Below are 288358 nucleotides of genomic sequence, written 5' to 3'. Positions count from 1 at the left end.
ACAGATGGGCAACGGAGTTGGTGGTCTAGGGGAGGGAACAAAAAGCCTGTTTCAACACAGAAAACTCATCGTGGTCCAGTGAAGACGACAATAACAGGAATGTTTCGTCATTAGGACGCCACAACTCACCGGCTCAGTGTTTCATCCGATCGTTGAGCAGGATTTGGGTCGAATCCTGGAAGCATCTCGGTCATGAGTTGGTCCACCTCGCTGTAGTTTGAAGCATCCAGAACAAAAGCACGGTGCTGATCAGACTGCATGTGCTGCAAGGGTCAACAAAGACAGCGGGTCAAAGATGTCAATATAAGTCGAACGATTATCGCAAAAAAAACTGCCGTGCAGACAAAAGTCATTCTTAACCCTTGTGTTGCCTTCGGGTCAATTTGACCCGATTCAATGTTTCACCCTCCTGTCGCCTTCGGGTCAATATGACCCGATTCAATGTTTAACCCTCCTGTTACCTTTATATTTACTAACATATTTTACCCTTGAGGTCAATATGACCCCAGCTATTAAAATCTCCAGAAAATTATTAGAATTAATATTGTTTTCCAAGTTTAAGTGTGAGGTACTTTATGTTTGTTTGTTGACTCCCGAAAGAACACCGACATTAAACATTGAATCGGGTCAAATTGACCCGAAGGCGACAGGAGGGTTAAATATTGAATCGGGTCAAAATGACCCGAAGGCAACACAAGGGTTAAAGATTTCCACCTCGTCCAGATTAGTGAAGGGTTGATGACAGCATTCACAGTAGGACACTTCTTTTTTGCGTGGCTTGGAAAGTGAACGGTTACAGCCGAGAGTGGCTTGAGATTTCTCCAGAATGCTGCCCTCAACTTTTTTCTTCTCCCTAATGTACAAAGAATGAACAACAATCAGGATAAATTCTTCATTATAGACTTTTGAACCAAATATGTTGATTAGAAACACATCTGGCAGTTGAACAAACCTCGTTTTTTTCTCTCCTGGCTCTGCCTGCTCTTCGAACCGAGGAGGCAGAGATTCGAAGGGACTAAACCGGCCAGAGTACCACAGAGTGGGGCAGATCATAGATTGCATATGCAAGGGCTTGTATCTCCTGGTTAGATAAGAAAACAACATGATTTAATCAACAAAATGTAAATCAAATTAATTATTATCATCATCATCATCATATCTTCTCATTTAAATAATTTAAATCCTTTGATTGACAGGCGGCCATTCAAATGTTTCAGATGTCCTGGGTTCTCTCGCAGCAATGGCCTACACACATTAGCCAGAGCACTTCAATTAACTGAAACGAGAGGGCAAATGAAAAGATCTGTTCGCACGTACAGATCCCCTGCAAGAACAGGCAGCGGAGCTTGCAAAGCTTCATCAAATGGAAATTGTATCCGCTTGAGCTCTGGGCTCCTGGGGAGCAGCATCGCGGGGGAGGGCTTGTCACATTACACGATGGGACTCCTCAACAGGTTCAATTAAGAAAATCACATGGGCTGAAATGTAAACCTCCACAACGAGCACCCAGTGGGGTGGAAGGGCAGAAACACAGGGACAGGTCATTACACTCGAAAGCAGCTATAAGTAATATTTTAACCGACCACGTGTCAAATCACAATGTGAAAACAATGTGAACTTGTAGTGATGAACCGACAGAGAATTATCACCTCGATCTGCAGGTCCCCTCGGACCGTTTTGGTTCAGTCTCACTGCTCTGACAGCATCTTTTCCAGATGCAAAACATAGCTCGACATAGCCACTGTACCTGCTCAGCACCAAACAGCAGACTGACACGGTTAGGGACTCGCTGGGGAACACAGTGGAGCACTGAGCAGTTTAAGAGCCAGATATGTCCCTCAGGAATCGAGGAGAATTCTGAGAGAGCGGGATAGACGTCTGCAGTTTCCCAAAAGCATCGTTATACTTGGATTTAAATCCCCTCTCCCCTGCTACAGAGAAAATAAACAAAAGAACGAACTGCTCTGAATGAGGGATGAAAGTCACCTGCTCATGTCTTCAATTTTAAGATAGGGAGACCTCAACGGTGCAGCTGTGGACCAGGAGAACAGACACACAATTAAATAAGCACTTATACTCACATAAATAGAATATTGTTGGGAAATAAACGCATTAGCAGCACATATATTTCAACTGACCTTTGACAACATGACAAGCTTGTTGTTTGGAGGAAGCTCTCTGCATTAAAGAAAAGAACAAATTCAATTAAGACTCATCAATAATTAAAAGAAACGGCTGATGCACAATTTATCACATCTTAATGGATGCTTATTAAATTAAACAATCTTCATAAAGAATTTAGTTGCACGCTTGCTTTTTTAAATGTTATCGGTTACATTTTAACGTCTGATGAAGGGAAAAGACACTCAGCCCAAACATCTTACCTCCGGCCTCTTGTGAACAGCACTGAAGCTCTCTCGATTCAACCGTTTCATATACAAAAGCACATCTGATACAGCATTAAGGAACAATAATTAAAAGAAAAACGTTCACACACTTTCTGGGCTTAAGAATGTGACATTTCTATGCTGGTTTACTGCAGGAGTCTTTATCAGTAAGACAGAATAAAACACAAGCACTCACATGGTGCCCTCTGCTGTGAGCAGAGGTTCACTGCACTATAAACGTGACCAAAAAAGACAAATAAGAATCTGCATCAAATTACGTTAGTCGTAAAAAAGGATACCATCCACGTACAAAATCTTCACCCCCCACGATCGGGCATTGGTCAAAACACTGTTCCCCTGCAGTCGTTCCTACAATACAGATGAGAATCAACTCAGGATAACAAACCACGTCAGTCGTCACAGTATCCCCAATATTCATGCCGACACTCACATTATTGCGAATGGCTTTTTCGAGCAGGGCCTTCCCACGGCTGCCACAAGCCTGAAGAGCAAAATACAGACCAGATATACAATTAATTCTAGCTTACAACACATCGAGTGGGGTTTTGTCCAAATGAGATTGTGAAAGAAAAAAAGTCAGACGGTTTGAAAAGGTCATGGTTTCGATTGGTGATATGTAGTATTTTTTTTAGAATGTCTTATATAAATGTACACTAGTGTCGTGGCACTGCATATAGTTCTGGGTCTTCTGTAGCACAATTTTTAGTTCAGTCTTAGAAACTATTAATTGACACGCGAGTGAGACAAGTAGTTCTTCCATAAAAAATGTTTACTAGAAAACGTAGAGTTACATGTTCACACGGTCAAAAAACGATGTAGCTTCCAACATCTGAGCTCAAATCTGGACCGACGGTCCAACACGCAGGTGTTATACTGACGTAACGTCACCTGATTGGAAGCTCATATTCTGACAAGTTATTCAGCTTTTAAATACAATACTAATTTATATATGTGAACCTAAACATTCTTTCAAATCATAATGAAAAAGATTTATCTTCAGTTACCTTTATAAATCTTTTAAAACTAAATTATTATCACAAATTAAATCATGCATTTGGCTCTTACAACTAGTAATATGTAACGTCACCCTTTTGTGATTATATTTAACTTTTTTTTTTTTTAAAGTACCAAAACCCTGTAAGCTGCAAAAGGTTATTAAACGTGCTTGGGTGATGCTTCGTACCGTTGGTCTAGGAGTTCCCGGTCGCCGCTTGTCACCGCTGAGGATGCTCTCCCGCTGCATAAGAGGACGTTGGGCTTCTTCACTCGTCCCCTTGCGCTCTGCGTTGGTATCTGTACACTTCTGCTCCTTCAGGCCCTCTCGGCTTCCAGTCACAACAAAGGACACATCCTTGTGCAGGAAACTCTCGACCCGCTTCAGAATAGGAAAAAAAAACAGCATCTTCCTCATCAGAGACATCCGTCATAGTCAGACCGTTATCTGTTCCCTTGTGCATAGTCAAACCTGATCTTCCGTAGGTATGTTGGCCAAGTAAACCGTATTAGTGTGAACTCTTTGGTCATTCCAAAACCCCATAATATTCTGAAATTTCCATCTTTGAGAGGCTGAAAACAACATTTTTTGCATTCAAAATGGCTCAAACTATTTCGGTAAAACGAAAAAAGAAATTTCAGAAAATAGTTGTTGGTTATTAAGTAATAATAGATGACGTACTGTTAGTAATGCGTTTGGCTACTTCAACTCGTCACAGCTTGGACCCTGATAATAATAATTGTATAAATAACCAAACCAATGTTTACAACATACGATCTACAAGCATACAGCTTCGTATACACACGCTTACCCCTCCCAGAAGAGATACGGCCTCCAAAAGCAGTGCGGTGGAGCGTTTCTTTAGACTGTCCAGGTAGAAGGTCTTCCCCTCCAGCTTCTTCTGCCCAGGACAGAGTGACCCCAGAAGACCTCGCTCCTCTGCATACTGCTGGTGCTGCATGGTCCCGGTGCAGGGAAGGAGCTTACAACTCTACGGAAAAACACAAAGAGAACAATGCACGTGTTATCCATGGGTACATATCTCTTTAAAGAACCAGTCTATATATAAAAATCAGTTTTTACTAATAATATTCTTTGGGGTAACGTAATGCAAGGTATCCACTACTGTTATATAAGAATACTGCTGCTATTGAGCCCAACACAATCCCTTTTACATACATGTAGATCATGCTATTATTACTAGTTGTCATTGTCAATAACATTTAATTGTCCAGTTAACCTGGCGGACGAATGAAAAATACAACTGAAATTAAAAAGGTGGACCGATGACATCATAATCATGCACTACTTGACGTTAAAAGTTAAATGGCATGCTGTTTCATCTGTCCCGTGAGATATTGGTAGAATTTACAATTTGACTAAATTAAGTAGTTTGCTCACAACAAAGTTGTTGCAATCTTCCAGTTAGACGTATTACAATTATAGATGAAGCACGTATAGTTAACGCTAGTTCACTACAACAGAACAATATACACGGTGTTAGGGTCGTCATCTCAGGCTAGTTAGCAAACTTAGCTGTAACTAGTTAGCATACGCTGACGACAGCTCGCTTAACTGGTTTGTAACTGTTCAATGTTCTTCATCGTCGGGGCAAAAAGAAAGAGACACAGCTCACTTACGTTTTAATGCTGTGCCGGAGAACTGTAATGAAGAAATAAATGTTATTGATTCACAGAAAGGTGCCCGAGGAGCAACCGCCGCTTTTTTAAAAACACTGGCGGAGAGACGTGAACGTACGTGACGTCACTTCCGCTTTCTTCAGGAGCTGGCTTCAGATTTCGCAATATAACCAATTTAGTTCGGCGATTAAAATTGTGATGTTTGCAATGTAGCAACGTTGTGACGTTACATTTAAATCCAATCTGGTTTTAAATGTACAGCTGCTCACAAGTAGTCCTCTCACGCATCATGTATTTTCACAATGTCGATTATTCTATTGCGAGTTTTACGTACATTTTCGACCGCCCCTGAACGCATCACAAGTGATACAGTGGCAGCGTGGTCTCTGCTTTGCTCCGTGGATGGATGGATAGGTAACGTGACTCTTATCTTCTGGACATCTATGCTTTTGCAGTTTAGAAAATAAAATAAAATTACACAGAATGATAATGATTTATCTCAGCCAGTAAATATGATGCACCTCTAGTCATAAGTGTGTAATGTGGAGTACCAGCTGAGTGTATCAGTACGATCCGTTTTCAGAGTGCAATTTGTAAACTATTTCTAAATATCCATACAGATGCTCAAACACGAAGACACCTTAGAAAAAATATATACAGTATGATCAATTCTGACCTATCTCTTAAACACAGAGATTGTTGTCGATTAGTACATTTGTTCTACTTAAATTGATTATTGTCTAGTATCAACTTCTTTTAAATCACTTCTTAAAACCCATTTTTATAGAACAGCTTTTAAGTGATCTCGTCTTTTTATGCAGAACGTTGGTTCCCCTAATTTAGTTTGTCTGTTTTTAATTTATTTTTAATTAAAAAATATAATTTTAAATGTAATATTGTTTTTTTGCTATTACACTTGTTTTGCTATGACTCTCTGTGGAGCACTTTGTAAACATTGTTTTTAAAGGTGCTATATAAATAAAGTTATTATTATTATCATTAGGAACTTTGCCTAGCCCTAATGTGTGGCTGCATTCAAAATAAACAATAAAAAGCATATGTGTGCATAAAAAAAATGTAAAAAAATATATGTAATGGTGTTCTATCGCCTTATGTGTAACATGAACTGAAAATACCCAAACTAACACAGATCATATTAATCTTGGGGATCAAAGTGAGTCTCATTGATGAGGAAGATAGTTCAAGTTATCCCTTCTTGCCAGCAGGGGGCAATGTGTCTATAAATACAGTAAACTTAATTAAGATACTAAACTCTTTGGATGATTCAAACTTTCAAAACTTGTTTTATACTGTCATGCCACCATAATTGTTGAACGTTCAACACAAAATATATAACAAATATTTTTTTATTCAAAACATTAACTTTTTGTTCAGACAAATATTTTTCACAAAAACACTGGCACAGTGCAAAATACTACCCTTAATGACATTTCAATTTGAAAATCTGCAATTAAAAGTATGTATTGATGACAAAAAACTCCTTACACCTAAAAAAACAAATCATACAGACCAGATGCACTGATTTTTTCATCATGTCAATATCATAAACTAATGGAGTAATGGTGCAAAGGAGCCTTCATTGTGAGAACTTCACCCAAACGAAAGAAATATGTAAAATTTGTAACAGCTTGACAATAAGACACTGACAACAGTTCAAACAGGGTGAGGTCATTAAACTGTTGCCAAACACTTCTATTGAACTTTCTCGAACCAACAAATACACAGAAAACACTGTTAATACTTCCAAGTGAACCCATAGTCTCTCATTTATCTTCATGGCTGGGGAAAACAATCAATCCACCTCAAACCTGGTTTAGTGAAAATAACAAAACAATTGTGCATACTCAGAAACAATAATATTGTTAACCCCTGGACGGTGAGGAAACTAACCACACAGACGGTAGGACTCAGCTTCTGCTTTCAGTCCATAGTGATGATATATTTTGGGTGTCATGACATTTTGTAAAAGTGATGCAGAGCGGCACTTTGTTTAAGTAAGGCACCTTGGTTGCATATTCACACGGAATCATCTTCCTGCAAGAGCTATTTAACAAAATATAATATTACTTATTTTACGTTGTTCACAGCGGCTGCACGCATGTATCTCGCTGTCAGACTCAAAGGATTACCTTATAGTGGCAGAATCTGTCTTGTGCTGTATACTAATGCCCGGGGGCTGCAAGTATTCACACACATCTGTAATATATGAGCATGCACAAGTTATTACCCCTGGGTCTGTTTAGGTTTAATTCCCCCCCTCACAAGAGACACACTGACACTATTATAATGCTATGAATACGACTGAAAATAATGTAAACTTGGTGCCGTGTTAATTTTTTTACACACAGAATGATCGCGCACACATAAATACCTCTTGGTCTGAGAAGGCTTTGCGTTGTTTTAAAACCAGAAAAGTCAAAGTCTGTATTTCAGATCCACTCGGAGCCCTTTATGACGCCGTAGCTGCCGCCGCCGCCGCCGCCGCTTCCTCTGTTGGCGTCGGCCTCGCCGGAGAGTTTGGAGGCCGGCCGGTGTTTCCGCTCGCGGCGAGGCTCGGCCTGGTTGTTGCCGCGGCTCTGTGGACCGTCGGCCTCTGGCTTGTTCTGAGGCCGCCGGGTGTTCGTCCCTCCTGCGCACAGCTTTTCGTCGTTATTCTCGTACTGCCGACACTCCTCTTGAGCGATGTTCTCGTGGTTCTGCTGGCACGCCGTCTTGGCGTCGCCGATGTCCGTGATGCGTAGCGGCCGGACGTGGTGCCCTTTCGATACCCGAAGGGGCTCGACGGCGACGCTGTACCCGGGCGGAGCCGACGGCGCGCTCCAAGAATACGGGTAGCTCCTGTAGTCACCTCCGCTCTGCTCCGCCTCGCGAAGAGTCTCTCGCGCCTGCGTCGGCCCGCGAAGCCCGTCGTCGGGGAGCGGCGCGCGGCGAGAGCGCACGATCTCGCAGATGGTGCCGACGCCCAGGTGCAGCATCTCCCAGATGTTGAGCGCCAGACAGAGCAGGGAGACCGTGTACATGATGAGAAGGAAGATGGTCTTCTCGGTGGGTCGCGACACGAAGCAGTCCACGCTGTGGGGGCAGGGCAGGGCGGAGCACACGTAGGTGTGAGGCACGGCGAACCCATACAGAGCGTACTGCCCGCACAGGAAAGCCACCTCCAGCACGGTGCGGGTCAAGAGCTGAAGGACGTAAATACGCATCAGTCCATCTTCTCTGATCCGCCTGCGCCCGTCGTGGCGCACCGCGGCCTCCGTCAGTCCATCGCCGCCGCCGCCGTCGCTCTCGACCTCGGCCGCGTCGTAGATCATCGGATCTTCTTCTCGGTCGTCCTCGGCCTCCTCGACGGCCCTGTGCTGCCTTCTGCCCGCGAGATAGGGCTTCCTCTGCGAAAAGCCGGCCGCTCCCCCGCCGTCCGTCCGCTCCTCCGCCCGGGCGATCTTGTCGACGGCGTAGCCCAGGTACATGAGCGAAGGCGTGGCCAACAGGATGATTTGGAAAACCCAGAAGCGGACGTGCGAGAGCGGCGCGAAGGCGTCGTAGCAGACGTTCTCGCAGCCCGGCTGGCCCGAGTTGCAGACGAACTTGCTCTGCTCGTCGTAGTAGATGGACTCCCCCCCGACGGCGGTCAGCACGATGCGGAAGACGATGAGGACGGTGAGCCAGATCTTGCCCACGAATGTCGAATGGTTGTGGATTTCTTCCAGCAGGCGAGTCAGGAAACTCCAACTCATGGTAGCGGCAGGGAAACGACCGTGAGAGGCAACATGCGGCTCCTGTGACTTCCCTGTGGAGAGAAGAGAAAGGATACAAAACAAATTGATACGAATAATTAATTTATAACTTCTTACAGCGAAATATTTTTGCCATTTACAGGCGAGCTAAATATCTACATAGAAGTCATGATAATAAATCACTTTACGGGCCCCCTTTCCTTCTTAACAGTATCGGATATGTGAAGAGAATAACTACTTATTACCTTCGCATTGAAATTGCGGAAGGTTATGTTTTGATCAGCGTGTATTTATTTATTTATTTATTTATATGCGTGTTCCTCGCATAACAAAAAAAGTTTAAAACCGAATCGCATAAAATTTGGTGGGATGATTGGTTATTATCCGGGGACCATTTGCTTAGGTTTTGGAATCGATCGGGTCAAAGGTCAAGGTCATGGAAAGGTCCAAATCTTCTTGAATCGCATGACATTTGGTGGGATGATTGGTTATTATCCGGGGACCATTTGATTAGATTTTGGGATCGATCGGGTCAAAGGTCAAGGTCATGAAAAGGTCAAAATCTTCTTTTTACCATAGCGCGGTCAATTTATATCCAATTGTCATGCAACTAATGCCAAAATGTTCATAATTCAATGCCCAATCTTGTGATATGCGAAGGTATGTGCTCTACCGAGTGCCCGTTCTAGTTAACCTCTTTTTTTGTGTCTCTGCATCTTTCCCCCCCCCAACCACAGAATAAATAGACACGTTTTAATTCTGCAAATCATCACAGCAAACACTCCTCTGGTGTATTTTGTCAGTTTGTCTCTCCTACATTATACATGTTGAATTTCTCCACAATAACAACACATTTATTCTTGATTCTTTTAATAGCTATGCCCCAAAGCACATGTCTAAACATACCCGTGGCATTAGTACGCAAGAGGAAGAGGAATGGCGACGATGGAATGTGTAACCATAGTTGCTATTGTTAAATGAACGTCCCCTTTGGCATTTTAAATGAGGTTGTTACTGTTATCTATGGAACGTCTAGATGTTGAATAGATTAAAAGATGAAATTGTGAAAAAATAATAAATGACTGAATTACAATGATAATTCATTGTGGAGGAAGAACTCCACATAAGAAGCAGTGTTGACACTGAAGGGCATGAAGGGCTATGCCTTGCTGTACATTCATTATTATTTTAAAACTCTTATGGTTTGTTGAGTTGTTGCTTCATTAAGTTAAAACTGTCAAACCTTCCTTATCAGCTGTGGAATATGAATAAACTTCAAACGTAACACATTGTTTTAAAAGCAGAAGTAAAGCTAGTCCTTGATCCTCCGATTACCCATCATGGAACTAGCACTTAAATATAAGACATTATTATCAGACATAAGTATTAGCAGACTAATACATGTAATTAGCCATTTGCTAACATTACCCTTCTCTGATAAGAGATAAAACAACAAGTTGTTCATTTTACATTTAAATGTGTTTTACTCTCACGTAGATTGTTTGTCACACACAAAGAACAGCATGCTTTGACCAGATGGATCGAAGCAACACAACAGCAATACTGACTGGCATACACGAGCTTTAAACAAGGGCTCAGCTCTATGCTAACACGTTTCTATGAGCTGTAATTAGGTAAACAAGGCTGGGGTAAATAATTGCTCCAAGACAGCAGCACATGGCTTGCTAACCGGCTGCATAGGGATCAAGCAACACACACACACACACACATAATAACAAAGAATTAAACACTATGTATGATTGAAATTAGTGTCCTAGAAAGTATACTTTCCTCTCTCTGTTGAATTTAAATGATGTTTCCCTCTACTGAACTGCACCACCTCCTACTGAACTCAACCCTGAACAATCTGTTTAACCTGCAGACGTCCATCTGTCCGACACGCGCGCAGCAGACATCTCCACGAGTCGCCCGCGTAAGAGGAAACCTAAAAGGTTCAGACATCTGTGGGGCAGACAACGTCTGCATGTGTGATGTTGAATTCATAACGCTTAGAGTTGAGTAGTTACAGATTCAGAATAAAGTGACGATATATTTCATAAAGCAAAACTCAGATTTAAAAAAACTCAGATACAGATTAAAATGCATTTATACCAGCCCCGCTTACCGATGCCATGCCACTCTCACTGACACACTGTCGCATTGAGTCAGTGTGACGTTCTATTTAAATAAAGAAAGAAGACATTTCGTATGAAACCAAGTCCAGCTGCTGTTAACATGCTTCCTTATGTCTCACTCTGTGAATAAAACAAGCCTTGACTGTCTCATTAAGAGTCACACGCCCTCTAAACCTGCACATCTGGCCATGTTGTGTAATGTACTATTTGGAGGGCCAGGAGCACAGCGATCACCACCCAAACACAAGTCTTGTGGATGACGGCAAGAAACTGGAAACAATGCTTCAATTGAATAATTTTCAGTAAAGCAAATCATGGTTCTGCATAGGAATGCAAATTTAAACACAGACCATCAAAGGTGTTTAAGTTCAAGCTATGCAAGACCTCACTTCAAGACAACGTGTACACATTTGTATTTAGCTGACTGGTCCTCTTGAGGAAAGTACAAACACAAAAGCCAGTAAAAAAAATAAAAATAACTGCCTCCGCTTACCCGGTACATTTTATGTGAAGACCACGACTCGGCGTAAGACTCAAGTGTTACGGAGGAGACCAATGATCACAAATACGACAAACAAAACATACAACAAACTAGAATGGGCACTCGGTAGAGCGCATACCTTCACATATCACAAGATTGGGCATTGAATTATGAACATTTTGGCATTATTTGCATGCCAATTGGATATAAATTGACCTCGCTATGGTAAAAAGAAGATGTTGACCTTTTCATGACCTTGACCTTTGACCCGATCGATCCCAAAATCTAATCAAATGGTCCCCGGATAATAACCAATCATCCCACCAAATTTCATGCAATTCGGTTTAATACTTTTTTACTTATGCGAATAACACGCATACAAATAAATAAATAAATACACGGCGATCAAAACATAACCTTCCGCATTTTCAATGCGAAGGTAACAACAACAAAGCGAGGCAGCGGGAGAAAAAAACCTTCTGGAGCTAGAAAACGTACCGTTTGTGTGAAAGTAGTCATGTGGCTTTGAGGAGAGCATATTAATCGTATGTTTTGTACATTAATAAATTATATAACAAACCAAATTCTTCAAATCCCTGTTGATAGAATTAATTTTTTTAATGGGTCTACATTTGTCGGGCAAGTTAGTTTGGCTCTCTGCTTAGGGACTTTATAGCTAAATGTCATGTGTGTGCCGAGTCTCAATACGTTTCTAGTTGCGCCACATTGAATGTCTGAAGGCGATGCATTGTATATTCCCCAGACCCAAAGCCTTCAGTTTCCTCCAGTGCCATTTAAAGAACTATTTGAGGGGTGTTACTCTACAAAGCAGCCAGCCTATCTAAGAGGGCTTCAAGCTGTGAACGTGAAGGTTTGTGGTTTCCTTCAAAGCAGTTAAAGCAATGTTCTCCCCAAAGTCTCATGAGTATGAAAGACTTAATTGCTATCAACTTGAAAGGTGACTGTAAAAAGTGAGTAGTTGGCTGACAATACACTTCCTTTTCAAAGCTGTATTTTGGGTGTACTTTTTTCTTGATTGAAGACATACTACACACTAGAAAACTGACGGGTACCTTTTAGATCCCTTTGCCATCAAGATGCAGATAAACTGTATTTTCTATAAATGCATCGCAGCATGGCCGTGTAGAAGTTTGCTACAACTTCCCCGTTGAGCATTTAGTGCAGATGAAGAAAGTGGAAAAAATAAATCACTGATGTTCTGTCCCCAGAAAATGTTACAATGAAAAACCGCAGAGTTATTTACGCTCATCTCTCATCACTGTTCATCCAGACATGGAGCCCACGGGGTACTTTGGTGTCACTTTGTAAGTCATCTACTCAAACACAACAAACTACACACACACAATATGTATAATAATAATAATAATAGATTATATTTATAATGCACTTTTTAATTTGCATGGGCAAAACTCAAAGTGCTACAAAGTAAAAATGGTTTAGATAAAACAGAATAAAAGCAGCGACGTCTATGTTCAAATCTAGTGAAAAGCTATTCTAAAAAGGTGTGTTTTTAGGCCTTTTTTAAAAACATCCACAGTCTGTGGTGTCCTCAGCTGGTTTGGGAGGGCATTCCACAGTCTCGGAGTAGTATGTGTTTGTACGGCCATAAATTTAATAGTTTTCAATGAGAAGCCTTCTTTATTTACGTTTTTTGTGTGACTTTTTTGACATTTCACCTGATCTACGAGGAAGGTAAACACACAATGCATTGACTGTATTGTGCCTCCTCTGAAAACGAGCCTTTAATATTAGTGTATCTTTGATTTGATGAGCAGGACAAGTAATATTATTAATCCCAGGTTTTTTAATTTTATCTGAACCAAGGTTTTTTTAGGGTGAAAACTGATTAGATATAGTACTATTCAATTAAATTCAGTTTATTTGTATAGCCCATTTTCACAAATTACAAATTTGTCTCCGAGTGCTTTACAATCTGTACACATAGACATCCCTGACCTTTGACCTCACATCGGATCAGGAAAAACTCCCAAACAACCCTTCACGGGGAAAAAAAGTGAAGAAACCTTCAGGAGAGAACAGAGGAGGATCCCTCTCCAGGATGGACAGGTGTAATAGATGTCATGTGACCAGAAGGAATCATTATACACAAATTAAAACACAGTAACAACACAATCAATGAATACTACGACTAACCCTTATTTTAAAACAGACTGGTCCTGTTACTCCTCCTTTTTCGCAACTACTAAAAATGAGTGTCCTTACAGCTTCAGGTTGATTGCGTTTTAATCATCAGTCTATCTATCTTTGCATAATCAAGGGAATCTTATTACCTCTTGTGTTATTTGTCCTACCCTCCTTTGTTTTTCCAGCCAGATAATAGAGATATTACAAACTCCATGTGACCTGCAAAGAGAAAAGAGATGAGGACACCACCAAAGACATGTCTTATCGAATTCCTCACATATTTTACATTAGGCATGCTTTGACTTTATAACTCGCCCTAGTGTGAACATCTGTATGTATTGAATTGCACAATAAAAATGTAACATTTAAACAACTAAAGTTGTCACAGTTCACTTCTATGATCACTAATGATCTTTCTTGTTCACTGATGAAAACATACTAGAAATATAAAGTTGACGGTGTATTTTCAAAACAAATATGACAAAAAGAGAAGCATGCAGAACCAGATGTTGTGCTGTACTCTGTATCTGATTAGCTTCAGACAGCACGGTTGAATTCCCCAAACATAATGATAGCAACGATAACGACAGACCTTGTTGGCTGAGGGGGGTATTACCTTCGCATTGAAAATGCGGAAGGTTATGTTTTGATCGCCGTGTATTTATTTATTTATTTGTATGCGTGTTACTCGCATAACTAAAACAGTATTAAACCGAATCGCATGAAATTTGGTGGGATGATTGGTTATTATCCGGGGACCATTTGATTAGATTTTGGGATCGATCAGGTCAAATGTCAATGTCACGGTCATGAAAAGGTCAACATCTTCTTTTTACCATAGCGCGGTCAATTTTTATCCAATTGTCATGCAACTAATGCCAAAACGTTCATAATTCAATGCCCAATCTTGTGATATGCGAAGGTATGCGCTCTACCGAGTGCCCGTTCTAGTTTATTTCTGTTTTAACCTTGACGAAAATATGTTGTATGTATGTGACATAATTAACAAGCAAACGTTTCATGTTACTGTCGCTTAAAAAGCGTGTAAACATTAAAGTAAATCAGTAAGCTAGCAAACACGAGGAACAGTTAGGTTAGCTAGTTAGTTAACCAACATAACATGAACAGGTTAGTTCACTTGACGAAGAGTTTGACATTTAGCTGAATTGACCTGGAAAAGACACATTTCATGGTATTTCTATCACTTTCCCTTCTCCCTATAATCAGGCCTTTCTCCAACTTTTCCCCAGTAACGTGAACAGGAGACACTCGTCCACCTGGAGTGAAAACATGGCATCCTCACCTTTTCACGCTCATTTGGCGCCGCTCCTCCGTCAGAAATGCCGCTTCACGACCGAAGAGGAAAGTCAATCTCCACCGCCGAAAGAAAAGCGAGGAGCACGAGACCAGAAACAACTTGTCCGCAAAGTTTTAAGTGAAGACTTGACTCAGTTTTAGTAAACGTTGACTCTTTTTTTTGTCCCGGAGAGGGAGAGAGAGAGAGAGAGAGAGAGCTTGATTGTATGAGCAGAGGAAGACAAATGGGCTGGTGCGAGGCGAGGAGGAGGTGGGGGTGTGCCTGCGCGTGCGAGAGAGAGAGAGAGAGAGAGAGAGAGAGAGAGAGAGAGAGAGAGAGAGAGAGAGAGAGGAGAGAGAGAGAGTCAAGCATCCCTGCCATTGTTATAAACCCTATACATAAAATGTACATATGTCTGTACAGGATTGTGTTCAATAAATAAAAATGATGGGGACACATGGTCTTTTATAATATATTTTTATTTATTTATTTATTTATGCAAATACATTCAATGTATGACCTCCAGTCAATGGCACGCATGCATCAGTGACATCACTGTATCTATATTTCTCGTTTTATGTCTGCTGTTAAATGACAAAGACGTCTCAATCGTGTGGAAAAAACCCCGCCGCATATTTTCCAAAGTTCTGACTTTCTTTCCTTGTCCTTGTCCACATGTGAACATGTGTAATGTTATCTTTAGACAATTGATAACTTGTTTGTTTCGCTTGCAAAGGTCATGCTGTCCTTCAGACAACACATGCCGTATATTTACCACGCTGTTGTCTTCAGACGCGGTCTGAGGCTGAACAGACACCAACAGTTTGTTTCATCTTCTTCCATCAGGCTTCGGATACAAATAAGGAGCTCTTGTGCCTCCTGCTATCAATTCCTCAACAAGCTGCCTTTAAGGGGCGCTCCATGAACTGTACACATAAAGGTCAGCTTACTCGCCGTGGAGAACGCTACTCGGACTGTAAAAACAGCTGTATGATGTCATCTGGAGTTTTGGTGGGAGCTTTCTAAAGGCCTGGAAAATAACCCAGATGATGTGAAAAGCCCGCGTTCAAACTTGGGGTGGGGGGGGGGGGAGGTTTGACTATAGGTGCCAGTGTTTCTTTATTTTGTGTCTTTTTAATCTCATCTCTGTGGTGGCTTCAGGCCACGTGACCTCCTCGTAGATGTGGATGTGTTGCCAACCGTGAGAACAGGACAGTATGGTGCGCTGTGGGAATCGCTCAGGGTCGTGATTCTTGTATGTTTTATCGACAGCTGGGCCTTGAAATAGCAACCAGAAATGTCCAAATGGAAAAAGTCAAGTCAAGACAACACAGCCTCTGCTGCTTCAAGTCCTTCAACTTAATAAGTTGCTGGCGTACATCTTTAATAACTCTCTGGACTTCTTTTCCAGAAACATTCTCGCCCTCCGAGATAAAGTATTTTATTTGATCGCACAATGTAAGACCTGTGTTCAGTTTCGCAGCTCCCGCAGAAAACTCGTGAAAACGAAAAAAAGCTTCTCCCAATAGAGTGAGGGTTGTCTTGTGATATTTAAACTGCTCAAGGATATGCGCATACACTTCCAACACTGTTCTTCCTGTGGCTGATGACCTATACCGGCGGAGGAATCTTGGTTTTATCTCAAGGACAGAGACGAGCGGCAGCTCAGGCATCCCACACTTCCCTCTCCTTTCCGTCTTCGTTTGTTGCTAACGGAGTGCTTCTGTCAGGGAGGGCCACCACTCAAATATATTGACTTGACTTTTGGCCGGGATTGTATTCTTAAACTATCTGCAGAGGAATCAAACACAGCGGAGTGGAACGACCCTAATCAGCCTGATAGCGTTCTGGCGTAGAAGTCACCGTTCTAATTCAGAGCGTCCTCTCACAAGGCTCAAGTCCCTTGATGAAGTTATCTTTCACCTCCGAGGGCGTAATTGAATGGAGAAGAATCAATGAGGGTATCAATAAAAGCAATCATTGGATAGCTCTGCCAATTTAAAGCATTTTACCAGTTGAGTGTCTTCAGTTATTGCCGAGGGGAAGGGCTGTATCAGCTGGCGCGTTGGTATGGACAGGGAGGTACAACAAGAGGTCATTGGCGAGTTCAAGATCCTCAAAAACGATTCGTCATCAATCTCGACAGATGTTGATTGGGTTTTCCATTCAGTCACTTACTGCTGGAGGTCATTGGAAATTGGGTTGGACGGCAAGTTATCTTTCGCCTATTAAATCAGAATAGACACAGCATGTACTCTTTCCTTAACAATGTCAGCTCCGTATTACCTAAATTGAAGGATCAATTCTGTTGGAATCAATTGATCTGGGAGTTGAAAAAGTCCAGACGGAACAGAGAGGCTTTCCAAAGCGTGATGGAGAAAGAAAGTGTGGGCTTCAAATGTTTTGTACAGTCAGCTTTCTGCTGGGGACGTTATCATTCGAAGCTCTGGACTGACAACAGAAAATATGTCGGTGGACAACAACAATGACATGGAATCGCCCGAAGGACGACGGCGTGACAGGATGGATCAGAGAGAAGGAATCGGATGAGGGGAGAGGACAACGTGTGATTGGATGCAAAGATGACTCGTGGAATGTCTTCAGCTGATCCGACAAGTCAAATCAGAAAGGAGGACGGGCCCATCGGAGAAGAGATAGAGATAGCGGTTAAATGCAGAAGCGAGGTTATGGAATGATAAATGGACCCAGAATAGACTGAATTCCATACAAGTAAGAAAAGCTGAATCAACAAATGACTTGGCTGACTTCAGCAGCACGTCGTGTTCACACGGTGACACGGAGCGCTCACAAACGCCTCCTGTCATCTCCGTCCACACGGCCTCCGGCCTTCGCTGTCGTATACTCTCTGGGAGTTGATTCGTGGATTCGCATCAGCAGGAAGCTTCTCATCCGGTTGTCGTCAAATGAAATGGGTTTCTCGTTAATCCAGCGCAAGACGACTCTTCGTCAAACTGGACGCCCTTGGTGTAGCGTGTGGAACTCTGTTCCTGCACATCGGCAGTTTCGATGGAGGAATGTTGACTTGGCGCCATCTTCTGGTCAAGAGGCTTATACAGCGGTTGATGATCCAAACCTTTTGAGCCTGCAACCCCTTGTCACGTGTTTATAACCTTAGCGTGGGAATAAGTTAGAGAAAATTCACTCCAAAGGATTTTAGAGGCCGTGTCATGCATTACTTTAATTTGCTTGATTTTAATTATTTGCAGTGGCAAATGGTTTTAATTGGACTTTCCTTATGTACAGCATTTTGTAACTTGGTTTTGAAATACTTTAAGAAACATTAACACTATGTTAACATTTCAGATTCAGCCAAAAGGCTAATTATCATATGCAGTCCCAGCTCGATGTAATACACCAAACAAAACAAGCAACAGCTTGGCAAACAAAGGAAACTATTGTCTGTACGTCCTTCAACTTTCTCTAAAAGTAAAGTAAATAGGAGCTTCTCGCGCATGACGCTTGTCATTTCGGTTAAAAGCATTGCACTCCAACACTGTCAAATGTACGATGGACAGTTGAAAATAAAGTAAGTATAAAGTGCCTCATCCACTGCAGTCACTGTCCCGGCCGTGCTGGTGGCGCATGGTTATTCATCTCATCTCTAACGCCTTCTCGCATCATCACAGCTCAGTGTTTCTGTCCATCTTTCCTCTCCTCCTTCCACACGTCTGGCTCTTTCCACCGACCCCTCCGCCTCCTCTTTTCTGCCGGTACTCTCGTCATCTTTCCTCGAATCTTCCCCTTCTGTCTTCTCTTTGTCCTTTGGCTGTCTGAAGTCCTGCAAGCTCAGAAAGTGGTTTGGATGACTCTTCTTAGTCCGGGTCTCTTCTGTCCTCCATTTCTCTGCTACTGCTACTTCCCCGCTAAACCAACATGTCGCCTACTTTGAGACTAAATCACTCCACAAAGCTCTTCTAAGGTCTTTGACACCGGCTTGACATAGAACATTCACTTAAAACCATCCAAAAATATGTCCCCTTCCAAAATTCACAGCCCAACTTGTTCTACTGAGACTCTTTTGGGCTTTCTTTCCAACAATGCGTTGCCATAAAACAGAAAAAAATAGTTTTTTTGGGGCATATATGCTTAGAAATATTACTTAATTGATTAATTGATGATCGAAAGAGTTGCAAATTTGTATTTTCCTGTCAATCAACTTATCTACTCACATATAAAATACTCATATATATTTAACAATTAGTCTTATTTTCAATATATGTATATAATACGACAATTTATACAATCTATATTCTTATTTTATGAAAAGAAAATGTATTCTCGTCCTTTAAGTGCTCAAACGTGCTCAGGTTTGTGTGAAGACATGTGTGTACTAGCTGCTCTGCACTGGCTCCCAGTAAAATCAAGAATCACTTTTAAAATTATTCTCTTAACGTACAAAGCCTTGATTGGTGATGCACCATCATATCTTAAGGAGCTTGTAGTACCATATTGCCCCACTAGAGAGCTACGCTCACTAAATGCGGGACTACTTGTAGTTCCTAGAGTCTTAAAAAGTAGAATGGGAGCCAGAGCCTTTAGTTATCAAGCTCCTCTTCTGTGGAACCAGCTTCCACCTTCAGTCCGGGAGGCAGACACAGTCACCTCGTTTAAGAGTAGACTGAAGACTTTCCTCTTCGACAGAGCTTATAGTTAGGGCTGAATCAGGTTCACCAGGTCTAGCCCCTTGATATGCTGCTATAGGCTTATAGCTGCCGGGGGACGTTTTAGGATGCACTGAGTACCTATCTCCTCTTTTCTCTCCTTGGGGATGAATTTTCATCTCTCAATCACACGTTACTAACTCTGCTTTCTCCCCGGAGTCCTTTTGACTTCACGTCTCATGGGGTCATCGGACCCTATGAGACAGCATAGATCCTATCTGCCTGATGGAGCATCGAGGTCTGGGTCGTGGAATTCCTGCTCCTGACTACGCCACTGTCCTGTTGAGACTCCGCCCACTGTTGAGACTCCGCCCACTCCTCCTCCCCACCGCCATCTGCCTGATGGATCGTGGAGGTCTCCATCGTGGAATATGCCTACTATGAACTATTCATACACTCTGTCACATTCATTGAATGTGTTTTAACTCTAAATCTGTCCTTCTGGTCACATGACATCTATTGTTCTGTCCATCCTGGAGAGGGATCCTCCTCTGTTCTCTCCTGAAGGTTTCTTCCCTTTTTTTCCCCCTGAAGGGTTATTTGGGAGTTTTTCCTGATCCGATGTGAGGTCAAAGGTCAGGGATGTCTATGTGTACAGATTGTAAAGCACTCTGAGACAAATTTGTAATTCGTGAAATTGGGCTATACAAATAAACTGAATTGAATTGAATTGAATTGTACCCACCAAAACGTACTGCATCTTTAATAACAATAAACCGTGGTTCACAGCAAGGCTCAGGCGGCTTCGTCAAGACAAAGAGGAGGCCTTCATGAGTGGGGACAGTATCCTGTACAACCAGGCCATAAACACAATAGATCAGAGTAGCAAAGATAAGCTACTCTGAAAAGCTGAAAAACAGGGTTTCAGCTCACGACCCTGCGTCAGTGTGGAGAGGACTGCGGGACATCACCAACAATAGGAAATCCTCCCCCCACTCCATGGAGAGCCCTCAACTGGCTGACGATCTGAATGTGTTTTACTGCAGGTTTGATCACCCCACATTCACACCCCTCACCCGCTCCAACTCAGACCTCACACAGTCATCTGCATCCCCTGTTATCACCTCCCCCTTGACCCCCCACCGGCACTGACGGTCTGTGAAGAGGATGTGTGCCGGCTCTTTCAGAGACAGAAGACGAGGAAGGCAGCAGGCCCAGACGGTGTGTCACCCTCCTGTCTGATCAGCTGGCCCCCATCTTCACACGGATCTTCAACAGATCTCTGGAGCTGTGTGAAGTCCCTCCTGCTTCAAACGCTCCACCATCATCCCGGTTCCCAAAACATCCTCCATCACTGGACTGAATGACTACAGGCCCGTCGCCCTGACGTCTGTGGTCATGAAGTCCTTTGAGAGACTGGTATTGACCCATCTGAAGGGCATCACAGGCCCCCTGCTGGACCCTCTGCAGTTTGCCTACCGGGCAAACAGGTCAGTGGATGATGCAGTCAACATGGGGCTGCACTCCATCCTGCAACACCTCGACTCCCCAGGGACCGACGCAAGGATGCTGTTGGTGGACTTCAGCTCAGCGTTCGACACCATCATCCCAGAAGTCCTCCTCACCAAACTCACCCAGCTCACTGTGCCTGCTGTTGAGTATTCTGAAACTGGGCACTTCGCAGATGGTGGAAAACAGGCTTCCGGACGCGCGTGGATTAAGTTATCAACATTTAATGGCAGGAAATGTGAAACAAACATTCAACGCGCTCTCCCTCGTGTCCAGGCTGCCGGCTCCCGGCACCTTCCGGGAGCACAGCCTCCTCCGTCGGGGCTTACCTGAGAAAGAGAACGATCTCTCTCCAACACCGGAGTCTCATACTCTTCCTGTTTCCGGTCAAACCGTCACTTCCGGTTCCAGTCGCTTTCACAATCAGAGTCCCGTCTTGTTATTTGTCCGCATTAGTCACCTTCACAATAAAAGTCCCTTATTATTGTGAGTCACTTCACGGATTTCAACCGGCTTCGTCAATCTATAATACTAACATACAGTCACTCTCATGCAATATACATTAATTCTTGCCATTTACATCGAGTAAACATTACCCCTATGCTTCATAATACATTAATAACAATATCAATATTCTCCTTAATATTTTCTATTATAATATCTTTCTTTATGTATTAATTTAAAACATAAGACCTCTGCAGATGTTATCAAAATAAACTATTGCAACTTAACACTGCCTCCACCTGTCAGTGGATTACAAACTTCCTGATGGACAGGAGGCAGCAGGTGAGGCTGGGAGAAACAACATCCAGCACCCGGTCAGTCAGCACTGGTGCACCTCAGGGATGCGTGCTCTCCCCACTGCTCTTCTCCCTCTACACCAACGACTGCACCTCAGGAGACCCATCTGTTCAACTCCTAAAATTTGCAGACGACACATCAGTCATCGGCCTCATCCGTGATGATGACGAGTCTGCATATAGGCGGGAAGTTGAACGGCTGGTCCTGTGGTGCGGTCGCAACAACCTAGAGCTGAACACGCTGAAGACTGTGGAGATGACAGTGGACTTCAGGAGGAGCCCCCCAGCACTGCCCCCCCTCACCGTACTCAATAACACTGTGTTGGCTGTGGAATCCTTCAGGTTTCTGGGATCCACAATCTCCCGGAACCTGAAGTGGGAACCTAACGTCAAGAAAATCATCAAGAAGGCGCAGCAGAGGTTGTACTTCCTGCGCCAGCTTAGGAAGTACAACCTGCCTCAGGAGCTGCTGATCATGTTTTACACCGCAGTTATAGAGTCTGTTCTGTGCACTTCAATCACTGTCTGGTTTGGATCGGCCACCAAACTAGACCAGAACAGACTCCAACGGACAGTCAGGTCTGCAGAGAAGATAAAGGTGCCAACCTGCCCACCATCCAAGACCTGTACACCTCCAGTCAGGAAACGGGCAGGAGAAATCACTGCAGACTCCTCCCACCCCGGACACAAACTATTTAAACTCCTCCCCTCTGGTAGACGCTACAGATCAGTGACTGTTCGCCAAAACCTCGAGACACAAAAACAGTTTCTTCCCCCTCGCCGTCTCACTACTAAAAAATAACCCACTGTAGCATATATATTTATCCCTGCACTTCTCGCACTCTCCACGTCTTCTGGCACTACTGTTTCACAGCTACTGTATATAGCCATTCCTCTTGTATATACTTTAAGTCACTTTCTAAAACTTCTTAGACCGTTGCACTGTTTTGCACTGTTTGTTCTGTACTGCACTATTTGTTTTGTTTGTTCTGAATTGTATTGTGTTGTAATGTATATTTTGTGTAAGCACACTGAGAGTCACTTTACCAAGTCAAATTCCTTGTTTGTGCAAACTTACTTGGCCAATAAAACTGATTCTGATTCTGAAAATATGAAAATGTGACATTTCCGTGAAAACAAACTCGTGTGATGGAAAGCTCCAGAACAGTCACCACTAAAAGGTCCTTGAGGCGAGATTGTTGTTATCCATATAATTCTTTAATGGATCCGATGAGTTATGATGAGCCACAATGATCGTCAAGAGGAAACTAGTAGTTTATAGTCGCGGCTGTGAAACACACAACAAAAACAAATGAATCAGATAATGGCTTTATATTCCCGTTACACTGATGCTTTACACACATAACTGGATTTTTGATTACAAACACTCACAGCCAGGATACAGCAACAACAACAAAAGTAGCATATTAGTCAAGCAGTCCTAACAACGCATAATTTTATTTGGTTGTTGTGAAGCCATAATATCATTTTAAAATGTCATTAAACAAAAAAAAAAGTAGTTTGGTGATCTGATTTTGATTCACATTCCTGAAAACGTCAAACGTTTTTCTTTCCTGTTTGACATCATATCAAGAAAACAGCATTTCATTATTGCACAAAACTCCATGAAAGTTTTACAGATACATAGACAGTTAAAGATAATGTAAATTACCCCGTTACATTTTTTAAATAATCATAGCATTCGAAGGAGTAAAACTCACGTGACTTTAGTCTCTTAATCACAAAGCATTAATTGAAGATTTGATCTCAACGAGTTTCAGGATCACACTCCAGCTGCATTGATTAAAGATCGATACTTTTTAAATAATAAATTAACATATTGCTCTTAGAGCAGCAGATACACATATTTCATAAACATATCATTGTGTTTGCTTGTTAATACTTTTGTTTCTACTCCCTGAGAAACTAAAACACTGCAAAGGAAATTTCCAACACTTATATAGGATAATGTTGTTTTTTTAAGGCTAGAAGTTTTTCATCAACAAGTGTATTACTTGTCTTTTTGACAGCTTTTCATCAGCACACAAACTTTCATATTGTTATCTGCAATGGCTTAAAAAGCTGTTCAGTATATGGATAAAAAATTCTCCAAATACACACTCAATTATTCATACTACCTCTGGCCTAAAGTCACTAGACAGGACCAACGTGAGCGTTAACTTGTCTGTATACATGGACACCTGAAACAGGCTGTATCAATCTGATAATGTACAGTACACATGCCCAAGAAGAATCATAATTTTAAAAAAAAGTTTTTTGAAAACAGGATGAAAAAATATATATATATTTCAATTTCCGGGAATTAAAACAAATTATGAATTAAACCATCTCAATGTATCCAAGTGCTCCTTATTTTTTAAATACATTTTCAAGTCCATGTCATAGATTTAGTGAGGCAGAATGAGGCTACGTGTTGAGTTTAGTTTGTTACACGAGAGGATAATCGTCACAACAAACGTGTTTACTGGGAATACATTCGACCATAAAGAGAGCTTTTCAGAGGCTCAATCTAAACAGACCTTTTATCAATATTAATCGTCACTGTGAGTTTCAAAAGGGGTACAAGTACAGCGAATGCTCGCTTAGAATATCGACACAAATAAAAAAAATCTTCAATTAAATCCCTTTGCATTCGACTTGTTCTCCTTGCTTCAGTCACAGGGGATAGTGCTGTACCAAAGTGCAAGCGGATGGCTACAGCGTTCCCTTTAAATCTCATGATGGTGTAGATTACTGTTGTATAATCAAGCCCTAGATTAGGTATCAGTATTGAGTGGTGGAGAGAGCACAGCGAGTGTGCGCGGGTTTCTGACACCTTATCTCTGCTCTGCGCCGCCCTGTTCGACACGTGTGGACTTTTGTCCCGCGCGGTGCTACGACACCTGATCCCGCTTCACGTGTCAGTCGGCGAGGTCCTTGAATGCATTGTCAAGTGTTTCAAAAAAATAATAACACGCCTGTCAACACAAGAGAGCCCCGAGAGTGGAGTGTATCTTCAAGCTGTTGCTGTCGCTCGCGAAAATCTCGACGCCCGTGACACACATTTCCACAGCTCGGATTTCCCAGAAATGTCACATACAGTGAGATAGTCAAATGTAAATGAAATTACAGGTGTGTGTGTGTGTGTGTTAAATGAGCTGATTGCATTTCATTTAGCTCACTCCGGAGCACACTAGACACAACTTTGGTTAAGATCGACTCAAAAAACACAACGTACACCGTATTTTGCGCGTCTCCATTATTGATCGTGATTATCTTGTACAGAAAAAGCGAATTCATTTGCATTCAAATGGGAATCGGGTTCTACTCTATTCTAAAACCTATTACTTAGCATTAGAATAGGTGTTTAGGCTAGCATTAAAGGTATAGTTTTTACATTTTTTAAATGACACTTAATCACATCTTGCAGCGAGTTAGATGAGAAGACCTATAACACTCTCTCGTGTCTACCGAAAATACGCTGCTGGGTATCTTAGCTTAGCATTAAGACCGGAAACGAGGAGAAACGGCGAGCTGCTTCCTCCGATTTGAAGTCTTTGCGCGCGGCTAAACTAACCAGCCGCTGACATCAGCCGCATATGTATGGCGCAGACGTCACAATATCTAACTTCGCAAGAAAGTCGATTGCAAAACCCATTTCTCTTCAAAAACTATTCATTTTAAAAACAGGTGATTCAAATAAACGCACACTATATTGTGCCAAGTGTTGCTGTGGTAAAATCATGCATATCCTGCAGCTCACACAGACGAGTTGGTGCACCGTTGCTATATTTTCCTCTCGTTCACTCTCTCTTCTACACACACACACACACAAACGCACTTTTACTTAGATCACTTTTGGGGACATTGACTTACATTTTTGTCCTGGAATCTCATCCTCACACTCACCACGACTTGCCCAAACCTCACGCCTTACCTTGACCTTAACCTTCCTGCCGCCTTCGGGTCAATTTGACCCGATTAAATGTTTAATGTCGGTGTTCTTTCGGTAGTCAACAAACAAACATAAAGTACCTCACACTTAAACCTGGAAAACAATATTAATTCTAATAATTTTCTGGAGATTTTAATAGCTGGGGTCAAATTGACCCCAAGGGTAAAATATGTCAGTAAATATAAAGGTAACAGGAGGGTTAAACATTGAATCGGGTCAAATTGACCCGAAGGCAACAGGAGGGTTAAACACTGAACCAAAACTCATCTTTTTCCCAAATGTGAATACAGCTTTTGGTTCCCAATCATACAAACAGTCCCCAACCAACTGTCCTTTAATAGAAATATGTCCCCAAAAGTAGCTTAAAGTAAGGAACACGCCTCATCTCTCCTCCACTATTTTCTTCAGGCTGTCCACTATGTCCTCGCCGCTGACCCAAGGCACTATGTTTGCCTTGATCTTGGCACCCTGGGACATCTCCAGCAGCAGCCTGTGCATGGGGAAGTCCCTCCTCGGGAAGGCTGCGTCTCGGGGCCCCAGAGCCAGAGAGGGACAGATATCATTGGCCCCATCTCCGATATAGAACACCCTCTGAAAGGGAGCACCGCCGCGCTCCTTTTGCCGGCCCGCCAGATACTCCCGGAGGATCACCTGCTTGCACATGTTGTTGGGGCAACGGGAGCACGAGTGGGAGTGGAAGGGGAGCAGAACTAGGCGGCCAGTTGCGTCAAAACTTGCCGGGTTTGTGAAAATCTTGGTGAAAAGGTGGCGCACCCCGGCGCGCTCCAGCCAGGTCTCGATGAAGTACATGTTGGCGTCGGAGGCCACCGCCAGCTCAAAGTCCTGCCGATTGCCCTGCAGATACTGGAAGAGGGCCGGGAGGCCAGGCGCGGGCGGGATCTTCTCCAGCGCCGAATGGATGGAGTCCTCAGACACGCCCTGCTCCGCCATATACACCAAGACCTTCTGCATGTGCTCGTTGTAGTGGCCCTCCCTGTAGCTGCTTCTCAGCCAATCAGGAAGCTGCTGACCCGGTAGGGCGCGCACCACAGCGTCGTCGCTGCTCTCGTTGATGATGGTCTCGTCGAAGTCGAAGAACACGAGGAAGCGCTGTTGCTGCGGCGCTGCGTGGGTTTGATTCGACGGGGCCGTCATCTTCGCTGGCGTGGAGGAAAACGGTGACTGGTCCCTCTCTAAGGGAAGGAGAAGCCAAAGACAACAGATTGTGAGGATTTCACTTGTATTTATATAACACCCTCTAGGAATAAAATGGTACTGGCAGGACGCCATTTAGTATGACATCATGAACATCCTGCTTACTCTGCGCTGTTCCTTTCCACTTGTAAACATAAGTTTCCCCTACAGCCTAATTAAGATAATTTATATATACACTACCGTTCAAAAGTTTGGGGTCACTTAGAAATGTCTTTATTTTTCAAAGAAAAGCACTGTTTTTTCAATAAAGATAACATTAATTAAAAATACACACTATACATTGTTAATGTGGTAAATGACTATTCTAGGTGGAAACGTCTGGTTTCTAATGAAATATCTCCAGAGGTGTATAGAGGCCCATTTCCATCAACTATCACTCCAGTGTTCTAATGGTACATTGTGTTTGCTAATCGCCTTAGAAGACTAATATCTGATTAGAAAACCCTTGTGCAATTATGTTAGCACAGCTGAAAACAGTTATGCTGGTGATATAAGCTATACAACTGGCCTTCCTTTGAGCTTGAAGTTTGAAGAACAAAATTAATACTTCAAATATTAATCATTATTTCTAACCTTGTCAATGTCTTGACTATATTTTCTATTAAATTTTCAATTAATTTGATAAATAAAAGTGAGTTTTCATGGAAGACACAAAATTGTCTGGATGACCCCAAACTTTTGAACGGTAGTGTATTTATAGATAGCTCCCTGTGGTTCAGCAATTCATTTAAATTGAACCTGGACAAAGTGCATTTAGCGTAAGAAACAATCTCTCGGTATCCCATGTTAATTTTCTGTAATATTCAGATTTAAAACCCTGCAGCATCTGACATGCAACACACAGTCATACACTTGTTATCCTCATCGCCGTCCTCCACTCAGACATTCCTTCATTCCTTTTGGAGTGAGGGAGTACAACTTGATTTACACATTCCAGATCTGAGATGAGAGGCAATTCCATATTTACATAAGCATCGCCGATACGTTTGCAGCACAAGGCTTTCGCTGTTGCCGGCGTGTTGTAACTTGAGTGGAGGGAGAGCTGTAACATCGCAGCATACCATCGCCATAAATGGAACAAACATGAATTGTGATGCCAAACCGGCCGAGTGAGGTGTGAAATAGTAAAGCTATTCAAGTGAATTACTACTTTTGATTCATTTACATGCTATTTTATACTTCTAATGCAGAACATTTAAGGGTATATGGATCACTTTTAATCTATAAAGGCTATACTATAGGATCATACTGCCCCGAAGAGTCAAAACACAGTAACTATATATATTTGGTCATAATCTGGGTTCATTTCGGGTCCAAATTATTGAAATCTGTTTTAACTAATTTGCACTTAATTAAAAGAAGAAGTACAAATCAAAATGCAGTGACTAGCTAAGAATAGCTGGTAAGACATTTTCATTGTTTCCTGTGATTAAAAAAATAAAATGTGTTAGTCCAACATTGAGTTATTTAAGCCACCTTGATAAGGCAGTCGCTCCGTCTGAAAAGGAACACCAGATAAGATTGTCTTCCTAATACTTAGATTAGCAGTGACTTTAGCCTCTGACTCGAGGAATTCACATGATTGACATGTTTACGCTGCTTTTAAATTAAAACGTATTTAATTCAAAATTATTTCATAAAACGATCTCATTTAGTCAAGTGGACAATAAAGCTGAGAAGATGTTATAATAAGTCCATGACCATTGTTAAAACGGCATCAAATGAGTGTTTTACAATCTGGCCTAGGAGACTTTAAATCGAAAACCTTTTCTGTCAACGTTAGACAGTTTGTATCTTTTAATTTTACATAAAAAATGCACGAGCATCCATTGAAATAAGATGTATTGTTAAAGATTACACTACTGTATGTGAAGTAGCCTGGTTGAATATTGAATTCATCAACCAGCAACAACATTTACATCTTATTTACACATCAGTAATTAGCACTAATGGAATTAGCATATTCTGCATATAGTGAGTATTGAGCTCAAATCCACTTGAGTATATTACGTATGACTTATTGTTTGCTCCAAAATAAGTAACACAATTCAATGAAATAATAATGGACTAGGAACAAGTTTAATATTATGATCTAAGAAGGTCATGTGGCAGGGTAGCTGTGTCTAGTTTCCACATGCATCTTGCACAACCTCTACATGCCAGTTATCTAAGAAATACCTACTAGATCATGAAAACAGCATTAATTACCCTCTTTTAGATGAATTTAGGCTCTTATATTACGTTTCAAAATGTTGTATTGATTTAAAAATGTAAATTCCTCTGTATTGAATATGATGTTGTGGAGAGCAGCGAAGCTCGGCCAGTGCATGCATACCGTTTATCTGACCATGCCAGCCCATGGACATTGTTATAATAACAGACCAGCTGGCGTGACGCTCTCTAATATAAATGTCCTGTAACCAGCAGTCCGGCTGCAGCGACGCATGCGCCGAGTGGGCGAACGTCTGGTCTCCAAAGCAGCTCCATTATTTATAGAGCATATTTACACACTAAGCTATCTAATTTTAACCCCGGATGCGACGGGACTGAAAGTCATGAGCGAGCTCTGTCAGGACTCGTTAGGCTGACCGGTTGTTTGTCCGAGCGGCAAACATGAGCAGGCAAATTCAAACAGTCAAATCACACACAGAGAGAGAAAGAGAGAGAGAGAGAAGAAGAAGAAGAAATGTGCTGATTCGGAAAGAAAAGCAGGCCTACCGGTGGTGGGCATATGAGGGAATATGGGAGGCTAGACGCCCGGCTCCGGCGACCGCATCCCAGTGACGCGGCAAGAGTCCCACAGCAGTGCAGAGGGTATTCCCATTTAAAGCCAGTGTCGTAACGGCGAGCGTAAGCACAGCACATCCGGCGTAACCCTTCAAAATAAATGACCAAGAGAGTGACGCTCTGTCAGGTGACGTTTTAGTGATAGCGGAGATAAACGGAAACACAAATTGCCTATCCAGAGCCAGATTTTAATTTGTAGCAATAATGTTCACTGCTTACGAAAATATACAGTTTTATTTAGTATTATGGAGGCATAAGTAGCCTCCACGATACTCTGCTGTACTTTAAATGCTACTTCTACTCCGTTACATTTTGGGAGAAAATGTTGTCCTTTTTACTCAACTACATTTATTTCACAACATCATATAAATACAAACTATAAATCAACCAATGCCTTATCATGTACAATTATAGATTAAACCCCAATACATAAAGGAGTTGAAATCAGATCCACATTTACGAGCAACAACATTGAAGTGATTTTGGCCTACACATGAATGCATCAGTAATTATCATCCAATGGTATAATATACTGTCTATTATCATGAAAATTGGTATTCCCTTATACTGCACTATATCGAAGCCACTACTTCTTAGTGTAAAGATCAGTATCTGTTGCTGAAGAGTCATCACAGCCGATATTTGGAAACACTGAATTAAATATCTTTTGAGACATCTGTTTTTCAGTTAAATGTATATTCTGCTCTATATTGTATGTGCAGTTAAATGTATATTCTGCTCTATATTGTATGTTTTTTTTATTATGCCTGAACCTCGAGTCCGTCTGTACACTTCACACATTTCATTTATTTACACTACACACATACACACACATTTCATTTATTTACACTACACACATACACACACACACACATTTCATTTTCATTTACACTACACACATACACACACTTTGCATTTTGCACACTCTGTCTATATTTAATATTTTATATTTAATTTAATTTTACACTGCAGTCATTAGTATTGTATTGTGTATGCATATATGTTGTATATATATACATATATATTTTATTTTATATTTTACTTTGTATACTTTGCACAGTCATTGTATTATATTTGTTTGTGTGTGTGTATTGACGTTCACATTGAGGAACTGACTTTGAAGTGAGATATTGGATAGACATGGATGTAATGCGAGGCAGTAATGTCTTTATGTTGTTTCCCACTTGTTCCTGTAATTACACAGCATTATTCAGTACCAATGATGTCATGATGTCTTTTGTTTAACCCTCAGCTGGTTGCTGCACGTGTTCGTCTTACACACATACTGCCGTTGCTGCTGACTGCAGCAGAAAGGCCTCCATTTATTTTTAGATGGACATTTCCAGCAAAGGGCAAAGCGACAACTTATGTTTCTCAGAAATACGACACGTGTTTCCACCAAATCAGTTAGCAGTCTTTTAATGTTGCTGCTATCAGCTTTAGTTGCACCTTAGATCCACATTTACCAGATAACTTACAGCTGTTTACTTTATGGCATAATGATCTCCTTAACTGTGTAAAGTATCTGCTGTAGGCCTACAAAGGGCTGGACACACTCCTAGTGAGGTAAGAACAAGATACACTTCCAGTTACATTCTCCGCTGATAGATAAAGGGAATAATAAGGATAATGTTATCAATATATCAGAACATCGCCGCCTCTCTATCCTTGAAGAACATGCTGTAGTTCATGTGTTGTGCTCAGTACTATCCTTCAAGACTTATTGACAATACTGTGTGATCATTTGCAGCGCATATGTATGAGACAAGTGCTTTTTAGTGACGGTTAACAGTGTTTTTGAAGTCATAATATTCATTTATTCATACAGCACTGATTGCGATATTTATTGATCGATGTGACTCTTTGCTAGATTCCAGGGCTATACGCCCCGGATCTCCACTGACCTTGGATCCTCCCACGTTGAGTTTATGCCTCATTTACTTTACACATCCACTTTTAGTCGTTTAAATATTTATTGCCACTTGTACTTTTGACCTTTGCACATGTTTCACACAAATTTTTAATTTTTTTTGTTGCCTTATAACTTCTAAAAGCAGTATCCTGTATCGAAAAGAAAATTAAAGAAAACTGACTTGAATATATAATAATTATTTCTTACCATGTCAGCGTGGTTCAATATCGGTTCTTCAACATGTAACTGTAACTGCTGTCAGAGCGACACAAGTCGTTAAGCCCACAGCCAATCCGATGTGGCTTGAGATACAATGAGCAAAACTATTTTAATCGTTACAGTTTACAGTGGCAGAAAACATTCACAGTTTATTTTTCTCATGTAGTTTTTTTTCCTTATTTATTTTGGGAATGTGTCCTTGACATTATGTTTACAATCAGAAAAGGGCCGTAAATTACACAATATTGAGAACCCCACATCATTCATCCATAATGATGGGATAGTTAAAGGAAGTTCCTCACAAGTTTTGCTTTCTAGGGCAGAACAGGAAGCGGAATCAGAAACACTGAAGGAAAGCTGCCAGATGAGGACCTCTGCTGGTCGCCATGTCTTAACCCTCCTGTTACCTTTCGGGTCAATTTGACCCCATTCAATGTTTAATGTCGGTGTTCTTTGGGGTCAATTTGACCCCAGGCTGTTTGTAACTGTGTCAAACATATAAGAAATATCAATTTTTTTATATATTTAAAGGGCTATTTAGGTAGTCAACAAACAAACATAAAGTACCTCACACTTAAACTTGGGAAACAATATTAATTCTAATAATTTTCTGTAGGTTTTAATTGCTGTGGTCAAATTGACCCCGGAGGGTAAAATATGTTAGTAAATGTGAAGGTAACAGGAGGGTTAATAGTCAACCCAAAACTTGGTTCCAGGTTTAGGCATCAAATCTTTGTGGGACAGTTAATAAAAACACAACAAATGTTCAATTTAAATAGCATGTAACTACGCTGTGAACACATCTGTATTCATATTTCTGGGCTTTATTTAAGTTGATTATACAGAATCATGAGGGTCAACTTCATGCACCCTTCATCAATATGGAATCAATTGAGTAATTTACAAGCTTAGAGGAACATGATGTGATAACACTTTAATAATACAGACGGGTTAGTGCCATATATATCACAGGAGGCATGTGTGCATAGTGTGTATAAAAATGAAAAAAGGTAGCGGTTTGATCATCATAAATACAGTAACACATAAAATATGTAACTTATTGAGACAAACGGGTTAAGAGACGCAGCACGCAGTGATCATAATCATATCTATAGTCAGAACAAAACACATTGCGTGGTTGAGTAATGAAGCAGGAAAGAATCTTTGATTGGGTTATTAATTATTATAATATATTTAACAGCTATGTTTTAGAATTTTATTATGAAACATGTAATGTCTAATTAGAAAGTGAGAAGGCTTAATCGTAATTATGTTTTTTATTTAACAAGACAAGCTACAGTACACATTCACAGGCAACACTGTAGAATACTTTAAATACTTATTTCAAGGCACTATTTCACCACTAGATGTCCCTCACTGCATGGATGAATACTGTATCCATTTAACCCTCCTGTTACCTTAGGGTCAATTTGACCCCATTCAATGTTTAATGTCGGTGTTCTTTCGGGTCAATTTGACCCCAGGCTGTTTTTCACTGTGTCAAACATATAAGAAATATCAACTTTTTAATATATTTAAAGGGCTATTTAGGTAGTCAACAAACAAACATAAAGTACCTCACACTTAAACTTGGAAAACAATATTAATTCTAATAATTTTCTGGAGGTTTTAATTGCTGGGGTCAAATTGACCCCAAGGGTAAAATATGTCAGTAAATATAAAGGTAACAGGAGGGTTAAACATTGAATGGGGTCAAATTGACCATACGGTAACAGGAGGGTTAAGTAAACTGTTGCGAAATTATTTAATGGAAATATGACTGATATTTTAGATAACCACTTTTGAATGTTACATTTAACACACATAATGTAGTTTTAAAGTTATATTTTCTGGCTGTTATAAATGTCAAATAAAGCATTACATAAAAATATTAAAAGATGACCGAGGAGTGTTTGTTTGAATGTTTAATCTTCACCGTTCGCCCTTTAACATCTGGACAACCATCTGCTCAGATTGACTTCAGTCCCCACTAACAAATCCACATCAGATCTTACTTCATACCTGGAGAAGGAAGCCACACTTGGCAAAGTCACAAATGTAAATAATATGAAGCATATTCTGTGAAACGTTCTTACTCTCTTTCAAGAGACAGAAAGCAGGAGTGGGAGAGGAATGTGAGGCGCTGCTCTGGTGCGGATGAGGGAAACCCTTTTCTTCTCTACAGCTTCTGGAGCATCTTTCTGCATCACAGCACTAATTTAAACCCACAGCTGGACACGACATACTTTAGCCCAACATTCATGATCATCCAATTCAAAGATAGTCATGCAAGCAGAACAAAAAAAACACAAATTACTGTGAAGAAAATGGAAGCTTGATAATCCATCGCTATATATATATATTTTAAGAGCTTCAAGATGAAGAAATATTGAGCACAGAAACACAAAGTGCAAGTAAAGCAAAATCCCATTTTTTCTTCATAACCTACAGGAATGACTTAGTAACACATACTGTCGTTGTGTAAACACTTATATTTTCATTTTCAATAGGCAATGCGATTTCAGAAAGTAGCTCAATCCATGGAGGAGATGAACTGAACAGTTTTAGCTCAAGTTCAGCACAACGTTGTTTAGAAGAAAACCGCCGAGTGCCAAGAGAGAGACATACAGTTGACTTGGTGGCAGTGGTGAAAGCTGATTTTGAATTTGGCACATGAGAAAAATATAACAATTCAAACTAGAATACAAAGAGATACTTTTGTCTAACAACATTCAAGAAAGAGGAATTAGAGTTTTGCATCACAACCCATGAAACTAGAACACTCACCACAATGTTTCCTGATAAACTAGGCTGGGGTTGGTCAATTTAATTACAGTTACTTATTGCTTCAAATTAACGATGTGTAACACGATAAAGAAGTTCGAAGCAATATATCTTGATTACATTCAAATGACTTTATGATGCCGATTAAAGAACAAACAGACAAAACACAAAGGGAAATGTGTTTCAGATTAGTATACAGACAATCAGACCCAAAAATATTTGTTTTAACTACCATTTATCAGAATACATTATTCCTCACGTGATGCAATAGAGTACAGTTGTTTTTCATTTAAAACACACAGAGACACGACACTCATTACACAACAGAATCTTCAAAAACATTAGAAAATACCGACAGTCAAATAACACACGGCATCTTGCTCGTCTTCTCTCTGTGACACGTGAACAATAGAGAACTCATTCAGGAAGTGCAAGAAAACATCATTTAACTAAACATCCTTTCTCAACCCTCCGCTTTAACTTCCTCTGTGGCCTCTTCTTCCTTCTCGCTGACGCCAGCTTCAGTTTTCTCAACATTTTCCACCGGCTCAGGGTCGGACTTGGCTTCCTCCGTCTTCGCTTCCGCCGTCTTCGCTTCTGCCGTCTTCGCTTGAGGAAGAAGGATGACTTTCCCAATGTTTTGGCGGTCGTGCATGCGCCTCATGGCATCAGTCACCTAGCAGAAGACAGAGGAGTATAACTGGTATTGCATATTGCATTTTAGGCTATGCATTCTTTACCCTGTTGCTTTTCCCATCTCCAAAAGACGAGATTAATTGCACCAGATTTGTAGCGACGACATGACACACCCGCTAATGGCCAATCAGTCAAAATGAGGAGGAAGATTAATGAACACGATGGCTATCTGTGCTGTGCATCTCTGCAATAAGTCATCTGCACTTCCTATTATTTCCTGCCTTGGCTTTTTTCCGCTTCCTGTGCGCAGATGCAAATGCAGGATTGTTTTTCCCATCACTCTCCTGTGTCTCCTTGAAGGGAGCCAGAGACACTAGAAACGCACAGATATCCCCGTAAGTCGTGGATGCCACAGCAACAATTTAGACCGTCACCTAGCAACGGCCCTTAAGTACCGACTCGTCTGGTGGGGGGGGGGGATTGAGGTTTGCTCCTCTGCCACACGAGTAATGGAAAAGAGGAAAACGACAGGAGGCTGTGACGCAGAAGAAGTGGAGCATCGAGTGTCTGAAGACTTTGAGCAGTCGAGAGAACTTGAACTTCTTTTGTTTTCAAACCTTTCAGAAATTGGTCAACATATCCGGAAACGAGCTTATTCACTTTCTTGTCGAGACTTAGATGATGCCACTCTAAAAATATGAATCGATAGCCAGCAGCTGGTTCGCTTAGCTTTCGAAGAACAGCTATGCCGACGGTCAGAAGGTTAAAGGTCAGTAGTTCACATATTAATGCGTCAAGTCATGTTTACCTTCGCATTGAAAATGCGGAAGGTAATATTTTGATCGCCGTGTATTTATTTATTTATTTGTATGCGTGTTATTCGCATAACAAAAAAAGTTTTAAACCGAATCGCATGAAATTCGGTGGGATGATTGGTTATTATCCGGGGACCATTTGATTAGATTTTGGGATCAATCGGGTCAAAGGTCAAGGATAGGTCAAAATCTTCTTTTTACCATAGCACGGTCAATTTCTATCCAATTGGCATGCAACTAATGCCAAAATGTTCAGAATTCAATGCCCAATCTTGTGATATGCGAAGGTATGCGCTCTAGCGAGTGCCCATTCTATTTTTAGATTTGCATTTACCTTCGTCCAAAACCAGGCTAGCCGCTTCCCATTGCTTCCAGTCTCCGCGCCAAGCTCATGTTTTCCTATTTATCGTACATCCTTTTCGTTCTTGTAATTTCTAAGAGTTGCACAGGTAGATTCCGTTTCACCTCAGCCCAGACGGTGCCGTCATGATGCTTAAGTAGCAGAACCTCTTTCACATTTGAGATTGAAAACACAATCAAACAAACCTCCTCGAAGTGATAGCACGAGTCGATGCGGGGCTTGATCTTTCCCTGCTCGTAGAGCTCCAGCAGCTTGACCATCGTCCTGCTGATGAGCTCCTCGTCCGTGATGTAGCCCAGGTGGAAGCCGCAGACGGCCTTGTTGGACTGCATCAGCTTGAGCGAGGTGAGCGAGAGCTGGTTGTACCAGGTCTTCGCCATGGCCAACAGGTTCTTCTTCTGGCCAGTCACACAATTGGCTGCACCTAGAACGACAAACAATAGAACAATGACGAATGTATTTACTGCACTATTTGTTTTGTTTGTTCTGTATTGTATTGTGTTGTAATGTATATTTTGTGTAAGCACAGAGACACTTTACCAAGTCAAATTCCTTGTTTGTGCAAACTTATTTGGCCAATAAAACTGATTCCGATTCTGATTTATAGAAATCTTCTGCAAGGTTAGAGATAATGAAAACATAAAAGTAGCAACACTATTATAAATAATAAAATGTCTTCTGATCAGAATGTCACTTGAAAGGTTCAAAGTATTATTAGCTTTGTAGTTAAAACTACAAAAATTCCTCATATTTTAGAACCTGATATATATTATTTTATATCTAAAATATAAATCTTCAAAGTAACTTGTAGCGAACACTCAGATAAAAGTGTAATATTTCCCTCTGAATATACATTAGCATGTAGTAGACAGTCAAATAAGGAACCTTTAATTTGTACTAAAGTATAGTACCCAAGTAATTGTTCCTACTTTCCACCTTGGTTAGCTTTTATTTAAGTCTAGTTATTGTTGATAAATTATGCAAAAAACAGCCTCATTAAAATGTGTTAAAATAGGCACACAAAAAAAACAACTACATTGAGGCAGACTGAATACATTGACAAACATATTTAGTTTCTTCTGTTTCCAGGTGACTCACCAAAGACTACAAGCGTGCCTAGAGGCTTCAACAAACTGAAGCCTTTCTGGGTGTCTGAACCGCCGAGTGGGTCGAGGACGATGTCCACTCCTGCAGAGCGACGGATCAAAACAAATTAAATGGATGGGGAGGAAAAATAAAGATTACATTTATTTTTTAGTCACTTTATCAACTCGTTACTCAAGAAACAAAATACATTAAAACATTGTTAAAATGAAATCCATACATTTCCTGGCCAAGACAGACAGGTATATGGAAGTCGTTGTTCCTTAGGCTTAAACACAACCACTGGCAGTACAACCAGTTGTGCGTCTTCTCACCCTTCGGGCTGATTTTGCGAATTTCCTCCACGTAGTCTTTGGTGCGGTAGTCGATGGGGTGAGTTACGCCGCCCTGGGCAATCGTCTCGTGTTTGGTGGCTGATGCAGTGCCGAACACCGTCACGTCTGACACGGTCCGACACAGCTGGGTGACAGCGACGCCAACGCCACCTACACATGTGCAGAATCAAACTGAAGTGAGGAAAGTAACCGCAGGCGTTTCAATTTCCAAAGTGAAGCTGTTGAACATCTGTGCGATCGCTCTCTGAAATGCTCAGTGATTAAATAATCAAACAATAAAACCACACTGGCTTTTTCACGGATGTTCGCGAGTGGTTTCTCAACCTGTGAGATACTCGGAGGACATTGAGACAAGAGAAAGGGCTTCAGGATGCTGGCTGTGCACACTCGGCAGTAATCCCTGCCGCCCTCTCCTTCCCCGTGGCCTCCAGTCAGCTGACGGCCACCCACACACTCGACACTGAAACGTGGCCTTTGAGAGGGGAGGACGCAGAAGAGCTCCGGACCGTGATGGTGGATGCTGATATTAACTGAAGTGTCTACTTAGACTCGGGCGTGGTTGATAAACACCGAGCTATCCGAGCGAACGCAGAATTAACATCTTTTAAACATAATGAATATCAAATAAAAAAAGGGCATTTCGCTCACACTTTCTATCACGCGCATGTCTATAATGCAATATACACATACTTAGAATATGTTCCAAAAGTACTCGAGCGCCTGATTCTTTTTGATCTCGAGCCGTCGCCATCTTGAGACAATTGTAAAGGTCTTAATTTCGTGTTTGGTACTTTTCCTTCTTTGATTAAAAGAGTACTCCTGGTACCTTAGTTATTTAAACACAACAGCAAAAAGACATCTTTGCTTGTTACAGTGTTGGGGCTCCGTTTTGAAATGTCAGGTGTTGCCAAAGCAACCATGCCTGATAATGATCCTGTTTTCCATTTTATGAATAAGCTTTTATGACACACACACCCAGACCCACACATTTTTCAGCACAGAAATGCGGCTGCATTCAAAGAACCGATTAGTGACCTGGATGAGCGGCGTGACTCTTTACAGGTTACCCGGGAGACGAGGGGAGATTTTTGTTAAACATCAAATCATGGGGGAGACTGTCTATTCAACTGATTTGGTTTGAGGAGACCAATCGTGTCGAAAAATCACAATTGTGGTTGATTTCTTCATGTATAATGTTTATACTATTGATATATTTTTAAATTCAATACAGTGAAATGTCCATGAAAAGTAAGAAATACTCAAAAATGTCTGACAGCAACTTAAAAAAACCCAAGGGAGACATCTTCACATTATTCTGTCCAATAACAAAAACTAAAGATATTCACTTCAAACACAAAAAACAGAGATAAGTGTAACTGATAAAGAAGCTGTAACCAGCAATGCTTTTTGTTGCATTTTTGTACCCGACATGACGATTCAATCAGCAAACTCTTCATCCAAATTGCACAAATCTTGGAGAATAGAGTTTTAAATGTGTTGGATTTTGTCTTAACTTCCTCGAGCATCCTCAATATTATCGTGTCATATTTTCAAGTGACACTGATCAATTCAAGAATAAAAGAGTACTTCCTTATTTGTTGCTTCACAGTATTTCGGACGCCACTGATTGCATTTGTACTAAACTGGGAAAATGACGCAGTGTTCAGAATACACTGCGTCAGGTTCTCAGTTCTCACTGCGTGCGTCTTACCTGCTGCCATATGGATGAGGACACTCTTGCCCGGTCTCACATTGGCCATCTCAAACAGCATCATGTAGGCCGTCACGTAGTTTACGGGGAGAGCAGCACCTTCCTCAAAGCTCATCTGCGCGGGCATGGCGAAGGTGACGTTGGCGGGCACAACAACAACTTCCTGCCACATGCCATAGCGGCTCAACACGATGACTCTATCCCCCACCTGAGGAAGGAAGGTGAGAAAGTTAATTCATTAATTTGCACAATTTTGATTTCACAATAGGACCTTTCAATAAGGGGGGGGGGTACCCATACAAAAACAGTCCTGTCCCTTTAAGCTTAAGGCTGTGAGTAGGATAGGCTGCACAATGAATTTTATATTAATTGTAATTACAATGTTGGCTTTCCACAATTAAATGAATATTTTTGCCCCTTAATATCGACGTTGAAAATACATGCTTCTCATAAAAAAACATGACTGCATATCAAATCAAGCGTTTCCTACACTAACTGCCAGACGATTGAGATATTTCCGCCACTTTTGGAGAGCCGTCATGAGGTAGCGTGCGGTCAGCGGCAGCCTGTGAAAAACTTTGCTGACAGAAAGCAGAACACTCAAAACGAAAGAGTCTTATTTTCATCCAAATCAGCAGAAGCAGCGCTCTCTTGATTTCATTTAGGGGGAAAAGTTTTAGTACAATTCTATTTTGCCTCTAGGAATGCACTGTGAATGACGTGCAGTCTTATTTTGATAAAGATTTGCACATCAGCATAAATGTACCAAAAAATGCTATAAAAAAAGTCTCTAAAATCAATAATCGTGATTTTTAATCCTATCAATATATTGATCCATTCTAAATTATATTTGGCAACAATCATGCAGCTCAGAAGGATGCGAGTATGTGAAGAAACTGCCTTCTTCGTGAGCTCAATTTCTTGTGTCATCACCACTTTGCTCTTGACGGGAAGGTGAGGTCGAGCAGGCAGGAAATCATCCGACACATTTTATTTGTGAAATGACATGAGGGCAAGTTATTACACAGCTGCTGTGCATACATTCATCCCTACAAAGAAATGATGCTCAGTCATCTCGTGATACTCGGCAAGTAACGGAAGTGAAATTCCTTGAAATCTTAAAGGGTTCATTATGACGACAATTTAACAAATTTGGCAGAACAATCCATTATTCTAAATATTTACTTGAACAATGTTTTCCCTCTAGAATAGTGAACAATGGCCATGTGACCACGACACATACGAGTGGGACATTTAAGAAGCTGGAATCAGCAAATGTTTAGCATTTTTTGCCTGAGAAATGACTAAAGGGATTATCAAAATAGTTGCAAACACATTTTCATCCGATTGAGTGATTTGTAACGGTTCGTATCTGGACCCAAATTTAATCACACGACTTCCAGGGATCTTAGACCTCTTATTTAAAGCTCCGGAAACGGATTAAACAGAAGGCTGGGAGGTTCGCCGGGAGTCGGGCGAGCGAGTTAAACGGGGACAGGCAGGGTCGGCAAGTACAATCTGACAAGGTGTGTCTGGAGGGGAGGAGCCTAAATAGAGACTTGATTAGTGATCAGAGGCAGGTGAGTGAACAGGTGACGGGAGTTAGCCTAACGAGGTGGGAGTGACTGAAAAATAGAGTCAGGAGGATGTGGAGCTGAAATGTGACACATATTATTCCAGCTCAGTTTACCAGTAAAAATGCTTTTTGTTTTTTCCTTCAGCTTTACATCATCACTTCTTTTTGAAAACAGAAATGTTGTCTTCAGACCTCACAACCAACTTAAAACACGTTGCGTGTATATTAAACACGATCACGTCAATCCTGTTGCATGGACCTGCGCTGTGTCGGTTCAAATGAGCTCAGACTCGTGCGCTTATGGGAAATGTTGTTCCCGTTTTGTGCCCTGGTTTCTTCTAGAGGGACATGCCATTATATAAAGTATCGCTGGTGTTGCGAAACTTGTCAAAAAAGTGAAGGACTCAGGAAAGAAGTCAGATTGTGAACGCTGCACTGCTTCCTGTTCAAGCTGCCTCGAGAGCTCCGAGCTACCCCCACTTCCTGCTGCACACAAACGCATCACAATAGACAGATGCCCCCCCACACACAAATAGTTACACCCCCACGCACAGACAATAAAAACATTGACACATGAACACATGTTGCTGTTGTCTGTTTAAGTGAGATAACTCTCGATAGCGCCAACTTCCACATCGGATGACTCAAAAACTCCTTTTTGGGGTGGATAACATTTCCCAACCTCTGGTCTTATGAAATACTGTCAGACACCCACTGGGTGACCTCAAACAACACATGATAGTTAATTATAAAAAAAAGCTGAGCTCATTTCCTGCAATGCTGACATGAACTGAGGTCAAAGTGATGCTTGAAGTAGGACAGGGACGTTTGTTTGAAATCCTTATTTGAATTAGATACGGCAGAACTTTAGATATAGATTAGAATAGAGATTTGACGTTACATCAATGCATGATCATATGAACACAGGGTATCTGCTTTAAATTGACCATACTTTTCAATATACCGAGATGAATACAGAAAACACACATCCTCTCGTCACACAACATTAAGTCGATTAAGGAGTTTATTTGCAGAGCAGCTGCTGCATTTCTTTGAAAGCGGCCAGTTTAATACAGCAATTACTGCTCCGTCTTCCAAAAATATCAATCGAGTTACGAGGCATAACTGTCGATGGATTTTTTTTACTGGAAAGTCACGCTGTAATGAGACCCTACATCACACATGCGCTGCGTCTGCTTTCCAAGCAGCCACACCCTCCTGTCCTCGTCTGGAGAAGCCTCGCTGCTGGAGCCTGGCTCGATCACCACAGGATCAGCCTCTCTTTGTAAACATGTGATTGTGTGTGTGTGTGTGTGTGTGTGTGTGTGCCACTTCAGTCCTCACATATTTCACATCTAATACTCAGTGCGTGTGCATTTTGAACCTTGTTGAGATCCTTACATTTACCCCATTTCCTGCACGTGGCGTTTTGGGAGCGCACCACTCCTATAAGATTCTTGCTCTTGAAAATGGAGATACGGGTGGAAGGAGGAATGAGAGGAGGGCTGGATAGGATTGGAGTAAGGTGGAGGAGGAAGAGGGAAATGCCATACTGACAGAGCGACACGGAGGGGCTTCGGTATGACAAAACACACAGGTTTAATTAAACAACAGCCTGTACATCCTAATATTAGCAGAGTAAAGATGAGGCTGATTGAAAGAAGGCCTATGTCTGACCTCAAAGCATCTCATTTGACTAGTCAGACTGAAGTTATGGCTTTATTCACTTTACAGCTAAATATGGTTACCAAGTCTCATAATATGGTCTCATGTTCACAATCGGATTGGTTACAAATGGAAGCAACAACTAGTTAAACATTGTCTCTGAAAGACCGACTGAAGTCCTATGCAGATGAGCTTGGTGGAGCATGTATAGATACAACATTGAGGTTGTTAAAAACCAGACGTGCAGCTGCTCTGAAGGAAGTTCTAAAACGACTCTTCCAACAGTCTGGATGAAATATTTTTCCGTGCAGATTGAGCGAGGACATGTGTCATTTTCAGCTGCCATCTTTGTTTGTTTTAGAAAAAAATAGCCGTTTAGAATTTTGTATCGCGCAGTAGAGCATTCCTTTAGGTAACTGCGACTCTAACATAAGGCTAAAACACAAGAGGAACACACTGGGGCTCGGATGCACAATGATTAACTGTGCAACGCTCCCTGAATGTTTCACTTCTCTTAAATGTGGCAAGAACAGGAGACCATGGTTCAACTTATTAAAAGATCTGTAAGCAAAAAGCTTATTCAGTTTAAAGAAGGCTGAAATTATTATTATGAGAGAAAATGAGGAAGTTTGCTTGAGAGTCATCTCACTGTTGCTGAGCTTTCCATACAAAACAAATAACACAGCTCTAATGAACCAATGACACAGCAGATAAATACTGTTATTTATTCAAATATAAGTGCTTTGCGTCTTCCATGCATGTGTGCAGGACATAAGCACCTTCACATTCTGCTGCTTTGATTCTTTGTCCAAAGTAAACTAATCTGAAACTACAAATGAAAACTGTACAAAAACCCGTGTCATAAAGTCATGGAGGTTGCTTGCAATGAGTCACTATGCATTTCTTTAAGTCTCTACATAAATAAATAAAGTGCACATAACTGGTTATGTGGCCTCTGGTGTTATCTGGGATCAACTATGCTGAACCTCAGGAAAAACTGCAGCAAATAAGGTGCCTGTATGCTTCAAATAGACCAGTCTGCAGCTCACTGGATTTAAAGGAGGCACATATATAAATATAAATATTCTGAGTGTTTAATAAACTTAATGAATTCAAACTCCATAAAACTCGACCTCTGGAAAGCTCTTTATCAAGGAGAAGGTAAATACACTTCAAGGACACATATTAATCAAACAGTGGCTATTCATAAGGCCAAAAGAAAACCCATTTCCACACATGAACAGAACATGTTACATTAATGGAAAAAGTTATTTTTATTTATTTATCTGCCTTTTTCACTGTGCATACACAACATTGTGTGCAGAGATGTTTTAAAACATAGTAAAGAACTGTTTGTACAAAGTCATTCATTTGAATATTCAGCTACTATTTTGATAATCAATTAACTGGCAAATTAACAGAAATACAGAACATGTGGTTCCAGCCTCTCAATTTGATGGATAATCTGCTTTTCATATAATTTAAAATCTTGGATATTTGGCTTTTTTTGGACTGTTGGACTAACAAAAGAAATCAATTCATCATCTTGGGTTTTTAGAATATTCGGACAGGCGATTTTCACCATTTTCAGACAATTCATTGAGAAAACGTGTGTGCATGTGTGTGTTCTTTCCATGCGTGTCAGTGGATGAAGAAGGATAAATGACATTCAAAGTCAGTCATTTGGTGGTCATCAGGGTTATACACCAAATACACCAAGCTCCCTAAAAATGAGGTGACATAGTTTCCTCCAAGAAAAAAAAGTCATGCCATATTGAGTTAAAGAGAAAAAACATCTTGTTTAGAATTTAATGGAAAGGATTACGAGCATGTTTTGGCGAGGAGTGACAACACATGTGCCACTGAGAACCACATGTCCAGTCCAGAAACACTTTCTACAGAAATGTGTCGGTAAACCTCTCGGGTTGAATCCCAACTCAAGCCTCCGCCGCTCCACAGCACGTGACTAACATTCTTCATGGTCGTAATGGTATGCGCGTGCACTCAGGGGGCCTCCACTCACCTGCCGGTCCTTCACGCCGTCCCCGACGGCTTCGATGACCCCGGAGGCCTCCATCCCCATGATGACCGGCGGGGCGGGCAGCAGCTCGTACAGCCCCTGTTTGCCCAGGAGCTCGGCGAAGTTCAGCCCGCACGCCTTGACGCGCACCACGACCTCTCCGGCCCCGAGCTGCGTGCGCGTCTCCGTCTTCACCTGCAGCTTGACTTTCTCGTAGCCCCCGTAGCCCGTCAGCACCAGAGCCCGGTAGGAGAGGGGCGTCTTCTCGGCTGCAGGGGTGCTCGCCGTCTCCTGCGGAGCCTCCGCCGCAGGTTCGTCGGTCTTCTTCTCCTGTTCGGGGAGTTGCTGCTGAGTTGGAGCCTCTTCGCCAGACATCATGACCACTTGAGATGAGTTCAGCCTGTTTGGGCGTTGACACTCCGACGAACAAATACTCAGGGAGAAAGGAAAGAGTTTCGCGAAACGCAGTTAATGTGCGGTGCGGTGCGTTTGCATAAAATAGGTCCTTCAGTGAAGGCAGTCGTATCCTTTGTGGAATTAGATTGTTCCTGCGCCCTGCGGGGTTTCCTGTGCTCGCGCTGCGCTCAACAAGTGATCAATGAAACAGCGGCAATTAAAATCATGAATTCCGGTTTGGATTTTCACAATAAGACGCTTCCTTGGCAATTAATTGACCCCAAACAGTAGAGTAGGATATAGTGTAAACAATATATAGGCTACATGTAAGAGATTTAAGAAACACGGTAGGCTTATAACCATCAGTTTGATTTCACAGGTACACCATGATATTAATAAGATAATATAAGATGAAATAATCCTTTATTAGTCGCAGTGGGGACATTTACAGGATTTCAGCAGAATAGTGTAAAGTGCACACAAGACACAACAAAATAAAAACAAGTATTGTAAATAAGCAATACAAACCATACTAACTGAAATATTATAAATACAGACAGAAAAACTTAGAACTACAATTCAATTCAATTCAGTTTATTTGTATAGCCCAATTTCACAAATTACAAATTTGTCTCGGAGTGCTTTACAATCTGTACACATAGACATCCCTGCCCCAAAACCTCGTATCGGATCAGGAAAAACTCCCAAATAACCCTTCAGGGGGAAAAAAGGGAAGAAACCTTCAGGAGAGCAACAGAGGAGGATCCCTCTCCAGGATGGACAGATGCAATAGATGTCATGTGTACAGAAGGACAGATTTAGAGTTAAAATACATTCAATGAATGTGACAGAGTGTATGAATAGTTCATAGTAGGCATATTCCACGATGGAGACCTCCACGATCCATCAGGCAGATGGCGGTGGGGAGGAGGAGTCTCAACAGTGGGCGGAGTCTCAACAGGACAGTGGCTTAGTCAGGAGCAGGAATTCCACGACCCAGACCTCAATGATCCATCAGGCAGATAGGATCTATGCCGTCTCATAGGGTCCGATGACCCCATGAGACGTGAAGTCAAAAGGACTCCGGGGAGAAAGCAGAGTTAGTAACGTGTGATTGAGAGATGAAAATTCATCCCTAAGGAGAGAAAAGAGGAGATAGGTACTCAGTGCATCCTAAACGTCCCCCGGCAGCTATACGCCTATAGCAGCATATCAAGGGGCTGGACCTGGTGAACCTGATTCAGCCCTAACTATAAGCTCTGTCGAAGAGGAAGGTCTTAAGTCTACTCTTAAACGAGGTGACTGTGTCTGCCTCCCGGACTTAAGGTGGAAGCTGGTTCCATAAAAGAGGAGCTTGATAACTAAAGGCTCTGGCTCCCATTCTACTTTTTAAAACTCTAGGAACTACAAGTAGTCCCTCCCGCAACTACAGTAACTGAAATGAAATATTATGTATACAGAACGATTTATTAAAAGGAGTATGCTTAAATAGAATAAAAGGAACATATAAAGACACCTCACCGATTTGAAAAAAATCTATAGCCTATTCGGTTTTTAACAACAATAATATATATGTTAACCTAATCATTTAACAACATTTCTGTAACAGTTTAGCTCCACGCCTTCCTTTTTGTAATAGTTGTTTTCATCCTGTCACACCATCTCGTCAGTCCAACTCCCCTCACCTGCCTCTGATCACCTCGTTAGTCCCTCATTCCCTTCACCTGGTCCTCACGCCCTTCTCACCTGCAGCCCATCCCCTCATTAGTCCCTCACTATTTAGCTCCCTCACTTGTCCTCTGCCAGATTGTCTTGTGTTTTCGTGCCAAGTTCTCCAGCGTTATTAGAGTTTATTCCTGACCTGCCTGTTCTGACCTCTGATTCTCTGCCCCGCCCCTTTTTGGACTTGTTTGCTTCTTCGACTGATCTCCCGGTTTTGACCCAGCCTGTTTCCAACCAAAGACAGTAATCTTTGTTATTCCTGTCTGAGTCGTGCTTTTGGGTCAACTCTCATAGCACCGTGACAATTTCTGTAAATGTAGCTTAATGTGATGAATTCCTTTGTTGAAAACCATGATAAACATATGATCGTGTGGATATCTGGTTTTTTCTAATATTTGTTGCGGATAGGATTTCATTTATAAAACTGACTGAGAAAAGCTTTCATTTCAATACCAACTCTTGCCATTTCCGGTGTTTTCCTCCCTATATTTTATTTGGCTTGACGCAGTTTAAAAAGTCACCGATCCGTTCTGTTGGCTGAAAGCTCAGAGATGTGAGGCAGAAAGCTGCGGAGAGCTTCAAACTCCGGACACTGGAGCGGGAGAGGGATTGTTTGAGCAGTCACAGCTCGAGGAAACACGCGTAACAGTTCAGCTCCACTCTGCTATTCACGAGTTAAATAACGTTCAGACCATCTGGGGCGCTATTTGTACGCACCGGATATTATATTATCTACATTTATTGTTTCACATAAATATGCTTTTATATTGGCAATATATGGCAAACAATCTGAGGTTAAGTTTGTGACTTATTAGTTATTTATGAGAAATTAACCTCAGAAAGAAGAAATAAGACTTCCATTTTAGAATGAGAGTCACACACTGTAATGCATAATCCTAAAAGAAAGAAAGAACACATGAGCTGGACAAGTCAGGTAATACTCAAGTGAACTACTTAGAGCTAAGGCCCTTTCCTTCATAATGGCAATTACTTGTCTCCGTCACCCAACACCCACACATCGACTGCACACTCTGAAGCTGCTCGCTCATCTTGTTATGGTGGTTGAGTCTGTTAGGCAGGAAGTGGGGATGGTGAGATAGATGGTTTATATATAGCCACATGAAGGTCCGAAGTTGCGGTTTAACGATTCCTTTTCCACCATTCAAGTTCTGAAGAAGCTGTGACTGACATTTTAAGAGAGGAGCACTACAGGCCACACGGGCGTCAACTCATCCACACACTTAGCTGCAACACACCATGGTAACTGATAGGGACATGTTTTTAGGTACACACACACACACACTTTCATTACACACTCAGGATGCTTTTGAATGCACCATGTGACCAGTTGTTGGTTAACAGTGTAACGTGTTGGAGCCGCTGTCAGCTGCATTATTGTCTGAAGCTTCTTGCTGTAATGACGTGTAAGACATAATTTACAATATAAATATTATTTTAATATCATTTGCTTCACAAATATTAAGTTAAGATTGTTTTCTAAACTTCATGTGAGCTCATTTAAAATAGAAGTTCTCCCTACAAAAGGGAACATTTGACACTATGCAGTAAATTAATTAATATGTCCTGCCAACATTAACCTAAAAACATTTAAGAAACAGTTTATCTATAATAAAAGTGTGGCAACATAAAGGTACTTGAGGATTCCCATTGTCTGATGATTGATACTTCTACTCCTCTACAACTCATGGAAAAAATATTTGACTTTTTACTGCACCACATTTATCTGACAGTTAAAGTCACTTTGCAGATTAAGAGTTTACATAGAACATCTGTGATGACTTTATACATGATAATGCACTGGATGACGTAAACTATATTCCAACATAAACAAACTCGCTTTGACCTACCACAACATCTTAATTATGCCTGCATGTACAATGCAAACAGTGTTGTAATATTATGACACGCAATGATTCTGCTGCATAATAAGTTATTTTGCTTTTCAGCCCATTTGGTTAATTAAGCTTCTCTTCTTTTACATAATTTTTTTAATAGAGGAATACGTATTTATAATTTTACTTCATTTTAGAATCTGGAAGTTTAATATTGCAAAGAGGATGGAAAACAAAAGAATTGATGACATAAGGTCAATAATAATTGTTAACACTGCCAGGAATATTAAAATCATATTATCAACACAAAAGTCACGTTTTTACTATCAATTGCACATACAGCATTGCTGTATTTTAAACTTCATAATGACAAATTATAAAAAATAACTGAATGGAAAACACACATACTACACTTACAATTTGTGGCAAACAATAGACTCCTTCAGTTTGACCAGAAGATGGCGCTAACAGACTTTCTTCAGCTTTCTCTCTGTCTATGAGTCAGATCACTGATCTGACTCATAGACAGTCAGTAAATGACAACTTATAAAGTGAATAATGAGTTAAAATGACTAACCGTTATTCATAGGCTAACATACTGCCAGCATGCAGGTTTCTATACTGGTCACGTGACAGTTGATCCAGCATCATTGATTTAAAACTGAACTGTAAAAGCTCTCAACTGTACAGGGACTATGACATGCTTAAGAGTCATTGTATGAATAGAGTATAGGGTTCATAATCAGCCTATTGTACTGTCTGTCTACATGAGTCAGTGTGATAATGATAAAGCACTACAACATCTAAAATAAAATACAGTTTACGAGAATTTAACTCTTCATTATATTGGAAATATGTCAAATATTGTCTGTTAATGAAAAACATCCACATTCATATGTGCTACTGTTTACTGTGAGAGACAATTGGTAGGAATGCCTGTCAATGATTGAGACTAAAAGACAACAGAGACAGTCACACGAAGACCGGAAGTACTCGTATTTTGGCTTCAAAATAATAGGGTTAGAAATTAAAATGAAACTAAAAAAATATGTGTTATTAGTAGTAATTATTTTGATTAATTTATCGACCCAATCTATATAGCTGAATTATTATTGAGGCTTCAGGACATGTTAGTATTTTTCGGACAGGACACTTTGACTTAAGCTGTGCGGCTACATCTTGGTTACGAACCCACCCTTACTACGATCCATTACTTTTGATTTACACACAGGCAAGTGCAATATGTGTTTACATCTACAATGCAGTCATCCACAATAGGTTGTACTAATAAAAACATATACATATAACGTCATGGGTCGTAGTATGCAGTCTTTTATTTTGAAAGATCGCACAGGAAGCTCTGGTCTAGTGACGCTCCGTGACAGGAGTCGCCGGTGTGCCTCACTTCATCAGCGGAGCAGAGGAGCGCAGCATTACGCAGAGCATGTGGTTGGAACTACATCAGACTGCGGAGCTAAAGTTTTGGGATCTGACTTTGTTTTTCTGTGCGAACTAAAACATTGAGAACATTTAGAGCTGCTCTTCGACACTCCACCTGTTTGGAGCTAAATGACAAGTGGGCAGCAGAGCTGAGCAGTGATACTCGGGGCACCATGGAGAGCAATAAGGGATTACTTCGCTGTAAGATTGTGGTGGTCGGCGATACGCAGTGTGGCAAGACGGCTCTCCTTCAGGTGTTTGCCAAAGACTCGTACCCGGAGGTAAGAGAGAGTTTTTCATTAAGATAAACACACGAGTAAAGTCTCTGAACCCACACGGCACGACACGGTCTCCATCCAGCCGGATATTTACAGAGACACGTCAAAACCTGCTGATATGATCTCTGATATCAGATCATATCATGTGGGAACGGACTGATGATGAACATGTTATTCACATTTACGCATTCTAATGTGGTTTTTATTCCTTTCTTATTGATGCCATTTAAATTGGATGCTGCCATGTGCATGGGACATTTCTTATCTATAATATAATTCCTCTAGAATATAATTTATCTTGATCTTTGTGGTCAAAACAGATTAAATATTTACATGTTCAGGCTTCAGACTCGTGCCCATGTTGCCACATATCTCTGCGCTGTGCGCTTTGCGCATCGTGCGCGTCAGTCCGTGCAGGAGCAGTCCGGTAAACACTGAACCATCACTGGTTTGACCACAGCACAACCAGTGAGCTGACCTGCCTCTCACCAACACACCGGATCAACACCTGTCTTTAGATTAACATGCGAATAATTACATGTACACAGGCACGTGCACAGACATTTTGGGGGGCAGGTGCTCAAACCCCAAAAAAGGGCACCCATCGGCAAAATGATTTTTATATTGATCGCTGTAACTTGAAGTTCGCAAGTAATTAAAACACATTGTATTGTGAGAAGACATGAGAGCTAAACAAAATGAAATGTTTTCTATTAACAATTACAATTAGTTTTTATTTACAAAATGATAGGAGCGAAAAATGCCATATAATAAACAACTTACTGACCTCGACCGCTCGGTCATGCCGGGAAATATCAAACCTCTGTAAAAAAGTTATAAAGCCTCAGTCTGATATTTCCCGACGTGACCTCACTCTGGGTTAGTTATTACAAGTGTTGTTTTTTCTTGCGTTTACTCTTTTCACCCTCTGCAATGCTCATACAAGATTGATCTTTGTAAAACTGGAACAGACAAAACAAAGAGAAACATACCACATGAAACAATATGGTACAAGCATGTCGGGGCGAAATTCTCACAAGAACTCAAATAAATGCCCCGTCGGATATCAAAACACATTTGGGGGGACTTGATGACAGAGTCATTTTTATTCTTAAATGCTGATGAATGAATAAAATAAGGGGCTCCAGCAGAAAGGGCACTTTTCTCATCCAGGGCAAAAGGGGAGGAGCTTGAGCACCACTAGGGGTCCATCTGTGCACGTGCCTGCATGTACAATTACAATGTTTTCACGGGGGACTAAACACTCAAACTGTCTAATGATATGAAGACATGACATATTTAAGCTCTCAATAAGTAACACAAAGGTATTCGACACTTAAATACCGTGTTGCTTTTTTAAAGGTAAAAAATAACCTTAAATATTTCGCAGATAAGTGTTAAATGAGCTGTGGACATGTTGGACAATATCAAGAGAGTTTTGAATGAATAAACATAACATCTGTTGTGGTTTGGTCTATTAATGACCATACAATGACTACGGCTGACAGCAATTTAATTATATGTCCAATGGGACATAGAATTAAATGGCATATATAATATTGAAAGTAAGAAAATTCCAGTAACACAAAGTAGAAGACAGACAAAATACTGTTTTCAACAGAAACTCTGTAACTGTTGAGGATAATGAATTCAAAGCTTAGAAATAGCCTCATTGACTCGACACGTGCTTTCAGAACTAAATTGAATTCCACAATGTACACAACACCCCTGTGAGCTTTCATCTCATCTGAGCCGCATGTGTCTCTTTTCAGAATTATGTTCCCACCGTGTTTGAGAATTACACAGCCAGCTTCGAGATCGACAAACAGAGGATCGAGCTCAACATGTGGGACACTTCAGGTAAGACGCACTTCAGTTTGGTTTCATTCCTTTGTGCGGAGCGATTAAGATGCCGATGTGATGACGAGGTGTGCCGTGAAGAAGTTGCTCCAGGTTCCTGAGCGGCTGACTCGTTGGTGCATTCAACGACATCCAGAAACACGGTGACCACGAAGAGTGTGTCAGGAGACTCCGGTGGGAGTGCTGAGTGACACTGTGTTGTGTTCATCATTAGCAGACTCGGTGTTTCAATAACCTCAGTGCTGTCATCACATCTAGAATGAGTGTGAAGAGAGATTCATCAGCTCTGGGAGAAGATAAACAACTTGCCATTCAACATACGCCCGCTGCATGTCGCGGTCACAGCGTTACCATTTCTTATAAACACACACAATTACTTTATCGCAGTTGCAGTTTGACATCGTGGCCGTAGTTTGACATCGTGGCCGCTTTTCCAAAGGGGATTTTGTTATTTTGAGTAAAATGTTGATATCAGAGATGTCGGTCCACTCGAAGACAATAGTAACTAGAACGGGCACTCGGTAGAGCGCATACCTTCGCATATCACAAGAGTGGGGATTGAATTATGAACATTTTGGCATTAGTTGCATGCCAATTGGATATAAATTGACCGCGCTATGGTAAAAAGAAGATTTTGACCTTTTCATGACCTTGACCTTTGACCCGATCGATACCAAAATCTAATCAAATGCTCCCCGGATAGTAACCAATCATCCCACCAAATTCCATGCGATTCGGTTTAATACTTTTTGACTTATGCGAATAACACGCACGCACGCACTCATACAAATACACGGCGATCAAAACATTACCTTCCGCATTTTTAATGCGAAGGTAATAATAATGCGTGACATTTTTATAGCGCTTTTCAAAGTACTCAAAGAGTTTTACATCACAAATTAAAACATCCTATAGAAGCTATACAATACAAAAAACTAAATTACAATAACAACAATATACAATAAGAACGTACAGCACACAATCACACATTAAAAGCACTTCTGAGCAGGTGGGTTTTGATTTGGGATTTAATAGTTCAAAACCACGAAGTTAACTATTAATATGTGAGGAGGACTGATGCTCAATGTGGATTTTTAAACCACAGCTAAAAGTTATTTAAAATGTTTGAGACTGGACAGATCAGATTATTCCAGATGTAAACTAATTTCCTCTCTTAGTCAGCTTTCGGGCCCTCTCACATTTAATTTCCACTTCATAACGATACCTGAAAACTTGTTCCACAGAGAGCTGCATTCATTTCGCAGCGTTCCATTAACCTCCGCCCTGCAGACGCACAGCAACACGCTGGAGATTAAGAGCTCCAGCTGCTGCGGCCGCTGCTGCCTGTTGGTTTGCAGTGGGCGAGGCCACTTTGAACAACACCCTTAAATTGCTGCTTGTTTCTCTCTCTCACACACACACACACACACACACACACACTGAACACCAAAGGAATGCTTCAACAGCAATTTGCTCCACCATACAAAACTATTTTAATTCATCTTTTCGTGTGAGTCATGTGCTATTTACTTTATTATGTCATTATAATAGCATCCTCTTGCTGAACATAGTGGACATAGCTCTCCCAGGTGTGACTACCTGTACCTGTCTGTCATGGAAGCTTCTTAAGCCTTCTGCATTCATACATTTAACAAACGTCTTTTTTCTACATTAGCGTATGAAAGAAAAATGTCAAATGTGTTTAATAAGAACTACTTCGTAAAGGTTTTATAGGAGGATACACACCAGCTTAATTGATTTTTCACAACCTGGCAGCCCAAATACTACATTTATTAAATTCTTTTTTATTGATTTATCAGTGATAAATCAAAATTAATAAAAGAATATGCTAAATTGTGCTGAAATTTGTGGAGATAAGGACAAAAGAATGACCTTATCGTCATCATTTTGGAAAATATGCTTGCTTCCGTTTTTTTGCCCAGAGTGAGATGAGAAAATCAATTCCACTCTCACTCGTGTGAAATAAATCTGAAGTGACAGACAGCAGCTGGTTAATTTAACATAAAGACTGGAAACAGGGGGCCAACAGCTAGCCTGTTTATTACCAGTGTGTGGCCGGGATTGTGTGTGTGTGTGTGTGTCTCATCATACAGCCTTCATACATCTGTCTGTGGTCATGTTTAGTCACAACAACAGCAGCGCAACCCTGCGACATGCAGTCACATCATGTTACAGGTGTGATCGAGGGCCCCGGTTTGATCCCATCGAATGACGGTCACATATATATTTCATTCATTGGATCTGTGCCAAAAAAAGACCTTTGATTGATCGGGGTTATGGCAGGTGATTCGTGTCTGACTTCTGGCTTCCTCCAGCTCCGAGAGAAGAAGTGTGCGTTGCTATTCTGGTCCTGTCTCAGCGGGCAGGTGCATTGACCCCGACATTAGCGTTACCTCAGTTCCCCCTGGTACCTGCCACGTCTGACTAATAACTGGAGAGGTGGATTACAGTCACTTGGCGAGCCGATGGCTTTGTGCGCGCGCCGCCGCATCAGTCGCTGCAACACCCTTGAGTTTTGAACTTTTTGTTCTTACTTACATTTGCTATTTCTTATGCAATCACAGTTTTGTTTGAGTATACACTCACCTGCTGGTGTGTGTGTGTGTGCGTGTATTCACCGGCATGCGCAGGCACGCGTAAGAGACACACTCAAAGAAATGACTCATTGGATGAACTCAATACAATTTTTGGCAGGTTTTCCATCCAATAATTAGATGCAACTCCAACTCAAATTTGCACATCAGTGCAATAAAATGTAATTAAGTTAGTCCAACTCATTTGTATCAAATACATCTAAAATAAAATAACGATATTCATTAAATTAAATAAATTTGTGTTTGTCCAACTCAAAATATAAACTAACTAGAATGGGCACTCGGTAGAGTGCATACCTTCGCATATCACAAGATTGGGCATTGAATTATGAACATTTTGGCATTAGTTGCATGCCAATTGGACAAAAATGTATCGTGCTATGGTAAAAAAAAGAGTTTGACCTTTCCATGACCTTGACCTTTGACCCGATTGATCCCAAAATCTAATCAAATGGTCCCCGGATAATAACCAATCATCCCACCAAATTTCATGCGATTCAAGAAAATGTTGACCTGTTCATGACCTTTGACCTTGACCTTTGACCCGATCGATCCCAAAATCTAATCAACTGGTCCCCGGATAATAAACAATCATCCCACCAAATTTCATGCGATTCGGTTCAATACTTTTTGAGTTCTGCGAAAGATTTTGACCTGTTCATGACCTTTGACCTTTGACCCGATCGATCCCAAAATCTAATCAACTGGTCCCCGGATAATAAACAATCATCCCACTAAATTTCATGCGATTCGGTTCAATACTTTTTGAGTTCTGCGAAAGATTTTGACCTGTTCATGACCTTTGACCATTGACCTTTGACCCGATCAATCCCAAAATCTAATCAACTGGTCCCCGGATAATAAACAATCATCCCACCAAATTTCATGCGATTCGGTTCAATACTTTTTGAGTTTTGCGAATAACACGCATACAAATAAATAAATAAATAAATACACGGCGATCAAAACATAACCTTCCGGCATTTTCAATGCGAAGCTAACTAACTAACAAAATATGCAAAATCCACACTGAAGAAAAACCCAGACTGGGAATTGAACCCACGGCCCTCTGGCTTTGAGGCGACAGTGCTAGCCACTACACCACCATACAGCCCTGAAAATGTCTTCACCTCATGTAAACAACTGATTTTCAGAAGGCGCATGCGCAAAGGGTAGTCCTCAATGAAACACATTTATTTTGAGTTGATATGCACACCATGTAACCTAAATAAATCTAATAAATGAAAGTATTCATACATTTTGTGTTACACCCATTAAATATAAATATCTATTTTTGTAATTGATTTATTTAAATGTATCAAACAATATTTAAATGCGTCACCTCTAAGAAGGGCTTGAATCGTTTTTGTGAGTAACCTAAATAAATCTAATAAATGAAAGTATTCCTACATTTTGTGTTACACCCATTCAATATAAATATCTTCGTTTTGTAATTGATTTATTTAAATGTATCAAACAATATTTAAATGTGTCACCTCTAAGAAGGGCTTGAATAGTTTTTTTGAGTGTGTGAGGATATCAGGTTAGAGAAGGACGGATGAGGAGAGGAGTGTTGTGAGAGTGAGAGAGGCGAGGTGCCAGAACGAGCCTCCGAGCTGCTCGCCCATTGTGCAGAAACAAACATTGGATTTAATGAATCAGGCGCTCGCTGTGTGACCGAACACTTGCCCCCTGTCTCCTTCATGCTTAATGTCGCTCCGCCGCCCACTGCTTCCTCGCCCTCGTCCTCTTTCCTCTACATCCTCACATGCTTGCTTCCTGACTCCTCGCCTCGTAGGTTAAACTCTTTCTGTCTTCCTGACAAACTACTTTCCTCCCTCGGTCTACTCTGTGCATATTATCTGTTACTCTTCATCGTTCTCTCACTCTTTTTTTTGCCATCTTCATCTCTTTCATTGTTTGTATTTCATGCGGGGGTCAAGATCCAGAGTCAGAACAATTATTAGTCAAACTCAACTTTCTCCCACTTTGTATGCATTGTGTATATATTGGTTTGCAGATAGAAATGAAGTAGTGATGTTTTTTTTAAATTATGAAACTGAACTTAATTTAGGGATATCATAATTTAACAGAACAATATAAACTGAAACAATAACTGTTTTAACTCGATTTAAACTCCCTCTCACGAGACAATATGCCTGTATGAGGTAATCATGCAGGTGTCATCTAACTAAGGCATAATATTTCAGTTCATATTGTGATTTAGCGTTGCATACAGTGTCAACAAATCTCATTTGCACAGAATAAAATGACTAAAATTGCCACATGGTAAATCTGGAAGCTTTCGGCCCCCTGAGGGCCTCGGGGCCCCCGGAGCAGTTGCCAGGCCTGAAATGACACTCTGCCCAGGCCTGGAAATCTGACCGATTTGCACTTTTGTTTCACTCAATTCTTCAGTCTGACATAGTGTTCATGTTAGCCAATTATATTTAGAAGATTGCCCAAACCAATCAGTAGCAATGGTGCCCATTTATTCCAATGGAAATGACTCACCTTCCATAGAAGCCCAAAAGGTTTTCTCCCTTTGCTTCTGCACATGTTTCCTCCCCGGCCCAGGCTAGTTCTTCCAAAATATATCAATGACACACGAACCCTCTTTACCTTTTTTTGTATTGGCATATGAGTTTCTTCTTTGTACTGTTGTACATTTTTGAAAGTCTGTCGGGAAACATTAAAAAAATTCAACAAAACAAATATAATTTTTGCTCACAACAGATACAAAACCCCCAAAAAACGACTTAAGAAAGATGTCAAATTCTTCTGCGCGAGAAGCTTCTGCACTATCTGTATGAGCACTGCGTCTCGGGCACTCATCAAAACAAATTAGTCCCAGTTTACACGCCATGTTGATAGCGATGACACAGCAGTTGTGATGGTCGCCAAATGAAAATAAATAAAAAGTCTGTACTTAAAATCTGATCCCAGCCGACCTCATGTACCGTAGAATACAGTTTTCATTGATTCTCCTTTCTCTGCACTTTTCTCTCTCTTTCTTTCATTTCATTCTTTATAGCTCTGGCTGCCAACCCCTCACCAGTCTCTTCTTCCCTCTGTTTCCCTCTGGCCAAGGTCAGGAGTCCCACTCTCCTCTCAGCGCTCTCGCACTTAATTAGCTTAGCTTGCAATTTCGTTGTCTCTCTCTCTCTCTCTGTCTTTATATCTCTCCTCCACTTCTCACGAAACCTTTTTTTCCTCATTTCCTCTGAAAATCCCGTGCTGCCTCCGCCCCTACGCCGGGTGAGTCCTGTCAGTTCACATACGACACATGACTCCCTCTAATCTGTCTTTATGGGATGTGACAACAAAAAAACAGACATGGCGCTCACAGTAATTCTGCACGCATACGGTCAATTATTACCAATTTGCCAATGTGTCTCTAAAAAAGGTCATACATTAGATTAATAAACAGAGTGCACGGGTGACCTTTGCGTTCTTAATTAATTCCAAGAGGTTAATTGAATTGAATACGTCCTAAAATCACATTTCTAGAATCCAAGGCAATATAATGTTGTGTAATAATGTTAAACTTGGCATTAAAACAGACCTGTACTGGTTGGCCTTACCATGCATGACTTGTCAAGCATAAAAGAAGGGAGGTGGTAAAACAAGTTTTTTGGGCAAAGCACATTCCACAATAATTGTTGTTGTTGTTGTGGGGAAAGAGAGCAGGAGTAGGAAGCCATACAATACAGTTGCCATATAAAATAAAAGGTTTTTTTTGTGATACATTTTTTAAAATTATCTTTACATCCTGACAGCAATCAATATATTATTTAATATAAATGCCCGAACAAGAACAAATCTGGTAACTCAGGCTGTCGCAGCGCTATTTTCATTCAACCTGAATTAAAAGATGGGACAGCCTTCCTGTCTGTTTACCTGCATAAACAGCTGGGACTACGAATAAAAGCCATGTTCGTTTACGTTCATTATGAAATGTTTATGTTTACAACGATAATCGGGGCGAGGAGTTCTGAAGGCAGGCCTGAAGACACCGGCTGTCAGGGTCACAGCGCGCTACTCTCATCGGAAAAGAGTTGGCAACACTGAGGTTGGATCGTTTTCAACATCCATGCATTCTTACTATAATTTTCAAGATTACCAACGCGAGCTTTACGGTGTTCATACACTACCGTTCAAAAGTTCGGGGTCACTTAGAAATGTCTTTATTTTTCAAAGAAAAGCACTGTTTTTTCAATAAAGATAACATTAATCAAAAATACACACTATACATTGTTAATGTGGTAAATGACTATTCTAGGTGGAAACGTCTGGTTTCTAATGAAATATCTCCAGAGGTGTATAGAGGCCCATTTCCATCAACGATCACTCCAGTGTTCTGATGGTACATTGTGTTTGCTAATCGCCTTAGAAGACTAATGTCTGATTAGAAGACCCTTGTGCAATTATGTTAGCACAGCTGAAAACAGTTATGCTGGTGATATAAGCTATACAACTGGCCTTCCTTTGAGCTTGAAGTTTGAAGAACAAAATTAATACTTCAAATATTAATCATTATTTCTAACCTTGTCAATGTCTTGACTATATTTTCTATTCAATTTTCAATAGTGTATGTTAGAGTTGTATTTGTAGCTTGTTTTTGTTACCCCAAAAATCAGTTCAGCAGGTTAAGGGGATTTTTAATTAAGCTGGTTTTAGCAACATTATCTTAATCATAATCTCAGTTACGCTGAATGATATTTATGATGCTGTAACACACGCAACAGGGTTTTGAAGTAAGGGCTTGAAGGTCTGTTCTCTCAGCTGGATTCATAAAGAACGAGCACATTTTACTGTCGCTGCAAATAAATTCAAGTCTCCACATCTTTTTTTCCCCCCTCTGTGGCTGGCTAACGACAAAAAGCAGCTGACAAAAACAAAAAAGCCTCCAAAACATACAGGTTTTCACACCTGAAAGTGTGAAAGTGTGAGGTAACAGTGGATAACGCAACCGGCTGAACCTGCGGGCGTCACGCCTTAAAACAGCGAGCGACGAAAAGGAACGTCTTGAGGTTTTGCCGCCTTGAACTCTGAACCTCCGAAGCCGCTTGCTCCTCAGAAGCTGAATCTTCTGTGATACTTCCTTGAGTGCTTGACAAGTCAATAAGAGCTTGCTTTGCACTCACAGTCCACATGCTGCTCTCTCTGTCACATATACCATGCACACGGGCACTTTCGAGACCCTGTTGCATCCATCTATCCATCCCAGCTCCCTGGAGTCTGTGGATAAGATTGCCTTAACAATGCATCATTCATTCATGAGCAGCTTTTATGACACCGATTACACTTCGGCTCCTTGAAAGCACGACCGAGATGCGCTCCGAGGGAGCGTCTGTGTGCGAGCGGCACCTGGCTCCATGACGGGAATGAGCGCAGGAGAAGAGAGCGATACGTCGAAGCGTTGCAGAAAGCGCGGAAAGTGGAGGAACTGAGATTTTAGGCCAAGTGCACTTTTTGTTGTTGTTGCACTAAACATGTACAGGGGTGTGCATGTTAGTGCGAGGAAGCGTATAAGTGCTCTGAGAGATTAGAGGAGTGGTAAAATATATAAATAGAGACAGCGAAGAGACCGAAGGATATAGTGTCGAAGTGGAGCTGAGTTGTAAGTGCTCAGTCATGGACTGGATATGAGAACGCATGCTGGACCAGATGAGTGTCAGTGGGTTTTCATCCCTAGTCACCATGGTCTGGTTCTGTTCTACCCATTAGAAGACCAAGGGTACATTGGAAATCAATGGCCTGGATGCGTCTCCACTCTCATTCCCAGGGGAGCGCCAGCTGGTCCGTCTCTCAGCTCCCGGTGCATGTGAAACTGAGAAGTCCGTCTGAGAGAGACAGCGAGTCTGGATGAACATGCACACAGTTCAGTCAGGAGAGACGGGTATTTAGAGTTTAACGATCATTTATTACAATAGCATATTGCAATAGTGCAAAGTCTTGTTGCCGATTGGACTCCATCCTGAAGGAGGATAAGCCGGGGGGTAGAGATGCTGATATCTGCGCAGGTAGAATCCCCCCATGGAGTCCAGACACTGGTGGTGGTGGAGAAGAAGCGTTGCCGTAATTCCGATTGGAGGAGCCGGGGGTGGAGGAGGGTCACAATGACTTGAGTTTATCAGTCGAAATCCAGACTGATTGCTGTCCTGGCTCCTCATTGGTGGAACGAGCTCCCCACTGAAATCAGGACGGCAGAAAGTCTCTACATCTTCCGCCGGAAACTAAAAACACATCTTTTCCGACTATATCTGGATTAAAACACAGATTAGCACTTCAGTGGCACTTAAATGGCTCTTACTTATTACTTATGGTACTTTTGTCGTTCGACTTTCTTGAAGAAATGTTACTTTCTGTATTCTTGTTGTTCTTAGTTTGTGATCTTGGTTGATGCACTTATTGTAAATCGCTTTAGATTAAAGTGTCTGCTAAATGACATGTGATGTAATGTAAAGATGAAACGACAACTGACAGCAGCAGAGAACACATTTTAAAGTGTTGCCAACGACGCTGTGATAGGCTTAAAAAACTGCGCTGCCTCTAATTGGTTGGTTCATTCATCGAGCCCGCCCCCAATCAGCTAATGGAGTAATCGCTGCAAGACTGGCGGCGTTTCTCAATTCAAAGTACACGAGTACAGACTTGTGTTCTTCTGGAGTCTGGACTTGGGAGTCCAGACTCCGGAGGACGGGAGAACGGGAGGACGGTCTTTCTGCGATTGGAACAGCAGCTGACTTGATGACGTCACCACATCAGCTGTTCTTGCTCCTGAGTTTACTCTAATTATTCACTGTAAATTATTTTTTACAGTCAAATAAACAAAACATCCTAAAACTAGAACGGGCACTCGGTAGAGCGCATACCTTCGCCGCAGCCACATTTTGGCATTAGTTGCATGCCAATTGGATAAAAATTGACCGTGCTATGGTAAAAAGAAGAGTTTGACCTTTTCATAACCTTGACCTTGACCTTTGACCCGATCGATCCCAAAATGTAATCAAATGGTCCCCGGATAATAACCAATCATCCCACCAAATTTCATGCGATTCGGTTTAATACTTTTTGAGTTATGCGAATAACACACATACAAATAAATAAATAAATACACGGCGATCAAAACATAACCTTCCGCATTTTCAATGCGAAGGTAATTACATTCCGTGACTCAACAACAGTAGTATTTATAAAAAGTCAACTGTCAGTAGTTTATTTTCTCCTCCGCTATTGTTTCCGGTTGCTGGTGAAATGCATTCTGGGATATCTGCTGGCCAGAGTACGCACAAGTCTCCTCTGATGCATCCTCCGGAAAGTGGGAGGATCAAGTCACATCCGGGCGTTTTGACCGTGCTTTGCGAGAAGCGAACTTTGAATTGGAACATGTCCTCGGGCTGCGACTGATGACGTTTCACGAGTCACGAGGACACAAGTAGAGGAAAGTACGCACAAGTACGCATATTGAGAAACGCCGTGAGACTGCTTGTGAATGAACCAGCGTGTAACGAATGTCTTCCTGTCTGAGCTTTCGCTGAACTACATGACTACCAACTTCTAGGTATTACTTTTGTGTATACGGTTCTCCAGCATCAACTCATACAGACTTGTGTATTCTTTCTTCAAGTTGAGTTTCAGCGCTCATTGGGGCCTCCGGTTTTTTTCCCGATCTCTTCATTCGTCCTCCATGTTCTAAAAATGTGATTTCATTGTTCATTTAGATACAGAAGGTGCTGTTTTGTGTCCACTGCGCACCATCTTTTTTTACATTTTTAATTTTGTTCATATAAAGACAAGAAGCAACCCGAGCCTGACGCAACACACAACATAAAGCGTAGACATGTTTAAATATTGATCACACGAGCAGATCGAGTAACACACATTTAGAGTGGACGAGTGGGGGGGTTGCCATGTCCATTAACCTTCATTTTACATGACATATATTCTATGTCAGTTACTGTTGCTTTTTCTGGTTCTTAATCATACATTTTTATTGTTTGTCTTTATTGAATTCATCCAGTATCATTTTGCTGGAGAGCATAACCTGTTCGCTCCATTGATAGAAAGTCTGTACTCTTAGAGCCAGGTATCCATACAGAAACAGTCCTTTCCGAGCTATAATATCAGAAACATCTCTTCTCATATCATCTAAACTTGACAAAACACAGGCATAACTAGAGAGGTGCACTCAGTGGAAGTGTGTCTGCAACAAACACTCCTGTATTTTGGGATTGAATGATGAGTGAATACGACCCATAACACCCGTAAGAATGCCGGCACGACCACGTTCACCGCAATGAAACATTGTCAACAAGACAGCGGACGCCGGCGTCATGTTTTAGAGAGTGGTTTGAAACCACAGTTTCTATTTCTTATGTGGCAGGAAAAAGATAATTAGACTTTGTCGGGCACTTTGTTGAGACACAGAAGCACAGGAGGGCACTCACGGGGTCTATCCATCCACTTAAGACCCCCTCTATCCCGGATCTATAATGCAAGACTATGACCACTCCATTCACCTCCCCCACTGACTGACTCTGTCACCAGGACTACCTCCTCTTCTTCCTCCTTCCTCCTTCCTCCTTCCTCTCTCCTTCTTCTTCTTCTTCTTCTTCTTCTTCTTCTTCTTCTTCTTCTTCTTCTTCTTCTTCCCTCCTGGAGGCCTCCTCCACACACATGCCACTTTAACTGACCAATATTACCATTTCCCGTTAATTCCTTGACCCCATTCATTGTTTATCAATGTTGTTCTTCGGTGTTCTTCAAAACAAATAAACAAACTCATTAAGCCAAAAACAAAAAAATAATTTAATAAATTAATGGAGGTTTTAATTGTTGGCGTCATTAAAAACTGAACCCAAAGTAAAAAATATTAAAGTAAATATAAAGGTAAAAGAGGGAGAACATTGAATCGGTCAAAAAATGACCAAAGGAACACACAAGGGTTAACATGCACTTTAACTTAAACACACGTCACATGTAACATACACTTTTAACTTAAACACACATCACTTGAAACACACACCTAAACACTTTAACATTATTTGTTGTCCGAGCACTTTATCTTTATCTTATCTTATCTTATACTTAAGTTCACTGTTGCTGTCGCGTTGATTGTTGTTTGTCATGTCTAAATGTTGCACCTTCCGCCAAAAAAATATCCTCGTTTGTGTAAACATTCCTGGCAATAAAACTGTTTCTGTTTCTGATTCTGATTCTGAACACATCAGCCATTAGTGGCAGGGTTGCAGGAGATGGAGGGTGGTGACCCTCTTTCTACTGCATTGTGATATACCGCGATTTCTATTGTACAATTAAAACGGAAACCCATCTCACGGACAGGCGTTTGTTACTTTACAAGAACGAATACCTGGGAAGGAACATCATATACTGTCGTTCAGTGATTCTTTACCCACACTAGGTGTCTATTGGTGCTGCTGGCTGGGAAGCAAGAGCTTTAGTTGATGAACAGAACTGTGTTCTATGACTTGAAGCGTGACACATCTTCAAAGATTTGAAGGAAAAAATATAATTGGCAAATTTAGTCATGCAATACTTTCTGGCATTTAAACGGAACCATTAAAATAGTCTGAGCTAAATGTTTTGAACAGAGTTACTGTATCCAACATTTCTTTGTAATTAGATTAGATTAGATTAGATTAGATTAGATTCAACTTTATTGTCATGACACAAAGTACAAGTACTGGTGCAACGAAATGCCGTTAGCATCTAACCAGAAGTGCAACGCAGAAGAGTGCAGAGTATGTGCAAATGGTCATATAAATATAGATAAAAGTGCAGATGTGACATAGATATGTGATATGTGTAAAGTGCAGGTGAAGTACAGGTGAAGGTGGCAGGAGAGGTTATGAAGTTATAGATGAGGTAGGAGACATGATAAGATATAAATACTATGAATATGGACAACAATATTAAATATATAAACAATTCAGTGCAAATGTTCAGTGGCAGTCAGGCCAGGGTAGAGGGGGGAATACAGTCACTGGGGGGCTAACACGTGCATGCAGTTTGTAATATGGTGTTTCTTTGATGTCAAGATTTTCCTGTAGATTTAATAATAACATCACACACCTTTTATAATAATATAATGGACTTTCTTTTATAATAATAATAATACATTTATTTTATAAGGCGCCTTTCAAGGCACTCAAGGTCGCCGTACAACACATTAAAATCAGTTCAAGGATGGACACAATTAAAAAAGCAGAACAGTTAAAAAAGTAGAACAGTTAAAAAGCAGAACAGTTAAAAAGCAGAACAGTTAAAAAGCAGAACAGTTAAAAGCAGAACAGTTAAAAAAGCAGAACAGTTAAAAAAACAGAACAGTTAAAAGCAGAACAGTTAAAAGCAGAACAGTTAAAAAGCAGAACAGTTAAAAGCAGAACAGTTAAAAAAGCAGAACAGTTAAAAAGCAGAACAGTTAAAAAGCAGAACAGTTAAAAGCAGAACAGTTAAAAAGCAGAACAGTTAAAAGCAGAACAGTCTGCAGCAGAGCAACCATCTCGGGGAACAAGTTATTCATAGGCCTGTCTGAAAAGGTGAGTTTTGAATAAAATGATTGCGTTTCCCATTGGCTGTTTTGCCTTTGAACTCCCATCAAGCCCGTCGTGTTGGTGCAAAAGAAACGAGATATTTGAGGAGCGCTCCGTGAGTTTGCACATCAGAATCACGGCTGCACAGGAACTATACGGCTTCTCAGGCGGCACACGCCCTCACAACAGGAGCCGGGAGCTTTAATGTGAAGGGGACATGTGCCCAGATGCCCCCCTCTGTCATTCATTTGAAGGAATCATGCAGGATTACTGCTGGTTTCAGGAAGAACTCTGCTCAGTGGCAGCGCTCTCCCTCTGCGCGAACTGAATTAGAAACAAGAACATCACGTAACATCTCTCATTGAAGTACCCGCCGGGTATTCTGTTACGATTCTCAGTCAAAAGGAAATACACTTGACTTTAAAAGGATTACGTCAACCTATAAATGATCATTTTTAGATCAATTACTCACCCCCTTGCTCCGTGGCCGTGCATGAACCGGTAGTGATATAATCGATTTGGTGAAAATGTGTTATTGATCTAATACATGTGGATATGAGAATTGGATTATATTCTGCTCGAGTTTGTAAACGGATGTTTTGATATAGTTTTGCTGTTTGTTGTTAAATCTGTCCTCCACTTATATATCGAGGATTTATTCAGTTATCGGATTCACTCTGGAGATATATGAAAATGACAAATATTTTGACTACTACTAATATTATATGACTAATAAAACTTTAAAACAGACTAGATCTGTATAGACAAAACCTGAGGGAACTTTAGCCCGACGTTCTTGCTGATGACACTTTCAGTAAACACATTATAATAGAAGTGTTTGTGGTTAGATAAAGGTCCGATAACTATCCGACTCTCCTTTTTAAACTCTCAAGCAATTGTTAAATTAAGGAATAAAATATACGTTTCTAAAACGTTACGTCTCTATGTACAAACCGTCTTCATCAATGTCTTCATCAGAGATTTCAGTCCACCATATATATGTTTGTGTGGTATGGAAATCCAAACTGTTGTCACACTGCAGAGAAGCAGATTGTGCAAAGACTGTTTGCCTCTTGATGTGACTGCCGGCATCGGCATCAATCATTTCCCCACGCTGTTTTTCACACTATTGTTTGGTAGAGGAGTTTTCACGGCACATGCAGCAGCTCGACTGGTCTTTAATCTAAATTCATCCACAGTACTCCTTCCTGGTTACCAGTAGCCGCCCGCATCTGCTTCAAAACATCGGTCCTTGCGTACCGTGCTGTGAACGGATCTAGCCCCCGTCTACATCCAGGACGTGGTTATCACGTGTCACTTAGCAGACGCTTTTATCAAAAGTGACTTATTGTTTGTTTGTGTATTTTATTCAGTCAATCAAATACAATTCAATATTATTCTATATAATATACAAAAGAGAAAGACTGAATTTGATTTTTGTTTGTTTGTGGTGACTTTAATATTGACCTGTTAAAATGGAACGAACACAAATTAACAACAGATTTCTGTAATGCAATGTTTAGGTTTGGTCTCTGGCCTCTTATTGATAAACCTCCTAGGGTAACTGAGGAAAGTGCCACACTTATTGATAACATAGAGATAAGCATTACATGCATTACATGGATAACTACCGACCAATATCCCTACTTCCTCAATTTTCTCAAATATTAGAGAAATTATTCGTGCAAAAATTAGATCTCTTTATAAGTAAAAATAAATTATTGAGTGAACATCAGGATGGATTCAGGAAAAATAGAACTTACTACTCATGCACTGATGGACTCACTTACAATAAGTGCATCAACCAAGAGGACAAACTCAGAACAACAAGAATCCAGAAAGTAACATTTCTTCAAGAAAGTCAAACGACAAAAGTACCATAAGTAATAAGTAAGAGCCATTTAAGTGCTAATCGTTTTTTAAAATCCAGATATAGTCGGAAAAGATGTGTTTTTAGTTTCCGGCGGAAGATGTAGAGACTTTGCTCCGACCTCACTCCGGTCGGCATCTAGCAGTGGACTGGTGACTCCGTCACTGCGAGCTGATGACTGGACAAAGCCACGACTATTCGCTGTCCTGGCTCCCTAATGGTGGAACGAGCTCCCCACTGACACCAGGACAGAAGAAAGTCTCTACATCTTCCGCCAGAAACGAAAAACACATCTTTTTTGTCTATATCTTGAATAAAAACAGATTAGCACTTCGATGGCACTTAAATGGCTCTTACTTATAGCATTTCCGCTTTCTTGAAGACATTTCACGTTCTTTTCCATTCCATTTCATTTAGCTGACGATGTCACATTCATCTACCGTAGACACAGCTACAGGGAGCCATTCAGGGTTCAGTGTTTCTCGTTGTTCTGAGTTCGTACTCATGGTTGAACGCACTTATTGTAAGTCACTTTGGATATAAGCGTCAGCTAAATGATATATACTGTAATAATCCACAATTTCTAAACAGCTAAAACCCTTCATTTCACCATGAAGTTCAAACCTTGAGTTACATTACGCACTAGATTTGTGAACATGCTGTTAAATTGACTTTGGAGTTTAACGTATTATAATCTCACTGTAAAAAATCGTATTAGTTTCACCTTTTTATCATAGGAGGATAAACTTAACATACATAATAATATCCTGTCATATATATCTTTTCTAATGAGATTTTCACATGCATAACTGCAGTCAGCGACAGAATATAATGCCCCTTATGTTCACGGAGAGGTCAAATAAAGGGAAACCAGGCTGTCAAACGCTGCGGTCACTATGAATTCCTCCATAGATCACATGTGAAATGTGACAAAAAGAATATCTTAACTTAAGGTCCAATCAGAGCCACAGAAGACATTATACAAATCTCAGTAAAGTGTAGGTTTTAGTTCTACTGGGATTCGGGAGACACACTTGGAAATAAGCTTAACAGTCTCATTATATTAAATAATTTCAATGCTAATTCAAATGTCATAAATTATCTGATCCCTCTGGCTCACAATGGATGCGTTGTTATAATGACAAGGCAAACAAAATGAGAGAATGGAGAGCAATACATCAGGCATCACACTTTCTCCTTAAAATAATGTGAATTTTCAATGCAATTTTGTGCCGGGAAAGAAGCCGGAGCGGCACGGCGTTGCTCCGCGGGGCGTCTCAAGGTGTTGATGCATAGTCGCCGAGTGATTATCCACGCTGAGCGTGCATGTGTCTCTCTTACTGTATGATAATCACCTAAACGAACAGGCTGATATCTCTTCTGTTATTTACCAGACAGACGTGACGTCTCCACAGTTCACACAGTGTGAGTGTGGAGCAGTAATCTGGTGGTGGAAGACAAATACATTAATCAGTAGCATGACATTTTAATCACATTCTCACTCTGGATTTGTTTCAGGAATTTAGACCCCCCCCCCCTCTCTAAAAAAAGGGCACTATTTTTGTAGAAGAGCGTGACTGGGACAAACAGGATTTCAGTTACGATGATCATTACCGCGCTGTGATGGAAGACGTTAGACAAAAATGTCGTAAGAGAGGATAAATAATGATTTTCTGTGCAAGCGTCTCACGGTGTGTTTATGTTTCTACTGAATCACGCAGAGCCAAGATACAGCGTGCAGTCTGATAGTCTCTTATCAGTTACTTTACAGTCCAAACAAAGACAAATATTAATTGTTTTTTGCAAAAAAATACAACATTGGATGTTTAATAATGAGTTTTACAGGTTCAGACTAAATGAGAAACAGAAGATATCTCCAGAACGTGAAGAAAACAAGATTTACCATATTTAACAGAATAGATAACATCCCTCCCTTCATTTTATAATTAAGAAATATGCCTCATTAAATGTCGCTCATCAAGAAACTTAACTTACCAAAAATGCTTTCCTCTAATAAACTGCAGTACAGTCAGAAATATACAGACCGGTGATGAAATAAAGGAATAAACCTGAATACATGAGTGCTGCTTTTCTTTGTCTTTTAAGAAAAAGTTAACTGAATCTTTGTGTTTTGGACAATAAACTCTTTGAAGATGTCACTTTCGGCTCTAGAAAATTGTGATAATGAAAATAATGGTTAGGTGCAGCCCTACTCCTCAGTAGGTCAGTAATTTCACAGCATTTACATTCCTGTATGATGTCGTTGTGCACCATGGACGTCAGTCAACATCAAATGGCACAATTAAAGTATCTCACTTTGGGGATTATATGTTAGTGACAGGATAAACCTGTCCACTCCTGTAATCCAGTGTCATTTCACTAAAGTGGATTACACACCAGATTTGGTGCATTTCCATTTTCAAAGCATGTCATTTGACATCAGGTGTCACATTACTGTGAAGCTCTTTGTGTAACTCTTATTGAAGATATCATCCATGAGCCTTTTAGGAAGGGCGAACCGTTCTCAGCAGCCACTGAATCAAAGAGATGGGTGCACATACCAACCTGTTGTCGCGAGCAACCGACCAGACAACAGCAAAAAAAAAAGGAAATGGCTTCTTTGTACGGATCAAACATCAAACACATGACAACCCGACGTGGAGTAACAGCCAGGTGTTGTTTTCCAGATGGTTGGGCGTCTCCGTGCCAAACGCCGCGCAGCAGACACACATCTAACACGTGTTTGACGTTTCGTTTGGCTCCTTTTCAACGAAACTTGAGTCTCGGAACAATTTTATTCTGTACGATTGGCGGAAACATCGAAGTATATTCACTGAACGCGCTGTAAGTGAACCTCGGTCCTTTGAGATAGTTCATTACATGCGGTACTCCAGCGAGTGCCTTTTGGAGTTTGTTCTTGATCAGAGGGTTTCAGACAGTGACAGATGGGCTGAGGTTTTTTGTTGTTGTGCTGCTGCTACAACAGCAGGAATCGTCCCATGAGGGGCATCGCACTACAAGTCCCAGAGAGGATCAGAAAAAGCTCACGGATCAATACGCATTAGCTGCTGCTCGAGGGCTGGACATGGATTTGTTGACATCATGGGACTTTGAGGGTTGCAGTCTGTGTGTGTTTGTGTGTAATCAAGAGTAAGTGAACAAAGCACTAGCATTATCAAACATTATGAGAATACCAGTTGCGTGAAGAAGAATGTCGTTGAATTCATTTACAAGCATGCATTTTTTAAATTCAATTCAGTTTATTTGTATAGCCCAATTTCACAAATTACAAATTTGTCTCAGAGTGCTTTACAATCTGTACACATCGACATCCCTGCCCCAAAACCTCACATCGGATCAGGAAAAACTCCCAAATAACCCTAGTTTTTAGTATTCTGAAGTATTTAATGTAGGTATAAAACAAACAATAAGAGCATCTTGCAATGTGATCACACCGAAATGGAGACGAGGGCATAAAGTGGGCATAAAGTGGGCAGGGGGACTTCTGGCTCCTTTTTTTAGATTTTTTTTTTATTCACAACAATTTATTTTTACAGAATATTTGTAGTGAAATAGCATTTACAGTTTGTTATGCTGAAAATATTATTTTACAAAAAGAAAATATACAAATGTATAACCTTGTAGAAATCACCACACAAGGACTTCTGGCTCCTTTGCTCAAACCACACCCATCTTCAAACTCTGCCTCATTCAGGTCTCAACCACACACTAGTAAAGTTGAACGACTGCATCCTGCACTGTGGCGTCGCTATGGCGGCGACAGCATCCGACCACTTGTTGCCACGGTGATTCACACACAGACCCATAAGGTGAAAACAATACCAGTGTCACTGTGTCGGCTGATAATAATACGACAATAACGAAGTATCGTAATCTCAATTTTTATTGGCATTAAATTTAGGATCACTAAAACAAACTGAATTTTTGCTCATTTTCCTGACTTATTATTACGTTATTAAGTTGTGTCACACACTTGTTAGAAGTCACATGCAGAGAGTCATGATAATTCATTTTGAGTTGTGTTTCTGGCCTCCTGATATTTGCTCATGTTTGAGCTTTTTTTTTGGTCTCCACCAACTCCTGAGGGAAATATCTTTGTTTGCCGCTTGGTGCTGAACTGGCAGTGCGTATGGGATTAATCAGAACTCTTTTATTTTACTGCAAACAGCAGCGGCTGAGAATGCTGATGAGCGGCGTGAGAGTGAACCAAAAACATTTAGATTGCGGTCCAGAACACTTAAAGCTGCAGAAGACACTAAACCATTTAAAGCTGAGAGGAGCTGAGGAGTCAGGTGGTGTTTCTCTGTGGGTTCAGGCTGGTTCACATACAAGTAACCTGTGATTTAATACAAATATTGAAAATATTGATTTCAGCGTGTTTAACCGCATGAACTCATAAACAGAAAGCAATTAAGTGTATTTCCCAAAATGTATGACAGGTGTATGTGGGCTAACTCCTTCTTTAAGAAGCATTTGTTACAACCTGCTGTATGTCGTCGGGATGGTTCACGTCACAAAACCAAAAACCTTCGTCAGCTTATTGTAAAAAGTCTTCAAATTAATTCTAATCCATGCCTGCAAGGGTTTCCATTCCCTTGGTGCAGTGACACCTGGTGACCCGATCAGCACCCTGGACAGTTCTTGTAAATCAGTTTATTATCTGCAATAATTTGCATTAATGTAGTTGTCTAACTCTGTTATGTGCCCTAGATTTGAGAGTAAATAGAGTAAACATTCCCACCTTCATTATTTCTGCGAGAAGGAGGGTTATGTGAAATGGCTTTTTAAAATCACATTCAAGCATAATGGAGTTTAATGATGTTATTATTGAGCTTTCTACCGTGCTCGTTTTTTTATTATTTTTTCTTCACTTGGGGGAAAGGTTTGTGAAGAACTTTATTGTCTGTATCTGATGTTTTATACTGACAATAAATGATGGCAACTGACTCACATTGTATCCTTAAACTACATTTTTTAACCTTTACTCTCAACAAATATTAGAAAAACTTGAGTTGTAATTTCATAGCTATTAATATGTCTTCCTTGTTTTAATGTTAATTATGAGACAAATGCATTGTTAATTTAATAAACGTAAAGGTAAGGGAAATACAGCTTAAAATGCAGGATTGGGTATCGAGGAGTATGTGACTCCAGCTAGCTCACATTATGTTTTTATTCTGTTCATTTTAACATTGTTCTCCCTTATTTTATTTGTTTTATCTGTAGATTGTATTTGTAATCTTATGTTTTTAGGTTTGTTCTTAACATCGGCAACATTGGGACTACAGATGAAAAATAGCCTCTTGGCTAACTCTGGCACATTTACTGCAATGTTTTTATCAATGTGCACTGTCCCTTATTAAATAAACCATTAAAAAAAAAAAAAAAAAAAAAAAAACTATGTTTAAATTGACTCATAAAGCACTTCTCAAAGTTTTTGTTCAATAAAAATGAAATTACTTATTTCCTAATTTTCCTGAATTAAAAAACAAATGCTTTCTCGAGGAAAAACGTTCCTAAATGTCGTCATTACCTTAATTTGACACACAAACATAAGTGCCAGTCAGTCATATAATAAAATACAATGGTTTTAAATGTGAACATTGTAAATAACGAACATATCTGCAGTTGGTTGTCTTTGTCTGTGAAATAACTTCCAGGTTTGTGGACAAAAACATCCTATATTAAAGTATTTTGTAAGAGTCGGCACACGTTCTACTAATAACAGCTGACCAAAAGACATTACTCTGCATCGCGGGAGCCTCTGTAGGCCCTGGCGTACTTGCAAAAGTGCTGACAAAGCAGCTCTGCAAACGACTTGTTTTACAGCATCCCATCCTATTGCCCAGATTAGGCCAGCAGTATTTGATAAAGACTGAAACTCTGTTACCATTAAGGCACCACGAAGGTGGAGCTGCCAGTGTGAAGCTGAGCTACAGCTGTCGGATCACTGGTGCCAGTGAGCGTGTGTGGAAGCCGCGGAGACCTCCGGGTGGTTTTCGGGGACTGTCGGAGACACTTCCCCACTGCCCTGCTTTATTTCCCTTTTATTGATATAATCATTCTCACTTTGTGTTAAGACTCTATCTATAAAAGCTTGACGTAAAAGGTAAAGTGAGAGAGCGTGCGTGATAAAACTCTATGTGCGAAACCCAGGAGCAGGAATTAGTGAGAGAGACAGGGTAAAATGGTTGTGGCTTTTAGTTTGACGTTAACACAGATGCACAAACACACGGTTTGCTTTGGGGCCAGATTTTGACAGCATAACAAAAGAATGGTGGTAAATGTAGCTGCTTTTTTATTTTTAGCAGATATACTATACTTATATACTGAAATACGTATATTGCCCTCCAGGTGTGTTGATGGTTGACTTGGTAGCTTAAAGAAAAATCCTTTTATTTTTTCATAGTTTTTTTTGGGCCATATTATCCATATTATTAAGATTAAGAACATTTTGCTTGATGACACGAGACAGGTTATTAACACATCTTCAGTTTTTTATCAGCTTTTTGCAAAAGTGAAAACACCCAGTATGTACAGTGAAATACTGATTATCTTATCTTTATATTGCATTGTGCAGGATACATTTGGTGCTTTTATCTTTATTTTAACTTCCAAATAATCAACAGACTAAATGTGATTCAACCATTCAAAAATAAAGTTTAAAAACAATTTCATTTGGTTTTAAATGAGTAAAATGACAATTACAACATATTTGTATAATATTTGCGATTGAAATACAGAGTGGGAAATAATATGAAATCGTCCACCACTACACACGATTCAAGCTACTATGACAACAAGTTAACCGTCAAGTGTAGTTTCTATGAGTTAGTCACATTCGATTGGATATATTGTAACGCCCTGTTCTGTGTCTCCTCTGTCTCCTTGATTGGTTAATTCTCTGCACCTGCCCTCAGCCACGCCTCTGTCTCCTTGATTGGTTAATTCCCTTCACCTGCCCTCAGCCACTCTTGTCTCGTTAGTGTCTCATGTCGTACACCTGTTTCCTTTCTCTGCCTGCCCCTTTTTGGACCTTTTCTTTGCTCAAGTGAAGAGAGTTTTTGTGATTCACATTGAGTCCTGTCCTGTTCCTCTGCGCCTGAGCTCTTGCCTCTCGCCACCCGTGACATACATTTACATCCCTGCGCACAAGACGAGTCATTAACTAATCAAATGCTTCTAGATTTTTAAAGAGAAATAAAAGTTTCCTTTAGCATGATTTAAATTAAACGCTGGGTTATTTTAAAAATGACTTAAATGTGCGCGTTTGAATTGGGCTGCATGTGTGGCAGCGACTCCGATTGGCGGGTTGCATGGGAATTTTCTGTCAAACACATTTTTGTAAAGTTGCCAAAGCCCTGTGCACGGTGACAATAACACGTAGTGCTGCAGACAATGAGGGAGCCGGAGAGGGAATGTGTCCCCTCGCCCAGGTCACAATGCTCAATTCAGACTGGCCCCCGGCAAAAAAACATGCCATTCTTAAATACCAGGTGACCCTTTGTGTGAGCCATTCATTATATCACTGTCACATGTCAAGGGGGTCAAAAGAACAGACTTGTGGATGAGGCCCCTATGTTCCTTTTGAAACCCACTCATTGTCATCTGCAGAGTGGCTTAGTCCACGGTAATTACATGTAATCATAGTTATTATCGCCGAAGGTGCTTTGCAATGACTCATTTCGAGATAAAACTCTTCTGCAAAGTCACTAAATGACATATAATCCACCTGGTTAGTGATGTCTGTGTGTATTTTTCGCCCCACAGGTTCAGCCTACTATGACAATGTGCGGCCGTTAGCGTATCCTGACTCAGACGCTGTCCTCATCTGCTTTGACATCAGCCGTCCGGAAACACTGGACAGCGTGGTGAAGAAGGTCAGTGTCACGTTGACAGACTGAATGTGTCGTGACGAAGCTCAGAAGGTTTTTCATGGTACATTTTGTTTCTTAGCGTGACTGCAATCATCCTGGCAGCCTTGAACGATTAGGCTCTGGTATTTTTACCTTCGCATTCTGCGGAAGGTTATGTTTTGATCGCTGTGTATTTATTTATTTATGTGTATGTGTGTGTGTGTGTTTGCGTGTTATTCGCATAACTCAAAAAACATTAAACCGAATCGCATGAAATTTGGTGGGATGATTGGTTATTATCCGGGGACCATTTGATTAGATTTTGGGATCGATCGGGTCAAAGGTCAAGGTGAAGGTCATGAAAAGGTATAAAAAACATACCTTTTTTGGTACCTTTTCGCTGCGGCGAAGGTATGCGCTCTACCGAGTGCCCGTTCTAGTTAATTCTATCTTAATACATACCTCACATGCCATGTGAACTCCCAACGGTTCTGCGTAAATTGATTCTCCTCTCTGTACCGGCCATGAAGGAATTTCTTCAAAGTACGACGACCACTACGCTGCCTTTTTGGGCTGAGCAGTTAGTGTGCGGTGGGTTTTTACGGCTTTTTCACTGCTAACAGGCACAGATAAAACAATGAGCTGAACTCACGGCGAAGCTCTGTAAAGCTGAGCGGACCTGCAGCTTCAGGTGATACTAAACTGTAGGTTTATCACTGCGAGAGAGCCTTTTTACATCGTTATTATTAAATATTGATTATGCTGAATGGCTCAGGGGGTAGAGCGAGTCGTTCCTTAATCACAAGGCGTGCAGCTCGATGCCCGGCTCCTTCCGTCTGCATGTCAAATTGTCCTTAAGTGAGACATTGAACATGAAGTTGCTCTCCGGGAGCTTTACAGCAGCCTAGTCTCCCTAAATGCAGTTTACTGGGATTGCAGACTCATATAAAGCACATCTCTTGTCTTTTAACAAGAGAAAGCTCCATCCTAGTGTTGAGAAATTAATTTTTAATGGAACACTGAGCTTTTTGGATATTGATAAATCGTACGTTTAACTTCCAACGAGCATCTGCGAGTTGTGAATATCAAATGTGTTTCGAGCGTTTGACCTTTGAGCCGACAGACATTCCCGCAGTCAGCAACATCATTCATCAATGACATCATCAATACAAGAAAAAAACACTTATCTTTTCATGTTAGACACATTCTCCCATCTACAGGGGGTCCACTTGAGACCTAACTTGACCTTTGAACCTTGCTGACCTTAGTAGTCCTGGTGAACAAACTAACCTCACAATGCATGCCCAGGATGCCAAAGTGACATGTTGATGGGTCACTCTATACAAAGTTAAGATAAAAAACACAGCAACCCATCCTTATTCTATCTTATTTAAGTGCCCCCTTGTCTTCGTTCCATTTACTTTGACATTGCAAGCATCCATCTTCAAATAACTCCCTTGCAGAACCTTTTTTCCTTTGCCTTTTTTGAAAGCTTACCACATCTTGCGCCCTCCAATTTCCCTCTTGGAAGGAATATTTCTTTCTCAGTATTGCGAAGCTACAAAAATACTCCTCCCCCCCCCCCGAGTCTTTATCAATTCCCTTTTCCTTTAAAAAAATAAAGAATCTTTTGTTCTCTTCAGTCCAATCTCTCGTCAAACAGTCATTGGAAGATGTTATCCTAGTCTCTACCCGGCTATCACCTTTCTTACAGCTTCAACCCGTCCTTGCTTTGCAGCCGGCAACATTTTCTCTTTTCTGTCTTTTTTTTAATCCCCTGCCCGTTTGGATTGAAGTATCAGGTTATTTGTGAAGTCAATATTTGATTATAAAAAGCTGTGATGAGACCATCTCTACAGGACTGTCTCAGAAAATTAGAATATTGTGATGAAGTTCTTTATTTTCTGTAATGCAATTAAAAAAACAAAAATGTCATGCATTCTGGATTCATTACAAATCAACTGAAATATTGCAAGCCTTTTATTCTGATTTATTGCTGATTATGGTTTACAGCTTAAGAAAACTCAAATATCCTATCTCTAAATATTAGAATATCATGAAAAAGTATACTAGTATGGTATTAAACAAATCACTTGAATTGTCTAATTAACTCGAAACACCTGCAAGGGTTTCCTGAGCCTTGACAAACACTCAGCTGTTATAAATCTTTTTTTTACTTGGTCTGAGGAAATATTAAAATTTTATGAGATAGGATTTTAGAGTTTTCTTAAGCTGTAAGCCATAATCAGCAATATTAAAAGAATAAAAGGCTTGCAATATTTCAGTTGATTTGTAATGAATCCAGAATGCATGACATTTTTGTTTTTTTAATTGCATTACAGAAAATAAAGAACTTTATCACAATATTCTAATTTTCTGAGACAGTCCTGTATACCCAACCTTCAAGGCTGCAACATAAAGCGTGCTTTACTCGTACATATGAAAACCAGAAGCTGTACAAAGCACTACAAGCAAAATAGCAGAGGCTGACACACACACAATCTCACTGGCTGATGATGAAAGGGTTTATAATAGGAATCACAATCTATGAACATATTACTAAGTGCCAGTCACATATGAAGATACTTAGTCTTAACCAGACTAAGAGTCGACAACACATATGGCAGTATCCATCCTGCTCACTATTATAGTTTCGCAGGTCAGTGCAGGTACTTTGTCATTAGTTTAGCTGATGATGGTGCTGGATGAATTATTAATAGTCGACTAAATTTGGTCAAATTAATACTGAGTGGAACATGATTGTCTGTTCAAAATTTCAAAAAATTTCAATTAAAGCCACACATGTCATAGAGGCACGAGAGGAAAAGTAAGGGGATCAAGTCAAGCCATCAGGACTCATCGTCTGGGGACCTTTAATGGGTGGGTATCAGAATTAGATTCAGATTCAACTTTATTTGTGTAATCACATAATGTAAACTCCTCCGATGGTGGAAAACTCCCAGAAATTAACAAAATAATTACTGAGAACATGACCTCATCGATCTAAATGACAGATTCAGCCTTTCCTGGCGGTTCTGATTTGTGTATTTTGAAAGTGCAGTCACATGAATTGCACAACTCTTTGAAAACTGAATCGTCACCAAAGTTATCGGAAAATAACCGAAGTCCATTTTCTTAAACACACTCGGCTTCGATTGTGTGTATTCTGCTCTTTAAAGCACTTCTACCGATTCTTTACATTAACACGAGCGATACAATTCTCTTCCCGTGGGTCCTTTGTGACTCATCTAAATTGCTGCTATTCACCAGTTGCACAGTGTAACGGCAGCGACACGGCATCCGGGAGAAAGGATCTCTTTGTGAGGAAGAACAAATGGAGCAGCGATGCTCAAAGTGGTCGTCTGTGCCACGGTGCGAGGAGATTATGACAAGAGTCTCAGAGAGAACACAAACGAGAGAGAGATGAACCCTTTGAGTCACGTCTCTGTCTTCTTGCAGCATTTATGATCGACGCGGCATCTATATTGTTTAAACACTGGAGGTCAGCCGTTACAAGAGGTGAATGTTAAGTTACACTTTAAGCAATAAAATAAACCATTTCTAGGTCAAATTTAATATAATTTTTTTTTAGCCAACATATACACTACCGTTCAAAAGTTTGGGGTCACTTAGAAATGTCTTTATTTTTCAAAGAAAAGCACTGTTTTTTCAATGAAGATAACATGAATCAAAAATACACACTATACATTGTTAATGTGGTAAATGACTATTCTAGGTGGAAACGTCTGGTTTCTAATGAAATATCTCCAGAGGTGTATAGAGGCCCATTTCCATCAACTATCACTCCAGTGTTCTAATGGTACATTGTGTTTGCTAATCGCCTTAGAAGACTAATGTCTGATTAGAAAACCCTTGTGCAATTATGCTAGCACAGCTGAAAACAGTTATGCTGGTGATATAAGCTATACAACTGGCCTTCCTTTGAGCTTGAAGTTTGAAGAACAAAATTAATACTTCAAATATTAATCATTATTTCTAACCTTGTCAATGTCTTGACTATATTTTATATTCAATTTTCAATTCATTTGATAAATAAAAGTGAGTTTTCATGGAAGACACGAAATTGTCTGGATGACCCCAAACTTTTGAACGGTAGTGTATATACATACCTTTATCCACATATCTCTTTTCAAGTAAGGGGCATCTTAAAGCTACAACATTTAATATGTTCAAGGTTATGCATCCAGCTTTTGGGCTGCATTTGTTTTGCCCAGTTTAGTGTGAATAATGGCAGGAAGAATGGGAAATAATATGTTTTCTACTATCACTCAAACTTATATTTGATTAACAATGACCCTGTGCACTCGTGTTTTTGTCTGTTCAGTGGCAGGGGGAGACGCAGGAGTTCTGTCCCAATGCCAAAGTGGTGCTGGTCGGCTGCAAGTTGGACATGAGGACGGACCTGAACGTCCTGAGGGAGCTTTCCAAACACAGACTCCTTCCTGTCACCCACGAGCAGGTGAGCAGTGCAGAGGAAACACCGCTCACCTCTCTCTCTGCATCAAACCCAGCTCGATGAACAGCTGCTCCTGCAACCGCATCCTAATAATGCGAACTTCATTTAGCATGTGTGAAGAACTGAACCGTAGTGTTTAATTAATTTAACGTAAGAATAATTGGACCACCCTTTGGATATGGTTTTAAATGTACAGTCCTTTCCAATTTTCCGCTGCAGCGATTTTTATTTGTCTATAGTAACACTGACTGACGGACACATTTAATAGTATCATTCCAGCCAAATGATATCCATTTATTTGCTCCCTGGTGCCCATACTGTAAACACAACTTCTGAAAATGAATTGGGGAGAATGACATTTGCTTCAGATCATAACTTCCACAAATATGTAAACACTAGGAGAATAAAAGAGCTGGGACTGAAGATGGAGACAAACTGCCGTATGTGCGATAATACAATTGTTTTGTTTGTGTCTTGGAGCAATGAACAGTAGCACGCATGAATATTAATAGCCTATTTTCATGTAAATGTTAATTCACACTTCTTGGCAGCCTTTTGTTAACCTATTCATATTTTCTCATACCTCTGAGCAAAGGTAAACACCTTCATTTTCCAGTCGGTGATGGCATACAAATTGGTCCATCAAGATTGCAGATTACTTTCTCTGGATATTTAGCTCCAAATTAAATGAAACCATTGATAAAGCCAACAGTTTTACTGAAACAGCAACAACTCCTTGCCCGTCCAACGCGACTCAAATCATCACTGTGAGAATCATTTAGTTTGGCAGGATGTTTACTGTTACTTTCCAGTGCAGTCCTAATTAAAGGACATTTCAAATAATCATCCCAGAGGCATCCAAATGATGTCTCGTCTATTTTACCCTGACATGGGTCCAATTTAGCTGCATCGAAACAGTATGAAAACAAGGACTTTACATTATAATAATAATAATAATAATAATAATAATAATAATACATTTCATTTGGAGGCGCCTTTCAAAGTAACCCAAGGTCACCTTACAATAAAATAATACAGGATAAAAGATAAAAGCATGAAAGATAGAAACAACATTAAAACAGAACATCAACATAAAAACAAGTCCAACATTCACACAAGACAATCCTGACTTAAAAAAAGAAAAAAGAAAACATTATGATTGCATGTGTTTGTCCAAATGAGCACTCACACAGTGAATAATCAACAAGGAAACACGTTGGGCGCATGTGAGGCTGAACTGTGTGTCCATTGGCTTCATGGTGTTGCACAATAGATCCTTTAATCTCGGGGGATTGTGCACACGGCACTGTGGTCGAACAACTGACGTCACTGTGGCCAAAAGATGGAGAAAAGAGCGCAGGCAGAAAATAGATGGATTTGTACTTAAAACGGACCAACTGATGTGATCCCCGGGGGAAGTGCTTTCACCAGAATGAGGCGCGTAGAAAACTGTGTGACGACGCCTATTATCGGCTTCAAGGCGTCAAAATAGAAACTTGAAGTGTAGGAATGTTTCCCCATTAATGTTAAAATACTGCAGCCTCCCTGGAAGCACAGCTCGAGTGTTTAATGCGTTTCATTGAAGAGGAATATTACTACATCTGGCGGCTTCAATATGGAATACTGAACAGCCACACTGTCACGCAGAGTGCTGGTGTTTCATCATCAAAGAAGTCGATGAATTCAATCGAGGACACACTTCAGTAAAAACATTATGAAATTAAGTGGGGAAACTCGAGAGATAGTGAGAAAGCTACAGAGCAGAAATGCTACTTCTAGATCTAAACGATTGGTTAAATAAAGAAACGTACTTACTGTAAGAAATACCGAAGCAGTGTTGTTGAAACACCAGTGAACACAATTAAAGCACAAAATAAAGCTTCAACCAGTCCACATTTAAGATGGTGATAACCACGACTGGGAATAAGCTGAGCTTTTACACTAGAGTTTCACAATTGCACATATAGACCATGAATATTTCAGAGCTGCGTGGAAGATGTCAGCTTCTTTGTATGCGCCATCTCGCTCTCTTGATTCTGAGAGCTTTGGTTTTTAATTAAGAGGGTCGTGTCTCTTAAAGCTTTTAGTCGTAGTTTTATTACCATTTATTTATTGTTTTGGTTTTGTATTCTAATCAATATTTAAAATTTGTTTTTACATTAACTACAAGATGAGCTGCAGGCGAAACAACACGTAAGCTCAGAGTTACAAACAAAGAACAAAGTCAAAGAGTTGGCGGTGACCGAACCCAGAGCTGAAAAGGAGACTGAATATTAAATTTACATTTGCCAAATGGCAAAAAAACACAGCTCTAAATAAATGTTAATTTTGTCTGCTGAATGTGCGACCACCTGTATCTTCAATGTTTATTCTTGACAGACACGTCTTCTGTATTTTCAGGGAACTGCTTCGGCGAAGCAGATCGGAGCTGCGGCCTACACGGAGTGCACGTCAAAGTATTCAGAGAACAGCGTCCGTGATGTTTTCCACGTCACCACCCTGGCGTCCGTGTCCCGTATCCATCGGCCCCAACTCAAATGTGCTGGCTCACGTCGAGGACTGATTCACGAGCACCCACCCGCCATCAGAAAGGACCGGGCCAAAAGCTGCGTGCTCATGTAGGACCCGTCTGACCAGCAGCCTGACCCGTGTGTGCGCCGATGGACATGAAACCATACTGCACATGAACTTAATTTATTGGTAAATTCTTGTTATATTTGCACTGCATAAAAGGACCATATGATGAAAACGACAACCAATGCTATCTTGTGGAGTTATTTTTAGGAAATGTTTGTCCATATTTAGCTAAACTCTCCTTGTTATTTATTCTGTGTGGGCGTGTTCTTATCAGGGGAGGTCATTAGCGTGCGGCAAAAGCTCTTTTTCTTTCTTTAACGCTTTTATTCAAACAAGTGGACACAAACAGGCTGGTGAGGAAATGAAAAACTGAATATGGAGATGAAAGTGAAAAAAAAAATCATTCTAAATTACGAAGCAGGAACCGGCATTAACAGTGCTGGTCTTGACCTCTTTTATGTTATTTCCTGTTTTGAAAAGCTATTCTGAAACGCTAAAGTAAATGAAGCACAATACATTGCACGCAAACTGTTCCGAGTTGTTTTAAATGTAATGAAATTAGCTCTGTTACACCTCATATAACAAGTTCAAAATCTGGACCGAGAAAAAAATAACTCGTTGGCTGAGATGACACATTTTCTTCAACCACAAGTGCTTTTTAATATTGAAAACTGAATAATCACTCACCACATAAGACTGAAGTGTTGTGAAATTAAAACTGTTGTAATAATCCACACTGGGAGGTAAAGTCGGGGAGGGAGTAAAGGGGTGATTGTTATGTTGTACATGTGATCATGAAATAAAAAGAAAATACTGCTCTGCTGAGTGTTGGGACATCTTTAATATGGAACGTATTCACTGACTGTGTTTTGACTGACACAACATTGTAATGCTATTATGTTATGTTATATATTATTAAGTGGAGAAATCAGAAAATCTTGGATTTGTTATAGATTTGTCTTCAAATCTGTTTTCAGCTCTGAACACTTTGTCTCAGAAAGACAACACTTTTCTCTTTGAAAACCTTTATCAGGGAAGGTGCAACTTTTCACTTGAAAAATATTCCCAATCTCAATCATCATCATAGAAACAGTGATTGTAAGTAATTTGGAAAGAAATGTTAAATCAAAATAGTCATACATTCACATTATGCATAGGGCAGCTCATCTGCGATAAAATTATATAATATAAATTAATAAAATTTCAAATAGCATGAAAACTTGTGAATTTTTTTCCCCCTTTCAACAAGTCTTTGAGCCAAATGCTAATATCGGCATGGCAACATGCTCACAGTGATGCTGCTAACGGGCAGATGTTTAGCAGATTGGTGTAGCGTATGTCAAATTTGCTTCGGCTAGTAAAGCGGTTACAATTCATCCTCTGGGGACCCTGAATGGGCATAATAAGATTATAATAGTTTTAAATGTTTCTCTGTTTTTTTGTTGAATTTAGTGTAAGTGTGTTTGCTAGTTTTTTTAAAGTCTAGTTTTAGATTGTACATATTTAGTATAAGAGTAATTGTAGTTGTTTATTGTTAGGAAATGGTATATATGTCTCAGAAGTATTCAGCTTCGTGTATAAAATGCATTCTAGATGTGGCAATAATGTTTTACATTTGATTCCTCTTTCCTACTGCCACACTCAAATAACCTTTCATGGATGAAAGGTTATTTGATCTCCTACAATATTAAAATCATGTTCTTGTTATTTATTTATACAAGACTACATGTGAACAATAATAGGGATTCATTGTGAAGCAAAGAAAAAAGCACCATCTTCAGGAATGTCAAGTCCGTTCAATTTCTGTGATTCAGTGTCAAGAGAGTCGTCTCGGTAGACAATCAAATAAAACTTAAATAAATGGACAAGAAATTGTATTTGTTTTTTAAACAGGCAATATCATTTCAGTTTATTTTTTCTTAAAGTAAATTGGAATTTTCCACACTGCTTATTTTAGTTTTAGTTTACAATAATTCCCCCGATCTGTACCAATGTTCACGGTGACCTATCCAATTGTTGAGATATTCGATTCCAACCAAAGACTAAAGCTGCATTGCCAAACCTTAGTGTGGCTAAAAGATGCTAAGAATAATTCACATCTGGAATTGCTGAATTGCTCATTTTTAAATTGAGTTTCGGGCATATTAAAGTGTCAACTGGTTTGTTTCAAGTATGAAAAGGAAACAAACCATCACTCATTACTGCTGTGAGCTTTAGTCAAGTACGGCTTTAACCTGCCGCTGTTGGCCACTTAATGACTGCAGTGGGTCACTGGCACACACGGGGAACCATTTACGAATCAAAATCATCTGTTTGGTCGCATGTTGTGTTGGGACTTACACGATTCACCTATTTTCTTTAGTAAACTGGCATAGTGAGAGAATAGCCTTGTGACCTTTTTAAATGCTTTTTCAAAAGGGCTTCATGTGCATGTGTGTCTTTGATGTTGACTAAACCAGTCCACATGTATACACTGGCATTCTATTCACACTTACAGAAATACGTTAAAACTACTCAGCAACGTCATATATAACATAACTATATTCCTCTCATACTTCAAATGAATACAGCTGCACTGGACTGTATTTATGAGCCTTGGAGTCTGACCTTTAACAGTGACTCTTGTTCCATTTGTTCCCCCCCACCATGAGCAACGCCCCGCAGCCACTCGCTGCCTCTGTGAGCAGCAGCAGAGCGACGTTTCTCACAGCGTCGTGACATGTCGCCATGCAGGGAGCGCGAGGTCGCACCACATGCCTGTGGCAAGAGCATATATATATATATATATATATACATATATATATATATGTATATATATATATATATATATATATATACATACATGCAGGGAGCGCGAGGTCGCACCACATGCCTGTGGCAAGAGCATATATATATATATATACATATATATATATGTATATATATACACATATATATATATATATATACATACATGCAGGGAGCGTGAGGTCACACCACATGCCTGTGGCAAGAGCATATATATATATATATATATGTATATATATATATACATACATGCAGGGAGCGCGAGGTCGCACCACATGCCTGTGGCAAGAGCATATATATATATATATATATATATAGGCATATATAAGCATATATATATTCTTGCAATATATATATATATATATATATACATATACAGGACTGTCTCAGAAAATTAGAATATTGTGATAAAGTTCTTTATTTTCTGTAATGCAATTAAAAAACAAATGTCATGCATTCTGGATTCATTACAAATCAACTGAAATATTGCACGCCTTTTATTCTGATTTATTGCTGATTATGGTTTACAGCTTAAGAAAACTCTAAAATCCTATCTCATAAAATTTTAATATTTCCTCAGACCAAGTTAAAAAAAAGATTTATAACAGCTGAGTGTTTGTCAAGGCTCAGGAAACCCTTGCAGGTGTTTCGAGTTAATTAGACAATTCAAGTGATTTGTTTAATACCCTACTAGTATACTTTTTCATGATATTCTAATATTCAGAGATAGGATATTTGAGTTTTCTTAAGCTGTAAGCCATAATCAGCAATAAATCAGAATAAAAGGCTTGCAATATTTCAGTTGATTTGTAATGAATCCAGAATGCATGACATTTTTGTTTTTTGAATTGCATTACAGAAAATAAAGAACTTCATCACAATATTCTAATTTTCTGAGACAGTCCTGTATATATACATATATATATATATATATACATATATATATACATATGTATATATATATATACAGATGGTATAAAATAGCTGGTCAGACTCATGGATAATGCTTCTCAGTAGTGTGGTGTAATTTTAAATATACTGCATTTAATAAGAGTTTAATATCTAACAGACCTGCTGGCTGGCTGTGCTGACATAAAAAACCTAATTAGACTTGAACTTCTATATTAAAACTCTGGTGCTCAGCACCTCTAGTTCTGCACACCAGCTGCACCGCTGTGAAGGACCAGTGCAATCAGGTTAGGAGATAAACCTGCAGGCTCACGGAACCTCAGCCAGAGGCGTTGCTCTCTGCTTTGGAGGAAGACGTTGTTGTTGATGCTGTAGAGAATGTCAAAATGTCCCTTTGCAGTCTTTCTTTAGCCTTCAGCTGGAGTGAGCGAACATATTTGGCAAACACTCATCCCTCTTGTCCTTGCAGCCTCACCTGTCACTCCACAGCTAAGCCATCCTGTGAAGTCATTGCCAGATGCTTTCCATTATGTCAAGATGATGTGTGTGAGGAAAGCAGCTGAAATAAGTATGAATGTGGACAAATTAAAATGGCAAAGAAAGCGTAAGCTTTAAGACCACAAAGAGAAAATCCCATTGTCACGGACCTCAAAGGACCACCAGCTGTACATGTTATCTTTATGTGTCCAGGTTTTGCATTGTTATGTAAGTACTCTATCCAGAGTGCAGCCAAGTGTGTGTGTTTAAAGTTACAGTGGTCAGTTTGAATAGAATGGAATATGCTATAGTGGTTTTCAGATTCGGCTAACAAGCCAGACGCACTAACAATAGGTAAAATATAATGACGTTCCTGGCATTAGCTTGTGTAAACCTTAAGCAAGAGTGAAGGAAGTAAATAAATAGCTAAATGGAGAAGCAGAGTGGATGCTATACAAATGTAAGTGAAGGAGGAAGATGAAAGAGAGCTGCAACTGGCAGGAAGTTGACGTGACATAGCTCCTGAAAGGTTTTTAGCCACCCAAAGAGAATGAAGGAGTGACAAAAGTGAGACAACTATTTCAAAATCCAGACCTGTAAAAAACCAGACCTGTAAGCTTATACAATAATTTGTGAAAGTTAAAATGAGTTTAAGGTTACATAAGCAACATTCAATTCAGTTTATTTTGTCTCGCCCAAAATAACTAATTTTCCTCAGAGGGTTTTACAATCTGTACACACACGGCATCCCTGTCCCAGGACCTATCGGATCAGGAAAAACTCCCCCAAAACCCCCAGAAAAAAACCTTTCACAGGGAAAAAGGATAAGAAACCTTCAGGAGAGTAACAGAGGAGGATCCCTCTCCCCGGATGGACAGAAGCAATAGATGTCATGTGTACAGAATGAAGTGTTACAGAGTTACAACACACACACACACACACACACACGCACACGCACATATATATATATACTACATCTTCTCACTTTTTCATGTATACACAGAGTTTTAACAAAATGTTTAATCATGTAAATGTGGTTTAAAGTCCTGGAAAGGTCCTGGAGATGCACTGGTCAGCACGTGTGTGAACCCTGTCACAAACAGACACTGACACTCGACGCCTGAGAGTTTACGCCCCGACTGTTTGTGGGTTTAACCGCAATGTCTGGCGTTGAGGGGGCGACAGCGCTTATCGCCGTTACTTTGCTTGACTGTTCGTGGTAAAATATTAACCACTTCCCGTTACGTTCTACTGCTTGTGGAAATGCCACGTAACATGTGCTGGGTCTGTCTGGGTTCATCACCGTGGCCAGGGATGGATTAACCAACGGGCCCATGGCCCAGGCCAGGCCCATGAGCTCAGGGGCCCTGGCCTGAGCCTCCAGCGTGACGTCGCTGTTATTAACATTGTATTGATATGAATATGATGATATGACACGATGCGCCGTAGCCGGTATATGCTAGGCTTAAGTCATTCATGTCAGTAACAAGGCCCCAATAGTCCTACTCAGGGATGGATTACCGAACGAGCCTACTGGCACCATGGGCCCCTGAGCTCAGGGGGCCCCTAAGCCAGAGCCTCTGCGTGAAGTAGCTGTTATTAACTTTGTATTGATATGATGATATGACACGATGCGCCATAGCCGGTATATGCTAGGCTTAAGTCATTCATGTCATGGTCATATAATTTGCGTTATGTTTAGGGCTGTGAAACGATTAAAATTTTTAATCGGGTTAATCACAGGTTTCTGTGGATTAATCATGATTAATCACATATTACCGATATTCTCGGTATATTTTGTGAGAACATAGAGATTTATGACAAAAGACGGATATATACATTTATACATTCTTCTATACAATGGTGCTGCAACTCAGCAGTTATTTACCAGTTTTCTTCCATATGGAACATTAATACATCTTCATCCTAAACAGAATGTTTAACCCTCCTGTTACCTTTCGGGTCAATTTGTCCCCATTCAATGTTTAATGTTGGTGTTCTTTGGGGTCAATTTGACCCCAGGCTGTTTTTCACTGTGTCAAATTTATAAGAAATATCAACTTTTTTATATATTTAAAGGGCTATTTAGGTAGTCAACAAACAAACATAAAGTACCTCACACTTAAACTTGGGAAGCAATATTAATTCTAATAATTTTCTGTAGGTTTTAATTGCTGGGGTCAAATTGACCCCGAGGGTAAAATATGTCAGTAAATGTAAAGGAGGGTTAACCTCTTCCACTCCACTGAGGACGCCGGCGTCCTTAACCCTTAAGACCCTCCCTTCCCTTTAACCGGCTCGCTCACGCAGACCACGTCAATCAACATGGGCATGTTTGGTATCCCAGCATTCAACATATCCTCATCTTTGCAAAGAACATATACATTTTCTTTTATTTCGTAATAATTTTTCACAAGAGGAGCCCTAACACACAATGTCTAAAGTCGCGATCAATGCAGCAAGTCGGGTCTTGCAACATTTCTAAGTAGATGTATTAGCGGAGGTATTAGCGGAAGTACTAGCGGAAGTTAGCAAAGAGCTAGCGGAATCAGAAAAGGTCAAACGTTTTACAAAAAAACTTTTTTTTTGGTGCGCTGTGTCTTCCCTGACAGTAACGTGTTGAAGCCAGGAGACCGCGCTGTCTTTGCCCGGGCCATGAACACGGTGATTTGCTCCGTTTTTGTTTGACTACATTTTATGAGTAACAGTTAGGGGGGTGCTAGTGACTTTTCATGCGCGAAGACCGGCATCTGAACTCTGCGGCAACCGCGATCGACATATTGAGCACCCCTGCATTAAAACATTGGTGCAAGTGACTTTTTTTCGTCCCGATGTGCGCACACACGCCGGCATCCGGCGAGACGGGGATCGGAGTCGTGTTAACGTGACACTAGAGACAGAATGACATGCTGCTGGAGAGACGACCAACAACAGACGGATTGGAAGCTCATTCTGCGCATGCGTTAAATGCGTTAAAAAAAATAACGAAGTTAAACCTGTAATTTAATTAACTGAGTTAACGCGTTATTTTTCACAGCACTAGTTATGTTGTCTGCTCAGCTCCGGTATCGTTGTTCCATACGGACTGGTTTGTTAGCGATGTTTTAAAAAAAAAGTATATTTAAATTGTTTGTTTTATTTCTTTAAAAAAAAATTTTTTATATATATATATATTTTTTTCCGGGTGTGGGGGGGGGGCCCTTGACACGTCCAGGCCCAGGGGCCCGTGGTTTCTTAATCCGTCCATGCCGTAGGCGCACACGGCGTGAATGTCACTCCGACGATTTGAATGACTTCCGGTTCCAGCGCCACGAGAGCAGCAGCAGCCAGTTAGATCAAAGAGCGGAGCAGCTCAGCGCTGATTGGCTCTCACTCTGTGATGTCGCTAGTCACAAGCGACGTCACAGAGTGAGAGCCAATCAGCGCTGAGCTGCTCCGAACCAGAGTATGTAATACCAGCAGACTCAAGCGGGGTAGATAGGATAAAAAATAAAAATAAAATACACTTTTATTAATCCCCAAGGGGAAATTAGTTCTCTGCATTTAACCCATCCTTAGCTGCGGTGAAGCGCCCGGGAAGCAGCTGGGGGTTCAGTGCCTTGCTCAAGGACGCTTCGACTTGCAACTAATGGGGAGAGCGGGGATCGAACCCGCAACCTTGCAGGACGGGCCTCTTACCCCACTGAGCTAAAGCCGCCCAAGATCACTAAAAGAATCACTAAAAAACTAACCCCGGTGCTGCTGGAGGTGAAGTCAGGGGATCAGTCAGCATACTTCATTCTCTGGGAACCATGAATGTCTGTATGATTGACATAACGATCTCAAGAGCTACTCGCATGGCTAAAAATTCTTTATATTTTATATTTAGTTTAAATCTGCACGCAGACATTTCACTGAACATATCACAAGGCAAGACGAGATGCCTCATTCTGAATGAAAAGAGGGTATAAAGCTCTGAGTCTCATCAGACAAAGCATTGTTAATGGAAGTTGTGTTGATAAATCAAAGAACAAGACTTTGCCTGAAGGAGACATGCTTTAAAGAAATATGATATAAAGAGTGCAATCAAATGGTTGATATATAGAGGGGATAATCAGAATAAGTATTGAAGATTATTTACTTCAAATTGATGTAACAGAACTCCCAACACAATGGTGATGCAGGCTAATACAAAAGTTACGTCGAGAGTCTGTACACATGACTTATAACTTTGTAGCTTGTGCATGGAATTTGCAGAACTTTAAAATAAAGGCACTTAAATTCACCCAATTAATCTGCGTCTTATTCCCACAGAGGCACATTCTCACATTGCCCGTGTTTAGAATACAGAGTTAGACCCAATGTGACTTACTCCGGGGTGCTTTGGCAGTTAATGCTTCGGCGGGCCATCAACAACGAGAGGAGTTCTTTGTCTTGTTCCTCGGGACTCCTGCTGCATTTCAATCTAACCACCTAATCTCAAAGCATTTACCTGGAATGTGAAGGGAAAGCGCTACAGAGCAGCAGCAATCAACTCTAATAACAACGTCCATGTTCAAAATCCGCCCGACAACCTGCGTCTCCCTGTGAGACGAGCCGGCCGCATGTAAATAATGCAAAAGGTTTAACAATGGTGATGTAACGTTGATTGCCTTCGCATTGAAAATGCGGAAGGTAATGTTTTGATCGCCGTGTATTTATTTATTTATTTGTATGCGTGTTATTCGCATAACACAAAAAGTATTAAACCGAATCGCATGAAATTCGGTGGGATGATTGGTTATTATCCGGGGACCATTTGATTAGATTTTGGGATCGATCGGGTCAAAGGTCAAGGACAAGGTCATGAAAAGGTCAACATCTTCTTTTTACTATAGCACAGTAAATTTTTATCCAATTGGCATGCAACTAATGCCAAAATGTTCATAATTCAATGCCCAATCTTGTGAAATGCGAAGGTAAGCGCTCTACTGAGTGCCCATTCTAGTTGTTTATGCACTTTTGAGCAGACAGGAATACATCCCTATTTGCTCTCTATCTTGCATCATGATTATATCTCCCATTATCTTTGATACAAACTCATTTTGCAGGGGGTACATTTTTCATTTTAACTCCACGATAAAGCATCACTGATTACTGACCACTGAGGCGCAACCCTTCTGCATCTTTAATATCTTTCTAGCATGCACAGTGTGAGTTGCCATACGGCTCCACCCTGATGCTCTGAGGTTGGAAGATGGCTGACAGCACTGATCTCCTGTCAGTTCAGTTTGACTCAAATCCCCACTTTTAACATCGCAAGGAAAGGGAATTAAAAACTGGCAACGCGCACCGTCCAATACATGCAACACAATAGCAATGCCAGGATAATGGTTGCCGTGTCGGTGGGAGAGAGCGAGCCATTAAAAATGCAGGACCCATTTAAACGGGATGTAAAATTGAGCAGATTAAAAATATATGTGCCCTGGGTCTGCGAGGCTAAGGCTTCTCCTCCTGTTCTCTCGGCGCAGCACATTTGTGGAGTCAAGACGAGTGAAAGCACACGTACACAAAACAAAATGCAGCTCATGCATATGGCACACACGCAACGTAAATAAAGGCATGTGTTTCTGAAATTTGATTTTTACTTTGGTGGAACTCTTGCAGATTCAAACAGGAGCAAACTAATCCCATACTGGAGGGCCTGACTGGTTACAATGAGAATGAAAATCACAGTTTGTTCCAACTATGTAAATTCAGTCTTTTGTTGTGGACAACTTTTGTATATAGAATGGACGACATGGAAACCAAACCAGTTGGTGTTATAGAGTTTCCCTGTTCTTGACCTGGCCTTAGAGACTTCGTTGAAGAGACACTTGTCGACAGCGTTCGGTTTGCAAGCAGCTCGACTACAGAGAGCATGAGCACCTGAAATATGTAAAATGATCATCAATAACAAACAATATGGATGCCGACTGTCTGACTTAACTTTAACACAGCTGGCACCTGCTTATTTTATTTCTTCCTCTTGTAACAAAAACACAATATCCTATATTTGATCAAATCTGGGGTCCGTTTGGGCATTTCCACCATGCTGTGCAATGATTACCTGTAATGACTATCATAAATAAACTGTAGAGTCATGACACATCCCAAATGAGAAATAATACTTGGTAAGAGTTGGAATGTTGAACTGCAACTTTAGCACGTATCTTCATTATCAATACATACACTACCGTTCAAAAGTTTGGGGTCATCCAGACAATTTCGTGTCTTCCATGAAAACTCACTTTTATTTATCAAATGAATTGAAAATTGAATATAAAATATAGTCAAGACATTGACGAGGTTAGAAATAATGATTAATATTTGAAGTATTAATTTTGTTCTTCAAACTTCAAGCTCAAAGGAAGGCCAGTTGTATAGCTCAGTGGTTCTCAAATGGGGGTCCGCGTACCCCTGGGGGTACGTGAAGGCACTCCAGGGGGTACATGAGATTTTTTAAAATCTATTTAAAATTATCATCCATTCAAAAATCCTTTTAAAAGTTATTTAATAAATATTCAATAAAACACAAGTGTAAGTTCATAAACTGAATTGTATATTAAGTAGGCAATTTAATTTAATTATCCTAAAAACCCAGAGTCTCCCCCATATCAGGATGGTTTGACCCAACGTGGCACACGCTAACGGTCCTGACCCGTCTATCACTGCCAGCTTTTAAACTCAAATAATGAAGTTGTGGTTGAAGCGTAGCAGCAATGCTGCTGAAAACACGGAGGGACAAGTGCCAAAGAAGGCCAAACCAGAGCCGGCAAAATCCCGTCAGTTTTCAGACGACTATGTTTTAATGGGATTTACGTCCACTCAGCGCCGCCACTCCCATAACGCGCACTACGCGCTGCGCGTAGGGCACCAAGTCCTGATGGGCAGGGATGGATTAACCAACGGGCCTACCGGGCCCAGGCCCAGGGGCCCATGAGCTCAGGGGGCCCCTGGGCCTGAGCCTCCTCGCGTGACGTCGCTGTGATTAACATTGTATTGATATGAATATGATGATATGACACGATGCGCCGTAGCCGGTATATGCTGGGCTTAAGTCATTCATGTCAGTAACAGGGCCCCAATAGTCCTACTGAGGGATGGATTACCGAACGAGCCTACCGGCACCAGGGGCCCCTGAGCTCAGGGGGCCCCTAAGCCAGAGCCTCTGCGTGAAGTAGCTGTTATTAACTTTGTATTGATATGATGATATGACACGATGCGCCATAGCCGGTATATGCTAGGCTTAAGTCATTCATGTCATGGTCATATAATTCGCGTTATGTTGTCTGCTCAGCTCCGGTATCGTTGTTCCATACGGACTGTTTTGTTAGCGATGTTTTAAAAAAAAAGTATATTTAAAAAAAATTTTAATTTTTTTTTTAAAACAAATTTTCCGGGTGTGGGGGGGGGGCCTTGACACGTCCAGGCCCAGGGGCCCGTGGTTTCTTAATCCGTCCATGCCCGTAGGCGCACACAGCTCCGTGAATGTCACTCCGACGATTTGAATGACTTCCGGTTCCAGCGCCACGAGGGCAGCAGCAGCCAGTTAGATCAAAGAGCGGAGCAGCTCAGCGCTGATTGGCTCTCACTCTGTGACGTCGCTAGTCACAAGCGACGTCACAGAGTGAGAGCCAATCAGCGCTGAGCTGCTCCGAACCAGAGTATGTAATACCAGCAGACTCAAGCGGGGTAGATAGGATTAAAAAAAAAAAAAAAAATACACTTTTATTAATCCCCAAGGGGAAATTAGTTCTCAGCATTTAACTCATCCTTAGCGCGCGACGGCAAGACGTGGATAGTGGGAACTCACTGACAGCCAATGAAATTGCAGTATTATCTACGCTGTCCAATGTCCTGAAAAGCCACGTTTGGATGCGGGTTCGAGACTCAGTTGGGCTGTTTATCAAGAAAAGTGGTTCCTACTTTGCTATTTTTGGAGTGTCACTTTATCCCAGTGGCAGACAGATTATATCAGTACTTGACTTATTTATTTATAACCAATATATAACATATTAGTTTTCATCTCATAAACATTTGAATTGCAATTACTTAAATTAAATATGTCTTGACTGTTTACTATAATGATTCACATATTAATGACACATGTAGACATTAGTCCATGAAATATATTTATTCACAACAGGGACAGTAAATATTGAACACACAGCCCATAGTGCAAGGTCACACAAACAATAAAAACAATAAAAATAGTAAAACAAATATAATTTATAGAATAAAAGAATGTAATTCTTAAAATAAGAAAAGATATATACATGAGAAAACACTGCCCATCTCTCTTAGTTTCTCTTGGCAACGGCCCATCTGTTTTTTTCCGTCTCATAGAAGGCAGACGCCTGGAACTCTCTCCACGTCATCTCCTTCTCCATGCCCTGGTCTCTGTACAGGGAAAGTACTTTGGCAGGACAATAAACGTACTTCCCTGCTACCCCCGGGAACCCGGTGTGAATATGAGGACTGTTTGGGCCCTGCTTCAGTCCCATCCCACAAAAGCGACACCTTGGACCAGTGTTCTGGGGTTCTGTGTGCTGGGATTCAGTCCTCTTCCTCTTCTGCTGGCCTCTCTCCTCCACCCTTTTCTTTGTGGCAGACAGTTCCTGCTGAAAGAACTGTGTTCCTGCAAAGTCATTAAATGGCATTTTTGGGTTCGTCAAACCCTCAGCACCATAAGTTTTAAAAACTTTAGTGGAGCAGTAAAAGTATCTGACGGGGCCCTGCTGGTAGAGGAAGTGGATGGAGGAACCATCATTCTCATACTTGGACTTCGGCTGACCACAGGAAAGGCACGTTTTTGTCTGCTTCTTTGAAGCCACTGGTTGTTGTTGTTGTTGTTGTTGCTGCTGATGCTGTTGTTGTTTTTCGATTAGATTTTGAACAATTTGCTCAATAGAGGCTCTAGTGAGGGTCTGACTAGGTGGAGGTGGGTTCACGACTGCAACAGGCATTGTTACAACCGGCACCCGGGTCGTCTCGCTGCCCTTTGTCAGAGCGTGCCAGAGTTCCTGCCGCTCTTGCAGTTTTTCGGGGCTGGTGTTTAAAGACGAGCTGGTGTTCAGTAACTTGCAAAGGTGTTTGACATATTGCAAGATGTGGTGTTTAGTTGTTGGGTGGAGCATGCTGTTTGGATCTGTGCAAGAGTTGTGAACTAGAGCAGCATAGTCCTGGTCCACTAGCTTGAGCATGTCCTTCATGCCACGGTGTTTATTGAGCAGGTTGTCAATAGTTGCCTTCATGGGGGCCGGCCACCGCTTGTGGTCCAACACAAACACTCTCCCCCCTGTCTTCACAGGTCCAGTGCGAGCGGCAGTCGGCGAGGACAGCAGCGGCAGAGACGGCCGACATGTTTCTACGAAGACAAAGACAAAGGATACAATAAGTTATTCAGATCTACAGAAGGGGAAACCTCCTGAAAATGAATATGATTAAAATTCAGTTCCTATTAACTAAAGTCTGGTCCATTACTATGCCTGTGTGTTTGATGTTACCTGGATCTGTCGGAGGCCCGGGAGTCACGTCTGGTTTGACAGCAGCAGAATCCACAGGAGGGCGTGGAGGAAACTGGAACAGCTTCTGTGGTGCCATGAAGGGTGAGGATGACTGGACAGTAGGCACGCTGCTTTGAGGAGGTGGATTCAGGGCCGGGGGGGCAGAGTCCGACTTGGTCCTGTGCTTGTCCCAGTCCACAGGAACTGGGCGGCAACCAGGCTCAACGTACTGCAGGCCAAACTTCTCTCCAGTGTCGGTGCTAGAGAGATGAAATGCTGGATACTTCATCTGTCCCAACACCCGTTCGGAGGCTGCGTTGAGCTGGGCCATCAATGCAGGATCAAAGACGGCTGGGAGGTGAACGCCCGGCTGCTTCAAGTCCACCAGGCGCTGGTAATTCCACCGGGCCACCCCAGTCATCCCCTGAGCTTGAAACAGCTCAGGGGAAACTCGTGTTCCAGTCACCCACTGAGCCTGGTGGAAGTGATATCCCTCCTGCTGGGATGTGCCTCTGATGGGGATCCACACAGGAATGGATCCTGGCCAGAGACCCATAGCTTCCAGCTCCGTCTTTATCCAGATCCTCTGCTGCTGTGAACAGTTCCACTGGCTGACGTCATGGTCGTAGCCAGGAAGCTGTGGAGGAGGACCGGTGGGGACGGCTATTGGCCTGGGGAATGGCTCACCTGGTCAGATGAGAATAAAGACGTAGTAAAAGAGAAATTAGAATGATTTTAGGTGTGACTTTATTTCATCTTTTTAAAATGTACACAACCAAATAAAATAAAAGCATTAAAATACTGACTTTGCCCTCTCTGTGGAGTTGGCAGTTGACCGGGCTCTGCAGACGTCTCGGGAGAAATCAGGAGCTCCTCTGACACTGAAGAGAACATTGAACATGTTATTATTATTGTTGACAAGATGAAGCCAGAATGTAACATGACATCTACGCTGTAGTTGGTGAAACTCAGCGAGCTGCAGCAGTATCTAGTATACAACCATAACGTTTTTAAAGAATAAACAACGGCTTTGATGTACACTACATGTGTATATGTGTAGGATGCAACTAAAGGTAAAGTACTACACACCAGGAAGTGTGACAGTCGGCTCTGCTGACGGATGACGTGTTGCTTCTGGCATCAGACACACGAGCTCCTGGGGAATGGGCTCAGGTCTCTTCACAGATGGAGATGCAGGAGCTGCAAGAGAGAAGGATCAAACAACAAGAATCAATTCATGGTTTAGAACTAAGATGAGCACAGTGGACTCAGGACAGATCATGTTTCAGTGAATGTGCACAATGTTGATCCATTTACCATCTCCTGGTGGACCCTGAGCCTTGGCTGGTGCTGCCTGTGTAGCAGATGGTACTGCAACGGAAAAACCTTTGTTTGTTATTTATACTTTGACAGTACACAAAAACTGCTGTTAGTAAAGGCAGAATGTATCTTTACTTCACCTGCTTTGTTCAGCCAAATCCAATCAGACTGTTTCTAACATTATTACGTACAGAGTATATTTCATTCATACACATGTGTTCATGTTGCAATGGGTTAATATTCAGGAGCCAGTCATCACTATGTCACCTAGGCAGGGGAAGCACCTTGACTTCAAACACACAGCAAACACATGCCAACAGGTGTTAGGAGCACAGCAGTTTCTTTTCATGCACATCAGAAAACAAAGATGGATACGTACCCTCATCAGGACCGGAGTCCCTTCATAGTCACGAGGACAACAGGTGGAACACCAAAAGACAAACAGGACCAGAACACGGTCGACACCAGACGAGTCCTGCTGCATGTGGGAGAGGAACTCATGGTCCCAGTTGTGTCGGTCGGCAGCACGGTGCTCTGGGTTAAAGACCTCTTTCTCGTCGTCTGGCAGATGAGGAGGATGACGAAGATGCAGAAACAACTATAAATCACACACAAAACAATATCAAATATGCTGAATAGAATACAGGATTAATAGCAAATCGTCTGAACTGTAAACGATTGTGAATCTTCAGGGAGGGGAAACAAAGAAATAAAAGAGAGCACATGTATACTCACAGCTCTGCACATGTTGCTTTGAAGGAGAGATGCTCAGCATCATCCTCTCCAGCTCTTCATCTTCATCCATCACTGTGATGCAAACAAACAAGTTAGAAAGAAAGAAAGAAATATCTTCTTGCATTTGCGCTTGTATGACTTGCATCTAGATCCCTGACAAGACACCAGACTCACCAATGGCTTCAGCAGGAGCAGGTGAGGCGTGTGACATCACAGGTGAGGTGTGTGACATCAGAGGGGAGACAGTGGGTGGCTGCAGCTTCTTCTTCAGGTAGAGTTGAAGCTTATGCATCTTTGTGCCTGCAGTGCAGTTCTTCTTCTTCAGGATGAAGGATGCATAGCTGTCCTCCCTGCTCTCCCAGACCTCTCGCCAGGTGCTGTAGGCACGAGTCCCAAAACCCACCAGCTGATCATCCTCCGATGCTGCTGCTGTCACAACTGGCTTGTGTTCCTCATAGTTGAGGAGAGACTGGATTCCTCCAAACATGAGGGAATAGTTGAGAAAGGACAGGAGGCTGTCCTTGTTGTGCCCCGCTGCCATGAACACTCCTGCAGCTTCCTCTCTTTGCTGGTTCCTGATGAGGTAGATGGTGTATCAAATGTCATTCTCCAGAAGCCAGCGGAAGGAATGAAACAGCCATTCTCCCAGGGTAAAACACATGTCTGCTCATCTCTCCTGTTATGAAAAAGAGTAGAGTATATTAGTAAGTATATTAATACGCTATAGACAGGCATTGTTTCCAAACAATATAGTTTCTGAACCTTAAGTCCTTTGTTGAGGCACACTATTTACATGTCAGTGGCAGGCAGGCAGGCAGGCTACCCCCCCCCCCCATCTCCTGTGCCCTGAACATCTTGTGGAAAAGTACATGGAGGTGAACTCCCCCCCCCCCCCCCCCCAGTCATGTGACTCAAGTAACAATGAAGTGTGAAGGGTCTTATCAAGAAATGATCTCCATTCCCTTGTGACCATCCCAAAAATATCTGCATCAGACTATGAGTATACTTTTATATAAACACCGTATCACATTCTGCTGTTCTCTGTTTTAACAGTGGTGGAGAAAGTATACAGAACTTCTACTTCAGTAAAAATAGAAATATTAATACCACCACATGGTGGTCCTGCATTAAAAAATAAATAAAAGTAAAAGTTACAATTACTCACTACTGTTTTAATATGCTGCTGGTCGTTTAATCTATAATTACACCTTTATTAGTTGAGTGTAATACATGTGGAGCAGTTAATATACGTGATATGTTAAAGTAAAGCTTCATCAGTAACGTTAAACGAGGAGAAGTGCGCGTTTAGTGAAGTTACGGGAGACAATAAAAAGAGAAACTCCGTGACTCCCTGTTTACAGTTTACCGTTCCTTCACAGCGTGTATGTAACGTAATATCCACAGTATTGATATGGTCATGTAACGTCATATCCACTGTATTGATATGGTCATTCCGACAGCATTATTTATTTAATGATGTCGCGTTAACTTCCCGTTTCAACAGCGCAAGAAAGTCACATACACGGAGAAACCAAACTGAAAAAACACAACCATCTTTACAGCGCGAACAAGAGACTGTCAAGACTAATTATCATTACATGTTAGTTCATTGTAATAAGTTAGAACGACTTACTGTTGGATGCAACGGTGGAGAGCTCCGTACATGCAGTCTGTCCTTCTCACAGCAGAGACCGAATGAGACGGAGGAGCGGGAGGAGCTTCACTCTGAAAACAGCGCCACTGAGCTGCGAGTGGCCAGAGATATATTACATCGGCGATTTTAGACACCGCCATAGAGAATGAATGGGAAGCTGTTTAGGGCCGTTTAGCTAAAGAGTCACCGCAGCCCACTGCTCCTTAATAACTAAGGATGGGTTAAATGCAGAGAACTAATTTCCCCTTGGGGATTAATAAAAGTGTATATTTATTTATTTTTATTATTTGTGGAGTCAAGACGAGTGAAAGCACACGTACACAAAACAAAATGCAGCTCATGCATATGGCACACACGCAACGTAAATAAAGGCATATGTTTCTGAAATTGGATTTTTACTATGGTGGAACTCTTGCAGATTCAAACAGGAGCAAACTAATCCCATACTGGAGGGCCTGACTGGTTACAATGAGAATGAAAATCACAGTTTGTTCCAAATATGTAAATTCAGTCTTTTGTTGTGAACAACTTTTGTATATAGAATGAACTACATGGAAACCAAACCAGTTGGTGTTATAGAGTTTCCCTGTTCTTGACCTGGCCTTAGAGACTTCGTTGAAGAGACACTTGTCGACAGCGTTCGGTTTGCAAGCAGCTCGACTACAGAGAGCATGAGCACCTGAAATATGTAAAATGATCATCAATAACAAACAATATGGATGCCGACTGTCTGACTTAACTTTAACACAGCTGGCACCTGCTTATTTTATTTCTTCCTCTTGTAACAAAAACACAATATCCTATATTTGATCAAATATGGGGTCCGTTTGGGCATTTCCACCATGCTGTGCAATGATTACCTGTAATGACTATCATAAATAAACTGTAGAGTCGACACATCCCAAATGAGAAATAATACTTGGTAAGAGTTGGAATGTTGAACTGCAACTATAGCAAGTTTCTCCATTATCAATACATACACTACCGTTCAAAAGTTTGGGGTCATCCAGACAATTTCATGTCTTCCATGAAAACTCACTTTTATTTATCAAATGAATTGAAAATTGAACCGAAAATATAGTCAAGACATTGACAAGGTTAGAAATAATGATTAATATTTGAAGTATTAATTTTGTTCTCCAAACCTCAAGCTCAAAGGAAGGCCAGTTGTAGAGCTTATATCACCAGCATAACTGTTTTCAGCTGTGCTAACATAATTGCACAAGGGTTTTCTAATCAGATATTAGTCTTCTAAGGCGATTAGCAAACACAATGTACCATTAGAACACTGGAGTGATAGTTGATGGAAATGGGCCTCTATACACCTATGGAGATATTTCATTAGAAACCAGACGTTTCCACCTAGAATAGTCATTTACCACATTAACAATGTATAGTGTGTATTTTTGATTAATGTTATCTTTATTGAAAAAACAGTGCTTTTCTTTGAAAAATAAAGACATTTCTAAGTGACCCTAAACTTTTGAATGGTAGTGTATGTTGATTATTACTTTTCAGACATAATGAATGATCCATCCAGATGTTCCCTGACGAACATCATCTGGGTTTGATCGGTGGTTCTGCAGTTCTTTCTTTGGCTTTGGAATGAAACATAACAAATAATAAATAGGTTAATTCATTGCAGAGGCCAATTTATGTCATTTCATGATTAACAATAGCAATAAAAAATATATAGTAACAAAAATCATGGTAAAATCTCTGTTCGTGTTACCCTGATGATCATTAAACATGAATGGAAAAAACCCAATAAAACACATTTGATTTTTTTGTCTCATTAGCCACTCAGAAGGATTTTTTTTAATCTACCGGACAAATGAGAAACATGTGGCATTCTGTCTGTGTTTGATTAAGCTTAAAAACAATTGATTGGCAGGCTATAAAAAGAATAACATCCTCCTCGGCACACACGTGGAGCTGCTGCACCGGTTACAGCCTGAGTAGTGAACATCAAACCATTTGCAGAGTTCGATTGTTTCCGTATTGTGTGATCCAAACATTTACTCCAACTCCAATGCACGTCAAAAAGTCAGAATTGATTTACAATAAAAAATAACTCCCAAAACGGTTTTATCAAACAAAAATATTCAGTTTAAGTCCATATTTGTTGTGTTGAGCTTTTCAAAAAAATAATTTTCACAACACTGTTTTTTTGCATCTTTATAAGAGCTGCTTTTTTAACAGAGAGACCTAGGTAACCTCTAAAAGTCTGTTTACTTCTCATTTCTCCTTTTATAGCCAGGAGAAATATCTTTCAGCAAAACCCATTGCATCATGATAAATTCTGACTGAAACATCGACTAAATTTTAAACGGAGTCCCGAAACAAAGCAGAAAGACGACAATGTGACTTTCAACCAACTACTATTGTCAGCAGGCGACCGAGACTAAAACCAAATGTTAAGTTCTTGTCTAAATGAACACCGCACCGAGCTGGAAAAACCTCCGGCAAACACACACTCTTACGTCACTGTGAAATAAAAACAAAGACGATCACTCTGCTCATTCTGAATTTAGCCGGGGGATAAATTACTGCCCTTAGGCGTCTGAAGCAAAGGCCAATCTGCTTGTACATGTTTGCCCACACACACACACACACACACAGATGTGCAGCTTCACAAACGAACAAGTCCGCTGAAACGTTCCAGATGGCCAAGCAGATTGATTTGTGTGGATTTTTCCACAATTAAATGTTTAAACCGGAATATCATTGACAGTGAGATATTCCATGTTGAGGCATCGACGACGACAGACGCCTAACAAGTGACTCACTTTTTACATGGAGACCATTACTATGTTACTTTTAAAGAGGCTCGAACACAGAGAAACTAAACCTGGTGAACAATATGTAAATAGCTCTGGAAATATCCTCAATGATTACGACAAATTTAAACTTTTTTGACCTCCCAGATCTGATAATAATCCTCTGATGATAAAAAACAGTGATCACAAAAAGGTTCATATTTACACATTTCCCCCAAAGGATGAAACCTGCTCACTTTGATGACCCTTTGATCTTTTGTTCTAGCGTCACCAGGAGGATGACATTTGTGTTTCTTCTGGACATTTTGTTACATATATTTCGTGGTAACTATGGGATGGATTGCTTTGAATTTTTTTTATATTTTCACGTTCCAGTCGGACGTATCCGAATAACTTTAGTGATTCTCTGACTTTTCATCTGAAAGTCTCAACAACTATTGGATCGTCAACCCTTTGGTTTATGACCAGATAAGCTGCCACACTAATCACATTCCCATTAGTCTTTATGTTCTGTGCTAATAAGCTAACGTAACTAAGAGGGCGAATATGGTAAACACAATGCAAACATCGGCCTGTCAGCATTATCGTTAGCATGCCGATATTAGCATTTATCTCAAAACAGCACAGATAATAAGAGCATGATTGTAGACTCTTGAATCTACAATAGGAATTATTATTATTTTTATGTCCCAGGCCTAAAATGAGGTTATTTAATAAAAATGAAATATAATAAAGGAATAAAAAGATGTATTGTTTTTTTGAACAGTTGGACATGCAGGTGTCGGTACGTCTGGAGCAGTTACAGTTCTCCCCCTGCCAGTCTGGGGCACACTGGCAGAATCCACAGTTACAGACGCCGTGGCCTAGGAGGGCAGGAAGGATAGAGGAGCTACTATAACATTTCCACACACATACAGTCGGTTTATGATGTAAAACAGCAAAAGAGTAAGTCAAGAAACAATAAAGAAGAGGAGGACAATGTGACCACGTGAAATTCTGTGTAAAAAACCAGGGTGCGGTTGGAGTTGGGACAGATGGAGAAAGGCTTGACATGATTATAATTTCAGTTGTTGTGCAAGTTTGATGCCTAAAATGAGTTCCATGTGTTTATGGCTTTGTTATTCCATTAAAAAAAAAATTTCACACACTTCCACATCTTTGGACATTTTGGGAACTTGAGTTCGTAGAATTTAAAAAAAAGTGTTGTGGGTTTGAACATCAATTGGTTGGTCATTGTCAGTTTGTAATGCCTGGCAGTGACTTGTTAAAGGCGTATGAGTGAATATACCACAAGCCTGTGTCATACTTACATGGTTTCTCTTTATCTTGAGCAATAGCTAACTTTGCTTTGCCTTTCAAATCTTAATTCAACAAATTTTTTAATTAAAAAATGTGTCTTATGTCCTGCACGCCAGTGGAAAGCAGAAGTGGTAAGTCATGCTTCTGCAACTTAGAGACTTAAACCCCATTTCATTGTGTGTCTGTGGTGTCTGGGAGCTGTTATATTTGAATGCATGATTCAGGGTGAGTGAGTGTATTTCTGCACATTGGTTTGTTGTTTTTCCTCGGATGTGTGATGTGTGTATGCAAGAGAGTGACAATGCACAACACTCTGTGGCCTATCACTGCAAAACAAAACTCAGATAAACACAGACAGGAAGCCACTTGGAACAGTCAGACTGAATAAAGGATGATTGATCCCTGAGCAAATGGCAATTACTGCTTGACCACAGGACCGCTGGCTTTTAATTGCACTATTCTGTAGGGGAAGAACTTAGACCATGTTCCTTGGATTGAACATGGTATTTCAAGACAAAACACACAGAATATTTCCAGCTCTCTCCCACGTGGCCCTTTTTTGACCAAACATGGATTTATTTTTAGCTCGTATTACACCACACTGGCCAATGAGCAAGCAGAAAGGTATTTTCATGTTAATGGAGGGGCTTTGGGGAATATAAAAAAATGTCTGGGTGAGAGCAGCAGTGGGGGGAGCGGACAGGGGGGGGGGAGTGGTATATGAGATCTGATGATGTCATGAATCGAGGCCGTATGTGCCAACACTTTTGCAATTAACAAATATTAACACGGTATATATACGGTATGCTTTCGAATTCTCATTATTAGTTTAAATACTACATCTTCTCACTTTTTCATGTATACACAGAGATAGAATACATACATCGATATAAATACACACATATATACAGGACTGTCTCAGAAAATTAGAATATTGTGATGAAGTTCTTTATTTTCTGTAATGCAATTAAAAAAACAAAAATGTCATGCATTCTGATTCATTACAAATCAACTGAAATATTGCAAGCCTTTATTCTGATTTATTGCTGATTATGGCACAGCTTAAGAAAACTCAAATATCCTATCTCTAAATATTAGAATATCATGAAAAAGTATACTAGTAGGGTATTAAACAAATCACTTGAATTGTCTAATTAACACGAAACACCTGCAAGGGTTTCCTGAGCCTTGACAAACACTCAGCTGTTATAAATCTTTGTGGTTACTTGGTCTGAGGAAATATTAAAATTTTATGAGATAGGATTTTAGAGTTTTTAAGCTGTAAGCCATAATCAGCAATATTAAAGAATAAAAGCTTGCAATATTTCAGTTGATTTGTAATACATTTGAAAATAAAGAACTTTATCACAATATTCTAATTTTCTGAGACAGTCCTGTATATATATATATATATATACACATATAACCCTAACCCTGTATATATATATGTATATATATATATAAGACGGCATTGAAGGCCTTGGTAGAAAATGCATGGCCCGCCACTGGCTTACACTCACACACACATGTTTATTGTGAATGGAGACCATGTCCCGGGCAGAGGGGAGGGTTGTTATTGTATGTAATTCTTCCCAGATGAGGTGGGTGGCAAGTCAGTGAAAGGTGCAGAAATGCTTTGAAACTCACACACCACAGACACACACAATGTTCACGACTGTCAGTGGACCTCCGTCAACTTTGCACACATTTGCGTTGTGTGCGATGTAAAAATAAAGCAATGAAGTTTAACATTTTGCCAAATACGCTTATTGGCTTTCAGTTAGATGAGAAAATAACACCACCTTCATGTCTGTCTGTTCAATATGAATGTACATCCATCAGCAGTTTAGCGGATTAAATAGACAAGAACTAATGTGTTATTGAGTGTGTTTTTAAGGTGTGACAGGCATATTGTGTTCCCTTCAGACGATCTCTTTTCCCTGTTTACAGTCATAATGCTAAACTAAGCTAATCGTCCGCTAGCTCCAGCATATGTTGGACTGTCAGAGTTGTATCAGTCTGATATATCACACTCATGACATGAATACGCATATTTCCCAGAATTTCTTCACAAGTTTTGGATCCGATAATTCCCATCAAAAGTTGCTTCTTCCTCAAGTTATCTTCTCCATTTCCTTGTTCCATCCAATCAACGGTCCACAGCATAAATATATTAAATAAAATGGTAAAAGACGGAGAAGAGTCGAAATATATTTACATTTTAGAGCGTTGGTTTGACTAAACAAGACATTTGGAGATGTCAGCTTGGACTCTTGATTGAAAAGGCCATTTTTCACTATTTTCAAACATTGTGTCGACAAAACTATCAATTAATCAGAAACGCCTAATTGATCAAGAATGACAAATAATAATTATTTGCAGCACTTGTTGTCAATTCCATTTCTGTCAACTTTCTAATCATCCTATTGTTAAGATACTCAGGCAGGTTCATTCTCAGAGAAGCTCATAAGATCTTACCCGAGCACAGCTCCCCCTTGTAGCGCAGGCAGTTGAAGTCGTCACACTCACACAGCTTCCCCCAGACTTTCCCAAAGTCGCTGCTGTGGCACACACACTGGCCGCACACACAGTCACCGCGGCCGCTGCAGATGGCCGACTGCGGTCCTCCAGAGCCTTCGGGCCCGCTGCAGCGGTCCTGCTCCGTGGGGTCATAGTCACCCTCCGCACACTCGCAGTGAGGCCCTAAGCGACCCGGGTGGCACAGGCAAATGCCGCACTCGTAGGTGCCGTTGCCTTGGTTACACTTGGGGCTATTGGGCTGGGCCTTGGTCTGGCACTTGCAGTCGCACTCAAAGTTGACGGTGACGGAGAGGGAATCCTTGAAGCCCACCGGCTTGATGATGAAGGTTTTCTTCTTCTGTTTGGGGCAACCTCGAGCTCTGGCCTCCACGCTGAAAGAGACCTGCATGAGAGGAGGCAGTGGATCGAAAAAAATAAAGTATTTGATTCAAACATGTTTAGAGTCCTGTCTTTTTTTATTGTTCTTCATCAAGATTCTAAAACCACATTTTGCTTTATAGTGGATCATATAAAATATAAGAGCACCTTAAGGGTTCTGTTATTGCTCATCTAATTTTCGCTGATATTGTGAGCAATGTCTCTAATCCCCGTAGGTGGAAACAGCACCAAGACCTGACGCAGGGAATGCCTCCATGTGTGTTTAGTCAAAGTAATTGTTCATAGAGCACTGCATCCAAATCTGGTAAATGTCCAAAAGTCGGCAGTTACAACATCTGGAGAGACGGCCATATATGGCAAAAATAAGAGGGGCTGAGGCAGAGAGAAAGAAATGTGTAGAGGCCAAAAAATGTCACCTGGAGTGAGCGGAGAACGAGGAATAGAGCCAAAGAAGCTGTGTTAAAGAAGAAATGCAAACATGAAAGGAGAAGGCTGAGACCTCTTGAGCAGAGTTGGCAAAAATAATGACGAAAAGACAAGAAATCCTCATTTAAGAAAGCCAAGCTCAGACACGGGGGTGATTCACCTTTTTCCATCATGTGCTTTGACAACACGAGGACATGTTAAACATCCTACTTTAAAGACATGTCGTTGGCAGGCAAAGGGGAAATGGAAAGAGGCAAATAAAGAAGGCGAAAAATAGTATATGGAACTAAGTAAAATGTTATTTTGGCCATCAAGACAGGATAATGTCCATTAGAGATAGGACATGTTGGACGGGGGTGAAACAGTTTGTATGAGTTGATAATACCGTTATTATACTGTGCAAATGTCCTAACCCATCTGGCCTATTGCAGCTGAAAAAAATAATTATTAAACATTTAATTAAATCATTTCACTATGCAACAAAATAATTGGTACTTTTACAAAATATTGTTTAATTTTTACTCAACAGCAATCCGTCTTATCCAGACATGTTGCAGGATGTTGAGATGATTTCTACAAATCTCCTGGAACAAAGAAACTCCAGTGGATTCATCTCATCAAATATGTGTCTTGAAAAGGTGAGTCTCTGTTCAGTTCACAACACTAATTTGGGTTTTCTTGTGAAATATGACATATTTTAATTTCTTCAGGTCGGTGAAAATCCTTCAAATGAAACAATGTACGAAGGTAAAATCCCTCTACGTTTGAACTAAGTCAGACTTATTTCTAAATTCAAGCCATAACATGTGGGTCAAAAGTTCACTCTCCCCCGGACTGACCGTGTCTCCTATCTTGAGCCCAGAGCAGGACTTGAGGCCGGGGATGAGCTCTCCGTTCAGACAGGTGGCGTTGAAGGACAGGGACAGCTCCTCCGGGACGCCGTGAAGCTCCAGCTCAACCTTGGAACGAATTTTCTGGCAACACCGATGCAGCAAAACACAAGAAACACAGAGACATGGAAGGATGAGTGTATAGACTATCAACACGGCGCCTGAACGAATGTTAGGTTTTAACGCTTTTATTACAAGCCCATTCAAATTATTTTTGTCTCCTATCTTCGTCCACTTTACTTAATTCCTTGCTCTAATAGTAAGCCCATACATTAATGACATAGACGTGCATATATTTACATGTTAGTGTGTAGATCTGTACACACATCAAAGTTGGGATAACACCTCAAATATGTGTTGTGTTAAATTCACTTGTTCTTTGCATGGAAAACCCAAATAAAACATAAACAACTAGAATGGGCACTTGGTAGAGCGCATACCTTCGCATATCACAAGATTGGGCATTGAATTATGAACATTTTGGCATTAGTTGCATGCCAATTGGATAACAATTGACCGTGCTATGGTAAAAAGAATATTTTGACCTTTCCATGACCTTGACCTTTGACCCGATTGATCCCAAAATCTAATCAAATGGTCCCCGGATAATAACCAAACATCCCACCAAATTTCATGCGATTCAAGAAGATTTGGGATCGATCCCAAAATCTAATCAAATGGTCCCCGGATAATAACCAATCATCCCACCAAATTCGATGCGATTCAAGAAGATTTTGACCTTTTTCATGACCTTGACCTTTGACCCGATCGATCCCAAAATCTAATCAAATGGTCCCCGGATAATAACCAATCATCCCACCAAATTTCATGCGATTCGGTTTAATACTTTTTGAGTTAGGCGAATAACACGCATACAAATAAATACGCGGCGATCAAAACACAACCTTCCGCATTTTCAATGCGAAGGTAATGAAACAGCCAGGAGTCTCCCACATTTGGTCAGCTTCACACGTCCTTGGGCTCGACCGCATGTATGACTCAGACACTGTGGGTTTGTGTCAGCAAAGACACGTCATCGCCCGAAACACTGTCTCGTCTAAAATATGTGTGTGTGTGTGTGTGTGTGTGTGTGTGTGTGTGTGTGTGTGTGTGTGTGTGTGGTGTGTGACTTACAGCGTAGGCCTTCAGGATGAGCTGGATCACATTGCCAGAGTCGTTGGACAGTGTTCCTACTGTGGTGCCAGGAATCAGCTCACTGTAGTTCTGGAAGACAGACAGGCTGGATGACTGATGTCAGGGAAACTATCAATAAGCCATTAACAATAATTGATGTTTCATCAGTTACAAATATATATAAACTACACGCCTTAATACCTGCCAACTATTGTAAAATATTGTAAAAATGTAATCCAATGCCCATTTAAACAGGTCCAAAATGTAAAACCTGCTCATGTCACATAGACAGTACATTTAAAATATAAATGGTTGTTTGCTGATAATAAAATTTAGATAAATGCTTTTTTCGTGGAAAAATGTCAACATTGTTTCCACTTGTTTCTTTGTTATCTAGTTCAAAAGCACAAACAGGGACGCTTGCAGCAGTTCCTCGTCCCTTATGTCACACTGGTTTCATTGGTCTCATGCTCTGGGATCGTTGTGAGAGTTGTTACAAACGATTACAGTTGAACGCAAACGCCCTGAAAGCAGATGTGTGTCGCACACTGACTCACGCCGTGCTCTTGAATTTGTTTTCCTTTACGAACAAGAACGATATATACACTACCGTTCAAAAGTTTGGGGTCACTTAGAAATGTCTTTATTTTTCAAAGAAAAGCAGTTTTTTCAATAAAGATAACATTAATCAGAAATACACACTATACATTGTTAATGTGGTAAATGACTATTCTAGGTGGAAACGTCTGGTTTCTAATGAAATATCTCCAGAGGTGTATAGAGGCCCATTTCCATCAACTATCACTCCAGTGTTCTAATGGTACATTGTGTTTGCTAATCGCCTTAGAAGACTAATATCTGATTAGAAAACCCTTGTACAATTATGCTAGCACAGCTGAAAACAGTTATGCTGGTGATATAAGATATACAACTGGCCTTCCTTTGAGCTTGAAGTTTGAAGAACAAAATTAATACTTCAAATATTAATCATTATTTCTAACCTTGTCAATGTCTTGACTATATTTTCTATTCAATTTTCAATTCATTTGATAAATAAAAGTGAGTTTTCATGCAAGACACGAAATTGTCTGGATGACCCCAAACTTTTGAACGGTAGTGTATGTATTTCCTGTAGTTGTAACGGTGTTTCCACACTGAGTTTGTATCTTTCCTGTGTCTGAACTGCGCATTATGGTCATTCCTTTTGAGTTTCCATTCTTTCCAAAGCGGGATCCAAGAATGTCAGTTTTAAAAGCAGTGAGGTTTGCAGGACTTAAACTGCAGTGTGTTATTACCGAGTGGGGGATGCCATCCTCTCAATTTCAGTTGAAAACGTTTTCTTCGTTTTCTTAGAGGAGCATGCTGCATGAGCTCAGTGAGTGTCTGACCTGGTACAGAGGAACCACAGGGTTGGTCACAGCAAAGATGAGATTTATGTTGTTTTCCGACATCTTCTCTGTGATCAGAGCTAAAGAGGGATAATCCTGTGGGGCCGAAGCGGACGCTGTGGTTAGCACTTGCACGCATAAACAATGAAATGTGTTTCTCCTTTAATTCATTTGAACAAAGGGTTTCACTGGCTCCGATTCTCCATCGCAATCTCGCTGCATCAAACACAGATGCAGAGCGCACGCTCACCATGGTGGTCGACATGCTGTACATGTTCTCAGAGTTGAGGTGGCACCGCCCGTCGTTGGGCTGCACGATGCCAGCCAGACGGCCATCGAGAGCCACGTGAGTCTTCGCGTCCGAGGTGAAGATGAGAAGGTGGGATGCACCGGGGCGCCAGCCGATCTCCTCCTAGCTCCCATCCGACCATGAAACAGCAAAAAGGAGGAAGCTCAAACTACATTTGTTGGTGGACTCTCATCCAAAGCAGCGCAGCTCTTTTGGATTAACTTCTCTTTTAATTGTGTCAGCTTATTTTTCTTCTTTTGGAATTGTTGAGAAAAGACACACAGATTGTCAAACTAACTCAGATTGTGTGTGTGTGTGTGAGAAAGTGAGTGAGTGGCTCCACCTCGCACACAGCAGCCTGGATGATGGCATCAAAGCCTCCCTCCGGGGCATCTCGGTTCCTGGACACCATCTGCTTCTTCACTTCCTCCGTGAAGCGGCCCACCTCCTCCGTCAGGGACAGAACGTGTTTGTAGCCAAACTGAGGCAGGCATGTGGTGTTGATGCTGTCAATGAAACAGAGATCCAGGGATCAGGGATTTGATTTCCCGATTACACTGCGTCGCGTTTTTTGTGTCATATTTGTAGTTTTCATCCCAGGGGACATTTTAACATGACAGCTTTTCATTTTTACTGATATGACCTTTAAGAACCTTCAGAGTCTGCAGCCATGCTCGAAGCTCTTTGAGACAACGCTAACATAGCGATAACAGGTTGATGTTCAACATCTACGTTGATAGTCTAAAAGTTGTTGGAAAATATTCAAAGTGTCGCATCTGGATGTGGATATTTCAAAGTCCAGAGCATGTGGTATGACCTACATCACGACAGACTTCAAAGCGATTTCTCCTGTTCGTCGTAAATGTTTCGGTTCTGAGCAGATGTTGGTTTTACCAAAGAGTTGCATTTTGTTTAAAAGTAGACCCCTCTTTGTCTCAATTTTTGTATTCTCCGCTTGTCTTTTGTCTTTTATCTTAACATTCCTGGAGCTGTGTGTATCATGTTAGAGAAATTGACCCCAAGAGACCTGAAACCATCAAATCAGCCTCCGAGGAGCTTTTGGCTGGAGTCACGGCGGTGCGCATTGGGACGTTCTCACTCCCAGGGCTGATTCAGAGCAGCTGACCGAGCACTAACAGTAAGCCTTTAACAAGTGCTGTGACCCGGAGTGTACAATGCTGTGTTTAAAGGTGTCGTAAGCAAAATGACATCATCTGCATTCTGAAGCTATTCCCCAATGCAGACATAAACAACCGCTGAAATCAACAGCAATGGGTACCTATTCGGAATGTGACACATTGTCGGAATGCAGCCACTAAAACAAACGTTCCATTACGAAGAGATCTGGATTCGGGTTTGGGTACTTACATTCAGACACGGAAACAGGTTAAGGAGGCTTGCTGTTTTGTCCATGCTGGTTTAACAATACACGACGGTGCAGAGACTGGATGAAGCTGTTTAACCCTCCTGTTACCTTTACATTTACTATCATATTTTACCCTCGGGGTCAATTTTACCCCAGCAATTAAAACCTCCAGAAAATTATTAGAATTAATATTGTTTTCCAAGTTTAAGTGTGAGGTACTTTATGTTTGTTTGTTGACTACCTAAATAGCCCTTTAAATATATAAAAAAGTTGATATTTCTTATGTTTGACACAGTGAAAAACAGCCTGGGGTCAAATTGACCCGAAAGAACACCGACGTTAAACATTGAATGGGGTCAAATTGACCCTAAGGTAACAGGAGGGTTAAAACGTGTCACTTACCTGAAGCAAGGGTTGTTCACGGCCTCTTTGGGGGAGATGTACATGTAAGGGGAGAGCGGCTTGTCCACAAAAGCCCCAAAGCCCATGCGGAGGTTGCTGGTGGTGCGGTTCATGGCCTCGGCCAGGCCTTTGCCCAGCGTCCTCAGGCGGAAGAGATCATCGTTCATGGAGTAAGAGAGATCCATGAGGTAGTAGAGATCCACAGGGTAGTCCTCCACCTGACGCACCCTCACTGTGAAGCGCTTCGCATCATCTTGGAAGGATACAGAAATGACTCTTTTTTTAAACAGATGCGATTGATGTTACTTATAACTTCTATTGTAGCTTCAGTCTGTAGCTCCCCTCTAAATATCTGCTTCAGTATGCGAGACACAACAACCACAAACTCGGGTGGTAAACCCTACCTGGCCGGAGGGTGATGTGTAGTTTCTGGGGCTTTATCTGAGTGGCGTCTTGTGTGGCCCCCGCTGCCTTGTTGCTGAGGGGCCGGTCCTCGATCACGTGCAGTTTGCTGGTCGGAGACTCCACAGCTGACGGAGCACAGCCCGCTGCCACCAGGTTACTCTTCAGATCACAGCGGGAAGAACTGGCAACGCCCTGGCCGAAGTCCTGGCAGAGGAGGCATTTACATTTTATACAGAGAAGCAATTCCCAGCAACCTTTTCGCTGCTTTGGAAGTGTTTTAATGTGAGCAATTGAATAAAATGCTAATTTATTGAAAGAATTATCATCCGTAATGAAGCAGGTTTTTTTATTAGTTGAAAGGCTAAACTGTAATGAGCAAGTACCCAAAAAGCCCAACATCATGTGTGTATAAAACAAATGTCCTGGACTGAAGAAGCCCTCCAACGTCTCTCCAACTTGGGACTTAAAGGAAAATATCCACATTGAATTAAAATGCCCATCCTATCTGAACACAGTCTGATAGTTCAACCATGCTTCTGTATATAAATAAGTATCAGCAATAAAGCAGAGTACTCTGGTACAAGTCATTTTGAGAACACTTTAAGTAAGTTCAGTATGTTGACTCCAAGTTTTACGATATGAAATCATTGCATTTATTAGTTTGAACCAGAGAATACGACTCTATCCGCATGAGGTCACACAAGTGCAGACACTGTGTCTAAATCAAATAAATCTAGATTTGACTTTGTTTTCACCTGAGCCTATTTGATGTTCTCAGTTTAAAACTTCTCAACCAGACTACGTGACCTTTGAGGAGATCTGTGGCGCCCTGCACCGGCCCGGCCAGCAGAAGGCTCATTGCTCTAAAGAAATGAAGTGGAAAAGAAACCCACCTCCTGGAGGCACCACGCACAGCTGGGGTGCACAGCCAGACATTGCTTGCATGTGCTGGCTCCTCTGGAGGTGCAGACAATTGAACCTGTAACCAAAAGATGCATTAGCTTATCCAAATGTACAGCCGTTCTTTAACGATGATCTTCCCTTTATGGTTACCTGTTGTATTTTGTCGTGAATAATTCTATAAGAAACTTGACTTTTGGATTTGGCATCAGATTTTAGGTTTATAGCACAGTAAAAACATGAAGATCAGAGAGAACAGGTCAATAGAGAGTTTTGTAATGGTTAAAAAAAATAGCTTCTACACATATGTCCATTCCTTCAGTCATAACAAGCACAATTATTCATATGTAACGGGTCAGTGGTTAGCAGGTCCATCTTTCAATCAGGTGCGGTCGCTTTTCATAAAAGTATCAGCTAAATGAAATGTAATGTAATTCCTCAAGTGCATACAAAAAAAGAAGCCAATCTGACACCTTAAAGTTGACATGAATATTCTGTCCTGGTCAACTTGAGTCTTATAGAGTTGAGAACTTGCCTCACGTCTTCCTCGACAACATATTATTTGCTACACGGTCAACAAAAAAAAACTCATACATGAAAACAACAACAGCAGAACCCAAAAGGAGCACTCACCGCACACTCCCGTTATCCCTGTACAGACTAACACACACATCCATAACATCCCTCGCGCCGGGAGAGCAGCCATCCTGGCGCGCGCTCTCTGAGGACGGAGCTGGCCAACGAGCTGTGGTGGAAGTACAAGAACACCAGGAAAAAAAAACCTTCTTCATCTGCAACTCCAAATAGAGTAAACGGTCTTAACGCCACCCACTCCCCTCCTCCCGCATGCACCGCTCTCATTAGCATACTAGTAAATAAAGTGGGCGGGAAGAGCGCATGCATCCAAACGACCACGTGACATACAGCCGACATGTTGCTGAGCACTAAAGCCCCGGATGTTTTTTAATTAGCCCCGAATGTTAATAACAAAATAAATTTAAAAAAAGATTTGGCACACAAGTGGTTAACACCTCCAGGTCGCACGTGACGTCATTCACCCAAAACAGCGGAGTCAGGCTGGCAGCAGGCGCACGTAACAGCAAGCTGCTGTCTGAGAGTGTTTCTATATCTAAAAATGTCGCTGCTTCACTCTTCTGGGCTAAGCCCAGCGCCGCCGCTCCCATAACGCGCATCGCTCTGCCGTGATACGCGCCGACACATCCCCCCCCCCAGGTCTGTGTGACAAAACCAGCCCAATGGCCAATCAAAACCAACCCAAAAACCAGCCCAATATCAGAACTCAAAATATGCCCGTGCCAAACCATATACACTGCTTTTAAAGTGTGTGTATGTGGGCGTGTCCCATGTCCATGTGTGTACGTGCTGATCTGGAGTCAGTTTGGTAGGATTTGGGTATAAATAAATTATTTCATTTAAGATATGGATTTTTATTTAAAGATATTCATGTAATTTGCATGCAAAATAGGTCTACCCGAACCAGAGGACAAAAAATTCAACCCGCGGCAACACTTCAAAAGTAGCCCAATTCCGCGGGAGAACCGCGGACCTGGCAACACTGGTCGTCTCTCACTCAAAGGGGAACATACGGGTCTCTTTGCCTCGTGTCCAGGGGGGGGACAGCGCCCCCAAAGACTTGTGGCCAAAGATATATCGCATCGGAACTACCATCGAGACGTCTTTGAAGCGAGCATCGTGACGTCACTCAACCCACCAGTTCTAACTGGTTCTGTGCTTTGAAGTCGCCTGTGACGTCACGGAGCAGCGAATCAGACTATGTAATACGAGTGATTTCTAGCAGGCGGCACTGCTCCTTCTTTGAAAGGAGTGGGGCGGATCTGTGAGTCCCGTAGAAGGCAGTAGGAGAACGTTCTAGGGATTTGCCTGCGCTCCCCTGAGTGTCGGCCATTGCCCACACACGTGGGGGGTTTGTAGGCAAATTTCCTAAACTTTCCCGGGTGTAGAATCGCCTACACCTTCTGCAGGTGTGGGGGGGGTTCGGTTTGAGTCACCTCGTGTGTCTCTGCCATAAGAATCCCTCACACCCCCCCTGGGAAGGGAGGTTTGGCCGATTCACAGAATGGCTTAATTCTAAAATGAAAAAAAGAAATAATATAAAACAAATGAAATGAATAAAAAACGAATTAAATACAGTATATATATGCATTTATATATTATACTGTATATATAAACACATATATATATATACACACATATATATACACATATATATACACACACACATATATATATAAATACACATATATATTTATACATATATATATACACACATATATATATACACACATATATGTATACATATATATACACACACATATATATATATACACACACATATATATATAATATATATATACACACATATATGTATACATACATATATATACACACACACATATATATATACACACACACCTATATATATATATATATATATACACACATATATGTATACATATATATATACACACACATATATATATATATATATATACACACATACAGTGGATCCGGAAAGTATTCACAGCGCTTCACTTTTTCCACATTTTGTTATGTTCCAGCCTTATTCCAAAATGGATTAAATTCATAATTTTCCTCAACATTCTACACACAACAACCAATAATGACAAAGTGAAAACTGTTTTTTGCTAATTTTTGCAAATCTGTTAAAAATAAAGAATGAAAACATAACATGTACATAAGTATTCACAGCCTTTGCCATGACACTCAAAATTTAGCTCAGGTGCATCCGCGTGGCCCGGTCCGAGCCTCCCTCGCGCCCCGCCCACTGATGTGACTCCGCCCACGACACGGCGGCGACTTTGTGTCCGCGCACAGCATGTCCGCCGCGTCGTCCGCGTGCACGCGGGTCGAGCCACAGCTACACGCACACACACACTGAAATGGGGCGCGGCGGGAGCGCGCAGCCGGACCGCAGCCGACGGAGTACCGAGGCGTGGAGGCACATCTGCATGTTCAGCCACTGCTGCATTAATTACGGCTGGAACACTGGCGGCGTGTCGCTGATCTAAGCCCCGCCCACACTTCCACTCGCATTACTCGCAATATCCAAAACCACTGACATCTTTCTGCCTGGCCGGGAGAAGGTTTCGTATATTTCTGTAGTGGAGGGCGGGTCGGGGGTTCCGGGCGGGTCGGGGGTTCCGGGCGAGTCACTGTCCCGACTCGGGACTCTTATTTTGACACATACTGTAATGCTGAGCACTCTGGTATGTGTTTAAAAGTGCTGATTGTCACTTAGGATATAGTGTAATATGATATGATATGATGTTCATTTATTTGTCCCACAGTGGGGAAATCTCAAAAATCACAGCAGCGGTGCACATCAGAGCATCAATGAAAATAAATATAAAACACAAAACACAATACAAAAAAACTAAATACTAATACTAAATACTAAATATACAGGGGGAAAATAAAGTAAAGTGCTGAGTAAAGTGCTGAGTTTGCCAGGATCTATCGATCTACTGCAGTGTGTTGTGCAGCCTGGCAGCAGCAGGAAGGATAATAATCAAATGTCCTAACATTAAATAGCTTCATTTACTCTTCTTAATGTCCGCAATACATTGGAGAAGTGGCTTCATGGTGAAAGTGAAAAACGAAACATCTACTGACATTAAGGTAATTGACTCATAGGCATGTGTCGATGTGTTCCCATACAATTAGTATTGACGGAACTAGTGTTATTCACATGCATTATTCAACATATGTACTATATTCAATTCAATTCAGTTTGTTAAGAGGTTTATTTATTTAGGTTTATTAGGGGGGACAAATCAGAAATGTTGAAAAATAATACTGATATAATGAGCTTTTATTATAACAATTACATGTGTTAAGTTATTAACAACAATGAAGGTAAATAAGTGTTTTATTTCGTACATATTGTTATTTTATTTGGTAAGAATCACTACTTTAAAAAAATCATGTCCATGAAATGATTTCTGCATCATTATCAATAAATATATAACATTAACATTAATGAACGATCAGAAGTCAGAGTAGATTTTAATTGCATTGCTTCAACAAATGAACCGTTTGGTAGAGCATGTTTTTAGGAAATAACTTTCACTTATTAGATCGTTTTTGTTTGTGTATCACATCATTCTGTTCAGTAAGATCTCTGAAACTAAAACATGTTGAAGAAATGTGCTTCTACCTTTGAGTCCTCATACCTGAAGTGGCTTTTTTGTTGCTTACCTTGTGAAGGCGAAATTAAAAGGCATGCTATTAAAAGACACAGCAATACCCAGTGGACTCTGTTATCATAACATCCTTAAACCGAGCGGTTCCATCGGGAGTCAACACATGTTCCAATAAGATAGCAACTCTAGTATAAGTGTATAATAGATCCCATTTTGGGGGGAAAAATACTAATTTAAAGAAGTGTAAAGTGTCAGTGAAAATAATATTTCTATTGTCTGAACCTCTGAATTAAGAGTGTAGGCGTTATTTTGCTGTGCAAATAAGAATAATATAAGGAAAGCATGAGGTGTGGTCAAGTATATTCTCAGTTTACGTTGGTATACACTGCCCCCTAGTGGTCACGAGCTGTAAAGACAGGTGTCAGTCGTTTGGTAGGTCTGAACACTTCAGCCTCAGTGTGCACTGGGACTGGGGGTGGGGGGTGGGGCTGGGGCTGGGGGGTGGGGGGTGGGGGTAGATAGGATCACCAGATGTAAAGAAAACAGAAAGCAGAAGAAAAACTGAGTTGATCTACAGAGCAGGATCTCTGATATATACACATAGTAGCAATGAGCCTCATAGCAACGCTAGCGGACACCATCGTCCCCACGGTAAAAGTTAGGGTCTTTCCTAACCAAAAGCCGTGGGTTGATAGATCCATCCGTGAAGCTGTGAACGCCCGTACTGCTGCCTATAACTCCGGTCTTGTATCCGGCAACATGGACGAGTACAAGGCAGCGGTCTATGGACTGAGGAGGGCGGTGAAGGAGGCCAAGAGGAGGTACCGAGACAGAGTGGAATCACAGATGGAGCAGCGCGACACCAGGCGCCTATGGCAGGGGCTACGGACTATCACAGACTACCAGAGCAGACCCCGCGCAATGGTGAGTGCCGACGCATCCCTAGCGGACGACCTGAACTCATTTTATGCACGGTTTGAGGCTAGCAACAACAGCGCTAGCTCGCCGGCTAACAACAACACCGTTAAGCGTAGCCGAGGTGAGTTCTACCGCTGGGGATGAACACACACTCTCTGTGACCGAGCACAGTGTGAGGAGGGCTCTGTTGAGGGTGAACACCAGGAAAGCTGCAGGTCCAGATGGCATATCTGGGCGAGTACTGAAGACCTGTGCTAACCAGCTAGCTCCAGTGTTCACCACAATATTCAACCTCTCCCTGGCTGAGTCCGTGGTCCCCGCCTGCTTCAAGAGATCCACTATTGTCCCTGTGCCCAAGAATGCTTCTCCAGCATGTATGAATGACTACCGACCGGTGGCCCTCACCTCGGTGGTCATGAAATGCTGAGAGGCTGATAAAGGACTACATCTGCGCCTTCCTCCCTTCCTCCATGGACCCGCTGCAGTTTGCTTATCGCCCAAACAGATCCACGGATGATGCTGTCTCCCAGGTACTGCACACCACACTCTCTCATCTGGACAGCCAGAGGGGGCTATGTGAGACTGCTGTTCATTGATTATAGTTCAGCTTTCAACACCATAGTCCCTCCAGACTGGCGGCAAGCTGATTGAGCTGGGACTGAACACCCCTGTGTGCTTGGATCCTGGACTTCCTGACCGCCAGGCCACAGGTGGTCAGGGTGGGCAGACACACCTCAAATCCCTCACCCTGAACACAGGATCCCCCAGGGTTGCGTCCTCAGCCCCTACTGTACTCCCTGTACACACATGACTGTGTGGCCAGGTTCAGCTCAACACCATCATCAAGTTTGCGGATGACACAGTGGTGGTGGGCCTGATCTCCGACAACGCGAGAAGGCCTACCTGGAGGAAGTTGCTGATCTGTCACTCTGGTGCCAGGACAACAGCCTCATCATGAATGTCACCAAAACTAAGGAGCTGATTGTGGACTTTAGGAGGGTACAACAACAGAGGACGTACTCACCACTGGGGATTAACGGGACTACTGTGGAGAGGGTGAGCGGGTATAAATACCTGGGAGTCCACATCACCGAGGATCTGACATGGTCAACGAACACAGACACTCTGGTGAGAAAGGCAAGGCAGCGCCTCTACCACCTCAGGCAGCTGAGGAAATTTAAAGTTTCCCAGAGGATCCTTCAGTCCTTCTACTCTGGAGCTGTAGAGGCGTCCTGACAGGAAGCATCACAGCCTGGTTTGGCAACTGCTCCGCTCAGGACAGGAAGGCTCTGCAGAGAGTAGTGCGTTCGGCTGAACGCACTATTGGAACTACACTCCCCACCCTGCAGGACTTGTACACCAGGAGGTGCAGAACCAGAGCCGGCAGGATCATGAAGGATCCTCACCACCCCAACAACAGACTGTTTCAGCTGCTGCGGTCAGGCAGGCGCCTCCGTAGTCACGCTGCAAGAACAGAGAGACTGAGACGGAGTTTCTTTCCTCAGGCCATCAGGACTGTGAACTCCGACCTCACCAGGACCCCCACATAGACCCACACAACTGCCCCTCTTAGGCACACACACACACACACACACACACACACACACACACACACACACACACACACACACACACACACACACACTTACTGTAAATATTGTGTTGTTTTTTATTGTAAATAGTGTGTACTTGTTGCCCGTGCACATTCCGGCTGAGCATTGCCACTTTCATTTCACTGCACACCCTGTGTGTGTATGTGACAAATAAAACATCTTGAATCTTGAATCTTGAATGTACATACATAAATACACACACATACATCGATATAAATATACAGATACTCAAAACTTCATAACTCAAAAGGTATTAAACCGAATCGCATGCAATTTGGTGGGATGATTGGTTATTATCCGGGGACCATTTGATTAGATGTTGGGATCGATCGGGTCAAAGGTCAAGGTCATGAAAGGTCACAATCTTCTTTTTACCATAGCGCGGTCAATTTGTATCCAATTGGCATGCAACTAATGTCAGAATGTTCACATGACATCAAGCTCCCCACACTCTTATGCCAAGTACCAAAAAAGTGGCTGCAGCGAAGGCATGCGCTCTACCGAGTGCCCGTTCTAGTTACCTTCGCATTGAAAATGCCGGAAGGTTATGTTTTGATCGCCGTGTATTTATTTATTTATTTGTATGCGTGTTATTCGCAAAACTCAAAAAGTATTGAACCGAATCGCATGAAATTTGGTGGGATGATTGTTTATTATCCGGGGACCAGTTGATTAGATTTTGGGATCGATCGGGTCAAAGGTCAAGGTCAAAGGTCATGAACAGGTCAAATCTTCTTGAATCACATGGAATTTGGTGGGATGATTGGTTATTATCCGGGGACCATTTGATTAGATTTTGGGATCAATCGGGTCAAAGGTCAAGGTCATGGAAAGGTCAAAATCTTTTTTACCATAGCACGATACATTTTTGTCCAATTGGCATGCAACTAATGCCAAAATGTTCATAATTCAATGCCCAATCTTGTGATATGCGAAGGTATGCGCTCTACCGAGTGCCCGTTCTAGTTATATGCTATTACAGCCACATTAAAGTGTGTCTTCTCCCTGTTTAACATTCATACACAGTATATAAACATTTTAAAAAGTGTTTATGTACTGCGTATGCATGTTAAACCGGGGGATTTAATATAAAGTGTTCCCACAATGGCTTGATGTGTGTTCATTGAAATATTGTCAAATACCCTCAATATTGTCTGACTTCTCAAGATGCAAACAATTGAAGCTGCTATAATTAATACTTATATTCTTTGAGAGCACCAATTGTCACCAACAAACAAGATAGACGACATACGCTCCTCCTTTACAAATCCATCTTCTATCACCTCACCAACACTAACTTCATCCCCTCCTTCCTCTTTCACCCCCTTGTCTCCCAATCAAGTTCTTAGCTTGGTGACCTCCGCGACGACCCACCCTCGCCCTTGACCCGTCCCGTCTCCCATTCTCCAGGCTATTGCTCCTGACCTTCTGACCTTCCTCACCCATCTTATTAACAGCTCCCTCTCAACTGGCTGTTTCCTGAAGAAACTCCTCGACCCCGCCTGAAGTCAGCAACTACAGACCTCTCTTCTTCCTTTCTCTCCAAAACTCTGGGCGAGCTATCTTGAGCCAAGTGTCCTCCTATCTCCACAGTAACACCTTCTGACCCTCACCAGTCTGGTTCAAGGGGGCCACTCGACAGAGACGGCCTCCTTGCTGTCTCTGAGCAGCTTCTCTGTCCTTATCCTTCTCGACCTTTCTGCAGCATTTTCTTCCTACCTTAAACGCACCTACCGGGTAACTTGTTCCTCAAGCCGTCCTCCCCCCCCTCTCTCTCTGTATCACAAATTCTCTCGGCTCTGTCATTCGTTCGCATGGCTTCTCCTACCATAGCTATGCTGATGACACCCAACTGATCTTCTTTTTTTCCCGTCGAAACAACGGGTGGCGGCACGAATCTCTGCCTGTCTGACTGACATCTCTCAGTGGATGTCTGCTCACGACCTGACTATCACCTTCAACAGCTTATTTGGCCCCTACCGGACTGCCAGGAACGACAGTCAACTCTCCTGAGCCAACAATCGCTGCGACTGACAGCGTTCCTGTAGGTACATGCTGCACAACATCAGGAGAATCCTCCTCTTCTCTTAGAGAGGCGGCGCAGGTTCTGATCCAGGCTCTGGTCATTTCACGCCCCCTCCCTGGTCTTCAGCCTCCGGAACACCACACACCACCCGCCTCTCTCCTCTCCACTGTTTACGGTGGCTGCTCGCATCCGCTTCAAAACACTGGTCCTGGCGTGCGTGCTCTAGACGGATCGGGCCCGTCTACATCCGGGATATGGTCACACCGTACACCCCGACACGTTCTCCCGCTCGGCAACAGCCAACTGCACTCGGCTAATCACTCGAATCCAGACTGTTTGCTGTCCTGGCTCCTCAGTGGTGGAACAGCTCCCCACTGACATCAGGACAGCTGTATTCTTGTTGTTCTTAGTTTGTACTCTAGGTTGAAATGACATGTAATGTAATGTAATGTAATGTCACATTCATATTTTCTCTAATTCTTATCCGGAAAAATACCAAGACAAATATATTATAAAACCAATTCTGAATGGGCTCGTAGTGCAACTTCCATGTGAATTCATTCATCCACAGGCCGACGTACTTCTTCCCAACCTGCACAGCAAGCAACCAGAAAACATCCAGGAAAGCTTGCTGGAACCCACTGCTGGGGGTGGGAGGTGGGGGGTGAGGGTAGAATCAGATGTAAAGAAAACAGAAAGCAGAAGAAAAACAATCACCAGCAGGGACAATGAGGAAAGTCCAAAGCATCCCGAATCACTCCAGCTGGTCATTCAGAATGGCACTGATAATATTTATAGATGTGAGAAGCACACTTTCAGCTTAACATCTTGAGGAAAATAGTAGAGAAGCACATTTTCATGCAATGAAACCATATCGTCCTTGTTTTTCTCCTGATTTCTCTCCATCCTTCTTGTTATTATTCCTCTCTTTTATATCTTTTTGGACATTTCTCCTTCCCCTTGAGCCGCGTGTTACTCAACTCTCCATCTGTGACTCTTTCTCTTGCTTCATGTTTGCCCTTTCTTCTCTCTTTAAAATTAAAAAAAATCCAAGCGATTGCACAACATGCTGTGAGAAAGCTCCTCTTTTCTCCAGCAGGTTTGATTGACAGCACCCCTTGCATACTCTGCAGTACATGTGTGTGTGTGAGTGCGTGCATGCGTGTTTGTGGGGGGTGAATACGTGTTGGCATCAACCCATATACTGTATTTCAGAAGTTTAATTGCAGCATTTGGTCTTTCTTCTCCGGGCCATCAGTGTATGCATGTGTGTGTGTGTGTATGTGTGTGTGAATGGGGCTACGAGGAAACGGAGCAACAAAATGTTTGGGACTACAGATGAAAAATAGCCTCTTGGCTAACTCTGGCACATTTACTGCAATGTTTTTATCAATGTGCACTGTCCCTTATTAAATAAACCATTTAAAAAAAAATGTTAAAAAAATAAAAAGTCCAAAGGTTGCGAAAGAGCTCTTACACTGATTCTTCTGAGTGCAGGCACACACGCACGCACAGAAACACACACACACACACACACACACACACACACACACACACACACACAGACACACACACAGGGGTTGTCTGTTGACTTAAGAGTTAATGAATGGATGATTGAGGGCTGCAGGGGTTGGGGAGCGCAGTGCCGTGGAAACAGCCCCTCTTTCCCAGGAAGGGAGCGGAGAACAAGAGTTAGAGACAAAGAAACGGAGAGAAAAACTCTCAGAGACAGAATGAAATTCCGATTGTGTGTGCACAGAGCCGAGGGGGCCACGGGGGCCAACTACTCGAGGCAGAAGTCCTCGAAGCGCCAATAAAGCAAGTCGCATGTACTTGATAAGCACCCAAAGGGAGAAAAGAGAGGGAGAGAAGCAGCTGTTGGAGGACGAGAGTGAGACAAAGAAGGAGCAGGGGGCTGTCCTTACTTGCTCTTCAGTGTGAGGAGGACTGTGTGTGGGAGGAGGCACAAGGAGAGGGAGAGCAGGAGAAAGAAGAGGACAGGAGCAGAGAGCAGCATGTTTGGTGTGTGAGGAGATCCACACACATCTCAAAGAGGGTCGCGGCGTTGCAGCGAGCCTCCTCTCCAGACCTCCCCTCCTCTCCTCCTGCGCCACTTGGGCCGAGGGACCATGCAGCGCGGCTGGACTCTCCCCCGGGTCGCTGCTCTCCTGCTGGGGCTGATGGGGCTCTCGGTGCGCGGGTCAGACTTCCAGCATCACCGCTACGAGGACATGGTGCGAGCCCTGTTTGCGGTGCAGAGCCAATGCCCCTACGTCACGCGCATCTACAGCATCGGGCGCAGCGTGGAGGGGCGCCACCTCTACGTGCTGGAGTTCAGCGATAACCCGGGCATCCACGAAGCATGTGAGTAACTCCTGCTGGCAGCACAGTGAGGATGAGCGGGATATAAGATCAAAGGTGTTTTGATGAAGGATTTCTTTATCTCCACCTGCATGTCCAGACTCAAACAACTGCAAAGTAGGGAATCACTCATAATAACAGAGACACGGCAAATTCCAAGTTAATATAGTATTCGGTTTTAATCAAGAAAATCACTTTTAAGGAGTTAGAATATGACAGCAAGCTCACACTGGCAATAAGCAACAATTGAAGCTGATAAATCAGCATTAGACAATGTTGTGGGGGTACAGGGTATAGTGTTATTACCTTCGCATTGAAAATGCGGAAGGTTATGTTTTGATCGCCGTGTATTTATTTATTTATTTGTATGCGTGTTACTCGCATAACACAAAAAGTATTAAACCGAATCGCATGAAATTTGGTGGGATGATTGGTTATTATCCGGGGACCATTTGATTAGATTTTGGGATCAATTGGGTCAAAGGTCAAGGTCATGAAAAGGTCAAAATCTTCTTTTTACCATAGCACGGTCAATTTGTATCCAATTGGCATGCAACTAATGCCAAAATGTTCATAATTCAATGCCCAATCTTGTGATATGCGAAGGTATGCGCTCTACCGAGTGCCCGTTCTAGTGTTGATTATGGATTTATATGCACACGCTACAAGTCACTGGAAGTCACTGGCTGCCCATTTGTTGTGCACTTCTTGCTGTGGGGAGTGAGAACGCAGCTGGCAGAAGACAGAGCAGTCTGTGGGGGCTTTTTTCTCCAAGAGATGAAATGCAAAGCTACACATTTTGTTTGTTGAGTGAATGAATGTGAAGAAGACATGGAGTTATCCCCAAGCTGTCTCCTTTGATAAACATCTGTGGCGCTTTGGAAAGATCAAAGTAAAAAATTAAACGTCAAAAGTGTTTTTTTTCTAAAACAAGAAAAAGAAAAAGAGTGAACATCTGTGATTCATTTCAAATGTTGCCATCTAACCGATGACAAGATCCGGGTGGTGATTTAAAGCTGAGCGCGCGACACAGAGGTTCACTTTGAGTCGACGAGGCTTCGACCCTGAAACCCGCTTTAAAAAAAGCTTTGCTTATCCCCCCCGAACCCCCCCCCCTACCTCCACCCCCCCCCCCTTTCCCCACCACAAAATGAGCTCTCCAGGTGTTTACTTCATTGGTTGCAAATTGAAAAACATTCATGTCGGTGATTGAGAAGATTTCTTGGGAATTTCGTTTGCATTTTTTAAAATAGAAAGAAACAACTAAACGGGAATGCTTTCTTTTGGGCTGCGCCCGAGCTTGCGTCTGCATTTGCACACGTAGGGGCTTCCTTCAGGAGAATCGAAGGATGTACGCCCGTTCTGTTGCGAGATGACGGAGGGGGGGAAAACAGGAACTGTGCACTTCATGGAGGCGAGTGACCTGAGGTCCTGCCTGGGTCAACCCCCTTGCACCCTTTAGGAAGTTCACGTCGTTCGCATGCTGCCGAGCGTGTGTGTGTGTGTGTGTGTTTTGAAGCCAACACTGTTTCGTGAACCTGAGGCCAGTTGGCCCCGCGTTAAAGAAAAGGAGGTGAAATGCAGTGCAGAGAGCTGCCATTTGGGTGCCTGAAGCAATGAGTGAAGGGTGTTCATACATTTGGAAGTATCTGCTCCCCACAATACCCCACTGCCCAGAAACCTACACCTACTCCTTCTCAAGTGCAAACAAAAACAATAATATAGTGTTATACGCGCCATGCTTTTAGGATCAAATCATATAGATAAGGTACAAGAAACATTCTTTTTAGCGTTAAAGCAAAAGTGTTTAGCAGTGGCTCTGTGTCGCTGCAGGGTTTTGGGGGTCCTTCGCGGCATCAACGCTGCAGCAGTGATTAATGAAGGGCCCCCTGTGAGGAGGGAACCCGATACAGAGAGGGAGACTGTTTGGATAGGCGGCTCGCCCAATCAGTGACAGATACCCCTTGGAATGCCAGATGATCCTCTCCAAATAATTCAATCAGTTGTAATCCGAATCACTCCCCAGAACGCAGCTCTGTGAGAAGCATGAGAATTACCGTATCAAAAAAAATAAAGGACTTATTGTTTTTAGAAAGAAAAAGCGTAGCACAATCTTCCTCGTTTAAATGTGAAGTTGAATACATAAGAAAAACAAAAATATCGCATCCGACCTCAAAACAACACACTACTGGGTCTGCTCGGACAACTCATGGTGGCACCAGTAGCTCCTCATATCGAGGCTACATTAGTTGCTATAAGCAGAACACACCAGAACCTCAGACAGAAATGTTGGCGGTCATGTTGCATTGTGGGTAATGATGGTGTCTGATTTTGACAAGTAAAACGAATGCATAGCATAACTAGAACGGGCACTGGGTAGAGCGCATATCTTCGCATATCACAAGATTGGGCATTGAATTATGAACATTTTGGCATTAGTTGCATGCCAATTGGATACAAATTGACCGTGCTATGGTAAAAAGAAGATTATGACCTTGACCTTTGACCCGATTGATCCCAAAATCTAATCAAATGGTCCCCGGATAATAACCAATCATCCCACCAAATTTCATGCGATTCGATTTAATACTTTTTGTGTTATGCGAATAACACGCATACAAATAAATAAATAAATACACGGCGAAGGTAATAAAGTGGTAAATGTAAATCCTGTAACATACAGAAACTCAAGTTACTCCCATTAAGACTCGTGGTGGAATTAAAAACGTGAAAAGAGACCGCCTGCTTATCGAGTCTCCTGTGCTTTCACGTGTGTGTGCGTGTGTGTGTGCGAGATCAGGCAGGGGCAGTTTAAATGCCGCGCTCTGCAGCTCCGTGTGGCTCTCTGACCTCGTGACCCCCTCCACCTCTCCTCTTCCTCCCCAGTGGAGCCAGAGTTCAAGTACGTGGGCAACATGCACGGCAACGAAGTGCTCGGCCGCGAACTGCTCATCGAGTTCGCCCAGTTCATGTGCGAGGAGTACCGGGCCGGAAACCAGCGGATCACGAGGCTGATCCACGACACGCGCATCCACATCCTGCCCTCCATGAACCCGGATGGCTATGAAGTGGCTGCCAAGCAGGTACAGGCTGACATACGTGCACAAAAAAACACCATTTATTCAACAATCAATTCCAAAAAGTTTCCATTTTTCCTTGAGTGTGTTCAATCCCAGCACACATCTCACCTCTCTCCATCGCATAGCATACATCTAAAGGTTTCATGCGAGTGTTTATAGATAGATAGATAGATACTTTATTAATCCCCAAGGGGAAATTTGTCGGAGCAGTAGCAGCACCAATAAACCAAACACACATGAATAAAAAATAAAAAATAAAATATAAAAACAGGGATGAAAGATATAGAAGCATACAAAGCAAAATATAAAATAAAATATATATGTATATATACAACATATATGCATACACAATACACAATACTAATGGCAATTAAACTAAATATAAAAACACCAAATATAGACAGTGTGCAAAATGCAAAGTGTGTATCCACTGAAGACGTGCGACCGAAGAGCCAACACCATATATTTTATGAAATCTTCCACTGTTTGCTAATGTCTGAAATAATCCCATCGAGCAGCTCCCTGAGAAAGCCCCCAGCTTTCAAGGTAATTACATGGGCAGTGAAACAACACACACATGCACCCCCCCCTTTCTCCCACACACACACACATGATCTCTTTGAGACTAATTATACGTCCTGAGGAGACCAGAGACACCCGACTGTCCCTCTCTCTGCCACTGCGATGACACACAGACAAAGCACTATAATTTGTTGCATCAACAGATGTTTTTTTATGCATCAGCAGCATCTGGATAATAAATGGGGGAAGTTGCTTAATTTCCTAGCGTTGTTTTTAGGTACAGATTGAGCAACACACTTTCTTTTCTTTTTTTTTCGTGGCCAATGCGTCAACAAAAAAAAACATAAGATTGAAGTCATACAGAGTTCAGTCTGTTCTTTCAGTTGTTTTACAGCAGAGCAGAAAGTCCGCACTGGAAAGAAATCCAACAACAGCCTCCCTGTTTCGGAAACAAATGTTTTTTGGGGATTTGTATCAGATGTAGAAATGAGAAAAAAAAGAAGAATAGAAAAAGGCTACAGTATTTTTGCTTCATAGTCAGTAAAGAAGATATTCAGCATGCTTACAATGACATTGTCAACCCATTGAAATGTAGGTATATTACCAATCAATCAATCAATCAAACTTTTATTACAGACTCAAGGTCCAGATAGTACAACACATTAAAATATAATAAAATACATACAAAAATCACAAGTAAAAAACAAATAAAGAACTACACCTGCTTTATATACCACGTTCACCACGGTTCAAATCAAGGGGGTCAGCTGGTTAGGTTATTATGATAATTAGCACTAAACAAATCGTACAGCCGAAGCTGATGGGATGTCATTCGGGAATTTTTTTTGCCTGGTGATGGCACTGGAGGAAAAGTATAGAGATCACCAAAAGTCATGACGGATTCATCCTATGAGGAACATGAATGTCTGCATCACATTTCATGGCAATCCATCCCATAGTTATTGAGACATTTCACTCAAAAGAGTCGTGAGATCCATCAATGTTGTGTCTGCTGTGCGATATTATAGACTTTTATTGATAATACTCTGCACTACTGTCTCTGAACGTTCTCTTGTTTGTGTAGCATTAACATCCTTTTCACTTTTACGGGAAGGATTTGAGTTTGGAAAACAAGGGAATTAAATGTGATATACATTAAAAAAAGGAAGAAACAAATGTAGAAATTAATTTAGGGGTTGTTTGTGGAATACGCAAACTGCTTCCAATCAATATGAATTCAAAGCTTGAAAGACCCAAGAAGGCAAAACATCATAATTCAATCACAAAAACAAACAGGCAACCAAACTGTAGCTGCTGTTTGAGAAACTTGATATTTCGTCCGTGCGTCGACAGGGTCCGGAGTTTAACGGCTACCTGGTGGGTCGAGGGAACGCCAGAGAAATCGATCTGAACCGGAACTTTCCCGACCTGAACGCACTGGTGTACTACTACGAGAAGACAAACGGGCGAAACCACCACCTGCCACTGCCGGACAACTGGGAGCAACAGGTCAGTGCTACTGGATAACACATGGGAGACGTTGACCTGCAGTCCGTCTATGTGGGCTCACGTGTGCAAATACATGTACACTCCCGTTCAAAAGTTTGGGGTCGCTTAGAAATGTCTTTATTTTTCAAAGAAAAGCACTGTTTTTTCAATAAAGATAACATTACATTAATCCAAAATACACACTATACATTGTTAATGTGGTAAATGACTATTCTAGGTGGAAACATCTGGTTTCTAATTAAATATCTCCAGAGGTGTATAGAGGCCCATTTCCATCAACTATCACTCCAGTATTCTAATGGTACATTGTGTTTGCTAATCGCCTTAGAAGACTAATGTCTGATTAGAAAACCCTTGTGCAATTATGTTAGCACAGCTGAAAACAGTTATGCTGGTGATATAAGCTATACAACTGGCCTTCCTTTGAGCTTGAAGTTTGTAGAACAAAATTAATACTTCAAATATTAAGCATTATTTCTAACCTCGTCAATGTCTCGACTACATTTTATATTCATTTGATGAATAAAAGTGTGATTTTTCATGGAAGACACGAAATTGTCTGGGTGACCCCAAACTTTTGAACGGTAGTGTATGTGCTTGTGTGGGAGAGAGGGAGATGGATGAGCACACGTCTCATGTGTGTGTTCAGTGTGGAGTTGAATAATGCTCTTGGTTTATCTTAGATTGAACTTTGTTGACATGAACTATTTCATGAGATTTGGGGGCTGGAGTCGACTCCAGCGGCAGTGGAGCTTTCACTAAATAATACAAAAACTTGTTCATAAATTGAAACAGTAAGTAGAGCCAGTACATCCCTGCATAAGTGGTCTGTTTCATGTGTGCCCGTATGCCGCCTGACCCGTTTGGATGGCTGTGTTTGCTTATCTTACTGTAAAACCTACGTATGGCTCCTCACATAGACGGTGCTTTTCTTCCTCGGGGTCAGAAAGAGGCCGCTCTCCTTTGTCTTTGCGAAATGAAACAGCCGGGCACAGTGATAGCCTTACTAGTTCCAACCGAGAATACAAAGCGGGACAAAGACCCTTTAGATCTAAACCTGCAACCTCTAAATATAATCTGAGTGTGCGTATTTTATTTATTCCTATCGGTTTGATGTAAATGTCGATTGATTTCTGGAGATGAATTCAAAACTCAGAATAAGCTGAAAACCCTGAAAAGGAAGTGAGCGTCCTCTGAAGCTCTTTCACTCTTGGAATCATAGCGACTATACAAGATGTACGTATGTACTGCATATGGAGAAGACCTTCAGCTTGAGCTGAACATTTTTCTCATTTCGTCACCGGCACGAGAATTTAAACTGACCTCGTGTGCGGTCTCATAGTGTAACTGTTACCTGCCACCTTGGGGTGCTGCGTGACTCTCCCCATAGACTATTAAAACCCACTAATCAAGCTCTGTGCTAATATTTCTAACTTAGCAGAAACAGTCGGGTACTTTGCAAATACATGTCGGGTCCATTATTCATAAAGAAATATATAAGAAGCACACACTTTCTCTACACTGATAGTAAACTTACATTTATTTAACCCTCCTGTTACCTTAGGGTCAATTTGACACCATCAATGTTTAACCCTCCTGTTACCTTTATATTTACTGACATATTTTACCCTTGGGGTCAATTTGACCCCAGCAATTAAAACCTCCAGAAAATTATTAGAATTAATATTGTTTTCCAAGTTTGAGTGTGAGGTACTTTATGTTTGTTTGTTGACTACCTAAATAGCCCTTTAAATATATATAAAAAAGTTGATATTTCTTATATGTTTGACACAGTGAAAAACAGCCTGGGGTCAAATTGACCCCAAAGAACACCGATGTTAAACATTGAATGTGGTCAAATTGACCCTAAGGTAACAGGAGGGTTAAACATGTGCAGATGTATTGTGCTCGGCTGCAGTAGAGACAACGTTCTGTTCTGGGTGACTCTTCTGTATTTCAGTACGCGCTTGTTATTTCAGATCACTGCAGTGTAAAATACAGACAGAAGGGAGGGGCGGGAGTGTGTGCTTTCAAACTAATGCTAATAGTCGCCTGAAAAGTAGGTTTTTAAGGATTAAGGTCATATCCTTGGGGGTGTCACGTCTGCTGCCTTCTTATCTTCAACAGACTCCACAAAGTCTCCTGTTCTCAAAGTTCTTCCTCTTAGTTAGAGCGCTCTTTTGTCTCTCCCGCTTGAAAACCACGAGCTGGTATGACGACTCGTGAATTGTATAATGTCTGCGAACATATTTCAAAACATCCCCCCGAGGTATCAAAAGTCAAATGTAATCAAATATATGTAAAAGTGTTAGTTTCCAGCAGATTATAACACTAGATTAAGCAAATATAAGCATATATAAGTGTTAGTTTCCATCAGATTATAACACTAAGCATATATAAATTTGGCATTATTATTTTGGTAATATTAAAATTACAGTATCAAAATGCTGTAACACACATTATAATGTAGTTCATATACAAATTTATATGTATATATATATATGAATATATATTGTTTTAATCCCCATTTTTAATATATATATATATATATAAATGAATATATATTGTTTTAATGCCCATTTACATATATATCTATATACATATATATATAAATATATATATATAAGAAGTGGGGATTAAAACAATAATGTTACATTTTTTATTTTAAGTATTATTATTTATTTAAATAAAAGTGTGTTCCCAAGCAGAGCTACTGATTTCATTGTATTTATTTTGTTCCTATTTACTAGTTCCTGGGCTTCAAATGTGTTGAGAAAACTAAAGCGCTGGTCCTCCCAGTCGCGAGCTGGCTGCCTCCCCACATGAATGCCTCCTGAAAGGCAAACACAAAAGAGTGACTGTGCCACTGTTACAGATACCTCATTCATGCTGCCGGGGATTACATCCTCACAGGCGGCATGAAGCAACAAGCCCCCTGTGCTCGCCTGCAGGCTCAACCATGCTACATTTTAATTAGCCAACTGGCGATGTCTCATCCAAAGGAAAGAATTCTTTTTTTTTATCAGCAAGATTCCCAAAAGAATCAAAATGTAGACATATTTTGCTTCATAGGCAAGCAGACTGATCTTAAATCAGCTGCTATCTCTCAGAAACTACCAGCGGACCGACACATTATTTGAATTCCTGTTTTTTTTAAAACACAGAGATAATTGATATGGTGTGCCGAGAACATCGCTCAGACGGTGTGAAATCTAACCTCGTCTGTCTGGGAAACACTGAGTGTAAATAACCCCTTAAAAGGTTTATTGTTTTGTGTTGATTGCCTTATTTTGTATCTGCTTTATTGGTTTTGATGTATGCCTTTTTATATTGTATTGTTTTAATGATTTTTGTATATGTTTTAATCTACTTCCGCTTTGAGCTAAATTTGACTTTTATTTTGAAATGTTAAAAGGAAGCGCACCTTTATTTTATGTTAATATACAAACTTGACGGTACGGCTAAGTGTTACGGACAGATGCGCATTTGATATAAAGTTTTCATAGTTTTAATGGACCCGTATGAGGCTAACGCTCTTACGGTGGTGACAAGGTGGTATTTATTCAAGAGTTTTGGTTCATGTTTATACAACGAAAGAAAGGAAATAAAGAAGTTCACCAGCAGTAAAGTCTCACGCCGATTGATATACGGGGATCCGTTACACTGAGTGATCCAGCATATGTGGATTTAAGTGTATTTGTTTAAAATGGCATGGTCATTTTTTGCACAAGATATAATCATCAGTGTGTATGTGTGTGTGTTTGTCCTTCATATGTAACCCAACTCCATGGTGGCAGCTCTGACTTCAAGCATGCCTAAGTGTATATAAATATCCACTCACAATAAACACCTGTCAGTCTTAAAAACAGGAGTCTGCACTTCAAGGCCAGACGTCTCTGATGATTCTTCAGCTGTGTATGGTCCCACATACCGTATTCAAGGAGAGGCATGACTCCGTGTGCATGGTGGTACATGGCTAGGAGAGTGTGAGGACAGTTAGCACTTTAGAGAAAATAAATGGCAACCCAAAGTGGAATTTAAAGGTTGGCGGTGCGCGGGAGACGCCACAGATTGGTATTTTACAATAGTTTGCATGTTGAGCATTTGAAATAACTCTTGTGTTTCTACCTTGCAAAAACTCATGGCGAATACCAGTTTTGAAATCAAATGCCAACTATTCCTGATTCCTTTTCACTCCGGATCAAATGAGATCCACTGAATCACTGGAGGATACGAAGGAGAAAGCACACTGCGAGGAAAGCCGGAGGATCAATGGATGGGGGCTTGAGAAAATCAGAGATTAGCCTGGTGCTTGAAAAAGAAAAGGGCTGGGATATTTGCATATGGTAAAGCAGAGAAAACTAGGATTTGTCCAGATAACCTGCCAAGCAGAGACGCCGGGGGTTCTGGGTGAAAAGAAAACCAGATGTCTTCAGTCCACTCGTGTTGTTTATGAAAGGTCTGGGATGAAGATGACAATATAGGTCTAACAGGCACCAAGAGGGCATTTGATTGTTTAATCTAAGGATTAGGGAAAAATGTGTGGAGTAAACTTTGACAATATTTGAGAAAGAACCAGAGTTAGCCCCTTGAGAAGGACTTTCCTGCCCTGCAATGCGATGAGTCGCACCCTCTGACAATGTGTCTCCGTGTGTGTTTATATCTTCGAATCTAAAGGCCCATATGTCATGTGACTCAAGGGATGTCTACGTACTCCGCAGGTTGAGCCGGAGACGTTGGCGGTCATAAAGTGGATGCAGAACTACAACTTTGTCCTGTCGGCCAACCTCCACGGGGGAGCCGTGGTCGCCAACTACCCGTTCGACAAGTCGAGAGACGCTCGCATTCGGGGGAGGACCACGCACGCGTCCACTCCGGACGACAAAATCTTCAGAAAGGTGTGCTGCGGATTAAAGATTCTGACCAGATGTTACAGCCGTCACATCTCATGTGTGTGTGTGTGTGTGTGTGAATGACAGCTGGCGAGGACCTACTCGTACGCTCACAGCTGGATGCACAAGGGTTGGAACTGTGGGGACTTCTTCGATGAGGGGATCACCAACGGGGCCAGCTGGTACTCTCTGTCCAAAGGTGAGCGACGCCTCCGGCTCCTCGGCAGCCTGAAGAGACAAAGCAGCAGACATTTAAATAATCATAAAAAACCTCCTCTACAGTCATGAAAAGCCCGTTATTATCTTCTTTCAAGACGCTTTGAATTATTGGCGAGGCGAGCGTTCCCCGCGTCGTCATGAACGCCCTCACCGTGGCCTCCTCTTGCCTTTGACCTTCTTGACCTTCTCCACGCCGACAGCTGCACCTCCGCTGACCCTCGGTGGAGCTGTTTGTAAAAGACAAGCGGCAGCAACAACCTGAGGGAAACTATTAGCGGGGGTCTCCTGACGGGAAGCATCGCCTCTAAATATTAATGTCACCCCAGATTATTTATATTTAGTTTCAGCCGCACAGAGCTGTGTCTATTTTATCCTAGAACCGTAAAAACAAGTTAGTGGCCCGTGGTTCGAACATCTATATTGTTGTTGTTTCTAATGTGAAACGTGGACGTTCTATTTTTCATTTCCATCTTAAGTTTATATAATACACTATTTATGCACCTATTAAACACTGATATGAACCTTTTCATGCAGTAAATAAGTTGTTGGCATTCAGTTCTATAATATCATTTTTAGAGTTATTGGGGGGTGTTGCAGGTTTTATTTGGAAGTTAAGGGGAGGGAGGGTCCATTGGACATTTTAATAAAGCTAGGGAGGGCCATGCTGTTTTATTAAAAAGTGGTTTAAAGTGAACCACAGGGTTGAGCCACCCTCATAACCACATGTACCTTCATACAGCCTCTTAATTCTGTTTATTTTGTATTACAGTCCCCAAATGGGAGGAAATATTAACATTTAATCCACAACTTTAATAAAGAAAAAGTTTCTATCGAATGCTGAAAACATATTAACATCACCCGTCCTTTTTGAACACTCCTCTGCCATTATTGTTTCAAAAAGAAAATGTGTGAAAGGCATAACATAACTTTTTTCCCCAAAGTGATTTCAATACCAACTAAGCCAACAGTGCTATAATAGATCATATTTAAATATACGCTTTTAGTGCATTGACTGTAGTGTAGAGTCCTCCTGTGAGTCCTGTCAGCAGTTAACCATTTCAGATTTACTGACTACTAATTGCGCCTAGAAAAGCAACTGGACATCTTTTAAGTTTATTCTGATATTTTGTGTGGGCTATGAAAGCAGACAGAATGCCCAGTTAATCTGTTATTGGGGTTTGTTTTAATATAATGTGATTTACTGGCACCGACCGCCTGCAGGCCATTAGGTGTTATACGAGCTCAGGCACTGGCAGTCCTCTTCCCCCCCTCCCCCGTTTGCTTTTGCCATAAAATGCTTGGAAGCTACAGTATTCCAAATTCATCAAACTTCCAGGGCATTTATTCAATTTCAGTCCAGTTAATCTGTAACTGCAACAATAACAATAGCCGTGTCTTTGAGGCGTAAACCTGGCCTGGACTCGTCCGGATCGTTCCTTGGAATGTGGATCTGTTGAGCTTTTCGCTTGAGTCATGCAAGCTTTTGAATTTGATGAAAGCGCCCACGGTTGCATTTAGCAGGAGCATGTTATGTTTATTCAACCGGCTCCTTCGACTCCAAGTGTGATGTCATGGTCTGTAAAGTCAAATGTGAACGTTCCCTCCAAATCATGGCCTCACGTGGATGGATGTCAAAAACTCAGGTTTTAAAAAAGCAATTCTGTTTTTGAAATATGAAATATGTTTGAGTTCTGTCAAAACAGACAAATGCAGTGGATTGTAATAACAAATATATATATATATAGTATAAGCTCCAATGTCTCACTGATTAAAATATGTGTTTTGTAAATGGACAGAAATAATAAATCCTAAATCTGAACGTTTCTTTAAAGAGGCAAACTAAGGCTTATAAGGAAATAAATAAGGAAATAAGGACATCTGAAGTAGAATCTTCTTCTGTGTGTTTCAGGCATGCAGGACTTCAACTACTTGTACACCAACTGCTTCGAGATCACCCTGGAGCTGAGCTGTGATAAGTTTCCTCCCGCATCCGCACTGCCCAGAGAATGGCTGGGCAACCGAGAAGCCCTGGTTTCATACCTTGAACAGGTCAGAACACAAACACAAACACACAATGTCACTATTTTGCAAATTCAGCGTAATTTACAACTTAGTGCACACAAATATAGTTACACACAAAAACCTAACCACCAAAAGTCACGAGTCCAACACTCTGGCTTCTTGTAAATATTGTCTGGGACTCCCTAGAATAGATGAAGTGACTTTAAATGAGGTGGTTGAAAATCAGTTTAATGAAAGAAAACTGACTTTTTTTCCTCTGTCAAGTATGAAAAGCCGTAGTTTTAAGACAAATATCCTTTATCCAAGCTTGTCAGAGTACTGAGATAAAATACAGAAATGCATTGCCCCTAATAGTGTTTCTTGAGCCTCAAGGGACGGCTCAGAAATGCACCCTTTTTTTCCTCCAGCACCAATTAAACAGACCAAACTGAAAGGGGCTGTTTGGTCTTGTTTGCCTGTATGCCTGTTGCAGAACATAAGGTTCATAAGTTCTACGGTTTTTTAAAAGGTTGCATTGGAAATGTAGTGTTTGACCGGGTTGGACTTACATTCAATGCCCTAAGTCATTACAGCATGCAAACACACAGCCAGCTATGGTCACACATACCCGATAACATTTCACATATGACGTGATTCATGAATAAGAAAGTACTGTTAGAAGTTGGCCACATGAGATGGAAAAATGACTTTTTTTGTATTCCAGGTGCATCATGGGATAAAAGGCATGGTGTATGATGAAAACAACAACCCAATAGGCAAAGCTCAGGTCTCGGTGGCTGGCGTCAACCACGATGTGACCAGTGGTGAGAAGGGGCAGCAGGGGCAAAAAGATGTGGAAAATATGTGTCATTTCCTGCTTTATGTGTGTGTGTGTGTGTGTGTGTGTGTGTGTGTGTGTGTGTGTGTGTGTGTGTGTGTGCGTGTGTGTGTGTGATTAGCGGCTGATGCTGCATAGTAATAGTGCAGTTTATCCTGCTCACATTGAAACAGAACAAGGCGTAACCTTGTGGTCAATTTTGGAAATGCAATAAAATTTACGGTATTTGTATTTGACAATGTAGTTTATAAAATATTTTAAAATGAGCACATTCAGATGTATTATTAGAAAGTGAATTAAACCACCCAACAACAGCATAAAATAGCCAAAATCAGGCAAAATTATGTTTACATGTTAAAGATCTAAAGCATCTGTAATATTTTACCCAGCATTGTAGCTCCATCAGGTGGGTACTTTTACTTTTCTTACTTAACAGGAAGCAATATATTCATCCTGCATACCCTCATAAAGTAAATAATCTCGGCTCATGATTAACATGTGTACCTGAGTGAAGCAATTCGAACAACAATTAACTTTATGAGCATAAAACAAAAACAAGCTACCTGTGCATGGCCACGAGTGGCGCGAGACGTTTTGCGACTTTAAGCTGATCACACAGACGTAATGACGTCATGAGGGCTGCGACGCCACTTATCCCAACGGCACGCACCTCATCGCTCTACGAGGAGAGCACAAATCAACTTCACTTTATTCAGCCGTACCCGTAAAGTACGTCTCACCTTTGCTGCTTCGTCGCTACTTCAATGTCTGGATCGATTTTGAGTTGATTCCAGTCGTCTGTATCGTGTATTTTATTTTATTCAGTCAATCAAATCAAATACAATACAATATTATTCTATATAATATGCAAAAGAAAAAAACTGAAAAGGTATAGGTAGAAGCAAAAAATGCTTATAAATTCCTATCCTAAGTTAAAATAAAATAAATCAGAAAATTAATATAAAATAAAGAAAAAAATAACAAATAAAATAAAAAACAATATATATATATATATATATATATATATATATATATACATACACATACATACATACATATATACATTCCACATACATATACAGGACTGTCTCAGAAAATTAGAATATTGTGATGAAGTTCTTTATTTTCTGTAATGCAATTAAAAAAACAAAAATGTCATGCATTCTGGATTCATTACAAATCAACTGAAATATTGCAAGCCTTTTATTCTTTTAATATTGCTGATTATGGCTTACAGCTTAAGAAAACTCAAATATCCTATCTCTAAATATTAGAATATCATGAAAAAGTATACTAGTAGGGTATTAAACAAATCACTTGAATTGTCTAATTAACTCGAAACACCTGCAAGGGTTTCCTGAGCCTTGACAAACACTCAGCTGTTATAAATCTTTTTTTTAACTTGGTCTGAGGAAATATTAAAATTTTATGAGATAGGATTTTAGAGTTTTCTTAAGCTGTAAGCCATAATCAGCAATATTAAAAGAATAAAAGGCTTGCAATATTTCAGTTGATTTGTAATGAATCCAGAATGCATGACATTTTTGTTTTTTTAATTGCATTACAGAAAATAAAGAACTTTATCACAATATTCTAATTTTCTGAGACAGTCCTGTATATTCATTTAGTTGAAGAGGATTTGCACTCTTTCCATGTGAAAACACGGCTTGTGTCTCCATCTAGTGGATGAATAGTGGTACTGCACACAGACCTGTTATACAATCGACCGATGGGTTATGGGTTTCTTTGAACGGGAACAAGTATAGAGGACTGATTAATTCCAATGGATTGATTTTCCAGAATGAAGACATAAATAGTTTATAGATGGAATTAATACCTGTGAAATTTTATGAAATGATTTACCTGAAAACATTTCAAACGACACAGATGGCACACGTCTGATTGATTTTTTTATTTGATTGGAGAGATTACAGAGATACTGAACTGGCCTACGGGGTACAGGTCCAGGGGCCTAACGTGTCGGGGGCCTTCGACTGCAAAAGGTCTCTCAAAGGGACGTAAACCAACCAGAAAGAGACACAATGATAATACAAAGAGACCAAAACAACGAGATTATAACCAGCTGCAAAGAGACACACATAGACTCACAATCACAAAACAACCATAAAGAGACACATAGACACAACATTGCAACCACAATGCAACAAAAAAGACTACAAAGAGATGCGAAACCACAGAGAGATGTGTAACGACGACAAAGAGACATAAGACAAGAACAAAAGAGGCTCAACAACTTGAAGTCTGTGTGTCCCGCTCCTATGTAGAAGGGGTGATGGGCCCTTGAGGATGCATGACCAGGGGCCTATCCTCTCACAATCGGCTCATGCCAATACCAAATACTTTTTGGGTGGTACATTGCTACTTTTACTTCAATAAAGGAATTTAATGCCTCTTTTAATGCTGTGTAATTAAAGATTTGAAATGTAGTTGCATGTTTTCACATCTTTTCCCATGTGTGCTCTTCCAGGAGTGGAAGGCGACTATTTCAGACTTCTGTTACCAGGCACCTACACTGTGATAACGTCAGCCACCGGTTACGTTCCCTCCACCAGCACTGTCACAGTGGGACCAGCCGAGGCCACACAGGTGTGTTTCTAAGATATTCATTTATTTTAAAAGTAGGTTGTAAGTCATTTAAATATTAATTTAGAGACCCAGACTTAGCTTGTGGTTCCGACTTGTGTGTATGTTCTTGTATTCTGGAAATGGACTCGGTCTTGATTCCTCACACCTTGTTCCTAATCTCTTCCCTCACAGCTGGATTTTTACTTGAAAACGGCACCAAAACAAAACCTGAAAGTGAAGCCTCACAACGGCAAGAAGAACCTCTCATCTCCTAAATCCGCTTTAAAACTCGGCCCGAGATGAGACATGGACAATAGTACATAAACATATTATATACACATATACTGAAAATCCCACATAAAACGTACACTCACATACACATTGTGGAAATGAAAATGTACCATTATATATGTATGTAATTTCACCTTTGTAGTCCTTTGTATATCAAACCTTTGTGTTTTTTTGTGTTGCAAACCTGGTGTATTTATGTAACAGTGTTGATTTGTATGAACACAGCTATCCTGTATTTGTAAAGGATTTTTTGGATTTTGATGAAAATTTAAAGTGAAATAAATGTGTTTGCTGTCATCATTTACCATCCTTTGACATTTTTTTTTGCTTTATTTGCGGTATAATTGGTCTTTAAGGCACTTGAATAAAGTTCAGAATTGTTTCCTCACTCCCGATTACAACAACGATGCAAATAATTATATATCATTGTTCAATCCACCCTAAAACAGATGTAAAGATGAAAGGAAGTCAGTAAAGAAAGAAAAGCAATTAAACAACCAAACATAAACTGCAGAGAATATTTTTATAAATATTTCAGTGGGATGTTTAAGATCTCTTCTCATTCTCAGACAATCCTGGCTCACCCGAAACATTTTGATCAAAGTCCACCAGAAGATGTCCCTGCTACGAGGAAGCGATCAACACTGATCCCTCCTAACTTCAGCTATAGGAAAAACCTGTTTTTACTTGGTCTGCTTACATGCTTGAGCCTTTGTGCTGCAGCTGCAACATCTGGATGAATAAGTCAAGTTGATTAAGTCCTCTTTCCAGGCTAAATATGCAAAACAAATCATTTGGCTTCACTTACAAAGTAAAGATTTGCTTTGAACTGTATCCGGAATGAACAATTTCTCTGTTAGTCAATGTTCAGTTATAATATAAAATACATTTGAACTGAACTATCCAAGAAACAGGCTCATGCAAAAGAAGACAATCAAGATTATTATTTGTCACATTGATAAATAAGCAACGTTTATATTTATTCTGTATCGTCACTACTTTCCAATGAATAACTGACTGTGCAGAACATATTTTCCATCATCCGAGGATCGAAGAAAACCAACAAGAATTCACAGTTTCTTGGTGGTGAAGTCCTAAAACTTCCTCGTGCTTTTCTGATCATTTTCTAATACACATTTTCTGTCACACTGACAACAAAATGTGAAATTCTCATTCTGAAGATGAAGTTTACAGAATTGTTGATCCTCAGCTCCCTGGAAGTGGCAGAAAATGTCTGGTAGAAAAATGCACAATCACATAAATATACATATTTCTCCTCATCTGTGTCTTGGTTTGATTTTAATAAATGTGTTTCTGTTACATGAATGTGTTTGTCAAATGCAAGATTACATCCTTCATTGGAAAGGGTGCAGTTTGAATTCCTTTGACAGGAAGTACATGTGAACCATGTATTTTCACAGTACAAAAAAAAAAAAAAAAGCCCCTTCTTATTTTGACACATTTAAATATAAATTTTTTTTTTTTAGTTGTGTGGTGGTAGTGGGTGTAACTGTTGTGTTGCCAGCCAGAGTGGGGTTCAATTCCCAGTAGTAGGGTGTTTCTTCTGTGTGTAGTTTTTTTTTTTTTAGTTAGTTTTTTTATTTTTTGAGTTGACACAACAACATCATTTAATTTTAATGAACACATTATTTTTTTTTAGATGTATTTGATACAATGAGTTAGACTAACTGAATTATTTTTTATTGCACTGATGTGCTAAATTTGAGTTGAGTTTGCATATAATTATGGATGGAAAACCTGCCAAGAGTGTATGGTTCCTCCACCAGAGAATAATCCTCCTGACCCTCTGCTAACGGGACTCTGCAGAGTGTGGCCTCTTTAACAAGAGATCTCTCAACTGGTTTTTCATGTGCCGTTCACCAACACGACCGAGTACGACAATAGCCTCTCTGACAAACAGGAAAGAGGAAAAGCGCACTTCACATGCGCAATCTGTGAATTTATGACGGCGAGCTTCCCTGAATGCAAACACAGAGTCACACTGACAACAAAATGTGAAATTCTCATTCTGAAGATGAAGTTTACAGAATTGTTGAACCCAAAAAATTAACACAACGTGCACTACCAGGCCAAATTACAACTGCTGTGCTACTAATTATATTAGTGATAATGATGATATTATATGATAATAATACATGTATTCATCTTTAAAATGTATTTGAATACATTTTATTCCATTTTAATCTTGTATCCTGTTTCAATATATATGAATGGATGTGTTAAATCGACATAGCCAAGGATCATGTTATAAATTCAGCAACAGAATATTATAGATGAGTGTTTTTTAAATGAATAAACATTAAGTCAGAGGAGCCATTGTCAATATAAAAACCAATGAGCTGACGTTAGTCATGATATTACTGACATCAGCTCAACTATCAGTCCAGTAAATACAATAAATGAGTACAATAACTTTCCTTTTCTGCCTACTCCAACTCTTCGTCACAGCGAATGTTTCTCAGAGCAGACACAATCGGACGATTGTATGGCAGCCAATGTATTCTCTGCCTACAGAGCATTATAGCGACGATCAACCGGCAGCAAATATTGAAGGACAACAGACTCGCTGGCCCTGAATGAAAGTGACCACTGTCAGACAAGACAAAGCATTTCATACACACTCACTGATCTGGAGGCTTCTCAGCGTGTATGCGTGGGCTCAATATTGTACTTGTGTACGTGGCGTCAATGAAGCGTCAATGAAGCCCACCAGTGGTCCCACAGTGCCAGACATCTCCGACGCGGACTTATCGGAAGTTACAGAACGAGCACTCTGACAATGAATCATCCAGAAAATGCCTGAATATTTACACAAAATAATTTTCTGTTGTCCAGGAAAAGTTGGAGATGAATGTACAATGACATATTCGAAAGTGTGATGGCATGTTAAAGCTAAATAGGGCTCGATGTACAGGTACTATATATTAATACTGCCATTTCTTTCTTCATCAGACATGGAAAATACAACATACTTTTGATACCTTTTTTTACAATATACAATATACTAGTCACATGTACACCTACATACTGTGTCTATCATACACACACTCTCGTGCACTTTGCAGTAGCCGGAATCTGTGTTTGCTAAGTTGAATGAACCTTAATTTAAAAGCCTAACCAGGGCCCGAAAAATAGGATTCCCTGTTGCATTGCTTCTCCATACGACCATATTTATTTGTATTATCTCTATAAAAAAAACTACGAAATCATTAAAGAATAGATATTGATATGAGCAATCATTGGAAAGCATTATCTTGCACGTATTAGATGATATACTCTCTAGGATATGTTACATTTATGATAATATTGTTGTTGAGTTAACATATAGATACATTGGTTGGTGGCTTAAAACACACTATATGCATTAGAGTTTTACTGGAACCATGTTGGAACTTAAAGGGATTGTGATGGTTGAATCAACAACTTATATTATTTATATAACAGTACAACCATAAGTATATATGCAAAAACAATGCAAAAAAAGTATGCAAAAAAGTTGTCAGATGTGTTGCAAAAATATCTGTTTTACATAAACTTTACATGAACAGTATCACGATTCTGTCTTTCAGTCATTGCTGAACGTTGATACCTGCAGTATTTTTTCATTTATTTAAACCATACATGACACAATGAGATACAGTTTTTCGATTCAGCTAATTTAAATATATTCAGTATGTCCGCATGTTTGTGACTGGCCCTGTTTTCATGTGTGTTTCTGTGTGACCTCTCCTGTATCTCTTCCTTTAACCGTGCCAACACTTGAAGGCAAACACATCCAACTGACTCTGCTTCCTGCTATTGTTCTGCACATGCAAGATCACATAATGAGGAAGCGGTCGTTACTGCAAACGCAGCAAAAAAAAGACAACTTGCCACAACACAACTATGGCCATGGTTGAGAAAATGTATAATCCTGTATGCAACAGCAGTGATTTCATCTCTTTAAAAAAAGGTTATCATTGTCAAATGAAAGAGCTGCAGTTTGAGATAGAAGACACGACACAGAATACTGGTTACACCTTCCTTCCTGCTGAGTGTTAGAAATGTTGAAGCGTGAACTGATCTGCATGCTTTGGTCTGGGTGGAGTGGGAAGCCCAAACATGTGCTCACCTGCACAGGAATGAGATGAGCATTGAGGAAATCTGTGTGTTGATTTCGGTTGTTAGGGTTGGGGTTGGGATTAGTCTGCTGTTACCTCCTCACATGCATTTAACATGGATAGATGACATTATTATTGAAGTTGTTAATTGTTAGAATATCACAAATTGGTAAATTGTATAAAAGTGGACACTTGTAAATTTGCTTGTAATATTTCTGTTATAAAATTAGGACACACTCATTAGGGATTCAAAATATATTTGTAAAAATTGGTCCTGCAGAACCAGTTGGTCCGAAGTGAAAGTTAGTAGCCTACATTAAATTTAAGGAGACATAACCTGATTAATAATGAGGGTTTGCTATTTTCTATTGGCGATGTTGAAATAAGTACTCAGAGCCTTATAATAACACCACACTGCAAACATACTCAATCATAAGCAAAATCCCTGCATTCAAAGTGCCACTTTGAGTAAAAGTACAGAGGTGTTATCAGCACAATGTACTTTAAGTTTTAAAAGTAGAGCTGAAATGATTGGTCTATCCACAGAAAAAAAATCTGCAACAATCCTGTGAATGCAATAATACACATAATATCATTTGATAAATATAAGTGCAGTATTTTAATGTTGCAGCTGGTGAAGGTGGATATAATTTAAACGTTAACTATACTTGGAGGTTTAATATAATATAAAGTATAATATGTTTGAGTGGTCATGTGTGCAGTTGCACAGCAACCAAAGGTTATCAGCTAAATGCAACGGAGTAAAAAGTACAATACTCACCACTAAAGTACCTCCTATTTATATTTTATAGTACAGGCTACTATATATTTAACTTTCGGTAGTTACTTTTACTTCTGGTTATTTGGAGAGGAACATACACAGTAAAAGGTTAAGTTTTATTAAGTCACACTGTATTTTACTGTACTGTACTGTACTTTAATCACTTGTATTCACTTGTTTTAAATTGTATTACGTATTTATAGTATTTATATATATATATAGTATTTATAGTATTTATATATATAGTATTTATAACAACTGTACGTGAATCTTTATGTTTACTTAGTATTAGGAAATGTCTTGTCTTATCTGTTGTGCCTGTGCACTTTTATATGTTTCACCGTGGGAGAGTGGGAAACGTCCTATCGATTCCTTTGTATGTCTTAACATGTGAAGAAATTGACAATAAAGCTACTCCTACTCCTACTATTTTCTTTTCAGTCAGGCATCAGTCAGGCCAGCTACGGGTCTCCCTGTAAAAAGTGGGTGGCGTTGTTGTATGTAGGCATGGAGGAGCGCAGCGCGACCCGCTGCCTGCGTCCTCGTGTGATGACAGCTGATCCTACCGACACGGAGCCGCCGGGACCACCGGGTCACTTTCACGCTGTCAACATGTTGTCGAGGCCTTGACGCGAAGAGAGAAGAAAGCCGTGTTTTCCAGGAATAATGACCCCGAAGCTGCGGGAAAAGTAGCCGCTGCAAAAGTTGAGTCGCGGAGGAAAAAAAAAAGAAAAGAAAAAAAAAAAAAAGTAGCTCCGCCACCACATCATCAAGCTGAAGAAGTTTTCTTTTTTCTTTTTGTCTGACGGTCCCGATTCCACATTTTCCACAGGACGGTCAGCCTCTTTATAGGTAAGGGAACGCATATACAGGCTGTTATATTGGCCTCTCACGGGATGGATGAAGTATGAGTCGAGATACATAACGTAGTTTAATAACACAAGAATCTGCTTCGACACAACAGCACGCCTGAGTGAAATAACGGTGCATTTCCCTCTATTATACTTTATTGTAGTGTTGTTGTGTTGTTTTGGTGCTGGCAGTCGCGAGGACGCACGTCGCACGGTGTTTATCTTCAGTGCAGGAAACCGTCGGTGTGAATCCGTAGCTGCGAGGCTCGCTGACTAATAGCGCGAGCTGAATGAGTGTTGGCAGTGAACGTCCCCCCCCCCCGCGCGCGGTGTGTCTGTCACCTGTGGCCGCTGCTGTCAGTTGTTCCACACACACACACTCGCACCGAGGGAATATTCTGGTCACACACACACGTGCGTATTTCACTTTGTTGATCTGGTCTCAAGCTCACTGATACACCTGGACTGCTTTCGCTCTTTCGCTCTTTTCTATTCTTTTTCGTTGAATTGTGTCTATTTTGTTCCATTCTATTCAATTATCCATTTCAATATTCTGATGTGTTCTATTTTATCACATTCTGCTCTTTCCTGTTCTCACGTGTGCTGCTCTATTCTATGTGGTTCTGTTAAATCGGATTCTGTATGATTGCATTCTAGTCTGTTTAGTTCTAAGCTATTTGAATACATTCTGTTCTGTTGAATACTGCTCTCTTCTAATATATTATGTTCTATTCTATTTGTTTTAATCTTCAGTTTGGTCCTATTTCATTATGATCTGTCCTATTCTCTACTGTCATGTTCTGCTCTGCTCAATTCTGTTCGATTGAATTATGTTCTGTCCCATCCAATGATTTGTTATATTATTGCGAACTATTACGATCAGTTAGAGGCGTGTGTGCTATCGCTTAAAGGAGACAATGACCAGACAGGAATGGCTATTTTTTAGTTAACTTGTCAAATAAAAATACCTGACAAAAATAAATGCAAAATTAACATAAATAAAGTGATTTATAGACAGAGAAACGTACCATAATGAATGTTATAGACTGTAGAGAGTCTGCAGACTTTCAAGCTCTGACTGGAGTCTGTAGGTCTTTTGTGTTGCTGATGAAGACACTTGGCACAAAGAGGCTGAAGCTAAATGATGTCCAGTGTGTCACTTGAACTGAGTCAGCTATCCAGATCCAGTGGATCAGACTTTGAGTGTCCTGCAAAGCCCAATATGCACCAAATGTATCCATCTGCTTAAACTGACAACCACGTTTATATGTTGAGTTAACATAATAACTAGGGCTGTGAAACGATTAAAAATTTTCATCGGATTAATCACAGGTTTTTGTGGATTAATCATGATTAATCACATATTACCGATATTCTCGGTATATTTTGTGAGAACATAGAGATTTATGACAAAAGACGGATATATACATTTATACATTCTTCTATACAATGGTGCTGCAACTCAGCAGTTATTTAGCAGTTTTCTTCCATATGGAACATTAATACATCTTCATCCTAAACAGAATGTTTAACCCTCCTGTTACCTTTGGGGTCAATTTGACCCCATTCAATGTTTAATGTCGGTGTTCTTTGGGGTCAATTTGACCCCAGGCTGTTTTTCACTGTGTCAAACATATCAGAAATATCAACTTTTTTATTTATTTAAAGGGCTATTTAGGTAGTCAACAAACAAACATAAAGTACCTCACACTTAAACTTGGGAAACAATATTAATTCTAATAATTTTCTGGAGGTTTTAATTGCTGGGGTCAAATTGACCCCGAGGGTAAAATATGTTAGTAAAGTAAAGGTAACAGGAGGGTTAAACAGAACATGTTTCTCTTGTTTGTCAACCATTAACTCCACCATGACACAATCTAAAGGCCTCTAGTCTTTCTCTAGCAGCTGCTGAGGCAAACTGACTGTGTGGGTTTTCTTCATGAACTGGGCCGTGATGAAAGGGACGGCGGGGACACCGCTGCAAAGCTGAAACCTCACCGGCCCGGACAGGTGGACAGATTGACAAGTGACTTTTTTTTTGCTCGGTCCCGATGCGCGCGCACGGAGCTCTGTGGCGCGCGAGACTGAGATCGATAAGTGTTAACGCAACGCGAAGAGACAGAAATGACATGCTGCTGTGGAGATACGATCAACAACAGACGTTTAGTTTAATAAAAGAACAAAGACGTGCTATAGAGAACATGTCAGGGGCGGGCCAATCTCTTTAATGTCATGCGATCTACCGACACTACGCCGCGATCGACTGGCAGGTCGCGATCGACGTGTTGAGACCCTGATCTACAGGAAGTAAAAGTCGTAACAAGGTTTCCGGAGGTGAACCTGCGGAAGGATCGTTACCGATGAACAGACCGTCTGCATGAGAGCGGACAGAGTTCAGATTGAAGTGGTGGATTGGAAGCTCATTTTGAAAGTGACTTTTTTTTCGTCCCGACGACCAACAACAGACAGATTGGAAGCTCATTCTGCGCATGCGTTAAATGCGTAAAAAAACCAAAACTAGTTAAACCTGTAATTGAATTAACTTAGTTAACGCGTTATTTTTCACAGCACTAATAATAACGTAATCAAAGGCAAAAGATTAAATTATCAGGATGAATCTCCCAATGCTCTACTGTTAGAAGAGCAAGAGCCACATATGGCATTAAGCCATCATTTCATTGAGAAACTGCATTAGTAAGCAGGAAAGTTGATTCATACCATCAGTTATATTCTTTCTCATGAGTGTCTAATTTAAAAGAGCAGTGTCTTTTTGTTTTAGCAATTGAATGACAGATAAAGCAGCACGGTGGCTCAGTGGGTAGCACTGTCGCCTCACAGCAAGAAGGCCCTGGGTTCGAATCCCGGTCGTTCCAGGTCCTTTCTGTGTGGAGTTTGTATGTTGTCCTCGTGCCTGCGTGGGTTTCCTCCGGGTACTCCGGTTTCCCCCACCATCATAAAGACATGCACCGCAGCCTCACCCCGGTTCGTATGGATGTGAATGAATGTTGGTGGTGGTCGGAGGGGCCGTAGGCGCTGATTGGCTGCCACGCTTCCGTCAGTCTGACCCAGGGCAGCTGTGGCTACTGATGTAGCTCCACCACCGGGATGACTGTGTGTGTATGACTCTGGACTCTGTACTCTGTAAAGCGACTTCGGGTGCCTTGAGAAGCGCTATATAAAATAAATGATTATTATTATTATAGATTGTCTCCTTTCTTCTTCCTCAGCTTTTATCTCTGTATTGATATATATTTTTTTATATATATATACACTACCGTTCAAAAGTTTGGGGTCATCCAGACAATTTCGTGTCTTCCATGAAAAATCACTTTAATTTATCAAATGAATTGAAAATTGAATAGAAAATATAGTCAAGACATTGACAAGGTTAGAAATAATGATTAATATTTGAAGTATTAATTTTGTTCTTCAAACTTCAAGCTCAAAGGAAGGCCAGTTGTATAGCTTATATCACCAGCATAACTGTTTTCAGCTGTGCTAACATAATTGCACAAGGGTTTTCTAATCAGATATTAGTCTTCTAAGGCGATTAGCAAACACAATGTACCATTAGAACACTGGAGTGATAGTTGATGGAAATGGGCCTCTATACACCTGGAGATATTTCATGAGAAACCAGACGTTTCCACCTAGAATAGTCATTTACCACATTAACAATGTATAGTGTGTATTTTTGATTAATGTTATCTTTATTGAAAAAACAGTGCTTTTCTTTGAAAAATAAAGACATTTCTAAGTGACTCCAAACTTTTGAACGGTAGTGTATATTATAATGATTGTTGAGCCATTAGATGCCCACGTGTTTCTTCTATTAGCGCAATGCAGTATGCGCCTTTTATGATTTACACACAGCTTTAGTCATGGAGCTTTGGTTTGGCCGATAAATTGTGCAATCCTAAAATAGCGACAGAACTTGCTAGAATCTCCACTGGTTCAGTGTATGATCTGTTCCACATGTGCATGTTCATAATCAAAGGAAGCACATGTGATGTTTCATACTAACAAAGATAGATCAACAATTACAAAATGTGTTAACATTCTGCTTGTTTCTGATCCATACATGACGCATGCATTGAATCTTTAAAGTCGTGCCTTTGAACCAGCCACATAGGATATCAGTATTTTTACCACAAACAACACTACTTTTTGTTTCTGCTCTGTAGTGTTCAGAGTTACTATGGGACTGACACACACCATAAAGGTTATTTTAATTTATTCCATGCCTGCTGAGATCCAACCACCAAAATGAAAATGAAAGCGTTTGAACCTTATCCTGTCATGTGAACCAGGACCAGGGTTCGTACGGTCATGGAAAACCTGGAAAAGTCATGGAATTTTGAAATGGTCATTTCCAGGTCCGGAGAAGTTATGAAAAAAACTTAAATCATAAAAGTTTTGGAAAAGTCATGGAAATTTGTAAAAATCACATGTTCATTTACGCCGAGTTTGAAATAATTAATATGTTTTTTAAAGAAAGACGCTCAAAATATAAGCCGGCGTACACTCTCAATACGCAACATTTTCTAAAATGTTCATGTTTATACCGAGATTTCAGTTTGGTCATGGAAATTTGGTTAAAAGTCCTGGAAAAGTCCTGGAAATCCATTGGTCAAAATGTGTAAGAACCCTGCAGGACTGTGCATCACAGTGTATTTTAACTTGTCCTTCTTCTGAGTCATAACTGACCACCAGCCTGAAGTCTGCTTCTTTAACCACTATCAGCCTAAATCAAGAGTGTCTTCTTCTTTTCTGTCGTCCTACTTTAGTGCAGAGTCAGGACTTGGGATGCACTTCGACATCCAACACTGAATTATTCAACACTTGTATCCGGTTCCTGTCACTCCGTGGTGACAAAGAAACCCGAGATGTTTGTGTCAGTTTGCATGTGTTGCATGACAAAAGCAATATGCAGTGAATCCTCAATAAATCCTCTGAAACACGCCATTGTGTTTATTATAACAGCAACATAGATAATCACTGTGATGTGATTATAGATTGGAACCGACCCAAAGCACTCCGAGCTACAGCAGAAGATCAAACTGAGCAAAATAACACTAATGAAACTATCTTGATGATGCGTGGTATGAACAGGAACATTCAAAATATTACAAAAACTTTACGTTACGTTCTTTGCTGGCGGCACAGTATTAGCTTGGCTGAATAGGCGGGACGATTAATATTTTGGGTATTTCTTTTATGAGCTGAATCCCAACTGAAATTGTTTACAAAGAGAAAATAGTCGTGTTCCTTGAGATTGAACGAAACGGACTGAGGCGACACGCCATGAAGACAGAGACGCATCATCAAGGAAACATGCAAAGCTCTTCATCAAGGCTCAGTATAGTCACAGTACTCTGCTAGCGGGTACTGTCACGATTACATGATACTGGGGAGATGATAAATTATAATAACTTTATTTATATAGCACCTTTTAAAAACAATGTTTACAAAGTGCTCCACAGAGAGTCAAAGCAAAACAAGTGGATTAGCAAGAAACTAATATTACATTAAAAAATATATATTAAAGTAAAAATAATAAAAAAATTCTTTTTTAAATTGAAAACCAAAAAAATCAACAACAAAAATCAAAAACAGACAATTAAAAAATATATATAAAAAATAAAATGGAAAATAAAAAATAAAAAAATAAAAAACCAAATGAATAAAAAACAGACAATTAAATTAGGGGAACCAAAGTTCTGCATAAAAACACTAGATCACTTAACTGTTCTGTAAAAATGGGTTTTAAGAAGTGATTTAAAAGAAGTTACTGATTCTGCAAATGACTTGCATAAGCTGCATACATTTGTTTTGATGTTTCATGAAAGGCATCTAAATGCTGTCCGTCTCAGCTGACGATCTTTTTAAACGTGCTTGATATTCTTGATATCCATAAAGATTATTTGAAGATTACTTGTGAGGATCTTGAAACTCGAAGCTGGACTTTGCTCTTGCATTCATCCTTCTACAAATGAAAGTGAGTGACTTGAGTCTGACAAATAAGATCTATATCAGCTTTATGATCTTGTTAAAATGTAGCTGTTGATGTGCAGTTAAACTAGTTTTATAGACCATCGAGACTTCTGTTGTACCTTTACGCCCAAATATCTTTATCATTTCTGAAACGGAGCAACTCATGTTTCTTTTCTCATGATTTGATTGTTACTTATGTGACTATTTCAAGATGGATTTTTACCAGCACTGCAGTTTTTGGGCTGCATTCACATGGAGTTCATTCTGTCCTCTACGTCAATTTTTCCAGGCAGGCCAGTGATCTGTCCCAAGAGTTGATGCTCCTCAAATCCAAAGTCTTAAGTTTTACTATCTTGGCAGTCTCTTTTCAATGTCCTCAATTCCCCATGAGTTCTTTTAAATATTTGGGAAGAAGATGTGATGATTTAGTTTTTGGATGGATTTACACCAAATGAGCAAATTGATTGCACCCTCCATGAATTCATCATGTTTCCGCAGGCATGTCGTGATGTAACGCCAAGGGAGAGATCAGTTTTGCCGACGGCTCATACGCAAACCGTCAGGGCTCAGCCGTGTCTTAAAGGAGCGGCGTGTGCTTGGGCACCTCAAAGGTTCTCTCAGGGAAAACCCTCCGCCGTCCAAACATATCCTTGTATCCGTGACAACGCAGTGTCTGCCCTCTGAGCTCAGACATCTGAGCCGTCCTCCTCGCTGTGGAAATGTTTATGCAAAAGCGCGGTTCCACCCAGTGTGTGTGTGTGTGTGTGTGTGTTTTCGTGTGTCATTAATATTCAACAAGTGCAGGCTTGAGAAAGGAATGGAAGACGCAAATGTGAGAGGAAGAAGTGAAGGAAAGGGAAGGAAGAAAAAGGATGCAATGGAGTCTGCAAACTAAGATGCAGGTGGTGGTGTGAACACAGCTTTAGAGCTATGGACGAGCCAAAAAAGAGTGTTTCCAGTCTTTTTCCAAGGACCCACCCAGGGTTTTCCCCTATTCATGTAACGGCAGTAACACATCCTGCAAAGGCCTTTCTACTGTGAGAAAGAGAAGTATAGAGAGAGAAGTATTTCAACACGTATGATTGAGGCGGTAAGCAGAATATAAACACATTTTGCTCTTGCTTCAACACATTTTCTTGTTCAGAAAAGACGCCAACAAGACACGGCGCCGGTAGGACAGAGTTGTGAAAGAAGACGGATGTGCTGCTCCGACTCATTGTTTTATTATATTCTATTGTGGTGTTGTGTTTGGACAACCCTCCGAATGAGCCATATGATACATGTCTTCATAATAGACGCAACATGTGTTTATTGGTGAGTTTTAAGGGTACCAGGAGGCTGATTTTGGGACTTTTTGACACAACTAGATTAGTGTGTCCAGTCACTATGCACAGTTGAGTTAAGCAAAGCAGCTTCTGTCAGGAGACTCACGCCACTCTCATTTGTATTTCCCAAAATGTCAAACTATTCCTTTAATTGTACTGTCCACAGTAAGTTTAAAAAAGGAGAGCGTTAACCTAACTACCCTAACAAATGATTTATTAATTAACTAGTAGATCATTAATAATTAGTTGAGAGAATTGTTAGCAAAAGTAAAATGTGGGATTGAAACAAGAGCCAAAATAACTGATCTCCACTGACAATTGACTTTTGGAGCTCAGAGCAACGATAAAGGTGATAATGCGGAATTCAGAGGACATCTATTGACTCCACACGGCTCTCAACATGGACACTGAGACGACGGCTCTCGGCTAACAAACCACGGCAACGGAGATGACACAGCTGACCGTATTTACCGACGGAGATACTTGCATGTACTAAAGAACGCAAACAGCTGTGTGAAATTTATCTTTTTACAGATTTGTTGATGATGCAATGAGGGAAGGATTTACGTCCTGAGATGGACAGCACTGAGAGGAAATGTCAGTTTTTGAGTAAAGGACAATATTGGTCCAAACGTCGACCAAACCACGGAAGAAAACTTTCTGTTTGGGCTATTTTAAATAAAAGGAACAGCCCTTCCCGTCTCTTTATGTAAGCAGTTTAAAGTGATGGTGGCCTTGTGACTCAAACGTGTTTGTTTCCACGACAGGGATAGTTTGTATTGAAATGCAGAGCTGGCGTTTTAGGGTACAGTGCTGTATGTCTGCGTGCTCTTTTGTCTCGTATGTGTTTACTGTTTGAGGGAATGAGACGGCTTCGCCAAATATTTCAGTTTGGCGTCTGTAGGCATTTGATTCGGCTCGCCAGATGTTTTCTCTTCCTCCAGCTGGCTGAGGCAACGTAGCGCTGCCTCATCTGGTTGAAATGCACTTTAAAGCCACACCGCACTCTTCACTGTCCTGCCTTTTACTTGTTGTTTAGAACGATAACTTTAGAGCACAATGTGGAACCATTCACTCATGCGGACATTTTATAGACCAAACATGTAATCCACTATCCAACAAACGGGCATTTATTACCTTCGCATTGAAAATGTGGAAGGTTATGTTTTGATCGCCGTGTATTTATTTATTTGTATGTGTGTTACTCGAATAACTCAAAAAGAATTAAACCAAATCGCATGAAATTTGGTGGGATGATTGGTTATTATCCGGGGACCATTTGATTAGATTTTGGGATCGATTGGGTCAAAGGTCAAGGTCATGAAAAGGTCAAAATCTTCTTTTTACCATAGCACAGTCAATTTCTATCCAATTGGCATGCAACTAATGCCAAAATGTTCATAATTCAATGCCCAATCTTGTGATATGCAAAGGTATGCGCTCTACCGAGTGCCCGTTCTAGTTCCTTACTGCTGTGGTTCATTACTGTTGTTGTTTTTGCTATTATGTGAAAGGGGGTGTGAGCCACTTGACTCTCCAAACAGATGGTTGGAAAACCACATGACCTGTGTTGACAACTGTCAACCACACAGAGCCCCCCCCCCCGTTCACCCCCCAAACCTCCACATTACCCCATCACATGTGCTGAAAGACGAGATGGCCAAAAGAGAAGCAACAGATGTCCCATCGTCTTTAATATCCAGAACCGTCCACTGGCCGGTCACCTGTTTTGTCGATGTTGTTTTCGAGGTGAATGCGTTTCAGTGGCCTCAGCACTCTGAATGTGAGGACTACAACTTCTGCACAGTGAACTATCGGTATCAAAAGACAGCAGCTGCCATCCAGCCCACTCCAGAGGCTTCTACCAGTGTGTGTGTGTGTGTGTGTGTGTGTGTGTGTGTCCTGACGTTCACGTGCCAAAGGGTGAATGGCACCGGTCATGCACCAGTGTGAGCCTCGACCTGGCAGCCAGATAATAAGCCAGCGGCTTTATTGTTGCTACCAAAGGACCCGGTTCAATAAAAGGAACAGGCGGTCAGTAGATCCAACTTCCTCCCCAAATCAACAGCCATGCTTTTAATTACCTTCGCATTGAAAATGCGGAAGGTTATGTTTTGATCGCCGTGTATTTATTTATTTATTTATTTGTATGCGTGTTACTCGCATAACTCAAAAAGTATTAAACCGAATCGCATGAAATCTTGTGGGATGATTGGTTATTATCCGGGGACCATTTGATTAGATTTTGGGATCGATCGGGTCAAAGGTCAAGGTCATGAAAAGGTCAAAATCTTCTTTTTACCATAGCGCGGTCAATTTCTATCCAATTGGCATGCAACTAATGCCAATATGTTCATAATTCAATGCACAATCTTGTGATATGCGAAGGTCTGCGCTCTACCGAGTGCCCGTTCTATTTGCTACATGCAACAGCTTTTTAAGACACTTAATTATGTCAGTAAAATGGTGGGTCTTGTGATTAGAAATTGCGCTCATTTAAAATGCATTTCTAATCAAGAAATGGTTAATAGTTTAGGCCCCAATGGGGTAGTGAGGCCTAGTAAGGCTTACTGTGATGTCTTTCTCTTCACATTATCTTCATAGATGAATTAGATGTGATATTCTTTAGTGGAGATTGGTTTGCATTAATTAGAATGAAAAGCCATTGAGACAACATGGTAACCGTTCTCACTACAATTCATTTAAACCGGATCAATCTCCTTGCATATCGTGCTTGTACTTGTTTATATACTGATCAGTTATGTTTTGGAAACGCACAAACGCACAGGTAGTTTAGTGAAGGGTGAGGATGGTTTAAGGGCGCAGGTCAGACAGTTGCCGCTTTGTCCCACTGTCAGCTGGCGTGTGTGTGTGTGTGTGTGTGTGTGTGTCAGTCAACTGTTGACTTTGCTGTCTGTAGTAATCCCGTTACTTTCTCCAGGAAGGTGCCAAGTGGCACACTAGCCCCAGTCACAGTCTGTCTCATTCACCCTCTCCACGTAAATAAAACCCTCCCTGTTCCTGTATTATGTCATCTGCGTCGTTGAATTGGGAGAGTACTTTAATTTTTAAATCTTCATTTAGGACCCAGTATTTAGGACCTGAATTAAGACGACGACAACATTATTATTCCTCCCTGGTAAACACCGTTTGGATATGAAGTGGCAGTGAACTCAGTCATGATCAGAGTCCCACTGCTTATCAATACCTCATAAATCCGAACAGAAGAGACACACCTGAGTGTTGTTTCAGTGTGTGAGTTGGCCCTTGTACCTTTCCAACACGTGTCCGGCTGTGGGGGGTAAGCATTGTCGTCCATTGAAGGACGTACAGTAATCTGATCTGGTCCACTAACAACGACTGTACATGTTTCTGAAGAGCCGCTATGAGGTTCACCGTGGGGCACTTTGGCCGTCTCAATCTTGGCCTTGACGACGCATCCTAACGACCTGCTAATCCCCAAAAAATGGACGAAGAGGTGGATCGTCGGTAGATCTGAGGCGGCCGATAGGTGACGCAGCGGAGCAGACAGCTGGCGTGTGGCGACCTGAGACGGTACCCACCTGTCACTCGAAGCCGAAAGCCTATTAAGCCATAAAATGATTGTAACATTGTCGACTCGATTATTTCCAGGGTTCGTACGGTCATGGAAAACCTGGAAAAGTCATGGAATTTTAAAATGGTCATTTCCAGGACTGGAAAAGTCATGGAAAAAACTTAAAATCATAAAAGTCATGGAAATGTGTTATAATCACGTGTTCATTTATGCCGAGTTTGAAATAATTAATATGTTTTTTAAAGAAAGACGCTCAAAATATAAGCCGGCCAACGCTCTCAATACGCAAAATGTTCTAAATTGTTCATGTTTATACCGAGATTTCAGTTTGGTCATGGAAATTTAGTTTAAAGTAATGGAAAAGTCATGGAAAGGTCATGGAAAAGTCATGGAAATCCATTGGTCAAAATGTGTAAGAACCCTGCCTGAGACGGTACCCACCTGTCACTCGAAGCCGAAAGCCTATTAAGCCATAAAATGATTGTAATGAGTGGATTATATAGAACACATCAGGCTATCGTGCACATGGACATTAGCTTAAAGCTGCTGTAAAGTTATGTATTTTAAAATGGCAGTATATGGGGATTGACTCTTTTGGAGCATCCAGTAGCTCCATCATTTGAGGAACTGCAGTTTTAGGCATTTGTTACAACTAAGGCTGCTCGCCCTCTTTGTCAATTTATCGACTAATCAGAGGTTTTGATCTCAGATGACTCGATTATTTCCAGGGTTCGTACGGTCATGGAAAACCTGGAAAAGTCATGGAATTTTAAAATGGTCATTTCCAGGCCTGGAAAAGTCATGGAAAAAACTTTAAATCATAAAAGTTTTGGAAAAGTCATGGAAATGTGTTATCACATGTTCATTTACGCCGAGTTTGAAATAATGAATATGTTTTTTAAAGAAAGACGCTCAAAATGTAAGCCGGCGTACGCTTTCGATACGCAACATTTTCTAAATTGTTCATGTTTATACCGAGATTTCAGTTTGGTCATGGAAATTTGGTGAAAAGTCCTGGAAATCCATTGGTCAACATGTGTAAGAACCCTGTATTTCATGCTGAATGCCTTATTTCAAAGAAGCGTATGAGCACATCTCTGCTGGTAAGAATTAAAGAGGTTCGTTTGTGGGATTCTTTGTCGAGAAACTCATTTTTACAGATCTGTTAAATAAATCAACTTATTAATTAGTCGACACAATCATTATGAGTGTTAGTCGCCGACTCAAGGGCAACCCGACTGCCAACGTGGTTGAAACATTTCCTCCGGACTCGCTTGCTACTCCTGATGTGATCCAGTTTTTCCCTCACTTCTAAAAACAAAATCCGCAAAATGCTTCTCAGCCGGTGCTGTTGTGAGTCAGAATGAGCCTCTCGCACACTGAAACATGCACATTATGCTTTTACAATGCGAGGTAGATTAAGAGAGCACTTTTTTTACTTGTACTGTATGAAACAATGAATTCTGGCAACATCAAATTGGTGTTTCGTGTTTGAATATTTCGATTCAAGAATGAATCTGGGATAAACTGGCACTGTGTCCACGTTGTTTTCTTAAACATCGGCAAGATGATCCCTAATTAATAACTTCTGCTCCTTCATTTTTATTTGTGCAATGGAAATATGTAATTGACCTACAAAGAGAATAAAGAACACGACTTAGCTGGATAGAAATGAAAGGCAATCACTCTTGTCTTTATTTAAATAGATCAAGACATGTCTGAAGTAGAGCTGGGCTTAAATTGCAATGTTCAGACATTCAACTAGATTTAATCAAGGAGTTTTGTTCTGCGATATCATGTGGAACCTTATTATTGTGCCTTGCTGAGAAGGCAGGAGTGCAGCTAAATGTCACATTTTATTTATGCTCAACCATTATTACAACCAGGGGTACTTTTCTCTGCACGAATAGCATCACATAATGGCAAGATAATGGCAAAAAACATTTATGGCAGTACATAATATAACATAAAGCATCATAAAAGAGCAGCATTTTGGTAATATGGGCATCAGGCTGTTTACAGAGATGCTTTGAACAAAATGTGAATGCAGTATTTACACATCTTAACTCACTACACTGCTTTTTGCAATTAATGCAATCGCAAATCAATTCAAAGAACTAGAGAACGAGATTAATGCAGCACTTAAATGCATTTGCTTTGACAAACCTTGAAAGGTAAGGAGCTTCTTTTACGTGACATCATGTTCACAGCACTTTATCACGAGAAAACCAAACAGTTTTTCCATCACGGGTGTAAAGGTTACCGAGCAAAGGGCCCACTGACACACTCACACACCCATAAATAACACTCAGGAGCTTGTGTGTGTGTGTGTGTGTGTGTGTGTCTGGATGCAGATCTCAGGATTAACTTGAAGAAAGTGGGTGTGGAGAAAAGTTTGGTCATCTGGGTGTCGGCTCAGCTGGGGCATGGATTTTTTACCACATTCATGTTGAGACATTCATATGATTACTCCAACTAATAAAAGAAGATTGCAATCCACTCATTGATTTCACATACAGTGAAAAATACAAACAGGAAGAGGAAGAAAAGAAGCCTGATGAAATATCTTTTACAACATATATTGTCTTTAAATGGAGGACCAGCTTCAGAGTTTCTCAGGTCTCATTTAAGCCACAAACATATCGGCGCGTTCGGCTGAATCTTTCCTCTCTATTGATTCTACTATTTTGGTGATTTGATCATGCTTTTTTGACAGGGTTTAACATGATTTTGTAGAAAATACACTCAGTGTTTAAATCATGTCCATACTTCATTCTGGTTTTTCCCTCTCTTTTTTAAATGTATCTTTCTCCCTCTCTTTTTCTCATGTCTGACTTTCCCCCTCTCTCTCATTTATTGGATTGTGATTAATATCTTTGAATATTTAGATGATAGAGTTTTGCTTATCTTTTCCAGTTATACATTTCCACTTCAAGGATGTTCAGCGGTTCAGGTCAATGTGTTTGTGCTTCAACGCTTTCAGCAGGAAGTTTCCTTTTTTGGTATTTTAAGCTATTTTCAGCTAGTTTCAACTATTTTCAGCTGTTTAACCTCCTTAGTTGTTTAGGGTCATTCATTTTTTCAATATCAATATTGTCTCCTGCTCCTTTTTTTTTGACCCGATTCAATCATTCACCCTCCCCCTACCTTTATTATTACTAACAACATTTTTTACTTTGGGTTCAATTTGATGCCAGCAATTAAAACCTCCAGAAAAAATTATTATTATTATTTTTTTTAAATTTAAGTGTGATTTACTTTATGTTTTGTTTGTTGACTACGAGAGAATGAAGACACATTAAATTGAATATGGAAAAAAAAAATCCTAAATAACACAAGGGTGTAATATTGATTCGGGTCAAATTGACCCTAAGGCAACACAAGGGTTAAGACATTTAAAAGCTATTTTCAGCTATTTAAAAAATATTTGCAGCATCAAGCTTTCAGATGTTAGCATTCCAACACATTTTCTACTTTGTGCTCATTGACTGACTTGCATGACTTACTGCCCTGGCTTGGGTTTCACTGTGAGTTCACAACCTACTTCCTGTGAGCCACAATTGCTTAACCTTCACTGAGAAACACACACACACAGACATACACACACGCAGACACACACACGCACACACACACACACACACACATCTACCCCCCCATATCTACCTTCACGGTCACATGAAGGATAACCTGAGCCGTGTCTCTCCCCAGAGACAGTGGCATTGAGTGCCCACCCCACCCTACCACACTCCATCAACCAACTAAACAGAGGCTCCATTGACAGTGGCGAGCTGCAGCCCCCTTCTCCCATTTCCCGTCTCTTTCAGCGTGTCCATCCCCACCTGTGTGTTAGCCTGTCTCCAGATAATGATGCACAAGGGCTGGTGGAATACTTATTAAATGCAATGTGTTGTGTTGTTTGTGTTCATTAACATTGCTGCAAATTGAACTCGGCAGCATGCATGTGAATAATGTGATGAAACGTACTTTTATTTCGTATGCACATTTTCTTGTAATATCTGTTTCCCGATCACATTTTTAGGTGATTTAAACAAAATTGGATGAGTTGAATGCCCCTTTGAGAAGAGCCGTTGGTGAATGTGACGAGATTTCGGCGAATTGGATTTGAACCACTCATTGTACTGCAGGAAACGCATCTAAATGAAGTCCTTCATTCCAAAACGCAGCTATCAGTAGCCATCTGGGTATAATTTATTCAGGTGCATTCATTTCATTTAACCAACTAGGGAGGAATGAAGTGAACGTATGAGAAGAAAGGGTAAAAACAATATGGTTAAAGTTATAAAATATCTAGTGGTAGTATTGCCCAGATTACACAGAGCGTAGCAACTATACATTTCGAACCTTCAAGAGAAAGCAGAGAAACAGGAGAAGGACACAAGAATGATGAGGAATGTCCTCCCGCCTTCTTAAGTACAGCTTTCTATTTTGCCTTTTTGTCTTCTTTTTATTGCAGGTTTCTCACGCTCTCACTCCCCCTCGTTTCACAAAAGCTCACTCTCCGTGAGGCATTTGTCAAATTGTATGGCGCCAGTGTGCCTTGTTTCGAAAATGGAGACACATTCCCTCATGACAAAGACTTCTGAATTTTGTTAATCCTAACTTTATTTACTTGTCTCCAAGATGTAATGTATATTTAATATAACACAGCCTTCAAATGATCACTTCATCTCTTTTTTATTTTTCACCTCAACAGGTTATGAGTAATGGAAGCGGGGTCGGTGGTGCGTGCCGTGTTTGAGTTTCTCCCCAGCGTCTCCGAGGAGCTGCCGCTCTTCCCCGGCGATGTCATCGAGGTGCTCGGTGTCGTGGATGAGTTCTGGTTGCTTGGCAACAAAGATGGCGTCACAGGTAAGGTGTCAGGCGTTAATATTACTGAATATATACCTTTATAGTTGCATTTTGTTTACCACAAATACATTGAGCCTAACCTCACCGAACAACCTGTTGTATCTAATTGGATCCGTCGACGAGACACATGGGAAACGTGTTGTCTTTTCATTTGTGTGAGCACAGCAGTGCTTTCTAAGAGTTTGACATGGTTCACTTCCTCTCTGAGTTGTGTAATGCATTGCACAATACGTACATACATACATACATGGCCACTTGGGATTAGAAGTGAAACATTCTTGCCGTTTATTTAATTGAGAATAATCAATGAAAAGTAATCTGAAACGTGAGGAATTACATATACTTTCATACATTCATGAATAGATTTGTACATATAAAATAGTGTTTGTTTCACTTATATCTTGATGTTCAATGCTGCAAATTGTCGAGGAAACGCAATGCATTCTGGGTAGGACGTTGCTTCCTGGCTTCCTCAGTCACTTCGGATGAGAAAGGGGATTCCCTCAGAAAAGTAGTCTTGCGTGGGCGTGCTAAACCACTCCTGGAAAATGTAATCAATATATTTACTCCCTGGAAAGAAGAAAACTGCCTTTTGTGACAGACTAAAATGTTGATTTACGTAATCTGAAGTGCTGTTTTGAATCCAGCTCGATTGAATCCAGCTGTATTGAATCCAGCTGTTTTTCATCAGTTTGCATTCTCCAAATATTTGTATCGGTTCGTGCACATCTCCCAAATGGAGAACAATTTAAACTGTTCAGGCTTTTGCCTTATGATTTGACGATTGCACTACTAAACTAGAACGGGCACTCGGAAGGCGCATACCTTCGCATATCACAAGATTGGGCATTGAATTATGAACATTTTGGCATTAGTTGCATGCCAATTGGATAACAATTGACCGTGCTATGGTAAAAAGAAGATTTTGACCTTTTCATGACCTTTGACCCGATCGATCCCAAAATCGAATCAAATGGTCCCCGGATAATAACCAATCATCCCACCAAATGTCATGCGATTCGGTTTAATACTTTTTGAGTTATGCGAATAACACGCATACAAATAAATAAATAAATACACGGCGATCAAAACATAACCTTCCGCATTTTCAATGCGAAGGTAATAAAACCTGAGTTTGTTGCTGCACTGTTTCTATGACACATTATGAAATTAGGATGAAGATACTACATCCAGATCACAATGGATGATCCGTTTGAACACCAGACATATGAATTCAGTCCTTGTTGTCATTGAGGAGATGTTTTTCATTGTGCTCACTGTAGTCATCACATCGTGTTCTTCGCTCTATGTCCCGTCTTCAGGGCAGTTTCCCAGCACCTTTGTGGAAGTGGTCACCATCCCCAGCACCAAGTCTGGAGACCGACTCTTTGTCTGCACCAATGATTTCAGCTCGGCAGAGCCGGGCTACTCGTCCCTGAAGAGAGGTACGGACGTCCTGCATGTAGACAATCACGACTTATAGAATACAGATTCAAGTCTGAGCCACTCCTTGTCTTTATGAGTCTCAGTCATAAAATACTGTCATCAGAGCACACATGGGCTTAGTTATCTGTTCATTGTTTAGCCCAGGATACTGTATGTGACACAACTGTGTTCTGAATACTATCATAACGGGTCCAATGTTTTCTCACATAGCTTAACGCTACTTGTTGATGTCGCTGTGTTCAGGTAAATTGTTTGTTTTGTGTTGTATTGGACATTGTGATCTTGTCTCCACTGACACAAACTGGGACACACACACTAAAAACGTTGCCAGAAATGAAAATCAAAAAACTTGATTTTTTATACAAATTGAAGTAATCATAGTGAATGGAGACAATATTGTTGTTTCCCATGATGACATCCTCTTAGAAAGGGAGTTTCAGAAAATGTATGTGCTGTTTACAAAACTAATCAGCAAAGGTTCAACGTTGTGACGTCAGTCTTTCTGCTGGAAATGCACTTTAAAATCAATAAGGAAAGAAGGTAGCGTTACTTTGTGTTTCAAGAGACGAGTTAGAACCGATGCCACAATGTCGGAGAAACAATTTAAGAAAGCGTGACACACGCCCTCCGGCACAGTTTGCATCGGATTTAGTTTTATTTGTTTTCTGTTTTGATTAAGGCCATTAAAGTTACATTCATTATAATAAGGCATGCTATTCTCCGAAAGAAATATTACCATTTTTTATTTTGTGATGTCAGTTTATCAATTTCTTCACTGAAAGGTTCCACTCTTGGTTTAGAAATGGAGTAAAACACACACAAAAATCTGTGGTGGTTAAAGACATAAGATATGATGAAACCTTGCTGGATTTCACACTGTAATAACGTAATAATGACTCGATAAACACTCAGAAACTCACAAAATGTATTTCCAGAACTCACCACTAGAGGTCCCCAAATACCAAACTAAAACCTCGTAGACTGCCTTCTCTTTTTACATTCCTGAATTCTCACCTATGAATGATTACATTAGTTGTTTCAACCTAATGCATGCAACACTAATGTTTGCGAAGTTCTTTTACATCCGTAAAACATTTCATTGATGTCTTGTCATCAGAAGCTCTCGTGGTAGTCGTTGTCGTCGTATTAAAAGTGTTACGAATTTAATTGTTCATCAAAAGCACATTTTAGTTTAATACATCAACAATTCATTCAATGTCCTATTTTCTTACAGACATTTTAATTTTTTTATTTAAGCTATGACCAAATTAACTCAACAACAATATTCTCGTATATTTCTGTATTGTCATCATAACACTTCCTGGATCACAGGAAACATAGGAAACTGTTTTCACTGGCCATGTGGGGGTTTAAATGTTCATTTCCAGTAGAGTTTTCCAAGTTCCCTATTGGCTGGGTTCCAGTTTTGGTCCCAGCCACAATGGGAGGTGGAGCCGCAGGTCTTTGGAATGTCACCCCCGTGACTTCTGGCTGATCTGTCAACATTCCCATAATCCCTCATTCGCCAGATATATTATCAGTAAAAAAAATGTCTAATATCCCCTGCACTTCATTGCATTTCTTCGATTTACATTCACATTAAGTCAAGCCAGTTAAATTCAGTTCTGTTCGGTCTGGTTTATTTAAGTACAGGGTTCGTACGGTCATGGAAAACCTGGAAAAGTCATGGCATTTTTAAATGGTCATTTCCAGGCCTGGAAAAGTCATGGAAAAAACTTAAATCATAAAAGTTTTGGAAAAGTCATGGAAATTTGTTGTAATCACATGTCCATTTACGCCGAGTTTGAAATAATTAATATGTTTTTTTAAAGAAAGACGCTCAAAATATAAGCTCTCAATACGCAAAATGTTCAAAAGAGTCACGTTTTTACCGAGATTTCAGTTTGGTCATGGAAATTTGGTTTAAAGTCCTGGAAATCCATTGGTCAAAATGTGTAAGAACCCTGTCAGTATTTATCTCAAGCTGTGCATAGTGTGCATAGTCCAGGCACGTCTGTTACCTTTAACTTAAAAAACATTTCCTTGAACGTGATTCTCGTCACTATATTTGAACGTCGAGTGTGATCCCCTTTGTTCTCTGTCCCCCTAGGCGATGTGGTAGTCGGAGATGCCGGCGGCTCCACGGACCTCGGAGAAAACTGGCAGCGTGGTTGTAACGCCTGGGGCGTCCGCGGCCTCTTCCCCACGTCGTGCGTGGCGGAGCTGACCCTCTCGGGTCGCTCCAGGCAGCTGTCCGAGCGCTCGGCTCAGGCTCAGGCCTCGGAGCTCCCCCCTTACGCCCTGGGCCAGGCCCGGGCCCTCATGAGCCTCCACGCGCAGCTCAACGAGGAGCTGGACTTCCGCGAGGGGGACTTGATCATCATCACCGGCCGGCCCGAGCCGGGCTGGTTCCAGGGGGAGCTGGATGGCCGCAGGGGCGTCTTCCCGGAGGGGTTTGTGGAGCTCCAGGGATCCCTCCGATCTCCCCGGGAGCCGGCGGACTGCCCGTATTCGACCAATGACGCCGAAAGATTTCGCTATGAGGACCCGTACGATGCAGGAGAGGGGACAGAGGAGGAAGGTGTCGAAGGAGAGGATTTTCATACGGACGACGAGGAGCAGAAGGAGGAAGGAGAAGAGGAGGAGGAGGAGGATGGTGTCTATGTAGTGGCACTTTATGAGTTTCGGGCCATGGAACCAGGCGAGTTGGACTTTGATATGGGAGATCGCATTCGTCTTTTATGCACTTTGGAGGATGGCTGGCTGGAGGGGGAGCTGAGAGGGCGACGGGGGATTTTCCCTCATCGTTTTGTCAAAATAGAAGACGACGGGCAGAAGACTGCAGAGGAAGCGAATGTTGTTGAACCAGAAGAAGACAAGGAGAACAGCTCAGGTCACGCATGTCCTAATGGGTCAAATAATGATCCCGAATGGAGGACGTATGAGGATCATACAGTGTGGGACCTGGACTACTTTGAGCGGACCGAGGAGCAACGGTGGAAAAGTGAAAACGGAAGAACTGGAGCTCAGATTGACAACGGAGGACGGCGAGGCGGGAGCAGCAGGCCCGTCATCCCAGCACAGAAAGCGCCCGAGAGACCTAAATCCACTCCTCCAGCCCGGCCGAGGCTCCCGTCTCGGGCCAGCCTGCCCGCAGGGGGCCGTCGGCACCACGGCCCGCCTTCTGGCGCGAACGGGTCCAGCTCTACAAACGGGAACGCGCGACCCTTCCAGCCCAAATTAACGCACAGCCTAACCCTCCCGAGCTCTCAGTCAACAAACGGGAGACGCCACCAGAGGCCGGCAAAGGATGGCGCCACCACCAGTAGCAGGGGTGGCAGCCTCAGCCAGGCGTTGTTCCACCTCGCCGAGGGCCACGTGCAGCAGAAGCTCACTCGCCATGCGAGCGTCGGCGACGCCGATATGATGACGCGGCGCCGCCCCCAGCAGACGGCGCGCGGCTCCGATGGCGTTCCGCCGACGTCCGTCCCTTTCGAGGCCCTGGCGACCTCAGACCTGGAGACCAAGCTGTCCCAGCAGCTTTTTGAATTTGAGAAAAGCTCGACTTCTTCCGGGGCTCCCGGGGACTCGTCTTCGGGGGGCGACCCGAGGCGGCGATCGCGCACGTTGCGCCACTTTTCGATTCTGGACTTCGGCGACGAGAGCGACGTCGCGCGCGGCTCCTCGCGTTCACCGGCGTCCCACCTGTCGCGGTCGAACTCCGCCTCGTCCTCGCTAGAGAGGCGCGGGACCCTTCGCCCTCCCCCTCCTCGACCTCGAGCCCTTCGTTCCTCCGCCCCGCCGGCGTGTAAGCCGGCCCGCCCCGCCCCGCGCGTCCCCCCTCGCTGCCCGGGACCAAACGCCGCTCCTCCGACCGTCTTCTGCGCCCCCGACGAACCAGCTTTGAACCTCCTCGACCAAATAGCGGAAGGGAGGGCCGAGTTCGGCGACCTCGCAGCCGCCCGGGAACGCGAAATCCGGCGTCGGCTGGACGCAGAGGCCGAGCTCGAGAGGGAGATGGAGTCGGAGGGTCAGAGACGGAGGGAAGAGGAGGAGAGGTACCGGCTGCTGCTCCGGCTACAAGAGGTGGAGCACGACATGGAGGCGTACGCGCACACGGCGGAGGAGCTCAGGAACATGTTGGAGGAGGAGGAGGAGGAGACGGCCCGCGTGCAAGCCATGGAGAACCTGGAGTTCTGCAACTACACGCTGGAGACACTGGCGCTGGAGCAGCAGCAGCTACAAGGTAAGGCTGCTGGCCCACGGGCTGTTTGGATGTTGCCAACTCATTTTTAACAAATGTCTTTTTTCAGATTAAACGAAAGTAATCTAATCTATTGATTGAGAAAATTATCTGCAGACCAATCAAGCTACATAATTGTCAGCAGCAGCCCGAGAGCAGACCAATTTACTCAAGCGATGATGCATAGAAATTCACTTGAAATGCTAAAACACTAAATGGCCTGACTGTATTTCTTTACTCTATGGAAAATAATTTCTCCCTGCTTTATTTATAGTTTTGTTACTATGGTATTGTTTTTGTTTCTTCATTTAGATGTGTTTTTTTTTTTTTTTTTTTTACTTCTACATAGAATCTGAAAAATTTAAATATGCGTATGTAAGATTCTGAACACTAATAATATATTTTTTTTAAAGAAAAGAAGAAAGCTAAAACACAGTTGATCAGCAGTCACCAATGAGTATGGCAATTAGCACATTTGTATTTTTCATTTTAATTGTAGCCTCTAATCAAGTATTGATGTCAACATAATCCTATGAATGAATCTGTGTTTGTGAAATTTTAAAGTTTGAAGTTTTATTTATCACCTAAAATGTCTGTGGACTCAAAGTGGACTCAAAGTACCGCATTGAAGCAACTGAGATAAAAACATAATCAGCTTTCAGATAAAGGTGCCGGACCGCGTCCGCCAGTGTAGATGTTTTCCTTTGGAAGTCCGTGCGCTACTCTAGCTGAAAGGCTTAGCTGGAAACATCGTGAACGAGAAGACAAATACAATATAATTAGTTTCCCCTGATGTCACAGTTTGAGTCCCGGTTGCCTGCAGTCTTCAAAACGTCATATTCAGTCACTGGAGACAAAATGTAATAGAGCAGGAATCTAGAAAGGAGCCATTAGTCCTTACAAGATTTCCTTTTTGACTTGTTATCCAGACACACACACACACACACACCATGCAAACAAGACCTCATCATTGTGGACAGTAAAAAGGGAAGTCTTGTTTGCATAGTTTACAGTAGAATTCAAATATATAGTGTGTGTGCGTGTGTGTGTGTGTGTGTGTGTGTGCATGCTGAGGAATTCTCAGTACAATGCTAATTTAGAAAAGTATATTAAATGTGGCAGAATCCGCGTGTTGCTGCAGGGTGCAGGTGGAGTAACGGGAGATTGTGAGCTTTGTCAGTTAGTGTCCATGTTTACTTTAGTTTCTAAGTATTGACAGTCAACGGCTTAAACGACAACAACAACAACAGCTGTAGCGCCGAAGCTAATCAGCTGAGATTTGTTTCGGTCGTCTCGTACCGTCCGTGCGCTCCGTTCCGTCTCTGGCGGCCCAAAAGTTCTTCACATAGGTACGAGGTGCATTCCCGTACATCGTGAGAGGGGAGGCCGAGCACGTGGGTCTCTGTCTCTTTGTCCACTCTTTCTTTCTTTTGGTCCCTTCGGTCTCTATCCAAACGCCCTCTTTCCCTTTCATCGTGCGTGTCGTACCTTTTCTTCCATCACCTGAAGACATTGGGTGTGGTGTGTGTGTGCGCGTTGGGATGATTGCAGCAGTGGAGGTAATGGCCCACTGGAGAGCGTGGTCGTGGTGGGCGGCGACACGGCGCGTGGCAGGTAGGCGTGAACCCGCCACGGTGTTTATCAGTCGGTGTGGGTCGAGCGGGTGTTTTTCCGACATCACTTGGTCTCGGAGCCAAAACTAGGAACTGCTTGCTCCAGTAATAGTTCTCACTGGTCATTGAGTCAATGGTGCCTTGCTCAAAGGCACTGAAATAGTTAAGAGACTTTCAAATTGACTTTATCTTCATGGATGCAAGGAAGCAGAATGTACATTTATTAGTTGTACATTATGGGGCTGTTTTTATTACCGCGTATTTATTTGTATGCGTGTTATTCGCATAACTCAAAAAGTATTAAACCGAATCGCATGAAATTTGGTGGGATGATTGGTTATTATCCGGGGACCATTTGATTAGATTTTGGGATCGATCTGGTCAAAGATCAAAGGTCAAGGTCATGAAAAAGGTCAAAATCTTCTTGAATCGCATGGAATTTGTTGGGATGATTGGTTATTATCCGGGGACCATTTGATTAGATGTTGGGATCTATCGGGTCAAAGGTCAAGGTCATGAAAAGGTCAAAATCTTCTTTTTACCATAGCACGGTCAATTTTTATCCAATTGGCATGCAACTAATGCCAAAATGTTCATAATTCAATGCCCAATCTTGTGATATGCAAAGGTATGCGCTCTACCGAGTGCCCGCTCTAGTGTATGACATTTAGAGACATGATGTTACTTTTTATAAAAAACTCAGTATTACAAAATACATTTAAAAGCTGAACTTGTCTTAAGGGTATTTACCATCAGATGATGTAATAAGTCCCTGCATTGTCGATGTGTGATTGGTCAAGTCTCACAGTTGCTTCTTGCTCTGCCTCCTTGTTTGAGAATTTGCTGTTGAATCGAAAATTTAAATAGAATGTCAGTCATTATCAGGCAACATCGGATCATCTGTTTATTTTAATCCATGAACTGTTTGTCAATTAATTTTTCCATTTTGATAATATTGTGTTTACTTGCATCAACCTTCCAAAAGCAGAGCGAACTATTTCTCACTTCTACACACTCGCGTGTTATCGAGACGCTTTGTCTATTCACTGCCAACTACCAGGTTTCTTTTAAATGTTAATCCAATTCACCGTTACATGCCGCGATAGTCGAATTATCAACCGGATCGGATCGAGTTATCCAGGGGTGTTAATCTGATCGTAGTCGGACCGCACATAGTCGAACAAAGGTGTTCACATGAAACGGATCATTCGATTTCAGTCCGACTAAGCCAGTTATTCGAATGCATGTAAACACGGTCACTGTTTCAGTTCTATTGCTTTCCTATTGAAGGCATGCTAATGTAATGTGTCTTAATGATTGGTGATCAGCAACTGATCAGTCGGTCAAAGCGGAGGCTTGTTCACCTACTCTCTATGCACCTTGCTAAGGTAATCTGATTACTACCAGATGTTCCAGCCTATTATAATGCAATCCTTTTCCTCTAATCTTGTTATACGTGATACAAGTAAACTAATAATCACAGTAAATGCCTATATTTAGTTCTATTTTTGTTGCATGCAATTGACTTATATCCTGTTGGATTGTGTGACTCTCCAAAGCGTCTCAATAGATTATCTTTATGGCTGTCAATGACGAGGGCAGGAGACTCGTCCTATTGGCACCAGGTGCCTCGAAGGGTCATTCAACTACGTAGTTTCCATTCAGTCATCAAACGACAGGAATTCTCACATCCTCCCTTTACAGTAATAAAATAATCAATCAGTTTCCCTTTGATATTTGCCACACGGTTTAATGTGGAAATGGAGTAAAGATAGTCACTTGATTTTCAAGAGTTGAGATTCTGCACTTTCAGGGGGAAACAGCCAAGTTCACTCCCATTGCAGAATATTTGATATGGTAATTACCAACACATTACTCGGACACAAAAGCTTTTTCGTGGGATTTGTTCGTAGGATATTGTATTTCCATTTCAACGCTAGCTCACAGGAAGGTCTCAGGATCTTTGTTGCAAAAAACACGTTTGTTATTCTGCTGCGGGACAGGCATCTTGTTTGTGCACACACACACACATACAGAGACACCGGAGTGAGTGTGTGCCATGTTTTTGCAGGGTGTGTTCCCGAGTGTGACATTTGGAAGACAATGGCCGCTTATTGTTACACGGCAGGGAGTAACTTAAACATCGAGGCCTGCCTGCACTTCAGCGTCGAGTAGCGAGTTCAAAGAAGCTGGAAGAGGTGTGATGCGACAGCAGGAGTCAAACATATGCTAACACAGTGTGGTTTATACGATATCTTTCCATTTCATTGTTAAACATGAAAGAGTAGGAGTATTATTGATGTTATACCCTTTCAGATTATTTAAATAATAGGCATAAGGACTCTGGGATATGGCTGAATCAATATCTCCCTGTAAAAAACTGTATTTTTCTGATTTAAAACACGGCACATATACGCAGAATCACAGACGGAACAATGAATTTAGTGTTTTATTGAACTAGCTGTGTTTTACATTACATCTGACAAAACACTTTACGTGTACACTAAAACTTAATTCACTGATTTTGTTCTATTTGTATCACAATCTCTCAGAGCAACCACATTTGTAAGCACAATATGATCATTTAATCACAATTAAATTAAAATAATAAATAATCAAATTGATCACATAATGTGACTCAGTTTGAGATTGTTTTTTTCCGCTCTTTCTCACATTCGGGCAGGCTGTTCTGGGTCCACCATCTCTTTGTGTTTCCTCTTTTCTTGTTGAAGCTCTTTGACCTTCAGCCTCCTTTTTAATTCTTTAAACCCACAATTAGAAGTCCTCCATCCGCCTCCATGACGCTACACTCCATTTAACAGTGTCTTGAGGATCTGTTGTGGCTTCCGGTTTCCCTCAGTCAGCTGTACAATCTGGGAGACTTCTAGGCTGCAGACAGTCTGATGTCGGACCTTTTTCCTGGACATCACACCACTTCTTGACATCTTCGTGTATATAAGCTGGCACAGCCACGGAGAGGAATGTTGTATTTGACATTCCTTCAGTTAACACACGTACACAAACACAGTTTCGGTGTTGAGCTTCTGAAAGCTGAGATGTTAAACACTGACAATTAAACAGCGTTACGTAAGAAAGGGACAATGTCTCATTTAGATTTCTATGCTCGGCCTTACTTTGTGAAACTGCAGTGCAAATGCGGTTACTGGAAAATTACTCGCAGGTTTTCACTAGTTTTGTAGTAAACAAGACATAAGGGTTCAAGATGCATCAATCCGTGAAAGGGTATGTAGTGTATACAGAGAATATAAAGGCCCTTTGTGTCTTCGCTCGACTCAAAATGATTGTTTTGCTTCTTCCCTGGTTCTTGATTTTTGGAAAAAAAGAAATTCTTCAAGTTTAATTGCCCCGTTTCTAAATGACTTGTTGTTTTTGAGAAGGTTTATCTAGGCTTGGCTAACTTGACACCAGTTTAATCAAACCAGGAGCGGAATTTAACTTTGTGTTCACTTGTTTTTTTACTTTTCATCCAGAGAACTGGCTCCAGCTTTATTTTTAGAGAGTTTGAATCGATGGTAAACCGACGCTATCCAACATGTATGTGTCTGAGTGTCACGTGCACTTGAGTGTGAGCAGGTCCTTTAAACCTGTCCCTCTAATAGTGCTCCCCTTTTTCATGGAGAGTTAAGGAGGGGGAGGGATATATTATACTCCAGCTTTATGAATAGACTGGAGTTTTTTTCTCACACTAAAAGATCGTGTCTCTCCTGAGAGTGAGGACAGTCCTCAACAAAAGCTCATTGTACACACCAGCAGCTATTTTTTTCAGAAGCTGCTCTATCCTAATCAGACTTTGTTCCATCACAATTATTTCCCTCCCATGGTCATGTAAACATAATAGATATACACATTGTTCCCGTCACTTATTCTCTACGTCACACCCTTCTTTCCATCAATGCCCTCGAAATACAACTAAATCACGTGGATGTCTTCTACATTTAGTATCCTCCCTGAAATCTAGGTCAAAGTTAAACTGACAGACTGAGCTGTTTCAGGTCACCCACAAATATAACACGGTTGCAGATCCGTGCTGGAAGTTAGAATAATGTAAGTCGGAGCAGACGAGAACGAGTCGCGTTCGTCACCACAGGCGGCATTAATGACCCGGTGAACACCAGCAGGAAATGGCTCGAACAAAGAAAACAGGATACAAGGAAGGATGGAGCATTGTTCATGGGAGTGGAAAAAAAACATTTGGTGCCAAAGTCTGCAGCTCCATGAAGGCAAACTGTGAAGTTCCTCTTCGTCTTCCATCAAAGAAAATCTACAGGCAGATTGTTTTCGTGCAGACGGAGGTACGAGCCAATTGAAACAATGGGAGGGGCTGTTGTCTAATCCTCCACTCATGTGACTCTACTGAATCATTAACCCAAGGAGGCTCCTCCTTCAATAACCTTACCCCCCCCCCTCTCCTCCCACGATTCGCTGAGACAGCTGCTGGGAGGGTACGATTTGGTTACTCTGAGGGTTGGGAGGAGGTGCTCGGGCCAGGCAGTCTTACCGAGGCAGCGGAGAGGAGACGGAAAACAAGTGGGAGAGTTACAGACAACATGCCTGACAGGTGGAGTCTCCCACAGCGCTTTGTTATGGAATGCAGGACTTCGGAAAGAGGGACGACGCCACGCTGAACAGGAAGCTGTCTCGGCACTGGGGGGGGGGCGGTGCTGATTTAAGCAGCGAGAGCCATGAAGAGCCCGGTGGTTTACGGTAACCCAGTCATGTTTGGTCCAGTGGATTGGAACTATGCAGCGGGCGGCCCGGTAAGGAGAGGGAAGAGCGTGGAGGAGCTGGGCGATGCTGGCTGGAACCGAGAGAGAGAGAGGATCGCCCACCTGCAACACATTCAACAGCTACACCAACTGCAGCTGCAGCAGCAACAGGTTGGATATTCCGCATATGGAGCTATTCCTCCCGGACACGTCATGGTGCCAAACCCTGGTCACCCGGTTCCAGCTCCCGGATGCCCCATGCCGGTCCACGGCGACATGATGGTGCATGTAGGCGGGCCGGGGCCACCTCCAGCGCACGTGTCGGGTCCATGGCCGGCACAATGGGAGAACCAAGCCCAACTTCGACAGGGCAATGTCTGCCAGCAACCCGGTCGAGAGTATGATGACCCGCACAAGGCGGCTTACCGAGAGAACCGGCCCCAAGGCCACGACGTCTACTTCCACCCTGGTTCACAGGACGGTCACCTAAATGTGAGGATATCTGATTGGAGAGGTGGAAATTGTTTTTACCAGGGCCCTGAGGATTACAGCCACCAGGACTACAGCAGAGTGCCGCAAAAACAAGCCAATAACGACCGAAGAACTCAAGAAGGGTTTGATAAACTGGACGACGACAGAAGGAGAAGAGACGATTGGGACAGAGAAAAGGACCGCTATGACAACGGGAATCGTGGAGACTTGGAGAAGTCCGGCCACGGGGACCATTACGACAGGAAATACGACGAGCGCTGTGACGACCGAGACCAGCGGTATTCTGACGGCAGGAAACCCCGTAAACCCGACCCCAGAGACGGTCACAACAGTGAGTATGAAGACTCCTGTGATCGTAAAGACGGCCACGCTCGGCGAGACGATTACAGGGGCGGCGAGAAGGATTATTACGATTCCAAAGAGAGCGATCGCTATAGAGAAAGGGAACACTACCAGCGCAGAGAGGAGGATCGCCACTATGATGAGCGAAAACGTGCGGACCGCTGCTCTGACCGGCACGCGGAGGATCGATACGATCGCAGAGAAAGCAACTGCAAGGACAGAGAGGACGATAATCAAAGGGGTAAGGACGCTTACACCGATAAAGGAAGGGGCCAGTACGACTCTGAGCTGGATGGGCGCTGTGGTTCCAGGGAGAGGTACCAGGATCCAGGGGACGGTCGGAAAGAGGAGCCCAGAAGGAGAGACCACTACGAGAGGAGGCCCGCGGGCAGCTACGACCGTGCGAACGAAGACCGCTACGGTCCCAGGGAAGGCGACCGCTCCCACTGCAAGGCCGGAGACCGATATCGGGATTTGCGCTCCGCGTCGGTAGAGTGCGAGGAATACCCGAAAACAGAGAGCAAGATGCACTGCGAGCAATGGGTCGAGCAGCAGCTCAGGGAAAGGCACTCTTTTGAGGATCCCGTTGCGCTCCGGCACAGCGACGATCGGGAAAGGGGATACGAGTCGAGCGCCGGAGCGTCGGTTCGAAACGGGGTCGCGAGCCCGTCTACGTGGGCTCGCTCGATCGGAACAGCTTCTACAGGAAGACCGCTCCGAGCTCCCTGCGGAACTCCCAGTTCGCCACTTCCAGGAGACAAAAACGAGGTAAATGCAAGGATATCGTCACGTGAGGGAATGTACTCCACGTGCTGCGTTTGCACACGAGGTAATGATGTGATGCGCGGGCACAACTCCACTTCACTGCACAGATCTTGAGGGAAAAAAGTGGGGAACGTGGTTTCCACGGGTTCTTTTACCTTCTAATCCCTTGAGATAAAGCCGGGGGGGAGAAGTCGACAGTCTTCGGTGTCTCTTTTCTTATTATTGGTGACCTCCAGAGGTGCTCCTCGAATCAATGATGGCGCTTCAAAGGGCTGACTAGCCAGACTTCCTAAGAATGTGTGTGTGTGTGCATGCATATGTCGGTATCGTCTATCACAGGAAAGTAAGCTGTCAAGTATTTGTAGGCGTAAGGACCTGCAGGACCGGTTTAGTGGGTTCTGGTTTTCGGTTCTTCGCTCTCATTGTACCTGAATGCAGTTTTCCTTTCTGCTGCAGTCGTCTCCCTCACTGATGCTATGTTCATCCTCAACATGTTCCACATGAAAACCATCCCGACACAGCACTCCATGATGAGTGAAGCTGTTTTGAGATGATTTCAAGTAAACAAAATGTTTATTTACTATAAACACTCGAGCCCAAATGTTACAAAGTCCACCAAGTTATATGAAGTTTGACGAACAATCAACTTTGGTTTGTTATTTTCGACTTTGTGATTGTGTTGAAAATAGAGATGCAAACTTAAAACCATAGTGTACAGCTGGGTGTTTTAAAAAAAAAAGTCTTTCTCTTAGTTTTCAATAAAATATCTGAGCTTCAGTTCAGGTAGCAACACAGTACTTTAACACTGTGATACTTCTGGAGGACGTTAAGAGAATTTAAAAAACTTGGCCTTGCATTATTGTGAAACAAAAAACATATTGAATGTATGTAATACAAGTTTATTCACGTGTCATTTAACCCGGCATTCGATGCTTAATCACACATTTCAGTTGGTCTGCACTCGGTGTTGATGTTAAGTCCCCATCCCCAGGGCAATGATATTATCACCTGTTTACACTGAGTCGGGTTCATCAGTGCAGTGTTCTGTAAACATGCAAACAAACTAATACTACATCTGTCGGCAGGTGTGTGTGTTCGAGTCCGTGTCACAAGGAATCTAAGAAAAAGAGAGCTTCTCACTCACTTCATTCTGTCTGAGAAGAAGCAGGTGGCGCCCCATGACCCATCCCCCAGTTACCTAGAAACACACGCATGCACGGCCAAACACACACACACACACACACACACACACACACACACATTGGGAGTCCAAGTATTAATCCCTAGCGTCAGCATGGTGTTGAGATGGCGGGGGTCTGTCTGGTGCCAGGCGGTGGCCAGCACTGGCCTGATTCCTTCACTGCAAGACAAGACCAAATCTCTGTGTGTGTGTGTGTGTGTGTGTGTGTGTCCTACAGAGGCTTATTTGAGAGATGACATCATTTTTAAAAACCCACACACACACACACACAACGCACCATGCTTGTCTTCTGCAGTGTCCTGTCATCCTTTAATCTTGTTAAACTGTTTCAGCTCGGTCAGGGGTCTGTCGAGTAAAGCGTTTGATAGCGTGGCTAAAAACATGAGGCCGTCTCGTTGCTTATTGGGCTCACGCCAAGATTCAGTGACCTTGAGGTGATGGCCGAGGCTTTTCGAGCCTGTTTGAGGGCATTTGTTTATCAGTAACCAAGTTTGAGACACGTGAGAGCTCTCTAGGTCGCACAAATCTATAGAGCTGCACAGCAAAAGCTGGGTCGAGTTCTTGTGTGTGTGTGTGTGTGTGTGTGTGTTGCTACAGGCTTACATGTTGGAGGTGTATCCAAAGAAGGCAACAAAATATGTTCTTTATTCCAGGAATAGATATTGTGTGTGTGTGTGTGTGTGTGTGTGTGTGTGTGTGTGTGTGTGTGTGTGTGTGTGTGTGTGTGTGTGTGTGTGTGTGTGTGTGTGTGTGTGTGTGTGTGTGTGTGTGTGTGTGTGTGTGTGTGTGTGTGTGTGTGTGTGTGTGTGTGTGTGTGTGTGTGTGTGTGTGTGTGTGTGTGTGTGTGTGCTGCTACAGGCTTACATGTTGTAGGTGTATCCAAAGAAGGCAACAAAATATGTTCTTTATTCCAGGAATAGATATAACAGTTGAACATATTTTAATATTTGAAAGAAAATACCTGTGTGTGTGGGCGTAAGTATGCACCTGTATTTCTGTTTATGGTGGCACTCTTGAACTGAAGACGGAGGTCTTCTGCTGTGTGGACGGAGTTCGGGCGTGAGCGTCGCGTCGTCATGCGCCGATGATCTGGGAGCGTCTGCTCTGTAATCCGCGAGCGGTCGCTGCTATTGGAGCGCAGCGGCACGAGGGCGGGGTGGAGAGTTAGGAGTTAAAAAGAGATCTCAAATCGCCCGACGACATTGCTCTTAAGACGGCTTATCTCACTGCTGGCAAGCGGAACAAACAATTTAGCTCATTAGGCCAAAAGTATGCATGAGTCAGTGGTAGTCACCCTCCCCTGCTGCACATGCACTTCTTTGTTTGCTTATTGCGTTTCTGTGGGTTTTGTTAGTTGAAGATTTTTTTATATTTTCCAATGTCTTTGGTTAATGTTGAGTTTAGAAACAATCCTTCATCGTGGGGGAAGCTTTGACAACATATGAGTTGGTGTCCACAGAACCTGTAGCACATGTTAAAGTGCATCCTGCCTGTCGGCTCCAGGTTAGAGGATGCTACTGGTACCTCCTTGAGTAAGAAGACTGAATTCATCTGTACTTTTTCGGATAGAAGTGTGGGAAAGGACAAGTGACCTTTGACCTGGTGGACGTTGCCTTCAGGAGGAGTTTACTCTTGATGAGGCCTTATTCACAGAGCCAGTTGATGTGGATTTCCCTCCTCTTGCATTCAAACTCATCATGTTCATAATCAAAGTCATGACATGAAAATTAACCTGTTTTTACACTCTCTTTAATTCATTTACATGTTCATACATGTAATGATTATTTTACTGTCTTTTGTGGTAAAGCGGTAGAGACTCGCTATTAAAATGAGGGTGTCAAACTCAAACACTAGCTGTATTAAAAGAGACACTTACATCAATATCAGGGCCGTATTTCCCTGAGATTAAAATGTACATGACGGTATCGATTTGTACATTTAATTAAATCTACTTTAATTTTAAGAGCAGTAGCAAACCGGATAATCCAGTGTTAGTGTCGGTCGATTCAGTTTATTGAATATTACATCGGCACAGAGCAATCCAACAGAAAGGTGAACATTCTCGACTTTATGCTTTTCTGAGACGGCGTTTACATTCACCGGCTTACATTTTTGTCGATGGCAATAAAACATAAAATGTGTGGTTGTATTTCAAGGAATGCAAAGAAAGGCTACCGTTACCCGGTTTGATCCCCGCTCTCCACATAGTTGCATATCAAAGTGTCCTTGAGCAAGACGCTGAACCCAGGTGCTTCACTCGAGCCCTCTGCTCCAAATGCAGAGAAGACTTTCCCCACAGGGAGAAATAAAAGTGCTAATTTCCTTCGTATTTCTTTCTTAAATCATTGCACAATGCCTCCAACAGTTTTAGGCACATTCTGTTGTTTACTTGAGGGGAAACTGATTCAGCCCTCAGGCAGATCTGTGTCTTCACTTGTCATCTACCGATATAACGCTGCAAGTTCAGTCATATCAACCCTCTCAAGAAGGTTCTCACACTCGCATGTCTTCCCACACAGGTGCAAGTCTCTGAGTCATCACACTGGATGCAAGGTGGTCATATCAAAATAGAGAGTGTCATTTTACAGCTTTTCCTTGAGCCATGGCCGTATATGTTTGTGTCAACAAAGCACCTGCGGGACCCACTAGACTCCTTCTCCTTCTCTTTTTTTTATTATTTTTTTTGTAAAGATTTTTTTTTATGAACAAAAATGTTGTTTTACAGAATATTTGTAGTGAAATAGCATTTACAGTTTGTTATGCTGAAAATATTATTTTACAAAAGAAAATATAAAAATGTATAACCTTGTAGAAAACACCACACAAGGATGATGGTTTTTTTATTATTTTCTTAACATAAGATGAAAACAAGGAGAAAAAAACAAGACAAAACAAAGCAAAAACATTACACAAAACTTTTTCCCCATCCCACCCCTCCCCTTGTATGACTCTGTTTCCTTTCATTTATACATCTACACAGCCTCTACACAGTTTACCTACACACATCCGTACACATTTGTATCTACACAAACCAATACAGCACTCACAACAAAATAAAACCAAAAAATAAATAACCTGCAGCGGGCTTAATTTGACGCCGGTCTCAGACCACCACGATCAGCCGAGTCCAGAGATGGCAGAATATCTATGAAGGGGCCCCAGATTTTTCCAAAGGCTGCCTGCTTCCCTCTCACATTATATAATATATTTTCAGGTGTGCAGTAGGACACAAGCTCATTCATCCAGTGTCTTATTGATGGTGATTTTTCGGATTTCCAGTTAATCAGAATAAATTTGTTCACTGCTCCTTCTGTATTAACTTGAAGACGCTGCAGCTTCTCCTTCGAGGAGCTCCCACTCTTCACGGCTCTCTGCACATATGTAAAACTGATGGTCTCTTGAAGTAATCGGACATTGTTCGTCATAGAAGTGAGACTAAATGAGAACATTCCAAGGAAGCCGGAGACCACGCTCTTGGTCCTATTTGCCATGCAGCATTGTGGCAACTTATTTATTCAACTTTTTAATTAGACTCGTGTTTTCCACCTGCAGACAAGAAGAATTGTATCTCTTGCTGTCCCACAGTGGACACTAAACTGGGTTTTCTGGTGCTGAATGTTACATGTATCGGCACACAACCTTCTCTTCTAATGACTGAACGGATTGCTGTAATTACAAGAAATTCCTAACAATGCTCCATAAAGGTTGCTGAGAGAGTCTGCCAGGAGCAGGAATGTGACCTTCTGACATTTGACCCTATAACAAGATAAACAGGATGGTATGTCACTGAATGAACTCCCCCTTTCTTTTCCTTTTTAAGGGACCTTCTTCCTGATGAACAAAGAATGGACAAAAAGTCAAAGATATAGATAAATATGCGCGTGCTCACTCAATTGGCCGATTCAAAAATATATTAAATTGTAATATATTAAGATTGTGTTTCTGCAGAGAAGGGTCGCTTTTTTTTCTTTCTAAAAACTCAAAGTGACCCTGTAACAGCTTGATGCCCTTTAAGACGCTAATATTGACTCTGTCTGTGCTGACGTATTTTTCTTATGCCAGTTCCCAGCGTTGCCGGTTATCTTTTTAATACATAACGAATTAATTACAAGTTGTGACTTGCAAGTTGTGCGTCTTCAAGAGCTGAAACCAACCTATTCTCATGTCCCAACTGAACACGCTCACAAAGAGGTTCCCATGTGATCATTTCAGCAAAGCCACTCCCTGTTCTCAAAAAAGTTGGCTTGATATGAGGAGGGCCCCTGCTATTTGTGTTGCCATAGCGACTGTGCATTCTGCTGTGAACTTTGGAGCGGAGTGCACGCACACACAGCACTGATTGTGTCCGACCTTAGCTCGCCCCGTGCAGGACACAATTCAGTAAACTATCGTCCGTGAACTGGATTTGATAAAGTTTTGCAGCAGTCACAGTTGTTCAAGAGAAGCATAATCTGGAAAGAAGTTTACTTCGATGATGTTGTAGTTATATTTAAGAGTTACACATATCTTTAACCCTCCCGTTACCTTTAGGGTCAATTTGACCCCATTCAATGTTTAATGTCTGTGTTCTTTCGGGTCAATTTGACCCCAGGCTGTTTTTCACTGTCAAACATATAAGAAATATCAACTTTTTTTATATATTTAAAGGGCTATTTAGGTAGTCAACAAACAAACATAAAGTACCTCACACTTAAACTTGAGAAACAATATTAATTCTAATAATTTTCTGGAGGTTTTAATTGCTGGGGTCAAATTGACCCCACGGTTAAAATATGTCAGTAAATATAAAGGTAACAGGAGGGTTAAACATTGAATGGGGTCAAATTGACCCGAAGGTAACAGGAGGGTTAAGTGCAAGATAACTGCAGGGGGATCGAGGGGAGGATATTGAATCTAGGCATTGTCATTTTTTTTATAGAATTGAGGTTGTCAGGCGTCAGTAAAATGTGAAACATGAAACAGATTAATCAAAGAACTGGACTTGATCCATGCTACTCAGTAAAACCCCCGAACGCAGATTTCAGTCGCCACATGTGAGTTCATGAGGTGTAAAAGCAATATATAAAAAAAAAAAGGAAATCTAACATTCAATTAGATGCCTTTTTAATAAATCTTTAAATTAAGCTCCGTAATGAATCTCATGTGACCCCCGACTTGGGGCTAAACATGCGAAGGACAGACAGTCAATCGGTCAGAGTATAAAGTTAAGCCCAGCGAAGATGTTCGTCATGACAACTTTAGAGAGGCCAGGATGAAGGCGTAACAGTTACATTGTCCCCATTCCACACTACATACCAGCTCCAAGCAGAGTTAGAGGATGTGGTGTGACACGGTGTATGACACTCAAAGCAGAGACTGTGTGTGTGAAACATGCCAACATCGTCTATATGTACATTAACATGTATGTGGCTGGGATGCAGATCAGTTTTCTCATCTCATTCTAAGCAACAAGCAGCGAAGGTCCAGCTCCATGTTTTCATCTGCGCCAGAGTGGTCGTCCTCCCTGGTGTGTGTGTGTGTGTGTGTGTGTGTGTGTGTTGCCGGGTTCCCATCCATTCTCATGGTAATTGGAGGTCTGGAATGGAGTTTCTGCAGCGGGACACGCACTCCTCTCCAAGTCTCAGGAGCTGGACTTCAGATCGGCAATGGACTATCACTGAATGGGTGTCGTTGTTTGAACCACTGCGTGTGTGTGTGTGTGCGTGCTTGTTTTTGAAGTGGTTTGAAGACATTTCCAAGCAGCAGGTGCGTGAAGCCTCACCGTCTTGTCTTTTCTCTCTCCGGCTCTCTCCTTGTCTGGGTACGGGGCAGCGAACGACCGCGCTTTGGAGAGAGCAAACGTTACAAGGAATATTCTCCTCCTTCTCCTTTTTAAATATATTTTAATATCCATCAGAGAAGTGTTGATGTGGGACAGTCAAATTTAATCTGTAATCTTTAACATGCCAAATGTATGTTTGTAACCTATCCAAAACGGTAACCAATGCCAGATGGACATTGTCGTACGTAATGTGTTTTTTTTTCTAAATTCTAATGAATATTATGAAAATCACAGCATGCAGTGAAACCTAGAGGAAGTGGTCAAAATAAAACTAAACTGGCAAAAAATAAAAAGCAGGAAATCATATAAATGAGACAATAAGCATAAGTCATCGTCCAAGTATGTGTTGGTCATAACCTCACTAATCTTTGGTTAACCTGAAGCCATGCCTGCTGTTCTTCACGTGTGCGATATCCATTGTCTTTTGGTTAATCCTTGATGACCTGCTGATGTGTCAGAGGATGACTGCTGTCAGACTGAGTGTCTGCAGATAGGTGTGGCTCACTGATTGCTGCTGCTATGAAGCACACTCCCCCTTGTGACTGGACCAGAAAACATCGGGTTTAATTATCAGTTCCCATCCCCTGTGCAACCCATAACCCCCTATGCACCAGGACATTGCACAGGCTGTCTCTTTGTTTTATTATTCCAAACTCTCTAACATGAACAACCAGGTCAGCGCTCGAAAAGCAACTCATTTATTAACCCCGTGTTGCCCGCTTTCTGGCAGACACCTCCGAACTGCTGAGTCATGATCCGTGTTTTTTCCTCGTCTGGGTGTTTGCTCCCCATAAAAAGTCGATCATACGGTTTCATCCATGCCCCTTCTTCAGTTTGTGTGTGTGTGTGTGTGTTTTAACCCTCCTGTTACCTTTATATTTACTAACATATTTTACCCTCGGGGTCAATTTGACCCCAGCAATTAAAACCTCCAGAAAATTATTAGAATGAATATTGTTTCCCAAGTTTAAGTGTGAGGTACTTTATGTTTGTTTGTTGACTACCTAAATAGCCCTTTAAATAAATAAAAAAAGTTGATATTTCTTATATGTTTGACACAGTGAAAAACAGCCTGGGGTCAAATTGACCCCAAAGAACACCGACGTTAAACATTGAATGGGGTCAAATTGATCCTTAAGGTAACAGGAGGGTTTAAATATACTGTCTTAAGGCGTATTCTTTTCGTCACAGCTCATAATCATCCTGCAAAACATACACACCCAGATGGAATCAAACAGTTTTCTTCCCCATGTAGAGTTTAAACATCTCTTATGTTTCACCCGTTTGGACTGAAACTGCAATTCATCGCTTTTTGTATAATTACTTAGTAGTTGCCTTCTTACCAGCTGCAGTAAACACATTGATGGTTCTCATATTGCAGATATTGTATAAGCAGTCAGCAGGTGTGTACAGTCAGAACACAGCTTTACAGTCATTTAATAACAGGTAATTAAATCTAATGGCATTTATTATAATCTGCAACCTCCTGGCTCTGAAAAATGACGACGATGTGGAAAGGATTTAAAGTAGCTCTCTATTGGGGGCGAAGTAAAAAAAAAATGATCCAACGTCGTACTTGATTTATTACCTCAGTAAATATTCTACATTATGCTTATCGTCTCTATCTCTGGTTTCAAGTTTTCTCCAAAAAAACATAGATATTCCCTCAATACTTGGCTTGATATCATTTTGCGGTCGTCAGCAGCAGGTTGTGGTTTCCACTGATTTGCGTCTCTGATTGATGACATCCAGTCTCAGGTGTGTGATTCATGAGATGCGAACGCTTCACGAGAAGCGATCGGAATGCGGGTGTTTCCTAATGCCGACTGAACGACACGGGCACATCCAGTTTCACAGGCAGATTATTTTATGCCTCATTTACAGGCACTTCCGATTTCATATTCGTCAAATTAACGTTATATCTTTCTTTCAAATTCAGAAGTCAGATAAAGAATATTTTCACTAACTAATGAATAGCAGTTTGCAGTAGTTATAACTGTGTGTGTGGGTGTGTGTATTGGTTTGTGTTGCTGCTGCACGACTCTGACGCCCGTCAGCGAGCTACTTTCTCACCGGTGGGGAGATGCTGTCGCGTTGACGTGTTGACGGAGGCTGCAGGGAGACGTGGCGCAGGCAGCGAGGAAAGCTCCTTTGAGTCGTACTTTAGCCGAGTCACGTGAAGAAAGAGAGACGAGGTCTGGGCGGACATGCAGACGGGTCATAAAATATCAACCTGAGCTGACATCAAAATGTGAAAAGCTTCGCCATCAAGTTTTGCCACATCACAGTCTGGATAAAAAAACATCAAGAAACTGCTTTTATGTGACTGTGACTAAACTGTGATGGTGCAACAGGTGTGTGTGTGTGTGTGTGTGTGTGTGTGTGGCATGCACATATTTTCAAGTGCATGGGGTAATGAGGGTAAGCAGGGTTAACTCCATGAGCCCCTCACAGCATCTGTTCGTCAACACAGGGCATCACATGTTGAGGTGTGATGGAACTACAGCGCGGTTTCATTTATGGTCATTCACACTGATCCAATCAAAATGGATCAATAATAATAATCTAAATTGTGTCCATGAAGAGATATTAACATTACAGGACTGTCTCAGAAAATTAGAATATTGTGATGAAGTTCTTTATTTTCTGTAATGCAATTAAAAAAACAAAAATGTCATGCATTCTGGATTCATTACAAATCAACTGAAATATTGCAAGCCTTTTATTCTGATTTATTGCTGATTATGGCTTACAGCTTAAGAAAACTCAAATATCCTATCTCTAAATATTAGAATATCATGAAAAAGTATACTAGTAGGGTATTAAACAAATCACTTGAATTGTCTAATTAACTCGAAACACCTGCAAGGGTTTCCTGAGCCTTGACAAACACTCAGCTGTTATAAATCTTTTTTTTACTTGGTCTGAGGAAATATTAAAATTTTATGAGATAGGATTTTAGAGTTTTCTTAAGCTGTAAGCCATAATCAGCAATATTAAAAGAATAAAAGGCTTGCAATATTTCAGTTGATTTGTAATGAATCCAGAATGCATGACATTTTTGTTTTTTTAATTGCATTACAGAAAATAAAGAACTTTATCACAATATTCTAATTTTCTGAGACAGTCCTGTATATTAGCCCATCTCATGATATTTTATGAAGCCCCTCGGCAAATTTGTCAAAATATGGGCCATGAATGTACACTCTCGGAATTTAAAAAGTGTAAATGATATCCTAAAACTGCAGGAGTTACGTCAACAGGAGTATTTTTTGGGGACTTCTTTTTTCATCTGCATATTTGGTGCTCATGATGTTAATTTTAATAAAGGAAAATGTCAGCAAGGCCAGCAGGCTTATTTGATTTGATGAGTTTTTGGATGGCAGTGGAGGTCGATGGCACGAAGCAACGAGCTCAGACTTTGGATACACAAACAAATCAGTTTTAATTTGCTCACATTAGTTGACTAACAAAAATAGAGAATAGCAGGCGACATCTTCTCTGAAGCTGAGAGCTTAACGTGTCATTCCGTAATAAAAGAGGATTTACATTCTCCGACATGTATCATCAGGACTGTTATCTCTGTTCCCTCAGTCCCCCTCGAACGGCCTCTTCTTTAATGCTCGGCCCCTGAGAGCCCGTACGTCTGTAGTTGCTGTCACTAGGCCATTGTGCCGCACACAAAGAGCCCGAGTCCACTCCGGTTTGGGCTCCATTCATGAGGACCAGCGGAGCATGAACCAGGATCGCCCTCCTGTCCCAGACGCCCCCAGAGACCAGCCCTCTGGCAGCGAGAGCAGAGACATTGATCCAAAGCTCGTCTGACATGAGGACGGGTAAAGGGTGGGCCGGCTGGGTGGGCGGGAACAATGAATGGATACATGGGCTGGGAACATTTTTCTATTCCCCTTTTTATACTTTGACATCTTTAGAATAATCCCTTTGTGCTTTTTGTACGCTTTGTATGTATGGCAATTTCATGGCAACCAATGAGCAGAAATTGATAGATTTGTCAAAATATTACGAGTATCTTTACCCTCCTGTTACCTTTGGGGTCAATTTGACCCTATTCCATTTTTAACGTCTCTAAAAAAATGATTGACATAATTTTTTTTGCTTCGCATTTCATGACTTTTCCTAATTTATTGGGGACAACTGGGTAAACACAAAATTCACATGATGATATGTTTTCAATGTCCTGAACACAACTTGTACCCATCGGTGTTCTTTGGGGTCAATTTGACCCCAGGCTGTTTTTCACTGTCAAACATATAAGAAATATCAACTTTTTTATTTATTTAAAGGGCTATTTAGGTCGTCAACAAACAAACATAAAGTACCTGACACTTAAACTTGAGAAACAATATAAATTCTAATAATTTTCTGGAGGTTTAAAGGGTAAAAGATGTTAGTAAATTTGAAGTTAACAGGAGGGTTAATACTTTGTATATAGTGACAGTGTCACAGTTACACAACCTGCAAGACTGAATGGAAAGTTCTGTATCCCGCAACTTCTTCTAGGCGGTATTATTCTTCATTCCTGTGTTTGCAAAATCGATAAAAAAAGATTGAAAATAAAAATATTACAACGTTAAAAGAGAAGATTTAGATTAAAAAACGGTGTTCAGTTGAGTTTGGATGAAGCTAAATCTGTCTCCTCTCCTCTCCCGTCTCTCCAGAGACGACGCTCCTGTCGTCCCAACCCAAAGCGCTAGATTCAACCCCGACCTCGGACTCGACCCCCGCCGCCGGCGCCCAGGATCCCGAGCTGAGGATGCTGGAGAAGAGGTCAAAGGTCATCGAGGAGCTGCTGCAGACTGAGAAGGACTACATCAAAGACCTGCAGATGTGTGTCGAGGAGATCATCGAGCCGCTGCAGAGGAAGCAGGTAAACGGATGCGGTGGATGTTGAACACGCTGTTGGTCTGGAACACAGGTGTCAAACACAAGGCCCGCGGGCCGAATGCGGCCCAGCACGTTATTTTATGCGGCCCCTGACGGCTTGAAAAACGCATGATCACCTTTTATATCCCGTGCTTTTATTTTGAAGGTTACAAACTAAATGGATGTGTGTTATAATGTTAGAGAAATGTTCTTGTGTACAATATTTCTTCTCTCGAATAAACAATAATCAAATGCAAAGAGAGTTATTTCACAGTATGTTCAGGAGTAGTTTATACACCGCTTCAGTTACACCGGCCCTTTAAGAGGCGGCCATGATGCTGATGTGGCCCACGGTGAAAATGAGTTTGACACCGCTGCTGTAGAAGATTGATTTGTTTTAATAAGGGCTAACACACTACAGGGGATGGTGTCACTTTCACTACAGGACAGAAGACAGATGTTTACCTTCGCATTGAAAATGCGGAAGGTTATGTTTTGATCGCCATGTATTTATTTATTTGTATGCGTGTTACTCGCATAACTCAAAAAGTATTAAACCGAATCGCATGCAATTTGGTGGGATGATTGGTTATTATCCGGGGACCATTTGATTACATTTTGGGATCGATCGGGTCAAAGGTCAAGGTCATGAAAAGGTCAAAATCTTCTTTTTACCATAGCATGGTCAATTTTTATCCAATTGGCATGCAACTAATGCCAAAATGTTCATAATTCAATGCCCAATCTTGTGATATGCGAAGGTATGCGCTCTTCCGAGTGCCCATTCTAGTTATATTTAGGTTGATATGAGGTGCATGTGAAATATTATTCAGCTCCAAGAGAAACAGTTTGAGTTTAAACAGTTTAAAGTAACATACGCTTTGACCATATTTGGGATGTTTACATGGAGCATACTGGAGGAACCTGGTTATTTGCCTCTCTGTATACATAGATATACATTCCTCTGACTGGCGTCTGAATCTACCGTACCGCCTTCATCTAATCTTTAAGAAAGACGAGAACGACATCAAAATGTCTCGTCTACGTTACAACGGTCAGTCTTTCACTTTTAAGTAAAGCACGTCATCATGACGTCATTTTCTTTTTTTGTCGTGAACATGGCAGTGTTCGGAAACCGAAACCTGTTTCAGGTGTTTGTTGACAGACCCGTGGTCTCTATCCGAGTACTCCAGCTCGTCAGAACAGGTTTCTCAATTATAACTTTGAAAAACAAAAGGATAACCAGGATGCTGCTCAAAGGAACTTTTGTCACACTTTTTAAACTTTCTATCTGCATTTCCTAAAAGGTAAAGAATGTGGACTTCGATGGTCTCTTTGGCAACATCGGCTCAGTGATCGACTTGTCGACCCGCCTGTTTGAAACTCTGCAGGACGCGGACTCGATCGGTGAGAAGACCGTTTTTGTGCTTGTCTTGTGATTTACGTCTTATCCTTTCTCCTCATGCTGTTCTTTGTACTTTATTCACATCATAAACTGTCACCTGATCACATTTTATTGCTTGACGAAGACTTTGAGAGCATTTTGTTTAATCATTAGAGGAAGTTGAAAAAAATACATCTGAGAGATGTTTCTTAAACCCTCCTGTTACCTTCAAATTTACTAACATCTTTTACCCCTGGGGTCAATTTTACCCCAGCAATTAAAACCTAGAGAACATTATTAGAATTAATATTGTTTCCCAAGTTTAAGTGTCACTTTATGTTTGTTTGTTGACTACCTAAATAGCACTTTAAATAAATAAAAAAGTTGATATTTCTTATATGTTTTACACAGTGAAAAACAGTCTGGGGTCAAATTGTACAGGACAGTGAAAACATATCATCAAAAAAGTCAATTTTTTAAGAGGCGTTAAACATTGAATGGGGTCAAATTGACCCCCAAGGTAATTGGAGGGTCAACTCCTCCTTGAGTTTAAATCTGTCCCCCCAAACTTCTTCACCGTTATCTGTTTTGGTGTAATCTTTCATCCAAATTAAAGATTTGCCTCTCTCACATGACCTTTTAAGTTTCTCTACCCTCTGCTCTCAGGAAATATATTTCTGGACTTCAAAGCGGAGCTGGAAGAGGTGTACAAGGTCTACTGTCAGAACCACGACGACGCCATCGCTCTGCTCGAGAGTTACGAGAAGGACAAAAACATCCAGCAGCACGTGTTGGAGTGTCTGGAGAGGCTGAGGTGAGTCACTGGGAGGAGGGAAATATGTCTCTCACTCGTTTTAGATTTCAGCTTGGCCCTGTGTGTTTCACCTTCAACAATAGTTTGCACTTAGATACCAAAGATGTGCATGTGCGCGTGTGTAGAAGCATGAGAACGTGGCCGCTAATAGAAATATACAGTTTAATTAAAACACAAAGCACAGAAGGCTATTGAGTTCATCCAGTAAGTGGGAAAAAGTAGAGGCAGGAAAATAATAACTTTGGAATGGAGTCTGAAGACATTTGAGGCATTCAGATTTCCTATTTTCAAGGGGGGGGGGGCAATTAAATATCTCTTTTTCTGCCTGTTTTGTGATATTTCTATACTGAAATAATATCGGCATTATAATTATTATAGCTATGATGATTTTTTTAGTTGCCTATTTTTTGGTGCCCCCTCAGGACTCGGTGGCCTACGCTCAGCGCGTAATGGGAGCGGCGGCACTGCTTGAAATTCATTTATGATGGGGTTTTTTCCGCAGACTTTGAACTATGATTCATGGGCAGCTGCAGTACGTCTTTAAAAATGAAAAGTGCATTTTCAGCCTGAAACATGCTTCCTGTCCTCCGGTCCTGTGCAACATGAACCCTGTTCGATGAAGCAGCTTAACTCCGTAAAGTGGAGCGGTGAAAAAAAATGTGCCCCGTCCGGTTTCACCTGTCTGGTTTCACCATCAGTGACGCATATCTTTTTTTAGTTTACACCGTTGTAAATTTACGTCAGCAATCTGAGTTTGAAGATAAACACAGGTTTTGTTAGACCAGAGGCCGTAAAAAAAAAAAAAAGGTGCCGGTTCCAATCTTATTAAACAAAAGGAACAGGAACGTGTTCAGCTGTGTGTGTGCCCTTTGTTTACATCAAGTTGTAGTTCTCTTCTTTTGAAATACAGTTTTCTTGTCTTTTCGTCGGTTAACCGTGCTGCTGCTCGCCTTGTCAGACAAAGAATAGTCTTTTGTAAAGTGTGTGTGTGCGTATGTCGCCGCCCATTGAGCTCTAAAAAGGTCACGTGTTCAGCCACCTACTAGAAACTGGGCTCCTGTCCAGCCGTAAGAGAAAATTCACAAAGCAAAACCATAACAACCCTGGGTGCAGCTGGCTTGACTTTTTTTTATTGCCCCGGCAAAGGTCAAGTCGATTTTGTGGATTTAGTCTCTGCATAAGCGACCGCTCTTTTACCTGCTGCAGAATGTGACACTTGAAAATGATCATGAGGTCATAGGTTTATTTATTCTGTTTTTGTTATCTTTCTATCTCTTTCCAATCTTCCCTTCAACAGGGCCATTTATCGCGAGTGGTAAGTCTCCATCCAGAGTGTTGTTATGATTTCCAGCATGAGATTCGCATGCCTATTGCTCATTAACCCCCCTGGAAATGACCTCTCTTTGTGTGTGTGTGTGTGTGAACTCATTTTCTATTGTTTGTGTTTGCATGTGCACGTGAATTCTACATACTGTTGTGGTGAAGATAAATAAGCACCCTCTCCTGTGGATATGCAAAGTAATTGTTGATTCTGGGAAACATCTAATGCCATCTTCTGGATTAAAACGCCAACAGCAATGCATAGTCACTGATCTTTTCTTAATATTTTGAGAATGTTCTAACATTAAGGTCTGAACAGTCTCTTTATGAAGAATAGAGACAATCGGGTCAACAAAAATCCATCTAACACCATAAATAATGTGTGTTTTGACATATTTTACGGTCAGGAAGTGGAAATGGGTTCATCTTAAATTGGTTAACAAGATGCCATAAATCAAACTCCAATGTATTATCCGTATTCTGTCAACAGCAAGAAATGATCTTTTGATAATGAGAAGAGATTTCTATTTTTAGAAGTCAGTGATCACATTATGCAATTGAATTGGTGACTAAATGAATTTGTCCACTAGATCGCATTAACGCTAAGCAAATACATATTTATTTTCACGGTGCCTTCCCTGTTCTCTCATGTCTCCCAGAAACTGTACATCATCAGAATATATGAATATGCGATGATGGTTACATGTGTGACATGAGCACGGGAACATAAATGAAAAGCTGTGACTGTGATGGCTGCCGCCTGTACGACTGAGGGTCTCTCACTCTTCACGTGTGCTCATGTTTCCCTCCAACCAACCGCCATCCGCCGTCTTTGTCACTTCTCCAGGGGGAAAACGAATTACATCAACCTCGGCTCTTTCTTAATCAAGCCGGTGCAGCGGGTGATGCGATACCCGCTGCTGCTGACGGAGCTGCTGGGGGCCACACCGGAGAGCCACCCCGACCGGCTCCAGCTCACTCAAGCTCTGCTGGCCATCAAAGAGATCAACGTAAACATCAACGAGTACAAGCGCAGGAAGGACCTTGGTAAATAAATTTTTAGAAAAAAATCCCTTCATTTGTTTTCTGTACTGTAAAGTATTCATCCAGGACATAGTCTGAAGCGTCCTCTCTCTGCTGCCCCCAGTGGTGAAGTACAGGAAAGTCGACGAGGACACGTTCATCGACAAGATCTCCAAGCTGAGCATGCACTCCATTATCAAGAAATCCAACCGTGTCAGCAGCCACCTGAAACAACTCACAGGAATATCACCGCAGGTACGCCTCGCCGCTCGGGACGCTCACCCCGAGCGGCGTTGTGAATGTTGTGCACGTCAACGTTCTGATCCCCGTCGGCCTTCGTCTTCGCTCGTGTCCACAGATTAAAGATGAAGCGTTCGATGAGGCGGAGAAGAGGTTCCGGCTGCAGGAGAGACTCATCAAGTCCTTTATCAGGGACATCTCCCTGTACCTGCAACATATACGGGTAGGAGCTTTTTACATATGGGTCACGTGTCCAGTGTCTGTAAAAAAAACACACACACATTTAATCATTCTTAATTCATACTGATTTGACCCAGTATTATTTTGTGATTATAAGATTTAAGAATAGTACAAAAAATTGCCATACAGAGAAATGTTAAAAAAACCACTTCATTTATCATTATCAGCGCATTCAAAACATATATCTCTATATATATATATGTGTGTAATATATATGTAACACGGTTCCCTCCTCAGTCTGTCTTAAAGTGTCGTCTTCCTGCACCAAAAAAACGCATCACCATCACTTGTTTGACTTTTTTTCATAGCACTCTTCATTTCTAATGTGATATTTCAGTTTTTCTTTTTTAATACATTTGCAAAAATTTCTACATTTCTCTTTTTTTCTGTCAAGATGGGGTGCTGAGGGTCCATTTAAGAGAAATAAAATGAACTTTTTTGATTTTAGCAAATAGCTGCAATGAAACCAAGAGTGAAACATTTAAAGGGCTCTGAATACTTTCCATATATATGAATACTTTGTCTTGGACTACTTGTATCTTTTAACAACATGGACGTCTCTCTAGGAATCGGCATCTGTGAAGGTCTTGGCAGCCATCAGCTTCTGTGACATCTACACGGAGCGAAGTGTCCTCGACCCCGAGCGCTTCCAGAGAGCTCACCGCTGCATCAGCGACGAACAGTTCACGCAGTTTGTACGTCTTCTTCCTCCCCTCAGCCCCACTTAGCAGCGGTGAGAAGTGCATTGGGAACGCCCCTCTCTGATCGCATCTCGTTATCCGTCAACCCCCTTTCCCCCCCGTTCCCTGAGCAGAAGGAGCGCACGGAGGCCTTGGTCATCAACCCGCTCACCCAGCTGCTCCTCATGTTCGCCGGGCCGCACAAACTCATCCAGAAGCGCTTCGACAAGCTGCTGGACTACGACAGCTGCAAGGAGCGCGCCGACCGGCTCAAGGACCGCCGCGTGCAGGACGAGCTGCAGGCGGCGCGCAACAACTACGAGGCGCTCAACGCCCAGCTCCTGGACGAGCTGCCCAAGTTCCACGGGGCGGCACAGGGGCTGTTTACCGGCTGCGTGACGGCGTTCGCTCAAGCCCAGAAGAACTTCATGAAAAGCACACTGGGGGAGCTGAGGCCCCTCCTGCAGGCTGTGAGGGACTTTGTTCATGAACACGTGGAACTGACTAGAAAAATCATTGTTTTTATAACTGATCTTTACCGTTTTGTCTCCAGTTTTCGAACCAAGCGGGCACCGAGGGCAACCTGATCTCCAAGTTCCAAGAAGAGTACGGTCGAGTTCTCCAACTTCTGCAGAGCTTTAGCTTCTGCCCGGAGAACCTTCCTCCGGCCGCCTCCACGAAAAAGGCCTCCGAGAAGAAGACTCTCGAGAAGCATATCTCTAAAAAGCTGCTGGCACCTGTGAGTGGAATATGAATAATGAATGAATTTCATGAAATAATGCTCGAGGGGATCCTGATCTAACCGTTAGTCTGGTCCTTTCAGCCCAACCACATCATGCAGACGGATGAGCACCGTGCAGGACTTCTGGTCCGCTATGGTCCCGATAAGCTTTTCCAGGCGGAGAGAAACTTCAACGCAGCACAGGATCTGGACATCTCTGTGCTGGAGGGAGACCTTGTCGGTGTAATCAAGCAGCAGGACCCCATGGGTAGCAACAACCGCTGGCTCATTGATAGTGGCGGTAGGTCAAGCTCTGATTTGAAATGTATTTTTTTTTTTAACCAATCAGCCACATATATTGATACGTGACAAATCATTCAAATCAATTTCCGTGTCTTTCCTTGTTTCTTTTGGTTTGGCAGGCGGCAAGGGTTTCGTGTACAGCTCCTTCCTCAAACCCTACAACCCGCGCAGGAGCCAATCGGACATCTCCATCGAGAGCCAATCGTCCACTGAGTCCGGCTACGGCGGCTCCTCGCCCGTCTTCTCCCGCCAGAACAGCAACAGCACGCTGACCTTTAACCAGGACACGGCCACCGTCAGCTTCTCCACATCGCAGCCCCAAACTCTTTCATCTCTGCACCCTTCGCTGGACTCTGCCTCGTTTCGCCGGAGTCACCACAGAGATGGACCCCACCACGAAGTCGCCAGTCAGAGCAACTCCATAAACTCCTCCCCCAGAAATCCCTCAAACCGCAAGGAATACTCCGAGCCGTCGTACCGCCAGACGGGCAATCACAGAGACGCCTACGATGCGAGTTCTGCCAGTCTGAGGAGTCCCAAGGACGCGGCGGACCTCTCGGAGACGGACTCTTACTCTTCACCCAGAGGCAATCGCTCGCAGCGCTACGGACACACAGACAAAACCTACAGTTCATACCAGTGGAAGAATGGAGATGATTGTGGCCAGAAGAAAACGTCTCACTCCAGAGAGGAGTTCACCGAGCCGGAGCCGGAGGATGAGAGTGAATTAGATACCCATCAGGTGAGATTTAGTGCGACCGCAATGATTCACAATATCAAAGCAAGGTGTGACAATTTATTGAAGGGATTATAGCAACTATTACGTCATCCCTTTTTATCTGAGTGATTCTGATGAGGGAGTATCCCATGTGTAGAAAAGGGAACACTCCTGGTAAACATTAGTGCCGTGTGCACTGCTGTCGGTCATGCTGACACTGCTGTTAAAAATGTAAAAAAAGGATAAATCGCAAACTGACGACGACACCGTTTTCCATTTGTTTTTAGATTTACTACGCGCTCTACTCCTTCGACGCCCGCTGCGCCAACGAACTGAGCATCTCGGCCAATCAGCGGCTGCGGATCGTGGAGTTCAAGGACATGAACGGCAACGGCGAATGGTGGCTGGGGGAGGCGGAAGGCCGACGAGGCTACGTGCCTTCCAACTACATCCGCAAATCCGAATACACATGAAGTGTTGTCCCGAGACTGGACTCGGACTTGAGGAAGTCTCACTCTGAAGAGCAGACGGATCAAAGAGACCGACGAGCACCTGTGACTTCTGTTTGATCGGTCGTCATGTAGTTTGACAGTGAGAAGGACTGACTATTGCTGCTGCTGACTCTGCTCCTCAAAGTTAGCATTATATGCCTATATTTATAGTCTTTTTTTCATATTTTTACTTTCTGGAAACCTACTCCCTCTTGTTTCCAGTGTATTGCCCCTCGATTATTTGCCGTATCCTGTGGTGCTGAAGACAGAGAGATGTACGTGGAAGAGAGCATCCTTAAAGGTTCACACAGAACACTGTGTTCATGACTTTTTGTTCTGCATGTACGCCACGAGAAGGATAAATGAATATGAGATCAATCTACACCATACAGTTCAACAATCAAAGTTTGAGGCACTTATGACGACTATCCAGTGGTTGCAAGTTTTGAAGTTTCCCTGCAGCCAAGAATCTGGAGCGTTGTATGAAATGAATAAGGACGTTATGAATTGAGGGCAAAGTTGATGAATGGTTTACTAGCACTCCACTTGTCAATAACATGAACACACTTTCTTACTGAGCTGACCCAGTTTACCTGTCAGAGGGTAATGAAAAGGGAGAGAGATCGTGGTCAGATCTGACCTCTGACCTCTCCACCTTCTCCCCATGTACATTATATATAGTGCTGTTCATTGAGAGTATGCTCTTGCACCCACTGTAAAGTGATCACTGAATAATAAAAACAGCTCGGCTGTAAAATGTTGAATGTTTTTGTTTGTTTTTCCTCTGTTGGGCAAGATCTGTGTCATTCCTGAGTTCAGTTTTAGGTTTTGTGAACAAAACGATGTGAGCTGCCGTCAGTCGACACAGATGGACGTTTCCTTCTTTCATATTGAAGAAATGAAAACTTAATTTTTTACAAAATCAAACCTAATGACTACTATTTACTGAAGATACGAGGGAGTCCAGTCTTTTGTCACTTTGCATTCTTCTCATGTTCTTTACTGCGTTTACTTGTGATGACCTCAACAGAAAAAGGTCAAGGCAGAAATCCACATTGCATAACGTGCAACTCTTGTCAAATCAATGCGGCGTCCTAATGATTAACGGGTGGGTGGAGTGTTCCGGGGTTCTTCGTGTTTTTCGCGAGGGATTATTTAGGACCGTCGGCGCAGAAAGCATCCCATAGACGTCCGCTGGTCCCGCCATGGCCCGGTTCCACATCCACGCCGTCTGCTTCGTCGCGTTACTCTTTCAAACGTGCGCCCTCAGTGCGCTCGCATGGGACTGGCCTGTAAGTATGCATATCGCCGAGGAGGAATTCAGTTTGTCTGGAACACGGCATCTCCGTTTGAATTCATATTTTGGAAGAGATGCAAAACTTGTCAACTTGATAAAATATGCATATATTGTGTTTCAGGGTTTCACAGAAACGGATGACACTGGTGGTAATAACACTTTGAATTTGACTTGGCAGTGATCTAAAACTTGACTCTTTCATGAGTGGAATGCCTGAATGCCTCTCTTTCCCTCACAGACTTTGAGTATTATTACGATTACACCACCGACAGCCCAGCAGAAGACTACGATTCGACTTTTAACGACTGGTTGTATGAACTCATGGATATCGCAGGTAAATTGCATTTGCTTTGATTGCCTGTCTACGCTGAACACGCGCTCTGGTTACCTTCGCATTGAAAATGCGGAAGGTAATGTTTTGATCGCCGTGTATTTATATATTTATTTATTTGTATGTGTGTTACTCGCATAACTCAAAAAGTATTAAACCGAATCGCATGAAATCTGGTGGGATGATTGGTTATTATCCGGGGACCATTTGATTAGATTTTGGGATCGATCGGGTCAAAGGTCAAGGTCAAGGTCATGAAAAGATCAAAATCTTCTTTTTACCATAGCGCGGTCAATTTCTATCCAATTGGCATGCAACTAATGCCAAAATGTTCATAATTCAATGCCCAATCTTGTGATATGCGAAGGTATGCGCTGTACCGAGTGCCCGTTCTAGTTTAACTTGGATCTCCCCCTCGCCTCACACTGCAGAGATAATCAACGGCGCTCTACTCGTTGTGGTAACTGGTGCGACTGCATGTCAGGTCTCTCCTTTAGCTCGATGATGTGTTTGTGTCTTCATCTAGATCACTGTGATCCAAACCCGTGTCTGAACAGTGGCAGCTGTGGCCACACTGCCAATGGGAGCTTCAGATGCGTCTGCCCTGAGCCGTACACGGGAAAGAAGTGTCAGACAGGTATGACCGAGATCAGTTTTCATTATAATATTCAATGTTTTGCACTGGAAGGCTTTTAAACTCATGAATTCTGAGATTTAAAGTAAAAGCATCGACCATTAAAATGCAATTAGAGCAGAAGAAAGCAAAACAGGAAGCAGGACAAAAAGCTTAGAGGAAGGAATGCATCATATAAAGTAGGAAATACACAATACAGGCTATTGATACAAAACAATGCAGAGAGTTAGAACACAAAACGCATTTATTTTCAGAAAACAGGTCAAACTAGAAGGCTGACAGACAAAAAGCGATGATGCAGCGATGGCAGGTCTGCGTGTGGGATTCCATGTAAACTACATTAAATGATGTGTTTTTCAGTGAAAGATCTCTGCAAGAGCGTGAACTGTGGCCGGGGCACCTGCGTCGTCACGCCCACGGCTCCATTCTCCGAGTGCAAGTGCAAGCATCCATACAAACCCCCCAACTGCACCAAAGGTCTGTTTTTTTTGGATCGAATTTATTGATGGACTACAGCGCATCGTGTTACGGAGTTCGTCTTCTCGTGATGACGCACTCTCGCATCGACGCCTTTGCACTGGAACATCATGCGTTTCCTCGCCTGTGTCCGCAGCTTCTCTCTGCCGGCCCAATCCCTGTCAGAACGGCGGCTCTTGCCTGAAAGGTCTCAAACGTTTCCAATGTTCTTGTCGTCCTGGATTTAGTGGAAAGCTCTGCGAAGTTGGTGAATACAATACAATTCTCTCTCTGTCCTGAATAGAAGGAAAAACATACACATCTCCCATTTATCAGCTGACTTCAAAAAACATCTGATTATTTTCCCGATAGGACTAAAGGACTGTTACCATGGGGATGGAGAGTCTTACCGTGGCATGGAGAGCGTAACGGTTAAAGAGGTAGAGTGTCTTGACTGGAATTCCAATTTCATCCGGCAGAACGGGGGAGAACCCTTTGTCGATTACGCCGGCTTTGATGGAATTGGACCGCACGATTACTGCCGGTGAGGAGTTGTGTACATATTGCACAATGTGTTGACATACTGTCTGTCCGTAAATGTTCTGTAAATATTGTGAAAAGCTTTCTTAGTAACTCCAGGCACGCTTTCAAAAGGTCAGTATCTGGTTGATTACGGCAAGTCTTTATAAATTATTTACCGAGCAAGTAATAGGCTGTAATATAAATATTTTTTGTAAGTATAACTGTGATGCTATAGAGCTTAAATAATAGTTTTAACATCTCTATATTCAAGGAACCCTGATGGAGATGATCAGCCATGGTGCTTTATTAAAAACAATGGCAAACTGAAGTGGGACTATTGTAAAGTTAGGAAATGTACTGCAGGTAAAACACACACACACACACACACACACACACACACACACACACACACACACACACACACACAAACAAACACAATCACACAAAAACAAACATAATCACACAAACAAACACAATCACACACACACAAACACAATCACACACACATAAAATAAATATATATACATATACACAAATAAACATAATCATATAAATACACACACACACACACACAATATAATCACACACACACACACACAATCACACACACATAAATATATAAAAAACAATCACACACACATATAAATACATAAATACACATATATACAATAAATAAATATAATTACACACATACATATAAAATAAATAAATATAATTACACATAAATATAAATAAATCACATATATACAAATAAACACAATAAATATAAATATAATTCACATACACATATAAATATAAATACAATCACACATACATACATAATATAATTACAATATATATACATATAAATACACAATAATAAATATACACAAATAATAATATAATCACATATAATTACATATATATAAATATAAATATAAATATACACATATAAATATAATTACATATATATACATATAAACATATAATACACACAAACAAACACAATCACACACACACAAACACAATCACACACACACACACACACACAATCACACACACAAACAAACAAACACAATCACACACACACACACACACAAACACACACAAACAAACAAACACAATCACACACACAAACACACACACACACACAAACACACACAAACAAACACAATCTCACATACTGTAAATATTGTGTTGTTTTTTATTTGTAAATAGTGTGTACTTGTTGCCCTTGCACATTCCTGCTGAGCATTGCCACTTTCATTTCACTGCACACCCTGTGTGTGTATGTGACAAATAAAACATCTTGAATCTTGAATCTTGAATCTTGAATACACACACACACAAACCAACACAATCACACACACACACACACACACACACAGAAAGGTCCTGGCCTCCACATCCTCAGATTGGATTCTCGTCCTCCCAGCTCCAGCCACCCCGCCCATCATTGGTGAAACCGATCCGACTCCGGCGCCGGCGCCGGCCCAGTTCTCCCAGTGCGGGAGGCCGCAGCCCAGCCGCATGTCCAGGATCTTCGGAGGGAAGAAGTCTCTCCCCGGGGCTCATCCTTGGCAGGCTTCCCTGCAGACCAGAACCAAAGGCTCCTCGGGGCCCTTCCGCCACATCTGTGGAGGCATCCTCCTCCAGTCCTGCTGGGTTCTGACCGCTGCTCACTGCATGTGAGCTCCAGCCTTGATGTGGTGCACAGAAGCAGTTTCACATGTGAATGTGTTCACACGCTTGACCTTTCGGTGTGTGCCCAGTGGAAGCGGAGTGGAAATGCAGGTGGTGCTGGGAGGAGTGGACATCGAGAAGGAGGAAATATTCGATCAGGTCATTCCTGTGGCGAAGGCCATCGTGCATGAGAACTACAAGCAGACCCCCGCCGCTCTTCAGAACGACGTCGGTGAGCTGCACATATAGTTGCATCGACACCTGTAATTAATGAATGTAGCTGTGTGAAGTGAAATGTACAGGTGTAGTAACGCGCCGCGCTTTGCTTCGGGCTCCTCCTGGGCAGCCTTGCTCCAGCTGAAGGTCCTGGACCGTCCGCACTGCGCCAAGGAGACCCGCTTCGTGAAGTCCGCCTGCCTGCCGAGCCAGGCCTTCAGCAGCGGGACGGAGTGTGTGGTGTCGGGGTGGGGAGTGACTGAAACACGTAAGGATCGGACCGAACCGTCACGGCATATTGATCAGCTGGAGGTCATCTGGTCAGCTTTGGAAAATTGGTTGTTGGTATAAAATTACTTGAAGTATATTTGATTTTGAGAAGAATGAAAAAACATGAAGCAAGAGAAAGAGTCACAGATGGAGAGTTGAGTAACGCGCGGCTCAAGGGGAAGGAGAAATGTCCAAAAAGATACAAAGAGAGGAATAATAACAAGAAGGATGGACAGAAATCAGGAGAAAAACAAGGACGATATGGTTTCATTGCATGATAATGTGCTTCTCTGCTATTTTCCTCAAGATGTTACGCTGAAAGTGTGCTTTTCACATCTATACATAATATCAGTGCCCTTCTGAATGACCAGCTGAAGTGATTCGGGATGCTTTGGACTTTCCTCATTGTCCCTGCTGGTGATTGTTTTTCTTCTGGTTTCTGTTTTCTTTACATCTGGTGATCCTATTATATTTTTATATTATTATTTATTATATATTATATTTACATTTATATGATCCTATCTACCCCCCACGTCCCAGCCCCACCCGCCCCAGCCCCACCCCCAAGCAAAACAGGGTCACCTATATCTGCTTGTTCATTTTAGGTTTCAAGTTCTATATTATTCATACGTTATTCATGAAGTTTTCCTTCAGTAAAGAACCACTATTATTTAATGATTTAGTTTTGATCACAAAAGTGAATAACGTGATTATAAAAGGAAAACGTTCATCCAGACCCGGTAGTATTTGTCCACATTCATGATGTTCAAAATGAAGCACTTCACAAATACAACTGCTGCAAACAACAAGCAGAAATGCATTTGAACGTCTACAGTCTGTTTGATGCGACTCTCCGTCTTCTCTCAGAGAAGTTCGGGACGGACCGTCTGCTGGATGCTCGGGTCCTCCTGATCTCGCAGGAGAAATGTAGAGCTCCCCACGTCTACGGAGGCGATCTGGACGACACCATGCTCTGTGCAGGCAACTTGAGAGGAGGCGTCGACTCCTGCCAGGTGTGTGAGATGCCATTCCTCATGTATCTCTATGATACATTCTTGTAACTGTATTCCCGAGGTAACGCCTCCTCTCCGTCCCTGCAGGGGGACTCCGGGGGCCCTCTGGTGTGTGAGCGTAACGGGACCCACTATGTCGTCGGTGTTGTGAGTTGGGGCGACGGCTGCGGCAAGAAGTACAAGCCCGGAGTTTACGCCAACGTCGGCAGATTTGTTGCCTGGATCGCTCGTCATTTAGCTTCATAATGCGTCCATAATGTGCATGAGCGTTTCTGACATGCTGCCACTGACTCTGTCGTCGTTCTGTTGTGTCAATAACACACTTTCCCTAAAGTAGAAATGAGATCTCTGACTCAGACAAACTTTGGGACATGTTACCTCACAAGTTTTCATGTTTTAACTTGTGTGCTTTTCTCCACATAATCTCACAAGTACAATGGAAAATCTTTACCGAGGAAAAAATATTAAACGTGTGTTCAAAAACAAACGAATGACTCTTTGATAATGAGGAATGTGTATAAAGTTGTTGTCTTTTTCTTTTTTTACCAATAAGCAACATAAAGCCTCCGGTTATCCTCTTGATTCTTGCACAAATAGTTCCACAGTCTGTCTTGATTCCGGTAAACTAGAAAGTTGTTATTTAATATTCACTCCAGCTCAGTTTCAGGAAGCTCAAAATAAACAAAGCAAAGTCCTCTAAACAACCTGGAGTCTACGCCAACGCCCACGCGTTTACCAGAGAGAGATCGACTGAACGACAGCGGTTCAGGAATAACTGTGTGGTTTACCCTTGAATATATTCTTTATTTTTGGAGGAAATAACAGACAAAATCTCAGTTTGCCTTGAAAAGTTTATTTTATCAGCGACAAAACCAAGTATTTACTCCCAGCCCAGCTTTAAATGAAAAAGGGGCATTGACACACACTTAAAAAGCTGAACCTGCCAGACACAATGAAGATCACACACCGTTAGCTCAAAGCGCAGACCTCCTAGAAGACCACATGTTTTACCCTCCTGTTACCTTCAAATGTACGAACATCTTTTACCCCTGGGGTCAATTTGACCCCAGCAATTAAAACCTACAGAAAATTATTAGAATTAATATTGTTTCCCAAGTTTAAGTGTCACTTTATGTTTGTTTGTTGACTACCTAAATAGCACTTTAAATAAATAAAAAAGTTGATATTTCTTATATGTTTTACACAGTGAAAAACAGCCTGGGGTCAAATTGTAAAGGACAGTGAAAACATATCATCATGTGAATGTTATGTTTTCCCAGTTGTCCCCAATAAATTAGGAAAAGTCATGAAATATGAAGCAAAAAAAAAAAATGTCAATAATTTTTTAAGAGATGTTAAATATTGAATGGGGTCAAATTGACCCCAAAGGTGATAGGAGGGTTAAAAGCTGCAACAAGGTGGCCTTCATTTGAACTCGCAGTCTGTTTTCATCTCTAAAGATTAAAAAAAATAAAACGATGAAAAAACTCTTCTGCAGTGCTGGCCTTACAGCTACATAACTTCTAAACACATTTGATATACAGACTTTAAACTTTCATATTTCACACAGTACCACGCTTAACAACCCGAAGCAGTTGTGTCCTTCTTGATGTTTTCCTTGACCTGAGCCGGTTTCTTTAGAGGCCATTCAACCCGTTCAAGTGTTGATAAAATGTCAAAAGATACCTTGCATTAATTAAATCTGAAAACACAGCTTCTTTCTGAATTCTTTTTTTGCTCAACACATACATTGACAATGCTTCTAATTAACTTGACAAGTCCTTTCCTGATTCAACATGCGTAATACCCTTAGAAATCACTTCACAGTTCATTATTGCACCTACAGTAGATACCACAAATACCACTTTTAAAGTCAACCACTCGTTCTCAAAGTGACCATCTCGAAACACCATCATCGATAGAGACGTATCTGCTCTACGCTTCTTTTATCGCCGACGCTTTACTAGACGTGGATGACTCCACCGTGTTGTGGAGGGCAGCCGATGAAGAGGAGGAGGAGGTGGTGCTGAATTTCTTCTCCATGGATTTAAATGAGGATGAGGTGGTGCTGGTGGACTTTTTCTGGACGCTCTGGATGGTCTTTTTCCTCTTGACGTGAAGGACCTCCATGGCGTCCATGTTGATGCCTTGTTTAGTCTCCTCGCTGGTCTCCATCTGCTGCTGCTGCTCCATCTGCTGCTGGCGACGTATCTGAATGAAGGGCACAGAGGAAGTTAACCGGATCGTTCTTCGACGACTTGTGCACTTTGTTTTACGAGAATTCTTTCCCATATAGAAAATGTGTATTTGTAGTAAACTACTAGATCTCATGGTCCCGCACCATCATCATGTGCTGATAGTTTGCAATGGCCTCGTCCGTGGTGACTCCCTCCGCCAGCCCCAGCTCTGCAGCCCGGCGGGCCAACTCGGCCTTGTGGGACCCGGGAGGCGTCCAGCCCACTCCTCTGGTCCAGTTCAGGTCGGACTTGTAGTTCACCTGAAACAGACCAACAATTAGGCACATCGATATTTTAGGAATCAAATTGGTTGAAATGGGCCAAAAAGACCTTCTCGCACTATGTAATACTAAAGTGATCTCAAAAAACAACCGAAATGTCTCCATAGGAATACTACCCTGCTCAAAGTTCACTGTACGTCAGTTAGTGTGTTGCATACAACAAAGAAACTGTTGCCTATTTGACTTGTTTAGCGTTCACCATGGAGGTGTGTTTCTGGCGAACCTGGTAATAAACTCTTATATTCACTCTCCTCATAGCTCTGCTTTTGGTCTCCACCAACTGATGTATCCCATCATATGAAATTCATCTATCTGGTTCTTTATCTGTTAAAAGCTCCACCATGTTCAACTGATAGTCGCTAACTTTAGTTCGTTTTTCAAGCTTTTTTTCGCTGAAAACAGCTGAAAACAACTGAAAACAACTGAAAACAGCTAAAAACAGCTGAAAACATCTGAAAACAACTAAAAACAGCTGAAAACAACTGAAAACAGCTGTGCCCGACACAGATGAGCGCGGTTGTAAATGCTTAACATATATGCACCATGAAAGCATAAAAATCCACATGGCTACCGGACGGCTTTGTATGGGCATGTATGAGTGCAGTTTTCCTCCAAACAATGATTGAATTCTTGAGTTTCACATAAATAGTGAATGAAATGATGACACTGGATGTGTCAAAGCCACTTGAAAACACGCGTTACACTCAGCTCTCCGCATGGAGCGTGACTCACATCGCTCTGCAGCTTGTAGGCCTGCTTGGCATGCTTGATGTCGAGCTGCTGGGAGTCGCAGGTGTAGTCGTGGAGCTTGCTGCGGTAGGTGAGGTCACTGGCCTGAGCCTGGCTCTTTTTGGCCTGCAGGAACTCGGGCTGGTCGCCATGGATTTTGAATCGGCCCCGCTCCTCCTTGGACTGGCGCTTGTACTCCAGGTTGCTCTGCAGTTTGCTGGCTGCCAGGGAGTGCACCATCTTCGGGTCGTCCTCCACACAGCGCAGCCCCACCTGCTGGCCCTTCTCCTTCAGGTGAGACTCCCTGTAGCGGAACTGCGGGAGGCGGAAAGATGACGATTTAAAATTTAAGACCACTTTTACAGCTTAACAAAAATTGTTGTGAGAATTTTTTTTTAGAGGTGAGGGATTTCATAAAGCAACTCCTGAACACTGTGCCTTAACCCTTTTGTTGCCTTCGGGTCATTTTGACCCGAATCAATATTACACCCTCCTGCCGCCTTCGGGTTAATTTGACCCCATTCAATGTTTAATGTCGGTGTTCTTTCGGTAGTCAACAAACAAACATAAAGTGCCTCACACTTAAACTTGGAAAACAATATTAATTCTAATAATTTTCTGGAGGTTTTAATTGCTGGCGTCAAATTTAACCCAAAGGGTAAAATATGTTAGTAAATATAAAGGTAACAGGAGGGTGAAACATTGAATCGGGTCAAAATGACCCAAAGGCGGGGGGAGGGTGTAATATTTAATCGGGTCAAAATGACCCGAAGGCAACACAAGGGTTAAAATGAGTTAAATACATAATTTTTTGCTGATTATGCTATATCCAGAGTACCCAAGCAGCATTTTCCAACCCTCTGAAGTAAATAATGTTTCTGCTGCGAGAAAAATGACGACTGTACAATTCAAGATTAACTGTGTTTTCACCCCATTATAATGGCCTCTTTTTATAATCACAAAAAGGTAAATCGACAAAAAGAGCTGCTAATGAATCCTAATTTACTGAAGGGACTCAATTAAATCTTTTCACGAATTGAATCATCATATCTTGTATTTATTTTTATTTCCAAAGAAACGCTCATAAAAAGAGTTTGTGGGTGAGAAATGTGTTGAGACCAAGAGGAAAAAGGTTTGAGGAGCTTACAGGACAATAAAATTCTAGAAATAGAAATTCGACAGAATCTTAAATGATTAGTTATCAGTGCTATTTTCAAAATCTATGACTTTCTTGTGTCTTCTCGTCAAAATGTGTAAAAATAAATAAAAATGCCGACTGTACAATTCAAGATTTACTGTGTTTTCACCCCATTATAATGGCCTCTTTTTAAAATAACAAAAAGGTAAATACACAAAAAGAGCTGCTAATGAATCCTAATTTACTGAAGGGACTCAATTAAATCTTTTCACAAATGGAATCATCACACAAACTCACATCACTGGCCATTTCTCGGGAGGCCTTGGCCGTCTGGAAGGGAATAGCATCCAGCCTCAGGTCATGGCCCGATGTCTTCACTCGCTCTCCAGACGCCTTGTAAACTTTCTTCATGGAAGAAGAATTTAGAAATGATAGAAATGTCAAAACATGTCAGATCTGACATGTTTTGAAACAATCTTTCATGGTGGATTCGCTTGCATTTAGGATCGCGAGAAAGTCTCTGAGGTGTGTCTTACATCACTGATCTGCAGGGCGTTCATCTTGGCTCTGACGAAGTCGGGATCGTCCGAGTGTAAAGTGTACTTGTGCATGTCGTCGTTCCGTCCAGCTTTGTACAGCCTCTGTAGCGTAAAGACACGAGAGTGATGCAAACATTCATCACATAACACAACATCCAACATTTCAGAGTTAACAGTAAAAACTAAATAAATGTAGAGATATTGCATTATTTTGTGAGTATGATTATCTTTTGTTTTTTTTATATTTAATTTAATTTTACGCTGCAGTCATTAGTATTGTATTGTGTATGCATATATGTTGTATATATATACATATATATTTTATTTTAGATTTTACTTTGTATACTTTGCACAGTCATTGTATTATATTTGCCCCTTTACCTTCAAAAAGGGTGTTTTGAAACTTTCCCCCTTAACCCGGTATAAATTGTAAGAAAAAATTTTTGGGTGGTAATAATTATTTACCTTTTCCTGGGTTTACCATTTAATTTTTTGGATAAAAATCCAAAAATTTTCCAAAATTTTAAAATTTGAGATAACTGGTTTTTAAGGAATTTGTTTATTGGGCCCGGGGTTTAAAATTTTTTTAAAAGTTTTAATTTCTGCCTGTTAAATGAAAGAAAAAACTTAGTCTACTCTAAAGAAATTATTTCTTTTTGAATTTATACCGCCCCCAAAAAAAAATTTAGTTACTAAAGAACGTACCAACTTTAATACGTGTCTAAGCATTAAGTAAACTGGTGATTTCTAATACCGTAAATTTCAAGGATGGGTCAAGTGAATTTCACACATTATTTAATTAAATAATATTAATCACGGTTCTCAATTCTCAAGTAAACTGAAGAATATGTATTGATCTCCGTATTCACTTCTACATATCGCGGATTCTTCGAATCTTATCGTTGTGATCTGCTAAATTACATTGAACTTTAATCATGGTATATGATGGTATATCCTCTAACGAATATCATTAGTATAATAAATTGCTACTTTTAACATGGTATTACAATTATTACATGTGGAGATGTCAATAAATTTACTTTATAAGTCTCTATTACTTTTAAGTGTCTTTAATCATTTATAAGTATTAGGAACATAATCTAATCTATGCATTCTAGGACTGTATAGGGTATTGCACGTTAAAGGTAATAAATGGTGAATCTAACTGGTTCTATTCGTGTGTGCAAATAGCCGGAAGACGGACACCATACTCTGGCAACCAGTACTTCTGGGACTGATAGAGATACCAGGAGGTACACAACTGGCAACTATTCAATGACTTATTCAGTGCATTCCAACATTAGCTAATAGGATATACAGTACACTCAGCTATCGTGCCTATTTCTTGTTTAGTCGACTTGAGAACAGTGCATTAAGACTTGCTGTATACTGGCTCATGCAAGCTGGCTTCCTTGGCTTATCATAGCATACAGTTGACATCCTAATGATTCTCAGTGAACGCTATTTCTCTCATGCCGATCGACTTCTCACACTGTTCATCTCTGGATTACGGTACATTCAAACTGATTCATGACTAGCTCGAAGCTTCCACTGACTAACAGGCCGACCTGGTTCTATACAATCAAATTTTTCAGGCACACAATAATATCAACTACGTTGCTATCAATTAGCTCTTCACACAGTCCCAGACAGGTTATCAGTGAATCCGCTTTACTGTTCACTGGTAAATACAAAAGATTGTAATTTTAAATTGTCCGAAGTCCATGATACCATAACTAAGAAGTATTTTAATTGAACTATCAACTTCAACATATCATAACAGACTAATTGGTATTGACTCACAAATTAATGAGTATATGACAAGCTCGCTTGCTGATACATGAAACAATGTTCACCAGAACGTGACTTGCGTTAGACTATCGAAGCATTTTACGAAATTGCCAAGTCGTCACTTAGTACTCAAACATCTACTATCAATTCAAGGCATTAGTTACACTATGCACATAGACCGATGGTCATCCACGTGACTAAATTTCGTACATGAAATCCTTTGTTAAAAGACATGAAAAAGTAGCACAACAATAGATCAATTACGATATTTATTAAACCAGTAGTTATGCTCAAGCTTAGTTCAGCTTATTCAAATGGTCATCAGAATAGTACGTCAACAATGTGACACACGAGTCATGACGCTGTAGATCGTGCACAATGACTGAACCTTCGGAACAGCGAATGCCTCCTAAATGTCGACACATTATTGAAGGACATGTAGCTTATAATATTTCTGACATTCAGGGACAGTGACATCGGTTAGATAATTAAGAGCGACAGATCACACAACAATGGTAGCTCATCTTGAACGACATGATCTGGTTAAGCGATCTCCTGCGAGTCCTGGATACGCGGCAGTTATCGTAGGATCAGCGTAGACCATGATGGTGCATGACCACTCGATGCTCGAACACTGACTGAGCAATCGCAATGCGAAGATGCTATAGGTAATGAGCAAGACACTCATGCATAGTTTGATATGCAGTTGAGTCTGACGGTTTACAGACGCTATAGCTGTTTAAAGCAAGCCATCTGACCATTGGTTTGACTAGAACGAGTTTTGTAAAGCTGTGATGTTCACAGAGCAACAGATTACGACAGCACATCCATCAGTTTGCGTATATAGGCCCAAGCATGAGTCGAGCACGAACATCAGTTAAATGTACATAGAGCGGACCTGCATCTACAAACAGTGGAAACAGAACGAGGCAGAGAGCTGGTCGATCAGTCTAAGACCCTGCTATAGAGTGTGAGCTAACATACTGGGAGCTCGCCTGCAAGAAGACGCAGAACTGAAGACAGGCTTACTGAAATAGATCAGGGCTCACGAAGAATCACTATGATCCAGACATTGTGTCGTTTAGCCTCGACGATTGAGACAGGTCTGCAATGATCATCTGAAAAGGTCTGATAACGTAGACATGAACGACTGACATGAAAAGAAATGTAAATCAGTAACATAAAATAGTATACAATGTACATGTTTATTGAGTTTTAATGAACTATCATTTTTAATTATATAAATTGAACAAATCGGAAAAATGTACACACAGCATGAGTCATGATCACTCGAACTGATAGATTCAGCGCTTGAACGAATGATGCTCGGCGTGCAAAACAGTTATCTGTTTATGTGGGTTGTGTTGCTTCGTGATGTGTTTGTTGTGTCTGTGTCGGGTTGCTGCTTTCTGATAGTGTCACCGTATATGTGTTTTGATGATATTTGTTATTTACCATAATTTTGACATTGGTATTAAATATACATTTTAATATATTTAATATATAAACTGATAACTGATGTTACTAATATCTTTACATAGGTTCTCTGGTGATGACAATAAATGAGTATGCTTTTGGTACATGAACTCTAATGTGATGTACTGTGCGCGTGCAGACATCCTGATGATTTTGATTCTATTTGTTGATTATGATTTGTTCTGAATGTGAAATGTGATGCATTGTACATTAGTCTAAACAAATTTAAATGTTACAATTGTAACAAATTTTAAGATTAAATCATGAAATAACTTACAAATGAATAACAAATAATAATTATCTAATTAACATTGATTACATATGAATAATTGTTAAAGAATAAATGCTATTTAAAATTATATGTAATAATATAATATTATATAAATTTATTAAAGGTCTACTGATAATAAGTGAATTTAATTGTCAAAATATTATTAATTTATAACATTATGCTTTATGCAACATTAATTTACATTAAATATCATTAAACAATTTAATTATTAAATAGTTAATTACATATACAAGTTAATTTACATTAAATTAATAATTAATATAGATCTGAATAATAATTTACTATATTAATTAAAATTTACTAAGAATTAAAATAACAATATGATATTTTAATTTTATAAATGTATTACACTAAATGATTATGCTTAGCTATTTACATTTTACATTATTAAGCTAATAAAGCATTGTATGCTTTATAATATGTATAAATGTCATTAGGATAGTGTAACATTAGTTCAACTTAGTTAATGGCATTTCAAATCAAATCCATTGTTCACAAGTAACTTAGAACTTCAATAGATGTACATAGTTACATAGTGTCCAAGCTAGACGACACTATAGTATGTGGCTTAAGCGTTCCTACAGAATCTGGCTTACCTGTACAACGTTTAACTTAAACTGTCAAGGACTCGACACCTGTCCTTTCATAACTGCAACGATGATCAGTGAGAGACACCAAGGCCAGACCAGCAGGAGAGGGGACGCTGTTCCGATGTGTGGTATGACTTGGACTTGGACTTGGAACTTTAAAGCTAATGGTCCAACATTATGGCTCGTATGCTTCATCGCATATATTTAGCATTATGACTGTGACGGGAACTATATCATAAATGAAGGCAAGTATAGACAATTGAATGAAAATCGATGACAATTATTAAACAGATAATATAGAACTGATATGTATATAGACTTATTCTGTTTAGTCAGAGTTTAAGCTACTAATTTACTCGATTAGATCATGATTCATGAAATATTATCATGGCAATCGATAAGTAACTCTTCAACATACTGATATCCCATTGGTGATAGCCTTTTCGTAGATATCCTTGTCTTTAAAGCCTAGTACCAAACATTCTCGTCTTACTATTTGACAGACCATGTAGGGTATCCTAACTCTGACAATTAACTACCTTCTGTACAAAGTGGAATCCTGATCATACTACTTAGGCCTCTCAACTAATGTAAATGTACTATTACCTTAGCTCATATACTACTTATTCAGCTTGGTACAATATACATATAATGAATTTATATAAAGTAACAATAATTTTATTAATTTCAATAATATAAATACATATAAAGAACTTAATTATATATTTTAATAAATTAAATATACATTTAACATAATACAAATTTATTAAAATACTTATGTAAAATTATAATTTACATTAATTATAATTTATAATATATAATATTAATTTAAATAATATAAATAAATATTAATAAATATAAATATAATAATATAACTATAATATATTAAATTTAAAATAATAATATAATTAATAATAATATGTAATTTATTATATTATACTTATTAAATAAAATAAATAAATTTATTAAATTATTTAATATAAATTATATGTGCAGCTATATAATGTGATTGTAGGCTGACATTATTTGGACTCAGTCAATGGGTGAAATTATATGACGCGGGCTTGACTGTCACGACCAACGACAACGGTCGACCTAAGTTTTCGCATTCTTAGGCTGAAACTTTGGGAAATTTGGACCTCCCGCAATCACGACATCAGTTTGTCGGCAGTTAGCTGTGCTACGTTTGAGCTCAGTATCGCGCGTCGGTATCTGCGCGTGGCTACAGTAACTTCCGGCACTGAACGCGTAACCGTAATAACCGGAGCGTCAAGAGGAAGGTAACCGGGCATGAGTGGCCGGGGACCGTGAGCCGAGAGCGGAGCGGGGGAGGAAGTGAGCACGGGAAGCGGAGCGTAGGCCGATCGAGGAGCGTCCGAGAAGACTGCTTACACTCATAAAATGTCTGTCTCTGTGACGATCAAAATAAAACTCACATCGCTAACATTCATAAACAGATCAGATATCAGAGCTTTGAAGTTTCCATATGCACAAGAAACTGAACACTAGCCACCGTTTCCCCTGAGAACAGAAGGAGTTTTTTATGGATCAAATCATGCTGCGTTTTCCTGATGTTCTTTATTAAAATAAAGCCATGTAACATTGCATTGTAAGCAATGTGGACCTTGAAATAAAATTAATTTGGTAAAGATAACGCAACAAGCAAAGGAGGACCCCTTATTGGTGAAGTTTAATCTTTTTTAAATTATAACAGCTCCAGCTACTATATTAATTATTAATAATGATTAATGATGTGTTATAGCCGGGTGGAATCCACTTACTTCACCCAGTTTCTACAGAACAGGATCGGCCCGCCGCTCTTGAAATACATTCTGACCTCAGCTGTAAACTGAGATATGTGCTCTCCGGTCACATGATACACAATTGTGGTTATCACTTGCTCATGAAGTCTGTGCTAATTTACATATTTCTCTCGTTATAAATAGCACTTCAGTGTGGCTAATTATACATTGGTGTGAATTACATTTGAGGTCCAATATAATTTCCATAAATAAGTGAAATGTTAACCGAGCTCAAGGACGGAAACTGTTGCTGCGGGATAGCATTTCACTTTATAAGTGAGGACAATTATATTTTTTCGATAATATTACCCACAATCTCATAGATAGGATAACCTGCAGCTGCTTTCATCAGTGCATTCTGGGTAATCGGGTCGGAGGTTACCTCGCTGACCAGCTCTCCGGCTTTCTTCGCCTGCTGGATATCCAGAGACTTTGAGGCCTCCCAGCTGACACCCTTCATCCAGCTCAGATCGGACCTGTACTGTTTCTAAATAAAGACCCACGCAGCTTTCACTTTTACAGTCCTGTCGTGCATTTTTTTAGCATAACACAAGTTTTTATTTGAATGTCCAACCACAAGACGAACCTCGCTCTGGAGTCCATAAGCCTTCTTTGCCCAGGCGATGTTCATGTCCGTCGGCAGAGTCGTATACTCGTGGAGGAAAGTCCTGTAGTTGGTCTCGGTTGCCAGGTCCTGAGCCTTCTTTGCATGGCTGATGTTCAGCATATCCAGATACACGCTGCGTGAATAGAGAGTTTGAATGACACAAGATTTGAGGCCAGTTCTTGTGGCTTTAAGCTGAGGCGGCGCTCTCTGGTAATTGGGGTTATTCCCACTTTAAAAAAAAAAGCGTACTTACTTTTGGCTCAGCAAATCTTAAATGTAAGTGAAAATGTCAAAGCGCTTGTGACAGTTTGAAAGGAGTCGAAATGAAAAAGGTCCAATGCTGATGTGTTGGATAATAATGCAGAAATAACCAATATTTTTATGTTTAAAAAAAAACTACAATACTTACCTCTAAAATGACCTTGAATGCTAAATAAAAATCCTATTTGTTTTTTTAAAAAGACAACGTTCTTTATGCATTTTAGACCTCCTTAATCAGGGGTCCCCAAACTTTTTCCTGTGAGGGACACATAACTTTTCCCTTCTCTGATGGGGGCCGGGGTCAGTTTGGATTAGAAAAAATGTGACAATCACAGGGGTGCCTAAATGTAAGAATTTATTGTTTTCCAAAAAGCCACACATAACCAAATATTAATAACCCTTTCCGGGATTTTACCTAACATTTTTGCCATTATTCCGTTCTATTACACAGGGGCTAGTCTAGGATTTGCGTGGCCAGACAAAAAAAAAAAAAAAAAAAAATCAGAATGCGTCTCTGGTGTTGTTCAGGGGGCCGGGCCAAATGTGGAGGCAGGCCGTATCCGGCCCCCGGGCCTTAGTTTGGGGACCACTGTCCTAAATCATCACAGCACTCAGTGATTGAGTGTACTGCTGTGTATCTCACCAACAGCTGAACAACAATACCTGGTGTCTCAGGGGAAAAAACATGCGATACGCATCATGAATAATGTCGGCTACTATGAGCACACAAACCCTTTATTTTACAGATCACGTGTTATGAAATTTAATGATTTGGTTTATTATAAAATAATGCAGACAATGTACAGAGCTAAAGCAAAGTCACTGCCAGACTGTGTACAAAGTTTTTTTTCAATACATGAGTGTAAATATGATTTGAGAGATGTTTGTAAGTTCACGGTACAAAAGGCTAAAAAAGGGATTAAAAGAAGATGTATTTCTGTTTTAGGAGTCCAATTATGGAATAATGTTGAAATGGATGTAAGAATGGTGAACTCCTTTTTGGTTTTCAAGGGAATTATTTATAAAACAATTCTTGAGAGTTATAAATGTAATTAAAAACGTATTAATATGGAAGATGTATGTGGTAGTATATATAAATATATTTTGTTTTTTATTTTGTTTATTGTTGTTTTTTTGTTGTTTTATTTTCTTCTTTATTTTATATTATTTTTCTGATTTATTTTGATTTCAATTTAGGATAGGAATTTATAAGCATTTTTTGCTTCGACCTATACCTTTTCAGTCTTTCTCTTTTGTATATTATATAGGATAATATTGTATTGTATTTGATTTGATTGACTGAATAAAATACACAAACAAATGATTCCTGATCAGTTAAATCTGGGTCTGATGAACCAAGATTGGAGAAAAGCGTTTAAAATCTCTCCATCGAGCTCCAGAGCCTCACCTGTTTTTGGCCTTCGTGTCCTCGTAGTCCTTCTTGTACTCGCGGCCGCTCTGTAGTTTGGTAGCCAGAGCCGAGTGGGCCATCTGGGAGTCATCGCTGACGGACTTAATGCCGATCACCTTGCCTTTGTTTTTCTCATGCTGCTCCTTGTATTTGATCTGCAATCCAGTCTTTGAATTAGCTTCTTCTCTTTTTTACAGGCGTCGACTAATGTGCGATTATTCAAGTATATATTCTAACATTATTGAACAGAAAAAGAAAATTCGACATTCTCAGACTTAGAATGACTCACATCACTGGCCAGGTCTCGCTTGGCTTTAGCGGTGAGGATGGAGAGAGAGTCGAGGCGCAGCTCGAAGCCCTTCTCCCTCTGCTTCTCCCATTTGCTCTTGTACACTTTCTGGAAATAAAAGAAAGAAGAAGAGAGTTCTTAGCCTTCATACAGACAGACAGGATGTGTGGGTCTAAGACCTTGTTTCATTTACTTTTTTTGTGCCTGATGGGAACACTAAATACGTTTAAAAAAAACTGTGTTGAAGATCATAAATAAGACACATGACAGGATGAACCACTGGTCTCTAAATCAGAAATGTCTGATTAACAGAATAAACATTATAAATGACAAAAGCATCACGCTAGTTAAAGTGCACTGATAAAAAAAAATATGACTGTATTATCATAAGTAAAATCCAGTCTAATCCAGACCATTATCATCATTAAAATGTATAACAATAAAAACAATAACTGGATAGGTTGTCTCTCCCCAATAGGTAGAAGGAAACCAGATCACACTAAGATCTGTAATTAGGCAACATAATGTAGGAACATGTGTGTGCAGGTCCTGAAGAACACAATACTAAATATGGTATTATTATGAGGCTGCATGGATGGAAACAATACGCAATGTGTTGGATACAATATATTACAAAAATAACAAATACGTGTATAATCTGACTAATACATGTATATTGTTGTTCCTTAATCCAAAGTTCTGTATCTACTCATCTTGATGAACTCCAGTAAACTTACCCCACTGAGAAGATTCGCGTTAGCCTTTGCTTGTTTGAAGAGGGGCTCGTCTTTTGTCATGGTGTACTGGTGGAGCATCTGCTCTGTGTCTGCTTTGTACGCCAGCTGAACAATCAAAAAACACATAGACATATCATATAGGAGCGAAGCACATTTAAACGGATACGATGGCAGCTTTGAAGTGAAGAGCTTACGCCGCTCTGCAGTTCCTGGCTCTTTTTGGCGTGTTCGATGGAGAGGTCGTTCGCCACGTGGGTGAACCTGATGCTGTCTGCCTTCTGCCGGTATTTAATCTGTGAGACAGCAAAGAGCAGGACATAAACAGTGTGTGAAATGAATGAGCAAACTGAAAGACACACACACACACACACACTGACATCACTCAGCATGTCTCCAGCTTTCTTGGCCTGGGCAATGTTCAGACATCCCTCAGAGTCCCAGCCCACTCCTTTCATCCAGCTCAGGTCTGAACGGTACTGGTTCTGTTCAGCAAGCCGAAAGAGTCGTTAACCAGGGGAATTATTTCTCTATAGCATTTAGCATCTGAATAACAGACAATATATCATTCCTTTCTGCCGTCTCTCACCTCGCTTTGCAGGGAATACGCCTTTTTGGCCTGCTGGATCTTGATGTCATCGGGCATGACGGTGTAGTCGTGCAGCTTGGTGCGGTACTGCAGGTCGCTGGCGAGCGCCTGAGCCTTTTTGGCGTGGCTCAGGTTGATCATGTCCAGGGGAAGGCTGTACTTGGACTGGCCCTCCTTGGAGCTCTTCCTGTACTCGATCTGAATCGGTAACGATGGAAACAAACGACTCATTTTGAGTCCGCACGTATGCCGCAGCCGCGAAAAAAAAGTGCATTTTAATGCCTGTGAATAATGATGAAAGTGACTTCTGCTTACATCACTGCTCATCTTGGCCACCTGAAGAGAGTGCAGAGTCCTGGTGTCGCTCATGTTGACCCCCATTGCCTTTTCCTTCTTGTAGCTCTCTTTATATTTAATCTAAAAAAACACACGCACATATGACTTCATTTAACCCTCCGATTACCTTTGGGGTCAATTTGACCCCATTCAATGTTTAACGTGTAAAAAAAAAAAAAATCATCATCACATCTTTTTCTTTTGCTTCATATTTCATGACTTTTCCAAGTCAACTGGGAACACATATTCCTCTTTGGGGTCAATTTGACCCCAGGCTGTTTGTCACTGTGTCAAACATATAAGAAATATCAACTTTTTTCTGTATTTAAAGGGCTATTTAGGTAGTCAACAAACAAACATAAAGTACCTGACACTTAAACTTGGGAAACAATATTAATTCTAATAATTTTCTGGAGGTTTTAATTGCTGGAGTCAAATTGACCCCGAGGGTAAAAGATGTTAGTACGTTTGAAGGTAACGGGAGGGTTCATTTGCCAGCTATGACGTTTTTATCCCACCCACATTTTTCCCAGGCATAAACTGTGTTTCGTATCCAGCAGGAGAGAAGAGTGTGTGTTTGCTTACGTCACTGGCGAGGTCACGGGAAGCCTTGGCTGCTCTGACACTCAGGTCGTCCACGCCGATGTCGCAGGCTTTAGACTTGTTCTTCTTCCACTCCTCTTTATATTTAATCTGGAGTCATACATTCAAAAACACAATTGAAGAATCAGAAGTGATTTTCTTGTTCGAGTATACTAGAGGGCAAAGTATGTGTGTGTGTGTGTGTGTGTGTGTGTGTGTGTTAACTTACATCGCTGCACAAGACAGCATTGGCTTTGGCCGCTCTGATTTGGGGCAGGTCCTGGGAGAGTGTGTACTGGTGTTTGGTCATTTCATAGCCTTTTTTGTAGTTTAGCTAAAAGAAAGATGGACAACACGTTCAAACAGCTCGGGGTTCAGTCTGCAGCTGCGAGGCGCCGATGGAGTCGGCGTGATCGTGATCAAGTCTCAGTGACCGTTGTTATCATGCACGTTGCTCACATTGCTCACGAGCTGGGCGTTCTTCCTCGCCAACACCATCCCAGGTGTGTCTATCGCTTGGCTGAACTTGACCTGGTCGATGTGCTGCCTGTAGTTCTTCTGCAGTCGTATAGGAAAACAGTTTTTTTTACAAATAATAAATGTATCACATAAGACGATCCAGCTAAAATATGGAGCGGCGTTCCATCGGTGTTGTTTCCATTAACCCTCTGGAGTCTGGGGTCATTTTCTCGATTTTACAACAACAACAAAATTCACCTTTAAAAGGCTTTTGCATATGTGTTATACATCAAAAATTCCAGAACAATCTCAGCTCTCTATATAATGAGGCACAAGTGTCCTCAGGTACAAGTGGAAAGAGAATATATGGCCCTAAAGCTGAAAATGTAAGTTCGATTAAAAAAAAATCTTCATATCTCTTCTGAAAACACACATTTACTCATGTGGACCAACTGTTTTGGTGTTTGAAATTGGTTTACCAAAGGTCATAGGTTCACAAAAGCAGTGAAATATCTGAATACAATGCTAGATACATGTAAATAAATGTCAAAAAACAAATTTTGTATTCTTGTTTTTGAGTAGACATGATGTGGTCCGTCACACATTCACCAAAATGATCAAAATGGGACTGAGAAATAACTTCATATTGCAAAAGAGCTGCAGACAGTGAGTTCCCTCGCACGCGCGTGACAGGAGACCCTTCATTTCCTTTTCTTCAGATTTTATTTTGAGCAGCAAAAAACGCTGACAAAGAATAAACGTTCAAAACGATCACACGGTCATGCGGTGTAACAGTTTAGCTCCACACCTTCCTTTTTGTATTAGTTGTTTTCATCCTGTCTCTAACTATCACGTCATTCCAGATCCTGCTTCCCATCTCGTCAGTCCAACTCCCCTCACCTGCCTCTGATCACTCCCTCGTTAGTCCCTCATTCCCTTCACCTGGTCCTCACGCCCGTCTCACCTGTTGCCCATTCCCTCGTTAGTCCCTCTCTACTCAGGTTCCCTCACTTGTCCTCTGCCAGATTGTCTTGTGTTTTCGTGCCAAGTTCTCCAGCGTTATTAGAGTATATTCCTGACCTGCCTGTTCTGACCTCTGATTCTCTGCCGCGCCCCTTTTTGGACTTGTTTGCTTCTTGGACTGATCTCCCGGTTTTGACCCAGCCTGTTTTCAACTAAAGACATTCATCTTTGTTACTCCTGTCTGAGTCGTACTTTTGGGTCCACTCTCATAGCACCGTGACATACGTTAAAAAAACGATCTGCTCTCTTGTCTAATGCGGCTCTTTCCTTACACCTGCTGCCGTCATGACGTCATTAAAGTCATCAGTCATTAACATAAACATCTTTCAATATATTTCACCTATAGTTCCTACACCGTGAGCATAATTCTGAATATTAAATTATAAACAGTTCTGAAATTTCAACTTACTAAAAAACACACTTGTGGCTCTTACAAATATGTTAACAATTGAAATGTTGTTCATTGTAATTGTAATGTAAATTGCATATAGCTTTAAGAAAACACACTTTGGGATTACATTTGAGAAAACTCACGTCTTTTAGTGGGTCCAGTTTCCTTTGGCTTTGGTAGCCGGGTGTGAGCGTGGCTGGGTAGTTGTATTCTCCGGGCTCCTGCTCACTGCCTTGCTTATAAGAAATCTGGAATGTACAAGAAGGTGATGTCAGTCATATAACTGGAAGAGCAGTTATTTTTATTTATAAATCTAATACCGATCATATCTGTGCTCTTTTGTCAGAAAGGCGAGTTTTTAAAATACAATATGTCATTATGGGTCCACGATGAAAATCTGGATCCAAGCAGATCATTTGCATATCTCTTTTATTTTAATTCTACATTATTATAACTCCATAAAAAACACTATTTACATCACTAGCCAGTTTCCTTGCTTTCATGGCATGCATGGTGTTCTGATCAAAGCCTGAGTCTTCATGGTGGCTCTTCATGTCGCTGGTGTGCTTCTCCCTGTACTTGGTCTTTAAAGAGGGGAGAGAGATTAAGAACAATCATTATGCAGGATTGTCCATTTATTTGCCCTTATGACATTTACATTAAGGCCAAATAACTATTTTTATTGTTTACTTGTACTTGTTTGTCATGTATACATTTACAGAAACAGGATACTTGTTTGTCATACTTACATCACTTGTGAACTTGGCCATTTTAGCAGCATTTTGAAACTGTGGTGTCTCACAGAAGTTAATGCTGTGACCTTTGGTGTTCTCCAAGTCTTTCTTATACTCCACCTGGTAGGACATAGAAGAGAGTTTTTCAAAATAAAAGGAGCAAGTTGTGCAGGTGAGATTTAAAAAACAACCTTGAGGCTAAACTGTAAAACAAAAGTCAAATTATCAACAAAATCAAACATAAAGTGGGCAACATAAATCATACAGACACATTAAATATATAATATAATGTAGTACTAATATATAACGAAAGAAATTAACAGAGCCCGGTACGAAAAATTGGCAGGTGTAAAGCGTCTCTTATTATAGTTACAGTATGTACATCACAATTTCAAATTAAAGAAATGACAGCAGCTTCTTTGGAATTTTCTTCCTTTTGTTGTTGTTGACCAGTCGGAGCTTTTCCTTTGTCACACCTATGTGCTAAAAATAAAACGCCTGCCATTAATCAGTAACCATCACTGACACTCCGTCATAACTCAAGAGTGAGTGAGACGAACTTTTAATCCGAATAAATATGCTTTGCATGAGTTTAAAAAAAACAGCAGAACACCACTCACCCACAACACGGGCAGAATGTAAAACCTCATTCAAAACCTTTAAACATTCAATCAGAACATTGTTCACAGACAAGAAAAAAACATTGTGACATTTCTATGACATAATCCCGAGACTCAGAATAGCTGCTCCAGAGTGATGCACTGTTTTGTTGTGTGAGGTCATTTTAGTTCTTGTCGGGATGGCGTTGGAGGTTAGCTGTAACCACACCGGACCGGCATGTCAGAGATGCCGAAAATGCAAGTTGGGTGGCTCCATGTCTGCTGGGGACTGACACAGTAGATCCAATATGTCGAGCTCTTAAAAACACACATGCACTGAGTAGCAACATGTTTACCTGGAAATGCTTTCTTATCAAGCTAAAAAATAACCTTTGCCTTGAAAGCCGGGCGTTCGATCACAAAGCGGCTCACCTCACTGACAATCTTGTTGATCTTCCGGGATTTCATGAGGGCGATATTGTCCTCAGACGTCAGGCTTTGGAAGTGCGAGGCGCCCTTCATCTTGTTCAAGTCCTTCTTGTATTTTATCTGCAAAGGGATGACAGACGATCCAGGGCATGCAGGAGGTCAACGTGTTGTGTTTCCGTAGGACGAGCGGCTCACACACACAAACACACACATTGTGGAGCGGTTTAAGGATGACGACACGGTGAGGCTTTAACGCTGTAGTCCCTCGTCGATTCTCCCCGGTGATGACGAGGCCAAATGACGGATGGAGCTGAAGCTCTCACACTCCTCACACACACACTTAAAGTCAAGATAATGAAGTCTACTGAAGGGTTCATCAAAAATATTCTGCAGTGTTCATAACTAAGCAATGCATCATTCGTCAGCAGGTTGATACTCACATTGCTCGCGTTCTCCTGAGCCTTCTTTGCCAGATGATAAGCGGGAGTGATCATGGCGGGGAAACTTCCTTTACCCCGTTGCTGCTCATACTGCTCGGTATAAGCAATCTGTCAACAGAAGATAACTTATTTGGATTTTTTTTTAAATATGATATGATATTCCTTTATTTGTCCCACAGTGGGGAAATTTCAACAACAACAATTTTTATATATAAAAAAATTGTATAAATAAATACTATAAATAGTGCTGCACACTATTTTCTTAAAGTTTTTAAGGGGATGAAATTAAATCATCCGGTTTACTTTAAAGTGTCAATTTATGTTTAACCCTTGTGTTGCCTTCGGGTCATTTTGACCCGATTCAATATTTAACCCTCCTGTCGCCTTCGGGTCAATTTGACCCGATTCAATGTTTAATGTCGGTGTTCTTTCGGGAGTCAACAAACAAACATAAAGTACCTCACACTTAAACTTGGAAAACAATATTAATTCTAATAATTTTCTGGAGATTTTAATAGCTGGGGTCATATTGACCTCAAGGGTAAAATATGTTAGTAAATATAAAGGTAACAGGAGGGTTAAACATTGAATCGGGTCATATTGACCCGAAGGCAACACAAGGGTTAAATCATCATCGTGGGCCCGAATCTCAAATAATGAAAACCTTCAAAATAAAAGGATGTGTAGCTCTGGAGCTCTAAAGTACACACCATGTATCCTCTTTGTTGTCTCTTCCTATAATATATTTCATGTTATTCACCGTCCACTTTAAAGGTAAAAAAAAAAGGCATATAAAGAACTTTAATCAGCATAATGATGACGTGACGTCCTTTGCAGGAGTCCTTTACGTTAAAACGTATAAATAACAGTTAGAGTTATACCTGGCTGAAGTTCTCTGCATTTTCTCTGGCGTGAACTGCTCCAGCTAGCGCCGCCTCAGCGCTGGCTTTACCCCGGATCTCCTGTTCATACATCTGACGATACTTAATCTGGTGGGACATGCAATTCATTACCAACTGATGATCGGAGGGGGGGGGGGGGGGGTGCATGCATGTACGTGTACATTTCTGAACTTACATCACTGGCCTGCTCGCTGGCCTTCTTTGACATCTTGTATCCAGGCGTGAGATGTGCAGGAAAGCTACCTTTACCTCTCTGCTGCTCATACTCTTCTGTGTAGGCGACCTGGAGGAAGAGGAGCAGTGATGCAGCGACTCACAAAAGACTTTCGGACACACTGCGTAATCCTCAACTGGTCTTTTCCAGTGGCATTTTGTCCAAAGTGAGATACAACATACCAAGATATCATAAAGTCACCATGAAAGGGTTCATGAAAGCTTACATCGCTGACATTGTGTCCTTGCTTCCTGGCCAGAAGAACCTCTGGGGGGTCAACAAACGTGGTGTATTTTGAAACTTTCTCCTCGTGTCCTTTTTTATATTCCAGCTGCAAATGAAGAAAGCAAAGAACTTAATGTGGCTAATCATGAAGTCAACCTCAAACAGCCACTTGACTGGGACACATGAAACACTTTTCTTGGATTTGAGCTCTTCGGTGCAGAACTTTACGAGAAAATAAATGCACTCACGCTGCTGGCCAACGCGTTGGCTGTCTTCGCAGCCTGGTACCCTGGCGTTATCAAGACGGGGAAGCTGCCCTTGCCTTTGGACTGCTCGTAGTCTTCTGTGTACGTCACCTGCCAAAAACAAAATCGCAAAATCAATCAGGACATAATATTGATGCAAAGCCATTGACACTATCCATACTAGCAACGGTGCTTCTATATACACTACCGTTCAAAAGTTTGGGGTCACTCAGACAATTTCGTGTCTTCCATGAAAAATCACACTTTTATTTATCAAATGAATAGAAAATATAGTCAAGACATTGACAAAGTTAGAAATAATGATTAATATTTGAAGTATTAATTTTGTTCTTCAAACTTCAAGCTCAAAGGAAGGCCAGTTGTATAGCTTATATCACCAGCATAACTGTTTTCAGCTGTGCTAACATAATTGCACAAGGGTTTTCTAATCAGACATTAGTCTTCAAAGGCGATTAGCAAACACAATGTACCATCAGAACACTGGAGTGATCGTTGATGGAAATGGGCCTCTATACACCTCTGGAGATATTTCATTAGAAACCAGACGTTTCCACCTAAAATAGTCATTTACCACATTAACAATGTAGAGAGTGTATTTTTGATTAATGTTATCTTTATTGAAAAAACAGTGCTTTTCTTTGAAAAATAAAGACATTTCTAAGTGACTCCAAACTTTTGAACGGTAGTGTATATTTGAAAGACACCAGATTTAGGTCTCACACAAAAAGAGGGGGAGCTTCCTCAAGGTGGACTCACGTCGTTGATGGTATTCTGGGTGGAGTCCTGAGACATCGTTACTATCTCCTGGTTGGTCGCCATGCCGGAGTACCACGTCTGCTGCTGGGAGAACTCGGACTGCGACTGGAAGGCCTGAGTTACGCAGGTATCGGCACAGACGAGAGGGGGAAGATGAGGGTCAATGCATCCACAGCGACAGCCTGATAGAACACAAGTTACTTGACTGCCCTCCTCCGTGACCACGGATATTATACAGTTTCCAAAATTCCCACATTCAATATAATCACATCTTAATATTGCTGTTTGAATAGAAGGTCGAAAGCACAATAGTAGCATTGTTTGCTTCAAAATGAAGGCTGAGACTCCCTTTGTGTGTACGGGCCGGTCGCTCTACCAGGAGCTCACCTGGCTGGTCATCTGGCCGGCGAGGCGAGCCTTCTCTAGCTCCACGGACCTCATGTCTTGGTGGAAGGTGGACATAAAGCGCTCGCCATCTTCGCGATACTTCAGCTACAAGTGCACACAGACGACAAGCATGAAGCCAAGGCCGGCACACATGTATGACTCTGATTTCAGATCAGCGGAGCCAAACATCCCTCTATTCTTGCGTTGTCGACTTAAACCCGACAACCTGAGCTTGCGCTCGTCACGATGGAGGGACGCTATTAGCGTGCTGTTATTAATAACTAACAAGAAGCTGGACCTGCCAAGAAAGATCCAGAGAGGAGCACTGAGTGATGAAACACTGAGCTGATTGCTAATGATCCTTAAGCTGTAAAAATGTTCAAAACTAATATTAGAATTTATTGCCGGGGATGAAAGCCAGCTGAAACATCATCGCTTAAAGGACCTTTAGGATGAGACGCACAGGAACTCACTGAAAACAAGTCGAGTTTCATCTCAGAAACGATGAAAACGCAAACTCTGCATGTTTACCCAAGCAACAGGTGTTTGAGAGCGTTAAGTACACGAGGTTGAGGGTTACTCAGCGTGGCCGTCGTACCAAATATCAACAAGTCCTATAGCTCTCTCGTGACATATAGCAGTAGCCGACGAGCTGGCCGGCGTGCTGCGAAGATAAGCATCGGGACGACAGACGGACGGGAACAGGTGGCAGAGGAGAGGAAGGGATGCGAGGCTCTTTTACTCCTGGCGTATAATTTTAGCCCCCAGAGCATGAAGGGGGGGGGGGGGGGGGTCTCGCCTCTGTCACAGCAACAGAAATAACCAGAGCCGCGGCGTCCATTCCACACAGCTGCCGTCACGGTGGACTCAGAGCGGCCGACCGCCTCGCTCTCTCTTCCACCCCGTAAATTGGGAATGAGTCGTTTTTGTGTGTGATGGATTGAAAAACAGAAGGGTCCATTTCTGATTTTCTGACAGGGGGACGATGTGAACACGTAAAAAAAAAAAATTGTTGTACTCGATGAGAATAATATTGGTAACACTCTTCACAAATGTAAATGTATATAAATTGAGTTTTAATGAATCTATCCATTTTTTTAATTTTTATTAACCAACTCATTGACCACAATGAATAACAAGCTCACGACAAACCAATGATGGTCATTCCACCCACAGCATAGACTGTGACTGATGTCAGCCTGTGAACAACGCACCTCGACTCAGAGCAAGGCCGAAATATGTTGTCTCGTGTTGCTGCTTGTGTGTGTGTGTGTGTGTGTGTGTGTGTGTGTTTGTGTGTTTGTGTGTTTGTGCATGTGATGTCATCTCACCTCGCTGCTCGCCTTGCTTTGCTTCTTTGCGTTGATGTTGACGGGGGTCGCATACACACTCGTGAAAGTGTTGTTCCTCGGATTATGTCTACACGGATGATACATATATTTTTTCTTAAAGGTCATTATTTTATTCACCAATTTTGAGTTCATGGAAACAAATGGAATATTGATGAAACTTTTTTTAAAATCTTTTTTTGGGGGGGAATAACGCTGAAATACGACTGGTAATACTTACACAGAGCAGTATGGCCTCTTCTGGTGGCTGACAAAGTTCTTGGCAGTGAGCACCATGTTACAGACGTCACAGTGAAAACATGCTTTGTGCCAGTTCTGACAGAGGAAAAGACAAATCATATTATTAATTTAGAAGGTCTTGATTTAAATCTAAATTTAGATGTCAATCTAGTGGATTATGTGCAGAAACATGGACAGGTGTTTTCTGAAAACATTAAATTCACAAAACAAATTTAATTAAACAAGGCTCTAAATAACGGCATTATTCACAGCACAACTAGTCACACTGACACAAAAAAATTTAATTAAATAAATTATATATATATATACATAAATGCTACATTTATTGAGCTTTCTACAGTTAATAATAATAATTTTATAATATTTTTAAAAATAATACAAATTTTAAAATGTAATTAAATAAATAATATATATATATATATATATATATATATATAATCTCTAACCAGTCAGAGCTACATGGATGCATTTAATGCTGCATATATTATAATATATTATATATATATAATTAAGCTATATATATAGCATTTATGCTTGTATCCCTGGCAGAATTAAAACTTTACATTAGGAAGTATGTCATTATATACACTTTATGTATTTTTTAAATGTAGTTTATTGGCAGATGCTGTATTTCATTACATTCACAACATTCATTACATTGCATTTAATACCAAGAGATCCTTGGAATAAGTTCAATGTTCCCATATTCAAGTTACAAATGTGTCCTGAAAGAAGTAGATGAACAATATAGAGTCCAGTGGTGTGTACCATACCATGATGTAATTACTGACTTTCTTGTTACTTTTACAGCAGTTTTAACGATTAAACGCTCAGAGAAACCCGTTGAGCTTTCTTGTGATCACAATGTTTCTGTGTGTTACCTGGTCAATGCAGATGATCTTCTCAGCCGGGTAGACCACAAACCCACACCTGGCACAGGACTGCATGGTGAACGCTTGTCCTTTTCCCCCCAAAAAATACTTCAGAAAAATGTAAGAAGAAGTGAACCAATGAGAAACGTTCAGGTCAGGCAGCCAGGCAACCGTTGAGTGGGGGAACTGGCAGTGGTTCCCGGACTGTCCCGGCAGTATATCTCTGGTGGTGGTAAACTTAGCTCTGTGACTGTGAACTTTTAAAACGGTCTCTTACTTGACACCGTGTCCACTCGGTGGACCAACCCCCTTTTCATTCACCATGCTGGAAGACTGGCTGAGTCCAGCTGTCTGTCAGCAGGGAGAGAGAGAGGGCCAGACAGAGAGAGAGAGAGAGACAGGTCAGATGTCACTGTATGTGTGTAATGATCCTGAGTTGGACGGCTTGTTCGACTTTGGGAATCTTGCCTTGACACTTAAACATAAAAGCACAATGCATGATGTCATCGTTTTACTTAGCTTCATCGGCTAAGTATGTTGACGCATACAAAGAATTTGACTCTGGATTTCAGCATCACTTGATATCAATGAAATATTGACATGGAAAAAATAATACATAGACAATTTAACAGACAAAGAAATCAAGCAAATGTATATAAAAAGAGTCATGTATAAAAATTCCTCATGGTTTAAACCTTATTGAGCCCTTAGTTCAAGTGGTGCGCAGTCAACGCTTTTATCTTGATTTGAATCAAGCAGCCGCCTACATAAAGGCCTGCTTTCTTTTTTAAAGGTGTTAAATGCTGCACGACATAAATGATCATCTCGAACTTCTGAGTCCTCCATCTGGCAACGGCTGAGCGAGGCTAACTGCTGACTCTCCTTCCTCACCTCCTGGGGCCGTGGACTCAGCTTCCAGTGGTTTGGTCCAGCAGGTCCGGCTGGGTGGCGATCCTCTCACCGTCCGCTACCCACAACAAATAATCTCTGTCCTTTCCCAAAACAGCACACAATAGTAGCTGGTTACACAAACTGATTCTAAAGTGCCTTAAAAGGAACAAATCGGGAACATCTGAATATAACAGGTGTTTGGGGAACTTCTATATATTAGTGATATAAGTACCTGGCTTTACTGTACAAGTACAACAACACAAAAGATACAGTATTTGTTCAGTAAATCAGGGACTTTATGGTAGTCAGCCAACAGTGAGAACCATCAAGTGGGATACCTTTACTCTTATGATGTATTCTCTTGTTTTATAAAACAATATACTATTTTACCTTGGTCAAAATTGTAAAATGATAATTTAATAATATTTTTTTAAATAATTCAAATAAAATTTTTTTACAATGTAATTAAATAAATATATATATATATATATACATATATGCTACATTTATTCAGCTTTCTACAGCTAATACAAATAAAAAATTAAAAAATGTAATTAAATAAATAATATATATATATACATATATGCTACATTTATTTAGCTTTCTACAGTTAATAATAATAATTTTTAAAATAATACAAATTATAAATGTAAAAATGTACTTAAATAAATTATATATATATATTTATTCAGCTTTCTACAGTTGTACTTGTAGGCCTATGTCATACCTGATATGGTGGATAAACTGGAGCATCATGTATAATGGGTGAATATGAATATGACGCAGGGCTGTGACGTGTCACGCACCCCGGAGACGACGCTGAACGTACTTTCGCTTTCTCAAGTTCTTTGAGGAACTGAAATTTGGCGGAAACTTTGGAGAAGGAAAACCAACCCCCAATCAACTTGTTCGCGCAGTATCTAAGGTGACATAACTTTTAAGTTTATAAGTGCGCGTTCACGCTGTCCGCGCGTTTCTGAGCGGAACAGAGTTTCCGCGGACGCGTTTTTGGCGCTCGGCTAACTTTACGCGGACACTCGGCTAACACGTCGGATGTAATAACTCGGTAATAACCGGTGGCGTCACATACAGTAAAGGTAACCGGGCTAATTGCAGATGGCCGAGGAACCCGCTGAGCCGACTGAGCTGGGAGCTGAGGGGGAGGAAGAGGAGGAAGAGGAGGAGGAGGGGGAGCCGTCCGGAGATCACACGGACGCCAAGCCGGACCGCAGAGGAAGATTTCTGCTCTTCGGGTGACTTCCTTTTCCTTTATTCCCAACATGTCTAGTAGTCTGAAGATGTGAAGAGAGACGTCATAAATACCCCCCCCCCCCCCCCACACACACACACTAAAAAAAGAATCCATACGGAATTAAATTAATTTAAATTAGACTTCAATAAAATATGTATGATATCCATGTTTTACTATATTTTTCACTTTCAATATTTGACTGGTTATTCTGAGTTTAATTTTTATTTCTTGTATACGTTATTGATCCCACATTGGGGAAGTTCTCCTCTGATTTAACCCGTCCTTGGTTCTGAAGGAGCGGCGCAGTGACGTCATTAGTTGTAATTATTGTTTGGGCATTTATAGGCGGCGCCTCACCCAGTGCGCATGACTGGAGTGTTGGCTGCTGTATTTAACTCTCTGTTGCTGAAGTGTTATTATTTAAAAAAATTTCCCTGCAGCCTTTCCATGTTTCCTTTATGGACGTTTCCTCTCCTGTTTGGAAAAATATGGAATTAACTGATTTTTTTTTCACTGCAAATGGGCATATATTTCTCATATCTTATATCGTATGCTATATATATTTTTTTTTTGTTGTTGTGTATTTTATTCAGTCAATCAAATCAAATACAATGCAATATTTTTCTATATAATATACAAAAGATAAAGACTGAAAAGGTATAGGTAGAAGCAAAAAATGCTTATAAATTCCTATCCTAAATTAATAATATATCAATCAGAAATAAACTATAGGTGCACGCACACTCATGTTTAAATACTCAAATTATTACTTATTCACAATTACTAATAACAAGAGATGAAAAACCTCACTGTTCACTTTTGGTAAGATTGCTTTTACATGTGCCACTGGTTTGACAGCTTGAACAATATTACATAATTACCATTGCTGTGACACAGAAACCCAGTTTGGACAACCTACTTAGTGTAACGGGGCAAGGAGGGTGGAAAGTCCATTTTGGGACCGATGTCAGTCCTCAAGTGGCTGCTCAAAATAATACTGTATTAAAGGAGAAATAAAAAATATGGCTATGTGATATCATAGATTATGGACCCTTTCCCAATGTCTAGTCGTGTCAGACTGTTTTAAAAGTGTTCCTGTTTGAGTCACTAGGTGGCACTGTGAACTTTTGGGGGAATGTTTGTCAACCCTTCTCCCAGACAGTGGTAATGAAACAAGAGCCTGTGTGCTCTGAATTTGCACTTTACTTTAAAAAAATCCCCAATTTTTTTTTTAATGAAGCATCTGACATTTTAAACTGAAAACCCCCGAAATGTGCCTTTTAAAATTGAATTATTTAAAGACAAAACATTGTACATGAAGAAGTTGCGTAAGCCTAATCTGCTAAATGGTGTGTTTGTTTGCCACTTGCGTGTATCTTTTTCATGAGAACAAGGCATGACCAACAGACAGATTGACTTGTTTTCTAGGTCATGCCTATCACACCACGTCATCTAAAAAAACGACTCTGGTACAATACCATAACGATTGTAAAGATAATTGTCTGTATCCTTTGACCTGGTTGGATTTAGGCTACATCTTGCCTTCAAGACTGTAATTATTGATAATTAAGATTTCTATTGGTCATATGGGGGTATGTTGTGTGTTTAGCAAGTAGAAATAGATGATTTTCCCGTGTACATCTTCTCGTGTATCCGGCTCCAACGTCGAGGTGATAAGGCCCTCGCAGTCTGTGTGCCGGTGCCGGTGGATTATGTGCCTGTCAGCAGAGGAGCGACGTGTTGCCCTGTCTGACCTCAGCAGGGAGCGAGGCGCCTCTTCCATGTGTGAATAGGCCTTTAGAAAGCACTGGTGTGGTGGCGAGGCTGCTGACTCAGGGGCCTCACAGTGCGCCGCCCCCCATCCTCAGCACCCGCTGGGCCCAGTCAGGTGTCCATCCAGGACAGAGAGCATGTCAGTGTCGTAGCACACGGCGGTAAAAAATTAAGCCGCCAGATCTGGAGAAAAAAAACCACACTTTTTTTTGGAGACAAAACCAACCCATTTCAGATGCAGAGCGGCGTGGCGCTTAATGAAGAACCCAGGTAAGAAGGAAGCGACCGCCTCGTGTTCTTCATCACCCGTCATCGTCCCACCTGCCCGGCCCACAGCAGAACAGAGTTCCAGCTCTTTGCACACACCTTTGCGCAATTGTTCGGCACGGTATGTCGGCACAATTTTGGAGGTGGGTGGGAAGAGGAGGGGGGAGGGGGGGGCACTGCGAAAAAGTTCTGGATCACACTGTCAATTAGAATATGACCGGGCTGCCCGTGCGTATGCGCGTGAGACCGGCGGTGCGCTTTGCCGCGTATTGTTCCCCCGTTGCTCGAGTGAGTTGATGACGAGGCTCTTCTGGAACAAGCCTGGATTTATCTAACGGGCCACTGTCGGCTTCGCCGTCTGGATGCATCTTTTACAGAATGGAAATATGACAGGTCTGTGGGAAGTGTCTCTCGTGGAAGATTTACTCTCGCTCGATCTGCCTTGAAGTGGTTGGGATTTGTCGCGCGTCTGCACCGAGCGACGATGTTCTAGTTTCTTCTTTCTTCCGATGGTGGATTACGGCGATCAAATGCGGCTGTGACTTGAATGCCATATTTGAACATGTATGTACTCTGCGGTTTCTGAGTAAGTGGATCAGAGAGAGTCCGTTTCGTGTGAGTTTTCTTTGCTTCGGAAGTCTTCACGTTTGCGTTTGATGAAGTGACAGTTCACGTCGAAACATTTGGCCTTAAAAAAAAATGTTTTATTGAAAATGTTTCATTTTTTTGCAACACGCCGCCGTGTGAGATGAGAGAGTTATAACACGGCGGAAGTTTAAAAATCGAAATGGCCTAATCCATTTGTTATTCTTATCATCGTTGCTATTTTCATGGTTATTACTGTTCTTATTTAAGTTTTTTAATGTTTGTGTGTGATGTCTAAAGGATATTAAGGAAGGGAATAATGGTCTAGATCACAGGCTTTCGAACCATCAGCTGAACTTAAAACATTTAGCATAAAGTGCCACGCAAAAGTAAACACAATTGTGGAAACTTAAATGCAAACGCGATACCGTGAAGTGTTAACCGTCCTTGATGTTCTGCTTCTCCGTGACTCCACTAGTAAGAAGAATAAGGATGGCCAGACGCGCGAGCAGGACTACTCTTCTAAAAGCCATTATAGAATCGTTTTACCAACATTCCAGTATAAGATGAGCTGCCAACGAGTGGGCAAGTGCATCATCATCAACAACAAGAACTTCCATGAGAAGACGGGTACGGCGAGCGCGATTCGAACACGTTGTGTGCCTGATTCTAAAAAAGAGCGTGTAATCTTAAACCCGCTGTCGCGGCAGGGATGAATGTACGCAACGGCACGGACCGGGACGCGGGAGAGCTGTTCAAATGCTTCAAGAGCCTGGGCTTCGACGTCTTCATCTACAACGATCAGACCTGCCACAAGATGGAGAGTCTCCTCAGAGAGGGTGAGCAGTGGAGTCCTCGCAACTTTGGTTTCTTTCACGGGGCGGGGGGGTAAGTAACGTTCACCGAATAGGAGGCCAATATCGAGCCGATGTAGGAAATAGAGAAAGCTTTTTGGAAACGCCATGGGTCTTCCCTCCCCGAGATGGAAGGTGAGTTTCTCGCCTCAAACACGTTCTGACATTTTAGGCACGTCATCATTACCTTCGCATTGAAAATGCGGAAGGTTATGTTTGATCGCCATGTATTTATTTATTTATTTATTTATTTGTATGCGTGTTACTCGCATAACTCAAAAAGTATTAAACCGAATCGCCTGCAATTTGGTGGGATAATTGGTTATTATCCGGGGACCATTTGATTACATTTTGGGATCGATCGGCTCAAAGGTCAAGGTCAAGGTCATGAAAAGGTCAACATCTTCTTTTTACCATAGCACGGTCAATTTTTATCCAATTGGCATGCAACTAATGCCAACATGTTCATAATTCAATGCCCAATCTTGTGATATGCAAAGGTATGCACTCTACCGAGTGCCCATTCTAGTTTGCCAGTTTATTAGTTCACCAGAACGAGTCTAATCCACACAGGTGATAATAGAGAAGCGTTGATTTAACCGTGTGGTTGTTTGAGAGACTCCAGTCGGTTTCACTGTATTGTGTTACATTGAGATGAGAACTCTTTCTTATATTCAATCTACTCATTTTTTAAATATTATCGAGTGGGCAAACACCTCGTAGTATTGCGAAATGCAATTGAATCCAAGCAAATTGAATTAACGCCACTCTCAAGACACTTCAACCACATTGATCATTATTTCCTGTATTTCCTTCTTGGACAGATGAGTTATTGCAGGACTGTCGTCCCTTATTGGATTTGCTTCCAATTTGATCAAAAGGTCACTGATCAGAGCCCGTGCACATCCACTGGCTGGGTTTAATGACAACATGTACAAGTCACCTCTCAGCCTATTTGCCTTTGGGGAAACCAATGGGTTTTTTGTTCTTTATTGTGTTATGATATGACATTTTAATGGCCGCTATTCTTTTGAATCTGCACACATTTGGTCCAGCTAGCAGCGAAAAATGAAACTGTTACCTTCCGGATGATCACTTCTCTCCAGTGCAACCCTCCGGATAAAATGTCGACTTCTTTTGAGCCGAGCTAAGAGTTGAGTGTGTGTCTGTGTGTGTATGGGTCAGCCTCGGAGGAAGACCATAGTGACAGCTCGTGTTTCGCCTGTATCCTGCTAAGCCACGGCGAGGAGGGCATGATCTACGGAACCGATGCAGCCATGCCCATCAAGTCCATGACTTCACTGTTCAGAGGGGACATGTGCAAAAGCTTAGTCGGAAAGCCCAAACTCTTCTTCATCCAGGTACGAATCTCTGAAGAGTGTGATGATCTGCACTTCACACATTTCATTTTACACACACATTTCATTTTCATTTACACTGCACACATACACACACTTTGCATTTTGCACACTCTGTCTATATTTAATATTTTAATATTTAATTTAATTTTACACTGCAGTCATTAGTATTGTATTGTGTATGCATATATATTGTATATATATATATACATATATATTTTATTTTATATTTTACTTTGTATACTTTGCACAGTCATTGGATTATATTTGTTTGTGTGTGTATATATATATACATATATGTTTCATTTTATATACATATATATATACTTCATTTTGTATTTTATATTTTACTTGTATACATCTATATCTTTCATCCCTGTTTTTTTATATTTTATATTTTATTCTCGTGTGTTTAGTTTATTGGTGCTGCTACTGTGACGACAAATTTCCCCTTGGGGATTAATAAAGTATATATCTATCTATCTATCTATCTATCTCTATACAAAGAGAAAATAAATGTTGACCAGCTGTAAATTAACTTATAAATGTGTGTCCAGTTCTGCCCTTTGGACCCGAATGGTCATCCCGAAAGGTTGAATGACCAAAACATGTCATTTATACAGATTAAAAGGTCTTCCAGTTGCTCCCCACGGACAGATGATAGATATTCTGTTAAATCTGGCTCCATCTCAGCTTTTAAAAAACAATTAATTTTGAATTGCTCCACCAGGTCATCGTTGAGAAAGCTACTCAGGATCCCAATGAAATGTCATTTCATTTACTTCACCAGGCTTGTCGGGGATCCGAATTTGATGACGGCATACAGACAGATTCGGGTCCTCCAAACGATACCCTGGAGACGGATGCTAATCCAAGAAATAAGTTCCCCGTAGAGGCGGATTTCCTCTTTGCTTACTCCACCGTGCCAGGTAAACAAAGCTCGATGTTTAAGTGTACGTCATCCGTATCGGTGAGCGGACACGAGTTTCAGTGCTGGCTCATGTTGATTTTCCAGGTTATTACTCATGGAGGAATCCCGGGCGCGGCTCCTGGTTTGTTCAGGCTCTCTGCAACGTCCTCAACGAGTTTGGCAAGCAGCTGGAGATCATGCAGATCCTGACGCGGGTCAACTACATGGTGGCCACCAGCTTTGAGTCCTGGTCTGAAGACCTACGCTTCAGTGAGAAGAAGCAGATTCCCTGCGTGGTGACAATGCTGACGAAGGAACTGTATTTCAACTGATCGGCAGACTCACTGACTGACTGACTCACTGACTCACTGACTGACTGACTGACTCACTGACTGACTCACTGACTGACTGACTCATTGACTCAATGACTGACTGACTGACTCAATGACTGACTGACTGATTGACTCAATGACTGACTCACTGACTCACTGACTCACTGACTCACTGACTCACTGACTGTACCGCCTTAGCGTTCAAAGCAATCAGAGATGATTCAGGCCCAGCATGACTCGGCACATTTGGCGCACATATGACATTTGACATGTAGTTGGGCCCGTAAAACAAGCCCTCTGCGGGAAAGAGAGATATTATTACTGGCACTCCGCGTTCATAGTGCTGATGGTGAAACTCCTTCCTCTTCCTTCTTCAGGTTAATCTTCTAAATGGCGTCACATTAGATCTGATCTTTTTTTTGACAGGCATGTGAAATATCCATGTTATTCCGCCAGCCCGGAAGATTTGCCAAAGGCTCCGCGTCTCAGCCTTCCTAGCAAGTTTTAAAGTTGGTAGCTGGCATCCTCAGGTTCCTTAATGTGCCATTAGTGGGTTATCGTAACGGTAAAGAATGTCATATACGTATGGCGAGGAAGGTGTGATCGTTTGCTGTGTTGTGATTAGTTCTATGAGATTTTGGGTCAAGTGCATCGTATATAGTCCACTCCCACAAAAGAAAGGATTATTTGCAATTTGCTAGTTTTATTAGCCTGATGTTGAAGATTTCACTTCCTTCTTGTTCACCCCGAAGGAAGTGAAGTTTGTATATTTGCATTTAATCAAAATTACGCACTTGTCTGATTAGTAAAGGTCCAGCAAATCAGTTAATTTCCCTTTTTAATCTTTAAAGTTGGACATTCCTCTTTTTTAACTTTGATAAATGAAAGGGTATATGCGGTATGATTTTTACACTAAAAAGAGAAATGTCAAAAAACGGTGTCATAAATTTGGGAAAATATTATCGTGTGAAGCTGGACTCGTGCCCAAAGGACAAATGCCATCATTTCACTGTATATTAGTGTTGTACATCGTCATAACATACACTTCACTCTGGCAAGAGAAACCCAGCAAAGTTTTCCTATTTGTATATTTTTTTATTGATATTTTGATAAAACTATTTTGCATAATTTAGTAAATTATTTACTATGATGGCGTTCTATATGGTAAAATAAAATATAAAAAAGATTTTTGATATTTTGGACATTTGCTGATGGTCACTTCAACTTGCACAAAGTTTGTTTCTGCAAATATGACGTGTTGATCAATGTGCCAAAGTCGGTCAATCACAGAGGCAGCTACTACTGGTGGGGAACACACACACACACAAACACACACATGTCCGCAATACACAACCACTGTTGCTGCGATGTGTTATTATTCACATGATCGCATGTGTCAGTACATTAGGGGGAAAAGTTAAGCAAGAGCTTTAATTTGTCATTTTATTTTCCCCTTTAACTTGTAACTTTAATCAGTTTTTATTATTATTTTAATAACACTTTTACATCATATTTCTAGTTGCCAGAAGTTTGATTTATACTGGCTTAAGTTAGGCCCAGTGGACCAATACCGCCACAACGCCACATGGTCAGCGGCGTGGTGACCGACGTGCTGATAGGAGTGTTCGCTCCACTTGTATTTTTCGATTTGGAACTGAGGGAGGAGAGAGAGAATATTTTGAAGGGTAACATTTTAAAATGCTTTCTGGTGTTAAATGCTGTTGTCCTCAGGAATATATTTGAAAATATTTGGAAAAATGAATGAATGTATGACATTGAAATTTTAATCTGGTCCTATTTCTTTTTAATACCTTGTGTAAATTCACTTCAAAAACAGAGGAATGCTTATGTAAACATTTTATAGTATTAAACTTCAAGAATTTATTCTGTAATGAGGTTTGTGTCATACTTCTTGAACATCTGCACATACATAATAAAAGGCCACAACAAGGAAGATGTTAGTTTGATGTTTGATTACGTTTCTTAAGTTGATTAAGACGCTTTTAAGAGTAAAAAGAAAATCCATATAAAAAGTTACAACCACTGTTAGGTATAATTTCTTAGCAACCCATGCTATAAGTAGACAAACATCCTAATATTTCTGTGATTCATCATTATTATGTTTTCCATTTGTTTGCCACAGGAATCAGAACAGCTCTAACGTATTGTTAGCTTTCCACTGTATTAAGAACAATTTGAAAAGCAGATATCCTTTATAAAATATTGTAGCCAAATTTAGACTTGCCTGGCACGCACAGTACCGAGAGACGATCGGGGGGGGGGGTCACGCGTTAATTACATGAATATCTTTAAATAAAAATCCATATTTTAAATGAAATAATTTATTTATACCCAAATCCTACCAAACTGACTCCAGATCAGCACGTACACATGGACATGGAATTTAAAAGCAGTGTATATGGTTTGGCACGGGCATATTTTGAGTTCTGATATTGGGCTGGGTTTTATTGGCCATTGGGCTGGTTTTGTCACACAGACCTGGCAACCCTGGTCTCCATTAATGTACTCCACGCACCAGGACTCTTCGCCTCGGCCCAGCCAGGAGTCCTCCTCGCGGCCCTTGCGCGGGATGCTCGGGTAGGTGAGCCCCAGCTCCCAGTAGGTCTTCCCGCTCACATCCACCTCCCAGTACTGGCGGCCCTCGGTGAAGCCTTGGCGGCTGACTACATTCAGGGTGGTGTCAAAGCGGGAGAGGGTCTCTGGGACGTCCTGCCAGGTGGCCGAGTCCCCTTTGGGAGAGATGAGCAGCTTCGGGTGGGCGGTATCGGCATCGAGGACAACGTCTGCCGCATCTGTGGAGCAGACGTCGGGAACATTCGGTTGTCGTGTTCTCCCCATGAGTTCACGATCGAGACGGACGCTTGACACGGACAGCGGAGGATAATAAGGGATTAAAAGAAGATGTGTTTGTGTTGTAGGTGTCCAATTGTGGAATAATGTTGAAATGGATGTAAGAATGGTGAACTCCTTTTTGGTTTTCAAGGGAATTATTTATAAAACAATTCTTGAAAGTTATAAATGTGATTAGAAACGTATTTATATGGAAGATGTATGTGGCAGTATGTCTGTATGCATGTGTATGTATATATGTGCATGTATATATATATATATAAATATATATTTTTTTTAAAAAATTATTTTATTTTCTTTGTTATTTTTCTTTTTCTTTATTGCATATTCATTTTCTATTTTATTTGATTTTAATTTAGGATAGAAATTTATAAGCATTTTTTGCTTCTACCTATACCTTTTCAGTCTTTCTCTTTTGTATATTATATAGAATAATATTGTATTGTACTTGATTTGATTGACTGAATAAATTAAAATACACAAATACATAATTGGCAGTCATTGCAACCTTTTGACAGAAAGACCTCCTCACACGTCAGTCGCCCTGTAACCTCACAGGTCTGAAACAGCTTCTTGGTGACGGGCACCTGGGACCTGATGAACAGCAGCAGGTTGATGGTGAGACTCAGCAGTTGTTCGTTCTTGAACTCATCCATCTGAATCCTGTTGGGGTCGGTCAGCTTCAGAGTCTCGGACACTCTAGTTTCAGACAGAACAAAGAGTTGCTCCCTGGCGCCGAGCTTCTGGTCAGTTCATATTTGTAACAAGCTGTTATTTCCTCAAATGTAAACATACCTTTTTTCTATGTCAGCATTCTGAAGAAGATATTAAAAAGAATAATTCAACAGTACAATTGATTCAGGTTCTGAGACGTTGCATGAAATCAGAAGTCTCTGAAATTATCCGTGTGTTACCTGAATTTTAAATCCCTGTTTTTTCGCTCGGGCGCTCATGTCGGACAGCTCCTGGTCCAGCTCCTGAGTGAGGTGGTAGCGTTCCTCGATCCGGTCCTCCACCAACTTCTCTGTGGCCTCGTACTCGGTGTCAGTGTGATCTTCAGATCCTCATCCAGAACCCGCTTCATGTCCTCTTACTTTTTCCCGATTCTCTCCTTCACTGCGTTGGTCTTTTTCTGCCACGTTTAAAATGCATTTCTATCAGCATATTATAGGATATGCTCAGCAAAACCAACTCTGACAAGCACTGATAGAATCACCTCTGAACTCAGGAGAGACTAATGATCATTTTAATTTCCAGTTTATCTACCAATTATTACCTTCGCATTGAAAATGCGGAAGATTATGTTTTGATCGCCGTGTATTTATTTATTTATTTATTTGTATGCGTGTTATTCGCATAACAAAAACAGTTTTAAACCGAATCGCATGAAATTTGGTGGGATGATTGGTTATTATCCGGGGACCATTTGATTAGATTTTGGGATCGATCGGGTCAAAGGTCAAGGTCATGAAAAGGTCAAAATCTTATTGAATCGCATGAAACTTGGTGGGATGGTTGGTTATTATCCGGGGACCATTTGATTAGATTTTGGGATCAATCGGGTCAAAGGTCAAGGTCAAGGTCATGAAAATGTCAAAATCTTCTTTTTACCATAGCACGGTCAATTTTTATCCAATTGGCATGCAACTAATGCCAACATGTTCAGAATTCAATGCCCAATCTTGTGATATGCGAAGGTATGCACTCTACCGAGTGCCCATTCTAGTTTCTTCTTGTAATCAACTGTTTGGTCTAAGAATGTCAGAACATAATAGAAAACTTCCTTTACAAGTTCCTGAGTGGATGTCTTCAAACAGCTGATTTCGCTTCATCAACAGTGCATCAGTTTTCTCTCACGTATGGAATAATATCTAAAGGAAGAGAATTCATTTAACCGTGACGTGAATGTGCTGCACCACTGTCAGCTACAGTCAAATTAAACAAGGACAAAATATAAATCCCATCTCCTCAGGTCACACATCTTGATTTTAGGAATATGACCCGTGCTGAGATTACCGATGGTAAAGTTACACTTTCCCCCATGTATGATTGTACAGGTGTTGGCTACTTGCCTGCAGGCTAATAGTTAAAGGTGATATATGATCAGATAAAGACAGATGTCAGAGAGCAATTTGCACTGAATTGTATTTGTCCTCACAACACAACACTGGTAGACAATATAATAACAGACTCACTGTCATCTCCGCCTGCTTCGCTGCCAGCTTCTTCATTCTACAGGCGACAACATCTCTTTGTCTCTGCAGGTGCTGCTGATGTTTCAGGAGCACCTCCTTCAACACAGACGGGCAGATAGCGTTTAAGAAAATACAAATATCAAGAACTGCAGATAAAAGGGTGTTAGGTCAATTAGCATGAGCTTTTTTCTCTCAAAGTGAAAGTGCTTACTTCCTGTGCGGCCTTCCCTCCTCCCTTGCTGCTCATTGTCGGTGTCGTCATGCGGATGAGACTCCACAGGCTGGTGGCAACATGTCTACATGGGTTTTTATAGGCCTGCCACACATGTGAAGGCTTTGTGGTGGGGGAGGGGGAGCACGCGGTGGCCTTGAGATAACTGTCCTGGGGCTTTCACAAACACGTGCCTTGCTTTATTAAAGGGAGGACATGAATCTGAACTCTGAAGACAAGAGGGAGGAAACGAGGATTCGGGCAGAGTCGGGCAGTTGGAAGGGCAAACTGTCCGAGTTCTCCATGTCCTCCTAAACAAGAAAGCATCGATCGTACAAGAAGTACAGGCTGGAAAGAAAGATTACCAGAAAAAGGGGTGGAGGAAGATTAATTAACCCTCTCAGAATGCCCAGAGAAACCGACAAGCCCCCGAAAAAAACATCCCATTACAGAAACACACACCCAAAACATGACTTCACACTTGCCATTTAGGCAAGTACACTAATAGGGGAGGGAGGTGATTTAGGAAGGGGAGGGGATCTAACAGTTGGGGCACCGGCTAACATCCATTGGGGCAGAGCCAGCCGGTCCAGCATCACAGCAGCGCCAGCCACAGCCCCCTGTAAAAAAGCAGGCGAAGGAAAAGTCAGGGAGGGGGTGGGAGGGGGTGAGTAGATGGGAAGTCGTTGATGTATTCTGGTAAGTTATTTCAGTATGTCGCCCAGTGTTTCGTCCCGGCAAGATGCCAAAGGCCGCGGATTCATAGCCTTGAAAGATGAGATAGAAAACTGGAGATGGTGTTCGTGGGTCAGGAAACAAATGTGAGAGGTTCTCCTTTCTAGGTTCAGGGAGAGTTGTCTTCCTTCTTCGGCCTTTCTCAGGGCCCGTCGCTGAGGGAGCCAAAGCAGAGCCCGAGCTGAAAGCAGTTGCTTCCAGTCAGTTAAGTTTGGAGTCTTGCATATAACAGCTTTATGTCACCCACTCACTCTTCTCCCATTTCTTTTCGATTCAATTTCGTCGTCGGGCAGCCAGGGGCTTTCGGACGGTAGTCGCCGCTTCCCCGGGCTTTCCGGCAAACCCAACGCCAAACAGCGCATCAAAAGAAACCGTAATCATAATCATAGTTCCGAATAGTCCATGTCATCACGTCCTCCGGGCTGGGCAGCACACGGTATCGAGTAACCAGCTGCAAACCCCCGGCAGGACGGGCAGGCCCCTCGAAACCAAGCTTCGCCGAGAAAGACGCGTCAATTCGTGAGAGGACCAGCTGATGATCAGATGTTGAGTTGATCGTCGGTGGTTTGTAGTTCAAGAGGAGGAGAGAGTCTCTCATAAAGAAAACAAGACACCCATGAGAGAAGAAAGCAGGCTGAAGGAAGGGTCAACCGGGAGAGAGAGAGAAAAAACACATCAGTCAAGAAAGCCATAAGAACTCTATTAATACCAACCTGACACTGACCCTGATGCACGTGAGTGAGTGTGCTTGTGTGTGTGTGCGTATGTGTGTGTGTGTGTGTGTGTGTTTGTGGCCTAGATGCACATTTGGGGGAGTTTGTGAAGTTAAGGGACATTGATGTTGCTTCAGTATCTCATGAATAATTCATATGTACATTGGGTACGGTGAAGTGCATCTTCACCCTGAGACAGTTACATTAGCCTCAGCCAATGCATGTTAAAAATGCTAACCATGACCTTTGTGACCTTTGCATAGCACAAGTGGTCTATGCATATATATATATATATATATATATATATATATATGTACAAGCCGGGAGAGGTCAAATGTAGGCGGGCACAGCAGGGACAAACGTCTCCAAGAATGGACTTTATAATCCTGCTGCTGGTTTATAAAGCACTGAAGGTTTAGGCCGACATAGATCTGTGATCTGCTGCTACCTTATGAACCACCCCGACCCCTCAGGTCCTCTGGGACTCGTCTACTTCCTGTTCCAAGAGTCAGATCTAAACATGGAGAAGCAGCGTTCAGTTTTTCTGCTCCACATATCTGGAACAAAGTCCCTCAGAGACCCACAGAGACCCTCAGAGACCACAGAGACCCACAGAGACCACAGGGACCCTCAGAGACCCTCAGAGACCCTCAGCTCCTCTACATCCAGATTGAAGACTTTTCTGTTAGCTGTTGCAATCGCGACAAACACATCTACAACTCACTCAGTGATGATTTGGCGTAGCCCAGTATTTATCTGACTTTCTTTAAATCTGACATGTATTTGTGACCTGCAACAGCCCACTGAACAGCCCACCCTCCATATGTCAACGACATGTTTTGGAGTAACCTTTAAGTCCCTGTCTCTGCTACACTCATTCTTCATGAAATATCAACCGATGAAGCTTCTGGTGTCAAAAAGCTGGCATCAACCTTTTCTTTTGTCTGCAGAGAACTTTGAATTCTCATTCTGTTTTTTCACAAAGACATTTCTCTGCATGGAATTCTACAGCGAAACAATAGCACAGGAAGACTTGAAGGCAACTGAGTTCTTGAACCAGAAAATCCGGTTCCCCAGTGGAAATATGTCGTAACTGTTTACCAGCTATCGGAAAGCATCCCGCTTCCTCATGCAGCGGCACTCAGTCGAAGACGGCGAGGTGAGCGGTATCTCTCGAGGTGCTCCACAGGTAAGACCACCAACATTATGTTTGGTTTCATTGTGTCCCTGTTACAGCCAGCGTGTAGTGCGTCATGTGTGAGAATGATGTGTCTTTCCTAACATACTTTCACATGCTGGAACACAATTGAATAAGCGTCCACTTGTCAACATGTTTGGTTCCGTGTAAAGTTGTGTAAAGGTTAACAAAGGCCTGAGGTATTTTTTTTAAATAAGAGCAGATTTGCTTTTACTGGAACACGTCTATAAATCCAAAATAAGAATGAATATGAAATGATATTTGTCATACACCTGCACCTTAATGTTGTTTCTGTTTTGTGTATCCAGCCGTACTTCACTCTCCGCTTGCCGTTGTTAGTTTAAAAGGTGAACTATTTCTTTACTGATGCATTCCTGTGTTATTTTGGTTTAGGTGTGGTGTCACAATGCATAAGAGCCAGAAGATAACAGGTAGGTAATCTTCTTTATGGGTTGAGTCGAGTTATTTACTGGTATTTGTGGTTCCTGCTTTGTCAAGTCACAAAACAGTCATTTGACTTCGACAAGGAAACCTAGAATGTGTTTAAAAAAAAGTTTTTTATTATTTTTGTGTTTTCGAAAAGTGAGTATAAAACCTGTGAAGTACATGAACACATACAATTCAATAAATTATACAAAAGTAAGACAGGGACAAAAATGAAAGTGAAAAAAGCAAACTGAAGAGACTAACAGGTGGAGACTGATGAGTGAGAAATGGAGGTCCAGCTAAATATATATCGGTGTATTTTTATTGTTCTTGTTAAGCGATGGCTGGCGGGTTGCTAAGCAACCTCCAGAACCTCAGGAGAGGGTTTGAGTCAGCAGCGGTTTAGTGTTATTTTTATATTTTTGTTATTGGGGTTGTATAAACCATGGAAACCAATTTCCACAATAAGGGATACAAATAACATGAAAATATAGCTGTGATAATAAAAATATCCCCATGGTAAGTCAAAATTATGAGATACAAAGTCGAAATTATGAGATACAAAGTCATAATTATGAGATAGAAAGTCTAAATGATAAGGTATACACACATCCTATATAGATAATGTTACTACAAATAATAACAATAATGGGGAAATTATAATAACAGTAATGAGTCTGTTAACATGTACCAATGTCAACACACATCACATCATTCATTTTTCCTCTAAATCCTTTTCTGGATTTCCCAGCCAGCTAGTACAAGGAAACAAAGTTCAAGATTTCTGTCAACAAAGACACGATCTAATTGATCACAAAACAACCGGCTTTTTTTCCCCCCGCAGGTGGAAATGCGGTGTTTTACAAATCAATCAAACTTACGACGGAAATAAGATCTGGATACCTGTTCAAGTCTCCTCCCCAAAAAGGGTTGAAGACAGAGGTGACAGAGTCGTCACGATGGACGCAACAATTCGCCGCTCTTTATGTTTCTGTGTTTAATCATCGCTCTCTTGCAGAAATCATGGAAGAGGAGGTATTTTGTGCTGTACAAAATCAGTGAGCAAGAGCACCTGCTGAAGTACTTCCGGAGTCCAGAGGAAAAGGACAAGCCCCTTGGAGGGATTGACTTAACGCTGTATGTTCTCACAAATTATTTAATTTACCGTATTTAATAGCTTCCAAATGCAACTAAATCAGCGTTGTTTTTTTCAACATATGCGTCCTTTGTTTTCCCGTTGTCAGTATCTCGCTGTTGCATGTGAGCCCTGAAAAGCACCAGAGATGGAATTGGGTCCAGAAGAGCTTCAAGTGCTCCCCATCCTGCGTGCTCTACATCAGGGCGGCGGAGCGGGACTACTTCCTCATCGGGGAGAACCGGTCAGTCGGCTGTTTTGTTTACGGGGGATGTATAAAGCTCTGAGATGGACATTTTTTTAACTTCCGTGCATTTTACGACACTTTACTGTAAAAACTTGAATTTAAAATCTCTATCAAAAGCGTGTTATCAATACTCAGGGAATTTGAAAAAAACAAGAATCGATTTTTATTGTGCATTTAAATCAGGATACATTGTGCGGATAGATGGAGATACAGGGGTCGAATCACTTTCAAAGTAGGGGATGGTGTAACCAGGATTCAGGCCACACGGCTGGGTCGGCCAGTTCTCCTCTCAAGGCCCCCGCTGACGTGTTCACGGCGCCTCATAAAACACTTGTCCCATTTCCACACCAGCTACAATTTTGAGAGTTCAAACAATCAAAAGTAAATTATGATGTTACTTTTCTGTCTTTCCGCTGATAATGGCTTTAGCTTCCACTGTGCTCACACCAAATTGCTGCTTAAATGTCACCATTTCCACTCTATTTTGGGATTTAATTTGAAAATAAATGTAACAGCAACGTCATTGTTGAGGTCCTGAGACTTATTGGCTTTCAAGTGTTTCATTTGCCCCTCTCGCTTTTAGGGAGGAAGTCAACGGCTGGTTCGCCGACCTGGTTGAAGCCTTGAAAGACCGGCCTCAAACGTGTATGAGTTCACAGGTACGTTGAGGTGTTATTTCTTTATCATGTTTTGTCATTGCTTATTGAGACCAAGAGTCTCTTACACTTTCATGTTTGTTTGTTTTTCTAAAGGAAGTATCTAATGGGCAGCCAACAATCGAGGTAAATATTTAACCCTTGTGTTGCCTTAGGGTCAATTTGACCCGAATCAATATTACACCCTCCTGCCGCCTTAGGGTTAATTCAATGTTTAATGTCGGTGTTCTTTCGGTCGTCAACAAACAAACATAAAGTGCCTCACACTTAAACTTGGAAAACAATATTAATTCTAATAATTTTCTGGAGATTTTAATTGCTGGCGTCAAATTGAACCCAAAGGGTAAAATATGTTAGTAAATATAAAGGTAACAGGAGGGTGTAATATTTAATCGGGTCAAAATGACCCTAAGGCAACAGGAGGGTTAAAGGATAAACCCCAGAACCAGTCTAGGTGTTTCCCCTTGTCTCTAGCCATCCTGCTCCAGTCTAAGATCACCGATTGATATCTATCTTGTCTTGGAAAACAGAGAAAATTAGCATATTTGACAAAACATTGAGCTATTTCGTCGTCCCCATGCTTTGAACAATTCTTGTTGTCGCCTGGCTCAAACGAATGCCAACAAGTTTTGACATCCGATAAGTTGCTTGTATCTTCTTTCCACTCCTTCTTTCCACCTCTTCCTCCATTCTCACAGTGCTTGCTCTGTCTGAATTCCCCGGGTTTCCCCGGTGAATGCAAGAAGCAACCGCTTGACTTTTGAAATTTGACTTTTCTTCCTTTTTGACCAGGTTACTTCAAACCCCATTTCGTGGAAAAAGAAATCTGCAGCTGTGCCTTTTGAGGTTGGTCCACAATGTTGCATGCCTTGCATTAACTTGGCTACTCCTTCTAAATGCTTGCACCCTGTCGGTGTGGTTCTATCTCTGATGCATCTGGACGGACGACATCTGTCGACGGCCGTTCTGTATGACTCTATTTGTTGTGATGGTTTCTTTTTGTGACGGGAAAAGACATGTGTCCTCATTGTTAATCTGTACACATCATTTCATATATCTCTGGGGGTCATTTGTACCTTTATTTGACATTGGACACTAAAAAATGAGAATAGAGAGAGAGAGATAGAGAAAAGGGCGTGACATGCCGCTAAGGTCCCAAGACCTTAATTGAACCCAACCAAGACGTTGCAGTTACATGACTGAAATTCCCCCGAAATATCTCAAATAAAAGTATTTATTGACACACTGTCACATGACCCATACATCTGAGCCATCTATGATTGAGTATAGCTTAATGTATAACCAATGCATCTAATCCCAGGGGCACTGAGTTGAATGGTCTGAGAACAACATATACTGTCTCATAATGAATTGTCTTATAATTGTAAAATTAAATAATGTAAATCTAATAACAATATTGTATCAATGTTTTCTTTTACACATTAAATAATCCATAGAATTAAATTAATTTAAATTAGACTAATAAATATGTATATTCATATTTTACTATATTTGTCACTTTCAATATTTTGACTGGTTATCTGGTATTATTCTTGGGTATTCCCTGATTGTTTCCCCTTTGGTAACGAGTCCTGACGTATTAGTTAACTTATTGTTTGATTTGGGGCGTTTCGGTATCCCAGTGCGTACTTGAGTTTCTCTGATTATGTTTAATTTTATATTTATTTCCATTTTATGGTTTCTTTGCGTTTTGACATATTTGGATAATTGTTATTACATGTTTTCCTTGCATTGATTTTCTATTATATCGTTTATTTTTATTTATTGATTAATTATTATAGCAAATTTCATATAAATTATAAATTACATGAAAGTAAGATAGATTATGAAATTCTTAAATTATATTTAATAATAAGTAAATCATGAACTCATGCAAATTCATTTAATATACTAATATACAATACATATAAAAAGTGAATCATTTTGTGATTTTTTAGGATTTGATCAGTACAATTAATAATACATTACAATATGACAATAATAGGAAAAAAGGGGAAGGATATTCTTTGACCAATGCTCAAGTCTGTATAAATTCTATTAAAATAATATAATGTATTGAAAGGAAACATTGACCTGTACTATGTATGACAACGTGACTGTTTAAAGTACTAAATGCATTACTGTGAATTCAATTTTCAGAACGTTTATGAACATACTGAATGGAATGAAAGCTTTGTAAATGTCATTTAACTGTTATCAATTGATTTGAAAAATTGAAATTAATTACCCAAATGTGTATGAAATTAGACACTTCATTTAATGAACTTTCTAAAAGTTTTAGCAGCTGTGTGTCATTGTCTTTGCTATGTTTAGGCTAACCACAGAATCATTGTTGAGATTCATGCATACTAATCGTTCTTTACAATTAGGGTGATAATTTGTTCTACGTTGATATACATTTAGATATGATCAATTATGATTGGTCATTGTCGTTGGTAGAAATGTAGAATAGATTTTCGTGTACCTTCTGCATGTGCAAGTGCAGTTGATGGTTGAAGGCTGACTTCCAGCTGTGTGATCGGCTTATGCTGGGCTCGAAGTGAGCACTTTCCTGTACACTCCAGGCCAGTCAGATCACTGAGTGTGTGCGAGCTGACGAATGGCCTGATCGCGGCAACCCGCATTTTGCCAGCAGAGCCCTCCAAAAGAGCTCGTGTCTGAGAACCAAACTGAAGTGTAGCTGATATAGCACACTGGAGCACAGACCCACGGCCCTGGTCGAGACCCCGGCAGAGCTCCCTGGTCACATCACGCGCACGTCATTCACAAGGCAGATGGTCAGACCTTGCCACTTGGCAATGATCAGGTGTCTGGACATTTAGGGAGCTGGGGAAGAGGGATGACCGTCTGGCATCCCCTGTAGTAGGTGCCGGCGAGCAGATCGACTGTGCTCGCTAGCGCTTGTCGAGGTACGGCGAGGCTGGAGCTCTTATCACGGGGCATGTCACTGCCGTTGAAGTGCATTATGACTGCAATTGCGTATTTGTCGCGTTCGCGGACCGTGTCTGTATGTGTCGGGAGGGCTTGCAGCCTTCATGCTGTGATAGCTTCGGGCTCCTTCGGTAGTCTGTGGTGATGGTTTCGGAAGTCTGAGTTAATCTTGGCAGTCTGTGCAGTTTTTTTCTTGAAGCAGTTATCTGGAATACATTATGTTTGGAAAATGTTGCCGTTAGCAGATCGTACGCAAGTGAGAACTATGGGTTAAACGATCTATTTTCATGTTTTCTTCTTCATTACGTAATTCATGGTAGTATGATTAGTTTAATGTGAATTTTGTCTAGATTTAGAGAAATCAGTGAAATTTAAACATGTGGCACTAAGAAGAGAAGTACACTTGAAAACGGAAGTAATGAACATCGTGAATGATCATCATGTTTTCAACGCCGTAAGTGATTAAGTTTAAGATCTTCTACATGATCGTCTAATATACAAGTGATGCTAACGCAGTCATAGATCACACGTTCAGGTACTGAACTGACTGATCAAAGTTGTCGTTAAGTGTTATTCAAGAACTTAGCAAGCTGATCGCGGCAGTGAGCCAAGAGCTGGTCCCATGTTCTAAGTCGATCACTTGTACAAGTATCACGCGAATGAAGTGAGACCAGCGATGAGCAGTGGTCTCGCAACTATGGGTCTCGGAGCGTCACAATAACCCATAGAGCCGATTGGAGGAGCTTTGAACCCTTGATTCGAGATGGAAGGTGTTCGCTTTAACCTTGCATCGGTAAGTTCATATCTTGAGCTATGATGCTATTAAGATGTTAAGGACCTGATTGTGAGATTTATTCGATCGTGCATGAAATGAGGTTCCCAATGCATTTGGATTTCTATCAGTCGGATCATTATGGTTACATTTAGATGACGCTATATTATTAAGGCTGGAAGGTCTAAACTCAGATATTGTCACATCATGGATTAGGAACCAAGCTAAATCATGCTGATATCAAGTGATTCATCCCTAAGAGTGCTGCTAGTTTCCATGTTCTTGAACGTCATTACCAATACCGTGAATGAAACTCGTGATATTCGGTTTTTGTGACTATGTAATGCTTAGTATCAAATTGAAACATGCTGATATCAGTATGTAATTCACATTTCTGTATCGATTATCACTCAATGATTAGAGCTGCCATTAATTCACGCAATTTTACAAGATACAATGACCTGTTCATTCATGGCTGTTAATGCAAAGGTTATCATAGCTTACCATTTTGCCTTGGATTTTCATGTTAATGTGTAATTTGTAATACTTACATCACAATTGCAGCAGTTGGAATGAATTAACCTCGGATGATTACATATCGTATTACTCATAATGTAGACTCTTCTGAGTTGTCTTTTTTGGTATCGAGAGCAGCGATGCTGATCCTGCTCCAATGAAGATCAGTCGACTCTGAACCAGCAGTCCTGATCAAGTTTTGTTCTTTCATGGTGGCAGTGCAAAGCTAATGCGCTCAATTCGCGTCTTCAGAGTGGCGCAAGCCACACTGTAACACTGCACCATCTCTACTTTCCTCACAACCTTGTTTTGGAAATGACAACCTTCTTTTGATGCAATATTGAGTTAGTTGTATTGATCGAATTTATTTATCTTGAATTTCATTTATCATGCATTTCCATAATTATAACTACGTACCATTGATTGCATATTGTTATATGATAATATTATTTTTTTCTAGATTGTTAGTCTTATCAGCATTATTAAAATTCTTGATTAATTACGTCATTTCTAAGATATATACATCACTAAAATTTATTTATTTCCAATACAAATTTTAATTAATTTTATTTCCTTTACGATTATTTCGATTTATTTGCAAATATATTTATTTATTTAATCTAATATTATATTATTTGAATATATTGTATTGTAATTTACTGTATTATTATATATTATATATATTTATTTATATCATTTGTATATTTGATTTGATTTATCATTTTTTATTCATGTTGATCTGGATACTATTCCAATAGATGAAATTCATTATATATTCTTTTGACTTATACAAACTTTCCCTTGTGCCGTGTTTAATGATATTTTAGTTCGTGTTGATTCGTCATGTCTTAAATTGATTTCATTATTTTACATCGATTAATATTCTACATTGTCACACAGCTGTAGAATTAATGTCTGAATCTGTCAACTAAGCTTTAAACCCAATGAGTCTTCAATGGTACTGAAGAGCAATCTATGAAAATGAGATTTCCTTCTTTGACTGGCGATGTACATATTTGATCAGTACGCAGATGTCTCAAACGTACTTACTACTCAGATATTGATCTCTCAGTCTCTGACTTACATGCAGCGACGATCTGACGTTACTCAACGATGCGCCTGTAGACCATATCAGAGCAATCCGCTTGGAGCCTAGACATTCAATGAGCTGCTCGTTACTGCTGCCACGTTACGACAGTAGTTGATCAGATTCGCTCATATCGAGATCGGTCTATGGCACTCTTCAGTCTCGACTGATGACCACCTTATCTCATGTATCTCTGAAGGCGGAAATTACGATCGGTGCAGCCAGACTATCATGTATCTAGCTGACACTCTGATGACATTGCCTTACAGCTTGACGAAGAAGCTAGATTATCAACTGGCATTGACGATGACTTGCTCTTGCTATGTTATGATCAGATTATGATCTTGATACTGAGTATAGACTCAGTTGATTGCTGACTTGTACATCACTGCATATTACTATGAGCTGTTGATCATGATTACGTTAGCCATTGACGGCAGAATATATATCATTATTGTAAGTAATTCTTGCTTTAAATGCTAGAATATTCTATGTCAAAGCTCATATTTGAGGGAATATATTGTATTCTGCTATTATCCTTTAAATCCTGTTTAATTTCGAATATATTTGAGGATATTGCTTAAGCATTTCATGTTCATATAGTGTCAATCACTTCTCTACTTTAAGTTTAAGTTATAGCTAATTTTTCTTAATTTATAAGATGAAGTACCAGTTTCCAGGAAAGTTATCGTTTTGTTTAATTTAATGGTTGCTATTTGACCCAATCATGTCTTCAAGTTATGTGAATAGTTGAAGTATCTTGTTAAGAAATTAATTTTGTTTTCAAAACATCAATTGTAAATATTAATTTCCTTTTATTTAAATTCACATCTCTTTTATACTTTGTAAGGTTTAATTGATTTTCAAAATTACTTAAATTGAAAAGTCAACAGGTCCATATTGGAACAATTTCTTCAAATGTAAACATACATTTTAGGATATAATGGAAAGATTTATTTTGGAAGTACTCGTGCAAAGTATCTATTATTTAATTATTATATTGTAAATTCAAATAAATTTACTTTTATGTTTGAATTTGTACAATTAATTTGAATTTCCAATGTACATGGCATAATTAAAATTTTAAACTGTGGTAACCCTTAAGTATTTCAAAGATTTGGTCAACAGGAAATTCCATGCATTTTAATACGCCGAGCGCTCGGTGTGCAAACAGTGATTTGCAGTTTTACCAGAGCGTGGTTTATGATGTCATTCATATATTGTATATACTGAAGGTGAGATTACCGAGAATAGAATCAAAAGGCGAAGGATTAACAGGCACGTGTTTCCTCATACCGAAGACTTTCTCACGACACAAGCTCCTGGACTCCAAAGACACAATTCTGATTGTGCAAGGTGTGTCGTGCAGAGATTGTGAAATATGCACACGGTGACTGTATATATACTTATGTGTGAATATTGTTTTTAATAAGAATCTTTCAATCCAAGATGACTAGAAGCTACGGCGCTCCGATGAGAAAGTGATATGAAGATCACGATGTTGCGCACGAGGCGACAAAGTGATTCGATTATATTTCTAAAAAAAGATCCAATGTTGCCACGGTATATTATATTCAAACTTAATTGGTGTGGCACAACTATACGGCCGAGTGCTATAAGCCGTGCCGGGCCAACGGCGCCGACTTGAGAACACCAGCAGCTGGCGTCGACTGTGAAAAGGCCTTTCTTCCACACATGCTGTGGTTCCTCGAGACTGCTTGGGAAGTAATTACTGCAGGAGGAATAACAGATTAAGGAAGAGACGAGTATTTCATGCGGTCCAAGTTTTGTGAATTAAAATGCAGACAGAATGGGGAGGAGCCTCAGGCTGTTATCACCGATGTCTCTCCGATTCCAAGCAGAAATGACGCCTTTGACAGCCGAGGGCGGTTTTCTGTTTTTAATATAAGACGGAAAGATGTTTTTATCCTTTTTTTATCCTGGTGACCAATGCCACTCCCAGAGAAAGACAATATCAAATGGAAATTATTTGCAAAGCCTGTCAGTCAGAGTTCTTTATTTAAAGTGTAAAAGGATGTCCACAAAAAGACAAAGCTCGCCTCTAAACTCTTAACATCTAATTATCTGACATTGTTAATATTCCTACCACATGGTTTCAGCCTTTCCAAGATTCATGTTTTACGTTTTAATGGAGCTGTTAAACAAATATGAGTTGTAACAAAGATATTATTTTGTTTCTGAAATGATTTATCGCTTAGGGCTGTTCTTCAACTGTGATGCTCAAACTGTGCTGTATGAAAAAAATACTCTCTCATAAATGAATGTATTCTTTGCTAAGTTGCAGCAACTGCTGGATATACTGTGACACTGAGTCTGTTTTATTTGTAAAATTATACATTTTACCAGATTGATAAAAACACTGGCTGGCAATTTTCCTTCCTTCAAAAGCCTTTTCTTGTTTTAAGGAAAAGCAGTTTAATTTTGGGATTTACTGAAACACAATGTGAGAGCTGGAGGGGATTTATTATTTAAAAAAGTGGCGAGGATTCTGTATCCTGCCCGGCAGCGTAAATTCTTAACAACCTGAACTTCCTGTTTCTCTTCTTATCTCATCACCTCCACATATGGCGTGAGCCACCGACTTGAAAAACTCATATGACGGATTTTCAGTTCTCATATTCATGCCTCAAGGGAGAATACGATAGGCCATTATTATTATTAGAAATGGCTGTGGACAGAGATATAGTGATACAGTGGTTATTTCAACCACCTCCTTAAGTGGGTGATAGTCATGACGACACATGCATTATATAGAATGAAAAAAGCAATGATAAAGTTGAAGTTGGTCAACGTGAAAGGTGAAATCGGGCAGTGACTGTGGAAAGACGCCTGTGACAGAGACGGAGATTCTCCCTCTACGTTCTCAGAGACTAAACTGCTGATGCAAGAAAAGAACCTGCATTTTCAAAGCCGCCGCACAACAGCGGCATGTATTCCTGCGTTCGGATTTCCATCGGTATGGATCAGGCACGTGCACAGATAGACCCCTAGTGGGACTCAAGCTCCTCCCCTTTTGCCCTGGATGAGAAAATTGCCCCTTTTTCTGGAGACAAATTGTTTCCTCATTCATCAGTATTTAATAAAAAATACTTTCTCCATCATCAATTCCCTCCAAATGTATTTTGATATCTAACGGGGCTTTTATTTTTTTACATGAGTACCCGTTAGCCAATCAGAACTCTTGTACTGTCGTTGCCATGTAATAATTCATATTTATTCATCAGGAAAATGTAAACTAGCCGTCTCATCCTGCCAAGAGGAAACGCAGGTCGAGGACCGCAGAATTAGTGGAATGCTGATGATGTTTCAGCTCTGTCAGAACATTTTTTGGGCGATGGGTGCCCTTTTTTGGGGGGTTTGAGCACCTGCCCCCCAAAATGTCTGTGCACGTGCCTGGTATGGATCATCTGAATGTACAATATTATATAACCGTAAAAACCACGGCGCAAAGTTTGCAAATTCAAAAAAATATATAGCAAAACTGGTCCTGAAGCTCACGTCCACACGATGAGCAGATTGTAAAAAATAATTAAAAAACAAAGCGTTAAAAACATTTATTATTTTCAAGCATAAAACGTTGGTTTAATAGCACAAAATAGATTGTTATAAAATTGCACAGTTTTAAAAGGAGCACTATATTGTTAGCAATCAAAGGTAAGGGGCGGACGTAGCCACAACAGGCAGCAAACACATCCAATTTATTCAGTTCCATTATGTAATAATAACAATACGTAAGCCTTATTGTCAACATGATGCGTGTTATGACCTCAGATAATGTTTTTCGCATGTGTAAACAGCTTTCAGAATTGGGCCATTGTAATTCAGCCCATTGTGAATAAAAGCACAACCGTGATTATAAATTGGCTCAGGAGCATATACTTGAGCCTTTCTTTCATAAACGATATTGCAGTTCATGATCACCGACTTCACATCACAACCCCTCGCTCTGCGTTGAAACGCCGCCGTGATGAGCTCGGTGTTCCGAGGCGAGCAACTTTTAAAACAATCATTAAAAAGCATTACATGTGTTTCTCATGGTCATACGGTATTGAAATATAATCCCTCTTTAGCTCCGAGTGGCGAAAGAGCAGAAGAGGTTCCGCCGTGAACAAAGTGGACCTGTACACAAGCTAGAGTGTCGCTGTGGTTTCCCTGAGCCACCCACTGAAGCACTGCTCCATCGCCTTCCTGCTGGCGATGCTGCCGTTGTTCACCGTGGGGATGATCTTCAGGGGCCGAAGCCACTGGACAAAACGCTTCAGCTCCAGGAAGCTGCTGTGCTCGCTGTACGGGATTCCTGTCGAGACCGCAGAAAGGGTTGTAAATAAGTTTATTTTGATAACATCTGCAGAGGTCTTATGTTTTAAATTAATACATATAGAAAGATATTATAATAGAAAATATTAGGGAGAATATTGATATTGTTATTAATGTATTATGAAGCATAGGGGTAATGTTTACTCTATGCAAATGTAAATGGCAAGAATTAATGTATGTTGCATGAGAGTGACTGTTTGTTAGTGTTATAGATTGACGAGGCCGGTTGAATTCCGTCAAGTGACTTACAATAACAAGGGACTTTTATTGTGAAAGTGACTTTAATGCGGACAATAACAAGACGGGACTCTTATTGTGAAAATACTTGTTTAGCGACTTGACCGGAAGTGACGTTTTGACTGGGGCCGGTGAGATTGAGTATGAAACTCCATGGATTAGAGAAATCGGGTCTCTTCTACAGGTATCGGAGGCGCCGGGAGCCGAGGAAGAGCGCCTTGAATGTTTGTTTGACACTTCCTGCCATTAAATGTTGATAACTTAATTCACGCGCGTCCGGAAGCCTGTTTTCCATCATCTGCGAAGTGCCCAGTTTCATAACTACTTTACAGTTGCATCATCAAGTTCAACAAGAATTTAAAATGAAACAAGAAAAAAAACTAAATTAAATTAAAATAACCCACGTTTACTTTTTCCTCGAGCTTATTTCACGTGTAGATGAGGATAACAATAAATCCCGATGATAATAATAATTCCGATCTAAACTGAACCTACTCAAGCGGACAAGTCGATCCTCCCACATGTAGGGAATGCTATTAGGAGCGGTCGCAGCATACGGCCGGGAAGAGAAGCAGGAGGAGATCAACACAAGCGAGAGGCCTCTCATTGGCTTCCGCCTGACTGACACACAAACTGCTGAGGAGGAAGACATCACGGGCGAGTGTGTGGCGCCAGTCTCTCGCTGGTGATTGTGGGTTACAGACCAGATGGCTGATGCTGTTGACGGATCTATTCAGAACATGAAACAGAGGGCAGGGCGAACAACGGGCGAAACCTGCCGTGTAAAGTAAAAACCCATTGTAGAAGTGTGGCGTCATGGCAGACAACTGTCGTGCAATGCAGGGTTCTTACACATTTTGACCGACGGATTTCCATGACTTTAAAACACATTTCCATGACCAAACTGAAATCTCGGTATAAACATAAAAAATCTAGAAAATTGTGCGTATTGAGAGCGTACGCCGGCTTATATTTTGAGCGTCTTTCTTTAAAAAACATATTAATTATTTCAAACTCGGCGTAAATAAACACGTGATTATAACAAATTTCCTTGACTTTTCCCAAACTTTTATGATTTAAGTTTTTTCCATGACTTTTCCAGGCCTGGAAATGACCATTTTATAATTCCGTGACTTTTCCAGGTTTTCCGTGACCGTAGGAACCCTGGCAATGTCTCCTGAATATGGCCCCTCTTGTCGTGGCCAAGCTAAACCAACTCTTCTATTGTTCATTCTCAGCCTCTCTTCATATCTCCGCTCTGCTCTTTGCCAAAAGAGGGAGCTGCAGGCTAAATACAACAATTTGAAGAACATTCTGGTTCTTTTAAAATACTGGTTCACAGCGACCAAATGTCTGCAAAGAGGTGGATTTATTAATGAGACGGGGCGGCTGTAGCTCAGTGGGGTGAGGGGGTCGTCGGTTCGATCCCCGCTCTCCCCATTAGTTGCAAGTCGAAGTGTTCATGAGCAAGGCACTGAACCCATAGTTGCTCCCCGGGCGATTCACTGCAGCCCACTGCTCCTTAATAACTAAGGAGGGGTTAAAGGCAGAGAATACATTTCGTTGCCTGTGTGCAATGACAATAGATTGAATCCAATCCAAAAAAACACACTCAGCATCTTTTTGACCTCATAATGGAATATCGGTGTTTTCTCTGCAGATGGTCTCATGTGAATATACATGTGTTATTTCCTGATAATAAATAATCTATGTACCATAGATAGAGATGTTGCCACTGACGTATGGCTGAACATCTTCCACTGATTCCACCTGCTGGCTGAAGGTCCAGCCTGTGGGCTTGAAGGCCACCAGCTGGTCATATCGCTCTGAGAAGCGCGCCAGGTAATCCTGCAGCTTCTGGAGATGTGAGGACGACCAGGGGAGAAATGGAAGGGAGAGTTTTAACATTCAAACGGCGCCACATTGTACACGAAATGCAGTTTGTGGGAGTGAGGAATGAGACGCAGCATGTGAGCCTGATGTATCGAATGAAATGTGACGGTTGCTACCCAGAACAGCCGTTAAAACCTAGATATTTGGCTCTCGTCCAACCTGCAAACATGAGGTTGTTTGCCAGCCGGCATACAAAACGGCAATGTTTTTGTCTATAATGAAAACATTGAATTTAAAATGTTTTTTTCATACAGTTTAATCCATCAATTTAATTCAAGGTGACTCCAAGTTGTAGAAGTTCAAAACAAAATGGCTAAACAGTCAACTCAAAGCTCCCAATGCAAATCTAAACTGCACATATTTTCCCCAAGTCAGCCCTTCTGTGCCTAGTGATGCTTGAACTCTACCAACTCTGGGACTTATCTGTGTTTATACATATGGCAAATTGAAATGCTTCAGTTCTTTTTCGAAAGACGATGTGCTTGGTCATCATAATTAGCATTTCCTAATTATTTCAACTGCTGGGCTCGATATTTGCATAGGGAATAGGCCGTAAGCATAATAAAAAGATTTTTGCATTTCTAAATAAACTGTCCACAGACAATTTGAGAGTTGTCGGTTAAACAAGAGAAAAATAAAATTGACACAAAAATTCTACAGACAATTTGAAAATAGTGTATAACTATATTAGTTAGAATGCCCTTCATCTCACCAAGTAGTGCATTAATAAATAAAAACCGTCAAACTTATTCACACACATTGGATGTGGTGAATACATATAGAAACTGCTGGGGGACATAGTCTGATGGGATATATTTGCTGGTACTTAGTTTATTGAAATGGCTCTTCTTTATAGACCACTTCATGGAAAGTGAGCCTGCTGCACCTACTTTGAAGGAGAGCTGCATCATGGGCAGCACGTGGACCTGGGCTGCCTTCCAGTCGGTGGTCACACTTCGCCGGACTTGCTCCCACTCCAGACAGCACATGGTGTTGAATTTGTCTCGAGAGAGACACACCTTCGACCCCAGGACCTCGGCCAGCGCTACAAATAAAGCAGATTACGGTCTGTGTAAAAACAAGGATTGTGGGCGATTCAACCTTTTCCTTTTAAGACGCCCCACCAACGATGTGTATGTTGTATTTCAAGATAAAGTTTACTTTCTCCACAACAAGACAAAAGAACATTTCTATAAAGTATGACATAAACTGCTGGATAACAAGTTTTTTTCATACTATTCTTAGAATTAAATTATTTTTTTGTAATATACGTCATGAGAAAATATTTCATGTCTCATCAAATCGGTCAACTTATCAGACTGATGAGTTCTATCAGCCCTGTGACGGCCCCAGGGCCTCTGTCAGAACGTATGTGTTGTGTGTGTTTTTCCGTGTTGCGGTTTTCCGGGATGATTGGAAAACTTCTTCAACGACGGGGTAAGGCACTCGAGCTGCGTCACCGTTGGGTGGCGACAGCAGGACGGCGCTCAGTGAGACTAATCAATAATCCTCATGTTCTATGATCAGCTCGGGAGCCTTTCGGCAAGTGCAGACCTTTGTCAAATAATATTCCTTTCTGTTACTTTATTCCTCCTGGGTGCTTTCCCAACTGTTATGGACTCGGGAAACCAGATGAATTAACTGCTTTGGTTTTTAGTCAGCAACAGGATGAATTAATTCACTTTAAATATATATATATATATATTTTTAAAGCTAAGTAACTGAGGTATGTTTCTAATGCCGTATAAAGAAATGATTACATTTCAGGAGATACACGCAGCAACAAAAGATGAGAAAACCACATAAGCGTCAAGTACAATTTCAAAACACTCACCCAGAAAGACCTTCTCTTTTCCCACAGAGTAGGACCCGCACACCACGAGTGTCCGGGGGTTGAGGGTCACCAGTTCAAAGGCTGTGTTGGCTGCAAAGGTGATGACCTCTTGCTGTCTGGGGAAGGTGTACTCAGGGCTGCAGTAGCTGAACAATTACAAGAGCTTACATTGAACATCTCCCGTTTGGTCCGAGGACATGGACTATGAATAAAGCGTGCACATTTTAAGGCATATTAGTCCACGTAACCAATCAAAATGGTAACTTATACAGAGCAATATGAGAGGAGACAGAGAGGCGCTAACGTGGTGTCCAAGTAGAGCGTCTGCACCCTGCAGCCCAGCAATTCGGGGTAGGTCTCCATGGAGGGATCCGCTCTGAAGTCTCCAGTGTGGAGGACAGTCTGTCCGTCGGGCAGGAAGAACAGCAGCATGGCAGCTCCTGGACAACTGACAGAACAGACGGGATGCACGAAGATTAAAAGGAGATAGGAATTGCAGTAAATGGAGGAAGTGGACCCTATGGCAGTTGACACCGAATTGACATGACAGCAGGTTTTTCTGTTCTTTTCCCCCTTTTTTTGTTTTTTATATATTTTATTTTTAATTCTGGTTGTCGATGTTGTTGATGACTTGTTGTATTTGTGTTCTTATTGTTGAATAAAGAGAAATTTGTAATTAAAAAAAAGGAGCTAGGAATTCAGATGAACTAGGATAAGCATCTTCTGAGAAGCTTTGACTGTCAAGGAATGTGGTCAATAACGCAGGTTTACTAGCGGTGACTGGTTCACAAGGGTTGGTACAGTAAGGTTTCAATTTAAAAGTAATGCTGTAAACCTTAAAAAAAACAGCTGACGGTTTCCCTAAATAACGCCTATTAGTATTCTTCAGTGAAACAATCTAGGCAGTTGGTTTAGACCAGGGGTCCTCAAACTTTTTCCTGTGAGGGCTACATAACTTTTCCCTTCTCTGATGGGGTCAGTTTGTAACAGAAAAAAATGTGACGATCACAGGGGTGCCTAAATGTAAACATGTATTGTTTTCCAGAAAGCCACACATAACCAAATATTAATAACCCTTTCCGGGATCTTCAGTAAGAAAAAAAGTCAGGAAATAAAGAACACTATTTATGAAATAAATAATAACCAAACACCCCTCTCTGTGTTCTTCACAGAAAAAAAGTCTAGGATTTGCGTGGCCATACTGAAAAAAAAAATTCATAATGAGTCTGGTATTGTTCAGGGGGCCGGGCCAAATGTGGAAACGGGGGCCTTAGTTTGGGGACCACTGGTTTCGACTCTCGGACTTTGAAATCGGGGACAGTGGCTGATTGCCGTCGGGTTGATGACTCACTGGTTGGCCTCCAGCAGGGTGACCGTGGTTCCCTCGACGGTGACCTGGGTGTTCATGGGCAGGATGTGGACGTACTGCTCTGCCACCTTCAGTTTGCTCTTCACAAGGTTCCCTGTAATCTGAGCAGGCGAGGCAGCCGTCAGTCAACGCAAATCTCTCTCCTCTACTTACACGCAGTGACTCGGCAACGGCCACAAAAGCTGTGAAAACACGTATTTTTTTCTGGGATGCGACCCACCTAGCGTCCACGTTGAATTTCATGTGACCTACCAAATAAACAAATTCCCAACGGATGAGTCCTTGAAAGTCTGTTTTTAGTTATAATCCTAACATAGCACCCACTGATAAATCATGACCCATTTGACGGGAGAATTCACATCCAGCTTCTTCCACTAAAACATTGTATTCTAGATACTATATATTGGGGGATTACAATGTGTTTCAGAGGTATATTCTTAAATACCCCAGTAGGATAACTAAAACATCAACGATGCCATAAGGAACATGCTGTACACAAAACACATGAACTGAAGTCTAAATTAGAAATATATAATTGTTCTGCTATATACATAAATTAATTTTGTCTTTTTTTTTGCTTAACCATCCTGTTACCTTAGGGTAAATTTGACCCCATTCAATGTTTAACCCTCCTGTTACCTTTCGGGTCAATTTGACCCCATTCAATGTTTAATGTCGGTGTTCTTTCGGGTCAATTTGACCCCAGGCTGTTTTTCCCTGTGTCAAACATATAAGAAATATCAACTTTTTTATATATTTAAAGGGCTATTTAGGTAGTCAACAAACAAACATAAAGTACCTCACTTGGGAACAATATTAATTCTAATAATTTTCTGGAGGTTTTAATTGCTGGGGTCAAATTGACCCCGCGGGTAAAATATGTCAGTAAATATAAAGGTAACAGGAGGGTTAAACATTGAATGGGGTCAAATTGACCCAAAGGAAATAGGAGGGTTAATTCATCTCCGTAATTGGATGCAACATTTGCACAATGACAACAAAGATATAAAGTAATAACCGGAAAAGACAAACCGACCCAGAAAAACAAAGAGTCCTGGATGTGAAGTGTTTTTATCCAAAACCGTGTAAAAAAAGAAAGAAACAAGAGAAACACAAAAGGTCTTTAAATTCAAATCAATAGAGTCGCTGGTAAAATTGTTATTCATAACCGCAAGTTCATTTTCATTGCTGAGTCCATGCAGTGCAGTGAGATAACACCTGGATGAGGCATTTACTCTATGAATTCTATGGAAGAGAGCATTGAGGGAGCTTTTTAATGAAATGCAAATAAATAATAGTATTTAAGGACTAAAAGGCCTTTGGAGGGGAGAGCTGCCATTTATTAATAACACAAACACACACATCTACACTCTTCTTTTCTTTCACTGTATGAATTATAAAAAATATATCGAGTTGGTGTATGATGCTGTTTCAGCGGTGGACTTAAATTAAATCTGAGTAAAAAACACCTTCCATAACTGTTTTTTTTGTTTTTGTGCAGAGAAAATCATCAAATAAGAAATATAGTATAATAATTGACTCCCTTTATCGATTAACATATGGCTGATTGATACACAACTCAACCAGTATGAACACTTAACAGACACTTTGCCACCATTTAACCCTCCTGTTACCTTTAGGGTCAATTTGACCCCATTCAATGTTTAACGTCGGTGTTCTTTGGGGTCAATTTGACCCCAGGCTGTTTTTCACTGTGTCAATATAAGAAATATCAACTTTTTTATAGATTTAAAGGGCTATTTAGGTCAACAAACAAACATAAAGTACCTCACACTTAAACTTGGGAAACAATATTAATTCTAAATAATTTTCTGGAGGTTTTAATTGCTGGGGTCAAATTGACCCCGAGGGTAAAATATGTGAGTAAATGTGAAGGTAACAGGAGGGTTAAATGACAAAGCGTGAACCCCAACCTATAGAATCAAATAATACTGGAAGTCCTTCACAGTCTACAACAACCAATGCTTTACTTACTGAGTTACAGTAGATCGGAAGTTTGGACTTCTTGGTCAAACCTCCGTAGTGGTCGGAGTGGAAATGTGTCAGGAAGTAGGTTGTGATTCCCTGGATCTCTCCATACTGAAACGCATCGATGACAAACTTTGTGCCTGAGAAAAAATAAACATTTCGCCGATATCTTAGAGAGCGAAACACAAAATAATTCAAAAGTATGCCGCGATAAATGACACAAAGTCTCCCACTGACCTGGAATCTTCTTGTAGAAGGGACAACGTGGGAACTCCACTTCTCCGTCAGCGTTCCTTCTGTTCCATCTTCCTCCTCTCCAGCCTCTGGTCCCACCTTTCCCCGCATTTCCCCGAGCATTCCCTACGTCGCTATGATCTCCCGTCGCTGTGGTTTTGTCAGTCCTACTCTTTCTTTGCCTTTCTCTCCTCTGTCCTGATTGCTCACCAAGTGCTGGAACAGAGGTGGCGTTGAGTTCATTTGATCCACTCTCAGCAACTTTCTCCTTCTCCTTCAGGGGTTTGAGGCCAAAAAACACCCCGATGTCCGTCTGCTTCAGCCCAGAGGCCTCACCTGCCTTGGTCCGGCTCTTCTGCGGCGACATGATTTGAGATCTTTGGCCGGTGGAGGCTTGCGACGAAGGTCCCGCAATACTGTCGTCGTTCAAGCTTTTTAAAGGCAGGCTATCCGAGCTTAAAAGAGTTTCTCTCAGGCGCTCTAAAACAATACTCTGAGGAGACCGAATGCCGCTTTTACATGGACCGATGGCACCGGTAGATTTATCGTGAGCTTCTTTTTCACCCAGGAAATCAACTCGGCTCTCGGCGCCTGTCGAGGCGGCTGATGAGGGAACTGAACACAGCCGGGTGTTTAAGGAGGCTGACGCCTTCACCTGCACATTATTGGTTTCAAAAGTATTTATAAAGTCAGTGAGCAGCTCATCTTCACTTGAGAAATCGTCACTGAACAGCACCGTGGCGTCTTCATCCGCATTGGGAAGTGCGTCTTTATTAAAAAGTACTTTTCGACATTCACTTCTGTTGACTGCAGTCTGTGCAGGGAATTCAGAAAGAGGGGAATAGGATATCGCATTATTGTTGTCAGAGGAAGATTCTCTTTTGAGTAAACCTTCACGAGCTTGTCTTCCACTCTCTGCATTGACAGGAGTGGATGAAAGCTCTGTTCGACTTTCTTGGGAAGAACCGATAGATGTTTGGCTTTTCGTGGAGGACGACCAGCCTTTCTTTTTCTTAAAATCCTCCGGGCCGGGTGAGCGCAGGAGCAGAAGTCCATTTGTAAGTTGAGATGGAGGCGTTCCGATGTGATTACGATCAGGGGTGACACTACGATTGGATAAGGCAAAAAGACTGAGAACACTATCCTGTGAATTCTCTAAACTAGAGCCATCCAACTCATTGTTCATCATTCCTGGGAGACAGCTGAAGACGGTTTTCCCGCTTGTCCCCGCCTGCTGGGAGAGACCGAGGAGGGCTGCGTCGCTGTTTGCTCGACTGTGGGCCAGGAGGGTGTGGTTGAATTTCTTATAATGGCTTGAAATGCTCGAGAAGCACTGAAGACCATTTGGACATTCTGTGTAAACAGATAAAACATGGAGAAATTAGACATGTCAGCATTGTACAAAATGAGAATTATTTAAAAGCACCTAAATTCAAAATACAGATATTCAAAAAATGTGACGTTCTTGATTTTACATCAGTTTACTCGTCGCAGCTTTTCTAGAAAAATAAATTCTGATGATATGGTAAAGATTTTCTTTAACTGGGCATGGGATTTCCCATTTTAACCAAGATAGATATTTGGTGCATGAAAGATATGGGCATTTACCAATCAGGCAGAATTTGGTGCCATTACTTTCAATGGATTACTTTCCAAGTTATATTATGACGAGAAAACTACATTTTATTATTTTTGCTAATACGGAAGTGCCTGAAAGGCAAACACATATGGCTGCCTCACGTCACTCAAAGTCTGCCGTTCAAAGTCATTAAAACCAAGTTGATTTGAGCTATACGGCCAATGTAAACGGCGACCAACTCTGCAATTACATAACCTTCTTAAGGTCAATAAGTGGAAGGTTTTCCATCGCTAACATCCATCCCATATAACATAAACTACACACGATAAAGGATGGTGGGTGATGCAGAATCCAGTGTTTTTGGAGCTTTGACCATCCCAGGGACTAAAAGTTGGGCTTTGTCTCAGTGGTGTTGACCATTTTTTTGAATCCGTCTCTAGTAAGACCTCAATCCTATGGAAGTGCATTGCTAAATCGCTGGATCCTTCAAGTACTGTGGAATGACTATGAAGAACATCTCGCAGTATATGGCATTTCAAAGCATATTGAAAAATACAAATATTTATAATTTATTTCATCGAGGGCCGGTGTGTCAAAGAGAGCGTGCCAGTATACAGGACTGTCTCAGAAAATTAGAATATTGTGATAAAGTTCTTTATTTTCTGTAATGCAATTAAAAAAACAAAAATGTCATGCATTCTGGATTCATTACAAATCAACTGAAATATTGCAAGCCTTTTATTCTTTTAATATGGCTGATTATGGCTTACAGCTTAAGAAAACTCTAAAATCCTATCTCATAAAATTTTAATATTTCCTCAGACCAAGTAAAAAAAAGATTTATAACAGCTGAGTGTTTGTCAAGGCTCAGGAAACCCTTGCAGGTGTTTCGAGTTAATTAGACAATTCAAGTGATTTGTTTAATACCCTACTAGTATACTTTTTCATGATATTCTAATATTTAGAGATAGGATATTTGAGTTTTCTTAAGCTGTAAGCCATAATCAGCAATATTAAAAGAATAAAAGGCTTGCAATATTTCAGTTGATTTGTAATGAATCCAGAATGCATGACATTTTTGTTTTTTGAATTGCATTACAGAAAATAAAGAACTTCATCACAATATTCTAATTTTCTGAGACAGTCCTGTATGTTGCGTCAGTTCAGGTGTGTATGACGTGTATGAAGGAGTGTGGATGTCTGTACCTGTGCACGTGTCCCTGGGGGTGTCAAGACATTCAGAGACATGCCATCTTTGAGTCTGTACCCCCAGAATGGAAAAGGGCATCTGACACATGGGGCAAAAGTCTCCAGAGGACGGTCCCTCAGCAGCACGGTCCGTTTGCACTGGGTCACTCGCAGAAGATGACTTTGAGGGTGGATCACGTGACTCGAAACTGCTCCCAGCCACGTTCCTGCTGTCCCCAAATCCAGGAGTCTTGACCCTCACGTCGGGTGACTCGACCGGGACAGAAGTGTCTCTCTTGGAGGGTTTTTTGACAGTGCATCTTCTTTTAGTCACAGCGGGTGATTCGTGCCTCTTCTTTTTCTTCTCAAGAGGTTTATATTCCCAAATGTCACTTTCAGAGTCGTCCTTCTCTGACATTTGGAGCAAAAGAATGCGTAACGTTCCCAAACGGTACGTTTAGCTACACACGTATTGGGGTTTGCTAACATCCCACGGTTGCCGAAAATAATAAATGTTACACTACATTAACGGTTACTGTAGATTCCGTAAGATTGTGAGGATCATTTCCGTTGCAAAAAATAGTTTCCCGTTTGCTAAATACGACGTTAAGTGTTTTTAGCGACAACAAACGTGACATGATGTGTGGTCCGCTAAGACAAGTTGGTGCTTACCGCCACAGGACAACAGTGAACGGAGTAGAAACAACTGGAGAGACGGAGCAACACATTCGACGTGTGTGTTTCATTTTATTACAGACAAATAACAAAACAAAATTGAAGTATTCTGAATGAAAAGTAATTCAGTTAAATGTAAAATAAAATTGAGAAAAAAGCCTTGTGGCGAATAATATATATATATTGTTTTTATTATTCTTGTCGAAACCAACGGTCTGAATCTTCGGTGTGAGTTTACCCAGCAGGCTTGTTGCTGGAAACATGGCGTCCCACTGCAGCCTCTCTACTTTATTTCCTATCCAAAGTGAGCTGGATTCCGCCCTAGATGAAGCTACGACAGAACAAGAGAAAGAAAAACTCGTCAAAGAGTATTTGAAAAAACTGGACGAAAGAGAGGATCTTAAAATACCCGATTTCCAGACAGGTTAGACCATTTTACAGCTCTAGCTCGCGGAGTGTCACTCTCCATCGCACTGGCTCTACAGTTTGACTTGAGTTTCCTGACTTGCCATTTCAGAACTCGACATGTTCGGACAGTATGGAAGGGTTTACGTTCCTCTTTGGACATTTAGATATTTCTAATTATGCATTTTAACCACTGTGTTTTTTGTAAGTTAACACTTCTCCTCCCAAAACAGCTGACTGTCATTGACTGGTGACACAATCAGCCAGAGCAAAGCAACACAGACTAATACCAGACCAGAATAACAACAGCTGCTTTGTAGGTTGAACTTTAGTTTTAAGTGCAATGCTCCCGGTGTTAGTTCAGTTATTATTTCTTCATTTCAAGTTTCTGTTTTTTAACAATGAGTGTGCATGGCATCATTTAGGAAACCTCAAATCGACATAAAGCAAGGCAATGCATACAGTTATGTTCCCTTTTCTCTGCTCCTGTACTTGTCCTCACCAGGGCTTTATGATCACGCGTCACTCTTTATCCTTCTGCCAGTACTAGAACACAATCTAACGCTTCTGGTGTCGACTCTACAGTTAGTTCCTCCTTTGAGGTGTGCAGAAGTTTGGCAATATCAACTCACACCAGTAGATGGGGATCTACAGTAGAACATTTAACAGTTAAAAATGAACATGGCTTCATGGGATCACACCTTTTAAAACTGAAAAACAAAAGCATGTTTTAAATGTTTGTCTCTATGTATTTGCTAATATTTGGGACGTGTAGTTCTGTTCCCTGACAGACGAGTGCACGACAGAAAAAGGTGTTGTTACTTGATAAGAGACGCTGTTGACATTTTATTCTTTATTAATTAATTCAACAAACGGTAAAAACACTTCTGTCTCACCATAATGTTTTCTTTTTGTGATTATAACTGTGTACATGAAACATTCATAATAGTTTTGTGCATGAATGTATCTAATATCTTTCCTTTTTGTCAAAGATACATGTTAAGATATGCAATTTGTAACATATTACTTTTCCTTGATGCCATAATCTTCTGGATTTACCAGCCAGAATACCAGCCAGGGTTTAGACCACACAAATAAAGGATTTGTGAGATGAGACATGAGATGCGATGTGTTGAGATTTTGAAATTCAGAACAAATTATTCGTATTGATCCGTGCTTGCATCATTCTTAAAGCCGAAAGAGAACGTTTTGTACAAGCAGGTGAAGTGCGACTGAGATTAGGAGTTGTTCTTTCGAATGAGACATTGCAAAGCGTAACAAGTTCATGTGGAAGGAAGAGTATGATTTCCGGGTACGTCAGGCTGGATGTTGATGCTCGGTAAACAAAAGTAAATGCATGAATAAAATGCTTGTGAGTGTAGTGTGACAAACAATATTAAACAATCTAGAGTGCATGCGAGGTAAGGGTAAAAATAATTAAAACTAGAACGGGCACTCGGCAGAGCGCATACCTTCGCATATCACAAGATTGGGCATTGAATTATGAACATTCTGGCATTAGTTGCATGCCAATTGGATAAAAATTGACCGTGCTATGGTAAAAAGAAGATTTTGACCTTTCCGTGACCTTGAACTTGACCTTTGACCCGATCGATCCCAAAATATAATCAAATGGTTCCTGGATAATAACCAATCATCCCACCAAATTTCATGCGATTCGGTTTAATACTTTTTGAGTTATGCGAGTAACACGCATACAAATAAATAAATAAATACACGGCGATCAAAACATAACCTTCCGCATTTTCAATGCGAAGGTAAATATCAGACACAATCCGTTCTAATTGCTACACAACACCTCTGAAGCTTTGAGCGCTTCCAAGTCATCGCTTTCATCCATCAACTTGTTTTCCATGTGACATATGACAGAAATGCAGTCGGACCAGACGGATTGACCGGTTCACTGACGAGCCGTGTGAAGCGTTTGCCTGTGCTCTGATTAAAATAATGAATGAGATGACAGCATCATTTTCCACTCTGTGATTTGCTCCAGGCTTGGAATGGCTGAACACGGAGGGGCCGCTGTCTTTGAACAAGGAGCTGTCTGGTAAAGTGGTGCTGCTGGACTTCTTTACTTACTGCTGCATCAACTGCATGCACATCCTGCCCGACCTGCACCACGCAGAGAAGAAGCACTCGGTCAAAGGTATGGACCTATAGGTGGGCTTGAGAGCAGCAGGAGACATGGGTGTCTTGATCCGAAAGGGGTTGAACGATGGAGGTCTGTGGGAACAAGATAGATAGATAGATAGATACTTTATTAATCCCCAAGGGGAAATTTGTCATCACAGTAGCAGCACCAATAAACTAAACACACGAGAATATAATATAAAATATAAAAAACAGGGATGAAAGATATAGATGTATACAAGTAAAATATAAAATACAAAATGAAGTATATATATATGTATATAAAATGAAACATATATGTATATATAATATATACACACACACAAACAAATATAATACAATGACTGTGCAAAGTATATAAAGTAAAAAATAAAATATATATGTATATATATATACAACATATATGCATACACAATACAATACTAATAGACAACAATGCTGTCTATATAACTTATTTACAATAATTTATCAACAATTTGACTTTGTAATACACCTTTTATGATCTGGGATTATGGGACAATGCTCCCACTATTAAAATTGAGCAGAATCAGGGACTACGGTAATACAGTGTGTCTGGGATTGACTCAAAATAGACGAAAGTATCCATTTCCACGGTAATGCAGGAACATGCTAAATCTGTGCAACAGTGGGTCTCATTGATGGGTTTCTAAAGGTATGAAAAGGTGGCTCCAAAAGGAACCAGACAAAACCGGAAAACAAAAGCAAATGTCACTTGAATCGGCTTCAGTTGTCTGTGAAAATTAAAAATAAATCTGGGAGTGTGGGGTTACAAAGAAGTTCTGTCGCCTGCTCGTTCTCTCTGCTTCAGGCTGGCAACCGAGCTACCGGCATCAATTTAACTATGGCCAGTGACTAAACTAAGGAATGATTGTGCCCAGTCCCGTGCTTATTTAAGTGCACGAGGGCCCTTATCTCCCATGTGAAGAGAAAGTAACTCAAAATATGTCCAAGCTGCAGTGTCGCCTGCGTACAGGTCCCATAATTGTACCCTGCAGTAGTTCGCCGTACGTCTATTTCTATAGAATAATCACATCCGACTTGTCATCCTTCCGGCCCTTGGAAGGTTCATCTGAGGACGCTGCTGCAGCTTGACATTCGGTAGTGAGCCGGGCGGGACGCGGAGCACACGCGCTGCCACATTATCGCCCTCGCCTTATCTTTGGCACCACGATGAGGACATTCTGTTTGCTGCTCTGGTCGGTGAGGTGTGGGAGCCACCCTGTCCAGTCAGTTCCACAACCTCCCCCTCCCTCCTCCTCATCCATCCACCCATCGTCACGGCAATCTGTGCTGCTTCCACGCTGCTTGGCAGAGGCCATGGGTGATGAAATCCACTGCAGATGGTGTGAGTTTGAAGGGTTTGGCATTGTCTGCGTTTACGTCTGAGGACGGCTCATGATATGTCTAAAAGAAATGTCAAATTGAGTCCATTTAACCCTCCTGTTACCTTTACATTTACTGACATATTTTACCCTCTGGGTCAATTTGACCCCAGCAATTAAAACCTCCAGAAAATTATTAGACTTAATATTGTTTCCCAAGTTTAAGTGTGAGGTACTTTATGTTTGTTTGTTGACTACCTAAATAGCCCTTTAAATATATAAAAAAGTTGATATTTCTTATATGTTTGACACAGTGAAAAACAGCCTGGGGTCAAATTGACCCTAAAGGTAACAGGAGGGTTAAGGAGGATGGCGAATTTCTGTCTGCCTCGTTGTCGTTGGAAGTGGTTGGTTTTGACGTGCATAAAAGCCATAATGAAAAATAATAAAATAAAACAACTTTGCTCGTCGAATTAAGTTAGCGTGAATATATTGTATGCATGTTAAACTATAGAAATTTACTGAGTACAAAAATAATAGTGTTTCAAAAGAGTGTGAGACGCTATGAAACAGGAAGTAAACTTACTGGGACGTCTGTTTCGTAAGACCACCACTGTACAAATGTTGGTCCCAAAAAAAATTACTGTTCACAAGATCCTCACAAAGCCTTTTTTATTGTCATGAGCCACAAACGCTAACCAGTCACACTCACTGTCCATTCAATACAGATAGCGTTAATAGTCTTTAATGATTATTTAGACAAACATTTACAGCCTTGAGGCGTGGAAACATTTCTATGAACCTCACAATGCTATATTATACGGGAGGGAAAACAAAGCAAGAGTTTAAAATCATATCCGTTTCCCTCTCTCTCCCCAATGGTCCTAATTATACGCATCTGTGCATTTGATGTTTTTGTCTTTGTGAACCCGTTGTTGTTAACAAATGGTTTAAAAATTGATTTAGAGTGACGATTGCCGGTGTCACGTAAGCATGACACGCCAGAGCGAGACCAGGAAACAAATAGATATCAAGTTGTATTGTCAGTCGTGAACTTCATGTTACCTTTAGGGTCAATTTGACCCCATTCAATGTTTAATGTCGGTGTTCTTTGGGGTCAATTTGACCCCAGGCTGTTTTTCACTGTCAAACATATAAGAAATATCAACTTTTTTATATATTTAAAGGGCTATTTAGGTAGTCAACAAACAAACATAAAGTACCTCACACTTAAACTTGGGAAACAATATTAATTCTAATAATTTTCTGGAGGTTTTAATTGCTGGGGTCAAATTGACCCCGAGGGTAAAATATGTTAGTAAATGTAAAGGTAACAGGAGGGTTAAACGGGAACTTCACCCAAAGGTACCAACGGCCTGGACTCTCTTTATAAAAGCGAGTAAGGAACAGGATCTTCTCCCGCACCCGGCCGAGCGGCTAGTCACGGAAATCACTAATACTCACATAATTCACGGGATTACTAGAAGGACCGTTTTAACTTTTCTGTGTCTTTAAGTTACAACAAACTTTACATTTGGGAATTGGTCATTATTAAATGTGAGCGAGTCAAACCACTTACTGTACTGTGTTATTTTTGTCTAATCTCCCTCTCAGACGGACTGGTGGTTGTTGGGGTGCACTCAGCTAAATTCCCCAATGAAAAGGTAAGTGATTTTCATTGCTCGTCATTTATTATTTTGAGTTTGCTGGTCTGCTTGTGCATTCTTTCATCATTCTCCAAACTGCAAAGTGTCGACCTTTATGTGTAGTTCTGAGAATGATGGGACAAAATCAAAGCATCAATCTGTAATGTTCTACCAGCATTAGATATCATCCGATTTTTTTATTTTATTGGTTTAAGACCAAAAAGCACGCTCGGAGCTTAAGATTTTCCTCCTGAAACTGTCAATCTCTTTTCTTTTATTTCTTTATGAAGCTGTTTTCCGATATGGAGCTGATGCTTTTGTTCATACGTGATAGTATACGGCATTCAGTTTGCGGCTTTTTGATGATGTCCTCTTGAGAAATGAGCGCTTGGAAATGGGATGGGGGAAATAATTTATTTTTCATATACTTCATTTTTGAATGCTTTTACATTCAGCAACAGATTCACAGCTCTTTTCTCATGATATGATATGATATTCCTTTATTCGTCCCACAGTGGGGACATTTCAAAAATCACAGCAGCGGTGCACATCAGAAGCATCAATGAAAATAAATATGAAACACAAAAATAAATACTAAATATTCAAGGGAAAAAACATGTGTCTATGCTTGTCTCCGACCCGCCGAAGGTCCTGGACAACGTTCGCAGCGCCGTGCTCCGCTACGACATCTGCCACCCGGTGGTGAACGACAGCGAGGCACACCTCTGGCACCAACTGGAGGTGTCCTGCTGGCCCACGCTGGTCCTGCTGGGCCCGCGTGGCAACCTGCTCTTCTCCCTGGTGGGCGAAGGCCACCGCGACAGGCTGATGCTTTTTACCGCCGCCGCCCTCCGTCACTACGGGGAGCGGGGTCTCCTGAAGGCGCACGCAGTGGGGATCAAGCTGTACCGAGACGCCCTGCCGCCCAGCGTCCTGTCCTTCCCCGGGAAGGTGGCCGTGGACAGCAGCGGGAAAAGACTGGCCATAGCAGACACTGGACATCACCGGATTCTGGTGGTTTCCTTGGCTGGAAAGCTGTTGCATGTCATCGGAGGTAAGAAGTCGAGCATATTAAAATTGTGTTTGGTGCTCCTTGATTTATCAGCAGAGAGACCAGGGTTCGTACGGTCGTGGAAAACCTGGAAAAGTCATGGCATTTTAAAATGGTCATTTCCAGGCCTGGAAAAGTCATGGAAAAAACTGAAATCATAAAAGTTTTGGAAAAGTCATGGAAATTTGTTATAATCACATGTTCATTTACGCCAAGGTTGAAATAATTAATATGTTTTTTAAAGAAAAAAATCTATATATAAAATATTTTTTTTAAATATAAGCTGGCAGACGCTCTCAATATGCAAAATGTTCAACATTTTTCATGTTTATACCGAGAGTTCAGCAGATTGGTCCAAATGTGTAAGAACCCTGAGAGACATAGTTGGTGGTTGGGATATTGAGTTAGTTAAATACTAAAATGTTGAAAATAAAACATATATCTTTCTGTTGTATGTGAGTCGTGGATGAAGAAATAAGGGAAAGTTTTTTCTCTGATGAGTACAATCTGTACAAACAAACCAACATGTAGGCGGTATTGATTTTTCGTGATTACTCGCACGCCTCAACAATCCTCAGAGCAGCTACACAACAGACTGTGTTGTCCCCAGACCAACGGAGAGGTTGGCAAAAGCGGGGACTCGTACACGCTGGGAACTGGCACTGACCTGCGGACAAAACGAGGGAAAGACATTGTTATTATTTGTGTAGGTTCGTCCCTCATCGCTCGCGGTATGAAAAATGCGTCAGGATTGTTTTTGTTTGGAGAGAAAATGTTTTTTGTTCCGTTTCACATTTTCCTGAAGAAATGTGTTTCCCGAAGGAAGCACATTAGATTAAAAATGCTTCAATCACAACTTTAAATAATTAAGCGATTTACAGGAATTACAGGCCAGTCTTGATCCAGCCGTAAAGGGGCCGGTATGCTTGAAGTTTCCTTTGATTTAAAAACCATTCCGGCAAAAAACCAAAAGTTTAGGCTGTGAACATAAAAATAGCTTAAGCCAACTCTTATCTTAACTGAAAGAGTGCTTTTTAAAATGGAATATGTGAGGAACAATTAAAACTGCTGTTGCGTAGTAACCTTTCAATGTCAAAAATGTATCTTGCACCACAGAAGAATGCATAAAATAAAAATAAATGTAATGTAACTTTTGGGTCCAACATGAATCGCGAGTGAGATATGATGATGATGATGAAGAGGAGGATGATGATGATTGATCATTGGACTATCGCTTCTGTCCAAGGGCCAAAAAGTGGGAGACAAGATGGCGACCTGTCCGAAGCTTCCTTTAACTCCCCTCAAGGTGTGGCCATCAAAGGGGAAGACGTGTACGTCGCCGACACAGAAAACCACCTGATCCGGAAGGTAGGATCCCGAACGTTGTCTTTTGAAGATTCAATTTGATTTTGCCTCGTGTTTACCTGTACTTTTATGTCCGTGCTCCAGATCGACCTGTCAGAGGGACGAGTCAGCACTCTGGCTGGAGTAGGCGCTCAGGGCACAGACAAAGAGGGGGGGGCAATGGGACCCCAGCAGCCCATCAGCTCCCCTTGGGACGTGACGCTCGGCACGGCCGGTGAGTGTTGTGGTCAGACCGGAAGTGGAGCATGAAAGGTGTGATCGCACCTCTACAGGAATTGTTTGTAACTTAATCTTTAGAGTGCACCAAAAACATACACCGATGCTTCCACTGCCAATCAAAAGTTTGGGGTCATCCAGACAATTTCGTGTCTTCCATGAAAACTCACTTTTATTTATCAAATGAATTGAAAATTGAATATAAAATATAGTCGAGACATTGACAAGGTTAGAAATAATGATGAATATTTGAAGTATTAATTTTGTTCTACAAACTTCAAGCTCAAAGGAAGGCCAGTTGTATAGCTTATATCACCAGCATAACTGTTTTCAGCTGTGCTAACATAATTGCACGGGTTTTCTAATCAGATATTAGTCTTCTAAGGCGATGAGCAAACACAATGTACCATTAGAACACTGGAGTGATCGTTGATGGAAATGGGCCTCTATACACCTCTGGAGATATTTCATGAGAAACCAGACGTTTCCACCTAGAATAGTCATTTACCACATTAACAATGTATAGTGTGTATTTTTGATTAATGTTATCTTTATTGAAAAAACAGTGCTTTCCTTTGAAAAATAAAGACATTTCTAAGTGACCCCAAACTTTTGAACGGGAGTGTATATTCTGGAGTAAAACCGAATTACATGGTATACACAAAATAGTATAGCTTCCAAGCTTCACGGTGACGCACCTCCAAAACAAAACTCCAAAACTCTTCTGTATTGAAAGATGTTGAATCTATAGGATGTCGTTCATTGGGGATACTATTCGTCTCACTTATCTTTACTAAGTCGGAACTATACAAGTCACACACTACTGTAAAGTACCTGACAAGGTCTTCTACATTCTCACACAGTCTAAACTTCCACTTTAAAATCAAAGCCCAGTCCCTCGAGATGCTTTTCTTTTATTATTTTAGCCTTGGGCATTCAGGCGCTCTATTATTAATCTTTTTTTAATATTTGTCTCCTTGTGCCCTTTTTTCATTAAAGCAGAAAGCTTTTCGAAGTCATCTGAATGTCTCAGACCTTTTGTCTCTCGGTGTTAGCGTGTTGCCATGCGGATTGTCTGTTAAGATTGCAGATTCAACAGCAGCGAGACACATGCATGTGTATATCACTAAATTATATACCCACCTTTCAGTTAGCACTGTATGTTGTCACTTAATTTGGCAGAATCATTTTGCTCTCCAGGCTGGTGTAATTTATAAATAGTCGTCTAATTTGCATAATCTTACTTTTGATCTGGTCATTAAATTGAATATTATTCCGAAAGTTTTAGGAATTTCTTTGCCTTTCTCTCTTTAGGATCATACGACAGGTCCTTATTAGCAAGTTATGCCGAAAAGTTGACAGACTTTATCAACAATTAACGACATAGATCCACATAAATCCTTTGGATTTGAATTGAACATTTATATTGAGCAATTGCCCAATATAAATATAATATATAGGTCCCTGTGACCTTTTGAACACAAGAGGAAAGTGCACTTGGACCGAGTTGTTATTCTCCCTGTGGCGTGTACTGTACTCATCAACAGTCAGTTTACATTTTAGAGGAATGTGTTTGAAATATTAATCACACTTGTGGGAAATTTTAAGTGTTAATTCACTGAAATGTTCGGGCCATTAGAGCAACTATCTTATCACTGCACACACATTGTAAGCAGGAGGTAATCAGTCACCATCACAGTTTCTGCACAGCTGGTTGGATGACACAACCTCCTGGTTTGCAGATCACCACATGATCTGAGGACGTGATATCAGACCTTTAACTCCACGAACATTGTCCTCCGAGAGTACATCCAAAAACTCATTGCATATTCACGATTCATCCACCACGTGCATGAATAATTCAACCGACCAAATCAAGAGGACCCCCACACCTTTTGAACTGAGGAGTACAACGGTGACATTGATGTGCTGAGAGTCGGGAGCCGGAGTTGTCAGATGTTCCCGACAGTCCGCCAGATGTGATCAAGAAGCTCGGAGCTCTGTGTGCCACTAAAAATGCAACTCTCTGTAAAGGTCGTGTGTTCATCGCGGTGACAGTGTTGTCTCTGCAGCGTACGGCCTCGGTCGTCACTTAAACCACCTGTTACCTTTATATTTACTGACATATTTTACCCTCGGGGTCAATTTGACCCCAGCAATTAAAACCTTCAGAAAATTATTAGAATTAATATTGTTTCCCAAGTTTAAGTGTGAGGTACTTTATGTTTGTTTGTTGACTACCTAAACAGCCCTTTAAATATATAAAAAAGTTGATATTTCTTATATGTTTGACACTGAAAAACAGCCTGGGGTCAAATTGACCCCAAAGAACACCGACATTAAACATTGAATGGGGTCAAATTGACCCTAAGGTAACAGGAGGGTTAAACCACCGTTCCTGCATTCTCTCTTTTTGTCTAAAGATGGTAGACGGCCAAAAGCAGGGACACAAGTTTCCTGGTTCTCAACTCAAACGAGTGTGTTTGTGTGTGTGTGTGTGTGTGTGCGCGTGTGTGCGTGTGTGATTGGTATGTGTAGGCGGTGCTGAAGGGAACGTCCTGTGGATAGCCATGGCAGGGACCCACCAGATCTGGGCTTTATTCCTAGCAGATGGGAAACTGCCCAAAGGAAGGTGAGAGACTGGCAGCAGCCACCCTCCTAAGCCACGAGAAGCAAATTAAAAGGATATCGGGTCAAATGAACTCTACATAGACAGCTATTGAAGTGTCTTTTTTTCTTTTCTTCTATTTCACAACATCGGCAGCGAGTCCAAGGCAGGAACGTGCTTGCGATGGGCAGGCAGCGGCAACGAGGAGAACCGAAACAACTCGTACCCCCACAAGGCCGGCTTCGCTCAGCCGTCGGGCCTGGCTGCGGCCCCAGAGGAGCCATGGGGCTGCTTGTATGTGGCCGACAGCGAAAGCAGCAGCATCCGCACGCTGGCTCTCAAGGACGGAGCCGTCAAGCTGCTGGTCGGAGGAGAGAGGGACCCTCTGGTGGGTGTGCAACTAGAGCAGGGGTCAGGAACCTTTTTGACTGGGAGAGCCATAAAAGCCAAATATTTCCAAATATATTTCATTGAGAGCCATATCGTATTTTTAACGTTAATTTGAATGCGACTTCTGGTGCTGCATGATGCTCCGTAGAGACAGAAGTGACATGCTGCTGGTTAGATACGATCAATAACAGACGTTTAGTTTAATAAAAGAACAAAGACGTGCTCTTTAAGAAAAGGACCTTAAATTACTTCTGCTGTAATCTGGCGCGATAGAGAAAATTACAGGGGGGCGGGCGGAGATTTTATTTTTTCTCAACTCAAAATTGCCTGGGAGCCATATGCCATCACCGGAAGAGCCACATATGGCTCGCGAGCCATAGGTTCCCGACCCCTGAACTAGATGGTGGCTGAATGCTTTTTTTATTACATTATTACTATTTTTCCTCTTTTGGATACCTTTTGGTTTACGTACGTATCCTGCTTTGGTAGGATTTATGTTTTGTCCATTTTGGGATATATTAATTCTTGTCTTGCTGTTCTCGTATGAATTATTAAGAAACCTTTAAATCAACGAAGCCAATGTTCCTTTCATGTTTTTATTTCAAGTGTTCTTCAATTGGAAACGGATCGTTTGCAGTGGATGGGAAAGGCTTCAGCTTGGATTCTCAAAAGAAAGTTCTTAATCTGAATCGTTAAAAAGCCTCCCTTGTTTCTCTTTTGAAAAATGAGCATGGATTGGATAGTCTGATCTTTGAGCCACGTTGACCTTAGAGTTTGGGGTCACAAGTGGCAGTTTGAGCATTTGTAAGTTTGTTATATCTCCGTTTAATGTCTTTGAATTAGAACCTTTTTGCCTTCGGGGATGTCGACGGGAAAGGGGTGGATTCTAAGCTGCAGCATCCTCTCGGCGTTGCCTGGGCTCCTGAACAAAGCCTGCTCTATGTGGCCGACTCCTACAACCACAAGGTAAGTGTTGCATGTCACAAGGCTAAAGTTCAAAGCTGTAGCATGCTCACGTTTGACGGCCTCTGGCATCCTTATGGGTTCCTTTAGGTTATTGAGTGGACACACAAAGGGTGTGCTACCTTTTGATCTAAAAAACAGACAAACACTTGTGTTTGATGGTAACTATGTGCCTGTTTACATGTGTTCAGATCAAGGTGGTGGACCCAAAGGTAAAGCAGTGTAGCACATTAGCGGGGACCGGAGAGTCTGGAGATACTCTGGGCCCCGAATTTAACAAATCCTGCTTCAACGAACCTGGAGGAATCTGTGTGGGCGACGGCGGCAAGCTTCTCTACGTGGCCGATACCAACAACCACCAAGTCAAAGTTCTGGACCTGTTCTCCAAGACTGTTTCACTGGTGAGACGAATGCATGTGTGTGTGTAAAAAAAACTTACTTCCAACCAGGATAAAGCATGTGTCTGTCCACCTGTGTGTAATTAACCTATCCTGAAAGCTAAACGAGTTTGGAGAGAAGGTGACAGAATGGCATTGCAGGTGTTGGTTCGCGTTCTCCTTGCTCCTCTTTAATCCAAACTCTCTCCTGTCCAGTTCCCCATTTCTATGGACTGCACGGATTCAGCAGCTACAAATCCTCCCGGTCCTCCCAAAGCCCCCACGCTGCCAAAATCAGCTGCCAGGAAAGAAATGCCACCAGTGGTCGTGTCCGCTGGTCGGACTCTCGTCATGTCACTCACCCTGTCGCTTCCAGAAGGAACCAAACTCACCGAAGAGGCCCCCAGCTGCTGGGCCCTCTCAGCTGAGGGTGAGAGAGTTAAATCACTGCTATGCCATGCATGAACATGTTTTATTCAGGTTTATCAGACAAGTACATTTGACTTCATATCCACAAAGGAACCTTGGTCAACAGCTGTCACGTTTCCCATTGTCGCATGGAGTTTACAGTGATAAAGGTGTCAGATTTATCAGTTGAGTTGTTCTTTGTCATTGTTGGAATAATGTGTCATTGATTTCACAAAAGGGTTGTCAAAAAAGCAGGTTTCTCAATTCTGGCTGGTAGCTGAATGTTTTTGCTGGTTATTAAAACAGCAAGCCTCGCGAGCATATTTTATCCAGCGAAGTTAGCTCGCTAGCTATTTAAGTTAGCTCGCTATCTATCTAAGTTAGCTCGCTAGCTATTTAAGTTAGCTCGCTATCTATCTAAGTTAGCTCGCTAGCTATTTAAGTTAGCTCGCTATCTATCTAAGTTAGCTCGCTAGCTATCTAAGTTAGCTCGCTAACTATCTAAGTTAGCTCGCTAGCTATTTAAGTTAGCTCACTATCTATCTAAGTTAGCTCGCTAGCTATTTAAGTTAGCTCACTATCTATCTAAGTTAGCTCGCTAGCTATTTAAGTTAGCTCGCTATCTATCTAAGTTAGCTCGCTAGCTATTTAAGTTAGCTCACTATCTAAGTTAGCTCGCTAGCTATTTAAGTTAGCTCACTATCTATCTAAGTTAGCTCGCTAGCTATCTAAGTTAGCTCCCTAGCTATTTAAGTTAGCTCGCTATCTATCTAAGTTAGCTCGCTAGCTATCTAAGTTAGCTCGCTAATAACTATCTAAGTTAGCTCGCTAGCTAGCGAGGCTTGCTGTTTTACATGGCAAAAACATTCAGCTGCCAGCTTTTAGCGTCAGTTGACTTTTCGATATCCATTTACCGGCTACATGCTCGCTCATATGCTAAAACACTGAGGCTAACCATGTTGAAGACGCAGAAATAAAGGAGCACCATTGTATTTGCAAAACGAAGCCATTTGATCACAGACAGTATGATAAGGGAAGCTGTCAGATGAGGAAGTACACTCAGTCAATCAGGGATAACTTAGCGTTAACGGAGGCTAGTTAGCCAGGCATGCTTAAGTTTGAGCAGACAAACAAACCAATTAATCAGTTTCTTACTCTAAATATAATATGAACTCAAAGTCTTTGTACACAGTTATTTTTTTCTGCTGTGCACATCTCTTCAACATGTGGAGAAACTACTTTCAAATCAGCGTTGCCTGATGACGGTTCCTGTAGGCTATGATTGGACAATCACTGTTTACAATGTGGATTTGAAGAACCGCCAATACTGCAAAGAAAGCCATATCTGACAAAGAGTCGATAACTATCTGCTGTAAAAGGGTTATTGAGGAGAAGTGGTGAGTTTCAAGCAAGAAAGCAATCCACTTTTTTTTTTGTGAGAACCCAAAAAACACAGCTTTTGTAAATGTTGCTGCAGGCATGATTCATTAATATTTAGTGCAGGCTGTTGTTTTCAAAGGATTTAGAAAAGTAAAACAATGGCATGCTTTTCTGAAGTTATTTTTTAGAGTTTTTAGATTCAAACTTGTTATCTACATTTATAATGAGCCTGTTCTCAATGTGAGCCTCTTAACTTCTCATTCTCCTTCGCTTTATTTTGGTCTGTGAACCTTGATTCTGTCAAAAAAGTTATGGAAGTGAATGATGCTGAACCGTTGTGGTATTTTAACTGAACAACAAGCCTCACTCTGCTGGCTCACGCCGGGTATTTAAAGTTGTCAGCTGATCTATGAAGGAATATTTAGATTAGTCACAGCCTCTTTCAAAGAAATATATGATATATACGACTAAATACGACTCAAAATGCTTTCAATTTGCACTCGACAGTATTCTGACCCTACCAACACGTGTGAAGTTATTTGAGATATCGTGTTAGTGTGTTAGTAACCGGTGGCGGTTAATGTATTCGGTTTAGAACAAAAGTGTTTCATTCATTCAGAGCGATGCGGCATGCAGGCGGCGATATCAGACGGCTATTTTTAGAGCAGTTCGATAAGACGACATGCCTTGGTTCTCGTAATTAGCCACCGGGCTTTGTTACGTGATCCTCCGCTGTCCGATTAAACCCGGTCTAGACTTATGCTGATCAGATCAGAGCAGAAGCAGGAATTCTAATGGATACAATTGGGAGTGCACAGCGGATAAATAATAAAAAAATCTGTAGCTTTTTAGAAATGGCTGCCCTGGGACCTCATGTTAGGCATCAGCCCCATTAATCACCGCTGGCATGGATTTGACGATCTCTCCGGCGTAATATTTTCTCACAGTCAAAGTTCTAGCCTTTCCTTTTTATCGACTTTCATTTATCATTCGGTGGTCAAGTCTCGTTAGATGTGTGTTTTATTTCTAAAAATATCCCCGGTGTTTCAGTAAATCTATGTCCTCACGCGAGTCACGCTGGGGTTATGAGATGGGAGTTTTTGAGGACTTCAACTGCTCAGCCAATCTAGTACACGGGCTGCACTTTGCCACGCTCAAGCATCCATTTAGATTCCACACGGACTTTTTCATCAAGACGCATCTGACACATGGCACAGAAACTGAAGATTGATCTTGGCAATGTCGGTCGGCCGACCGCTTTGATGCAGACTGCTTTGATGCTTCAGCATCTCAACAACTTGCTGTGACATTTTGTACATATATTCATAGTCTGTCATCTCCTAATTATTTATTCGAGCCCCAACATCAGGCCAACATTTAAGTTTGTTATAGGGTGACCAGACGTCCTCTTTTTGAGACCTAAAAAATGCGTCCGGCAGGGATTCCAAAAACGTCCGGGATTTTGCTTCGTCGGATATTTGTGTTTCTCTGGGTCTTTCGCAAACTAGTATTTACAGGGTGTCCGCGGGGCATTAAAAAGTCTTAAAAAGTCTTAAATTGCTTTTCCTAAAAATAAGGCCTTAAAAAGTCTTAAATTGTCTTAAATTCAGATTGGATTGGTCTTAAATTTTTTGGGTGTCATGTCATTACGAATATGAGGCAATCTGTTCCGCCAGGTCCGTATTTTGCTCCGGTCGCTCTGCGGCGTCTCTGGTGTCACCGGGGCCACGCCCCTTCTCTTAAAGGGGCCCTGCGTATTCGGTCCCATCCCCTACAACGTGAAGCATCGGCTAGTTTAGAAAACATGGCAGGATGCAAGTTCAACAACGGCTTGAAGAGAACGAGTGTTTCTGGTCACGGTCGGTGAAATGCTTCTGAAGCTGCGTTATGTGTCGGGAGACTTTCCAGCGGTGGAATCTCACGAGCAGAGCAAGAAGCACAGAGACTAGCGAAGGCCGCCAGCAGCCCGCGGGGCTAGCTGCTGCTCCGCCGCGAGCTCCTGCTCCGCCGCCCGCAACGACGTCAACGCTACAACGCTGGAGGAAATCCAGCGCCGTGCAACAAAGAGCTCATCACCGAAGTCCAATGCTGCGGTGCGTTCTTCATTCTGTTCCACGAGACTCTGGACCAGACCACCGCGAGCAGACAGCTGGACTTCATGTGCGCTATTGGTTAAATGACCCGGTCCAGTCAGGATCCTGTGGAGCTCATGGGCCGTGACACCAGGACCTACTTCAGCACCTCAAAGTAAGTCTAACATAAATATATGTATTAACTAACCTCATGTATATGAGTATGTGTATCATATAGTTAAGCTTTACTCATGTGTCAAGTTAATAACAGCGATGGATAGGCGCACTACACATTAATTAGACTAATTAAAAATAGTTTTAGAATGGTAGTAGAGAGGTGTTTACCTGTCAATATGTCTACATAGTGTTCACTAGGCTCAAGAGATGGCTCACGTTGCTTAATTTGTAAAAATAGTTTTCATTCATATTGATCCAGTCTGACATTAATCTGAAGTGGTGATGTCATGAAGAGATGTGGTGACTGTTGTTTGGCTAATGTCTGCCTTTTTTCTTTTTTCCAGGAGAATGGACCAAATGTCAACTGGAAGTTTTTGTATTCATACAGTTTGAAAAGGATTGTTTTCCTTGTATATTCACAAAAGCTCAGGAGTAGACATGAACCTGTGCACAAACATCCATCACATAGAGACATGAGAACTCACACTCACTCACTCACACACACACACACACACACACACACACACACATACATTCTATTATGTAAATGTATTTGCATTTTAAAAGCAGCTGGAAATGTTATTTATGTTATTTTATAGATTTTTTTGTTCAAAAGGAACTATGTTGCACGTATTTTAAAAATATATTTACTTGCTTTTATAGACATTTGTTAATGGGACCTAAATGTTCTGAAAATGTTGTATTAATAAATATAATTTACAACAGCAATGACATTTGTGTTATCCTTTTGCATTACACCATACTGTTAATTTTGAACAGACATCAGTGTGTTTACTTTGAATTAATTAATTTAGATTAATGTATATTTCCTTCGTACGTTAGGTCTTAAATTTTATTTAGACGTGGTCTTAAAAAGTCTTAAAAAGTCTTAAATTTCACTGGTTTATTCCTGTAGACACCCTGTATTTACCCCTTACAGGTTTTGGAAATGGTATCTCCCTTACGTTCCACCTTCTTGCGCGAGCTCTGACCGTAGAGAGAACAGTCATTGGTCGACCGATCTCAGGGTTGCCAGATACACGATAATTATCCTCCAAATACGACCATTTTGAGCCTTTGGTACGATACTTCACCGTTTCCAATCTGGCAACACGGAGCACCTTGCCGCCTCCACTAGTTGCATTGTTGTTTGTGCGGCATGCTATACACTACTACCCCCCCCCCCCCCCCCTCGAGACAAAGTGTCCTCTTTTTCACAAACTCAAATCTGGTCACCCTAGTTCTACGCTAATTAGCAAACGGCAGCATGCTAACGAAGGCGGTGACGATGATACACGTTATACCTGCTTCGTGCTGGCATGAGGTTTTTGCGTTTAGCTTTTAGGTCCACTCGGCTTGTGACTGTCTGTTTCTTCATTAGCCAGATTGTTACCTTCGCATTGAAAATGCGGAAGGTAATGTTTTGATCGCCGTGTATTTATTTATTTATATGCGTGTTCCTCGGATAACAAAAAAAGTTTTAAACCGAATCGCATGAAATTTGGTGGGATGATTGGTTATTATCCGGGGACCATTTGATTAGATTTTGGGATCGATCGGGTCAAAGGTCAAGGTCATGGAAAGGTCAAAATCTTCTTTTTACCATAGCACGGTCAATTTTTATCCAATTGGCATGCAACTAATGCCAAAATGTTCATAATCCAATGCCCAATCTTGTGATATGCGAAGGTATGCGCTCTACCGAGTGCCCGTTCTAGTTTCAGAATGTTTTGTCACTTGGACAGGAAACCCAATTCTGTTTCCCGTTTCTCACAGGTGACGAATGGCTGCTCGAAAGTCGTCTGGTTACCGGTGACATTGTGGATCTGTCGAAGCCCCTCTCCATCTCGACCAAAGTTCCAGCTGTTATAAAGAACTCCAATCCAACCCTCGCTTTGGGTGTATGGTTGTACTACTGTATGGAAACGGGTAACGCGTGTATGATGAAAGCAGCCTCCTTCACCCAGCCTCTTCAAATCAGTGCCAATGGAGGAGAGGAGGACGTCACCGTGGCGTTGGCGCTCGCCCTCTAAAACCTCCGACCTGTCTCAGTCATCATCGTCCCAGAATCAACACTTTCTGTGGTGTTTAAACGACATTATTACTTTTGAGCTGGGCTAACCGCAGCGCCTGTTTTGTTCATAGTTCTGGGAGAAGAAAACACAGATTGACTGTCAATTTGAACAAAAATGCAAATCGTGCATATCTGATTTGTATGTGAATTTATTTTTGAACCACTCTAAAGCCTCTTCTAGAAAAACATAATGCACCAGCGCTGTAATGCCCTTCACTGGGAGTGATAGGAATGCAAATAGTTTCATCCTTAGGTGTGTAATAACAACTATACAAGCAGACCCAACTGCAGCCTGGAAATGATGATGGGATATTAACGCCAAAGATTTGAGACAAATAAACAGATTATCTATTATTTAATGATTATGTGGCAGATTAAAAATGCTTTCAAATAATGAAACCTTCTATAGTTTTCACCTGAACCACCAGATTGATGTGTGTTTCAAAGACGAGACAGTAACCTAATGTAAACCTACACACAACCTACAATAAATCATTCTTACATTATTTCTGGACATAAAAGAAATGGTGGAAACTTTATATTACAAATATTAAGAGTTTTTCCTTTAGTCCTTTGAGTAATTACAGATCTTTTCTTTTAAAGGGATGTTTAAAGAAGCAAATATCTGATTCAGACTCGTAAAAAGACGTTTTAATCTGCTTTTGCTGGCGTAAGGCTAACTTTCAAATGTTAATATTGAGTTATAAAGAGGGAAAAAGGGACATAATAGAAACTTGCGTCTCGATAAGTTGACGATAACTTATCTATGCATACATTTTCTTTTATCATTAATATATTGGAAACACCATTGGATTAAATCACGCCTTCACTTCGTACTTTTTAAAATACTTATATATTTCCATATGTGTGGTTAGTACTTGGTCCAGCTTTCATAAACGTGTCTCCTGGTGTCCTAGAAGTCAACCAGCCTGAAGCTGTTCTGTCTCCGCTCCGTGTACGATTATACTTCTGATTATGATTATTCATTAAACAGAGAGCTCTTTTGATTTCGACTAAAATATAGCTTTTATATAAGCAACGAATAAAGTGCCTGTTTTTTTTTTTTTTCTTAGAAAAGGAGGCAACCATTTTGAACTGCTGAATGAGGGTTATTGTCGTGTATAATAATGATTAAAATCTCTCTGAACAAGCATTGATAACCTTTATCTCTATGCCACAAAAGGAAGATAATATGAGAGATGCTTTCACAATGTATTACCGTCATACGCTGTGCATTTTTATTCGTGGAACATTCAGTTATTTGATAATTTGTTGTATTCCTTTTTGTTTTTCAAAGTTTGGAGCTGTTGCCAGAATCAGGTCGGATAGGGTTTTGGTTATCGCAACATAATTGTGATTTTCAGGCATTTTTGATTTGGTTTGGGTCACGAGGGCCAAGAGCAGCTGCCTCCGGAGCAATAACGATATATTTATGTCATGGTATGAAATCTTTTATTACCACAAGTTATTTCTGACAAATTAATTGCAAAGTTGTTATTCCTCTGGTGTTTACTGAATGAACAGCAATGATCTTGAGTGGCTGCCGGTGGGCTCCTTCATGTTCTCACTTTTTAGATGCAACAGGGTGAACTATTAAAACATTTTCCTCTAGTCATGTGTCCGTCTGTCTGTTTCCATCTAAGAACCGTTGCTGCAATTCCACACACATTATTCTCATATATCAAATTTATGAGAATGCAGCTCTGCTATGTGAGACGGGATTAAAAGCTTCCCTAATGAGCTCCTTCCCTCATTAATTTGTCCTCATGCCAGGTTGTGTGAGAGCTGACCTGAGGACAGGAGTCATGAGGTCAAACACGATAGCTTTACATGAGACAGGCTGCGTGTTTAGTGAAGAAAATCAGACAATAAGTGACTGTGTGATGCCTTTTTTACTCCTAAAACAAATAGTTTTTAACCACCCTGTATTTTCATGTTGGGAGGTATCATAACATGACAGCCTGACTACTCACTATTCACTTCTCTCTCTTTTTTCTTATTTAGAGTACACAATTAATTGGGTGTAAGGCACCGCCTTATAAAGTATTTGCAAAACACAATGATACATTTGTTTTATTTAAAGGTAGGTTTAAAACTGTCTAAATGTCACATACTTTGGAAAGTGCTAACGGAACAATAGTCTCCGATATTAAGGAGGGGTCATCGATCAACACGCCTGACGTGAGGGAGGGCGACGCGCTTCAAAGACGATGCTGTTCCTACTCCACGGGATGAATTGGAGCACTGTGGTGATTATTTCCAGCTGCAAACGTTGTGCTAGTTAGCAGCAGGTGGTCACATGAAGAGGAATGAGACAAAGTATAGTGCCAGGACACTGTGGGTGGCTGACACAGACCATACTTCTTCCAAAGATCAATTCATTTTTCATGGGATCTGTTGAAAATAGAAAAAATATATAATTATAATAAATTTGATGTGAACCATGATTCATGAACTTTTCACAAAAACGTGACAAGATATGCAGAACTTCAGAAAAACAAACTTGTCAGTGACCACTTACAAAAAAAAGATAGAAAGCAGAACAAATGAGGTTGCGTCATGTCACGAGACCCCACGCCATTGTCTACGTAAATTATGATACGATGTATATTAAACTCAATTTAACTGCATTAAACTGAACAAATCATATGGATCAATCACTAAGCTGTCTTCAAAGAACTATGAGAGGATGAATGTGGCAACGGATGAGATAAATACTTCAAAAGTCCCATCGGCTCTCCCTCCTTTTGTGTCTTATCCCTCCGTTCCCCCTCTTCTGCTCCCCGTGGGTCACCAGAAACATCAGCGCTACAATACGATGCTGAGGCCCTTCACAGGTCAGGGCTGCCTCCTCTTCTTTTTCGCTTCCAGTGACGACCCACATGGTGATATAACCGACTCACATTCATTTTAAAGCAAGCAAATCCTTGAAGTGAGCCATGAGGACTCTGTATCTGAGTGATCAGATAAGAGCCCCCAAATGGCTTTTAAACGCTTCCCTGTCTCCTGACACTCGTATCCTGCGTGACGAAAACACTGGTTTATTGTTTT

At 41.1% G+C, this 288358-nt stretch overlaps 16 protein-coding genes across 20 annotated transcripts in view; 7 read left to right on the top strand and 9 right to left on the bottom strand.

Moving 5' to 3' along the window:
• dbf4b (DBF4 zinc finger B) overlaps positions 1-5129 on the bottom strand; it is a 6779-nt gene extending 1650 nt beyond the window's left edge. Inside the window, exons 1-12 of the mRNA XM_056430446.1 lie at positions 5043-5129; positions 4214-4393; positions 3592-3783; positions 2839-2889; positions 2687-2756; positions 2385-2449; positions 2139-2178; positions 1987-2032; positions 953-1081; positions 715-853; positions 130-263; positions 1-25 (exon numbers count right to left, since the gene is read on the bottom strand). The exon at positions 1-25 is cut by the window's left edge and continues 1650 nt beyond it. Coding sequence (XP_056286421.1) covers positions 1-25; positions 130-263; positions 715-853; positions 953-1081; positions 1987-2032; positions 2139-2178; positions 2385-2449; positions 2687-2756; positions 2839-2889; positions 3592-3783; positions 4214-4363 — 1041 coding nt within the window. The 5' untranslated portion in view covers positions 4364-4393; positions 5043-5129. The remainder of the gene's footprint in view (positions 26-129; positions 264-714; positions 854-952; positions 1082-1986; positions 2033-2138; positions 2179-2384; positions 2450-2686; positions 2757-2838; positions 2890-3591; positions 3784-4213; positions 4394-5042) is intronic.
• A 1282-nt stretch (positions 5130-6411) lies between these two features.
• LOC130204038 (gap junction gamma-1 protein-like) lies at positions 6412-14946 on the bottom strand. Its single transcript, XM_056430525.1, has 3 exons — positions 14883-14946; positions 13726-13798; positions 6412-8850 (listed from the first exon to the last, which is right to left on the bottom strand). The coding sequence occupies exon 3, from the start codon at positions 8795-8797 to the stop codon at positions 7493-7495; it is 1305 nt and encodes a 434-aa protein (XP_056286500.1). The 5' UTR covers positions 8798-8850; positions 13726-13798; positions 14883-14946; the 3' UTR covers positions 6412-7492.
• An 8174-nt stretch (positions 14947-23120) lies between these two features.
• On the bottom strand, positions 23121-29792 carry LOC130204040 (probable phosphatase phospho1). Its single transcript, XM_056430527.1, has 2 exons — positions 29696-29792; positions 23121-26955 (listed from the first exon to the last, which is right to left on the bottom strand). The coding sequence occupies exons 1-2, from the start codon at positions 29706-29708 to the stop codon at positions 26144-26146; spliced, it is 825 nt and encodes a 274-aa protein (XP_056286502.1). The 5' UTR covers positions 29709-29792; the 3' UTR covers positions 23121-26143.
• A 3365-nt stretch (positions 29793-33157) lies between these two features.
• Positions 33158-45480, bottom strand: LOC130204039 (synaptic vesicle membrane protein VAT-1 homolog). The gene is made up of 6 exons (XM_056430526.1): positions 44906-45480; positions 39642-39849; positions 37910-38080; positions 37590-37679; positions 36677-36915; positions 33158-35355 (listed from the first exon to the last, which is right to left on the bottom strand). The coding sequence occupies exons 1-6, from the start codon at positions 45278-45280 to the stop codon at positions 35143-35145; spliced, it is 1296 nt and encodes a 431-aa protein (XP_056286501.1). The 5' UTR covers positions 45281-45480; the 3' UTR covers positions 33158-35142.
• Positions 45481-50328: 4848 nt separating this feature from the next.
• On the top strand, positions 50329-83246 carry LOC130204041 (rho-related GTP-binding protein RhoN-like). Its single transcript, XM_056430529.1, has 5 exons — positions 50329-50594; positions 52364-52451; positions 75287-75396; positions 79718-79852; positions 82250-83246. The coding sequence occupies exons 1-5, from the start codon at positions 50487-50489 to the stop codon at positions 82469-82471; spliced, it is 663 nt and encodes a 220-aa protein (XP_056286504.1). The 5' UTR covers positions 50329-50486; the 3' UTR covers positions 82472-83246.
• Positions 83247-94718: 11472 nt separating this feature from the next.
• LOC130204037 (uncharacterized) lies at positions 94719-100560 on the bottom strand. 4 transcript variants are annotated; one of them, XM_056430522.1, is made up of 8 exons: positions 99794-100560; positions 98335-98836; positions 98161-98232; positions 97423-98023; positions 97195-97305; positions 96912-96986; positions 96106-96792; positions 94719-95966 (listed from the first exon to the last, which is right to left on the bottom strand). In XM_056430522.1, exons 5-8 carry the CDS (start codon positions 97244-97246, stop codon positions 94900-94902), a joined length of 1881 nt encoding a protein of 626 aa, XP_056286497.1. In that variant the 5' UTR covers positions 97247-97305; positions 97423-98023; positions 98161-98232; positions 98335-98836; positions 99794-100560; the 3' UTR covers positions 94719-94899. The 4 variants fall into 4 exon arrangements, with proteins under 4 accessions (XP_056286497.1, XP_056286498.1, XP_056286496.1 ...); XM_056430523.1 differs by lacking the exon at positions 99794-100560 and having other exon boundaries at positions 97423-97476; positions 97805-98023; positions 98335-98970; XM_056430521.1 differs by lacking the exon at positions 99794-100560 and having other exon boundaries at positions 98335-98970.
• On the bottom strand, positions 97275-114853 carry LOC130203935 (integrin beta-3-like). Its single transcript, XM_056430398.1, has 16 exons — positions 114646-114853; positions 114006-114091; positions 113112-113316; positions 112708-112960; positions 111283-111445; positions 110901-111062; positions 110651-110746; positions 109263-109352; positions 108078-108212; positions 106372-106816; positions 103359-103457; positions 99794-99905; positions 98461-98735; positions 97869-97986; positions 97423-97476; positions 97275-97305 (listed from the first exon to the last, which is right to left on the bottom strand). The coding sequence occupies exons 1-16, from the start codon at positions 114716-114718 to the stop codon at positions 97275-97277; spliced, it is 2397 nt and encodes a 798-aa protein (XP_056286373.1). The 5' UTR covers positions 114719-114853.
• Positions 114854-124779: 9926 nt separating this feature from the next.
• On the top strand, positions 124780-141382 carry cpn1 (carboxypeptidase N, polypeptide 1). Its single transcript, XM_056430303.1, has 9 exons — positions 124780-125138; positions 128022-128218; positions 130091-130246; positions 134968-135144; positions 135226-135337; positions 137267-137406; positions 138083-138182; positions 140685-140803; positions 140975-141382. The coding sequence occupies exons 1-9, from the start codon at positions 124904-124906 to the stop codon at positions 141083-141085; spliced, it is 1347 nt and encodes a 448-aa protein (XP_056286278.1). The 5' UTR covers positions 124780-124903; the 3' UTR covers positions 141086-141382.
• Positions 141383-146499: 5117 nt separating this feature from the next.
• On the top strand, positions 146500-196802 carry dnmbp (dynamin binding protein). 2 transcript variants are annotated; one of them, XM_056429126.1, is made up of 17 exons: positions 146500-146827; positions 162416-162570; positions 163893-164015; positions 166127-168262; positions 187900-188108; positions 189412-189511; positions 190155-190302; positions 191600-191617; positions 192470-192669; positions 192770-192900; positions 193004-193108; positions 193692-193820; positions 193940-194275; positions 194359-194544; positions 194629-194827; positions 194949-195571; positions 195835-196802. In XM_056429126.1, the coding sequence occupies exons 2-17, from the start codon at positions 162426-162428 to the stop codon at positions 196018-196020; spliced, it is 4974 nt and encodes a 1657-aa protein (XP_056285101.1). In that variant the 5' UTR covers positions 146500-146827; positions 162416-162425; the 3' UTR covers positions 196021-196802. The 2 variants fall into 2 exon arrangements, with proteins under 2 accessions (XP_056285101.1, XP_056285102.1); XM_056429127.1 differs by lacking the exon at positions 191600-191617.
• A 385-nt stretch (positions 196803-197187) lies between these two features.
• On the top strand, positions 197188-202926 carry habp2 (hyaluronan binding protein 2). Its single transcript, XM_056429128.1, has 13 exons — positions 197188-197330; positions 197457-197484; positions 197574-197669; positions 198193-198303; positions 198661-198777; positions 198914-199024; positions 199129-199300; positions 199550-199641; positions 200693-200945; positions 201030-201172; positions 201287-201424; positions 202294-202439; positions 202527-202926. The coding sequence occupies exons 1-13, from the start codon at positions 197244-197246 to the stop codon at positions 202683-202685; spliced, it is 1653 nt and encodes a 550-aa protein (XP_056285103.1). The 5' UTR covers positions 197188-197243; the 3' UTR covers positions 202686-202926.
• A 346-nt stretch (positions 202927-203272) lies between these two features.
• Positions 203273-227632, bottom strand: nrap (nebulin-related anchoring protein). Its single transcript, XM_056430393.1, has 31 exons — positions 227419-227632; positions 226518-226612; positions 226280-226367; positions 224949-225053; positions 224562-224675; positions 223788-223895; positions 223541-223645; positions 223276-223383; positions 223080-223187; positions 222199-222306; positions 221762-221878; positions 220746-220850; positions 220473-220580; positions 220140-220244; positions 218583-218681; positions 218353-218457; positions 218127-218234; positions 217521-217622; positions 217206-217403; positions 216997-217101; positions 216814-216912; positions 216620-216724; positions 215883-215990; positions 215591-215748; positions 213901-214054; positions 213697-213801; positions 207361-207465; positions 207122-207229; positions 205690-206001; positions 204781-204936; positions 203273-204650 (listed from the first exon to the last, which is right to left on the bottom strand). The coding sequence occupies exons 1-31, from the start codon at positions 227482-227484 to the stop codon at positions 204375-204377; spliced, it is 3843 nt and encodes a 1280-aa protein (XP_056286368.1). The 5' UTR covers positions 227485-227632; the 3' UTR covers positions 203273-204374.
• Positions 227633-229131: 1499 nt separating this feature from the next.
• Positions 229132-237523, top strand: casp7 (caspase 7, apoptosis-related cysteine peptidase). Its single transcript, XM_056430115.1, has 7 exons — positions 229132-229225; positions 229417-229553; positions 232656-232807; positions 232888-233016; positions 234217-234392; positions 235180-235318; positions 235405-237523. Exons 2-7 carry the CDS (start codon positions 229417-229419, stop codon positions 235629-235631), a joined length of 960 nt encoding a protein of 319 aa, XP_056286090.1. The 5' UTR covers positions 229132-229225; the 3' UTR covers positions 235632-237523.
• A 69-nt stretch (positions 237524-237592) lies between these two features.
• si:ch211-28p3.4 (E3 ubiquitin-protein ligase TRIM39) lies at positions 237593-240959 on the bottom strand. Its single transcript, XM_056430392.1, is given in 7 exon segments — positions 237593-238444; positions 239011-239201; positions 239298-239317; positions 239417-239550; positions 239553-239634; positions 240698-240793; positions 240909-240959. Coding segments are annotated over 7 exon segments (1041 nt in total). The 3' UTR covers positions 237593-237977.
• A 2575-nt stretch (positions 240960-243534) lies between these two features.
• Positions 243535-247145, top strand: LOC130203712 (pleckstrin homology domain-containing family S member 1-like). Its single transcript, XM_056430077.1, has 8 exons — positions 243535-243545; positions 243948-243985; positions 244825-244922; positions 244999-245117; positions 245225-245359; positions 245946-246021; positions 246115-246144; positions 246811-247145. Exons 2-8 carry the CDS (start codon positions 243961-243963, stop codon positions 247021-247023), a joined length of 696 nt encoding a protein of 231 aa, XP_056286052.1. The 5' UTR covers positions 243535-243545; positions 243948-243960; the 3' UTR covers positions 247024-247145.
• A 7760-nt stretch (positions 247146-254905) lies between these two features.
• Positions 254906-266658, bottom strand: dclre1a (DNA cross-link repair 1A (PSO2 homolog, S. cerevisiae)). The gene is made up of 9 exons (XM_056429431.1): positions 266025-266658; positions 263243-264592; positions 263012-263145; positions 260999-261117; positions 259952-260095; positions 259648-259793; positions 258704-258858; positions 257636-257777; positions 254906-255663 (listed from the first exon to the last, which is right to left on the bottom strand). The coding sequence occupies exons 1-9, from the start codon at positions 266422-266424 to the stop codon at positions 255497-255499; spliced, it is 2757 nt and encodes a 918-aa protein (XP_056285406.1). The 5' UTR covers positions 266425-266658; the 3' UTR covers positions 254906-255496.
• Positions 266659-266906: 248 nt separating this feature from the next.
• Positions 266907-286918, top strand: nhlrc2 (NHL repeat containing 2). The gene is made up of 12 exons (XM_056429432.1): positions 266907-267105; positions 269101-269253; positions 272195-272244; positions 272875-273280; positions 274524-274645; positions 274727-274856; positions 277397-277490; positions 277623-277854; positions 278700-278822; positions 279011-279220; positions 279413-279626; positions 285010-286918. The coding sequence occupies exons 1-12, from the start codon at positions 266943-266945 to the stop codon at positions 285264-285266; spliced, it is 2154 nt and encodes a 717-aa protein (XP_056285407.1). The 5' UTR covers positions 266907-266942; the 3' UTR covers positions 285267-286918.
• The last annotated feature ends 1440 nt before the right edge of the window (positions 286919-288358 follow it).

Source organism: Pseudoliparis swirei, chromosome 13 (genome assembly GCF_029220125.1).
Source record: "Pseudoliparis swirei isolate HS2019 ecotype Mariana Trench chromosome 13, NWPU_hadal_v1, whole genome shotgun sequence".
NCBI lineage: Eukaryota > Metazoa > Chordata > Actinopteri > Perciformes > Liparidae > Pseudoliparis > Pseudoliparis swirei.
Note: the sequence above shows the minus strand (reverse complement) of the source record. Positions and strands in the feature narration are given on the sequence as shown.

Bases quoted from the DNA above. Each gene is read 5' to 3' on its own strand.
- habp2 (XM_056429128.1), top strand. From the start codon at position 197,244: ATGGCCCGGTTCCACATCCACGCCGTCTGCTTCGTCGCGTTACTCTTT. The intron at 197,485-197,573 runs GTAATAACACTT...TTTCCCTCACAG, and splicing joins AGAAACGGATGACACTGGTG to ACTTTGAGTATTATTACGAT. The intron at 201,173-201,286 runs GTGAGCTGCACA...CCTCCTGGGCAG, and splicing joins CGCTCTTCAGAACGACGTCG to CCTTGCTCCAGCTGAAGGTC.
- nhlrc2 (XM_056429432.1), top strand. From the start codon at position 266,943: ATGGCGTCCCACTGCAGCCTCTCTACTTTATTTCCTATCCAAAGTGAG. The intron at 272,245-272,874 runs GTAAGTGATTTT...GACCCGCCGAAG, and splicing joins CTAAATTCCCCAATGAAAAG to GTCCTGGACAACGTTCGCAG. The intron at 274,646-274,726 runs GTAGGATCCCGA...TCCGTGCTCCAG, and splicing joins AAAACCACCTGATCCGGAAG to ATCGACCTGTCAGAGGGACG.
- LOC130204041 (XM_056430529.1), top strand. From the start codon at position 50,487: ATGGAGAGCAATAAGGGATTACTTCGCTGTAAGATTGTGGTGGTCGGC. The intron at 50,595-52,363 runs GTAAGAGAGAGT...GTCTCTTTTCAG, and splicing joins CCAAAGACTCGTACCCGGAG to AATTATGTTCCCACCGTGTT. The intron at 79,853-82,249 runs GTGAGCAGTGCA...CTGTATTTTCAG, and splicing joins TTCCTGTCACCCACGAGCAG to GGAACTGCTTCGGCGAAGCA.
- dnmbp (XM_056429126.1), top strand. From the start codon at position 162,426: ATGGAAGCGGGGTCGGTGGTGCGTGCCGTGTTTGAGTTTCTCCCCAGC. The intron at 192,670-192,769 runs GTAAATAAATTT...TGCTGCCCCCAG, and splicing joins CAAGCGCAGGAAGGACCTTG to TGGTGAAGTACAGGAAAGTC. The intron at 192,901-193,003 runs GTACGCCTCGCC...TCGTGTCCACAG, and splicing joins TCACAGGAATATCACCGCAG to ATTAAAGATGAAGCGTTCGA.
- LOC130204038 (XM_056430525.1), bottom strand. From the start codon at position 8,797: ATGAGTTGGAGTTTCCTGACTCGCCTGCTGGAAGAAATCCACAACCAT.
- LOC130204039 (XM_056430526.1), bottom strand. From the start codon at position 45,280: ATGATGTCTGGCGAAGAGGCTCCAACTCAGCAGCAACTCCCCGAACAG. The intron at 38,081-39,641 runs GTAAGACGCACG...GCACATGTGTAG, and splicing joins CCTCATCCATATGGCAGCAG to GTGGCGTTGGCGTCGCTGTC. The intron at 37,680-37,909 runs GTGAGAAGACGC...GTCGCTCTGCAG, and splicing joins TCGCAAAATCAGCCCGAAGG to GAGTGGACATCGTCCTCGAC.
- LOC130203712 (XM_056430077.1), top strand. From the start codon at position 243,961: ATGCATAAGAGCCAGAAGATAACAG. The intron at 243,986-244,824 runs GTAGGTAATCTT...TTCCCCCCGCAG, and splicing joins TAAGAGCCAGAAGATAACAG to GTGGAAATGCGGTGTTTTAC. The intron at 245,360-245,945 runs GTCAGTCGGCTG...TCTCGCTTTTAG, and splicing joins TTCCTCATCGGGGAGAACCG to GGAGGAAGTCAACGGCTGGT.
- casp7 (XM_056430115.1), top strand. From the start codon at position 229,417: ATGGCCGAGGAACCCGCTGAGCCGACTGAGCTGGGAGCTGAGGGGGAG. The intron at 229,554-232,655 runs GTGACTTCCTTT...TGACTCCACTAG, and splicing joins GGAAGATTTCTGCTCTTCGG to TAAGAAGAATAAGGATGGCC. The intron at 232,808-232,887 runs GTACGGCGAGCG...CTGTCGCGGCAG, and splicing joins GAACTTCCATGAGAAGACGG to GGATGAATGTACGCAACGGC.
- LOC130204037 (XM_056430522.1), bottom strand. From the start codon at position 97,246: ATGCCAGAAGCAACACGTCATCCGTCAGCAGAGCCGACTGTCACACTT. The intron at 96,987-97,194 runs GTGTGTAGTACT...TGTTCTCTTCAG, and splicing joins GCCGACTGTCACACTTCCTG to TGTCAGAGGAGCTCCTGATT. The intron at 95,967-96,105 runs GTAACATCAAAC...TTGTCTTCGTAG, and splicing joins CGGGCCTCCGACAGATCCAG to AAACATGTCGGCCGTCTCTG.
- cpn1 (XM_056430303.1), top strand. From the start codon at position 124,904: ATGCAGCGCGGCTGGACTCTCCCCCGGGTCGCTGCTCTCCTGCTGGGG. The intron at 135,145-135,225 runs GTGTGCTGCGGA...TGTGAATGACAG, and splicing joins ACGACAAAATCTTCAGAAAG to CTGGCGAGGACCTACTCGTA. The intron at 137,407-138,082 runs GTCAGAACACAA...TTTGTATTCCAG, and splicing joins TGGTTTCATACCTTGAACAG to GTGCATCATGGGATAAAAGG.
- LOC130203935 (XM_056430398.1), bottom strand. From the start codon at position 114,718: ATGGCTGCTCTCCCGGCGCGAGGGATGTTATGGATGTGTGTGTTAGTC. The intron at 109,353-110,650 runs GTCAGACACTCA...TCTGTCTTCCAG, and splicing joins CTGTGGTTCCTCTGTACCAG to AACTACAGTGAGCTGATTCC. The intron at 98,736-99,793 runs GTAAGTCGTTCT...CTACCTCATCAG, and splicing joins CTCCACCGTTGCATCCAACA to GAACCAGCAAAGAGAGGAAG.
- dclre1a (XM_056429431.1), bottom strand. From the start codon at position 266,424: ATGTCAGAGAAGGACGACTCTGAAAGTGACATTTGGGAATATAAACCT. The intron at 263,146-263,242 runs GTCAGTGGGAGA...ATTTTTTCTCAG, and splicing joins CTTCTACAAGAAGATTCCAG to GCACAAAGTTTGTCATCGAT. The intron at 261,118-263,011 runs GTAAGTAAAGCA...TCGCCTGCTCAG, and splicing joins TTCCGATCTACTGTAACTCA to ATTACAGGGAACCTTGTGAA.
- nrap (XM_056430393.1), bottom strand. From the start codon at position 227,484: ATGCAGTCCTGTGCCAGGTGTGGGTTTGTGGTCTACCCGGCTGAGAAG. The intron at 214,055-215,590 runs GTGAGGCTCTGG...CTATTCACGCAG, and splicing joins GACACGAAGGCCAAAAACAG to CGTGTATCTGGATATGCTGA. The intron at 207,230-207,360 runs GTAAGACACACC...TCTTCCATGAAG, and splicing joins ACGCCCTGCAGATCAGTGAT to AAAGTTTACAAGGCGTCTGG.